The sequence below is a fragment of the Bos taurus genome, chromosome 10, assembly GCF_002263795.3.
Source record: "Bos taurus isolate L1 Dominette 01449 registration number 42190680 breed Hereford chromosome 10, ARS-UCD2.0, whole genome shotgun sequence".
Classification (NCBI taxonomy): Eukaryota; Metazoa; Chordata; class Mammalia; order Artiodactyla; family Bovidae; genus Bos; species Bos taurus.
This window is the reverse complement of record NC_037337.1, coordinates 46,640,748-46,929,105: the sequence shown is the minus strand read 5'-3', so window position 1 is coordinate 46,929,105 and position 288,358 is coordinate 46,640,748. Positions and strand designations below refer to the sequence as shown.

At 42.4% G+C, this 288,358-nt stretch overlaps 5 protein-coding genes across 16 annotated transcripts; 3 read left to right on the top strand and 2 right to left on the bottom strand.

The window, feature by feature from the left end:
* The first annotated feature begins 5,911 nt into the window (after positions 1 to 5,911).
* On the top strand, positions 5,912 to 23,800 carry LACTB (lactamase beta). 2 transcript variants are annotated; one of them, NM_001099133.2, is given in 6 exon segments: positions 5,912 to 6,346; positions 6,791 to 6,857; positions 10,079 to 10,269; positions 10,548 to 10,899; positions 11,789 to 11,954; positions 22,999 to 23,800. In NM_001099133.2, coding segments are annotated over 6 exon segments (1,671 nt in total). In that variant the 5' UTR covers positions 5,912 to 5,983; the 3' UTR covers positions 23,531 to 23,800.
* A 12,682-nt stretch (positions 23,801 to 36,482) lies between these two features.
* On the bottom strand, positions 36,483 to 39,873 carry RPS27L (ribosomal protein S27 like). 2 transcript variants are annotated; one of them, XM_010809283.3, is made up of 4 exons: positions 39,831 to 39,873; positions 38,822 to 38,926; positions 37,780 to 37,890; positions 36,483 to 36,683 (listed from the first exon to the last, which is right to left on the bottom strand). In XM_010809283.3, the coding sequence occupies exons 2-4, from the start codon at positions 38,838 to 38,840 to the stop codon at positions 36,655 to 36,657; spliced, it is 159 nt and encodes a 52-aa protein (XP_010807585.2). In that variant the 5' UTR covers positions 38,841 to 38,926; positions 39,831 to 39,873; the 3' UTR covers positions 36,483 to 36,654.
* A 38,700-nt stretch (positions 39,874 to 78,573) lies between these two features.
* On the top strand, positions 78,574 to 148,610 carry RAB8B (RAB8B, member RAS oncogene family). The gene is given in 8 exon segments (NM_001076317.1): positions 78,574 to 78,716; positions 124,278 to 124,338; positions 127,831 to 127,891; positions 137,757 to 137,834; positions 138,829 to 138,918; positions 140,191 to 140,256; positions 142,970 to 143,020; positions 144,331 to 148,610. Coding segments are annotated over 8 exon segments (624 nt in total). The 5' UTR covers positions 78,574 to 78,592; the 3' UTR covers positions 144,424 to 148,610.
* An 8,260-nt stretch (positions 148,611 to 156,870) lies between these two features.
* Positions 156,871 to 273,947, top strand: APH1B (aph-1 homolog B, gamma-secretase subunit). 7 transcript variants are annotated; one of them, XR_009496046.1, is made up of 9 exons: positions 156,871 to 157,077; positions 159,241 to 159,411; positions 166,138 to 166,208; positions 167,302 to 167,424; positions 187,832 to 187,959; positions 197,414 to 197,608; positions 213,398 to 228,853; positions 229,487 to 241,059; positions 273,663 to 273,947. XR_009496046.1 is itself a non-coding variant. In XM_010809264.4 (7 exons), the coding sequence occupies exons 1-6, from the start codon at positions 156,965 to 156,967 to the stop codon at positions 197,579 to 197,581; spliced, it is 774 nt and encodes a 257-aa protein (XP_010807566.1). In that variant the 5' UTR covers positions 156,871 to 156,964; the 3' UTR covers positions 197,582 to 197,608; positions 273,663 to 273,947. The 7 variants fall into 7 exon arrangements, 4 of the variants coding, with proteins under 4 accessions (XP_010807566.1, XP_059746438.1, NP_001178332.1 ...); XR_009496045.1 differs by lacking the exon at positions 273,663 to 273,947 and adding an exon at positions 260,474 to 272,808 and having other exon boundaries at positions 229,487 to 250,378; XR_009496047.1 differs by lacking the exons at positions 213,398 to 228,853; positions 273,663 to 273,947 and adding an exon at positions 260,474 to 272,808 and having other exon boundaries at positions 229,487 to 250,378.
* On the bottom strand, positions 214,509 to 279,852 carry CA12 (carbonic anhydrase 12). Of its 4 annotated transcripts, XM_005211744.5 has the most exons (11): positions 279,618 to 279,852; positions 271,381 to 271,401; positions 236,166 to 236,345; positions 235,129 to 235,271; positions 230,463 to 230,558; positions 229,559 to 229,622; positions 229,168 to 229,325; positions 227,540 to 227,666; positions 219,090 to 219,122; positions 218,141 to 218,228; positions 214,509 to 217,428 (listed from the first exon to the last, which is right to left on the bottom strand). In XM_005211744.5, exons 1-11 carry the CDS (start codon positions 279,700 to 279,702, stop codon positions 217,356 to 217,358), a joined length of 1,068 nt encoding a protein of 355 aa, XP_005211801.1. In that variant the 5' UTR covers positions 279,703 to 279,852; the 3' UTR covers positions 214,509 to 217,355. The 4 variants fall into 4 exon arrangements, with proteins under 4 accessions (XP_005211801.1, XP_002690923.1, XP_059746699.1 ...); XM_002690877.7 differs by lacking the exon at positions 219,090 to 219,122; XM_059890716.1 differs by lacking the exons at positions 214,509 to 217,428; positions 218,141 to 218,228; positions 219,090 to 219,122 and adding an exon at positions 221,793 to 222,186.
* Between the last annotated feature and the right edge of the window lie 8,506 nt (positions 279,853 to 288,358).

Here is a 288,358-nt window from a genome sequence, read left to right as displayed (position 1 = left end):
GAGTGGGACTTGAGCGTTTGCATTTCTAACAAGTTCTCAGGCAATGCTAATAATTATAGGGCCATACTTGGGAAGTCACTGCTCTAGAATATACAACCTAAAAATGGTGTTGCTGGGTCATGAATTATAAGCATGATTAATAGCTAATAGATACTCCCAAGATGGAGCATATATCCATCCAAAGTGGATATATGCTCAGGGCGTCCCTGGTAGCTTACTGGTAAACAATCTGCCTGCCAGTGCAGGGGACTCAGGTTCGATCCCTGGTCTGGGAAGATTCCCACATACCGAGGGACAACTAAGTCTGTGCACCACAACTACTGAGCCCATTTGACACAACTACTGAGCCCACGCACTTAGAGCCCATGCTCCGCAACCAGAGAAACCACTGCAATGAGAAGCCTGCACACTGCAACTGGAGAGTAGCCCCGCTCGCCGCAACTGAAGGGGGCCCACATACAGCAACGAAGACCCAGCACAGCCATAGATAAATAAATAAAATTTTTTTAAAACACTTAAAAAAAAAACAAAGTGTATCCTTATAGAAAATTTAAGGGGTAAAAGAAAAAGCCACTGAAACAAAAATTTTAAACCAGATAGTATCAGGAACAAATGTGAAAAACAAAGTATCAGTGTGAAGGAGGAAGTAACTCAGTAATTCTTGGGATTGGAAGATGAAACAGGAAGTTGATTAATAACAAAACTTATGACCAAAGCACAGAATATGAATGATGAAATGTTAAACCAAGAAAATAAATAGTATCTCATAATACTACTTATTAGAGTATGTGCTAGAGCAGGACTAGAAGCTGCTCTAGAAGAGTATTCCTTTTTCGAAGGAAGTGACAGGGGGAGAGAGAGAAGATCCTGAGTGGTCATTCTGCAGCCTCATCCCTCACCTCACTTTCCTTGGTTCTCCATGCCAGTTTCCATGGTTGTCTTTTACTTCCTTTCATGAAACGTCCTCTCTCCCACCACAGGGCCTTCGCACTTACTGATTCCTGTGCATGGAACACTTCCTCTTTCTTTCTGCCCGTATTCAACCAAGTTAATTTCTATTTAACTTTAACGTTTTAGATCTAATTTCACTTAATCAGGAAAGCCACATCTCCCAGACTAGATGAAATTTCATCCTTATAAACTTTCAACACACTGCATTTCTCCTACACAGCACTTAATGTAGCTGGGATTTTACCTTTATTTTTGTGTTTATATGACTGATGACTGCCTTACCCTCCAGCCTGTGAGTTTCAGGAGGGCTGAGACTGTGTCTCTTCTCATCACCATTGTAATCTCAGTATCAACTTTGGCAAAGAGCAGATACCCATAAATATGTGTTGCATGAGTAAAATAGGGCTTGCAAAAAAGCTTTTAGTGAACCTGAGGTCAAGAGTACAATGAGAAACATTCAGAAGAGGGGAAAAAAGAGGAGGAAACAGAAGCATTATCTTCAGGATACCACACAATAGTGGGTCACAGAATAGCAATGATGAGCTCCCATTTGTTTGAACAGCCACATCAAAAGAGTACTGGCTAGTGGACCTCTGATCCCCTGGAGAGAAGTTTCCATTGGTGTACTAGTGGATTCTAAGGTCGAGCCTTTTTCAGTATTTTTGAATTAGAAAGTTTGCCTATACCATGTTTGCAGATAACATGAGAGCCAAAAGGTTTATTTTGCCATAATTTAGATGAAAAATAATACCCAGAACTACAAAGTCAAAACCAATAAAATAAAGGTCAATAAAGATACATATTAAGTCAATCTTGCAAGTACCTGATTATGGAAGAGAAGCTGGGTTTGACTACCTGGATTATATAAAGACTTGATTGCTGACAACAAATTCATAATGAACAAATGCTGTGAGACAACTGGTAAGAATGTCCAGAGAATGGGAACTGATGGTCTCACTTTACTGGTAGATTCTTGAGTACTATATCCAGTTCTTAGAGCCAGTTTGAGGCCTGGAAACCTTGAGATAGGAAGAATAGCATCTGGAGACAATTAGCCTGCAAAAATAAACACTAGAGGAAAAACAAAAATTGACCTCGGATAGAGACAGCTCACCAAATGTGTACCTCCAGCTCAGGAAGAGATACTCTTTCTGAAGCTCTCATGATTTTTTATTTTTATGATTTCTGATAAGTTCTTTTTCATCTTATGTTCTTGTTTCACTTCTTATTTCATAATTCCTTGTTTGTTTGTGAATATTATAATTCATTTCTCTGAGAATTCTTTGAAAAGAACTTTTGTTTTCTACTAATCCATGTTTAACCAGTGAATGGCTTCTTTTCTTTCTTTCAATTTAAGTATCTTTACTTGGCTGTGTCAGGTCTTAGTTGCAGCATGCAGGAGCTTCCCTTGTAGCATCGGGCTTCCCTCTAGTTTCAGCATGTGGGCTCAGTAGTTGCGGTCAGTGGGTTAGTTGCCCCACAGCACGTGGGATCTTAGTTCCCTGCTGCTGCTGCTGCTAAGTCACGTCAGTCGTGTCCAACTCTGTGCGACCCCATAGACGGTAGCCCACCAGGCTCCTGTCCCTGGGATTCTCCAGGCAAGAACACTGGAGTGGGTTGCCATTTCCTTCTCCAGTGCATGAAAGTGAAAATGAAGTCGCTCAGTCGTGTCCGACTCTTCACAACCCCCTGCACTGCAGCCTACCAGGCTCCTTCATCCATGGGATTTCCCAGGCAAGAGTACTAGAGTGGGTTGCCATTGCCTTCTCCTTAGTTCCCTGACTAGGGATCAAACCTGTGTCTCCTGCATTGGAAGGCAAATTCTTATCCACTGGACCACCAAAGAGGTCTCCCCTTTTTTCTCTTCCTGTAGATTATTTTAATGCTTTCATTTGCCTGAGCTGATTTCACTCCTTAATCACTGATTTTGGTGCCAGTCTTTCTTAAAAATATTTTCCTTATGTGTTTCAGAAATTTGGTTTGCAGGTTTACTTTTAGTGGAAAAATTTCCTTCTTCTTTTGCCGTCCTCTCCTTTTCCTGTCATCCCACTCCTTTTCCGTCTCCTGGTTTACTTTCCTTCTATTTGGTTTTTTCTGCTCCCAATCCAGAGACAGCTGAACTATTGGAGCTCTAGGCTCCTGGCTCACAGTGATAGTAAAAATCCTGCCACCATGTCTGCCAGCTGCTTGATTAAGTTGCCTTCTGCTGCTGCTGCTGCTAAGTCGTGTCAGTCGTGTCCAACTCTGTGCAACCCCATAGACGGCAGCCCAACAGGCTCCTCTGTCCCTGGGATTCTCCAGGGAAGAATACTGGAGTGGGTTGCCATTTCCTTCTCCAATGCATAAAAGTAAAAAGTGAAAGTGAAGTCACTCAGTCGTGTCCGACTCTTAAGGACCCCATGCCCTTGATTTCCATGGAGAACATCTATTCTTCATTACCTTCACAGAAGCCATACTTTGGGTGGCCTCTCCCTACTTCTAAAACGGTAGAAGTCCATGAGGATCTTGGCTTTTGCTCTCTATATGGCTCTGTGCTTCTGATTCAAGGAGAGGTGAAGAGTGCATAACATATATAGTATAGTTTTTAAAAGAATGATAAAATGAGAATTTATTGTAACCACTATTGTCTGTCTTTTACATTCTTTATACTTTTCTCTCTCACTGAGATGTGCTTGGAGTAGTGGAGTCCCCTATAACAGGAACCTCCAATACCATGGTGCCAGAGTACACCCTGTCCACTCTAACAGCAGGTGGTGCTCCAGGGTCCTCAGTGAATTTCACTGCAAAAACCTTTGGGTCCTAGGATAACCTGGTCTCTTCAGGGTTGTAGGCTTTATAAACAGCCCATCACTGTATAATTATTTAGCTCCAGGATCTTCTGACTAGATGTGGTTACCATTATTGCCTTTTCCTTAAAATTAAATAATAGCTCTAGATGTTTGGGCTTCCCTGGTGGCTCAAATGGTGAAGAATCTGCCTGCAATGCAGGAGACCCAGGTTTGATCCCTGGGTCAGGAAGCTCCATGGAGAAGGAAATGGCAACCCACTCCAGTATTCTTAACTGGAGAATTCCATGGACAAAGGAGCCTACCAGGCTGTAGTTCATGGGGTCACAGAGTCAGACATGACTGAGCGACTAACACTTTCACTTTTTCAAGATGTTCACAACTTTTTCTCTTAACAATAGCTTGTCAAGTCTGTGAATTCTCTCTACAAATTCCACGTGTAAGGAAAGACGGGCTCATTTTATACATTGTGTAGGCTGCCCCAGTGCTAAGGTTTACAAGCGTTCAGAAATCCTTGGGAAATATATAAATATATTTATTATTTAAATAATTTGATTTAATACATAATATTAAATATTTTTATCTTAAAAATACAATATTTTAAATATACTATATATAATATGTAATATATGAAAGATAATTATATATCCCGAAGTAATGAATGCTTAATTATCTTCAAAATTAACATCTCATTAACTGTTCAGTTAGGATTATACACCTTTTACATATTATGGTAACCTGAGGTTAGGTTTCTTATTTCACAAGAACCTCTGATCATCTATAGCTGTCAGAGATCATAGCTAACTACAAATTACATGATACTTTTGGATTAAAAGTTTTAAGTGCAAATTTTATTCACAGAATTTTTAACAGCATATATATTTTTTAATATTAGGCCCGCTGCTGCTGCTAAGTCACTTCAGTCGTGTCCGACTCTGTGTGACCCTGTAGACAGCAGCCCACCAGGCTCCCCCGTACCTGGGATTCTCCAGGCAAGAACACTGGAGTGGGTTGCCATTTCCTTCTCCAATGAGTGAAAGTGAAGTCGCTCAGTCATGTCCAACTCGTAGCGACCCCACGGACTGCAGCCCACCAGGCTCCTCCATCCATGGGATTTTCCAGGCAAGAGTACTGGAGTGGAGGCCTAGATACAACAATATTGTTATATGCTTGATGTGGTGTGAAGCTAGACTTTCAGAAGTAAGAGATTTTAAAGAGCCTCAGAGAAATGGAAGAAGCTGAAATGAGACATAAAGAATAGATATGACAAAAGAGGAAAAGAGTCCTGGGGAAAGGAGCTGCCTACTGAGCTGCTGCTGTGTGCCCAGTGCTGTTGCAGGAGCTGAAGATCTAAAGTAAGTTGGCCTGGTAAGAAATCAGATTAGTTGAGTAAAACAAAGTGTTAAGTGTTACTGAAAGTTATGACCAACCTAGATAGCATATTCAAAAGCAGAGACATTACTTTGCCAACAAAGGTCCATCTAGTCAAGGCTATGGTTTTTCCAGTAGTCCTGTATGGATGTGAGAGTTGGACTGTGAAGAAAGCTGAGCGCCGAAGAATTGATGCTTTTGAACTGTGGTGTTGGAGAAGACTCTTGAGAGTCCCTTGGACTGCAAGGAGATCCAACCAGTCCATTCTAAAGGAGATCAGCCCTGGGTGTTCTTTGGAAGGAATGATGCTAAAGCTGAAACTCCAGTACTTTGCTACCTCATGCAAAGAGTTGACTCATTGGAAAAGACTCTGATGCTGGGAGGGATTGGGGGCAGGAGGAGAAGGGGATGACAGAGGATGAGATGGCTGGATGGGATCACCGACTAGATGGACATGAATTTGGGTGAACTCAGGGAGTTGGTGATGGACAGGGAGGCCTGGCGGTGACTGAGGGACTGAACAGAACTGAAGAGATGTGCGCATTGGGGCTCCAGGTGTGGAGAGAGCTCCTAGGGACGGGGCCTACGAAAGCTTCTCTAAGGAGGCGACACCGGATCTAAGAGGAGGCAGACGTGGGGAAACTGGAGGGGACGGAGAAAGATGAAGAAACATCGAGAAAGACACAGGACAAAGTTAAAAAAGGAAAAGAGGAAGGACTCGATGCTCTCGGCGCTCTGCCCATCGTGCCTTGACTGCTAAGGTCTGAGCGCAGTCACCGCCCCCCTCCCTTCCCCTCCCTCCCATCCCTTCCTTGAGCCTCAGCCGCCAGCCCGGCCTGTGGGATCTCTGAAGCCGCCGGCTCACCAGAGACACCATGTACCGGCTTCTGTCAGCCGTGATGGCCAGAGCAGCGACCACCGGGGGCTGCGCCTGGGGCTGTGGGCGGCGTGCGGCTCATCAGCGCGCCGGGCTGCCGCCACTCGGCCCCGGGTGGGTCGGGGGCCTCGGACTGGGGCTGGGGCTGGCACTTGGGGTTAAGCTGGCCGGCGGGCTGAGGGGCGCATCCCCCGCGCCACCTGCCGCGGCCCCCGACCCTGAGGCGCTGCCTCAGGCCGAGCCGCTGCAGGCACAGGAACAGCCCCTCGCCCCGTGGTCTCCGCAGACCCCTGCGCCGCCGCACGCCAGGCACTTCGCCAGAGCCATCGACAGTAGCCGCGACCTCCTGCACAGGATCAAGGTGGAGCGATCGGGGGCGTAGACAGCCGGGAACGCGGCGCCCCACCCCCGGCGTAACCCTGGAATAATGAGGCCCCTTGGTGGTTATCCTTCGGGGCGAGCGGACCCCATCCCGGGCGGCGGGATGCCGGCTGGTGGCGAGAAAGACTTCCCGTTTCCCATTCTCCCGGCCGTGGTCAGAAGCTGTTGGGAGGTTGCCCCAGTCGGGGCGGAGGTCAAGGTCCGCCTCGGGGACCGCCCCTTCCCCCTCAGGGTGCCCGGCAGGCACACCCCCTCACCGTTAGCGCCCGGCCGGCCGGAGCCGAGGTGGGCGGGGCCCGGGCTGAGGGGGCGTGGTGGGGCGGGGCCGAGAGAAGCCCTCGAGTAAGGCGCTGGCGGACCTGCGGCGGATTTCGGCCTGTCTTTGAGCTGTGCTCTTGAACTGTGTTTTCCCCTTGGCTTTTAGGATGAGGTGGGCGCACCGGGCATCGTAGTTGGAGTCTCTGTAGATGGAAAAGAAGTCTGGTCAGAAGGTAGGCTCAGAAGAGCTTTATTTATTGGCTTGTTTTCTGCCAGTCGGTCAATAAAATCTTGCCCATGAAGTGGAATACATACTTTAGAGAAAAGTGTCTAACAGAATAAAGAATTGGACTTTATTCTGTGTTGGAATAGAATAGCAAGGCTTAAAATATGACTCTGATGAATAAATTGGAGTCTTAAAGATGGCTTGTTTCTACCCCCACTTTCTTAAAAGACTGAATTTATTGCTTTCTTTTTGTGTGTGTGTGTGTTTGTTAGCCATCTGTATGTCTTCTTTGGAGAAATGTCTATTTAGTTCTTTGGCCCATTTTTTGATTGGGTCATTTATTTTTCTGGAGTTGAGCTGTAGGAGTTGCTTGTATATTTTTGAGATTAGTTGTTTGTCAGTTGCTTCATTTGCTATTATTTTCTCCCATTCTGAAGGCTGCCTTTTCACCTTGCTAATAGTTTCCTTAGTTGTGCAGAAGCTTTTAAGTTTAATTAGGTCCCATTTGTTTATTTTTGCTTTTATTTCCAATATTCTGGGAGGTGGGTCATAGAGGATTCTGCTGTGATGTACGTCGGAGAGCGTTTTGCCTATGTTCTCCTCTAGGAGTTTTATAGTTTCTGGTCTTACGTTGAGATCTTTAATCCATTTTGAGTTTATTTTTGTGTATGGTGTTAGAAAGTGTTCTAGTTTCATTCTTTTACAAGTGGTTGACCAGTTTTCCCAGCACCACTTGTTAAAGAGATTGTCTTTAATCCATTGTATATTCTTGCCTCCTTTGTCAAAGATAAGGTGTCCATATGTGTGTGGATTTATCTCTGGGCTTTCTATTTTGTTCCATTGATCAATATTTCTGTCTTTGTGCCAGTACCATACTGTCTTGATAACTGTGGCTTTGTAATAAAGCCTGAAGTCAGGCAGGTTGATTCCTCCAGTTCCATTCTTCTTTCTCAAGATAGCTTTGGCTGTTCGAGGTTTTTTTGTATTTCCATACAAATTGTGAAATTATTTGTTCTAACTCTGTGAAGAATACTGTTGGTAGCTTGATAGGGATTGCATTGAATCTATAAATTGCTTTGGGTAGTATACTCATTTTCACTATATTGATTCTTCCAATCCATGAACATGGTATATTTCTCCATCTATTAGTGTCCTCTTTGATTTCTTTCACCAGTGTTTTATAGTTTTCTATATATAGGTCTTTAGTTTCTTTAGGTAGATATATTCCTAAGTATTTTATTCTTTCCGTTGCAATGGTGAATGGAATTGTTTCCTTAATTTCTCTTTCAGTTTTCTCATTATTAGTGTATAGGAATGCAAGGGATTTCTGTGTGTTGATTTTATATCCTGCAACTTTACTATAATCATTGATTAGTCCTAGTAATTTTCTGGTGGAGTCTTTAGGGTTTTCTATGTAAAGGATCATGTCATCTGTAAACAGTGAGAGTTTTACTTCTTTTCCAATTTGGATTCCTTTTATTTCTTTTTCTGCTCTGATTGCTGTGGCCAAAACTTCCAAAACTATGTTGAATAGTAATGGTGAAAGTGGGCACCCTTGTCTTGTTCCTGACTTTAGAGGAAATGCTTTCAATTTTTCAACATTGAGGATAATGTTTGCTGTGGGTTTGTCATATATAGCTTTTATTATGTTGAGGTATGTTCCTTCTATTCCTGCTTTCTGGAGAGTTTTTATCATAAATGGATGTTGAATTTTGTCAAAGGCTTTCTCTGCATCTATTGAGATAATCATATGGTTTTTGTTTTTCAATTTGTTAATGTGGTGTATAACATTGATAGATTTGCGGATATTGAAGAATCCTTGCATCCCTGGGATAAAGCCCACTTGGTCATGGTGTATGATCTTTTTAATGTGTTGTTGGATTCTGATTGCTAGAATTTTTTTAAGGATTTTTGCATCTATGTTCATTAGTGATATTGCTTTCAAAGTTGTGTATAAAACAGTCTGTTAACTGCACGTTTGTAGATAACCCTTATGATTAAATAAAACATCAGACTGTAGTGGTTTTCTTTTTTTATTCAGTCGATTTATTGAGTCCTCTGTTGTGTAAAATGCACAGTACTAAGAACTGGGGATATACATGATTCTTTTTCTTCAATGAGTTTACAATCTACTTTATTTGTTTTTGTTTTTGACTATACAGGGGTGTCAGCTATATTTTCAGAAAAAAGCTAGCGACTTGGGAAGATAGATTCCTAGTCATTCTGTGATACTTTTATCAAAGAATTTTGTAATTTGATTTACTTTTCCATTGTGCACAAATTGGTCCAACTCATCACAGCAGGTTTTTAGAAACCCAGCTTTTAGGAAGTGTTGTTTCAGACATCATTTAAAGGAAGGAGTACTTTTAGAAGTTGATAGGAGCAGTAAGGTTTTGAATTTAAAGAAAAAGTGATTCTTTATCCAAGTTTAAGCATAGCCCAATCAACATTTATGAAAGATATTATAATAAAAATTATATAAATGTCAGCTCTGTAGGTGAGGGCTTTGTTTTTATGCAGGTATTTTTCTGCATAATCTACATTTACAGGTGAAAATAATTATACCTTTTCATTCTTTTCAGATCTAAGTTCTTTATATATCTTAGATTGCCACACTTTTATCCTACAGAAGATGAAACGAAACGTAAAATCTTTTCTGGGCTTCCCTGGTGGCTCAGAGGTTAGAAGGAGCTTTATTTAAACTAGTTGTTGTTCAGTCGTGTCTGACTCTTTGTGACCCCATGAGTACATTAGTTTTCTTCTGACCTGCAGCTGAATTTAATTGATGATTAGCTTGATTGGTTTTCTGGGGCATCTTTTCACATTTGTTTTATTAATCATTTTTAGGGATTTTGTGTAAACTCACTAAAAAATCAAGAATAAATATAATCTGAAGAACAATGATGTTTTCCTTAAAGAATGTAATTTATTTAAAATATGGAATAAACAAATTGTTTAGATAAGCTAAGCATTAGTAACTGAATCATAACATTACTGTTTTGCACAAGGTACAATTTCAGTCTTGTTATAAGGTTAAATTGTTAGGCCTACAGTTGTCAGTATTGCTAAGACTCATCCCTTATATGTTCAGTTTTGATTAGTTATGCAAGCAGAATAGCTTTTTCTTTTGATAAGCACATGGAATGTTTTAAGATAGTATTATTTCAGTTTTTGAAGACTCCTTTGACCATGAGACCTATTATGACTTTTTGCTTTTTTCTCCCAAAGGTTTAGGTTATGCTGACGTTGAGAACCGTGTACCATGCAAGCCAGAGACAGTTATGAGAATTGCCAGTATCAGCAAAAGCCTCACTATGGTTGCTATTGCCAAACTGTGGGAAGCAGGGAAACTGGATCTTGATATTCCAGTACAACATTATGTTCCTGAATTCCCAGAAAAAGAATATGAAGGTGAAAAGGTACTGAAGCTCATAGTTCCTTTTTCTAATGACGTCTAAGTGTTTTAAAAGCTTTCATAAGATTCTTTGATTTGTTTTTAAATTTTGTTAATGGATTAAAGTTTTATTTTCTCCTGGTAATAACTGATTGGATATTTTTCTAAAATTTGAGGCTAAAGATGCGTACATGATAGCAGCAGTTTAAAATGGAAAATATTGCTGGAACATTATTACAAGGCTACTGACTTTTTATTATGCAGTTTAATACCGTAGTTGAATTTTCATGTTTTTACTGTTAGGTGTCTGTCACAACAAGATTATTGATTTCCCATTTAAGTGGAATTCGTCATTATGAAAAGGACATGAAAAAGGTGAAAGAAGAGAAAGCTTATAAAGCCTTAAAGATGATGAAAGAGATGATGGAATCTGACCAAGAAAAAGAGTTAAAAGAAAAAGGAGGCAAAAGTAACGAAAAGAATGACTTTGCGAAAGCTAAGGTAGAGCAAGATAATGAAACCAAAGGCCGAAATTCAAAACCTTGCAAGAAAAAGAATGATTTTGAACAAGGTGAATTATATTTGAAAGAAAAATTTGAAAATTCAATTGAATCTCTAAGATTATTTAAAAATGACCCTTTGTTCTTCAAACCTGGTGAGTGTTAATTTCTTCTTTTTACAAAATCATCATTATTGAATGATTAATTTTCAGAAACTCCAAAATGATACCATCCTGAGTGCATTCAATGTGGTTGATGATGGTATGGTTTTGTTACATGCTTGCCTTTGTTGTCTATAGTTCTTAACAAAGCCTAGCATTCAAGCAGTTAGTTGTTTGCTTTAACTTCACTGGAGGCTACCTAGACATTTAATGGATTCTCAGTATCAGGATATTCATGGAAAAAATAAGGTGTTGGAATAGCCCTCCAAATAAAATTTGGACCAAAGTTTGCATGATGAAGCATTGCTGATTTTTTGTATTTTGTTAGTATTTAATTAAATTGTTCAATTTGTTTTATACATTCATTTCTTAAAGAAATTAGCATACCCCAGCTTAATTTTATTTCCCAAAAAGCTGCTCTATAAAAATAATTTTTTGTGTATTTTTTGGTATGATGCCTGCCAAAACCACTTTATCTTTAAATTTATTGTAGGTTTATGTCCTTGTATTCCATTTTCATTTTAAAAGTGGTTTGTGGAAATTCCCTAGACATCCAGTGGTTAGGACTCCAACCTTCCATGGCAAGGGGCAAGGGGTTCAAATCCCAACTGGGGCATGGCGAAGAAAACAAAAAACAAACAAAAAAACTAATAAATATATCGATCATTTTATTAACATGCTTGTGTTTGAGACATGAAATAAGCAGGGCCATTGCAAAGTTGACTAAATTTGTTAATATATCATTCATGATCTTCACCTAAATGGTTAGTAAAATATTCTAGTTTTAAAAATATGCCAGTTTTCAGTAGAAAAATATTTTGCATGTTTTTGAATAATAATGAAGCACTTTTTTTTTTTTCCCCCTTTGCAATGATGTCTCAAGGTAGTCAGTTTTTGTATTCAACTTTTGGCTATACCCTACTGGCAGCCATAGTAGAAAGAGCTTCAGGATATAAATATTTGGACTATATGCAGAAAATATTCCATGACTTGGATATGCTGACAACTGTGCAGGAGGAAAATGAGCCAGTGATTTACAATAGAGCAAGGTAAATGATTACCTTCTGGTATGTCTAGCTATATTGCATCTTCATACTATGTTATCAATTTAAAGTCACGCTTTGCTTGTCTCCATTCCATAATCAACCTGCCACATTTTGGGAGCTTTTCTTCATGTCTCTTTTTCCACCTAAAATGTAAGTAAAATAAAATGTATTTTATTTTTCATATATATTTGTGTATATATATATATATATATATATGAAGTAGTCCAAGTTCCTTAGATAAAAGTTAGCAATAATAATTTAAGCACATGAATAATTAAACTAAAATTTTACCCATCATGGCTATCTATAATTTGATCTTCCATCATCCCTTATATTTTAGTTAATCTTTTATTTACCTTTTATTATTTTTAATTATTTTTTAAATTTAGAAATTATCTTACACTTATAGAAAAGTTACACAAACTGGTACAAAGAATTTTCATATACTCTTCAACCAGATTCCCCACGTTAGTTATTTTACTACATTTGCTTTATCTGTCTGTCTCTGTTATTTTTTTCTCAGCCATTTGGAAATCAGTTGGTAATATGCTACCCCTTATACTTAAGTGGTACCCATAAATACTTAAATATGTATTTTCTAAAACTAAGGGCATTCAGGAAATTAACATCAACATAATGCTTGTATCAAATCTACACACAGTATTCAGATTTTATCAGTTGCCCCAATAATGTCCTTTATAACACAAGGAAAAACATTTTTCTTTCTGGTGCAGGATCTAATCTAGGATCGCACGTTACATTTAATCGTCAGGTCTCTCAGAAGTCACATGAATTCATTGTATTCCTTTACTGGTGATGATAATTTGAAGTGGTATATACCAGTTTTCTCCCCTGTAAAACTTTGAAAATCATTTTATTGAAATAATCAAGCTAAAATTTTGTCATAATTTTTAGTAGTAATGTATAAAAAAGGCAGTGAAAGAAAATCTTGTGACTAAAGACTAATTCGAGTTTTACAGTTATAGTGTTTTCCATTTTACTCTTATTATTTGGTTGGTTAGAAAGGTAACAACACATTTAACAAATCAACTGTTACTTTTACCTTTTAAGTTTCCATTAGAGGACACACTTTACAAATGACTTAATGATACTTGACTGGATGAAATGGTAGAGGTTTGTAGGTTTATCTCCCCATACTAGCTTTGTTCAGTTTTCTGTTGTATTTAGTTAAATTACCATTTTAAAATTATCAGCTTATTTAAAAGGATCAAATATGCATTGCAAATCAGCCTGAAATAGATTTTTTGAACCTAAAAGAAATTAGGTTAGCAGCAAGCGGTGAATTATAAGTTTAAGTGACCTGTAGGGTTTTTTTTGTTGTTGTTTTGTTCTTTTTTTTTTTTTTAATTGAAGTGTAGTTGATTTACAATGTTGTGCTAATTTCTGCTGTATAGCAAAGAGGCTCAGTTATACACATATACACATTCTTTATTTAATATTATTTTCTATTATGGTGTATCCCAGGAGGTTGGATATATTTCTCTGTGCTATATTAGTAGGACCTTGTTGTTTATCCGTTCTAAATGTAACAGTTTGCATCAGCTAACCCCAGGCTCCCAGTTCATCCCTCTGCCTCCTCACCTCCCCTTTGGCAACCACGGCCCATTCTCTATGTCTGTGAGTCTGTTTCTGATTTGTAGGTAGGTTCATGTGTGCAGTATTTTAGATTCCATATATGAGTGATATCATATGGTATTTGTCTTTCTCTTCCTGACTTACTTAGTATGATAATCTCTAGTTACATCCATGTTGCTACAAATGACATTATTTCTTTTTTTGTGGCTGAGTATACATCATGTGTGTGTGTATGTGTGTGTGTGTGTATACACACCACATATTTATTTATTCGTCACTGGACATATAGATTGTTTCCATGTCTTGGCTATTGCAAACAGTGCTTCTGTGAACATAGAGGTGCATGTATCTTTTTGAATTACGGTTTAGTCCAAGTATATGCCAAAGAGTGGTATTACTGGATCATATGGCAATTCTATTTTTAATCTTTTGAGGAACCTCCTTACTCTTCTCCATAGCGGCTACACTAACTTACATTCCCACCAACAGTGTAGGAGGGTTCCCTTTTCTCCATACCCTCTCCAGCATTTGTTATTTGTAGACAGTTTAATGATGGAAATGACCTTAGTTTTCAGACAATGCTTATTATGTCTAGGTCCACATTATATTCTACTGGAAACATAGGAAAAAATAACACCTGAAGTTGTCAGTTGAATCTAGAAAAGATTCTCTAGTAGTGTTGGAATAGATGCATAACCTTATTTTGAGTTAAATCTAGGCATTTGATAACAAATACCTGCTCTTCTATAAAAGGGGGAATCACTGAGCCTCTTTTCTCAACTGAAAATTAAGTCTCCATGAATGTGCAGACTGCAAGTCAGCTGTTGTTTGTTGTTTTCTTAGTAAGTAATGCACAAATACCAAAACATGGCATGTGACAGTGAGTTAGTTTCATCTTATCGCCCATTCTTTGAGAAAAGGCAGTGGGTTTCTGTTTCTACCATTAAAGGTTTCCATCAGCTCTGGGTTTTTCTTTAGATTTTGCTTGTGCCCAGTGGTGCTAAAGGAGTAAGTGATTCTGTTTAGGTAGATTAAATGGGCTACAGAAATAAAGTAGGACACTAAAAGAAGAAGGAAATGTTGTTACAGAGGAAAATGTTCTGTCCATTTTCTTTGTTTTTATTTTACTTGATAGAATTTCTACTGGGGCCTCTAAAAGCTCAACTCTGATTCTTATTTTTGTAACAGTTATTTCAAAGGGGCTTAGAGGCATCAGGTTCGAGTGGAAGTGCAGGGAGTAAAAGAAATCTTCTCAAAGATGTATGTTTAAAAAAAAACAACAAAAAACCTTAAAGTAAAACTTAGTAATTGCATATGTTTCTATTTGTTTTATGGTACAATTTTACAAGAAATGAAATTTTGAGCAAAAATTTGCAGCTTTGTTATCTAGTCTACTGACCCCTTGGTATAATCATACATATGTTTGTATTATCTTGACCTAGGCTTTTTAGAGTTACTGTGTCCCAGAAGTAAATATTTATCATCTCTATCACTTCTCTGTGTGAATGTGTGTGTGTCTTTAAAATAGTGTCTCACAGTATCTGTCACCTGTTTGAGATATTTTCCCAGAATCCCACCCCGAAATACTACCTACTTTTCTTTGGCCAGAATTTTAGTGTCAGGCCACATTCAGCTGTAAGGAATGCAGAGAAATCCGTTTTTAGCTGGGTGCATTGTTGTCCTGAATAAAACTGGGGTTTCTTGAAGAATAGGAACATTGATTCTGTATATGCAAATAGATACATTTATTCTGTATTTCAAGTGTACTCTGTATAAGCAAGTAAACTAAATAACCCTTTAAGCAAAAACCCACAGGGGAATGGAGTGAATGTTCTTGCCACTGAAGGACACTGTTGATGGGGGAATCCTTAGTCAATGCATTAGCTTATTATTAGATACCATTCATATTTTCTCTGTGTTTGGCGTAATACTTGCAACAAAGATCTCTTTCATAATTGGATAAGACCAAAATCAAATAAAATGTTTTCTGAAGTGTTTGCTGTAGTTTGACAGTATAAGTATGGTCTTTTCCTTCTCTTATTGTCTTTATTATTAATTATTTTTATTTTTTCAAGTATCTTCTAAGATTAAGCATTGTTCCTTGTGAAGCTTTCTTTTATGCCTTTAGCCTATCTGGTAGTAGGTTCAGCCCATGTTAATGCTAAATGTTAGAGTGAGATTGGTTTGTATAATATGCATGTTAAATTCTATAGGTTTTTTAACTTCTTAAAGCAATAAAATACAAAGTGATGCATAATTATTTGTAAAGGCATTTAAAAAGGATTTAAAATTATTTTGCATTTATAAGCTTCTAGATGTAGATTTCTATAGTACTATAATGTTGTGCAGAAACTATAGAGATTCTTCAGGATGACTGTTTTGTCATCTGGCATCATTCCATCAATTATTCAGTTACAAAGATATTCCAGTAATTGAAGAACTTGTGTCCATAATTCCATTCTTTTAGTGCAGAAATCCTTTAAGAATTTGAAATAGTGAAGTTATTCAGCTGATCAAGAATATTTTCATGAGAAGTCATTAATTTGTCCTCTGTAAAAAGGAATCAAAAGATTAAAGCTTAGAATTTATTTTAAAAGAGGAGTCATCCTAATTTCCAGCCTTGATGTAAGTGCTTTGAAACACTTCATTAAAAGTTGTATAATGCAAAGCTGATTATTAACCAAAATAGGTTTGTAGGTCTCTCCTAGTTTACAAGCTTGGCGATCACTCTAACAAATATATTTTTCATTGAGAAACCTATTTTTAATTATTCTATCATGTGAGATTTTTTTGAAATTTGATTGACTGGAAATACAAGTGTAATCAGCATTCAGGCAAAAAGTAACGAGGACCTTAAATACAAGAGTGGCTATAGAAATGAAAGGAAGGGAGAAAGATTAGACAGAAAGCTAAGGTTGGATGATGAGATTTGTCATTACTGAATGTGAGAGAGTTGAGGGCAAGAGAGGCAGGAAAGATCTTAATGGAGAGGAGAAATATGAGAAAGTTCAGACGAGATCACTTCTGGACACGTTCATTTTGCAAAATGAGAAGACGATGTATCAAATCATTGGCTCATAGGGGAGCATATTTAGATCCTCTGTAGACTTTTTTAATCTTCAGAGCATATACCTGTGGTCACTCTTGCTTCACTCAATATTATGACTTGGACTTTTGGGAGACATATAAGAATCATGACAGAAGAAAGAGGAGTCATTTTGCAAATTATGTGCCCACTATCCTTCAGTGTTATGAATTTTGAAGGAAAGGGTGAGGCCCACTACTCAATCTGGTAAACAACATTGAGAAACAAATTTGAGACTCATTAATGCTAATAGAAAAACCGGTGGTAAATTTGGAACAGGGATTGTGGTACAGCTGCAGTTTTGTAGTTAATTCCTATAGAAAAGAAGACCTGGGACCCTGGAACCCCTGGTGATGGGAGGGATCTGGGGAATCACGGGACTGAGAGCTAGAAGAGAGAGAACAGAGCAAAGTGGCCTGTGGGGAGTGTCAGTGATGTGTTGGGTCACAGAGCTACAGGGGAAGCTAGAATGAGGGGAATTAGAAGATCCTTGATAACACGCAAGAGAGCTGTTTAGTAGAGATGAAGGAACAGAAGCCTTCTAAGGAACTGAATGAATGGAGAGGGTGAGTGCATGAAAACAGCAGGTGTGGACTGTTTTGTGTAGTTTGGCAATATATGAGAGTGCCAGACATCCTGGAATGTGAAGTCAAGTGGGCCTTAGGAAAGCATCACTACCAACAAAGCTAGTGGAGGCGATGGAATTCCAGTTGAGCTATTGCAAATACTGAAAGATGATGCTGTGAAAGTGCTGCACTCAATATGCCAGCAAATTTGGAAAACTCAGCAGTGGCCACAGGACTGGAAAAGGTCAGTTTTCATTCCAATCCCAAAGAAAGGCAATGCCAAAGAATGCTCAAACTACCGCACAATTGCACTCCTCTCACACGTTAGGAAAGTAATGCTCAAAATTCTCCAAGCCAGGCTTCAGCAATACATGAACCATGAACTTCCAGATATTCAAGCTGGTTTTGAAAAGGCAGAGGAGCCAGAGATCAAATTGCCAAGATCTGCTGGATCATCGAAAAAGCAATAGAGTTCCAGAAAAACATCAATTTCTGCTTTATCGACTATGCCAAAGCCTTTGACTGTGTGGATCACAATAAACTGTGGAAAATTCTGAAAGAGATGGGAATACCAGAACACCTGACCTGCCTCTTGAGAAACCTATATGCAGGTCAGGAAGCAACAGTTAGAACTGGACAGGAAACAACAGACTGGTTCCAAATAGGAAAAGGAGTACGTCAAGGCTGTATATTGTCACCCTGTTTATTTAACATCTATGCATGAGAAATGCTGGGCTGGAAGAAGCACAAGCTGGAATCAAGATTACCAGGAGAAATATCAATAACCTCAGATATGCAGATGACACCACCCTTATGGCAGAAAGTGAAGAGGAACTAAAAAGCCTCTTGATGAAAGTGAAAGCGGAGAGTGAAAAAGTTGGCTTTAAAGCTCAACATTCAGAAAACTAAGATCATGGCCTCCGGTCCCATCACTTCATGGGAAATAGATGGGGAAACAGTGTCAGACTTTATTTTTCTGGGCTCCAAAATTACTGCAGATGTTGATTGCAGCCATGAAATTAAAAGACGCTTACTCCTTGGAAGGAAAGTCATAAACAACCTAGACAGCATATTCAAAAGCAGAGACATTACTTTGCCAACAAAGGTCCATCTAGTCAAGGCTATGATTTTTCCAGTAGTCATGTATGGATGTGAGAGTTGGACTATAAAGAAAGCTGAGCGCTGAAGAACTGATGCTTTTGAACTGTGGTGTTGGAGAAGACTCTTGAGAGTCCCTTGGACTGCAAGGAGATCCAACCAGTCCATCCTAAAGATCAGTCCTGAATATTCATTGGAAGGACTGATGTTGAAGCTGAAACTCCAATACTTAGGCCACCTCATGTGAAGAGTTGACTCATTGGAAAAGACCCTGATGCTGGGAGGGATTGGGGCAGGAGGAGAAGGGGACGACAGAGGATGAGATGGCTGGATGGCATCACCAACTCGATGGACATGGTGAACTCCAGGAGTTGGTGATGGACAGGGAGGCCTGGCATGCTGCGATTCATGGGGTCGCAAAGAATCGGGCACGACTGAGTGACTGAACTGAACCGAGAGTGAAAAGACTGGAAACTGGAAGCTGTAACGAGGATAAGAAAAAAAAAAAAAGTGTGTGTGTGTGTGTTTTCCCTTAGCATATAGAAAACTAGAGCATTTTGTGAACTAAAGGTGAAGGCGTCAAAATTCCTATCACGGCAAGGAAAGCCTTATGACGTGTACCCTGTCCCATGTCTACTCCTCTGTCATCACCTTGTGAAGCACTCTCTGCTTCAGTCAGACTGAACTCTTTTGCTCCCCAGCAGAGTGAGGAACCATTTCAACAAGTCTTGCTCTCACTAGTGCTCAGGATTCCTCACATCCATCTTTCTAGTCATCCCATAACCTGTTACTCAAAGCAATGTTGGCATCACTTGGGAGCTTGTTAGAAGTGCAAGATTTGAGGCCCCCCCAGACCTGCTGAAGCAGAATCTGCATTTTAACAAAATCTCCAGGCAATTCATATGGTGCTCTAAAATTTAAGAACTGTCCAACAAGACTGTTTGCCCTTGAGAGCAGCCACAGTGTATGGTTTTTCTTTTCTGTCCATGCCTTGCAAGGAGTCTCCATTACATGCTTGGCCAACAAATGATGCTTTCACATGTTCAACATATTTCACAGTACTCAGTGGGTGTCCAGTACTGTTCTAGATGGGGGAAATACCAATGAACCAGGTAGATAAGATTTCTGCCCTTATGAAACTTATATTCTATGGGAGTGTAAACGAAGAATCTCCTATATTGACGTGAAGAAAATAGAACAGAGCAGTGGGATATACAGGAAGAGGTTGTTAAGGGAAGGTCTATTTAAAATATATTGGTTTTAGGCCATGTCAGTTGAATTGAAATATGAATAATAAGGAAAGCTATGAAGGAAGACAGAGGTTGTAATTGATGAGGTCCCAGAGGTGAGCAAGGGCTAAATTATATTGGACAGTGAGGATCAGTGCCATTAGACGCACTGCTCCTTACTTTAACAATATGTTTTAACACTTCCCTTGTTATGTGAAATGAAAATAGGAAATCATATAACCTATATTCAATACTCTTAACTAAAATGTAAAAAAAAAGAAATAAAAGGAATATTATATAATAGAAAAATATGGTATATAATAGATGTCTCAATATGATAAAATTTACTTACCACAACATGTGAAGATGTGACAAAGTTAACTGCAACTTAATATGTAAAATTATTTTAAATGTGACAAGTAAATGCAGACCAGTACAGGTTTATTGCATTTGGTGCTTCAACCCATGTCCTTAAAACTCTGGCTAAAGTTTTAAGCAAAATACAGTGTGGTCTTCAATTTTCACTAAGGCTGCACTCAAGAATTCATCTTAGAGTAAAAATGTGCCAAAAAGTAGTTTGTATTTACATATAAAATGGAGGAGGTTCTAGGCTCAACTAGTTACAAACAGATTTTATTTTTGCTTACATGAACATCTGGTAGGATGGTTGACCTCACAGGATATAGATATAGGAGAATGCACCATGGTGTGGGGCTTTCCTATACACTACAGGACATTTAGGACCCTTAGGCCCCTACCCCTTAAGTCTCAGTAATAGCCCTCCAATAATTGTGACAGCTAAAAAAAAAATGCCTCTCACAATTTCCCTTGGGGAGTTAGTCCTGCCTGTACTGAAGGCCATTGACTGTATCATAGACCATTGTGAGAAATTTGGGTTTTATTCTCATTACATTTATAACCATTGGAGGGTTTTTTATGGCTGGAAAAGGAGGAGGCACAATCTGTGGCTTCTGCTTGCAGGGCAAACTGCAAGGAGGTACTACAGTCTAGGAAGTATAACTGGTGAAACAAGGTTGTAGAGGTGATAGGAGGTGGTCGAAGATGCAGGTAGTAGAATTACTCTTGAAAACAATAGGAAATTTTTTGTATAGATTGCATGATGATGTAAATGCATTTTAAGATGAAGATGGGAGTTTCTAGCTCACTTTGGATGGTCTCAATCTTCTCAGTAAAACAAAGAATATAGTTATCTGCTGACTAAGCCTAAAGTAGGATAGGGGGCTGAGGGTGAGATCAGGAATCACAACTGTGAAGAGTACACCAGGGAGTGGGGCGTCCCTGCTGGCTCAGTGGTAAAGAATCTGCCTGCCAATGCAAGAGACATAAGTTCGATCCCTGGGTTGGGAAGATGCCCTGGAGAAGGAAATGGCAACCCACTCCAATATTCTTGCCTGGGAAATTTCATGGACAGAGGAGCCTGGTAGCCTATAGCCCATGGGGTTGCAAAGAGTCGGACACAACTTAGTGACTACAACAGCAACAACATATCAGGGAGTACCCAGGAGAAGAATAAAAGGATTTGAGAACAACAGCAAAGACCCTTAGCAAGAGTATGAATTTATAGCAGTCAGCTTTGTTATATGAATTCCTGCAGCCTTTCTTGGTATATACGGGATACCTAGGTTTATTCAGAATTAATGGATTGGTATAGTATAAGTTCAGAACAGTAAGGAACCAAAAGATGTGGTCTCACTAAAGACCACAACCAAAATAGGTGAAACGACTGATGATATAGTTCAGCCTAGAATAGCAGCAGCAACAGCAGAAGAGAAAATCAGAGGAAACCACTAGAAACTAAAAGACCTGGGAAAATTGAGAAGACTCAATGGGCATGGATGAAGGTTCCATTGAGGACAGAGAGCAGGTTCATTTGGAGAGCTGGAAGGATTGGAAGTCATAGTCATAGGAAGAAATTTCTGAGTTTGAGACCCTAGTGTTAAAACAGATAAAAAAGTGATGGTAAGATTCAGGTCTAACTGTGCTTATGAATAGCCAAGGATAGATGAAGATGAGAGTCATTACAGGTGAGACTGTCAGCAAACTGAAAACCCAAGAGTACCATTTTATTATGAATCTTGAAAGGCAGAAGCCTCAAGAGTTGTGTCCTTTATTATTTATTTTGTGATTTCATTTTATGTACCTAATGTATGGTACAGTCTCCTCATATTAGAATGGAAACTTCATGAGGTCAGTCTCTTTTGTTTTACACTTTATCCCAGCATCCAAACAGTGCCTGGCATGTAGTACATGTTCCATCAATAATTGTTGAATACTTAAGCGAGTAAACCTTTATTAAGTACCTATTAGAAATATGCAGAGTGCTTTATACATTTATTTCTAACTCTGCAAAGTAGATGTTTTTGTCCCCATTTTACAAATTAAGATGGAAGCAGAGAGGCAACAGATTGCCTAGATTTTAATCCAATTCTGCCACTTATAAACTGTGTGGCTTTGGACAAGTTATATATGTTCTCTGTGCCTTAGGAATTGTAGTAGTATCTATCTCCTAACATTGTTACAGGAATAAATTAGTTCATATGTATATAGTTCTTAGAACAATACCTGGAACATAGTAAGAAGTATATACATGTTTATTAATCAAATAAAATAAACATAGTTATTAAGGGTAAGAGTTGGGATTCAGGCTGAGATTTGCTAACTCCTGCTGAGGCAATGGCACCCGACTCCAGTACTCTTGCCTGGAAAATCCCATGGATGGAGGAACCTGGAAGGCTGCAGTCCATGGGGTCGCTGAGAGTCGAACACGACTGAGCGACTTCACTTTCACTTTTCACTTTCATGCCCTGGAGAAGGAAATGGCAACCCACTCCAGTGTTCTTGCCTGGAGAATCCCAGGGACGGGGGAGCCTGGTGGGCTGCCGGACGTCTATGGGGTCGCACAGAGTCGGATACTACTGAAGTGACTTAGCAGCAGCTGTTCCACTACACCAAGAAAGTACCCCATCCCATCATTATACATAGTATTTCTATGTTATTTTTAATCAGGAGATGTAGTCTTCTGATAAATATTAACCTTATTCCTGAACATCCCAATGATATGTTTTTAGTTATAAAATTTACATGTAGCACATGGTTCACTGAACCCAGGAACTGAAAATATCTACCAAACATTAGGTGTTTCTGCATATGCACAGGGCAAATATATATCATGTGTACTAATCAGTACATCTTTTAACAGTATTAGAAGTTTCATACACTCAGCATGGGCAAGGCTTGCAATAGAAAAAACAATCAGCTTTCTATACTTTACTCAGTAGCTTGTGTTTCATTTTATTTGAATCATACTGAAAAGTAGTGGTTACTTTCTGAGAAAATATATTCACTACAATGAAATACAGTCTGTCTCATGTATACATTTTTCTATTCATCTTCATGTATGGAGTCAATACTAGACTATCACATTTTTAATGACTATTCTTATTTCATTTTAGATTTTATGTTTACAATAAAAAGAAACGCCTTGTCAACACACCTTACGTGGATAACTCCTATAAATGGGCTGGTGGTGGATTTCTGTCTACAGTGGGTGACCTTCTGAAATTTGGGAATGCGATGCTATATGGTTACCAAGTCGGGCTGTTTAAGAACGCAAATGAAAATCTTTTACCTGGATATCTTAAACCGGAAACAATGCTGATGATTTGGACACCAGTCCCTAACACAGAGATGTCTTGGGATAAAGAGGGTAAATATGCAATGGCCTGGGGCGTGGTGGAAAAGAAGCAGACATACGGTTCTTGCAGGAAGCAGCGGCATTATGCCTCACACACTGGAGGCGCAGTGGGTGCCAGTAGTGTCCTGCTGGTCCTTCCTGAAGAACTGGATGCAGAAGCGCTAAATAACAAGGTCCCCCCAAGAGGAATAGTTGTTTCTATCATATGTAACATGCAGTCTGTTGGCCTCAACAGCACTGCTTTAAAGATTGCTCTGGAATTTGATAAAGACAGATCAGACATACCTTAACATCACAGGTGCAAAACAAGCTGTTATGGTTTTGTTTTTGTTTGTTGGTTTTTGTTTTGTTTTGAAACATTGAAGTCCCAAAATACATGCAATTTTAAAGAATAAATTTGTAATAGAGTATAACTGAATGCAGAGAATTATGTACCTCTAATTGCTTACTTTTGTAATTGTCTTTTATTGGAGGATGAGTTCTTTATACTCAGGGAAGTAACTATATTTTTACTTTTTGAAAAAAGTGTTAACTCTTGAAATAAAATATTCTGATAAAAGTGTACTTTCTGAATGTGTAATATAGAGGAAATTTCATTCAACAGCAGACTCAAAATATTGTTCTTTTAATATGACAGCAGATGGTACTTCCCTTGTGGTCCAGTGGCTAAGATTCCATGCTCCCAATGCAGGAGATCCAGGTTCACTCCCTGGTCAGGGAAATAGATCCCACATGCTGCAACTTAAGATCCTGCATGCCACAACCAAGACCTGCCACAACCAATAAATAAATATGTTTTAAAAAGAAAAAAAAAATGACGGCAGAAACAAGACTGTGAGAAATGGTATATTAGTTCTCTATTGCAGCTTAAAACAACATACATTTATTATCCCATGGTTTCTGAAGCTCAAGAATTCAGGAGTAGCTTGACTGGATGGATCTGACACCAGAGTCTCTAATGAGGGTGCAGACAATATGTTGTAGTTATCTAAAGGCTTTTCTGGTCCTAGAGGAAATGTTTCGCAAATGCTCATTCACTCACAGATTTTAAGATTTGTGAACTAAAGATATTATTTGCTCCCCAGCCAGACACAGGTTGGTAGCTGCTTGATTAGTGCTCAAGGCCTAAGAATAGTTCTTGGCTCTTGGCTGTGTTCTCTAAACTCTTGGCTCTGCCCTCTGAATTACTCTTTTCATGAAAGGCAACATGTGTTTGCATCCAAGTGGCTTTCTCAGCCTGCTTTCATTTTTGGCCACACCAAGTCACATGTGGAATCTTAGCTCCTGACCAGGGATCCAACCCATGCTCCCTCAGAGGAAGCAGAGATTCTTAACTACTGGACCACCAGGGAAGTCCTACAACCTGCTTTCCTACTTGTACAAGTTTGAGGGTCCAAAGGCCTCTTTTATATTCTCCTTTCAGTCTAAACTTAACAGTTTTCCTGTTAATGTAATTTTTTAAAACTCTGTGAGTCCCTTAAAAATCTCACTGGGGATCATGCTAATAAACAGAAGCTGTGCCCCCAAATCTCTTCAAACTAGACCCCTCTCAAACTTGGGATTCTGCTAAGACAATTGGGGAAAACACTGTTCAGCTTTTATTAAGACCTGTTGTTAAAACAGCTCTCAAGATACCATCTTGTTTCTTTCCACGGTCATAAAGGATTTTATATATCATACCCTCAATTTCATCTTTAGACTGTTTTTTGTTTTGTTTTCTGGAAGTGCCCTAAATTTTATCTTTGCCTTGAAGCCCTTTCTTAATTTTAGCATCTTTTGTCATTTGGAGAGTCTGGGAAATTTCTAAACCGTCAGTTATTGATGCATTTTTTTGTTTAGTAGCCCTTCCTTTAGCTTGTCTCTCTCCAGCTTTGTAGTGTGAGCAACAAGAAGAAGCCAAGAGTCAGTACTGGGTCTGGAAATCTCAGCTAGATTACCTAGTTCATTAGGCACATTTTCTACTTTCTGTGGTCTTGCAGGCAATAATATTGCTAAACTTCCTGCCACTTCACAGCAGTAGTCCTCTTTCTTCCAATTAACAGTAACATTTTCTTACTCTCCTTTAAGTCCACACCTGCAGCCTCCTCAAAGGCCATCATACTTCTAAACAGTTTCTTCAAGGCTCCTCAGGCATTCACTGACACTCTTTTCAAAATCCTTTCAGCTTCTATTCACTGTTCTAAATTTACTCCCCCATTTTGGGCTTTTGTTACAGCTGCACTCTGCTTCCAGGTAAAAAATCTACAATGTAAAAAATGAGTATTTCAGATATAATTCACAATTCATATACCTTAAAAGTCAACCTTTAAAGTGTACAATTTAGTGTTTTTAGTATATTCACAAGATTGTGTGCCCATTCAATTCCAGAATATCTTCACCCCAAAAAGGAATCTTAAACCCATTAACATTTGCGGTGCATTCCTCTCTACTCCCAGGCCCTGACAACCACCGATCTAGTCTCTGTCTCTTTGGATTTGCCTATTATGGGTATTTCATATAAGTGGAATTATAATATGTGGCCTTCTGTGTCTGGCTTCTTTAACTATAATTTGCATTAATTATCTATTGCTGCATAACAAACTAGTATATCTCAAAAATTCTCTGTTTTATAAGTTTGGGAGCATTTTAGCTGAGCAGTTCTGGCTCGGGGTCTCTCCTGTGGCTGCAGACAAGATGTCAGCAGGACTTTCAGTCACCTGAAGGCTAAAATGAGGCTGCTGCTAAGTCGCTTCAGTTGTGTCTGACTCTGTGCGACCCCATAGACGGCCTCCTACCAGGCTCCTCTGTCCCTGGGATTCTCCAGGCAAGAACACTGGAGTGAGTTGCCATTTCCTTCTCCAATGCATGAAAGTGAAAAGAGAAAAGGAAGTCGCTCAGTCGTGTCCGACTCTTACCGACCCCATGGACTGCAGCCTACCAAGCTCCTCTGTCCATGGGATTTTACAGGCAAGAGTACTGGAGTGGGGTGCCATTGCCTTCTCTGAGAATGAGGCTAGAGGATCTAATTCCAAGATAGTTTAGCCATGTGGCTATCAGCAAGAAGCTTCTGTCACTTGCTGGCTTTTGGGAAGAGGTCTCAGCGTCTCACTACGTGGACTTCTCCATAGGTCTGCTTGACTGTCCTATGGCTTCCCTCAGATTGAGTGATTAAAGAGAGAAGGTAAAAGCCACAGTGTTTTTTATAATCTAGCCTTGAAGGCCATACAGTAACAGTACTACTTATGCCAATTTCTCCCGATCACACAGACCAACCCTGATTCAGTGTAGGAGAGAGCTACACAAAAGCTGAATAAATACCAGAAGGTAAGGCTCATTGGGAGCCATCTTGGGAGACTGGCTCCATGGATGGCTTATTATAGTGTTGACATACTGGGAAATTTTGTTGTAATAGTCATAGATGATCAGTATTGGAGACTACACTGAATTTGGGGAAATTCAAAAAGCAATGGAAGTTTTTTTATTCTCAAATAAAAGAGGCCTGTTCTATAGTTCTGAGCTCTCAGCCTGTTTCTTCACTCCGCTTTGATCCATAGAGGTAAGTAGATGGATATTTCTGAGAGGTCAGAATACAGAGAGCAACTCCCTACAACAGATCCATTTTATCTCCTTGTTTCTTTCTGGCTTCTGACTTCTAGGTCTTCTATTCATATTTGTCAAATTTTTCAACCCATACTTCTTTGATAAATAGAAAATGCCTTCCTTTAATGTTATTCTTTAAATTTTAAACATTAATTATTGTGACAAAAGGGAAATAAAATTAACAGCAATTAAAAAAATATTTCTGATAAAAATATCATGTTTTTGGACTTCCTTGGTGGTCCAGTAGTTAAGAATCCACTTTTCAATGCAGGGTGTGTGGTTTCAATCCCTTGTCTGGGAACTAAGATCACACATGCTGTGCACTATAGACAAAAACAAAAATTTTTTTAATCATGTTTTCAGTTTGATCATGTGATACCAATGTGAGCTTTGAACCTTAACACATACCGTAGAGCAAAACGCTTGGACCTACCAGGAGGTGACATTTACACTAGCAGAGGAGAAAAGCGCATTGTCTGAGTGTTGGGGAGAAGTGCGATGTGACTGAACTGTCCAAGGGGTTACAGCCACAAGGTGTGAAGAGATCTGTGAAGTTGGTTAATGTGTACTATGAACAGGGTACTTGCTTTAGACTAGTTTTTTTCACTTTTTAGGATTCTTATTGAAGCCATGAGAAAGCTGGGGATTTTCTCAAAGTGAATCAATATACAAACGTCAGGGGTTCACTGACCCCACATTAAGAATTCGTATTGACCATAACAACTTATTTTCTTACTTAATGCTTTGATAAGTGCTAAATAGAAGTGTTAGAAATGCTTTGATAAATTTCCGCATTTCCCAAAATGGTAATTGCGGTGTGGCTGATCCTTTAGGGAAAAGAACTCAGGAGAATTTGACACAAGTTGCTTGCATTTTTGTTTTTGTTTTTCTGAAATTTACAACTTGTCAAGGTGGTTATTGGCTACAAATGATTTGCTTTACCTTCCTGTGGTAGAATAAAAAATTTCAAAATTCTGCTGCAGATTTGATAGTTGAGGTTCTGGAAATATGTCTTTGTAGTTTTTATAGAAAAAATGTAAATCTTCATTTAGATGGGTTAGAGTTTATTATTGTATTTTATTAAGAAAGAAGTTACTTGTAACCTTTAGGGTTTTACAGATACATTATCACAACCATAGGCATAAAGAATTATATTGTTATTTGCTATTGATTCAGGTTCAAATAGTCTCAGTTCTATTCTTAGGAGATACTGGAATAGCTACTTGATATTTTGTTTTGCTTTGGCTGTGCCATGAGGCTTTTGGATCTCAGTTCCCCAACCAGAGATTGAACCTGGGCCGTTGGCAGTGAGAGCAGAGTCCTAACCACTGGACCACCAGGGAGTTCCCTTGATCTTTTATTTTTAAAAAAATACTAGAAAGCATAAAAGCTTCACATTGCAAATACCCATGTAATCCCAGTACCCAGAATTTAAAATGCTAATATTTAGTCAAATTTTCTTCATTTTAAAATAATAATGAGTAAAACTTAATAGATAAAACTGAAGACCCCTAGAACCATCACCCAAAGCCCCACTACTTTTGCCCTACAGGGACCAGCTGTCAGGAGTTGGTGTATATTCATCCACTCCCTTGTTTAATGCTTTCACAGCCAAGTATATACATATACACTGTGTGTATACTATGTATACTATGGTGCTATTTGTATAAATGTAAATAAAACATGTTCTACATTCCCTTTTTAACATTGATTTTTGTGATCTGCTCAAGTTGATAAATATAAATCCAGTTTACTGCTATAAAATATGATATTGTATGACTATATCACATTATATGGGCTTCTCTGGTGGCTCAGCAGTAAAGAATCTGCCTGTCAATGCCGGAGATGTAAGAGACACAGGTTTAATCCATGGTTCAGGAAGATCCCTTGGAGAAGGAAATGGCAACCCACTCTAGTATTCTTGCCTGGGAAATCCCATGGACAGAGGAGCCTGGTGGGCTACAATCCATTAGGGTCGCAGAGTTGGACACAATTTAGCGACTAAGTAACAGCAACATAATCACATTATACTCTCCATTTTTTAACTGATTTTTTTTTTTTTTACTAGTATATACAGAGCTGTAAGGAACATCCTTTTCTTTGAGTTGAACCATATGAAATTGTTATTTTTCCAAATCAAAAGATGCTTGAACATAGACAATTTTATGTAGCTGAACCTAATTCTGTTGTTTGTATACCACCACTGACTTTTAATTTTTGACTGAACAATGGATAGAAAATGATATCTGATTATTTTTACTTGCATTTACCTATTGTTAGTGAAGTTAAACCTATTTTCACACATTCATTGGCCACCTGGATTTCCTCTAAATTTCCTACCTATATTTGTGCCCATCCAGAATAGGGGAAATGAATAAAGCATTTCTTTAAAAATTGATTGTGGACGTACATGTTCATGGAGTTGGAGAATGAATAGTCTTGATAAATATTGGAGGTCTCCCAAAATGTAGTAAAATTTTTAATAGCCACAAATTCCTCCCATTCCATTTTGCATGCTCCTTTGCAATGTGATTTTGCCTCTCTTCTCAGCCAAAAGTGGTGTCTGTTTCTCCACTCCCTTGAACCTGGGCTGGCCTTGTGACTCTCTTTGACCTGTGGAATATTGTGGAAATGATGTTGCGTAAGTTCCAGAGTTCAGGCTTCAAGAGGTCTTCAAACCTTCCATCTTTACCCTCTGAGAACACCGCCTCCAAGACTGCCATGTAAGAAAACCAGACTAGCTTACCACATACTCAGCTGACAGCCAGCACCAGACATGTGACTGAAGTCATCTTGGACCTTCCAGTCCGGTTGAGCCTCCAGATGAAGGCAGCCACATGATGAGCCCAGGTAAGATCAACCCACAGAATCATGGAAAAGAATGTCATCATCATTTTAAGCCACTAAATTTTGGGGTGGCTTGGTTTGCAGCAGTAGTTAGCACAACTGTGCTCAAGTGTGGTAATGAGGTGGGTAAATAATTTGAAAGAAAAAAATAGAACTTGAAAGTTCTTGATTTTGAATCGACAGGATCCTTTTTTATTTAAAAGAATACTATTAGCAGAGCGCTCACTATGTGTCAGGCATTGTGCTAAGAACTTTATTAACTCATTTTATCTTCAAAACAACCCCATTAAGTAGAAAGTATTATAGTCATTTTGCCCAAAGTCACATAACCATTAACCATTAGAACTCATATCAAATCCAGGCTTATCTAACTCAAAAGGCTGTTCTAAAATTATCTTGTCTTCCCGTTAAAAAAGAAAACTCTAAAAATTTACAGGCCCAATAAAAGGACATTCGGTAGCATCCAACTTTATAGGTGAAATATTTAGTAAAAAAAAAAATTGTCATATAAATTGAATAAAAATATATTGGGATTTTAAATAGTAAATCTGGCTTCAAATAAAGAATATTCACAACTTCTGTTATTATGCAAATTAAAGACAAAAATGGCACAGTAGAGTCATACTTTTAAACACCACCTCTCTTATATACATAGCATTATATATAAAATGTGAAATGAGAAAATGAGAAAGATACTCATGGACTGAAGAACACAACCACAAAACAGTGAGCAGGGCTGAAACTGGTGTCTCCTGAGCTCTGGGTGCAGATGGCAGTGGCAGCTCCAATATTATGTTCCTGTAGAATAATCAAAACCAACCTGCTTCCCTAAGAAAAATTCAAGTCGAGAATTTTTCCTATGTTGTTCTCTTATCAAGAGAGAGACTCTAAAGAGAGTCTTAACCACTGGGCCACAGGGGAATTCCTAGTCTTTAGGCTATTTTGAGTTTATTTTTGTGTGTTCCAGCTTCATTGATTCACATGCAGTTGTCCAGCTTTCACAACACCACTTGCTGAAGAAACTGTCGTTTCTCCATCATATATTTTTGCCCCTTTTGTCAAAGATTAATTGGCCATTGGTGTGGGTTTATTTCTGAGTGCCTTATTCTGTTACATTGATGCATGTCTATTTTGGTCCCAATACCATGCTGCTTTGATTATTGTAGTTTTGTAGTATTATCTAAAGGATGGGAGCAGTATACCTTCAACTTTGTTCTTTCCCTCAGGGATTGCTTTGGCAATTCTCTTTTATGGTTCCATATAAATTTTAGGATTTTTTCTTCTAGTTCTGTGTAAAATGTCATTGGTTATTTTATAGGGATTGCATTAAATCTGCCATTTTAACAATACTAGTTCTTCCAATTCAAAAGTATAGGGTTTCTTTCCATTTCTTTAAATCATTTTCAGTTTTATTTATCAATTTGTTATATAGTTCTCAGCATATACGTCTTTCATCTCCTTGGTCACGATTATTCCTACATTTTTAAAGGTGATTTTTTTTAAGCTTTCCCTAATATTTCACTGTTCATGTAAAGAAATGCAATAGACTTCTGTATATTAATCTTGTATCTTGGTATACCTTGATGGCCTCATTTATCAGTTCTAATAGTTTTTGTGTGGCATCTCTAGGGTTTTCTATATATAGTATTATGTCATCTGCATATTATATCTCTTCCAACTTGATACATTTTATTTCTTTTTTTGTCTGATTGCTATGGCTTGGACTTCCAATATTATGTTAATAGAAGTGGTAAGAGTGGGCATCCTTATCTTATTCCAGACTTTAGTGGGAGGACTTTCAGTGTTTCACCATTGAGTATTATGTTGGCTGTGGGTTCATCATAAATAGCTTTTATTATGTTGCGATATGTTCCCTCTTTACCTACTTTAGTAAGTTTTTAATCATAAGTGGATTTTGAATCTTATCAGATGCTTTTTCTGCATCTATTGAGATATAGTTTTTGTCTTTTCTTTGTTGATGTGGTTTATCATATTGGTTGTGTATGTTGAACCATCTTTGTGACCCTAGGATGAATCCAACTTGGTCATGGTTTATGATCTTTTTTATGTGTTGTTAGATTCGATTTACTAATATTTTGTTGAGAATTTTTGTATCTATATTAATCAACATTATTGACCTATGTTCTTCTTTTTTGGTATTGTCTTTATTCTGATTTTGGTATCAGCGTGGTAGTGGCTTCACAGAATGATTTTAGGAATGTTCCCTCCTCTTAAATCCTTTGGAAGAGTTTGAGAAGGATTGGTTTAAGTTCTTTTTATGTTTGGTAGAATTCCTCAGTGAAGTCATCTGGTGCTGGACTTTTTTTTTGCAGGGAGTTTTTATTATTATTACTATAGACAGAATCTCAATTTTCAAATCTGGATAGAATTCTTCAACTTTGTATTCTATGACAGGTAGAATAATGGCCCCCTAAAATGTCCACATCCTTATCTCCAGAATATGTGAATGTTACCTTACATAGCAAAAGAAATTTTGCAGGTGTAATTACATCAAGGATCTTGAAATAGGTAGATTATCCTGGATTATCCAAGTGAATGCAGTGTAATCACAAAGGTTTTTATAAGAGGAAGGTGGGAGGTTAGAGTCAGAGATGTGATGATAGAAGTAAAGGATGGAGTAATCTGGGGCCAGGAACCAAGAAATACAGGTAGCCTCTAGAAACTGGAAAAGACCAGGAAACATTCTCCCTTTAGAGCCTCCAGAAGAAACATACACCTTGATCTTAGGTTCAAGAGATCCACTGTGGACTTCTCATCTCCAAAACTGTAGGATAATAAATTCATGTGTTTTTTTTTTTTTAAGCCACCAAGTTTGTTGTAGTTTGTTATAGCATCAGTAGGAAACTATATTCCTACTATTTTAAACCAAAATTCTAATATGAAGAATTTGTTATTGTTGTTAAAAAAAAAAGAGAGAGAGAGAAAATGAACCCTAGGAAGATAGTAGCTTATTCTGGCTTCTTTCCACTTCTAAACTCATCTAGATATCCAAATTATAGAGTATGTTAGTCACTCAGTCGTGTCTGACTTTTTGCAACCCATAGACTGTAGACTTCCAGGCTCCTTTGTCCATGGAATTCTCCAAGCAAGAATACTGGAGTGGGTTGCCATTCCCTTCTCCAGGCAATCTTCTCAACCCAGGGATTGAACCCAGCTCTCCTGCATTGCAAGCATATTCTCTACCATCTCTGAGCTACCAGGGAAGCCCACAAATTAGAGTAACAATGATAAATAACCTTACAATCACCAAAGTGGCAAAAAAAAAAAAAAGGGGGGGGTTCCATTTATTTATGGAAGATGGAGAAGGGGGAAAATACTGTCATATATCACTGATAGAAAGAAGTCTGGCATCACTTGATTAAAAATATATTTATCTTTCTAACCAGCAGTCTTACTCCTGTAAATCTAACCCACAGAAATAAAAGCTCTATTATTAAAGAATACTTAAATATATTTATGGCATTGATTATAGTGGGAAAAAACTAGAAACAAATTGCCCACCAATAGGATAATGATGAATAAATTATGGTACTTCCACACCATGGACTGTTGTGCAGTCATTAAAAAGAATTAGAGAATGAAGTTGGATCCCTGCTTCCCTTTCCCATATGCAGAATTCATTCAAAGCAGATCAAACCTAAATGTAAGAATGAAGACTATAAATCTCTTAGAAGAAAACAGGCATGAATCTCTGTGACCTAGGAATAGGGAATAATTTCTTAGATATAGCACCAAAAGCACAAGAACAAAAAAATTTAGATAAATTAGACTTCATATAAATTAAAAATGTTTGTGTTTCTAAGGACAAAAGATGAAGAGACAAGCTACAGAATGGGAGAAAGTATTTGCAAACCACATATATAAGGGATTTGTATCTAAAATATGTAAGAACTCTTACAACTCAAAAATAAAAAGGCAGCCCAGTTAACAATGGACAAAGGATCTGAATAGACATTTTTCCAAAGAAGATATACAAATAGCCAATAAGGACATTTAAATATAGTCAACATCATTAGTCATAAAGGAAATGCACATTAAAACCCTAATGAGGTAACTCTTCACAAACACTGAGATGGCTATAATTAAAAAACAAACAAAAACAGACAAGGATGTAGAGAAACTGGAACCTTTGTGCTTTGTTGCTAGTAGGAATAAAATGGTGCAGGCACTTTGGAAAACAGGCAATTCCTCAAAAAGCTAAACAATTACCATCTGATCTAGCAATTCTACTTATAGGTATATACGTCTGAGAGAATTTAAAATATCGCTACACAAAAATTTGTACACATAAATTCATAGCAGCATTATTCATAGCCAAAAAGTGAAAAAAACATAAATGTCCATTACTGATTAATGGGTAAACAAAATGTATATTCTACATATTATTATTCAGTTAAAAAGGGAATGAAGTACATGCATGAATGGCCATGATATGTATTTACGTTAATGAAAGCCTGACATAATAGGCCATGTTTTATATAATTCCATTTATATAAAATGTCCAGACAGGCAAATCCAAGGAGATAGAAAATGTATTAGTGGTTGCCAGGATCTGGGAGGAGGAAGCAATGGGGAGTGAATGCTAGTGAGTATGGAGTTTCTTTTTCTCATAATGAAAATTGCCTGAAATTATTAGATATTGGCAGTGGTTGAACAACATTGTGAATATAATAAAAACCACTGAAATTTATATTGTAAAGTGTTGAGTTTTATGGTATACATTATATCTGAAAAATTAAACTGTATCAGATGATTTACAGAGGCAACCAGATAAGAAACCATTTGTTATCTGATCAGATCAGAAGCCAAGAATTTAATTTTTAGTTATTTTTATTTAATTTTTTTTCTAATTTATGGATAGGTTAGACTTTCCTTACATTAAAAAATGAAGACAGTGGTTAAGACTCTGCACTTCCACTGCAGGTGGCATGGCATTCCATCCCTGGTCAGGGAAACTAAGGTTCCACATGCCCTGTGGCAAGGCCCAAAAAAAATGAGGACAATATAAATGATAATATTAAAGAAAAACACTCAGTAAATAATAATGTTTGGAAAACATATTATTTAAGTTTGGAAAAGTCTGAATGTTCTCTTCTGAGCATTTTTCAAATCAAGTCATACTGTTTAATAATGGAATAAAACTTAATATACCATTCAAATCCCAGAGCCAAATATCTCTTTAAATTAACTCTTAGGTTCTTTAAAGTACCATACTTTCTTTTGATGCTATTTCCAAGAAAATTTGCAAGAATTTCCTCCCTGTTTATCACAGGTTTTGCCAAAGTTCCTAAACTGTGCACGCTGAGGTGCCTTGGAGCAAACACTGACACCTGACATCTTTTGGAGACCACACAAACTTCGAGTTCCAGGTAATTATGTTACATTTAGATAGCACATTTCCTTTGGTGATACATCTTTGTGAAGCTGGGTTTTGGGTCATTGCTGTGATAAGAATCTAATACTATGCAAAAATCAATGTGGAAAAAATGAAAATGGCAGTGTCCAATGTGATCCAAATTTTGAAAGATATTCAGTACCCAGAAAGGCACACTCATTTCATTAGCAGGTCATTTAAGAATGAAGCAAAAAGTATCACTTTGGTTCTAATTTACATGTAGTTTTTTTTACTTTAGTACTAAAGCTGCTATAATTTAACTACTTAATAAATTTAACCATTAGCTATTTCTTTTGGCCAGGGAACTCCATGAAAAAAATTACTGAAACTAAAAAGGCTATATACCAAGAAAGTTTGAGAAGCCCTGAGTTATCTGTTTCTCATACAATACACCCCAAACTTTCCACAGTTCTTCAGTTCTCATGCAACATTCCTCTGATATAACAATCAGTATTGTTAATGGATCAGTCTCTCGGATTAGGGGTGTATATACAGGAACACCTCTTGGTAGAAAATGCCTGTCTTAAGTGCCTGGCTTAAAGATAACGGGTAAACAGAAACAGTTATCTTCCCAGTCTAACGGGCAGTCATATAAGGGCTACAAAGGGAGAGATATACTCTACTTCCTAAGTCCCAAGGGTCACTTTATAAACCATAAGAATGACAATGAGATTACAGAGCCACTTAACATGTTTTGCAGTCACCAGTGCTCACTTGTCTGGACCAGAGAACGTAGTACCATCTACTGCTCCCTGCCAGGACATCCTGGAAAAATCACAATACTCTTGATTCCTCCTCTCAAATTTTCTGCCCCTGAAGAGCTTTCTATTAAGTATAACTCAGATGCCAGGTACAGTTACTGTACTAAATTATGCAGTATGTTATGGGCACATAAATCCAAGGCATTACACTGTGATTGTTACTGCATTAAATATGTACTTCTATACGTTTCCATAGTTACAAAACCAAACTACATTTAGAATTAATAAATAATGAACTTTCCATTTGTAAGCTTCCCTGGTGGCTCAGATGGTAAAGAATCTGCCTGCAATGCCAGAGACCTGGGTTTCATCCCTGGATTGGGAAAATCCCCTGGAGGAGGGCATGGCAAACCACTCTAGTATTCTTGCCTGGAGAATTGCCATGGACAGAGGAGCCTGGTGGGCTACAGTCCATGGGGTGAAAAAGAGTTGGACAAGACTGAGCAACTAAGCACAGCACAGCACAACCCCTTCAGAGTAATCTGAAAAATGACATAAAATAAATATTGAGTTTCTATTCCTGAAGTGAGACACAAACTAATCAGAATATGCTTTTAAAAATGTTTAAACCAAACTCACATACACAGTATATATAAATGTAGAGCATATTCACACATACTTTTAAAAAAAGCAAAGAAGTAATTTGCCCATAATCAAAACTTTATTGAAAAACTGACACCAAAATAGGAGAGTGTTGCTGTATACCTTACAAAATTAAATGTAATTACATTATCTTGGTAGATTAACTGGAATTACTGAACTGATAAGGCTTTCTGCGATAGAACACAAATTCAAGAAGTTGTGTGGATCATTAGTGTTGCTTCCTTCTAAATGAACAGCCTGCAAAAGAATCACAAGAGCATATTAAACACAAGTCTGTTCTATCTCTGGTATAGAGTTGTAAGGATAAAAAGTACTTTTTACATAAAAACTTAGCTTTTAGAAATTTTAGATTAAATAATCATTAAGTCCTCTCAAATGTTATAATGAAATTCATTTAAGACCATGAGTTAAAACTTTAATGCAAGCTGTCAGAAGATGCAAACTTAATTTTTAAGAACTATTCTAAATTCTTTTCTCCATAAAATAAATTTCGTTAGAGTTCATCTCAGATCTTTTAGGAAAACTCTAGTACATATGCACCCTTTTAATCATCTGTCAGCATGTGGACACAAATTCTAAGATCATGGCATGATATGCAGGTTTTGGCAATCTTGCAAGTACATTTTTAAGCAGAATACTGCACTTAAATATTGTGCTGACTTCAAAGTTAGATCTCACCAGGTCATACTAACTAGATCTTGGATTTGTTACCAATTCACTTATAACTCTTCCAGTGAGAATAACATGGAATTTACCATGTTACCAAAAATATCACAAGCCAATTTTAAATATCATTATTGAATTGTAAATCCCTAAGTACTACTATGGAAAATTATATACATATGTATTATTTCTTCTCACTGCACAAAAGTGAAAGAATTAAAAATGAGACTGTCTTAATCATGAGTTGCTCATAGAAATCAAACCTCTAACATGTTAAATATAGTTATCTGTTGCTTAGCTAGCATTGATAAAAACTATCTTAAATTATATGTACCAAATACATAGGAAACAAAATATTTACATGTATTTATTCGTTTACTGCATTCTGATTATGTCTAATATTCCAAGTTAAGCAAATTGACTAAATATAATACAACAAAATTAGATGTTCTAAACTAAGACCAATAACAGATTATGGAATTCTTTGCAAGGTCAAGAGTACAAACTTATCTAATTTAAAAGGGTACTCTTTACTAAAAAGAGCACACAATGAAAGATAAAAATTATTTTGGTAATTACGAATCTATGATTTCTTTTAAACTGATTTTTGTAAAAAGACTCTAAAATCATAAAATCTCATCCCTGGGTTAGAAAATGCCAAATGATTTACCTTCTGTGAGTCTGGCCTTTCCTCCTGTTGGCTGGCACAGCACTGTTGAACAGCCTACGCAAAGCACTACTGTCTGAGCATGGCTGAAGACCGTGGTAATCTTGTAGCAACCTAAAAAGGGGCAGTGTTAGAAGTGAAAAGCAGAAGAAAACACAGCACCTGTTCAGTGTACTTTTAGTAGAGACTTTGTAAAAGATTAGGAACTTCAGTGCTGTTCAACCACATCCGTAACAAACTTTTCTAGTAGCCACATTAAAAATAAGTGTTTCTTTTTTTTTAAGATGAAATTAATAATATAATCTATGGAAGTCTGTATTTCCAAAATTATATCATTGCAACGTGTAATCAAAGCCTTTTTTTCCCTATATCTTCAAAATCTGGTGTGTATTTCACACTTTAAAGATACAGCAAATTACTGTAGTGACTACAGTTAATAATACCATACTGAATATTTGAAAGTTACTACTAAGAGAATATATCTGAAAAGTTATCACAAGAAAAAAAACTGTAACTATGTATGGTGATGGGTATTAATTAGACTTATTGTGATCATTTCCCAGTATATACAAATATGGAATCATGACATCATAAACTACTTTTATGTCAGTTATACCTCAAGAAAAAAAAGAATGAAAAAGAATTTTTCCATTCTGACTAGCCACATGTCAAGTGCTCACTAGCTACATGTGCCTAATGGCCACCATACTGGATCCCACAGCTTTACAATGAAGAATCAATATACTTTTCATTGAACCATGAAAAAGAAAACTTACCATCTGAGCATCTTAAAGACTTAATAAGTTCAATGCCATGTCCCTTGTGGAAATCCCATCTTCACAACCCCCTACCCAAATGTTTCTGAAGTGGTTTATTATGCAAATAACCCTAGGACATTCCAATTCTTTAATCCCACTTCTACTCCAACAGAGGGTCCTAATATCTAAATGTACACAACAGATTATTAGCAGTCCTTACAGAAATTCTGTAAGTAGTCCTTTAGAGAAATTTTCCTTAGGAAAGGAATTAAAGTTTGAAATTTCACCTGGACATTTTACATCCATGAAGTAAGAATTTGGACTTTGAACCAGCCGTTTCTTTTTATGTTTTTTCTTTTCCTCGTCCAAGGAAGGATGCAGTAAATCTCTAGCTAACTGAATTAAAACAAACAAACAAACAAAAAAACCAAACAACAGTATGAGTACTAGAATGATACCACAACTCTGACAGATTTAACATATGTAAAATATACATGCAAAAATAGGAATAACAGTCATACTCAGCACAGACAACACTTTAGTTTTTGTTTTCTAAGCCTGTTAACTTTCATCAACACTGTTTATAATGCTTGAGTTCTCTAAGTCCCAGTTAAGGGGCTTTACAACGATCCGGAAACAGATGGTAAGGTTAACTAATAACAGTCGCCAGAGAAAATAAAACTGTGGTGCTAATGATCCTGACCCTGGTGGACCCGCTGAGACAAGAAATTGCTGAGGTAGACCCGGAGAATGTCAACAGCGAGGTGATTTCTGCCCCCTGGGTTCAACATCTGATCTGACAAGAACTCTTAAGTGGCTGACGCTTGACTGTCCCTGATAGAGTTAATTTGTATGGCAACTTCGAAGACAGTTTTTAAAAAGGAAACAAGCAGAAAATCGCTTCCGAGAGGAAGCAGAGGGGGGCAAGAACCACAAAAAGAAAGGAAAGCAAGAAGACGTAAACGATCATAGCCTCGCGGATGCCCACCGAAACCCAGGAGGGCTGAGTAAGGTACGCAGGGAGCAGTTCCCTGCCAACCAGCAACTCCAGACCGCAGCCCAGGGCGGCGCCGGGCTTCCAGTTCCACGCCCTGGCAGGGCCCGGCTCGCCGCGCCGCTCGGGCAAGTCCCAACAAGTCCGCCACGCGCGAAAGAGCCGCGCCATCCGAGGCGCCGAGCGGCGTTCTGCAGGGAGCCCCGGGGCCCAGCGGAGCCATGAATCTAGCCTGTCCTCGGGGCCCCTCGGGCGACAGAGAAGGCCGACACAAACGCGAAGCCCGAAAGTAAACAACTCACAGGCATGTTGATCCTTTCGCAAGCCCAGCCCGTGCAGATCTCTAAGGCGACAACCCCAGCGAGCAGCACGCGACGAAGCGCGCGGCGTCAACTTCCGGGATACTGGAGGCTGGGAGGAGCGAAGCGGCGGGCTCGTCCCTCTAGGCGCACCTCTCGGTGGTAGGGGCTGGCTCCGGCCGGGATCCGCGAGTGCCGGGAGAGGGGAGGTGCTGAGGCGCGCGCCCATCCGACACCGCAAAGTCCAGGATTCTAACGCGCTCCCGGGCTAGGGCCCCCGGCCTCAGGTCTCTGCTCTGGGCCCAGTGGTGCTTAGGGTCGAGCTCAGACGGCTCACTCTCGTCTGGGAAGCCGCCTCAGGCTTCGGGAGCGGACCAGGGTGGGCACGCTGGGTCCTGTCAGCGGTCCCGCCGGCAAGACACTCTCCGCTCTCCGCCACTCAGCTGGCAGGCACACGGGCGATGCCTATGTTCTTTTATGTATTAAAAACAGTATTACTAATTAACACTATTAACACGTGCCAGCGAGGTTATGAAAGAGGCTCCTTTACTTGTGCATCCGGTTCCAAATTACTGGTTATTAAATTCTTCGCGGGGTGTGGCTGTGCTTTGGGTTTGCTTGGCCTTGAAAAGGTTTTTAAGAAGCACCTATTTGCTGCTTAGTTCATTGTGTGGCTCCTTCCTATCCTCCGTGGGTCACATTTTCCAGAGTGGACAGCTCGGACTTGAAAAAACAGTGAGTGTCACCGATGGCCAGACTTGAAATATTTTTGATGAAGAGCACCATCCTGTAGATTGAGCGAGTGTTGTCAAAAGCTAAAAAATACTTGATCAGAAAATTGTCCTAGGTAGACGTTCTCGATCAGCTTTTATTTCTCTTCGAAAACATGATGCATATGTAATGTCTATTTTGGAAAATGGAGAAAAGCAAAAGAAATTTAAAATCACCATCCAGAGATAAATATTGTTAATATTTTGACCTATATCCTCCCATTTATTTTTCACTTGCATATAGGTTTGTTTTGGGATTTGGTTTTACATAATTGGTATCATCTTGTGCATGTTCTTTTATAGACGAATCCCCATACACACAACTTACTGTGTAGTGAACGTCACTCCATGTTACTATATATTCTCCTACATTATGACTTTCAATAGGCGCAGAGCATTCATCCTGTGAATATATATCTTATGTCATCCATAGACTAAGGTAGACATTAGGGCTGGTTTTTAAATGCTTAATATTTAAAATATTAATGTTAAATAGTTTCAGACAGATTCGTGTATGGAATAATACAATTGTGTATGCAAGAATCATGGCCCCAAAGACTTCTTAATCCCCAGGACCTGTGTTTATATGGCAAGTGGAATTAAGTTTGCTAATTATCTGGCTTTAAGCTAGGAAAATTATCCTGGGTTATCTGGGTAGACCTAGTGTCATAACAAGGGCCCTTAAACGTGGAGGAGAAAGACAGAGAGAGGTGTGGTGCTGAAAGAAGAGTCTGGGAGATGCCATGTTGTTGGCTTTGAAGATGGAGTAAGAGGGTGGTGAGTGGAGGATTTCCAGCTCCTCTAGGAGCTGGAAAAGGACTCTCCCCTAAGCCTTCCTTAGAATCAGCTAAATATTTGCCTAAGTTTTAATTCTTTTGTTGTAGCATTTATCTATAAGTTTTTAATTAACCTGGGAATTTGCAAGGGGGGGGTGGTGTGTGTGGCTGCATCACACAGCTTGCAGAATCGCAGTTAACCCCTGGTCAGGAGTTGAACACGGAGCACAGCAGTGAAAGCCTGGAATCCTCACCACTAGACCACTGGGGAACTCCCTAACCTGGAATTCCTTTTGGCACTTGGTGTGTAGTGGGTCTCAGAACAATGTCTAATGAGCAGGCCTAGTTATTGTTTCAGCTTCTTAACCGATGCCCAGTACAGTGTCAAAACCCTTTCACTTCTGAGACACTGTAACAGTGTGAGAAATAAAACTCAAGGTCAAGGAGATCTGGACTCTGCCTGCTTGTCCAAAGCTCAGTTTCTCCTAACATGTCCCCAGGCCCTTGCACTGATGACAGATAAAGAGACATGTAGGCAGGTGCAAGGTGCAGGATCCCTTGGCCTTGGCAGCCTACTCAAGGATCCTGCTCAAGGAACTCCTGCCTGGCTTCCCAAAGGACTCTGAAGTGCCAGCTGAAATTCTGCATGCTGCCTGAGAACTTTCCAGCTGTTCTCTCTAGTGAGGTCTGAGAAGGTGCTGCTGAACCCTCCATTCAGCATCCAGCCCCCTTCACCTTAGAAGTGTGAGGCTACTTCCAGCCCCTTCCTTCTTTCCAAACTTCAAAGGCTGGGAGAACCCACAGGTGTTCACCTTAAACCAAATCAACCCACTGAGGCTAAATTTCAAGCCGGCCAAAATCGGTTCTAAACAGATTGGTTCCCCACTTTCACCTGGGCTGGAGTTCCTCAGGCTTATACTCTTCTTTTCCCACAAAGACAATAAGAGGTTTAGTTTAGTCTCAGCTTTAAGAAATTCAGGGTGTGAGGTGGGGCCCTAATGTAAACTTTTGTTACCACTGCCTCTAAGTATTTTTCGGAGAAGCTTAGGGAAATCCATATTGTCATCAAACTTTAACCAAGACAGCGTTATTTTTCTCTTCTTTCTTTTGTCCACCTGTGGGCAGGTTGCAAAGCACGTGTGGCTCATTCTCAACACATTCTTGAAAGCAGCAGTGACTTCTGAAACCCACCTCTTTTCTGCACATCAGTTCTCCAACAGAGACATAAGCACTGTCCTTAAAGCTCTGCTGTTGGGGTTGCAGTCCATCTGCCACTCATGAGGATGTTTGACACTTCAGGTAAGCTCCCAGCTCTAAGGGGTAAGAGTCTCAGATGTAAGCTCTGACATCATTTTCTTTAATTTTCCTACCAATTTAATTTCTGACTGAGGCGGCACCCCCATAGGGCTAGCACTATAGTGTGAAAGTGAGTATTAGTTGCTCAGTTGTGTCCGACTCTGCTACCCCAGGGACAATAAATAGCCTGCCAGGTTCCTCTGTCCATGGAATTCTCCAGGCAAGAATACTGAAGTAGGGGGCCATTTCCCTCTCCAGGGGATCTTCCCAACCCAGGGATCAAACCTGGCTCTCCTGCATTGCAGGCGGATTCTTTATCGTCGGAGCCATCATGTTTATGTCCCCATAAAATTCATATGTTGAATCCTAATCCCTAATGTGATGGTATTGGAGGGTGGGGCCTTTGGGAAGTGATTAAGTCATTAGGATGGAGCCCTCATGTTGGAATTGTCAAACCTAAGATCGTGTGCCCAACACAGCGAGGCCAAACAAACTGAAAAGCTGGAGTTGGGAACAGAGAAAGGTTTACTGTGCAGCCTAGGAAGGAGAACAGGCGGCTCCTGCTCAAAAGACCTGAACTCCCCGATGGGTTTCAGGGAAGTATTTTTAAAGGTGAGGGCGGGGAGTGACAGGGTATGTGAATCAAAGGATTGTGGTTGCTGGTGAGGTAACAGGCTGTTGTCAACAGAGGTCAACATTATCAGTCCTCAGGCTTTGGGGGCTAAGTCCTCATGGTCAGCAGGTAGTTAACTTCTTCCCTTTTGTGGGGGGTTTTAGTTTCTGTAAAACAATGCAGGAAATGTGTATCAGACAGTTATCCAGGTACTTCAGGGAGGGACTAAAAATTCTGTGACTGCTGTATGGCTGATTTACTATTTAAATTCTTAGCAATTCTCCTGGCCCAACTGCTATTTTTGTCACTACATATTCACATCCTTTCAATAGTTAATTCTTGAGCCAGGCTTTTGTGACTCAGGGGAGGCCTGGAGACTACAGGTTTTCTACAAACAAGAGGCAAGCAGGCCGAGGATACGGAGGGAGATGTCTGTTCCAGGAAGGCCCCAAAGGGCCCTGGTCCATTATAGAATTAGTACCACTAAAAAAGACGCCCCAGAGAGCTCCCTCACCACTTCTACCGAGCAAGGACGCAGTGAGAAGAATGCCATCTGTAAACTGAGAAGCAGGCTCTTGCTAGACACTAAATCTGTTGATGCCTTGATCTTGGACTTTCCAGCCTCCAGAACTAGAAGAAATAAATGTGTTTAAGCTAGCCAGTCTAGAGGATTAATAGTTTGTTATAGCCACCCAAACAGACTAAGATAGCAGGCCTAGCAGAACATTTCACCTCATTCTTTTCTTTGTTTCTTTCTTTTTTTTGGCACCCTGTGTCATGTAGGATCTTAGTTTCCTGACTAGGGATCAAACCTGTGCCCCCTGCAGTGGAAGCATGGAGTCTTAACCACTGGGCCACCAGGGAAGTCCCAGTATTTTGTTACAGCAGTCACACAGACTGAGATAGCTGGCCTGGCAGAACATTTCACCTCATTCTTGGGGATTGTGCCAGGTTATCTGTAACATACAGATATGTTGTTATCTGGGTCTGCTCTCCATCCCTCACCCTGCTCTGTGCCCAGGAGGCTGACTTTGGGCTGTATCAGTTGACTTCTCTTGCCCTCTGATTTCTAGACCCCTTTTGAGTGAGTCATCTGTGATCTGCCAGGATCCCCTGCCGGGATATGCTCCCCTTTTAGTGTAGAAAGCTTTGCAGATGGGGACCATCTGGTTCTCAGTCATAAGTCTAAACAGGTCACTGCACAGCTGTCCACTGTCCCTGTCTGTGGAACCCTTTAGGTCTGACAGATTGTGACTCCTCCTGTTCCATGTTTGAGATGGATGTGGGAATCTTAAGGGAGATGGCCTAGAGTCATGGCCATGCAGATCTCTGCCACTTTGTGGACCAGCAGCATTGGGGTCACCTAGGAACTTTTTGGAAATGCAGACTCTCAGGTCCCATTCAGACCTACTGAGTCAGAATCTACCTTTTAACAAGATCCCATGGTGATTTGTGTGTGTATCCCAGGGTGAGGGGAGTCTTTCTACCTTTCCTGTAGGGCTGTGGGGAAGCCAGATTCCTACTACTCCAGAATAGCGAATCAAGCTTATTTCTCTAGATTGGAGCAGGGAAGCTCCCCACCTCCTCTGTTTCTCCAAGATAGTTCTGTTCATTCTAGCAAGTCTCACTCTCTCTTATCATGTCTACTGCTACTGCTAAGTCACTTCAGTCGTGTCCGACTCTGTGCGACCCCATAGATGGCAACCCACCAGGCTTCCCCGTCCCTGGGATTCTCCAGGCAAGAACACTGGAGTGGGTTGCCATTTCCTTCTCCAATGCATGAAAGTGAAAAGTGAAAGTGAAGTCGCTCAGTCATGTCCGACTCTTAGTGACCCCATGGACTGCAGCCTACCAGGCTCCTCTGCCCATAGGATTTTCCAGGCAAGAGTACTGGAGTGGGGTGCCATTGCCTTCTCTGCTTATCATGTCTAGGAACCCTTTAAATACTCAAACTTGATTGTACATTAGAATCACCAAAGGAGCACCCTAGGTCAATTCAATTAGAGTATTGGGTGTGGGACCCAGGTGGCAGTCTTAAAAATTCCCCAGGTGATTCCAAGAGGAGCCAGGGTTGAGAACCACTGCCGTCTATGGGGTCGCACAGAGTCGGACACAACTGAAGTGACTTAGCAGCAGCAGCAGCTTTAAGTTCTCTGAAGGGCTTCAAAATGTCAAAAGCAAAGCCCCAAAAGGACTCCAGGCTACTCTTGCTTAAAGGCAGAAAGAGGGAAAAATACAGAGAGAGAAACATCATTAGCTAATAATTCATAATACCCAGGCTCAGTAGCAAGAGGAGTTGTCTCAGCACTATCTTATGGGTCTTGTCTTATCTTGGGTCTTATCTTATGAGTCTCAGCACTATCTTAAGGGTCTTATCTTATCTTGATGATTAGGTCTTTGATCTTCTCAGGGAAGAAAGGGAGCTCCTTGGAAGCCAGATGCTCTCTCAAACTTCATTGTCTTCCTACAACTCATAGTAAAGAGGTTTTGTGAAGGTACTGAGGTCAGCATAAATGTATACAAATATAATCTTTCCCTTTTCTGAACTTATTGCCTACATTAGCCATTTCTCAATAACCACTGCTATCCCGCGTGCTTTTTCTTTTTACACTCTCATACTGTGAATTCATTTTCCTTATGTCTATGTGTCTTTGTCTTCTGTTCCCTAAAAGCTCATACGTGTCTCAAAATGAGTATTTGGTGTCATCTCCCTGACGCCTAGTATAGTGCTTAGTAAGCACAGAACTCTATCCACTGAGTGACATACTCAACAGAACTGACCTGTGGTCGTTCTTTGAGGACAGTTTCCCTCCTAGTTTATCTTCAGCCCTTTTTTTCTAGTCATAACTTTACTAGGTTCTTATTAAAATTTCTTTTAAGTTCAAGCTCATCTTAAAAAAGTTTATTTTATTGAAGTACACTTGATTTATGTTGTTAATTTTTACTCTATGGCATAATGATTCAATTATACATATATATCCATTATTTTTTATATTTTTTCTATTATGGTTTATCACAGAATATTAAACATAGCTCCCTGTGGCTATACAGTAGGAGCTAGATTCTTCTTCTTTTTTGAAAAAGTATTTTATTTATTTGGCTGCACCTGGTCTTAGTTGCAACATGCAGAATCTTTAGTTGCAGCATGTGAACTCTTGGTTGCTGCATGTAGGATCTAGTTCCCTGACCAGGGATTGAACCTATGCCCCCTGCATTGGGAGCTCAGAGTGCTAGCCACTGGACCATGTGGGAAATCCCAGAACTAGGTTCTTCTTAAAGCATGCCTTTGGTCTTTCCTCTGCCTTGACTTTATGTGATAAAAATGTCAAATATGAATTCCAGCTAAGCCTTCATTAACTTGTTTCTAAAATTGAGAAAATATTTGTGTCAGTGTAGGGTTAATGAGATATTAGAGTGAGATCTGCCCCTGGAATATGTGTAGAAGCAAAATAAATGGAAATCATTCTGATTTTCCATTAGATAAAAGCTGCTTGAAATACTAATAGGTCAAAGGGCTCAAAGTATTAGGAAGAATGGTGCTCTATTTATTCACATTAAAAAACTGATTGAATTATTTATGGAATGTCTGCTATATACAAAGCAGTAGGCAATGTAAACCCTGTTTCCTAGGAGCACAGAAACATTTTAACTCTAATAGCTGCCTAAACACTTAAAGTTGTTTCCTCATCTGTAAAATGAAAATATTTATACCTATTCAGTTCAGTTGCTCAGTCATGTTTGACTCTTTGCAACCCCATGAATCGCAGCACGCCAGGCCTCCCTGTCCATCACCAACTCCCGGAGTTCACTCAGACTCACATCCATCGAGTCGGTGATGCCATCCAGCCATCTCATCCTCTGTCGTTCCCTTCTCCTCCTGCCCCCAATCCCTCCCAGCATCAGAGTCTTTTCCAGTGAGTCAACTCTTCACATCAGGTGGCCAAAGTACTGGAGTTTCAGCTTTAGCATCATTCCTTCCAAAGAACACCCAGGACCAATCTCCTTTAGAATGGACTGGTTGGATCTCCTTGCAGTCCAAGGGACTCTCAAGAGTCTTCTCCAACACCACAGTTCAAAAGCATCAATTCTTTGGCACTCAGCCTTCTTCACAGTCCAACTCTCACATCCATACATGACCACTGGAAAAACCATAGACTTGACTAGATGGATCTTTGTTGGCAAAGTAATATCTCTGCTTTTGAATATGCTATCTACGTTGGTCATAACTTTTCTTCCAAGGAGTAAGCATCCTTTAATTTCATGGCTGCAATCACCATCTGCAGTAATTTTGGAGCCCCCAAAAATAAAGTCTGACACTGTTTCCACTGTTTCCCCATCTATCTCCCATGAAGTGATGGGACCAGATGCCATGATCTTCGTTTTCTGAATGTTGAGCTTTAAGCCAACTTTTTCACTCTCCACTTTCACTTTCATCAAGAGGCTTTTTAGTTCCTCTTCACTTTCTGCCATAAGGGTGGTGTCATCTGCATATCTGAGGTTATTGATATTTCTCCCGGCAATCTTGATTCCAGCCTGTGCTTCTTCCAGCCCAGCGTTTCTCATGATGTCTTCTGCATATAAGTTAAATAAGCAGGGTGACAATATACAGCCTTGACGTACTCCTTTTCCTATTTGGAACCAGTCTGTTGTTCCATGTCCAGTTCTAACTGTTGCTTCCTGACCTGCATACAGGTTTCTTAAGAGGCAGGTCAGGTGGTCTGGTATTCCCATTTCTTTCAGAATTTTCCACAGTTGATTGTGATCCACACAGTCAAAGGCTTTGGCATATTCAATAAAACAGAAATAGATGTTTTTCTGGAATTCTCTTTTTCAATGATCCAGCGCATGTTGGCAATTTGATCTCTGGTTCCTCTGCCTTTTCTAAAACCAGCTTGAACATCTGGAAGTTCACGGTTCACGTATTGTTGAAGCCTTGCTTCAAGAATTTTGAGCATTACTTTACTAGTGTGTGAGATGAGTGTAATTGTGTGGTAGTTTGAGCATTCTTTGGCATTGCCTTTCTTTAAGATAGCAATGAAAACTGACCTTTTCCAGTCCTGTGGCCACTGCTGAGTTTTCCAAATTTGCTGGCATAGTGAGTGCTGCACTTCCACAGCATCATCTTTCAGGATTTGAAATAATTCAACTGGAATTCCATCGCTTCCACTAGCTTTGTTGGTAGTGATGCTTTCTTTTTTTTTTTTTTGGTAGTGATGCTTTCTAAGGCCCACTTGACTTCACATTCCATGGTGTCTGGCTCTAGGTGAGTGATCACACCATCGTGATTATCTTGGTCGTGAGGATCTTTTTTGTACAGTTCTTCTGTGTATTCTTGCCATCTCTTCTTAATATCGTCTGCTTCTGTTAAGTCCATACCATTTCTGTCCTTTATCGAGCTCATCTTTGCATGAAATGTTCCCTTGGTATCTCTAATTTTCTTGAAGAGATCTCTAGTCTTTCCCATTCTGTTGTTTTCCTCTATTTCTTTGCATTGATCGCTGAGGAAGGCTTTATCTCTTCTTGCTATTCTTTGGAACTCTGCATTCAGATGCTTATATCTTTCCTTTTCTCCTTTGCTTTTTGCTTCTCTTCTTTCACAGCTATTTGTAAGGCCTCCCCAGACAGCCATTTTGCTTTTTTGCATTTCTTTTCCATGGGGATGGTCTTGATCCCTGTCTCCTGTACAATGTCACAAACCTCCATCCATAGTTCATCAGACAGAATGTGGTCCACTGGAGAAGGGAATGGCAAACCGCTTCAGTATTCTTGCTTTGAGAACCCCATGAACAGTCTGAAAAGGCAAAATGATAGGATACTGAAAGAGTAACTCCCCAGGTCAGTAGGTGGCCAATATGCTACTGGAGATCAGTGGAGAAATAACTCCGAAAGAAATGAAAGGATGAAGCCAAAGCAAAAACAGTACCCAGTTTTGGATGTGACTGGTGATGGAAGCAAGGTCCGATGCTGTAAAGAGCAATTTTGCATAGAAACCTGGAATGTTAGGTCCATGAATCAAGGCAAATTGGAAGTGGTCAAACAGGAGACGGCAAGAGTGAACGTCGACATTCTAGGAATCAGCAAACTAAAATGGACTGGAATGGGTGAATTTAACTCAGATGACCATTATATCTACTACTGTGGGCAGGAATCCCTTAGAAGAAATGGAGTAGCCATCATGGTCAACAAAAGAGTCTGAAATGCAGTACTTGGATGCAATCTCAAAAATAACAGAATGATCTCTGTTCATTTCCAAGGCAAACCATTCAGTATCACAGTAATCCAAGTCTATGCCCCAACCAGTAACACTGAAGAAGCTGAAGTTGAATGGTTCTATAAAGACCTACAAGACCTTTTAGAACTAACAGCCAAAAAAGATGTCCTTTTCATTATAGGGGACTGGAATGCAAAAGTAGGAAGTCAAGAAACACCTGGAGTAACAGGCAAATTTGGCCTTGGAATATGGAATGAAGCAGGGCAAAGGCTAATCGAGTTTTGCCAAGAGAACGCACTGGTCATAGTAAACACCCTCTTCCAATAACAGAGAAGACTCTATACATGGACATCACCAGATGGTCAACACCGAAATCAGATTGTATTCTTTGCAGCTAAAGATGGAGAAAACAAGCAAAACAAGTCAGCAAAAACAAGACCGGGAGCTGACTGTGGCTCAGATCATGAACTCCTTCTTGCCAAATTCAGACTTAAGTTGAAGAAAGTAGGGAAATACACTAGACCATTCAGGTATGACCTAAATCAAATCCCTTATGATTATACAGTGGAAGTGAGAAATAATTTTCAGGGACTAGATCTGATAGACTGCCTGATGATTTATACCTATTAGATAAGGTTAATTGAAGATAAAATGAGACAGTGCTTCTAAAGTACATAGTATACGACACATGCTCAATAAATGCCAGCTGTAATTCCTAGAGCTTGTTGATGATAAAGAAATCAGCTGGAGGACTTCCCTGGTAGTCTAGTGGTTAAGACTTGGCTTCCACTGAAGGGGAACAGGTTTGGTCCCTGTTCAGGGAGCTAAGATTCCACAACCCTCATGGCATGGCCAAAAAATAAAAATCAGTTGACTATGGGAATCTTCAACTGATGGCGATTTCCCTCATGACAATGTGTACAGGGCAAAGTTTTTACAATAGTTCTGCTTTGAAGGAGATTACAAATATGTTCCACCTGCAGAAAATACTTGCTGGAGTCTCACCTTTGAATCGAGGCTGAGAGATTGTTCTTTCAAAATCCGATAGGGGGCACAAGGAGCCACTTGTGCAGGACAGGCACTGGCCAACAGAGTGCTGTATCGTTCCACTTTCAGGGGGCCTTCATCTTGCATGTGTCTTCCTAGTCTGTTACATGGCCACTCCATAAGTAGCTGTGCAGAATAGGCTGTTCAAATATACAGACCATGGTGATTATGGGTTTTCCTTAAAAAGAGATGTGGCCTAGAAGGCCGTTAAGAATGAGCCCAGTCTTCCCCAGATATTTCCCCCTAAATATTCTACTCATCTGAAACTAATTACAATAAATTACTTAAATTCCAGATTGCCCTTATATGGAAGTTAACTACCATTATCTAAATATATTTCTTATAGAGACACATGGTCAAGAAATCTAGTAGAGGGTCTATTGTCGTTATTAACAGTGCCAGCTCTGTCATCATTGGGTAGTGTGGCTGCTAAAGCAGTGGGCACTGGTCGATGAGCTGGAGGAGTAGGGGAAGATGATTTGCTATGTTTGCTAATTTCTGTAGCTGTTTCCACCATGGCCAGTTTCAAGTACTAAGATGAAGTCCCTTAACACAGAGTGGGGGAGAGATGAGCACAATATCCTAATTAGGTAATGCCAGAGTCTTATTTTATAAATATTTCCATTATCATCAGAAGTGCTAAAAAAAATCCATATTGATGATTTGGGGCTTCCTTTTCTCTTTCCTCTAGTTAAAAAACAGAGAGTCGGAATGAGAAGTAGGAGGAAGAATGGACATGTGTATCAGCATAGCTCAATGTCACGTAAGATTTTTTGGCAACACAATGGCATCACACTCTTGATTTACAAAAAATCATAGCTGATTAAAATCTAAGCCTTTTTAGCTGTTATTAATCTTCATAGCCTTTATGCTCTAATTCCATTTTAAGAAATATAAGTTCAGTGAATATACTAAAAACCATTGAATTGTACCCTTTAAATCAGTAGGTTGAATGATTTGTAGATTTAATCTCAATAAACTGTTAAAAATACAAGTTCAAGAAAGACAGACGTGTGTTTTATTAAGTACTGAATTTGATAGGGACTTCCCTGGCGGTACAGTGGTTCAGACTCCATGCTTCCACAGCAGGGGAAATGGATTCAGTCCCTGCTCGGGAAACTAAGATCCCACACGTTGTGCTGTGCATCCAAAAAGAAAAAAATGTGGTATTTTATTAAATAACTAATAAATTTTAACAGATATATTACCTCATATAATTCTTTCAACACCTTTGAGTCCTACAGGCATTAAGGAACTGGGGCAAGTGGAGGAGCTAGGATATAAACTCAGGTCTGCCCAGGATGCCCATATTCATGTTGTGGTCTTTGCATGCCACACCATCTCCCTATCCCCTGCTATGTGTGAGGCTTTGTGACTGGTGCCCAGTTGAAATCAGTGGAGGAGTCTGCCAGGCAGGCAGGCCTGCAGGACCACATGGCTCCTGAGAGTAGTAACAAGTGACATAATACTTGAGAGAGACTCAATTAGAATCAACTGAAATTAGAAAGATCCAGAAGGTAGCAAAATGTAGGTGTCCTATACACGGAACAAATGTGATTATTGGCAGTGGTGAAAGTAGGGACTGTGGCATGGGGGAGGAACAGTGTGAGAGACCCAGACTGGCAGCCTCAGTCAGGCAGGACAAGCGGCAGTTTAGTGAGCTGCCAGCTTGGTCCACATTTCAGGTGTGATACCTGGAGAAAATAGACGTAAACAAGTTAAGAGTCCTGATTTTGAAAAGGCCAGGGTCCTGGTCAGTTTATGGAAGAGGAGCTAAAACCTGGGGAGCCAAGGACTCAGACTCTACAGCAGGGAATTAGAACAAGGACTCAATACCAGGTTGAAGGCAAAAGCTGAGAGGCCAGAACCAGGGCATCTGATCAGGACAAGTTACAGGATATCCTAATTATATCCTGAACTACCAAAACAGGGCTGTTTAAGGCCTTCAGCTAGAGACAGGGTTTGACCCTGAATCTGGGGAAGGGCCAAAGCTACAGATGAGTGTCCAGTGGCCCAGCCATGGGGACTTACAGCTCCTTAGAAGAGACCAGTGCCTATGCAGCTGTGCCTTGTTTTGTCTCCTGCAACATGCATGACCAATGACAGCTGTAGGTACATGTACCCCTTTAAAAATATTCAGGGTTAGACACAATTCTGGGTGTGCCATCTACGATGCCAGCTGCTTCCTACTACACAAGAAAGCATTTCAGGAAGTGACTAAGACAGAACATTGTTTTGGAATAACTATGAATCTGTTCTATTCAGTTTTATCATCAGCAAAAATCACTTGTATGCATGTCTGATTTTGGCAGACCAGTGTGATGGCACCACCCCACCCCCACAGGGGCATCCCCATGTGGACCATGCCTGTGCAACCAGAATGCCTGGCTTGGCCTCTCTTTCCGTGCCAGCCCACTTGCTTAGCCAAGGCTCCTTGGGTTTCACGTAACAGATACAGCTCAAGCTTGCCTGAGCTAAAATGGAGAGTGGGCTGGACATGGGCCAGGGCCGGAAAGGCAGCTGGGCCTCATGGGGGTCAGAACAAAGCCCTGAGAGGCCCCTGGGAATGTACACAGCTATTCTCTCACCCCCTCCCCTTTTCGTCCAGTGGCAACCTGGTTTCTCATCTCTACTTTTTTCTCCCTGACGCTGTTTTAGTCATCTTTCTCTACATTCCAGTTTTTCCTGCCTCCCAGAGCACATAGTAAAAATGACCATGCCAGCCCCTAATTGTATGCTGTCCTAGATCTGGGGCCAATAGTGACTGACCAGAAGGCCTGTGTCCCCATTCCAGATGTCCCGCAGAGAGAATCTGGCTGTCTCAATTTGGGTTGGGAGTGTCTCCTCCAATCAGCTGTGGGCCCTTGGGGTGGTAGTGACTCCTGGGGCCCACCCCTGAGGGAGCAGATGGCACAGAAGCTCTTAAAACAGGAGACCCAGACTGAACGAAGACCCCCTAAGGTGCCTACTCCCTCCAAACTGTCGTTAAGACAGCCAGTGGCTCTAAGACCCCCCTCCACCCTGTTCCAGCTGCCTCGCTGTAACTCTGCCTTCTCCCTGAAATGCTGAACAATACCTAAACATAGTTTAACTGAAAAGACCTTCATCACGAACGTCACCAAACTGATGATGAAGGTTTGCAAGTAAAACATTGTTTTTCACGTAGAATAATCTAGGAACTATACATTAAGGGGAAAAACCAATTTAAACTAAAGACCTACCAAGTACAGTGGAACTGAGCCTGTTTTACAAGGATCTACATTGCCTAACAGTATATTTTTTATAGGCAACAGAATTACTTAGGTATATGTACAGGCAATTAATTTGCAAAGTGCCTTTTAAAACAGCCCTCATATTATATCTGAATGAAAAGTGTCATATTTATACTTCTCTAGGTATCCAAAGAATAAAACCTGAAATCAGAGATTAGAAGCAGAAAACATGGAGGTTCTAACATAAATGAATTTGTGCCTCAGATTAATAAGGTAGCATTAAGGGAACTCTGGAGCAGGTTATTAAATCTGAAGGCTTTAAAAGAAACTTTATTTGGCTGCATAGGGAGGATTTTAGTTGCGGCACGCAGAATCTTTGGTATTTTTTGTTGAGGCATGTCAACTTTTAGTTGTGGCATGTGGGATATAGTTTCCCAACCAGGAATTGAACATGGAGTCTTGGGAGCATGGAGTCTTAGCCACTGAACATCCAGGGAGGTCCCCGAAGGCTATACTTTTAGTCTCAGAAAGCAACCAAGACTCCTTCCTAGCAATCTACAATGATTATGATGATGATGATGATGATGGTATTATCTGAGCACTAATTTTTTGCCAGGCACTGTGCTAAGCATTTTACATAGATTATCTCATTTAATGTTTATAACATCTTTATGAGATGGATAGTATTATTTCCCACATTTTACAGATGAAGAAACTAAGGCATCATGCTAGTCAAGTTCCCACGAATGGTAATTTGCAAGAACCAAGATAGAAGCCCAAGTCTGGCTGAAGCTGAAGAACTTAACCAATATAAAATGTTTAGATCTTCCAGCAAGAAATATTTTTTATTGAAAATGAAGTTCCCTAATGAACAGAAGGCATTCCTATCATTTTTTTATCTCATGAGGAGTTTTCATTTTCAATGCATCTAAGCAAGTTTGTTTCTTTTGCTTTTGATCAGAGTACATCATGAGAAACACTGGGTTGGATGAAGCACAAGCTGGAATCAAGATTGCAGGGAGAAATATCAATAACCTCAGATATGCAGATGACACCACCCTTATGGCAGAAAGTGAAGAGGAACTAAAGAGCCTCTTGATGAAAGAGAAAGAGGAGAGTGAAAAAGTTGGCTTAAAGCTCAACATTCAGAAAACGAAGATCATGGCATCTGGTCCCATCACTTCATGGGAGATAGATGGGGAAACAGTGGAAACAGTGTCAGACTTTATTTTTGGGGCTCCAAAATCACTGCAGATGGTGACTGCAGCCATGAACTTAAAAGACGCTTACTCCTTGGAAGAAAAGTTATAACCAACCTAGACAGCATATTAAAAAACAGAGACATTACTTTGCCAACAAAGGTCTGTCTAGTCAAACCTATGGTTTTTTCAGTAGTCATGTATGGACATGAGAGTTGGACTATAAAGAAAGCTGAGTGCCGAAGAATTGATGGTTTTGAACTGTAGTGTTGGAGAAGACTCTTGAGAGTCCCTTGGACTGTAAGGAGATCCAAGAAGTCCATCCTAAAGGAAATCAGCCCTGACTCTTCATTGGAAGGACTGATGTTGAAGCTGAAACTCCAATACTTTGGCCACCTGATGGGAAGAACTGACTCATTTGCAAAGACCCTAATGCTAGAAAAGACTGTAGGCGGGAGGAGAAGGGGATGACAGGATGAGATGGTTGGATGGCATCACTGACTCAATGGACATGAGTTTGAGTAAACTCTGGGAGTTGGTGATGGAAGGGAGGCCTAGTATGCTGCAGTCCATGGGGTCGCAAAGAGTCGGACACGACTGAGCGACTGAACTGAACTGAAGACAGGCACTGACGTCGAGGGGAATGTAAAAATGTTTAAGACCCTCTTAGGGTTTTCAAGGAGCTCAAGGTCATCTAATATTGAGCAAGAGGATATACAAATAGTTATAATAGAACACTGAATATGAGGTGCCATCCCAGTAACATCTTAGCTCCAGGAGATGAAGGGAAGGAACAATCATGTCTACTAAGTATATAAAAGTTACGATTTGCTGCATATGAATGTTGTTAGCTGAATCATGTGAGGGATAGAAATCCCTTGTTAGCCAAAGTAATCAACTATTCTCAGGTGTGATTCTCAGCAGGCCCACCATGACTTCTGGTTAATCATGTACCTGTGTCTTTAAGTGAACTGTGAGTTGTGACCCTTTGTAATAAGCTATAAGACTAAAAGCAGGAATGGATCTTAGGTTTGATCCTTGTTGCCTGTTCTCAGTAAACAAACACTGTCCCTAAAGAAAGCACCTCTACCGTGAGCTGTCAGCCAGCAAACCTGGGACAACAGGGAGAAGTGCAAAAAAAAAAAACCCCAAAAAACAAAAACTCTCCCCTCAACATGAAACTTTCAGTCTTAAGATCTTTCCAAAACAGCCCCAGGAATAAATGAGTACACCTGTTCTTTGTCCTTTGATTGCAGAAACCAGTCCACCATCTGCAGCCAGCTGGATCCAGTGGATCTCGGTGCCGCCTGCCATCAGAAATCTGAACTGTGCAATGATCGCTTGCTCTGTGCTCCACTGCCAAGACTAAACCCGCTTTTTGTTCAGGTAAGGCGAGCCCAGCTGGACTTTTCTTCACCCCTGAAGTCGGCAGTGGTCTGTGAACAGGACTTAGAGGCTTAACTGTGGCAGTAGAAAGCAGGATGAACTCCAGACTCTGGATAAAGTAGCTCTAATGCTCCTTTTCATTTGTATACAACTTTACATGACAAAGGCCATCACAATCACCATTAATTAAACCTACCACTCCGCGCCTTCTGAGCCAGGTCTGAAGTAGTCTGCTCATTTTACAGCTGACAAAACAGATAGTAAGGCTTAGGGATTTGCTGAGGTGAATTAGTGCTCAGCCAAGGAACCTTGCCCCATTTGCCTTTCGAGTTCATTCTTTTTTTTTTCTTTTTTTGGCCTGGAAGAGGCCTTCAAAGTACCCAGTTCTTAACTCCAAGCACCTTAAGGACATCAGCTGACAAGAGCTGCTTGGCAGCGGAATGATAGCCGTTATGATTGGAGCACAGTATGTGGCTTGAATTATTTGAAAACAGCCAACTCTCATTTTTCTGGCTCTCAGTGGATGTGAAACACACATGCACATAAAGTTTCTCCCGTCAGGCCAGAGAGCAGGCCAGGACATGTGGGCAGTTGTAGCAATGCTGCCTTTGACATTTGACTTGGTGGAAAGCAGCCTGCTCGTTACCCACTCTTCACCCCTCTCTTACCAGATTCTTTACATTAAAATTTCAAATGAATTCAGAAGCAAACCTATTCCAAGAGCAGGCCTAGTCCCATATTGGTGGGATGTGGGGAAGAGGAAAACCGGAGGCCCACATACCATATGTCCATGTAAAAATTGTAGCTGGAGCTAACAAGCTAGTTAGCCTTGATAGGCTGGTTAACTTTCCCTATCTTGACAGACTTGTCTTTATAATGACCTGTAATATTAGTTTGACTGATGCAGAACTTCTCAGAGGTCCACATCAGAATGGTCTGGTTCCAGGAGAACAGTTCTGACCTGATGTCCTTCCCCACGGACAGGCCTGGCCCATATCAGAAAGGGCCTCGTATACATTCAGTGATGATCCCACCCCACATCCGTGCAAGTTCCTGCCACATCAGCACCCCCTCATGACCACCACCTTGGGCCTGTGGTACCACAATCAATAGCACAATCTACCCTTGAAAGGATAGATCAGGAAAAGAGGTTCATGCCAGTTGAAGAAGCAGGGACTTGGGTAGGGAATTCTGGGCCTAAAAGCAGGGCAGGGCTCTGAGTGAATAAATCACTTGGCCTGTGGATTCCTTGACTAGTGAAGAGGAGTGACCAGAAGAGAACAAGAGGGGGCTCTCTAAAGAGTGGGCCCCAGGGAGGGGCCTCTTGCCAAGATCTAAGAACAAATGATATCTGGCCAAAGAATAAGTCATCCAGAAGTGTGAGTTAATATTGGAGTCTATACAAATCTGGTTACCATAAAATAATTTCATTTCAGTTATAAGACCCAGAGGCATGAGCTGTTTCAAATGTTATGTCTGCCGCCTTCCACAAATAACTTACTTACTCTGGGCAATAGGCATGGTCTTCAGTAGGTATAAGGGCCAGAAACCAAATGAATCAGCTCTGTAATTAAATATTTTACTAGAGAGGCTGAGCTCCCATAAAAATAACCAGATGTCTGAACTCTAGATGGTGACACTAAGTAGGGTACCCCTGCTATTGCCACCCCAAAATGGACGAACTAGGAAGAAAAAGAGAAGCATGACTCCCTGGTCCCCTGGAAATGTGCTGCCGTGCTCATTGTGGAGGGGTCCTTAGGTCAGTCAAGGTTGCTAGGACCCTGGGGACAAAACAGATCCCTCTCTCCACATCATTTTCCATAGCATCAGAGTCATAATCCCAGTCCTGGGGCTTGAGATGAAAAGAGGTTTACATCACAAGCTTTCTTATTAACTCATATCTCTATTTTGTTTCAATTAATGATGTACAACATTTAATTTTAAGGGAACTATATCCACATATAAACAGTATTTTTATCACCAAATTCTGAAGGCAGGACTTCCCAGGTGGCACAGTGGATGAGTCAACCTACCAGTGCAAGGGACACAGGTTTGATCCCTGGTCCAGGAAGATTCCACAACTAAGTCCGTGCACCACAGTACTGAGCCTGTGAGTCGAAACTACTGAGCTCACATGCTGCAGCTGCTGAGCCTGTGTGCTCTCGGGCCTGCTGGCTGCAGCTGCTGAGCCTGTGTGTTGCAGCTCTGAAGCTCATGTGCCTAGAGCCCATGCTCTACAGCAAGAGAAGCCACTGCACTGAGAAGCATTGCGCAGCACCACAATGAAGAGCCCCTGCTCACGGCAACTAGAGAAAACCTGTGCAAAGCAATAAAGACCCAGTCAGCCAAAACGAAATGATTAAATAAAATTATTAAAAAATTCTTAAGGCTAAAGATATAAATAAGGAAATGTATAAGATGTATATTTTGATGCTAACTTGTGGCTGCTGTGTATGTCAGTGCCAACAGCATTGAATTCTGGATTCTTTTGTTTTTTAAATAATGAGATTTAAAATATATATATATATATATATATATATATATATATATATTTGGTTGCATTGGGTCTTAGTTGCAGCATGTGGGATCTTTAATCTGATATTTGAAATCTTAGTTGTGGCATCTGGGATCTGGTTCCCTGACCAGGGATCGAACCCAGGCTCCCTAAATTGGGAGCATGGAGTGTTAGCCACTGGACCACCAGGGAAGTCCCTGAATTCTAATGTCTTGATTCAAAGGCTTTAGTGAAGCCTTCTCCTACAGTTTTGTTCCTAATGTATGAAGGATGTATTTCCTTAATGATCTTTAGATAGTGTTTATATAAATTAATTCATTATTATTATTATTTTGCTTTCAAAATGGAGATAAAAATACAGTCCAAATCAGAATAAAACAGAATAAATCAGAATAAATCAATTCACACCATCAGATAGTGGTCACATCTGCAGTGTGGACAGATAGGTTCTCTTCCTGCCCCCATAGACTTCTCCGCCAAAGATCCTCTATCTGTTCACACAGACTCTTTCTGCAGAGCCAGGGACAGTCTGTGTGCCTGTACTGACCCCATTTCTGGTTGCCACTTGACAACATGACCCATCTACTTTTGTGTTGCTACCCACACAACTGCCCTGCTTCCTGAAAGCATGCCCTCTGCCTCCCCACCACAGTTTAAATTCCCATGCTATCTGATTCATCCTCCTTGCCCTTCCAGTTCAGGTGAATTATAGGTCCAAAGAAGGTGACTTGGTGTTGTCAATAAGACTTTGCTGGAATGCTACAGTTCTGTCATCGAATGACAAGCATGCCTCTCAGATGATGTTGATAGCTGCTGATAATATCTGATGTCACTGATACAAGGAAAGTAACTTTTCATTTATCCAGAATAGTTAGGGAATAGGTAGTTCTAATAAACTGCAATCTGCTTAACTATAGACTACCAGTTTTGAAAGAAAAGTAAACTAATTTGGAAGGAACTATAAATAACACAGCAGCACATTACTGGCAGATCATAATTTTACCTGGCATTGTAATTATTTGTGTGTGTGCTCCACCTCCCCTGCAAGGCCATTGAGTTCTTAAAGGATGATTTGTATCAGTTTCATCTTTATTCCCCTTACTGTACTTAGAGAGTTGCTTTATATATTGTAGGTGCTAAAAAATGTTTTTATTAGATGAATGAAAATATAGTTGATCTTTGAACAATGTGGGGAAAGGGTGCCTACCCCACACAGTCAAAAATCTGCATAAAACTTTTCATTTCTCAAAACTTAACTGCTAATAGCCTACTAGTGAATGGAAGCCTTACCAATGACATAACAGTCTATTAACATATATTTTGTATGTTATATGTAGTGTATATAGTATATTCTTATAATGAAATAAGCTACAGAAATTTTTATTAGGAAAATCATAAGGAAGAAAAAACATTTACAGTACTATACTATATTTATTGATACTGTTTAAGTTATTTGTTTACAAGATGAATCTTCTGTCAGTACTTGCGTCCATGTTATCTTACATGATACAAAACACTGTAGATGTCACACTTTTACCCAAAAACTTGGTTTACCTCATGGTGGGTGTTGAGCCAAAAGACACAACCAAGCCAAAAATCAGAAAGAGGAAGTATGTATTACTTGCAGCAAGTAATGACAACGCTGGAGATCTTTCCCAAAGAAGTGTCTCTCCAAACAGCAAAACTAGAGGTGTTTTAAGCCAAAGGTACATGGATGTTTATGAAGGAGCTTGAGCAGAGAAGAATTTAGTGCAGAACTGAGGCAGATGTCAACAGAGTTCAAACTTTAGTTGATTGAAGTCACATGGGTCAGAAAAGGTCAACATCATCATTCCTTAGATTCAGGTTGATCTGGTAATTTAAGTGCTTCAGGCTCTTCTTTACCATTGAAATACAACTGGGAGTCTTTACAGATGATTTTTTATCTTTGCTATTGTTACTTCCCTTCCCTGATGACACTCATTTGTTCCTGCATTCTTTTGTTCGCTTCAGTTCAGTCGCTCAGTCGTGTCCAACTCTTTGTGACCCCATGAATCGCAGCACGCCAGGCCTCCCTATCCATCACCAACTCCCGGAGTTCACTCAGACTCAACGGCCATCGAGTCACTGATGCCATCCAGCCATCTCATCCTCTGTCGTTCCCTTCTCCTCCTGCCCCCAATCCCTCCCAGCATCAGAGTCTTTTCCAATGAGTCAACTCTTCACATGAGGTGGCCAAAGTACTGGAGTTTCAGCTTTAGCATTATTCCTTCCAAAGAACACCCAGGACCAATCTCCTTTAGAATAGACTGGTTGGATCTCCTTGCAGTCCAAGGGACTCTCAAGAGTCTTCTCCAACACCACAGTTCAAAAGCATCAATTCTTCAGCACTCAGCTTTCTTCACAGTCCAACTCTCAAATCCATACTTGATGACTGGAAAAACCATAGACTTGACTAGACGGACCTTTGTTGGCAAAGTAATGTCTCTGCTTTTCAATATGCTATCTAGGTTGGTCATAACTTTTCTTCCAAGGAGTAAACGTCTTTTAATTTCATGGCTGCAGTCACCATCTTCAGTGATTTTGGAGCCCCCAAAAATAAAGTCTGACACTGTTTCCACTGTTTCCCCATCTATTTCCCATGAAGTGATGGGACCAGGTGCCATGATCTTAGTTTTCTGAATGTTGAGCTTTAAGCCAGTTTTTCCACTCTCCACTTTCTCTTTCATCAAGAGGCTTTTTAGTTCCTCTTCACTTTCTGCCATAAGGGTTGTGTCATCTGCATATCTGAGGTTATTGATATTTCTCCCGGCAATCTTGATTCCAGCTTAAGATTATTAATTACTGAGATCTGTCCAAGGACAAGCACTGTGGTCAGGCTTAGATTACAAAATGACTTAGGCCAAAAGCGGCTTCTCTTTGTCAAAAGTCATGCCTAGTTTTCTTTCTGTGGGGACCTTCTACCCAAGCTGCTTACAAAATCCCCCTTTAAGAAATTTCAGTCTTCAGTCTTGAGGGGTATGGGACTAAAGTTAAGACCTCTGTAATTGCTTCCTGCTGAGAATGGATGTTTCAGTTTCCTGAATTAGAGGAGTGAAATTCTCTTGTTGCTAGAGCTAGGTCTGTTTTGGGGTCCACCAAAGTAGTGTCTGAACCTTGCTTCAGTAGCATTATTCTAGCAAGTGTAGAAGAGGCACAGTGGGAGAGACAATTAACAGCAACATAGCAACATCATTAGTAGAGACTTCAGCCAAGAGCCCCCAAACCAAACCATTTTTCTAATATTTTCACTAAACTGGGAAGGGAACCTTCAGAGAGGAGGTTTGATTTTTTCATGTGGATCATTTAGAAAAATGATCACATGTGGATCACATTAGAAAACTCATCAGGAATTAAAAACAGCGTTTGGTATATATTATAGCATAAGTTCCTCCTTGGGAGGCTTTTAAAATATCAAGGGCCATTTTTTCATCATAGAAACTTCTGAGTTGATTAGACTGGCAGCCTGATTACTGTTGTTAAGGCTTGCTGGGTAAATTTTGCTAAAGCCTCTATGAGAGTGATGATGTCCTCTATGTTTGACTTCTTTCTTTCTTTCTCTCTTTCTTTCTTTTGGCCGTGCCATGCATTTTGTGAGACCTTAGTTCCCTGACCAGACCCAGTGCAGTGAAAGTTGAAAGTGCTGAGTCCTAAACACGACTACCAGGGAGTTTCCTTTAATGTTTGATTTTCTAAAAATAGTCCTCTCCTTAATGGCCAAAGTAGATGTACAATGGATGTTCTATAGGCCACAAAACAGGCCACTCTGGTCAGTAAAGTTTAAGTTAAACCATGTATAAGCCAGCATGACTTACCCCATACCTCAGTGAGAAGATTTTTGTCAGTTCCCCTCTTGATCGCAAGTCTTCTAACGCACAAAAATACTTGTCCCTTGATGCCAGGGTGGTTGCAGCCTGTCCTGGGTCCATCGTGTCCCTTGGTGCTAGGCCTCCTTTTTGTTAATATAGAAATATTTGCCTAGGTATCCACACTGGGGGAGAATTTATCAGATATCTGTGAAGAGGCTCAGAGGTATGGTAGTGGGGAAACATTTTGTAGGTTACACATTTATCAATTGTATCAAATTATAACACAAACATTGTATAAGTGCTTTTAGCCCTAGACTTAAAGCAAGCAGAGATACCTGTCATGAGTAGTTATACTCTGTGACAACTTCACTAGATAATTTTCTTTTCCTCCTGAACATCAGGGCAAATGTATGGCTAACACAATAACTTTCGATTTTGATAGGGCCTGAACATGGGGTATTGGATCTTCATCTAAAAATATATTGTCATGGTAAGCTTCAGAAACAAACTTAAGAGTGTCCCTTTAACAGTTCATTTAAACTTTGTAATTATGTAACTTAACAATAAGTAGCTATCTGGCAGTTGAGTCTCAGACAGTAAATACAGACTTCAATTAACAAAACTAGATTTTAATATCCACTGAAACATTCTTTTCCTCTAAAGTTAACCTCACTTTTACCAAATGTAGCCAAATTAAGACCAATTTGTTTTCAGAATAAGTCTGATTGATCACTTAGCCTCTTTTAAATTGGTTGGGTTGGAGCTTTTCATAAGGGATCTCAGATTGAAATGTTGAAATATTTCTCAAAGCCAGAAAAGCCATTCTGTGGGCCTGTCACAGATATCACCTGCAACATCTACAGATTTGAGTGAATTCCACCATTTTCAAGGTCTCCAAACATTGAGTTTCCTGCATCCGTTAGGAGGTGACCTTCCTTATTTACCTGATAAAGCTGTTGAAAACTTAAGGATTTCTAATTTTTGGAGGAGGAATCAGGTGGAGAGAAAAGATAAACATTTCCATTTTACTTCCAAAGGTTTAATTTACCAAATTGCTGTTAGTCATAATTAGCTTGAGAGGGAGCGTATCATTATGTCTGGAAAACACAGATTAAAGCCAGTAATATTTTAGACAAAAACCCTAAAAATTATAACTATATTCATCAGTTCACTCAGTAACTGATCCTTTTTGTTAATAGTTTTATGAAGCCATCAGGTTTTCATTCAGTTTAGTTCAGTTCAGTCACTCAGTCGTGTCTGACTCTGCAATCCCATGGACTGCAGAATGCCAGGCCTCCATGTCCGTCACCAACTCCTGGAGTTTACTCCAACTCATGTCCATTGAGTCCGTGATGCCATCCAACCACCTTGTCCTTCTTCTCCCACCTACAATCTTTCCTCTTTTCAAATGAGTCAGTTCTTCCCATCAGGTGGCCAAAGTATTGGAGTTTCAGCTTCAACATCAGTCCTTCCAATGAACACCCAGAACTGATCTCCTTTAGGATGGACTGCTTGGATCTCCTTGCAGTCCAAGGGATTCTCAAGAGTCTTCTCCAACACCACAGTTCAAAAGCATTAATTCTTCGGTGCTCAGCTTTCTTTATAGTCCAACTCTCACATCCATACATAACTACTGGAAAAACCATAGCCTTGACCAGATGGACCTTTGTTGGCAAAGTAATGTCTCTGCTTTTTAATATGCTGTCTAAAACTAGGTAAGAAATTAAAGAATCCTAATGAAAACCTGTCAACCTAAACCTAGACAGGTTTTCATTAGGATTCTTTAATTTCTTACCTAGTTCAATGGTATGATCTGAAATTTATCAGAGACCTATACTTTTCAAAAATTTCTTCCTAAGAATCTTCTCGAAGATGAAGCACTTTTGCAAAATATCAAAGTATAACAATAACTGTCTACAAATGGCAAAGGACTTAAAAAGACATGATTCACACCTGATTACAATGTAATTGACAAAGGATCTTGGTTACTGTTTTGACATACAGCATTTTAAGATAGCAACTAAAATTATAACATAATCATACCAGGACATATCCAAAGTTCAGAAATGTATAATTTCTAGAATGTCTGTGTTAATAATATATTTATGATATTTATTCCTATGATATGGTAAAGAATCCACCTGCCAATGCAGGAGACACAGGAGACTCAAGCTCGATCCCTGGGTTGAGAAGATCCCCTGGAGGAGGAAATGGCAATTGTCTCCAGTATTCTTCCCTGGAGAATCCCATGGACAGAGAAGCCTAGCGGGCCACAGTCCATAGGATCACAAAGAGTCAGAAATGACTGAGCAACTGAGCACATTCCTATAGTATAACCTCAGATGGCTTATCACTTATTTGACAGCGCTTCCCATGTAATTTAACATATCAGATTATCCTATTTAATTTAATATCTCTCTCTAAGATGCTTCAGGATTCCTCTGAAACATCACAGTTAGCCGTAGGTCAAAAGAACTTCAGTTAGAATTTAATATTTGGAGGACTTTCCCTGGAAGTCCAGTGGTTAAGGCTCTGCATTTCCACCTCAGGGGACACAGGTTTGACCCCTGGTTGGGGAACTAAGATCCTGAAAGCCCTGCAGCATGGACAAAAAAAATTTGATATTTGGTGATTTTATAAAAATATCAAAAAGGTTTCAAGATACTTGGTCAAATAGGATCACAGGTCACTGTGAAGCAGTATTCACTTAACTAAAATGACTAAAGACTTCAAAAGCAAATACAGACCACTTAAAGGCCATAGGAAGCATCACTACAAACAAAGCTAGTGGAGGTGATGGAATTCCAGTTGAGCTATTTCAAATCCTGAAAGATGATGCTGTGAAAGTGCTGCACTCAATATGCCAGCAAATTTGGAAAACTCAGCAGTGGCCACAGGACTGGAAAAGGTCAGTTTTAATTCCAATCCCAAAGAAGGGCAATGCCAAAGAATGCTCAAACTACTGCACAACTGCACTCATCTCACACACTAGTAAAATAATGCTCAAAATTCTCCAAGCCAGGCTTCAGCAATACGTGAACCATGAACTTCCAGATGTTCAAGCTGGATTTAGAAAAAGCAGAGGAACCAGAGATCAAATTGCCAATATCCACTAGATCATCGAAATAGCAAGAGAGTTCCAGAAAAACATCAATTTCTGCCTTATTGACTATGCCAAAGCCTCTGACTGTGTGGATCACAATAAACTGTGGAAAATGCTGAAAGAGATGGGAATACCAGACCACCTGACCTGCCTCTTGAGAAACCTGTATGCAGAACAGGAAGCAACAGTTAGAACTGGACATGGAACAATGGACTGGTTCCAAATAGGAAAAAGAGTACATGAAGGCTGTATATTGTCACCCTGCTTATTTAACTTATATGCAGAGTACATCATGAGAAATGCTGGGCTGGAGGAAGCACAAGCTGGAATCAAGATTGCCGGGAGAAATATCAATAACCTCAGATATGCAGATGACACCACCCTTAGGGCAGAAAGTAAAAAGGAAATAAAAAGCCTCTTGATGAAAGTGAAAGAGGAGAGTGAAAAAGTTGGCTTAAAGCTCAACATTCAGAAAACGAAGATCATGGCACCTGGTCCCATCACTTCATGGGAAATAGATGGGGAAACAGTGGACACAGTGTGCTGGTCCATGGGGTCACAAAGAGTCAGACACGACTAAGCAACTGAACTGAAAGGCAAAGAACCTCACATAATCTGTTATCAAAAGCGGAACTTCAGGAAAACTTTGTTCTTTCAATAGAGGGCACAATATTCCAGTCCTATACCAGTCTATAGAATCTGTTTACCTAATTAAATTTAATCCAGTCTAAGCCAGTCTTGACCATGTACAAAGTTCTTTTCTCAGTGTTCCTTTTCCATAAACCTACAATTTTCTGTATACATATTTTGTCCTTTATTTTAGTTTCCATTAAAAAAGAAAAAGCTTTAGGGCAAAACTACCTTTTAAAAAAATATATTTACTTATTTATTTGGCTGCACCATGTCTGAGTTGTGGCACACAGGCCCTTTGTTGCTGCATCTGGTTTATTTGTGGCATTTGGGCTCTTAGTTGTGTCACGAAGGATGTAGTTCCCTCACCAGGAATCAAACCTGAGCCCTCTGCATTGGGACCACAGAATCTTAGCCACTGGACCACCAGGGAAACCCCCTCCCTTTTTTTTTCTTTTAACAAAATGCATTTCCATTCCTCACACTTCTTTGACTGAAAACACACATCCTACTGTCCTGGCATACTGAACTGTTTTACTATCTTAGTAGCTTTAATTACATATATTATAATATTAACCCTTAAAAACCTTAATCTCCAGTGAAAACCAAGAAGCAAGCAATTATAAATTGTCTATCATACTAGTATTTCCCACTTGGAAAACTTCTGAACACAATCCATAATCTCTAGAGACACATTTTCTCATAACAAAATTTCTTTCACCAATGTGGTACAGAGTATGTGTTTAATAAACCCAAGCATCTTCGGTTTCTCTCTGATAAGAAGGCAGAAATAGGTAAGCTTAGACCTGCCAGCAATTACTGTTCCAGTATTTATCCTATTTGAAATGACCTAGGTAGTCAATGAATTCTCATCATTTAACTTATTTTAGTTTCAAATGAAACTAAGGTTCATTTAACTTAATTTAGTTTTTAAGTTAAGCCAAACTTAAATTGGCTTTAATACCAGATATTGATATTATAGAAACTATTTCCTAGATCATGTGAACCTGAAATTCATTCTGGCCAGTTCCCTTAACATCTGTGAGAGTTTTTCTAAGTGCTTAATTTCCTTAAGCCAATCACATAGAGCTCATCCACAAATTACTTTGATAATATTGTCTAGAGGTAGACATATCACATCTATAATGAACATATATATACATTCATATAGACACAAAGATGTCATAGTTTTCTTCTTAAGTTTAAAAAGCTTCCTTTTTTTTTCTCTCTTTCAGTCCCAGGAATTAAAAATGGTCTAGATAAAAGTTCCTGAGAGCCTGGATAGAACATTTACATCTCAAAGAAACAAGTTCCTTATAGGAAAGTTGGTTTTTTACTAACTGCGTATGTATAGCCCAGTTTTAGGATGTCAAAAGAGCCATATGTTGGACATTTTTAGGACAATATTTCTTGGTATCCTTCTTTGATGTTGCATCCCCTATTGAGGTTGTCAACTTTGAGAATCTGGCTCCAGTATCTAACAAAAATTCAATTTGCTCTCCTGCTACTTCTAAAGTAACCCTGGATTTCTCAGAGGAGATCAGGATGGTGTTCTGTGGAACCAGGTGAGGAGCCCTCAGGCCCCATCAATTTCTTTTTTGGTTACCAAGAGCTGAGAAGAAGAGGGTTAAGCTTGGGCCTTCCTTTTCCTGAGATGGGGCATTCCTTCTGATGTCCTTCCCCTTTGCATGTGGGATCTTTTTCAGTTGTGGCATGCAGACTCTTAACTACAGCATGTGGGATCTAATTTTGTGACCAGGGATCAAACCCAGGCCCCCTGCACTGGCAATGTGTAGTCCTAGCCACCTATCTACCAGGGAAGTCCCAATATTAAAACAAAACAAATAAACAAAACAAAAAACACTTACCTGTGGTGATAGGCTGATGTGCAATTTCTCCAGTAACAAGAGGGAGACAGAGAAAGAGGGAGGGAAAGAGAGGCATACTCTACGGTCCTGTAATTCTTGGAAAGCAAAATTATAAAATAGTAAGAGGGGACTTCCCTGGTGGTCCAGTGGCTAGGACTCCATGCTACCAATGCAGGGAATCTGGGTTTGACCCCCTGGTCAGGGACCTAGATCCCACCTGCTGCTACTAAAGATCCTGCAGGCCTCAATTAAATATCATTCACCTCAGGTTTATGTAAGTATAGGTTGTTCTCTTCAAGTCTTGCACAGGATGTTCTACACATATATTTTTGGATACTTATTGAAAAAAAATCCACATGTAAGTGAACCCATACAGTTCAAGCCCATGTTGTTCAAGGGTCAACTGTATAGAACACAGACTATAATTTACCAACATGACTTAATCCTTCTTTGATGACTCAAAAGGCCCTCTGGGATCACACATTTCTTCAGGCTTGTTATTATGTGTATTTTCTCTGGAGATGTTTAATATGGGCCAAGTAACCGAAAGCAGAATTCAGTAATAACTGGAAGACAGAACTTGATGTCTACTGACTCATTCCAGAACTAAGTCTGTGTGTATGTGTCTCAAAGTCAAATACAGAAGAGATCACATTTATTACTGCCTAAAAGAAGCATCACATCACAATGCAACTGTTTATGAAAATAGGTTACAAATAAGGAGTGTTAACTAGCTTCTGTTCATCAACCTTAACCAGGACAAGGAAATGTTTGAAAAGTAGGGCATCGTTAGTACCATTAATATATTATTACCATTATTAAAGCCTAATCATCAGATTATAATTTACTAATTAACACAGACATATTTATCATATTATGTGCCTAATATATGCCAAGCCCTGTGTTAGTCATTAGGGATAAAATGTGAATATAATTCATGCCCTAGAGAAGTGTAAATAATTCATTTAAAACCATTTTATTGTGCAGATCATTTTACAGAACTTTAGATGTCACTGTAATAAATTAGCCTGGGAGTGATGTGACAGTCTAACACATCCTATAACTCATTCAAAATATAGAATAACAGAAAAGAAATAATGTGAGAATGTTAGCTTAATTACTTGATATTTGCCTTTTTCCCCCCACTAAAAAACAGCATCCAGAATGTTCCTTTAAGGATCTAGCTTTTTGCACTTTCAGAATCCTGGGTGAATTTGCTCCTGCACCTAAGATGATTTTTATTTCAGTTACTACAGTATCTGCCAGTCCCCCCAGGACTTGAGGGTAAAGCAACAGCCCAAAGCAGGGAGGGAACAGCCATTGCAGTACCCCCACCCTTGGCTGACCTCTCTGTGGGTGTGATGGTGACAGAGGAGGCATGAGAGAGCCCTGCCCTGGAGTCAGGAGAAACCCAGGAGGCAGGGCAGTGTTCTCAGTCCAGTGTGTAATGGACACTCTGGTAATGGACACTGCCTCCTTTCTCTACAGCTTCCTGTAAACATGCTGATTTTCATCACTAAAACTAAGGGTTTTGATTACATCAGAGTTTCCCAAATTATATTCTGCAAAACATACAGATCTCGTAAGTTGTTGTTTAGTTGCTCAGTTGTGTCCAACTCTTTGCAACCCTATGGACTGTAGCCTCCCAGGCTCCTCTGTCCGTGGGATTGCCCAGGCAAGAATACTGGAAAGGGTAGCCATTTCCTTCTCCAGAGGACCTTTCTGACCCAGGAATCAAACCCATATCTCCTGCATTACAGGCAGATTCTTTACTGCTGAGCCACCAGGGAAGCCCATGGGTCCCATAAGACACTTCTTCAAAAAGTGGCCTGGAGCAGCACAGCAGGGCAAGCTGCCCGCCACACCCAGTGGTGCAGTCAGAGGCCGCATCAGCCTAGAAAGGTTCCGACAGGCTGTACCTTCCAAACACTTGATAGCATTTCTCAAACGAGTTTGACCATGAAACTCTCTCTTCCAGTTTCACCTACTAACATCTGCTGATTCACTTAGTATTCTGAGGTATGAACTTTGGAAACATTAGAATAAATGATCTCTTAAACACACTGATTTTATAGCAATTTAAAGCAGAAAATAGCCTTAGAAATCAGAGGTCCTATGAGTTTAGGATCTCATAGCAAGTCAGTGGCCAAATAAGGTCCCTTTCATTTGCCAGTTTTTCACATTCTATATGCTAAAAACCACAGTGAATGAAATTTTACTGTGAGAAGGATTAGAAAAAGGATCAGTCATTGAAATCTACAAGTAACCTGGAAGCTCCAGGGTTTCCAGTTTGGTTAAACTCTGTTGTTTGAAGTTACTCTTGATTAAACAAAACTAATGGTGTACATCCATAGGCCAGTGGAGATACTACTGAGCAGACAATTATCACAATTCAAGAAGCTAATGAGAACGGGAGAGGGAGAAGCAAGTGGCACTGAGTCCAAAGTCAAGGTCATTAGCTCCTGGGTGACTAAGAGTAAATTACCTTTTTTGATATTGAGTTCAAGATCCTTGAATTTTTTTTTTTTTAAGTATTGAGTCATATATTCCTTTGGTGTCAGGACTAAGAGAACTGATGTTTCTATACTGACCTCAGTGTCCAGTGCTCTGGATAGTGTCTCCTTAATGCCAACTTTAAAAAGCCTCACACATCACTTCACAATGGTCTTTGACTCTACTTAAAAGGACAAAGATAATTTTAGGCTTCAATTTCTTTTCATGCCATTTGCTTGAAAAAGAGTCCTTTGAGTTGGTGGCTAAGTAAACAACAGTATTCTTGAAGCAATGACTTGGCTGTCCCACAGTCCCAGCTATAGTATAGCCTAACTCCAAAGTAATTAAAGAACCAAGTGATTTGCATTCTTTTTTCTACAGAACTACTCTTGAGTAGCAGATGGCAAACACAAATGTTTTGCTCTAGAGACATATGGAAACCTCTCTGTTCTGTAAAACCCTCAATGAATATTAAACGCCAAGTGATGCCATTCATTGCAGAAATAAAATGTGATAATCCCCCAAACAGGCCTAATTAGGCCATATAGCTACTTGAGTTCCAGAAAGTAATAGGGGGGGGAAATTACTATGTGATTGGGATTTCATTAGCAGTTCTTCTTAATCTGAATATTCATCCTGGTCCAAAAGAATCACCTACCTAGCCTTATTTCTCAGCATTCTATTAGCTTGTCACCATAATTTATAATTGTAAATCTTAAAAATGAGCCATCAAAGAGATCTGCTTGATTCCATATTAATTCTTCAGTTCTTCCTTAACACAAAGAACAATGAATTTCAAGAGAGACAGGGTGTTTTATCATAGGTTTGGGAGTATTCATAGCTCCCTAACTAATTCCACTTATAAGCCCTTGCTGCTGTTAAATTAGGGTGGCAGGGAAAAGTCTGTGTAAGGTTATTCAGGAAATGATTATCAATATTAAGTAGGAATTTGAGGCAGTAATCTTATTGAATATGGCTCAAAATACAAAACAGAATTTCATTCTCTTCATCCTGCAGGTTGACAACTAAATAAATTGTTGGCAACCCAGTAACTTGTTGCCATCACAGAAAGGACTGATACTCTGCGCTCCTTGGAAAGAGAGAAGTACCGATGACTGAGTCATAGGGTGGACTGAGAGCTCTTTAGAATAAGGAACTAGGTGTCTTGGGCTCCTTTCCCAACACCACACTCTGCCTGGCCTCCAAGAGACTGCTAGGCCTGTCGATAAATCTCAAATTCACTACGGTGTTTGGTTGGCCTTGGAGACCAAAGTCTGTAAACCAGAACCCCTAGGGCAGATCTTAGGACATGTGTTAGGAGCTTGGGTTCATGAGTCAAAGGATTTTATGGACAGAGAGGGATTCTCTAGTCCAGCCTTCTTCATTTTACAAAGAGTAAACTGAGGCACAGAAGAGTTGTTGTCCTTAAGGTCATAGAACTTGTTAGTGGCGGAACTAGGAAGAGAACCCCAGTCACCTGATGCTTTGTCCAATTCTCCCTCCATTACAAACTCAGGACAGGCTTGTCAGGGTCTGACAGAGAATTTAGAAAGTTCAAGGCTCCCAAAGTGCTTAGCCTTAGCTGGTTGCTTAAGTGGGATAGAATAGGTAGCAGGTGTCTAAATGCCTATGTTAATTCTGACTTTAGGCACCCATCCCCTCCTCACGGAAACACTGTTTCTTTCTTGCCTCTTTTTTCCAGTTCAACATCAATCCATCTGTTTAAGAGAATGACAAGTCAGAATTTTCCTGGATTCAGCCCCCTGACCTCCAGAAATTCCAATATAACCAAACATGATATAAATACCTATATGCATTGGACACTGAAACAAGTATTAGTTTTCATTGGTTTTTTCTACAGCCTTGTTGCCTCCTGTCTTCTCTATTTCTAACAGAACCTTGTGATCTAGGGTAAGTCTGACCCCATACTCAGCTTGAATCACTTAAGCCAGTTGGCATACGCCATTCTCTTGGACCCTAGGATCAGTTCACAAAAGAGTAGTCAGGGCCTATGGAGCTGAATTCCAGGTTATTTGAATTCCTGAGAAAGAAGATTCTTTACCTTCTGCTGTCTTTGAATCAAAGAGTCCCAGGAGTTTCAGGAAAACATTTTACAAAAACATGGGGTTGGCCTGTTGAATTAAGTGTTACTTTGCGGAGAAGGCAACAGCACCCCACTCCAGTACTCTTTGCCTGGAAAATCCCATGGACAGAGGAGCCTGGTAGGCTGCAGTCCATGGGGTCGCTGAGAGTCGGACACGACTGAGGGATTTCCCTTTCACTTTCCACTTTCATGCATTGGAGAAGGAAATGGCAGCCCACTCCAGTGTTCTTGCCTGGAGAATCCCAGGGATGGAGGAGCCTGATGGGCTGCCATCTATGGGGTCGCACAGAGTCGGACATGACTGACGTGACTTAGCAGTTGAGGAAGCATTGCTAAGAAACCAAGAGAGAGAAACCAGGTCCCAGGCATGTCATCTGATCTACTGGATTACTCACCTGTCACTCCTTGTAGATCTGATTATTTTAGTATGTGTTAAGTAAATTTTTTGGTTTTGTTTTGCTTTTTAGGGGTTGTTTTTGGCTGCACCACATAGCACACCAAACTTCCTCTACCAGGGATTAAACCTGGGCCTCCAGCAGTGGAAGTATGGAGTCTTAACCACTGGACTGCTGGGGGAAGTCCAAGTAAATATCTTTATTATTTAAGTCATTCAGTGTTCTATTATTTACTGCCATATGTATCTCAGTATCTGTTATGATGCTGATTATGAGTTTCAGCACATCTTGACTTCACCATTAGATCAAAGTCCAGTTTAGAGTTGGTTCCAAAAGGCATTATTGAATCATTCATTTAAACAAGAAACTCTACCCAAAACGCAGAGTACTTACTGTGTATGTACCTTACTTGACAAAAAATACTACATAGCAATGCCTAGGCTAATGAAAACTTTTCTATTAGAAAAGAAACAATATAAGCTGTATCAGAATAGATTTCTTCCAATCCACCTTATAGTGGAGTAAATTTCATGTAGTCATTTTTCAGCATTATCATGTCATTTTTATTTAACTTTTACATTCAGTGGTGATATGTAAAATACTTAACAATGTTTGGCATGAGCACTTGACCAATCAGATTGAATGTCTAAACAATCAGAATTAAAGCCAACCTGATCCATCAGAATAAATGAAGTGTGTGTCAACCAGATATCTGCCTCCCATTCATCACTGAACTTGTGGGATCTCCCTTCAATTACCTGGGAAGCAAACTAAGGGCAGGGGCCACATGATAGATACCTCTGACTCCTCCAGGTAGGCCTTGCTGAGCTGGTTTCATAGTGTGAGCTTAATGACTATTTCTTTAAGTGGACATGATTCAACCAGTGATTGCTCAGGAAACATCAGTGGGTGGAAAGAGTACAGTGTGTCCCTCTCTGATGAAGATAATTATAGAATTATCCCACTGGATTATCACTAAATAAACAGAATGTTTTGAGATGACACACAGTGGATAAGAGAAATTGATATTTTTGAGGAGTTATCATTCAATATGATCTTGACAACCTAGAGAAATAATACATAATCACAACTATTTTTAAATACAACAATAAATATTATTCTTACAGAATGAATAACATACAAATACAAGGTAGAGGACAACCAGAAAGGTATTGGTGAAGCTAAAAATACCTAGGGCTTAGTATAAACTGAAGGTGTCCCAAATGTTTTTAAAAAATACCTAGACTGGGGACTTTCTTTCCTGGTGGTCCAGTAATTAAGACTCCACGCTTCCACTTCAGGGGGTGCAGTTTCTATCTCTGGTCAGGCAACTAAGATCCCATATGCCACGTAGCATGGCCCCCGCCAACAAAAATGTAGACGGCTGGCATGATAGTCAGATGTTCATTCATTCATTCAACAACTGAGTACCTACTAGGCATGCTGGGGACACAGTGAAAAATAAGCAATGTCCCTTTCCTCAAAAGGCTCAACTTTTAAGGGAGAAGACAAAGAAGTTCACAAACTGTTAGATAACAGAGAGAGAACTTATTCGATGGCTGAGTCATCAGTCAGTGAAAATAATCACCATGAAGGACATCTTTGTAGCCCACCGGGACAGCTGTGCTCAATTGGCAGAGGACCAGAATCCATGGGGGGCTGGATAGAAGCATCAGCAGGCTAAGTGCAGGCAGAGGAGCAGAGGTTTCTTTGTCCCAAATTTTTTAGGACCATATAAGCACTTGGATTTTTGTAGGATAAAATTAAGAGGAGGAAGAATCCCAGTAATATTTGGTACCAGTTTTGTCAGTCCTTGAGAAGTAGGGATCTCAGCCAAGTTTAATTTCACTTAAGCAGTTACGAAAGGTGACATTTCTTGCATTTAGGTGTCATGGAACAATTTTAAACTAGTTAAAGGATGCTTGAATTAATTTGAAAATTTGCCTAGAGAACACACAGATCCTCAAGAATGTGTTTGTAGATTCTTTTTAAAAATATTTGTTTATTAATTATTATTATTATTGGCTGTGCTGGGTCTTCGTTGCTGCGTGGGCTTTCTCTAGTTGCGGAGAGCGGGGGCTACTCTCTAGCTGCTGTGTGGGGGCTTCTGACTGTGGTGGCTTCTCTTGTGGAGCGTGGGCTTCAGTAGTTGCTACACTTGGGCTCCACAGTTGTGGCACTAGGCTTAGTTGCCCTGTGGCATGTGGAATGTTCCCGACCAGGGACTGAACCCATGTCCCCTGCATTGGCAGGCATATTCCTAACCACTGGACATCAGGGAAGCCCCTGTTCATGGATTCTTGAGGGTTAAAGACCCCCAAGATGAATAAACTAGTGTAAGAAGTGAAGAATGGCTCTTGGAATTGTGCAACGTGGCAGTCCTGCTTGCTACCATAAGGAAAGCCAGACTGAGGACAAAGTAAACAGAGGAGAGCAGCAACAAGAGAACAGAGGAAGATAGACTATTGCTCTGATCAACTAGCCTGAAACTCACACAGACCTCCTACCAGAGAGACCTCCTTCCAGCATCATCACCCCACCTCATTAGAAAATTCACGAGGAAGAACTCAGTTTAACCCAGCCTGGCCATATGCCCATCTCTGTGGCTGAAGGAGTAAAGTACCATGATTCACAGCCACCAGTGGGGGAGGAGCAGCTTCCCAAAAGCAAGAAGAAAAAGAGTGCTGGCCTGACAAAAACCACAGAGGGTAAACTCCTTGGACAGCTAGATTTCTGTAAGTCAAGCTGCCATGTAATATCAACCTTATCAAAAGCTTCAGTAAACATGTACAGAATCAATTTGAAAGTGCTGGTCTGCCTGGTGTTCTGCAGTGACGTAGCATTTTACATTACCGGGCAACTGGCAAAAAAAAAAATGTATTGATGTGGTTTTCTTAGAACATAGCAACGTGCCACTTAGAGAAAGAAAAAGTGGCAGCCAGCAACCTGTCACCTGTGGAACCTTCAGCTCTACGAATACACTTCTTGTCCAGTCTTTTAAGCAAAGTGCCTTGATTCAGTAGTAGTTGCTACCATCCAAATCTGATCTCTAAGTAACATGGTATTATACAAAATATGAAAATGCATAATTCAAAAAAATGAAAAAAATTGGATACTTGTTGAAGTAGTGTCATATATCAGAATGCTTGCATGGTTCAACGGTGCATAAACTTACCAGCTAGAAAGTCCCAACGTTATACACACTTGCTGATAGAGAAAAACCAAGGAAGTGAAAACAAGACAAAAAAATTAACAAAATTCCCCTAAGGAAACTTAGGGACTTTAGAATTCCTAACTCTAGCTTCTCTTATGAATTTAAGTTCTTTGCCACATCATTGTGTTCTTATTCATACACAGAGAGAATGCCAACAGTTGCATGCAGGTAGTGGAACTAAAAGTTATTTTAATCAGTACACATTTTATAAAAGAAAGAGGATTCCAGTGGTCTTAAAGATTTCCCTGTTCTTTTCCAGAATGAATAGGAAGGTATAGAACTAAACTGTCCATATTTGTTCAGCACGGTGCTGTGCTACGCTGTCCTGTGGCTTCAGTCATGTCCAACCCTTTGTGAACCCATGGACTATAGCCCGCCAGGCTCCTCTGTCCATGGGATTCTCCAGGTAAGAATACTGGAGTGGGTTGCCATGCCCTCCTCCAGGGCATCTTCGCAACCCATTGGTCAAACCTGTGTCTCTTATGTCGCCTGTGTTAGCAGGTGGGTTTTTTACCACTAGTGCCACCTGGGAAGTCCTGTTCAGCCCTGGCTGAGGCCCAGTTCACAGGACTTGCCCAAGCGCTCTGACTGGGGCAGGGAGGCTCAGCCTGTGCCAGAGGGCATTATCTGTCCTCATTAGGGGATATAAACTGTGACTTTGACCTTCTTAGATCTGTTCCCATCAAGTGGACTCTAGAAATTAGACATTAGATTAGCAACAAGCCTCTGGCTATTGTATGATTAATAAGTGTGTCAATGACACATTTCATTGTTTTTTCCACATAGCAGGTGAAAGTAGTTACTAGGGCCAATTGAATTTGCTACTCTTTCTTAACTCACAAGATTAAGAATGTAATATCGTTGGCATTGAATATGAAGTCACAAGGCACTCAAGACGTGTTTTAGAAAAACCTGCTGTCGTCTTCAACCAACTGTCCAAGTTTTCCCCTTAGTCTACTAAAGGCTGAGTGCATTAGTTCCCTTAATAACCTTCAACCTCCCAGAAAGGTGTTTCTTTAGAGCGAAGAACCATAGACAGTCGTTCTCAAATATTTTGGCCTCAGGATCCTTTTATCCTCTTAAAAATTATTGAGGCCTCTAAAGAGCTTTTGTTCATATTTGACATATTAGAAATTAGAAGATAAAAGAGATGAGAGACAGAGACACCCCTAGTGGATACAGCTTTTGGTCCCAGACCTCCTTAGCTATTCACTTGCCCTTGTGATTTACCTGAGTCGTTAAATCCCCTTCACTGGCTGGGGCTCTGCCCCTAGCTACCAAAAGAGGCCTTAACAATACATCCATGAAACAATTAAATAATAGTCTAAGACAATAAATGACGGATTGTTTTTGTCCATCCTCCTGCAGGAAGAGGGGAGCAGTCTGCACAGTAGATCCTTTAAAATACCCACTGTATTTAGCTCTGCTCTGGAGGTTTGAAGAAGAGAATAGGAGTGGATTCAAGTGAGAAAGGCAGTCATTCTTTTTGAGCTCGGTAATTGAGGGGTTGAGGGAGGGGAGGGGGCTTAGACGTAGTGCTGGACAGGAACTGCAGGAGAAGCAAGATAAGGCACTCTGCAAATAATCCACAGGCAGCGCCACGGCAGCATGAAGGAAAGAAAGCATCTCAGCTCCGGGGCGCGGTGGAAGAGATGCGGGAACTGCGGACTCAGCCTTCAAGGTCCTGCATTTGAAAGGCGTCCGCACACAAAGAAACGATGAAATTAAGTTCCGGTGGCGCAACACGCAGAGTTGGAAGCCCGGCCTCCCAGCTAGCTCTAGAGGAAACGCCTAATGCCGGGTCACCCAGCTTAGAGAGGATCCTCTTTTATCCTCTGGGGCCGCGGGGACAGCCCGCCCAAGGCACGCCCGAAGCGCCTCACAAGAACTACAAGTCCCATAAAACACTGGGACGCCGGCTGTGATTACGAAACCCCCGTGGATTGGCCACGCGGGGCGGGGCGCGCAGGCCTTCTCCGGGGAAGGGGGCGAGGGAAGGGGCGGGGCGAGCGGCGGCTCGGCGGGCACGCCCCCTCGCCCGCGGCCCCCTCCCCGCCTCTCTCAGCCGCTCTTCTGGCTCCCCGGTCAGAGGGCCGGAGCGAGAAGATGGCGAAGACGTATGATTATCTGTTTAAGCTGCTGCTGATCGGCGACTCTGGGGTGGGCAAGACCTGCCTGCTATTTCGCTTTTCCGAAGACGCCTTCAACACCACCTTCATCTCCACCATCGGTGAGGGAGGGGCTGCGGCCGCGGACTGGGAGTGAGAAATGGGGGGCGGGTGCGAGGGGGCCGGGAGAGAGCGGTGGGAGGACTTGGGAGCCTCAGTGAGGGGACCCCGAGGACAGCTGGGCGGCGAGGGCAGTGGGAGAGGGTGAAGGCGTGAGAGAGAGAGGCGATGAGGACGTGGGGCTGAGAGGGTTGAAAGGAGGAACTTGGGGGCAAAGGAAGAGGAGGAGGAACCAGAAGAACAAGGACTAGGGGTATTGGGGGAAATGAGAGGGTTGGGGGTGTGACAGGGAGGGGATCTTAGAGAGACAGAGTGGGGGGACACAGGAAAGCTCATAGAGAAAGAGAAGGGGATAGTGAGTGTGAAATGGATTAAAAGAGGAAGGAAATGGAAGGGGGAAACGAAGGGTTGGGGGAGTGGGAATGGAAGGTCTGGGGAGTAAAGGGACCGAGGACCCAAGGGACAAGGTAGAGTAGAACCCAGGAATCCGAAAGGAATTCGGAGGAAAGAGTGATTGAGAGTTGAGGGATGAGAGGGACACTGGCTGCAAGGAGTCTGGTCAGAGATACTATGAGGAAATCGTAGGAAAAGGTAGATGAGTTAAGGGGACTCAAGAACGAAATGAGGATACTCGGAAAAAGTAAAGGAGAGCTGGGTGTGAAATAGAAAGGAAAAGCAAAATATACAGTAAAGAGGTGGGGCATAGAAGAGAGAAGATGGTAAAGGGAGAGAAATAGAAAGTAGAACTTTCTCTAGTTACTGGGAGTACTGGTTACCATTTCTCTTTCTTTACTCCCTCTGGATCAAGTGCAGGAGAAAGAGCAAAAAGTGACTAATAATGAGATACTGTCTATGGACCATTAAATTGTTCTGGGAGTGTTAATGGGTGTTGGGAGGGTTGGTGACTTTTGGAATGATATGATCAGGAAAATATGGTTTACTATCTCCTGCAAAGCAGCACATCTCAGTTTTTAAAATTCTTACCCTTGAAGGTTTAGTAATTCTCAGCTGGGAAATTGATCTTACATTCTACCTGCCTTTCTGTGTATTTTCCTTTTGGTTTTATTACTTGCTAAACGAATCAGAACATGCAGTGTACCCCCCAGTTACTTTCAATTGATTCTGATTTTTCTGGTCTTGGCTGGGAGCTGTCCTTCCTAGTTTTGGAGGACTCTGTTCAGGTAACAAGATCTCAGACTTAACCTAAACTGAAGAAGAGCAAATCAGAGCTGGTTTTAAGCTGCCTGTACAAGTGACCTTAACATCATAGCTGGAGTTAATTAAGCACCTTAACAATCTTAGCTGTTGGTTGTCTGGGTGATGTTGTGACTTCTCACCTAAGCATCTTTCAAATGGTTCTTATAGCATATTTCACCATGAATTGCTGGGATTATTAGGGGGGCTAGTGCTATGGTAATGAGTTATGTTTTAAGGATAATTTATCATTTATAAAAGAAGAGTATTGGGGTATAGAGCACTGTTCGGTGAAGCACTGGGAAAAGCTATGGTTTGTTTGTTCTGGCGTCTTTCATATGGATTGAATGGTCTGAAACCTCCTGGGTGTTAATGATGTCTGGGCTTAGGGAAGTTTGAGTTGCAAGTTCTTGGCAGTCATTCGTGAGTGGGACTTTTTCTTTTCTGAGGAAGCAGATTTTAAATGTCATGTCTCAAGTGTGTTCTTAAGAGATTTGATGGGAGCTGTTGTAGCCACCAAAAGGTGTTAATTTTTGATGCTGGTACTCATGTCAAAACCCCAAATCACCGTTTTTCATTGTTGAGTGCGCACTGAAGTCCAGAAGGTAAAGGACAGTCTCTAACAAGTCAAGCGGGTCGCCTTTTGTCCATTCTATGAGTGAACCTCCCAGAAGCATTCTCCTGCATCGAAAGTGACTAAATCTCACTGAGGCTGTTTCTGTTAAACTCCTTAAATGACTTTTGCTTGTTTGTAACAGTTTTGTTAGTTTCCTCTTTTTTTAGTCTTATTTTTTGTCCTACTTTTTCTGTGAGAGTGTCTGCTTCCTTTTACAATAGTAGCTTTGAAAAATTACTTTTTATTCTGAGGGAGTACAATCTTTCTTGTGTGAATTTTTTTTTTTTTTAAATGATTGAAATTCTGTTTTGTGGAGGGTTGCAGGAAAGTGAGCATCCTGAAAAAGTTTAGACCTGGAGGGAAGCAGTAAAGGGGGGGTGAATCTCATGTATGATGTTGGGCTTTGCATTTTCTATGGAGTAGATGTGGTAAAAAGAGGCTCTGAGCTGTGTCTTCAGTTGACATGGAGGAGGGGAAATCCCATGCCTCTTTTTTAGCCCCAAGAGCTCTGACAGGAAGTGGTAGCCAAGAGGCTTCAAACAGCACAAAAAATACGTTACCTGCAACCTAATGCTTTGGAGTTGAAGTTAAGTTAGGAAAATAAGGTGAATGTTAACATCATTCTAGTGAAATGTTCCACACACATTGACCACAAACATAGGCTTGAAGTGTCTGCATCTCTAGCAGAAATATCCATGCCCCCAACCTTCACCCCCGTTTCCAGGTGGTCTGAAGTTGCTGAAGGAAGCGTTGGTGGTCCACCTCCTCCCAGTCACAATTATTTCTTGAGGCATCTCAGCATGGAAGTTTCCAGGGCTTCTCTGACTGGGTTTGGAAAGATTTGCCACATGATTGCTGACAAAATTTGATAAGGTCTACGTCACAGTAAAAATCTATTTCTTAATACCTGGGGTTTGTGTGTGTGTGTTGTGTGTTTCAGGAGTTATATATATATAAATATCTCTTTCTTCCCACGGAATTACATTTACTGTCTTAATTTTGCTTTAATAAAATTTAGGTAGTTTTAGAAAAGGACATCTGCCACCTCTCGACCCTGTTTTGGTAGGGATTCTGCCTTCATGAAAGGAAGGAGACAGTCATTTTCATTACAGATATAGTTGTCTCACAGATAGTTTCTTCTTTCATGTATGTAAAGTTCTGGTATCTTCTCTGATATCCTGGCTCCCCTCATTTCCTTTCTGCTCTTGAGGGTGGTGGAGGGTATACTTCTTTCAACTGACTTGCTGGGAGTCTTCACGTATCAGTCAGATAACTATTAACTATTGAGTAGAGATGTTTTATCCATTTGAAGTTGTAGGTTCAGTGCCTAGAACCAACAACCAACTCTCATTCAATTCAGATATTTAAGAACTGAAAAAGCAATTTTGATTGGCTTCTCAAGCCCCTTACATAATCATTGTTGTTGTTCAGTCTCTAAGTCATGTCGGACCCTTTGTGACCCCATGGATTGCATAATCATTATCAGTGGTTAATTAAATGTATGTAAAATGTATCATGAAGACAACTAAGAAACAGTAATGCAATCTCTCTGAATTATATTTCCTATGGGATGTGGGTACATGTTAATATTGATACGAAGGCAGAGGGACATCTTGGAATGGCCTGTACTGAACCTGGTGCCGGGAGAACAGAGAAGACCCAACTCTGTCTTCTAACAGGACAGTCTCAGCTTCTTCCCTTTACAGTCTCTCCCCTGCCCAGCCCCCCTCTTCCTGTTAGGGTATTTCCTGAGTGGTTATATTATTTAGTATAGTCATAGTTGAACAGCATAAAGAGCCTTAGAAATTATCTACATGATGTCTGTGCCCCAGTTTTATAAATAAGAAAACCAAGCTTAGGTTGATGCTGTCAAGATCATGCAGCTGATCAGATGCTTGTAGAAGCATCTCTAGTGAAACCTCAAACCCAAGTCTGGATTGCTTCTCATAGTTGAGCTGCTGCTGTTTCTGATCAGCATGATCACCGCTGTAAATTCAAATTACCATGTTTTCCAGGGAGGAATTCAATTTTGCACATTTGCTTATATGTGAGGAAAGTTAAAGTGTTACCATTTGGATCAGTTGTATCTCTTCAGGGAAACAGTAAATGCTAATACAACAACTCAGAGTCCTGTAGAAGTTTATATGGGCTAACTCAGCATGTTTTAACTGTCCTTTGCCCTTTTTTTCTATGTCTGTTGTTTCAGGTTAGGGAATCCAAGTGCATCCTGCCATTAAAATTCCTTCCATCTGCAAAGTAACTAATGACATTGACATTGTATTAATAGTGTGCTGGTAATTGGAGCCTAGTCCTATCAGAGCACTTTTAGACAATTTATTCCCTGGCATTTTTTTCTTGGATACACTTTCTCTATGTTTAGGAGTTGGTGGCCTATGGCCCACAGGCCAAATGTAGCCCCCTGCCTGTTTTTGTGCAGTCCACAAGCAAAGAATGGTTTTCACATTTTTAAAGGGTTATTAAAAACTAACACAAAACAAGAAATATGAAGCAGACACCATATGTGTCCCACAAAGCTTAAAAATATTTACTAACTGTTCTTTCACAGAGAGTTTGCTGACCCCACGTTACAATTAAATACTGTTTTCAGTTGGTAGCAATTCAAAACTTTTATCAAGACTTATTGACCGAAAAACAAACTTTGTCATATTTACATTTTTATCCAAGATGATATCAGCATTTGGCTGAGCATAATCCAGATATGTAGTACAAGTTGATTTGATTTTCATCATTGTTTTGCTTGATTTCAGCCTCTCAAACAGAAATAATGCAAGGGCCAGGCAACTTCAGGGCTTCCCTGCTGGCTCAGACAGTAAAGAATCTGCCTACAGTGTAGGAGATGTGGGTTTGACCCCTGGGTTGGGAAGATCCTCTGGAAAAGGGAATGGCCTCAGTCCAGTAATCTTGCCTGAAGAATTCCATGGACAGAGGAAGAAGCCTGGCAGGCTTGCAGTCCATGGGGTTGCAAAGAGTCAGACACAACTGAGCGAGGAACACTTTCAGGCAACTTCAAGTTGAACATTTTGTCCGTAAAACCTTAGTTTAATGCCATTGTGTTCTTTCAGAGTGTCAGTAGACTTCCCACCTAAGTGACAGCTTTGAAAATAACACTGTTTCAAGAGTGTAATACCTGAGATTGAAGGGTTAAACTCGTCTCCTCCGTTAGTGTTCTACTGATTGCAAAAAGCCATTCAACAAATTAAGGTAGGAAACTGAGTCTTGGAGACAGACCTGGACATGTCTTAAGAATATGTGTGCTTTAACAAAGAGCTTCGCCAGCTGTTCTGCATGGCAGCAAACCAGGGAGGAGGTTCTCTTGGCAACAGCACCAAAACTGTTTGGATCCTCTGAGAAATGCTGGAGGGAAATAGGTTTGGATATTGCCTAAGTGGAAAATGTCTGGTCTTTGAAGACAGGGAAAAATTTAGCAGTTGATATTTTAATGGAAGCTCATCACTGAATCTGAGAAAAAAATATGGAACCAGAATTGGGAGACCTGGGAGCTGCTGACACGGCCTGAGGCTGACTGGCTCTAGGTCAGGTCTGCCTGCCTGTACACAGGACTGTTCTGGCGATGAGCTCTTGTGTGTGTTAGAATCGCTACATGGGAAAGATGTGCAGAAAAGGGTTTTCACAGTGGCATGAGAAGAGGGTGGGAGTAGGGAATGGGGAACTAGCTGTTAGATGGTAGTGTAGCTATATAATATAGTATGCTATGCTATGCTCCATAGCTTAATATGGAGCTACTGAGATGTAAGTAGCCAGTGAAGTGGCGTGGTCGGTGTTTGGTGTTAGGAAGATTGCACAGTGAATTAAGAGCAATAGGTCTGGAGTCAAATTGGGGTTCATGTCGTGACATCTGCTATTCCTACTTGTCTTATCTTTAGTGAGTTGGTGGTCCTTCTTGGGCCTTAGTTCCTTTATCTGTACTAGAGTATATTACTACTATGCCAACTTTTCACGGATGTTCTGTGTTCCCTAGGGCAAGAATCAAATCTTACTCACTTTTTAAGTCTCTAAGGCCTCTATTAAATGACTGATCAATTGGATGAATGAATGGCTGGATGGATGAATTATAAAGCACTGTGAGCCATACAGCATTGCTTGAATTTTAGTCATTATCTTTCATAGTATTCTAGATAATTAGATGATGTCAGAGATGAGATTAAAAGTGCTTAATTTGAATTCCTAACACTATTTCTCCCTCTATCAAATGCTGTCTTTCTATAATCAGTTTTAAAGGGATATTTTAGACTCTGAAAGATATATCACTTGTCTTTCAGTCTCCATAATAAGCTGTTTTAACACCCTGCTTCCAACCCCCCACTAACATAAATACCAAATAGAAAATGAGTGAAATCACTGGGTTTGCTTTAGAAGAGCCATTTCAGCTTTGTCTTTGCCCATTAGCTGCAAACAATGCAACAGATGCCTGTTAACAGTTTCATGCCCAGTTTTAATTAGCAGATGGAGCTGTGTTTGTGTTTGTGTTCTGCCCAGCACTGGTTTGAGTGACAGCATAGTGAGTGGATTGGAACTGGGTTGGGCCTTTGGGTTGAATAAAGCCAAATGCTATTTTGAAAAAGATGAATATAAACATTTATTACATAGAACTGCTTGTGTATCTCAGTGGAACAGCTTCATGTCTAGAGGAAAACTAATGTTTGCAGTTATGTTTTCTGCTCTTACTATCCTTTAGTAATTACATAATATGGAAAAATACCTTTTTTTGGCTTAAATGAAGGGTTTTGGGGAGTCTTGAAACTGTCACCAAGTGGCTTTCTCTGAAGATTGGTTTCAGTATTTCGGTATAGTAGGTTGAGGACTATGCAGAGCTGGGGTGAAATGGGCTTCAGCCTGAATGCCAGTGCTGAGTTGGTAGCTGCCTCCTGGCATGCTGTGTTGTATAGAGTTTTCAGGTCCTGTCTGAGCTCAGCAAGACCGAAGACTGTGACAAATTCCTGATGTGAGTCGTGGGCAGGGGATGGAGAGTGTGGGTGGCAACTTCCTACACATTTGCTGTCTGTTTCTGCCCCCTCCCCACCTCCGCCACCGTGTTATAAAAGAAGCAGTCCATTGATAGTTTTGCTCTGCCATGTATATTGATAGAGGATGTCCCTGGGCACAGCCTGGCAAACTGTATCCTTGGAACTGATGAGTGTTTTCGGTTTTGTTTTGTTTTTTTCTGGAGTGAATAGGTAGTATTTGCTTTCCAATGTGTCATGGCTAAATTTCAGTATTAAAATATTATCTGTCAGTGATTGCGGGATATATTGTGTCTGGAGATGTGTCCTTTTCCTTTGTTCACTTTTAAATTTTGGATTATTTTTATTTTGCATTGAATTATAAAGAACCTTAAAGGAAATAGGTGCCTGATTGTCTTCAGAGGAAGAAATGTCTGCGCTATTTTTTTTAAGTTACTTAGTTACTCAGGACTTCCTTAGCGAAGCACATAAAGTGATGGCAACAACTCAGAAACAGTTCTTACAGCAGCCCTGTGCCCTGACTGTGACAAAGTATTTTCTTGCTGTCTTAAGCTGTAGCATTCAGCATCAGTTTAATTACGCACTCTGGTGTTTCCCTGTTGCTCAACCTTTGGACATTTTCCACAGAGCTCTCATCTTCCTGGGCCCAGAATTTTAATTCTTGGCTCCCGGGAGGAAGTGTGAAATCTCTGCACGTCCCCATGCTCGTCAGATTAGGCTTACTGTCACCACGACAGGCTGGGTGACAGGGCTGCTTGCAGTCCCCTAACGGCATTGCAGGACTTCAGAGCACTTGCAGAAGCTCAGTAGGGTATGGAATTCCACCTCATCATGATAAAAACCAACTACAAAGTCTTAACCAATATGTAGCGTTTCACAGCTTTCTGCTGGCAAAGTTGGGAGTGGCATGATTTCCCCACCTCACATTGCAGTTTTGCATATTTGGGGGGAGAACTTGGCTAGTTATTTTAATAACTCATAGATACTTTCCTGATGTATACAATAGGACAGTCTCTAGCATACATGATCAAGTTTTGACATGAAATATAGGGTGATCTACTTAAAAGTTGAATTATAAGAGTTCATTTCTGGGGGACTTCCATGGTGTCCAGTGGCTACGACTTTGCTGTCCCAGTGCAGGGGGCCAGGGTTGAATCCCTGGTCAGGGAACTAGGTCTCACAGGCTGCAGCTACAGGTTCACATGCCCCAGCTGCAGATCCGGCATCTGCAACTAACAAAACACGCAGTACAGCGAAACAAATAAATAAACATTTAAAAAAAAACGTTCATTTCTGGGAATTCCCTGGTTGTCCAGTGGTTAGGACTCCATACTTCCACTGCAGGGGGCACAGGTTTGATCCCTGATTGGGGAACTATTAATAAGATCCCGGCACCCCAAAAAAGTTCATTTCTTGTAACCCTATGCAATATTTTCTTAGCTGGAATAGGTATTGCAAAATATTCTAATCTCATACAAAAAATCCATTACAAAAGAAAAGTGTATACATTGTGAGATGTCAGTGACTGACCCTACTGTAATTTGTTTGTTGCTTATGAATTTGGATGGGTTAGCTGTTTATGGTTTTCAGCAAGGAATTTTTTATCGTAAGGTCTCTGAATAACATCTTGAGATGGCGTGGAAAACAGTTCTTTATTGAGAGGTAACTATTCCATTTTTGAAATGATTCAGACCACTTTCTCATTTCACTGTCCATTGACACGTCAGCCCTATCAGGATTTGGGGCGAGGGGTCTGAATAGGGGAGAGAAGGATGAAAACAGCATTCTACCCTCCTCCTGTATCAGTTTCTTTGGCTACTTGTTCAGCCTCTTTTGCTTTTGTAAATTGGAGTAAATTGTTGGCTGAGAAGTGAGAAACTTCTGCCTAAAATATGGTGACTTTTGACTGCATTACTTTCTTATAGTGTTTAAAACTAAATAATACAAAAATCATGATTTCCCCACTTCACATTGCAATTTTGTATATTTGGGGAGAGAACTTGGCAGTAGTTATTTTAATAATTCATAGATACTTTCCTGATATATACAGTAGAAGGACAGTTTCTAACATACATGAAATATAAGGTGTTCTACTTAAAAGTTGCATTATAAGAGTTCATTTCTGGGGGACTTCCCTGGTGGTCCAGTGGCTACGACTGCTCTCCCAGTGCAGGGGGCCAGGGTTCAATCCCTGGTCAGGGAACTAGGTGCTTGTCTCAGTCATAACCCGTGATGAACAGATGAAGACTTTGTCCACAAGCAAAATCATTTGAGTAAGTACATTTCCTTTGTCTACTTACTATTGTTTTGAAAACTTCCAGTCTTATAGAAGCATGAAAAAGTAATGAAACAAGTGAAATAATTTCTTTTACATCCACAAAATTCCATAACAATGAAATGTAAAAACATATATATATAAATTCAGAGGTGTGTCTCTGTCTTAGCCCTTCAGCCTTCAATGTGGATAAACACCATTGTATTTTATTTTATGTTGGGATCTCATTAATATGATTTACCACATATACAGTGCTCTGAAAAACAATGGTGCATGTTTCCAGTCAGTGGTGGTACAGGTCCTTCCTAAGGACATTAGCCTGGGTCTGTTTTCTCATTGTGAAAGGAAAGTTCAGGCTTCAGGGGTCTTGAGAATCTCTCTGGCTGCAGTGTTCTCTGAGTCTATGAAATCAGGTAGTGTCTGTAAAGAAAAAAGAATTTGTCCTTAGTTAATGATTGTGGGGAAGTTGGGTCAGGAAGATCCCCTGGAGAAGGAAATGGCAACCCACTCCAGTATTCTTGCCTAGAAAATTCCATGGATGGAGGAGCCTGGTGGGCTACAGTCCATGGGGCCGCAAAGAGTTGGACACGACTGAGCGACTTCACTTTCTTTCTTTTCTTTTTGCAGGTGGACACTAGTGAGGTTTTGTTGTGTTTTTTTTTGCCTTTGTGTTTATTTGTGAAAAGGAGAAGCTGGGGTTGGGAACTGTAGTGATTTATTAGTAGGCTACTAATGTCAGATACCAAGTCATTTTCACAAATTTTACTCGTTCAGTGAGCAGCTTTTTTCAGTCCACAAAATATTGAGAAGAGAAAGAATAGCAAGTGTCCAGGCAGTTTGAACTCAGTGATGAAAAGGGCTTCAAAGGGGTTAATGTAAGATGTCAGGAAAGAGTAGAGGAGAGGGAGAGGAGGGCATCTAGGAGAGAATAATGTGGAGGTTAAGATCAGAACTTCAGGAGGCCTTAGTTGGGTCGAATTTGGAGTGTCAGGAGGAGGGGCTCTCACCTGTAGATGTTGGGGAGACAACCCCTGAAGGAGCTCCTCCTCAATAGATGGGCATGTGGCACGGGTCAACTTGAAGGGTAATCAGAGGGCAGGTTGTGAAGGGACTTTAAACCTGTTCAGGAGTCTGGACTTTATCCTGAGAGCAGTGGGGAGTCATTGGGGATTTTCTACAGGGAGACCAGTGAGGAGATAAGCAGACATCCTTGGTTGCCCCGTCCCTCCTTTGGCCCTTTACCATTTACAGAGCACTTTAACTAACATCCCTGTTTAAACTCCTCAGTAATCATGTCCATGGACAGAGATTGTCTTCATGTTCTAGACGAGGAAGGTAAGGTTCTGACAGAGTGACAGACTCTTGATCCATCAGCTAAGTAGGTAGAGGAGCCAAGACTTGAGCCTTGAACTCAGTTCTGAACCACAGTCTGTCCACAACAACCTGCTCCTCTCAGGATGGGTCCTGAAATTTTCCATGGGACTCAGTGCTCTGTCCGGAGAAGGCAATGGCACCCTACTCCAGTACTCTTGACTGGAAAATCCCATGGATGCAGGAGCCCGGCGGGCTGCAGTCCATGGGGTCGCTAAGAGTTGGACACGACTGAGCGACTTCACTTTCACTTTTCACTTTCATGCATTGGAGAAGGAAATGGCAACCCACTCCAGTGTTCTTGCCTGGAGAATCCCAGGGACGGGGGAGCCTGGTGGGCTGCCGTCCATGGGGTCTCACAGAGTCGGACACAACTGAATCGACTTAGCAGCAGCAATGCTCTGTCACTTAGCCTGTAGTAGCGGTCACTTCCACTGGTCTGTAAGAACTGTGTAAACTGACCAGCAAACCCTTGAGAAGTGTGTTGAGTAGAGGGATGAAATCAGCCTCTCCCTGGACAAGGCCCAGTAACAGCTAATGCAAACACGCATCGTGTTGCTTGCTGGCTGTGGAAGGTCAGCAGACTCTGGTTTCAGATTGTCTCCTGGCTTCCCCACCCAGTCCCATAGGAAGCAATCAAATACATACACAGCAGAACCAGGGCAGGAGGAGACAGAGTTTAATTATGAATCCAAGTCTTTTGTGGAAAGGAAGCTAATTATATCGAAATCTCAGCATTGCTTCTCCACATGGGGCCAATGGTTTGTTATACTTGTACATTTGTTGTTGGTCTCAGCTAGACTGTAGAGTGCTAGGAACTGCTGCTTTAATTGTGAGCTTCCTTCCTTTGACAAATTAAATTTAAACTTTACGTTAGCCTCTCCTTTCCTTTTTTTCCAGAGTGAAATTGGCTCTGCTCTGGGTTTTGTTTGTAAAGCTGTGTTTGGCAGTTTTCCTCAGATTCACAGTGACATTGTAGACCAGTCTAACACCTGATTTGTTTGCTGACTCTGGGTCTCTAGAACGCTGTTGTTGAGCCAAAAAGCGGAAAGGTCCAAGCAGCAAAGCTAGTTATACAAAGTCCATTTGCTAAAATGCTGAACTTGCCTCATTGGGGAGGGAGCCCCTGGATCCAAACTTAGCATTTGCATTCTTGCTTTAAAGCAGGGCTGGGGGCCTCCTAGAGGTGGGCCATCAGCATCTGAGAGGAAGAAGTGGCAGCGTGGCAGTTGCATTCTTTATGTGACTTGGGGCAAGTCAGCAGCCAGCCTCCCAGGCTTCCTTTTTTCTCCATAAGCAAACAGGGAATGTTGTGCTAGATTCACTCTATAGTCCCTTCCAAAACTCTGATCCTAAGTGGTGACGACGAGCTCACTCACCACTTTTATTCACAAAATGGTAAAAACAGATGTGAAAACTGAAGATGACATTGTATAGGTAAAAAAGAACTTGGACTTTTGAGACAGAGACTCAAATTCAAATCCAGACTCTGCTAATTCCTGTTGAGAGCTTTGAGTGAATTATTTAACCATTTTCCTTATTGATAAAGGAAGAGTACTGCAAGAATTTTGTTTTATTTCGAGAACGAAATGCATTGTTGTGTGCATAATACCTTTGGCACGTGGGAGACATAGAAAGGCATGTGTGTGTGACTGTGTGGGTGAACTCAGTCTGAGTTCATTGAAGGTAGGTCCACACAGCTCTGAGAACCTTGGCGATCCATGGGGGTTTCAATGTTACAACACTTGCTTTTAATTAATAAGAGCTAATATTTACTTGGCCACCTCATGCGAAGAGTTGACTCATTGGAAAAGACCCTGATGCTGGGAGGGATTGGGGGCAGGAGGAGAGGGGGACGACAGAGGATGATGAGATGGCTGGATGGCATCACTGATTCAATGGACATGAGTTTGAGTGAACTCTGAGAGTTGGTGATGGACAGGGAGGTCTGGCATGCTGTGATTCATGGGGTCACAAAGAGTCGGACACGACTGAGCGACTGAACTGAACTGAATATTTACTGAGTATTTACTATATATCAGGTACAGTTTTAAGCATTTTACATGAATTAACATTTTTCATGGGTTGACCCATTTAATTCTCATAACAGCCTCTCAGGTACATTGTTATTATTTCCGTTTTTCCAAATGAGATCATCGAGGCACAGATGTTAAAGAACATCTCAGGGTCACAGAACTCATAAGTGGTAGAACCAACTTGGATTTGAATCCAGGCCGTTTGGCTCCAGAGTCTGTGGTTTTAAGCCCTAAGCCTTTCTGCCCCATCGGTGACTCAGAAATATTAAAAAAGAAAAAGATTAGCTACCCCTGTTGGCTCAGATAGTAAAGAATCTGCCTGCAATGTGGGAGACCCAGGTTCGATCCCTCAGTTGGGAAGATCTCCTGGAGAAGGAAATGGCAACCCACTCCAATATTCTTGCCTGGAGAATCCCCATGGACAGAGGAGCCTGGCGGGCTACAGTCGTGGGGTTGCAAGAGTTGGACACAGCTGAGCGAGTAACACACATAAGGAGTTGATGTGATGCACGATGCGTTGTGGGGCAGCTCCTTACCAGCTGGGTAACATCATTATATCCTTTAAACCTCCTTGGTCCCTGTCTCCTCTTCTGCAGAGAACTATCCTGGAATGGTTTAATGGAGTGTACTGGAGGGAAGCATTTAACACAGGGCTACACATGCAGCCAGGCTTAGTAAATGGTGAGGGTTTGGTTTTTCCCTGGTAACTTAAGAAGCACCTGTTAGAATAAGTTACATAAAAAATATGAATGGGAACATTTTGGTTACTTAATGGGATGTACTTTAAAGTTTAGGACTGTATGCGTTTAACTAAGCTGAAACGGGAACCGTTTCTTTAAACTCATTCCCAAAGTGAAGGTCCTTATGCCTCAGCTGGCATAAGGAGGTGTCCAAGACAGCCCTTGGCCTTGGCTGTAGGATGTTAATGTGATGATATAAAGGGCGAGTTCTTCAGAGCCTTCTAGCTGCTGCAAACTCTCAGGCATATTGAATTCTTCCTTCTGGTGAAAATATAAATAAAATCAGTGTTGAATGCCCTGTCTAGGAAGGACAAATGTTTCAATTTAAATATTTGAGCTCAGTGTCCTCTGTTAGGGCCCTGAATTTTAAATGCAGTGAGTTTCTGAGTGAGGTTCTGAGTTTTAACGAATTTGTTTGCATACATGAATTTGAACAATATATTAATCTTGAAACACCATAGCAGATTTTAATGAAGTAAATTACCCAACTCGAAAGTTAGTTGCTAGGTTTTTCTTTACCTAATAATCAAAAGTCATTAATCATATTTTCACAGTATCGATACATGCTAGTAGTTTCTTTTTAATCATTAAACTATCTCTCCAAGAGGATTAGGGAAATAAATGTGTCAGGGTGAGCGTATAGCATGATCTTCCTCCCTTTTAACCCGTTTCCTCCCACATACTAAATGATTACTTGTACATGGTAGGAATAAAGCCAAAATTGGGTTTGGCTTTGTACGGTGCTTACTTAAACCAAGAAGGTGAGGTGAGATGCTCTCCTCTAGTTTAAAAGTATTTTTAAGCATTTATATATATGTGTGTGTATGCACACATGCACACATATACAAAGATGGTACAGGAGGTGACAGAGACCAGGTCACAAGGAGCCTCGAGGGCTGAGGTTAGGAGGAGAGCATTTTTTCTGACTGCAGTTGAAAGTACGTATGCAGGACCATGTGCAGGGAAATGATACACATAATTGATGAGTTTTAAAGCTGCAGTGGTTTTAAGATGAGTTCTGTCTTGGGGTTTGATGGCACTGAAAAACCACGCCATGGAGCTTTCTGGTCCAGTCCATTCCCTAAAATCATGTTGTGTCCAGAAAAGTGTAATGTTAAAAACGTTCAGTTAGCCAGTCTTGCCTCCTAATGAAGCATAAAAATTGTGAGGGTTGGCTCAGCTAATGTTCTGAGCACTCAAATATGCCAAAATTGTGAGCATGCAGAAGCTTTCAGGACATCCCACCTGATGGTGACCTTCTGGAAGACAGGAACCATGGCTTGCCTCTTCAGAGCTCATTTGTTTGATGTTCAGGCATGCGGTATCTGTGGGATAAATGAACTAACACCATATATTTCCTTCTGAGGAATGGATTTGAGCCTCTTGTAATAGTGAGATCTCATCCATTAGCACATACATAATCTTCAAAGGATATGTAATTATCACCTGTTACTGCTTATGGTCTTTCTCTAGATATGAGAGTGATAAAATCAGTCTGTTTCTCTTTTGCCTAGAGTATTTGCCTATCGTAATAAATGCCTGCTGATTTCACTTATGCCCACTTGTAAGTGCACAGTTTCTGGTGTGTGGAAGGCCCTGCTTAAGTGTTTGTAGCCTGAATGTACAGTTGGTGGCCATTGGCACTCTCCAGCTGTTCATGTCTCACTCAGATCGCAGCCAGTGTCTCCTCTTTCCCCGTATTTTTCCAGCAAAGACCCTATGACTAACAAGAACTTTGCCAACATCCTTTCTTGCCAGAAATTTCCAGATAGTTTCATCTTCCCTTGTTTCCTTTTCCCTTCTCTTCAAGGAGCGGTGTTGACCTCTTGGTTGACCCTCTTTCTTTTCTTTTCTTTTTTTTCTTTTGGCCACACTGCACAGCATGCAGGATCTTAGTTTCCCATCCAGTGATTTAACTGTGCCCTGTGCACTGGAAGCGCAGTCTTAACCCTTAACCACCAGGGAGGTCCCTGGTTGATGTTTTTGATGGAATACCTTTCCACTCTGCTGGAGCCAGGCTCTGGCAGTCATCTTCCTCTCATGTCTTCTCGCTCCTCTTTCTCTGGCTCAGCTGGCTCTTTCTGCTCTGCCATTAATCCTGTTGAAATCACCTCCATTTTGATAAAGAGATCCCTTAAATTCACTTCCTCACGTCACCTTTCTCGCTGTTTAACTTCTTGAAAGAGAAGTCTTATCGCTTGTGCTTTCCTACCATCTCCTCACTCATTAACCCTTGGAAATCCTGCCCTGCCTGCTTCAACACTGCACTCAGGGGGTCCTGTTCTCAACTGGTCAGTGGCCTTTGCCCAATCCTCATCCCCCTTGGCACTGTTTATTACTTGCTTCTTGAAGCTCTTCCTGCACCAACTTCCAGGAATTGTCTGCTCCGGTTCGTTTCCTACTGTTCTAACTGCCTTCTGGTTCCATGGGTAGTCTCATTTTGCCTTTTGATTGAAGTAATTTTCCAAGTATCTGCTCTCTATTTTTTCCTCTTTCGGAAATTAGACACTCTAATGCAATTTGCAATCACCCACCTGTGTGATTACGTGAGTGCAGGTCCCAGGTCTGCTGGTCTCCGGTGTATCTCTAGCACCTAGTATAGTGCCTGGCATATAGTGAGGTCTGCCGTCTATGGGGTCACACAGAGTTGGACACGACTGAAGTGACTTACCAGCAGCAGCAGCAGACATCCGTAAGTGATGAAGCAGGTAAGCTTGCCCCTTGTAAGCCTTCCATGTCTGACTCTCCAGTGTCCTGTCTTGTATCCCCAGCCTTTCCCAAACTCCTGCCCTTCACCCCAACATGAACTAATTTCCTCTTCATATCTAGTACCCTTCATGAATTTTCACATATCTGTTAACACTACTGTCATATTTTTTTCATTTACCTAGGTTCAGAAATCTGGAAATCTCTTTGTTCTTTTCCTCACATCCTGTACATAATTTGTTGCTAAATCCTTTCCATTCTTCTAGTACCCTGCTTTAGGCCCTCAATGCCTCGCACCTGAACTTTGCATTCTCCTCCTGGGTAGCCTGAGCACTCAGTCTCACTTGGACAGCAACCCCCTCCACCCACTCCATTCCATCTCATACACTCTGATCAATTAACTGTGGAACATAGCTTTGATTGTACATCATGTTAATCCCTTATCCCTCCCCTGAAAAGTCTTATCTTTCACTTTGTCTAATTGACTGTATCTTGCTCAGTCTGCCATTCCAAACCCCTACCTTGTGGCGTCACCTTTATTTCCTTCATCTCCTTTTTGGTTAACCCACAGACTCCTATTACACAGTGGGCAATGCCTGAGTTTCCACCTGACCAGTGAGGTTACCAGCTACCCTTCCATGAGAGGGCTTCCCTGGTGGCTCAGACACTAAAGAAACTGCCTGCAGTGTGGGAGACCTAGATTCAGTCCCTGGATTGGGAAAATTCCCCTGGAGAAAGAATGGCTACCCAATCCAGTATTCTTGTCTGGAGAATTCCATGATGGAGGAGCCGAGTGGGCTACAGTACATGGGATTGCTGAGTTGAACATGACTGAGCGACTAGCACCTCACTTTCATGGGAAGGACTGGCATTTTTAAGTTTCTGAGATGAAGTGATTCCTGCATTTTTGGAATGAAAATGCTCCTTGTAAAATGATGGTACTAATAGATAGTCATTATTTATCTCATTATCCTTTGCAAAATTAAAAAAGAAATACAATCAGTTGAATTCTGGCTATTTTGTTTTTCCAGGGGGAAGAAAAACCTTTCTAGCCAGTGTTCTACCCAAGCAAATTTTATGGAATACAGAGTTCCTAGCTTAGTATATTCCGTATTTTAACTTCTTTCATTCTTGCCACCACTACTCTTTCATCCTTTCTCCCTGTGTCCCCTCCTGCCCCTGCCCCTGCCCGCCCCCCTCCCCTCCCCCACCCCACCGCCGGAGATTTCACTAATTCACAAAATTCAAGAGTCTCAGAATCACTGCTCTATGAGAACAGATGGTTCCATGACACCCCTCATTCTGCCTGTTGACATTCTGCCTTTCTTTCTTGAGTCCCCTCAAATGTTACTTTCATTCTGTTGTCAGAGCCTTCTTTCTGTGCTTTCTCTTTCCTCAGTAGTACTTTATACCCTGTAGTAGTTTGGACTTCGGCATGGCATTTCCCATGTTCTTCCTGTGTTCAAAGTAGAGCCGGCTTCCTTCTCTATTTTCCCAGCTCCCCACCCCCACGAAAGCTTTCTTTGAGGCAGAAGCTTGTTTTATCTTTGTGTTCTTTGCATTTGCCAGACGTTGTATTTGGCACTTATTTGGAGCTTGGAAAAATTGCCCTTGAGCTGAAATTTCAGGGTGATACTGATGAAATGATTAAGTAAAGCTCATCTTTGGAGGTAGGGAACCTCTAAAGGCACTAGTTTAGAATTTTTCTTCTGACAGTTCTGAAATTAGAATTACAGTTGCTTACTAAAATATGTTAGGAATGATGATCTGTTTATCTTTTAAAGATAAAAGAATCTTAGACTGCAACCCCAGATAGCTCCGGGCCGGGGGAGGGGGTGGGTGGGTAAGGTCTGCTGTGGTTGAGGTGGTCAAAAAATTAAACATTTCATTTGGCCTTTTTTTGTGGAACTTCTTGGAACATTGATTTTGATTTCATTTGGACAAGAGGAGGCCCTGGAAAGTCTTCTTTCCCCCAGGTGATAAGGCTGCACTTTGTCTGGCTTGCCCTAGAGCTGGCAGCACCCTGTGAACATTGGCCTGATCTGGATAAGGAGGCTTTCTCTGTATCTACGAAAAAGCTATCTTTGAACTAGATACAGGCCTGTCACTTTTATTCTTCTTTAAACAAAACAAAAAAAATTTTTTTTTTAATGAACTCGGTTTTTCTTCCCACTTTGCCTGCGCCTGCCCTGTCCCATCAGATCTTCTGTTACTGAATTTGGATTATGGGAAAGCAAGCCTGGCTGGGAGATAAGACAGGTAGTTTCACTACTGGGCCTCCTAGTATACACACCCGAGGCAACCTTCTGTGCAAAGTTCCTCCCCCCACCACCCGCCACCTTTTTAGTCATGACACGTGGCATATGGGATATTAGTTCCCTGACCAAGGATTGAACCCATGCCCTCTGCAGTAGAAGCTCAATGTCTTAATCACTGGACCACCAGGAAAGTCCCCTCACCTTTGGGTTCTTGACCTCTTGTGATGGAGCAATTTTTCAACTTTTTCCACGGAAGCACTGACATCATTTTGGACTTGGGGACAATGGTGGGTTTCTCACATGGAAGACCCTGAGAGGAGAAGGAAGAGGAAGCCGCTGCCTCTTCTGTGTCTTTTCTACTGAAAAAGAGATGGAGAGGGCAGTGACTAGTGATGGCAGTGGTGGTGCCTGCAGCTGTGGCTAGTTCTTGGCCTTCTTTTTCTAAACTGGAGGCTGCTTTTGTGTTATGAGTGACTGGCGGGTAAATAGAAGACAAGAAATTGAATTGTCTCTTGAAGAGAAGGAAGGCTTAACATCATAAGCAGTGTGCTAAACAGTGCTGCTTGATGTGGTTCTGATTAGCTTTGAAGAGCCAGTACTTAACTCGTCCCAAGGAACTTCTTCATTTTTTGCTGAAAGATAACCACTGCACAGTGACCCTTTGGAGTTCTTGCAACATCAGAAGATTAAAGCAGGAATAGTTTGGGGAGGGTTCTGTACTTTGTTTGAGACGTGTGTCTTATCCGAAAAGGCCAGGATAAAAGTGAATGATCAGCTCCACCCTCATTGGCTTAAGTGTTTTACATTAAAATCTCTTTTGGCTTTTCTGGCCTAACTTTTCTGACAGGGGAACAAATGATAGAATATTGTTGCTAGATCACAAGTAGAGAAATCACTAGGATTAGGGGGAAATGCTTCACAGATGTTCCTGAAACTTCAGCCAAGTTGAGTGGATTCTTGCCCCTTTACGTGCTGGGAGCTTGGGAGATTACTGTGTATTATGACTGCTCCACTCCAGGTTGCATTCACTCCCAGTATCTCCTGGGGACAGGATTATTTAACCCTGTCATACTTTAATGATGAGGGCCATTTGACAGGACAGAATGTGTAAGGCTTTGGAGAGATTCTTAGTTTGAAATTTTATTTATATGAAGGATCTTGATACTGTGTTTAGCAAATACTTCCTTTAAATATAGCTTGTTAAAAGTAAAAGTGAGTATGGCAGAGTTCAAAATTAACTTCCGGTTAAATCCACTTATAGCTTTGGTGGATTTTTTGCCAGGCACCCACGTTTTCCTTAGTCTCACCACATAGCAACTGAGATAGCATCTCTTATATATCAGATCTGAAGATGAAATACCCTAGTTGATTGTTCCACATCATGTGGAGTCCTGTCTTCCTTGGATGGTGCATTGTGGTCCTGCCTTCTGAGTTGGCTTGGAGTCATCCTTGGTGCAGGGCATGCTGAGCTAGTTCCCAGCAAAAAACAGCAACAGCTCGATACCCAGGTTGTTGCATTGGCCACCGTGTTTATTTATCATTTTTACAGATAGTTTTTAAGGGAGGGATTTCACCAGCACGTTTGCTGTTTCAGTTCATGTTCAGCTGTGACTCATTCTACTCTTAACTCCATTTTGCTTGGAAATTTTTTTGTGCTAGAAAATGTCACTTTCACCCAGGGGAGGGGAAATTCTGATTGGGGATCAGAATAGCCAAGATACTGTAGTGATAATCTGGCATCACCTTTGACTCGAGGAAAAAAATAGAGAACCCCTTACAAAGGAAAGTTGAAAAGGACACAATGATTCTTATAAACAGGTGGGGGAAAGGAAAGTCACCTCTGAGCTTTACTGTGGGAAGGAGGTGGGGTGTGGATCAGGGAAATTACTATAGAATTTCTATACATGGCAGGGTAAGGGCCTCTGGACTTCCCCATGTGTTGCCTTATCCACCGAGACAGCTCTAGTGAATTGCCTCACGATTGATGTATGAGTAGAGAGAAAGACGCTGAAACTCTCACACTTGATCCTGAAAGGCCCATCTTCATGTATAATCAGCCACAGATGTCTGTATGTGATTATATATTCCCGTAGTGAGCAAATGATACATGTAAATGAGAACCGTGATAAAATTTTGCCTCGCTTGCTTGCACATTTTCAGAATAGAATTAAAAGCACATGTCACTGTCAGTAGTTAACTGTGAGGTTCATGTTAGGTTTTTATAAGACTTTGGCAGAAACATAAAACATGTTTTAGTGTCAAAGTCCTTCCTCTTCCCTCTTTCCCTCCCTTCCTTCCTTCTTCCCTTCCTCCCTTCCCTTTGGAAATGAAAGGAAACTCTCTAGGTTCTGACTCATCTCTTTTCAAAACTAGGGATAATTCCAACCTCAACACAGATTAAATTAATTTTCATTTCTCTAGTACCTGAAATTGTACCTGAGTTATACTAGATAATTGCTTTCTAACATCTTTCTTCAAATGAAATTCGAAGGATAAATGTCTACGAGGCACTATTTCACTACCCCAAACAGGTGGATGTATGTGGAGGTGGGGTATGGGAAGGGAGACAGAGGTCAAGTTAGGGGAGCAATCATAATATGACTTCGGTCAGTGGATCGGTACATGGTTAATCTTTGTCCTCCACATAGTGCCAAATGCCCAGAAAAGCCTAAAGAATTTCTTGTTCGTTTAGCCACTTGTACTTATGCTAAAACTAATGTGTTCCTCTTTTAATTCATTAGGCTGTGCATTATGCCCACAGATAAAGCAGCTTTCATTTTAAAAATGATGACAAAAGCTTAAGTTATTATAAGGACGTTAAAAAAAATGAGGAAACCAAACAGTCTTCCTCTGATTAAGGGGAATTCTTAACGCGAGTTCTCTTTCCAACCACATTTGTTTATGAGTATTGAAACTTAAAATGAGTAAATTGTCTTCCAAATAACATTCTGCATTTTCCATCTATTCCTCTCATATCTGCTCTCAGGAACAAAACAAACGTAGCTTCATTCTGTCCATAAGTTTTGTATAATGTAGACATTTTCAGTGCTTAAAAATTCAAATTGGTTATTCTTTTCAAAGCCTTAACAGTGTGGGAGGTAAAGGGTCTGTTTAATGTAGTTATCCAAGAGCTTAATTCCAGTTTGGAAAAAAATTCCGTGATGGTGTTGAATTCCTTGGAAAGGGGTGTGCTTGGTTTCTAACGCGTTCCAAAGCTTGTGCATTTGACAATGGACGTGACCAGGGTGGGTCTCCTGCCTCCAATTTCAACAGCAGTTCATTTCTCTTTTCTTACGTAACCATCAAGATTTGAGTTTCTGCTTCTGAGAGTTCACGTTTACAATTTTTCCCCCCTCCTAACTTAAACACTGTATACTTTTTTCTAAAGAAAAACATATTTTCTATGAGATACATATATAGTATTTATTTTTCTTGTTTACTAAGGTCTTTAGAATTGAAGGAGGGTCTCTAGAGTGCCATGTCCTCATACCTTCTACCTCATCATCGTAGAATCAGGTGTCTGCAGTCTCTACAGGGTTCTGAGTTACTTCCCCATTCCACATGGGCCCCATACCTACTGTTCCTGTTTGGGACCAAATGCCATGGTGGTCCCAGACCACCAACAGGGGCCCAGGGAGTTTGGAGACTAATGTCTGCATAATTGAGTCCCAAGATCCTTCCTCTCTCAGACTCATTCCTCCTCCACTCTCTGATTTTGACCTCTGTCTTCTCCATCTGGACCTAGGTTTTTCCTCTTGTGTAAAATAGGGATAGTAGCCCTCATGAAGGCTTATGTTGAGACTAGTGGTAAGGTATATTAAGTACATAGCACAGAGCCTGGCACTAAGTGGGCTCTTGAGGAATGTCAGCTATTTTTATTAATGATAGCCTATCCCATTATAACTGTCAGCATCATTATATGTTGAAGGGGGAGGAGTCTCAGGAGAATATCTTGAGGGGTATTATTTAATAATGACTCCATTATACAGGGTGATCTAATCTGATGCTCATTTGTTTGGCTACACTTTGTTCTCTGGTACAATTTGTACTGTAGCCATTCTGGACTGATTTAAAGTGAAGTTTAAATCCTTGATTTTGCAGGCAATTATTCCCTCGTTTAAAAGATACAGTTCTATTTTATTGATTTGTAATAAGGTAAATTATCAAACCCTGTTGAATTCTTGTACCCTTTTTTGAAGGTACTTTTTCTCATCTGCTTCTTGGGCTTGGGCCAGTAAATCAAAGCATCTCAGGTAATGAGGAAGCAGAAGCTCTGGCTTTGTCTTGCTCAAAAAATTGGGCACGTTACCCAGGCAGCATTTCTGTCATTGGAATTCTCCTTTTGTCTCCTTTAAGTCTTCTTCGCCTTACTCCTCTCTGTTAACTTTACCCACAACACAAAAACATCCATGTACACTTTTTAATGGCTTCTTAAATTTAACAGATATTTTAGTGCTTACAGTATACTGGGCCCTGAAGTTGTCATTTTTTTCCCTTTCTCTCTCTCTTGTTAAGAAGTGAAGCTGGAGTGGCTTTTTCTTATCAGCAAAGGAATTTTAGAAAAGAAAGAAATAGCATGTGACCTTTGGTTGACTTCCAGAATTTTCTTTAAGCCAGTGTTTTTCATTGTGGATTGCAGCCCATTATTGGGTCATGGAGTCAGTTTAGTGTGTCCAGACCAATCTCTCTTTGGACGGAGGGGAAGAGACTAGACCAGAACATAAGAATAGAAAAGAAAATACATTGTTTACAAAATATGCAAACAGCTCATACAACTCAACAACAAAAAAACAAAACCACCCAACTGAAAAATGGGTAGAAGACCTAAATAAACACTCCTCCAGAGAAGATATACAGGTGGCCATTAGACACCCAAAAAGATAGACTTTTAACAGCTCTTATTATTAAAGAAATGCAAATCAAAACTGTAATGAGCTATTACCTCACACCAGTCAGAATGGCCATCATTAAAAGTCTACAAGTAACAAGTGCTGGAGAGGATGTGGAGAAAAGGAAAGCCTCCTGCACTGTTGGTGGAAATGTAAACTGGTGAAGCCACTATGGAGGATTGTCTGGAGGTTCCTTAAAAAACGAAAAGCTACCATATGATCCAGCAATCCCACTCCTGGGTGTGTGTCCAGAGAAAAACATGGTTCCAAAGGATACCTGCAACCCCAGTGTTCACTTACGTAGAATCTAAAATATGATGCAAATCAACATACCTGCTAAACAAAACAGACTCACAGATAATAGAGAACAGAGTTGTGGTGCGGGGTAGGGGAGGAAAGGAATGGGAGTTTGGGATTAGCAGGGGCAAACTATTATATATAGGATGGGAAAATGACAAGTTCCAACTGTATAGCGCAGCAAAGTATATTCAATAACGTGACAAACCTTAATGGAAAAGAGTATATATATGTATATGTATAACTAAGATTATGGCATCTGGTCCCATCACTCCATGGCAAATAGATAGGGAAAAAGTGGAAACAGTGGCAGATTTTATTTTCTTGGGCTCCAAAATAACTGTGGACGATGACTGAACCCATGAAATTAAAAGATGCTTGCTCCTTGGAAGAAAAGCTATGACAAACTTAGCATATTAAAAAACAGAGACATCACTTTGCCGACAAAGGTCTGTATAATCAAAGCTATGGTTTTTCTAGTAGTCCTGTATGGATGTGAGAGCTGGACCATAAAGAAGACTCTCAGCACATAAGAATTGATGCTTTCAAATTGTGGTGTTGGAGAAGACCCTTGAGAGTCCCTTGGACAGCAAGGAGGTCAAACCAGTCAATCCTAAAGGAAATCAACTGTGATTATTCATTGGAAGGACTGATGCTGAAGCTCTAATCCTTTGGCCTCCTGATGTGAAGAGCCCACTCATTGGAAAAGACCCTGATGCTGGGAAAGATCAAGGGCAAGAGGAGAAGGGGGCGACAGAGGATGAGATGGTTGGATGGCATCATCATATCAATGGACATGAGTTTGAGCAAATGCAGAAGATAGTGAAGGACAGGGAAGCCTGGTGTGCCACCACTGATGGGGTCCCAAAGAGTTGGACACGACTGAGCCACTGAACAACAACAGCAGCAACGTGGAGACTGTATTTAATTGAATAAATTATTTGTGTGTGTGTGAAAAAAACTAGACTTTTTAACTCTCAGGCTTTTGTTGATGGAAGGCTTCCACTGCTAGTTTGACTTGCTGTGTTTCTGTAAGGTAATAAACCTATTTTGGGTAATAAACCTATATTCTGTCTCCTTTTTTTGTTTTTCTGCTTTCTCTGTCTCTAAGTCCACTTAGAGAAGGGAGAACAACCATTCTAGTTGTTGGAGCAATGGCAAAAGGTCCCACACAGCAGAGATGTCTACAACATATGGTTTTGTGGTTGTTGCCAAAGTTTTAAGAAAATTATGGTTTCTGAAGGAAGTAAAACTTCCCTATATGAAATATTCAGTTTCCACTCCTCCTCCCAACCTGGGGTGTTATATTGGTTCTCCTAATATACCTAACAGAATTTTTATCTCATTTCATGTATGTTTTTAAAAATCATCTAGATTCCTAAGCCTATCAGGTAACAGAACCTTAAATTATAGGTAACAGAACTTTTAATTCAATTCTGTTTCTCTAGAAGAGACTGTATTACTATCTTTTCTTCATTCTAAAAAGAAAAGACATCTGTTTTATGTGTGCTGAGTACTGTGTTTTTGATTTGTTCTTTTCTCAATAATTTAATTTAGTGTTTGTGTGCCTTCCCTCCCTCCCTCTCTTTTTTCCCCTCCCTTCCTTCCTTCCTTTCTTCCCTCCCTAAAGTTATCCAAATATGTAGCTTAATTTGTTAGGCATTAAGATGCATTCCAGTAGGATCGGTTTGGAAATATGTCAACCTGATTGTTTTCAGAAGTAGAAGTGATTAATCAGTGTCAATAAGTATTTATTGAGTGCCTATGATGTTCTTGGCAAACAGGAGGGAAGGTTACAAAGAGAATAGCTTGTAAAAGATGAAGCTTCACTTCCCTTCATCCCTTTAAACATGTATTGAGCACCTAGTTAATCAGCTGCATACTGTGCCAGATGCTCTGCCTAAATTGAATCGGGAAGGCAAAACTTATCATATGAAGCAACAAGAATAATTAAATGCCACCACTAATGGTATTCTAAATTTGGTAGAAATTTAGGGTCGAGAGTGAGCAGAGTTGACCCAGATGTCTGGAGGACAGAGGAAGTGGAGTTACTGGGCTACTTAAGTCACTGTCAGGATTCCAAGGGGAAGGATGGAGAATGTTCCAGATGGCAGGGGAATCCTGGAAAGACAGGGAATATCAGAGGGCAACATGAGGGAAGCATTTCTGAGTGTATGTACTGAGGCACTGTGAAAAGTAGGGTTAGATATATTGGGTGAGGCCATGTATTTTAAGGTGGATAATTGTAGAGAACTCAGAAGCTAAAAAGGCACTCCACATCCTGAGGTGCTTATCATCTAGTCTGGGAGAAGGGATTATAAATAATTAACCAGAATGTCCTGTGAACATGATGGAGGCTGGTACCATGGTGGAAGTAGTATAAGCAAAAACCTTGGAGTCACCGTGTCAGTGGCTACCCTTGAGCTATATTGGTACTGCTCCGGCTTAGAGCTTGGCAGCATTGCTGACTCAGTGACAGACTTCTTTTTGGAAGCCTGGCTCCTGACTTGCTAGCATATTTCACACTTAAGTTCACCAGGTCTTCCTTTCCCAAACTGCCCCCAGTTGATTCTGAAGCTGCAAGACAGTAATACAAGGTATGTACTGAGGTATGTACATTACTGAGATCTTCCTGCAAGATAGTAATAGCCAGGTATATACAGCTCCAGCTTGAGATCCTGCATGTGCTTCTCCTTCAGGGCCAGGGTGTGGTTGGGGATCTGTCCAGGGACTTGCCCTCTGCCCCAGGCTCCCACATTAATGGTGAAGATGTTTTCTTTAAAACAACTGTTGAAAATAATTATTCACATTATTGAACGTTTGAGTCTCCATTTATCTGACTTTTCTGTCTGCTTATTTATTTGCCTACTTGATGTTGTTTATAGAGGTATCAGTCAGCTTTTGCTGATACACAGCCCCCAAATCTTAGTGGTTTACAACAGTAACACACATTTAATTCTTACAGCTAAAGGTTGATCATATCCTTGGTCAGTTCTGTCAAATCCATTTCTTCCAACTCTTTTCCTACCCAGGCTCCTGGGTCAGCTGGCTTTAGACTGAGTTCAACCAGTTAGAGACATTGGAGGGAGATTGGAGGAGAAGAGAAGGGGAGAAACAAGGTATTTCTCCTCCCTTTTGGCCCCAGGTGGCTTCTTCAGCAGACTCTTTCTCCGGGGCTCCAGCTCCCACTGGAAAGGGGCACAGTGGTTCCACCCTTTTATCAGGTCTAGGCCTTCAGCTCCAGTAACTGTCTCCTTTTGTCTCTCTGGCTTGGGAGTGGTAATGGTTCCCTGCTGTTGCAGCAGAAAGGTTTACTTTATCATCCCCTCTTTGCTGTACTTAGTTGCTTAGTCGTGTCGGACTCTTTGCGATCCCATGGACTGAGGCCACCAGGGTCCTCTGTCTATGGGGGTTCTCCAGCCAAAAATACTGGTGTGGGTTGCCATGCCCTCCTCCAGGGGATCTTCCCAACCCAGGGGTCAAACCCAGGTCTCCTGCATTGCAGGTGGATTCTTTACCATCTGAGCCACCAGGGAAGCCCAGGGAATCCCCTCTTTGGTGCTCAGCAATTTCATGGCTTGTATAACCAATTCCCTGTATTAAATTCCTCCTGTGTAAATACTTGAAGTGGTTTCTCTTTCCTGATTAGACCCTAACTGATGCGTTGTTTCAAAAAAGGAGTATTTCTTTTGTCTTTGTGTTGTTGTTTTTTTCTATAGTGCAGCCACAGAACTAGATATCAACCCATTTTATTATCCCACAAAATATCTCCTAATAAAGCAATGTGATGTGAAAAGAACACTAGGTTTAGAACCTAACTGAAGTCCCAGAACAGTCTATCAGCTGGTCATATTTTAATCTTTTGTGATCATTTGTAGTTATTTCCAACATAGTTTCTTTCTCATTACAAACTCAGAATTGGAAGATGCACCTACAATTATTAAGTTGTATAAAGCAGTCATCTCATGTTGGAAGAAATCTAAGTGCATTTAAAGAGTATTCTCTCAATGACCAGGAAATACACTTGACCACTGATGATACCATTGGTATCCTAGATTTTTTGGTTCTTCCTAGCTTTCCTTTGGAACCAAAAGCATGTTCCCTGGGGCAGCGTGAGTTATCATAATTCCTGTCTTGCAGGCTGACACGAAATGGATTTCCGTTGTAAGAGCAAAAGTTGCCTCTTGCCCCTTCTCCTTGAACACCCCTTATTTTGGGCCTTGCCTGAGGAGAGAGGTTTGCTTTGATTCAAAACAGACTTGGTGTGATGGAGTCTTTCCAGTTGGAAAGATTCTAAGATGATCAGATCTGTTTCATATTAGTCTAGAATAAGAATTCTTTATGGAATGGCTATACCAAACATACTGAGAGGGCTCACAGAACTAATACCTAGTATTCAGGTCCACCCAGAGTAGACCCATCCTCCTTTTGTGATCTAGAGATGACCTAGAGCTAGGTTCAACTTTCATTGCTCTTTCGGAAAGTGCTTCTTCCCAGATCCTTTGTGATCTGAATTCTTAGTGGATAGCCAACTGAAGCGAGCTAGGCAGGCACAGATAAACGTCCCTGCTTTGCTCTTCCTAGCCTGTCATCTTGGACAAGTTACTCCTTTGAGCCTCAGGTTCTCTGATAGTGAAATGGAGGATAATAATGGCTATTTCTTGTGGTTATACCTGGAACATAGTAGGTACACAGTAAATGGTAGCTCCTTAATATCATTTCATCAGTAGCAGACAAAAGATGAGGAAGGGGCTCAAGATTCTACAGATGAGCTCCAGAGGTATCTGAGCCTTTTAGTCTTTGCTCATATAACTTAGAAATGATAGTTTTCATTTGAATTTTTTAATTTTAAATTAGTTTTTTAATTGGAGTATAACTGATTTACAATGTTTGTGTTAGTTTCTAGCAAAAATTGTTTTTGATATTACCATTCTTTGTAAATGTGATGTTTGCTCATTTTGATTTTTACCTGGTCATCACAGCTCTTAGAGTTCAGAGAAACTATCACACTTGACCAAGACTATCGCTTATATATTGGAGTGCTGGGTGGATAGAATGAGTCCTTTTTTTTTTTAAGACTGTTTTAAATCCTAAGCCAAATCGGTTTCTAAACAACAGTGAAAAATTGCTATTACCATTTTTGCCATTTGTGATAGACAAATGCCACTTGTTTTCTCTGAGCCTTTGGGGAGATAATTATACACTTGCTTATGGAAAAGATAGAGTTAAAGCAGGCAGTTTCATATCTTAGGAAACCATGTTTTCTGTTGGCTCATCATCTGCTGTTAGTTCATGCTTCTGAAGAACAAACCTTAGAGTATTATCTTTAACAAAAGATGTAAGTATGACATTGGATTTTCACATTATGAGATTTTGGGGCCTGTTGGCCTGAGACTCAGCTCCCTGAGGCCCGTAACTTTTCATCTTTGTATTCCTTAGCACATAGCATCTTGTCAGGCTCAGGACTTCGTGTCAGATGAATACTGAAATTTGTCTTTTCATTAGTAAACTTGATTTTCATTCATGTGACTTATCTGCCTAAGCTCAGCTTCCTTGTATCTGTCGTATGTGGTTGAACACTGTTATAGCAGTCTTTTATGTAGACAAAATGAAGCTGTCTCAGTCAGTTTTCTGTTTTATAATTTGAGTCGTGGATTATACTCACAGACAGGCTGAGGAACCAGTTGCAAAGTCGAAAAGAGGGCCATGTCTGCCACTTCTCTGTGCTCAATATATCATAATTTTCAAACATGGACTGCAACGCTGAGGCCTGCAGAGGCTTATTTGAAGTCGATTCGGTATCCATTTTTCTGAGTGCACAACTTTTTTCTGTCACTTTCAGAAATCCATTCAAAGAATACCAGTCCAATGGGTGTGATCTCTTCTGTTCCCAGAATGGCCAGTGACATTTTTCTTCACCTTCCTTGTTCTGCTGATAGACCATCTGGGGTTAAAAATACACAGTCATTGTGTATCAGGTTTCTTAACCTCTTTGCATCACTGTTGTATGCATTTCCTGACCTAATGACTGCGCTGTCCAAACCGGGGGCACTGACATCGTGACCACCAGATGTGGAAATCCTGCTCCGGGCTTGCCCGAGAACATCACTGAAATGACAGTGTGTGTATAAAATGATCACATGCTTGGAGAGTCCTGTTTTTGTTTTTCACTTTAGTAACTGAGGGTTACAGTTAGGGTGTTGCCAGTGTACTTTTTGGATCAGTCAGAAACTGGGTAGATGAGTTTTAGTATTTTAAAATACCACCTTTTCAATTGCAGAGGTCAAATTTTCAACTTGATGATCAGGTTTGTTTTCTGTAGTTTTTTCTCAGCTGTTTATATGTGGCAACACTTGGGCTGGATCCACCCCTCCACGCCCAAGAACCTGAAATTATCTATTCTCTGTACCCCCGAGTTTACTTTTAAAATAATCTGTATATACCTGCTGTTTGTTTTTTTCTAAACCACATTGTAATCTGGAACCTTAAGTAGAAAGATGAGTTAAAAACACACAAAGCAAATTACTCACCAGGGCCACTCGTGCCCTTTGTGGTGTGCGGGGGTTTTGTGAGCCTCGGCTAAGCAGCTTTTCAAGTTCAGCGAGCTCCCTTTATTAAAGCTTGCACTGTTGCCCTCTTCTGTTTTACAGCTGATTGGATTAATTGAATAAGATTAATAAATTATAGTATGGCAAACTCAGAATTATCTTGTTAATTAAGGGCAGGGATAGCATGGAAAGCTGCCTTTCCTCCTGGGTGTGTCCTGCCGATGCCCCCAGGACACATCATGTGAAAGTAAGCTCACGTTTCTTTATCCCTTGTTTTGGTCTTCCCACACATTTTCTTGCAGGTGACAGCAAATAAACTGAATCTGAGGAATTAGAAAAGGGACACATTTGTCTAGGCTGTTTTGTAGATAACGGTTGCAGTCTTCACTTCAAGACTCTTTTCAGGAGTGTATGAAATTGGTTATTTGATGTGCCTTTTTACGCTTTCCCCTGCATAGAAACAGTACTATATTCAAGGGTAAGATTTTGTAGGAGCAGTCCCCCAAAGCTTGTTGGGGTTTTTTTTTTTTTTTAATTATTTATTATTTGGCTGCACTGGGTCTTCATTGAGGCACGCCGGCTCCTTAGTAGTGGCATGTAGGATCTATTTCCCTGACCAGGGATTGAACCCAGGCCCCCTGCATTGGGAGCTCAGGGTCCTAGCCACTGGACCATCAGGGAAGTCCCCCCCAAAAAACTTCTTTAATCCAGAATTTGAAGTTTAGTTTCAGTGACTACCATTTCATCTCTAGCATTTGTAACATTTTCTTCAAAATTGCATAATGTAAAGAAATGTGGGAATATGTGAACATTTTAGGTTCATAAATTTGAAAATCACCTCACAGTAATGTACTTACCCTAACATAACTGCTTTACTGTTTTACATGTTGCTTCCCATATGTACATATACATATATGTACAAATATTTTCATATTTACAGACATAATGCCTTTTATATTTTGCTGCTGCTGCTGCTGCTAAGTCGCTTCAGTTGTGTCCGACTCTGTGCGACCCCATTGACGGCAGCCCACCAGGCTCCCTCGTCCCTGGGATTCTCCAGGCAAGAACACTGGAGTGGGTTGCCATTTCCTTCTCCAATGCATGAAAGTGAAAAGTGAAAGGGAAGTCGCTCAGTCGGGTCCGACTCTTCGAAACCCCTGGGTCTTTGCTACTTTATCAAATTAGAACATAAATACTTTCCAAGTTTCTGTGTATTCTTGATAATGATCAAGGATTGCTTTTAATAGACTGAAAATACTCTTTCATGGTGAGAAAGAAGCAAAGCTTTCAGTGACTTCTCTAGCATTGGAAATAGGGGAGGAGCTGTCGGTGGGGAGGCAGGGCTGGGGGCGGCAAGCGGATGCCCTTTTCAAGGAAGTGTCTGTAGCTGCCTAAGAGAGAGTGTAACTCTTGGTCACTCACTCCTGGTGTTCTTCTGTGGGAAATAATGTTCTGCTCCAGACTCAAGGAGACTTCCAAATGAGTTGTTTGCATTTTATATACCTGTTGGTTGGGGCAACTGCCTGATGTGTGCTCAGTTACGTCAGACTCTTTGTAACCCTATGGACTTTAGACCACCAGGCTCCTCTGTCCATAGAATTGTCCAGCAAGAGTACTAGAGTGGGTTGCCATTTCCTTCTCCAGGGGATCTTTCCGACCCAGGGATGGAACCCACGTCTCCTCTGTCTCCTGCATTGGCAGGCGGATTCTCTTCCCCCTGAGTCACCTGGGAAGCCCACACTGCCTGATTATGGCTTGTTTGAAGAACATATTTGTAACTTTGCAACACTTGCCTGAGAAGGACAGGTGTTAACACACATTCTGTGATCCTTAACATACGTCTTCTCTAGATTTGGAAAGAGCTGTCTATTTTGAACAAAATGGGTAGAAAGAAATTTCAGGTAAATAATTCTCCTATCCAAGATGGAGGACCAATTGGAGGCAACCATGGAGGTAGTTTTTTGCTGTAATGCCTGAGGCCTTAGTTATTGGCCATGGGGGTAGGGGACCTTGAGTGGGGTTTTCCACTTTGAAGTTGGTTTTATAAAACACGCTGATTCCCAGAAAGCTGGAAATCTACTCCCAATGCACCTTACGTAACTTCTGCACACATAGCCTAAAATCTCACCACTGGGGAGTCAGACTTTAAGGCAAAGAAAGTGGGTTTCTTTTAAAATACAGATAAACCTGAAAAGATCTGTCTGTTAAATAGATTTTTTTCGATCAATTTTAGAAAACTGTTTTATGTGGCGCTGGATGAATCTCCCAACCATTAAAGTATAGGATGGCTTTAAATATATACATATATTTGGCTGCACTGGATCTTAGTTGCGGCACATGGGATCTCTACTTGCAGCATGTGGGATCTAGTTCCCCCACCAGGGATCTAACCTGGCCCCCCTGCATTGAGAGCATGGAGTGTTAGCCACCAGACCATCAGGGAAGCCTCTAGGATGGCTTTTTAAAAATGGTCTCTTAAAAAAAAAAAAAAAAAAAGATCTCTTGTCAGTAGTGTGTAGGTCTCCTCCCCACAGAACCCCTCCAAAACACAGGGCTTTGGAAGTAGAAAGAATGATTAAAAGTGAATTCACTATAACATATTTTTGTAACCCACTCATTTTATGCTTTGAATCTAGTTATTACTCATTCTTTGTGTATTTGAAGTTTAAAGTGGCAGTTAGCCAGGGGACAGGGGAGAAAATAAAATATGACATGCTGCATCATTGGTCCAGACCACATCCATAAGTTAGAGAAGGTCTTGGATTTACCAACCAGTTGTAACATTGTTTTCTGTTTTAAAAATCAAACCAAGAAAGTAGTAGGTGGCATAATCCTTTATCACCTTATAAAGTTACAAAAATGTCTCAAGTATTTAGAGGTGGCTGGCTATATATATACATGAGATGTTCATTATAGGCTGGTGGAAGTATTTCCTATATACATGAAAGTTATAGGGTGTTGTCAACTTTGAACTTTTGTATCATAGGGAAGTATGTTTACAGATCAGGCCGATATAGTCATCTGAAAAAGGTTTTCACTTTTGATTAGGAGAACTATATTCTATTTGTGCCATTTTTGTGGATTTTTGTCTCATCCTTTTGCTTGCATATACCCCATCTGTTTTTTAACCCTACTCATTAGCAATAGCTTATTATAATTATCCATCTGCCACCCTGACTGCAGAGAGCTGTCAGTGCTGCTTTATTTTACTCTTGTTTTGTGGCATCGATGTTGGTTTTGATCAAGAAAAGGCGTTTTTGCTAACTAGATTCAGAGCAGTGTGAGTTTGCAGCTATGTTTGTTTATTTTGTAATCTCTGATCACTTTCCTTTTATCTAGAGAAAAGTCAGTGGGAAAAGAGGATGGGAGGGGTGAGGTGGGTACTGCAGGAGACAGTGTAAGACTTTAGATGATTCTTCTCTTCAGCCTCCAGTAATTTGGTATAGACCCTACCTATTCCGCATTAAAAGCTGATTTGTGTTAACTGAATGAAGAAATTTTTACATTTTGTACCAATATAAGCTGAAATCTTAAACAAGAGATTTGGAAATTTTCCTGGAAAATACTCAATAATAAAATTGTAGCTGGACTTCCCTAATAGCGCAGTGGGTAAGAATCCTCCTGCCAATCCAGGGGACACAGGTTCAATCCCTGGTCTGAGAAGATTCCACATGCCACAGAATAACTAAACCCATGTGCCAAAACTACTGAGCCTCCACTCTGGAGCCCACAAACCACAACTGTTGAGCCTGTGTGCTGCAACTACTGGAGCCTGTGAGCCCAGAGCCTTAGAGCCTGTGCTCCACAATAAGAGAAGCCTCTATAATTAGAAACCCGCACCCCCTCTTGCTGCAACTATAGAAAAGCCCAGGCAGCAACAAAACCCAATGCAGTCAAAAAAAAAGATTGTAGCTAAGGTTTATTTCAGCCCTAGTTACTGACTAGTATATTACATTGATAACAATCTTTTTTTTTTTTTTTTGGTTTTCCTCTTTTAAGAACTCATTCTTTTCTCAAAAGGAAAATATACACTTTGTTTTTAGTTAGTTACACCATGTAATGTTGTTACTTAGTTTTTTTGTTTTTTTTTTTTCTTTATAGCTTTCATTTACCTCCAAATGAATGGAAAATGTGATACATGTCAAAACTTGGAAAAATTTAAAGGATCAGTTTTGCTACATTTTTGGTGCAACATCATTGGAATGTAGTTGTAATTTTTTCCAGTGGTAATTCCAGTGATTTGGCAGTATGGTTTTCCCATAGCATTAATATGTAGAATCTGAGATTTTTTATCTTCATCTTTCGAATAACCACAGTATTCCCTTCACCGTTAAATGAAGCACACCTGACCCTGAGTTGTCAAAGTACAAAGAAATTCCTGGGTTGGGACTCTAGTGGATGCTGTTATAAAAGTACACCATCAGAAACAGTGGATAGAGCAGAGGAAATGCAACTGGTTTCATTGAGGAGCAGTTTGGTTTGGTTTTGGGGGTGATCATTAGTTAATAATGGGAAAAAAGAACTCTTAGAGGCATTCTAAACTTTTCTAACTACAAGGAATTCTGGTTCGTAGGTTTTATGAAAAGAGATTTTATTGAAGGGAAAACATCTGTTCATTGAAAGCCTTTAAAATCCACATTTTGACAACTTCAAGCACATTGCTATTTCCAGATTGAGTAACACTCAAAACACATTTCCTTTTGAAAGTGCACAATTTGCAAAAGAGACTTGTGCATTCTTTGGCCATTCTCAAATGGTGAGTTGAATGCTGGATGATCACTGCTGGCTCCTTAATCAGATTTAAACATGCTCAGTCCTTCCTAGGTGTTTCTGCATACTTTATATGAGTTGTTTTAGCTGTGTAATTACATCTTGTTTGCCAGTTGTTTTTCTTTCTTGATGTTTTGGCTGTTCTAGCATTAAAGAACTTTAATTTGTAATTCAGTTATATTAGAATACCAGAGATGGCGGAGCGTGGCGGGCTGCCGTCTATGGGGCTGCACAGAGTCGGACATGACTGAAGCAACTTAGCAGCAGCAGCAGCAGTTATCATTTGGTATTGTGGTGATTTATTATTTTGACTTTTCATTGCCCAAAGATATTTTAAAGGTTAATTGTATCTTTATATTTTAATCTATAAAGCCCTTTGAGATTCTCAAATACAGAGATTCCTTAAAACTATTCTTAAATGTTCTGTTTTTGTATCTGTCATGCATATATTTATGGCTTGAAGAAAAATAAGTAAATTCTTCCTAATAGCTAGAATTAGTTTACGAATTTGTCATCTTTTGTTGGTGTGATTAGATTTTATGGGTTCAGCTGTCTTATGAAGAATGCCAAGAATTGGATTTAATTCAGTAACAAGTAGGAAATTCCAAAACAGTATAAAGACGTGCAGTTTTTTCAGCAGGAAATGGTGGTAAGTGTCAGTGTTGATTTACACCATAAATGAGGTTTCATTTGCCACTTCCTATTCACCAAGTAGAAGAACCAAAGAAATCTGAAAACGTCTAGTCTGCCTTCTTTTTTAGTATATCATATGTTCTTTCCTCTAAGGGTAAATTATGTTCACAGACCTCTTGTTAGTCCACCTTAAAAAAAAAAAAAAAAAATCCCCCTTTTCCAGTGTTGGATTTAACAAAACTTACATCTTTTGCTGCCAGTGATCATTTCAAACTGTTGTCACAGTGTCTTCTAAATTTACTTTTAATGTGTTTTTCCTCTTGAACTTTAGATTTTCTAATTTTCAAATAAGAAAACAGATATTAAATTTGAATACAAATGAATAAGACAAAAATTAGTTCTAAATATATGCAGCAAAGTTGGCACTTGGTGGAAATATGGCTTTTATGAACTTACAGAATGTGCTTCTTAAAAAGAACAATACCTTGATCTTCTCTCTTTCAATCTAAGTAACATCCTTAACTTTATTTCTACCTTTAAACATTGTTTTTCTAAGTCCTTCCTTTATTTTGGAAAAAAAATATTTTAAAGCTTCAATCTATGACTCATATTTTTTCCTATTTCATTAATCTGTTTTTCTAATTAGAGCTTTAGCCAATTATCCTGAAATTAGCTGCTCTAAAATTTAATTATTCTCCATTTTATTATTCTCCATGTTTATTATTCTCCACAGAAAAAGCACAAGCAAATATGGTTGTCAAGGTTTCAAAACTGGCAGGATCTATCTATGCTGTATCTTTATCGTTAATAATAAAGCTCTTGAGTGAGGAAATGAATGTAACATTTCTTTAAAGTGAATTTGAATATTTGAGAAATTTTTTTTTTTTCTGTTTCTGGGATATCTCTCTGAAATGTAAATAGACAAACCACATAACTCATATTCAGATCGCCTGGAATCACAGATGTTTGTTGTTCCCAAATGTACTTTTGAAACAAAGTACATTTTTTCTAATTATAAAAGTTCAGTGTTAAACTTCTGCTTCCTAAAGTCGGTCAAAGGGGATAGATGATCCATGTTTTTTCTCTCTCAGTGTGCACAGCACTGGGATAAACCCAGCATTGAAAGCTTGCATTGCTATCATTCACTGAAAGGCTAAATATCCCAGAAATCTGTTTGTTTTTTTTTCATGGCTCTCTTGACTTCAGCCAGATTGGACTTTTAGAAGAACATCAGTGGGAACCACATATCTAAAACCTCAGTTGAAGGAAGGTCCCTACTGTTTCTCAACTCCTGATTTTTCTTGGCGAGGCAACAGACTTGCCTAAGTGACCTGAGATAGAAGAGCTATGTGTGTTGCAAACTCCAGCAGCCACAGAGCAAAAATGCATCCAGTCACAGCTTAGGCCGAAGGTCAAGACAGCGCCCTGGGCCCAGAGAGTGAGTTCTGAAGGCCAGGAAAAGTCCTTTGTACCGTTTCCCACACTCCAGCAAGGGTATCCTTTCACCCATTCACAAGCCCAGCAACTGCCCTGTTCTCTTGCAACAGAGAAGGTAACATTATTATATCTGTTGGCTGACTAATTTGACTTCAGTGTAAGAGAATTTTGTCAATCTGTCTTCTCTCCACCTTAAATCGTATCTAACTCGCAGAATGAAAGGAGGCCCAAGACTGCTCATTCCAAGCTTCCTTTCCCTCTGAGGCTGTTAACTGTGTACTTGAGCCAAGTTCAAAGCTTCCATCCCTTTCTTTTGCTGATCACACCCTCCCTCAGCTGCCTCCAAGTCCACCACTGGTTTCTGAGAACTGTCTGATTGATAAGCAGTGCCTTAGGCAAGTGCTGGGTCCATATCCCTAAGTAAAGCCTCACTGTGGCTTCTGCCAGCTTTTGCCCCTGTGGGTCACCCTGAACAATGAAAACATCTTAGGTACACTCCACCTTCTCCTTAGAGGTGCTGGGCAGACCCTCCCGCCCCCGCCCCCAACTCACCTCCCCTCTCCCAGGCAAAGCCTCTTCCCTGTCCCATTAGAGATGGAAAATCAGGGCTCCTTTGTTCTCTCCCACAGTGCACTCCCAACAGTGACCACTTGTATATTCCTCCCTTGTCCTTGGCCCAAATGGAAGCTCCTCCTCCAGGCAGGGGAGGAAATGTTCTTGAACCCCCTATTTGAAGTCTGAGTGGGCAGCACACCTTATTTTTGGGGCTGCACTGGGTCTTTGCTGTGACACATGGGCTCTTTGTTGCACTGGGAGGGCTTCTCTAGTTGTGGCTCTGGGGCTTAGTTGCTCCGAGGCTTGTGGTATCTTAGTTCCCTGACCAGGAATTTAACCTGGGTCACCTGCATTGGAAGGTTCTTAACCAGGGACCACTAGGGAAGTCCCTCCCTCCTCACTTTCTGAACTTGATCCAGTCTTGCTGTCACTCCATAACTGGTCACCAAGGGCTTAGTCATCTGATGCGAAGAACTGACTCCTTAGAAAAGATCCTGACGCTGGGAAAGATTGACGACAGGAGGAGAAGGGGACAACAGAGGATGAGATGGTTGGATGGCATGGCCGACTCAATGCACATGAGTTTGTGCAAGCTCTGGGAGTTGGTGATGGACAGGGAAGCCTGGTGTGCTGCAGTCCATGGGGTTGCAGAGAGTCGGACACGACTGAGTGACTGAACTGAAAGGCTTAGTCTGTTGAACTGAGCACCAAGTCCCTCTTTGTATAGAACACGTTGGGGAAGGGGTGGTGTCGGCCTTTCCCGGGATTAAATCTTCTCAGGTGCCTTTCATCTATAAAATTTGGTTTGATTTTTCTCCTTCCATGAATGAATATATGCCTCCCTATGTCATTACCCCAGTAACTAATCGTTTCTTATAAAAAATATGAACAATTTTAGGCATACAAAAGTATACCTAATATAAAACAGCTCCCCATCCATGTACCACTTACGTTTAGAAATTTTGAACTGAAGTAGAGCTGAAGTCCCCGGGAACCCCTCCCTAGTCTTCTGCTTCTCTCCAGAGAGAGCAAACAGCTATCCGGATTCTGTCGATAATCCTTCTTATGCATTTTTAAAATACTTTAATTACACATGGATAGATGTATTGATATAACTGGTACCTTGTGTTGTTTTGGATATTACTGAAATTTTACAGAAGTGGTTGGATTGTGTGTGCGTGTTTGTGGTTGCTCTGTTCACTTGACTTTGTTTTGAGCTTCACTCATGTGGCTCTTGTTCACTGTTCCCTAGTATTTCCTTGTGTTCCAGGGTGTTCTTGGCCTTGTATACTAGGGCATTTCCATTGTTGCTAGTACTTTGCTATGATCCTTAGAGAGGAGGCCTCTTCAGGGAGACATGAAATTCTTGTACACACCTGTTTACGAAGTCCTGATCTTTATTTATTTATTTGTTTAAGTCCTGATCTTTAAATGTCAGAATTTGATTTTAACCCCGTTCTGAATTGGCTCTTGTGAACTGCCAATGAGTTGCTGCATCTCCTGGGCTGCAGGTTTCCTCGGCACAGAGTGAGGACTGGACTAAACCACCACAAGCTACTTCCCAGGCTTAGGATTCTCTGATTCCTTTCCTTCTTCCCTCCAGGCCTGCTTGTGTTGCATCATATGTATCAGCGATGAGCAACTATTTATCATGAGAATCAGTTCAGAAGAAATGAAAACCTGTTAGTGTGAGTGTGTATGCATGTATTTAAATTCAGAATAAAAAATGCTTTTGAGTCCCTTCTAAAGTTTTCTTACAGTGTTTCTTACAATTTAGATTTCCTGTTTTATTGACTAGATGAATATTAATGAGAAAACTGGCAATTCTTTAAAGTCATCAAAAAATTAATGTCAGGGCATGTTCAAGCAAGGATGGAGTCTTCTCTTGAGCATTGATGTTGGCTGTGCTGCCGGCCGGGTAGGCTGCGTGCAGGCTGGTGGCTCATGGATTGCTCATGAGGTGGGATGACTCAGGACTGTCATTTTGAACATGATTTATTATATGCTGCCAAAAAATGATGCTTTCTAAAAGGCTATTGAAATACAGAGGGCTTTTTGACCCTAAATGTAATCTCTCCAGAAGCCATGTTTTTTGAGATTGTGTAGTTCCTTTAAAGGGAAAAAAAAAAAGTTGCTCTCTTACTGCCAAGATGAGTTTTGGTTCTTGCTGCTGGCAGTAATGACCACTTCCTCCTCTGCAGTCTGTACTCCTCTGGGGCCAGAGCATAAGCCAGGTCTTTGGAGCTGTGGACTCGGGGACTCTCCTAGCAGTGAAGATCATGGTTTAGCCCAGAGAGGTTGTGGCAGCTACTTGGGCTGCTCGTTGTCCTTATTTTCCTTCATGTTTTCTTTCTTATTCGTGGCTGAACAGTAGGAGAAATTATCTTCAGAGGAGTACTATAGTTATCATGAAATTTAATAGCATTCGCACCAGGGTAGTAGTGATAGCTGTTAAGATTTATCTGTTTCATGTAGCTATGAATATTAAATTTTATTAAATAAACTTGCATTATTCTAACAGATACTAGGACTGATTCAACAGCTTTCCCTTCTCTCCTATTTTTAGCAGCCCTGGAGATCAGGGGCAGTGACCCAGCTCCAGGGATGGGCCTGGATTCATCTAAATTTAGGGCTGGGCTTAGATTAATCCAATCTTGGTAACTGCCCATGGCAGTAATTAGTTCAGGAGCTTAGCCTTGAAGCTCAGGCCCCCAGAACAGGCCATCCCCATGGTTATAAATCCAGAAATGAGCCATGAAAGAAAGGTCGCTGGAGGCTGTGGGGAAACATTTCTCACTTTTAAGAGAGAGGCACAGGAAGATCACCTCTTTTCTTTCCAGTTTTGCTGTTGTAGTCAGGAACTGCTGTCGGTCAAAGGATGAAATTGCTTCTCCCAAGAGGACAGAGCCAGAGGAGGTGCAGAGAAATGAACCGGAACTACTGGACTGAGCCGTCTCTGAACCCCCACTCGCCACTGGGCTTATCATATGAGTCAACAAATTACCTGAAGCTAGTTTGACTTGGGGTTTCTGTTATTTGCAACAGAAAGCATCCTCATTGATATAATTATATTATTATTCTTATGACTGGCTATTCTTTTAATCCTGGAGTAGCCTCAGGAAGTTGCCTTTCCTTTAAAGCAACTGTTAATACACTATATATTCTACTGATACTGTCAGAGCTAATGGTAATGTAGAGATCTTCATTTTCTTAGTGTCATAATTTCTCAGCATCCATATTATTGTCACTAGAGTGTGCTAACAAAACTTTAAACTTCTGAGATTTTCTTAGCTCTCTCCACACTTAGAACCTTTACTTAATTATGTGTGTATGTGCGCTACGTCGCTTCAGTCACGTCTGACTCTTTGTGACCCTATGGACTGTAGCCCACCAGGCTCCTCTGTCCATGGGATTCTCCAGGCAGGAGTACCAGAGTGGGTTTCCATGCCCTCCTCCAGGGGATCTTCCTGACCCAGGGATCGAACCTGTGTCTCTTAATGTCTCCTGCATTGACAGGCAGATTCTTTACCACTAATGCCCCTTGGGAAGTCCTACCTAATTATGTAGAGGTGTTTAACTTTTCACTTAGCATCTGTGGTCTACATGTTTCTGTGTGCATCCTGGTTGGCAAAGAGAGGGTGGAGCCCTTACTTGATGTGAGAACAATTCCAAGTAGTTTATTAAACCCAGTAACACAGTACTGAGCTGCTGTGTAAAGGCCAGGCCTGGAGGTAGGGATGAACATGGGCTGAGTGGAGACCGGAGGAGGGAAGGAGGGACAGGACCACCGGGTAGAGTGGCATCTTCAGAGAAGGCTGCCGAGTGCGGTGGCCATGCACCTGCCGAGGGGAGGAGGTGCGGGGCCCAGTGAGAGGAACAGAGGTTGAAGTTGGAGAGAGGCTGCGAGGGTGGCGGTGCTTCCGGTGGGAAAGGCTGGATTGCCAGGCCCAGGAAGTTGGGTCCATGGCTTCTTGAATGGGGAGGTGACATTTCCACAGGGCTTGTTGAAAGCTTTTCTCTCAGTGGCATGCAGGGGAATTAGACCAGGGAGAGATGTTGTCATGGTGCCCTGGGAAGCTATTACCATAATCCATGAAGGAGGTGACAAGAGCTGCCAGATAATAGCATCTGAGTGTGGAATATCTTACATCTGTGTGAAATTTCAGAGTTCCTACAGCATTATCAAATACATTATCTAGTTTCTCTAATGAGATCCTCTCTGCCGTTTTTTATGGATGGGAACCTAGAGGTTCAGAGCAGGTAAGCAACCTCCTAAAAGTTGTTGATGACAGAACCCAACCTACAATCTAGGCCTTTTGACTTCAGGGCCAGTACTTTTCAATTGTAATACACACCGATATTTCCCATTTCTATGAAGTTCAAATTATGATAATTTGATTGTGCTCTAAAACAGAGGTCCCCAACCTCCAAGATGTAATGCCTGATCTGAGGAATAAAGAGCATGATAAATGTAATGCACTTGAATCATCTCGAAACCATCCCCCACCCACCTACCCCCATTCTGTGGAAAAACTGTCTTCCATGAAACTGATCCCTGGTGCCAAAAAGACTGGGGACCACTACTCTGCACTGTTTGTCTGTCAACTGGCTCCTGACAGCAGCATCAGCCAAAGCTAAATACCAGTTCACAACTCTTATAAAACATGAAAACTTGTGAAAAGTAAACAGTTGGTTAAGTATCACAGACAATAGTAGAACCTCCTCAAATAACAGAAAGGTAATCCTTCTAACAAATACAGGAAACAAAAGCCTAGGTCAGTAGAACGCTTTCTCAATGTTTCACATAAATGGAGAGTAACTGAGATTTAAGGTAGCCTCAGAATGGTTTTGTTAAATGAAGGCAAAAAAGTTGCCCATGACTTCCAACTACAGGTAACAACAGCCTTGAAAGCAAAGGAGTTACATCTTAATAAAATAGAATAAAGGAAAGTATTCACTTGGTAGGCATTTTGATAGACATCGTCCTTTTAAAATGTGAACAAACTATTTAAGATGGAATGTTGGATGACTTTAGTCTTCCAGTTAAGTAGGTTGTTTTCCGGAGTTAGAGTAGGTATTTTGAAAGTCAAGAATTTTTCTTCTTTTTTTTTTTTTTACTGTGATTAGAAAAAACAACACATAAATTATAAGTTAACCATCTTAACCCTTTTTTCAGTGAGCAGTTCAGCAGTATTGTCTATTTACATTGTTGTGAAACAATCTTTTTCATCTTGCAAATCTGAAACTTAATGCCAATGAAACAACTCTCCTTTTTCCCCCCTGCTCCCTTCAGCCTTTTATAACCACCATTCTATTTTTTGTTTCTATAAATTTGAAAAATTATGAATTTAAAAAAAAATGTTAGTATCAAGAAACATTTATTGATTGCCTACCAGGTGCTGGGCATTGTTCTTGATGCTAGGGCCAAAAAGAGATGCAGGCTAGAGAGAATCCCTAGAGGGTCTTTGTTACACTGGATTTGGAGAGATATAAAAAGATAAATCACAAAAATCAGTGTGTGTTAAGTCTTAAATGAATGATAATCACAGTGAATTCTGTGTGATGCTAACAAGAACGTGCTGTGTTGCTCAGTTTTACTTGAGTGACTGCAGACTGTGCAGTACCGAGGTAACTTAGAGGAGGGAATGTGGGTCAGATAACCTGGGGATGTTGGGGATGAGAGTGTATTTGTTAATATAACCTGGTTATTAGTGAGGGGACAGAATGAGAAGCTGTTCTGCTAGATTAACTTGGGTGTGATTGCCACCTATTTCAAGATTCACAAGCATACCTAGAAAGGTTCCCTGGGGGAAAGTGGCCACATAGAGAAGAATGGGCAAATCCACTTGGTTTATGCCTTTGCCTTATGTGAAGCTAGAGCTGGCAAGCAGCCTTTTTGGGTGTTCTCAGTGCTAATATGCAGAAATAATGTAGTAATGTAGCCCTTGAAGACTTTTCTACCTCTAAATAGCTGCATTTGATGTTTAAGTCACTTTAGAGCAGCAGTCCCCAACCTTTTCGGTATAAGGACCAATTCTGTGGGAGAATTTTTCCACAGACCAGGGGTGGGGGAGATAGTTTCTGGATGATTCACATGCATTTACATTTATTGTGCACTGTAATCTAATGCTGCCACTGATCTGACAGTAGGTACTGGTCTATGGCCTGGAGGTTGGGGACCCTTGCTTTCAGAGAATGCATAGTTGACATATTTTCTTGAAATGTCTTGGAAACCTCTTTAAGGGGTTCTATAGAGAATGTAAGGGCTTCCCTGGTAGCTCACCTGGGAAAGAATCTGCCTGTAATGCAGGAGACTTCGGTTCGATTCCTGGGTTGGGAAGATCCCCTGGAGAAGGGATGGGCTACCCACTCCAGTACTCATGGGCTTCCCTGGTGGCTCAGTCGGTAAAGAAACCTCCTGCAATGTGGGAGACCTGGGTTTGATCCCTGGGTTGGGAAGATCCCCTGGAGGAAGACATGGCAACCCACTCCAGTATTCTTGCCTGGAGAATACCCATGGACCGAGGAGCCTGGCAGGCTGCAGTCCATGGGGTTGAGGGTCAGAGGGGACTGAGCAACTAAGCACAGCACAGCACAGCATAGAGAATGTGAAGGAGTAGAAATATCTGAAACAAAAGCTGAGTGGCCAGATGATGAGGATTTAGTAAATTGCAACTGAGTTGTGTTCACTCATTGGTCCCTTCAGAAAGAGCAGCAGCCTGTTCTTGATAAATCATAGGGGATGCTGATATTTGTCAGGGACTTTGTGGTTCTTTGTATTTGAAATTGCTGAGTAGATTTTGAGCTACTGTAGTGAGGGGATAGGGATTCCCTGATAGTTCGGTTGGTAAAGAATCTGCCTGCAGTACAGGAGACCCCAGTTCAATCCCTAGGGAAATCTGCTGGAGAAGGAAGGGATAGGCTACCCACTCCAGTATTCTTGGGCTTCCCTTGTGACTCAGCTGGTAAAGAATCCACCTGCAATGTGGGAGACCTGGGTTTGATCACTGGGTTGGGAAGATCCCCTGGAGAAGGGAAAGGCTACCCACTCTGGTATTCTGGCCTGGGGGATTCCATGGACTGTATAGTCCATGGGGTCACAAAGAGTCGGACACAACTGAGCAACTTTCACTTTCAGTGGGGGGATAGATAGGTGAGGAAAGAGTTAAGTGTTTGAATGTTGGAATGGCAAATGACTGTCGCAATGCTACCTGTCAGGCCTGTTGATACCTTATTAACCTTGGCTTCCAGGTCAGAATCACCTGGGGAACATTTAAAATTACCAGTGTGGGGACTTCCCTAGTGGTCCAGTGGATAAGACTGCTCTCCCAATGCAGGGGGTCCAGGTTCGATTCCTGGTCAGGGAACTAGATCCCATGTTGCATACCACAACTAAGATCCAGCACAGCCAAAATAAATAAATATTAAAATAAAAATAAACATGGGTGTACCTGTGGCTGATTCTTGTTGATGTATGACAGAAAACCACAAAATTCTGTAAAGCAATTGTCCTTCAGTTAAAAAATTAAAAATAAAATAAAAAATAAAACTACTAGTGTGCAGATCCCACCCTTGAACAGTTAAGTCAGAATCTCAAAATTTGGGGAAAAGAGCAGGTCTAACCATTATTTTTATTAAGTTCTTCAGGTAATTCTAAAGTGCGGCCAGGTCTAAAAGCCCCTTTCGCTATTTACATTTATTAACGTGTATGTAAAGTACTTGCTAACTGTATAAAATAAATCTACAGACTTTCCTTTTTCTGCCTTCAGATAGATGGTTTTTGTTTTGTTCATTCTTCTTTAGCCAGTTGCAGATTCTAAAGAAATAAATGGAAGGAGGTGGAAGAAAACAGAAAGAGGTCTCATGGCCTTCTTTGAGAAGGGGCATGAGGGGTGGGTAGGAAGCTTTGTTTATTGCATTTCAGGAAGTAGAAAATATGGCATGGTCTCAATCTATCTTAAATTACGTAACTTTGAGGGATGTGATCCATTTGTGTCAAAATAAAGAGGCATATAATACTTTGCATTTAACATGTGTGGGAATTCTTTGCAGAGTAATTAGCATTCCTTTCTTTAGCCTGTATTCAGGGGACACATACCGTTCACACCCTCTCTGTGTTCACATTTTCCAGTGCGTTGGAGAGCTTTTTTTCAATAGAAATCTTTGTCCTTTTCCCAATAAGACTTGAATTATATTTGAAGACATTGAGCATGTCTTTCTTTCTTTTTCTGGCAGGCATTGATTTTAAAATCAGAACGATAGAACTAGATGGAAAGAAAATTAAGCTTCAGATATGGTAAGTAAAAAAAAAAAATATATATATATATATATATATATATATAGCATTTCTACTTTAGTCAGGTACTAAAGCAGGAATGAGAAGGTGAATTGTGGTAAATTAGAGGTATCCTTGGGTAGCTAAAACATCTTTTCTTTATCAGAACCAAGGGGGAATGGGTAAGTATTCGAAAATGTCTAACGCTCACTGCCAGGAGAGATCTGAGAACTCATTCTTCCAAAATGCTAATTTTAGAGGGGAGGAAACTAAATTCTAGAGTATGTCAGTTACTTTTTCCCTGCGGTTGTTGTAGCTGTGAAATTAGATGGGGCAAAGGAGTCAAGTGTTAAGAACCCCAAACAAAGTGCCAATCTGGAGTCAGCCTATATACTAAGAACTTGGAGCTCTTTGCTTCTCTTCTCAGGGCCTTCTTGTCCTCATTTGTAAATTGGTTTGTCAGACTGATGACATCTGAGTTCCCTTCCAGCTCTGATATTTCCTCATTTATTTGCCTATTTCTTCTCCTTCAGTTTAAAATGGGGAACCCTGCACTGGAGAATAAGGGAGGAAAAACGCAGGCCTCTGATCTCTCATGTAATATGCGAGGCAAAGGTCTCCTTATGATCAATCAACTCCAACTGGTTTAATTCCTAAAAAATCTGTCAAACTACAGTGAATAAATATGGTTCCTCCAGATTGCCTGGTTGAATATTTCTGGGTTGAACTCACACTCTTTGATTTTTTTTTGAACCTCCTATAAGCCGATCTAAGTTCTTTCAGTGTGAGGCCTTCCATGGAGCCACATAGGTTTGCAGCCTTAAGGAAGGGTTTTGATGGTGTTTACTGACCTGATGTGTGACAACGACAGCAGGAAACAAAGCTTAGACGTTGAGAACATCATAGACTCAGAAGGAAGCAGGCCAAAATAGTCAAGTAATACGTACACGCCAGCTTTTTCCTTGGGCTGTTTTTCTTCTTTGAATTTCAGAACCAGGATAGAACTAGAACATTATATTGAAATCCACCACTTTTCTTTTACAGGAAACTGGGACATAGAGTGGTTAAGTCCATCTGAGGGCGTGTGTCTGGGTTAGTGATAGAACTGGGACAACTACCCCAGTACCCCAGAACCTTGCGTCAGCTTCATGTATTAACCCCAGATAGAGGTTCCCAGTATATTTCATTGCAAGACATTTTGAAGGTTACCACATGCTGCTCTTTTCATCTGTTGCTATTTAATAAGAAGTCAAATATTTTAAAGGTTAAAAAAATTATTTTAAGGGAAAAGCAAAGAGAATGTCTGACTCTGTGCAGTACAGCAGGGTTCCCCAACCCCCAGGCCAGGGACCACTACCATGCCTAGTTAGGAACCAGGCCATACAGCAGGTGGCGAGGGTCGGGCAAGAGAGTGAAGCTTCATCTGTATTCACAGCCACTCCCCATCGCTCACATTACTGCCTGAGCTCTGCCTTCTGTCAGATCAGTGGCAGCATTAGATTCTCATAGGAATGCAAACTTATGTGAGGCACAAACCGTGTGAACTGCACATGCAAGGATCTAGGTTGTGGCACTCCTAATGAGACTCTAATGCCTGATGGTCTGATTCAACATTATGGCAGGTCGTCTAATTATTTTGTTATGTATCACAATGCAATAATAATAGAAATAAAGTGCACAAGAAATACAGTGTGCTCGAGTCATCCTGAAACTGTTCTCCCTGAACCAGTCCGTGGAAAAACTGTCTTCCATGAAACTGGTCCCTGGTGCCAAAAAGGCTGGGAACCACTGCTGTATAGTCTTGATCAGAACAATAAGGAACATTTCTAGGAGCCTGTGGGTGATCAGCTAATTAGAGCTCCATGGCACTATTTATCAGCACTCTTGGCAGCAAAATAGTCTACATTCAGTCTTCATGACCTGCATTCAGGATGGTAGGGTTTCTTCTCCATCCTCACTGCAAAGCTGGTTCTAAATCAGGTAGCATATTAGAATCAAAATATACTTAGTCTGCTCAAAGGTGCTTTGCTTCTGTTTTCTCCATTTGTTTGCTGGGTACCAAATAAGTGCCTGTGGTACCTAATCCTGATCAAGGAGAAGATAGCAAGATAAGATAATGGTGGTGTGAGACCTGGCCCTGCACCAAACAGCCAAGGCCTTGGATACTTGATTCTCACTCAAGTGTATGAGCTGTTTGGGCTTCCCGGGTGGCACTAGTGGTAAAGAACCCACCTGCCAGTGCAGGAGACCTAAGAGACACAGGTTTGATCCCTGAGTTGGGAAGATCCCCTGGAGGGGGGCATGGCAATCCACTCCACTATTCTTGCCTAGAGAATCCCATGGCCAGAGGAGCCTGGCGGGCTATAGTCCATGGGGTCACAAAGTGCTGGACACGACTGAATCGACTCAGCACTCAGATGAGCTGTTTAGTGGCAGAGCTGGGCCCACAGCCCACCTGAGCCTGTCTCCTCTTCTGGAGAACATGGATGATGGCAAAACTACCGCATTGGGCTGTGGTGGGCATCATTTGCACACCATCTGAAAGTATTTTGTAAGGTATACATAAATGGTAAGGTATTTATTAACATTTTAAATTACCATATTTTCCTTGGGCCTTCATCTCACTTAAATTTGGTATGCACATATTAGAGTTTCAGTGTATTTCCACAAATGCATCCTTTTTAGAAGCAATCAAATTAAACAATTTAGTTTTGTCTTAGTAACACAGGGAGTGAAATTAGTTCTGGCAGGAAGTGGAAAATTTAGGAATATTGATTTTTCCCAGATACCAAGGAAATTTGACTTCCTTTATAAGAATTGCTTTGGTAAATGTAATTTGAAATGCCAACATTTTTCAGAATGTATTTTAATGGTATGTCATTAGCCAAAAAAGTAAGAATAAATGCAAGTTTATATAACTTGGAGGTGTTGTTCATATTTTGAATTCTTGGTCAACAATTGCATGTTGAACTCCAGGGTCTCATTTAATCACGGGCTCTAGAGCTGAAAAAGTTCTTGAGGAGATCCATTTTAGCATGCTCTCCTGAGCAGAATTTGCACAGTAGTAAGTCCAGCCTGACTGCTTGCTTTGTATAGAAATCAGACTTTCCATCAAAAGAGCAAAATGCCCTAATGATTAGGCATTTATAGAAAGGAATTGAACTGCCTCTAGGAGTCCAAGAATTTACAACTATTCTCTATTCTCTTTCTCTTCTGGTTGACGAACACAGTGTGCCTGTTGGGGCTGTGCGTTTTCTTGTCGCTGCTTCCCTTTGTTATCAGAGTCCAAGTTTTTCACCCAAGTCATTGTGAGCTCCTGACAGGCGCCCGTGGCCACGGCCGCCCCCAGTTCACAGACGCACAACAGGCTCTCTTTGTGTCTTGCCCCCTTTTCCCTGAAACCACTGCACTTGTGAGCAGACCGCAATTACATCTTCCTGCAGCTCAGAGTCTCTCATCAGCGATGTTGTTGATGATTTTTCTAACTACCCTTTCCTTTGTTTCAAATCTTAGGGACACAGCGGGTCAGGAAAGATTTCGAACCATCACGACAGCCTACTATAGAGGAGCCATGGTGAGTGTGTTTTAGGGTTTTGTGGAAGTAAAACATGTATATTCATTCATCAGGTTTGTAGGATTCAAGCTGGAGTCTCATACATTGAAGAAAATAGATTTTCTGATGTGAAAACAAGGCATTTAAAGGGTGTTTTTATACTGCGTTTAGTAGCTGTGTCCTCAACCATTGGTCTTCATAATATTACTCATGTATTTGGAGATGGGTTAGAACTCCACACATTCTGAGTGATCATATATTTTTGTGCTTTGTCCTTTTATTAATGCCTTTGCCAAATCTGAACAAACCACAAGCTCTGTGACCAAGTATTCATTTCTTGCACCTTCTCCCCCATTCAGCCCTGCCACCACCATGCTTTGTCTCTCACCAGGTCTACAACATCCGCTCCTATTGGCTCCTCTTTCTGGAGTCTCCTGCACCAGTCTTCTGCCAGCGGGCCAGGAACTAGCCGAAAGATGTGTGACTATCTGAGGCTTAGCATCTGGTGAATCTTTGACTACCAAGTCCTTCCTTGCTACATACTTGCCTTATCCTTGTTATCATAACTTCGTCACTTGGCTGTTTTCCATCCTAAGATGCTTCATCTACACAACCCATTCTATTGTTGGCTCATGGTGGATTCTTTGTGGTGCTGCGAGTACAATGGTGAATAAGGCAGTGTAGAAACTGAGCTCTACTGAACCAAACCTAGAACGCCAGACCCAGAGCAGGGCTTTATCTCTGGCTTTTAGGCCTAAGTCACGTATAACTTTGGAGAAGGAAATGGCAACCCACTCCAGTGTTCTTGCCTGGAGAATCCCAGGGACGGGGGAGCCTGGTGGGCTGCCGTCTCTGGGGTCGCACAGAGTTGGACACGACTGAAGCGACTTAGCAGCAGCAGCAGCAGCAGCACGTATAACTTAGAGCTTTAAATTATGATGAAATCCCGTATGCTCGGAGAGAAGACTGCACAGTCGAGATCAGGTAGACCAACCTGGTAGACTCTGGGGTGCCAGCTGCCGTCATACCTAGCTTGTTGTGTAAAAGACTTGGTGCTGAGAGTGTCTGGAGGTGCTGGAGCTGTAGGGGTGATGGCTGTCCCTTTGCTGCAGGCAGTTGTGATCTGAACCCACAGGTCCCTCTGTTGTCATGCTGCTCCCCCCGCCTCCTTCACTGCCACTTACCCTCCATTATTTGAGTGCCAGTAATAACCCCCACAGAGGTTGGGAATTCCTTTTGGGAATTCCTTTTTAAAGCTCTCCTGCCTGGGAACTATATACAACTAAGCATTACACATATATATATGTTCTCCATCCTATAATACTTTAAGGTTTTAAAAGTCATTATTTTAAGAAGGGCGGTTGTCAACTACTCTCTATTTTGCTTAGATTAGAATCCAAGGGAAGGGACTTACCTTGTGTGAAGAAGTTTGTTTGTTGTTTATTTTCCCCCAGAAAGGATTTTTAAGGGTAAATAAGAACATCTTAACAGGGATGATTTAGAATAGTTCATAGGTAATTTTGATTAGAGGCATCTTTTAAACACAGTTTTTTATTTGGGGGGAGTAATGTATCGATACCACTTACAAGCTTGTTTTCACGAGACAGTGGGCAAGAACACTTAGAGTGTGAAGCAAATGTTTGCCTTGGATGTGTAGCTCTAGCTTATGGTACAAAGCAAGAGGTCATTGAAATATGTTCTTTGAGATTTGAAGATGGTCTGTCTTTTTCATTTATCTACTGCCTAGCCATTTTCACATTATAGCAAGTAATTACATATCATTGCTATTCTAAAATATATCATCCTTTCCATTTTGACGGTAGGGATTTTTTGTCTCTCTTGCTTTGCTATGATGCCAGGGCCTTATACATAGTAGATGTTCAATAAATACTTGCCAAAGGAGTGAATCAGTGAAAAATTTCAGACCTAGAAACAGTCTTAGACACATCCTCAGGAAACCCTGCTCTACTTGAGTCTTGGATCCTGCATGTCATCCATTTCAGTGGGATGTGGGGTCATCATGTTCTCATTTCCACAGTTGGTGGTTCTGGCAGGTTTAGTTGGGTTGGCTCAGGTGCACAGCATAGTGGCAAGCACACTGCTGTCTGCCACCGTGACGGAGTCCTTGGACCTGTTTCATACTGTTCAGCAACACGTGTAGGCATAGCAGTAACCCTGATGGACAGTCAGGCTCTGAGGAGAAGAGGGACCATATTCAACATTTCTCAGTACTGTCTGGCTGTTGTTGTTAAAGGTCTGTATACTAAATATATAAAATTTTTAACTGGTGTACCTGAATTTGTATTTCCAACTGATTCATAGTATCAATTAGCCTAAAAACATAGGAAGTAGTCAAAGGGTTTTTGCTACTGAAACCAGATATAAATTAGTAATAGCTGCCAATCATTGAGTCCAAGCTGTGTTTTAGGTTCTAGGTAAGTTAGTTCAGTTCAGTTGAGTCGCTCAGTCGTGTCTGACTATTTGTGACTCCATGGACTGCAGCACACCAGACTTCCCTGTCTATCACCAGCTCCTGGAGCTTACTCAAACTGATGTCCATCGAGTCAGTGATGCCATCCAACTGTCTCATCCTCTGTCGTCCCCTTCTCCTCCCACCTTCAACCTTTCCCAGATCAGGGTCTTCTCCAATGAGTCAGTTCTTTGCATCAGGTGGCCAAACTATTGGAGTTTCAGCTTTAGCATTGGTCCTATTCAAGTGAATATTCAAGACTGATTTTCTTTAGGATGGACTGCTTGGATCTCCTTGCAGTCCAAGGGACTCTCAGGAGTCTTCTCCAACACCACAGTTCAGAAGCATCAGTTCTTCAGGGCTCAGCTTTCTTTATAGTCCAACTTTCGAATCCATACACAGCTACTGAAAAAACCATAGCTTTGACTAGATGGACCTTTGTTGACAAAATAATGTCTCTGCTTCTTAATATGCTGTCTAGCTTGGTCATAGCTTTTCTTACAAGGAGCAAGCGTCTTTTAATTTCATGGCTGCAGTCACCATCTGTAGTGATTTTGGAGGCCCCAAAAATAGTCTGTCACTGTTTCCACTGTTTCACCATCTATTTGCCATGATGAGGCCAGATGCCATGATCTTAGTTTTCTGAACATTAAGCTTTAAGCCAACTTGTCTGTTATTCCATGTCCAGTTCTAACTGTTGCTTCTTGACCTGCATACAGATTTGTCAGGAGGCAGGTCAGGTGGTCCGTTATTCCCATCTCTTTAAGAATTGTCCACAGTTTGTTGTGATCCACACAGTTAGAGGCTTTGGTGTAGTCAATAGAGTAGAAGTAGATGTTTTTCTGGGACTCCCTTGCTTTTTCTATGATGCAACGGACGTTGGCAATTTGATCTCTGGTTCCTCTGCCTTTTCTAAATCCAGCTCGAACATATGGAAGTTCATGGATATTCAAACCCCTTATGATTATACGGTGGAAGTGACAAATAGATTCAAGAGATTAGATCTGATAGACTGCCTGAAGAACTATGGACAGAGGTTCTTGACATTGTATAGAAGGCAGTGATCAAGACCATCTCCCAGGAAAAGAAATGCAAAAAGGCAAAATGGTTGTCTAAGGAGGCCTTACAAATAGCTTAGAGAAGAAGAGAAGCTAAAAGCAAAGGAAAAAAGGAAAGATATATCCATTTGAATGCAGAGTTCCAAAGAATAGTAAGGAGAGATAAGAAAGCCTTCTTCAGCTATCAGTGCAAAGAAATAGAGGAGAACAATAGAATGGGAAAGACCAGAGATCTCTTTAAGAAAATTAGAAATACCAAGGGAACACTTCATGCAAAGATGGGCTCAATAAAGGATAGAAATGGTACGGACCTAACAAAAGCAGAAGATATTAAAAAGAGGTAGCAAGAATACTCAGAAAAACTAAACAAAAAAGATCTTCATGACCCAGATAACCACAATGGTGTGGTCACTCACCTAGAGCCAGACATCCTGGAATATGAAGTCAAGTCAAGAATAGGAAGCATCACTACGAGCAAAGCTAGTGGAAGTGATGGAATTCCAGTTGAGCTATTTCAAATCCTAAAAGATGATGCTGTGAAAGTGCTGCACTCAATATGCCAGCAAATTTGAAAAACTCATCAGTGGCCACAGGACTGGAAAAGGTCAGTTTTCATTCCAATCCCAAAAAAAGGCAATGCCAAAGAATGTTCAAACTACCGCACAGTTATACTCATCTCACATGCTAGCAAAGCAGCGCTCAAAATTCTCCAAGCCAGGCTTCAACAGTACGTGAACCATGAACTTCCAGGTTCTAAGTAAAGTACTTTACAAATAATATGTCAGTTGATCCTCAAAAATCCAATCTGGGGACTTCTGGTGGTCCAGTGGTTAAGAATCTGCCTTACAATGCAAGGAACATGGGTTCAACCCCTGGTTGGGGAACTAAGCTCTCACATACCACAGAGCAACTGAACCTACGTGCGGTAACTATTGTGTCTGTGCGTATGCCCCAGAGCCCAGATGCCACAACTGGAGAAGTGTGCATGTCACGACGAAAGGTCCTGCATGCCATAATTAAGACCTGATGCAGCCAAATAAATAAAAATAAATAACACATATCTTTAATGTAAATAAATATTGTGTGTGTTTTTTTTTTTAAAGGGCAGTGTGGAAAATATTCTGTCCTCACTTCCCAAATGAGTAAATGCAGACTGAGAGGGACAAAGTAATCTCTCCAGCATCTCCCAGGTAGCATGTGGTGAAGCCCAGCCTGAGCGTCTCTGACTCCAGACTCTGTGCCCTTAACCACTACACTGGGTTTACTTCCTGTGCTAACTGCTCCAGGTACTACTTCACAGACAGAAAGCAGTGAAGATCCAGGTTGACTGTATAGCCCAAGAGGTAGTAGAGCTCTGGAAGTATTTTGATTAATTTTAATTGTAGGCAGCCAAGCTGTTTGAATCAGGAATTATTCAGGTTGCATTTTTTTGAGGCATTTAAAAATTGTTGTAAAATATATGTAATATAAAATTTAGCATTTAAGTGTATGAAGTGAAGTGAAGTCTCTCAGTCATGTCGGACTCTCTGCGACCCCACGGACTGTAGCCTACCAAGCTCCTCTGTCCACGGGATTTTCCAGGCAATAGTACTGGAGTAGATTGCCATTTCCTTCTCCAGGGGATCTTCCCGACCCAGGGATCGAACCTGGGTCTCCCACATTGTAGACAGACGCTTTACCATCTGAGCCAAAGTGTATAGTTCTCCACTTTGATTTTTTTAAATTAAATTTGCTTATTGTAAAATCTTCTTTACAGTGTAGTCAAAGTTAAACATTTCCTTTTGAGGCTAGGAGGAGGGAGGGTAAAGAAAAATGTTGTTTGCCATTTAAATTTAAAGAATATTTATTTTTCTGCTTGTGAAAAGCTTACATGTAATGTTGTTGTTGTTCATTTGCTAAGTCGTGTCCCACTCTGCATGGACTCCAGCACGCCAAGTTTCTCTGTCTTTCAGAATCTCCTGGAAAGTGAAAGTGAGGTCGTGTCCGACTCTTTGTGACCCTATGGACTGTAGCCCACCAGGCTCCTCAATCCATGGAATTTTCTAGGCAAGAATATTAGAGTGGGTTGCCATTTCCTTCTCCAGGGGATCTTCCCAGCCCAGGGATCGAACCCAGGTCTCCCACATTGCAGGCAGATGCTTTACCATCTGAGCCACCAGGGAATCCCTAGTATCTCCTGGAGTTTGCTCAAATCCGTGTCAGTTGAGTTGGTGATGCTATCTAACCATCTCATCCTCTGCCTCTGTCTTCTCTGTTTGCCTTCAGTCTTTCCCAGCATCAGGGAGTTTTCCACTGAGTCGTCTCTTAGCATCAGGTGGCCAATGTACTGGAGTTTCAGCTTCAGCATCAGTCCTTCCAATGTATACTCAGGGTTGATTTCCTTTAGGATTGACTAATTTGATCTCCTTGCAGTCCAAGGGACTCTGAAGAGTCTTTTCCAACACCACAGTTTGAAAGCATCAATTCTTCGGTTCTTGGCTTTCTTTATGGTCCATCTCTCACATCCGTACATGACTGCTAGAAAAACCATAGCTCTGACTATACAGACGTTTGTTGGCAAAGTGATGTTTCTACTTTTTAATACGCTGTCTAGGTTTGTCATAGCCTTCCTTCCAAGGAGCAAGAGTGCTTTAATTTCATGGCTGCAGTCACTGTCCACAGTGATTTTGGAGCCCAAGAAAATAACATCTGTCACTGCTTCCACTTTTTCCCCTTCTATTTGCCATGAATTGGTGGGACCAGATGCCATGATCTTAGTTTTTTGAATGTTGAGTTTTAAACCAGCTCTTTTACTTTCCTGTTTCATCCTCATCAAGAGGCTCTTTAGTTCCTCTTCACTTTCTGCCACTAGAGTGGTATCATCTGTGTATTTGAAGTTGTTGATCCTTTTCTTGATTCCGTCTTGTGATTCATCCAGCCCGGCATTTCGCATAATGTATTCTATATATAAGTTAAGTAAACAGGGTGACAATATGCAGCCTTGTTTTAGTGCTTTCCGATTTTGAACCAGTATGTTGTTCCATGTAAGCTTCTAACTGTTGCTTCTTGACCCACTTACAGATTTCTCAGGAGACAGGTAAGGTGATCTCCCATCTCATTAAGAATTTTTTAATGGTTCATTGTAATCCACACAGTCAAAGGCTTTAACATAATCAGTGAAGCAGAAGTAGATGTTTTTCTGGAACTCCCTTGGTTTCTCTATGATCCAACGAATGTTGGCAGTTTGATCTCTGGTTCCTCTGCCTTTTCTAAACCCAGCTTGTGCATCTGAAAGTTCTTGGCTCATGTACTTCTGAAGCCTAGCTTGAAAGATTTTGAGCATAATCTTACTAGTGTGTGAAATGAGCGCAATTGTGTGGTCGTTTGAACATTCTTTGGCACTGCCCTTCTTTGGGATTGGAATGAAAACTGATATTTTCCAGTCTTGTGGCCACTGCTGAATTCGAAAGCTTTAAAAATCCCAAGAAACCATCTTAAAACCCCACGTGAGACATAGCTTCTGTTAACATTTTGCTATGTTTCCTGAATTCTTTCATCTACGTGTACATGTGTGTTGTATATGATTTATGTTTATTTATATTTATATTTTATTTTTATTTATAAAGTTGGAAACCAGACCCTGAAAGATTTTGCCTACTATTTAAGGAATTTTAATATAATTAAGAGTACAATGGAGAGATGCTAAAGGATTTTAAGCAATGAGGTGATAACCCTGGTGAAAGCAGGGAGACCTAAGTCACCCAGGTAAAGGCTAATTGATGAAAATGTGAATAAGGCCATGCATGTAGGGTATCGGATTGTGGAAATATTGAGAGTGTTGAGTCCATAGGACTTAGTGACTGACTGGTGGTAGAGGAAATTACTCCAGGGGTCTGCTTGTGCAGGCTGGCAGGGTTGAGTGAGTGAGTAAAAGTCGCTCAGTCATGTCTGACTCTTTGCGACACCATGGACTATACAGTTGGAGAAGGCAATGGCACCCCACTCCAGTACTCTTGCCTGGAAAATCCCATGGATGGAGGAACCTGGTAGGCTGCAGTCCATGGGGTCGCTAAGAGTTGGACACGACTGAGCGACTACTTTCACTTTTCACTTTCATGCATTAGAGAGGGAAATGGCAACCCACTCCAGTGTTCTTGCCTGGAGAATCCCAGGGACAGGGGAGCCTGGTAGGCTGCCGTCTGTGGGGTCTCACAGAGTCGGACACAACTGAAGCGACTTGGCAGCAGCAGCAGGACTATACAGTCCATGGAGTTCTCCAGACCAGAATACTGGAGTGGGTAGCCTTTCCCTTCTCCAGGGGATATCTCAATCCAGGGATTGAATCCAGATCTCCCGCATTGCAGACGGATTCTTCACCAGCTGAGCCACAAGGGGAGCCCTACAGGGTTGTACTGCACTTGAGAGCGGAGGGAGAAAGAGAAGATTTGGAGGGGACAAAGACAACTTTCTGTTTCGCTTAGCTGAGTTTTCGGTAACCAAATGGGCCATCTGGGAGCTGATGTCCAATCAGTGTTCTCCAGGGCACCCTGACCCCTGTCTTTGTCTTCAGCTTTATCTTGTGCCCTTCTCCCATTGGATCCAGGCACTCTTTTTTTGTTTTGTTTTATAATGTTTATTCATTTATTTGAGTGTGCTGGGTCTTAGTTGCAGCACACGGGATCTTCAGTCTTCCTGGCAGTCTCTAGGATCTTTAGTTGGTACATGTGGGATCTGGTTCCCTGACCAGGATCGAACCCCAGCCTCTTGCATTGGGAGCTCATCGTCTTAGCCATTGGACCACCAGTAAAGTCCCTCAAACCAGGGCACTCTTGCCACGCTGACCGTCTTTACTCAATCTAATAGGTTCTGGGCCTTTCTGGAGAGCAAGATAATTTATCCCATTTCTGTGATATTCCAGACACTGAGGGTTTCCCCTCTTCACCCCAGCCTCTATCCCTGTGCCCAGTTCAAATCTTCTCAGTCCTCAGGCCTTGGCTTTAATGTCATTTTCTCAGGGAAACCCTCCGTGAACCACCCTAGCCCCTCAACCAGATTAGATTAGCATTTTCACTCAGAACTCCTCAGCCTTCTTTATAGATTGTCTAAATTATAATTAATTATATAACTAGTGGTTCGTTGTTTTCTTTGCCAACCGTCCATAAGAAGAAGGGACCTTGTCTGTCTTATTTACTACTGGTAGCATTTGTTACACTATCAGGCACATAGTAGGTAGGTTGAAATGGATAGATAGAGGTGGATCTAGCACTTAATATGCAAGTGCAGTCTTGTGATATAGATTTTGAAATGGGTAGCATACAAGTGTCAGCTGAAACATTTAGAAGATTAACTGTTTAAAATACCAGACATGGGATCTTCCAAAATATGATGATTGTGCCTTCGTTAAACTGTGTAACAAATGCATTATATTTTGAGTGTCTGTGATTTACTTTTTTTAGATTAGTAACATTTGATCAGTTCATATAAAAAGAAATAACTCTAAAGTTGTGTGGTTATAATCTTAGAATAAGTGTAAGAAGCAAAAGGACTTCCCTGGTGGTCTAGTGATTAAGACTCCATGCTTCCAATGCAGGAGACTCAGGTTTAATCCCTGTTTGAGGAATTAAGATCCCACATACTGTGTGATGTGGCCAAAAAAATTTTAAAAAAATTTTTAAAGAGTAAGAAGCAAGATACTTTCTGCTTAGAATAAATAAGTGCACAGCAGAAGTGATCCCCTCTTACCTTCAGTGTTATCTCTGCTCCTGCTGCTAAGTTGCTTCAGTCGTGTCCGACTCTGTGCGACCCCATAGACAGCAGCCCACCAGGCTCCCCCGTCCCTGGGATTCTCCAGGCAAGAACACTGGAGTGGGTTGTCATTTCCTTCTCCAATGCATGAAAGTGAAAAGTGAAAGTAAAGTTGCTCAGTCGTGTCTGACTCTTTAGTGACCCCATGGACTGCAGCCTACCAGGCTCTTCGGTCCATGGAATTTTCCAGGCAAGAGTACTGGAGTGGGGTGCCATTGCCTTCTCCGAGTGTTATCTCTATTTTAACGTAAATATCCTGCTAGCTTTAATTGGTACCAGTTCTCATCCTATGAGGTCAGGTAGAAAGGGTGTATCACCTTTACCATAATCACTAATTCATTAAAGGTTAACAGTGAAAAAATGTAAACAGTATTTATTTACATGGTGAGACAATGGAAGATTTTATTTATTTATTTTGTTTCTCTGTATTTTAAACTTTTATTATAAATTCCTTTTATAAAGACAGAAAAAGGACGAACACAGAGTTCCTGGAAGAGAAGATACATTGATGTGATATTCTTTGCTTTAAAATGTATAAAGCACTAAATAAAGATCTTTTTTTTTCCTCTTATAGGGAATTATGCTTGTTTATGACATCACAAATGAGAAGTCCTTTGACAATATTAAAAATTGGATAAGAAACATTGAAGAGGTAGGTATGGGAAAGACAGTGGATACTGGAGAAGAATCCTGCTGGGTGCTTATAGAGGGCTCGCTCCTTCTGTCTCCCTGTCACGTAGCTGAGCTGCTGGAAGCAGGGTGCAGGCAGGTTAGACCCTTCACTCTGAGGAGTACCAGGGACAGTAACATCTCTGGTACTGCCAGTCTGACTGCTCCGTTGGCCTAGGGAGTGCAGACAGAGGTGCAGTTTCACAGAATTTTAAACTTGTTCCCAATCTTGAAAATAATTTAATCTAAAAAACCCCTCTTTTACACATGAGAAGACTCAGGTCAGAAAGAGGTAACTTGGCATGTGCTCTTAGAGCCTTTAAAAAGGAGTTGTTGTCATTCAGTCTCTGTGTCATGTCTGACTCTTTGCGACCCCGTGGATTGTCTGGTTCTCGGGTTCTGTCTGTTCCCTCATACTGTTTGACTGGAAGAAATATGTCCTTATTCTGGTAACTCATTTTGCCCTTCTAATATTTTGTTCATCTTAGATATTTAAAATTTGATTTAATTCCACTTTGATTGGTACTGAGACCTTTTTTTTAATGTCTCTGACATTTCAGACTCTGAAATAATTTCATACACATTTATATTAAACCATGTGAATTTATTGTTTAAGTAGTTCAAAATCCAGAATACCTTCTGCATTGGCTCTCTTGGTACTGAGATTCTCTCCTTTCTTTGACCCAGACTAACATTTGGGAGTTTTATTGTTGGATAACTATAGGTTTTATTTTTGTTTGTTCATGTACCAAAGAAGACCTAAGAATGACTACAAGGCCTTTGGGGGAAAAGTTATGCTATAACTTTCCCCTCCTCTCATTTAAAAATTTTTCCTCTGAATCAGGTTCTGTGTTGAGTAAGAGACTATTTGTTTTGCAATTAAATTTATGGATCTGCTTCTGACAGGTTAAGATTTGCCTACTGGACAGCTGTGTTTTTCTCATGTTGTCTCCTAATATACTGCTTTATCCCTGCAGCATGCCTCTTCAGATGTTGAAAGAATGATCCTGGGTAACAAATGTGATATGAATGACAAAAGACAAGTATCAAAAGAAAGAGGAGAGAAGGTAAATTTGAACTGAATAAATGAAGATTGGAGTCTGTTCATGTTAAGCATTCATTTTCATACTATTATTTATTGATTTAAGTTTTTGAAATATCTATATTTTAATCCATTAAAAAGCCAGCAGACAGTTGTAATCCATACTTGAATGGTATGAATTAGTATTCAAGCTCCAACTCCATACACTGTGTAGTCATGACTCATTCTTCAAGAATTTGCTCTTTTCTGGGAGATACAATTTGGTCCTTTTTCAGATTCGTGCAGCTGAGAGTTCAGGCTGTTTCTTCCATATCTGTGTGCAAATGCCCAGTTCTGAAGTTAAACCAATTCCTTCTCTTAGAAAAAAAGTCAGAGGATAGGTAAAGTTTCAACAGTAATCATTTTTCAGTTCATTATTTTTTTTTCCAAGAATATTTTACTACACATTAGATTTAGGTCATTATGAATAAACTCTTTTTAAACTCATTGAGCTGTAGATATTTATATTTATAACCCTTTCTCTCTTTTGTGTCCTGCAAAACAAGTCTATTATACATATATATTCATTTCTATGACATTTTCCAAACTGACTTAAAGGCTTCAATTTTTTAAGTCTTGGAATTTTGCTTTAGCTTTTTTTTTTTTTCTTTTTTAGGGGTACAGGCAAAATGCATTTTGTTTTTTTAATCTGACTATACACTTTTCTCGCCTGAAAACACTTAGCCTTGTTGCAAATGAACTGGGATTTCTTTGGAAATAGATGGGAATGTAGAAGAATTCACAATTTGCCACGATAATAGAAACCCAAGCAATGAGATTTTAAGTTTTAGTATTTTCAGCTTTAGTTCTTTTATGCAGTTTAATAAAATTTATTTATTTTATTTATTAAAATAATATGTATTATCTTAAATATCCAATGTATTAAGAAAATAATGAAAACTTACAATAGTAATTGCTGGAGATTTGTAATTTGAAGGCAAATGTATCCCAAATTTATGGTAGAGGTGAGTGTCTAATATGTTTTCTAGTGATTAGAGAACTAAAGATATAGTAGAAAAAAAGAGAAGTACTCAAGTTATGTTTTGAGAGGAAGTGGTGCCATTTTAGTTACTTATGATGATGGAATCGGATCTCTAAATTTCAAACACAATAGAAGAAAGCAAAGAAATTTGAGGACCACAGGAGTTCTGAACTAAGTACTCTCCCTTTGGGACTTTGGAAAACCTAAAAAAATATAAATGCTCTATATGTTCAAGAAGCTTGCCCTGAATTTCATTGTTCCTCTTTTGTCTTTCAGTTAGCAATTGACTATGGGATTAAATTCTTGGAGACGAGTGCAAAATCCAGTATGAATGTAGAAGAGGTGAGAAGGAAATGTTTGGTGACTCGTTACGTAGTAGCGTTCGTGTTCGTGTCTTGGTGCCTGCGTTCAACTCTCCGAGCCTTGATATTTCCTGACTTAGTGAATGCTTCCACTTCCGTTTCATAAACTTTTGTGCTTCTGTTACGAGGACCGTGGTTGCTAGATTTCTAGCACCTGTCTTTCACTTGGCATATATTAGGTCACTTCATTAGAGTCACTGGACAGAAGATGGCAGTTCAGGTTCAGTGCAGTTTTGCCCTTTGTTTGGGAAGCTGGAAATCCTGCTGCTGTGGTCTCTGCTCATTCATCATTGTTCATGTCATCCTACACCAACTTGTAAAACAGAGTCTTAATTCCTTTCATGTCTGCACTCTCAAGAGACAATTCAACTGTTAGCTTACTGAACAGATTCCCTTAGAATACATGCTTGAAGTCAATTAAGCATGATCCCTTTTATTACAATGGCATTAAATAGATATAAGAAACTGTGTTTATCAGAGAGTAGTTTTAATAAGTTTTCAGTGAGTTAACTGTTAAAACCAAATTATCTAAAGTCTTCTAAGAAATAGATTTTCTTTAGAAGGGCAGAATGTTGATAATATTTTCTTTTTTAAAAACATTTTTTAAATTGATCATAAAAATAATACATATATGTTAATACATGTCATTTACTTAACAGTAATACTGAGGGTTTCGTAAACATTTACTTTCTCAAGCTAAGTCACTGTTCACCGTGACATCATGACTGCAAATTGAGACTTTAATGACTTGACTCATGGTCACTGATCAGAACTTTTTCTTTCTTTTAAATAACTAATGGTCATTTTTTCAGGTAGGGGGTGTTAGGAAACAGGAAACCTCTTCTGATTTATTTATTGGAGAACAGAAAAGTAGAAAAATGCTTCCTTTTGCTTGCAACAAAAGGATTTCCTTTCATGCAAAAGAGAGGAGCCTCTTCAGTCAGCTTTAATGGTGGAGACAGGAGAGAAACTTGCTCTGAGATGTGGTAGGACTGTGCCACAGAACATATTCTGTACCCTGACTACAGTCTCCACTAGTCCTGTGCCCTGATCTCACCTGTGACTTAAAGAGAATATTGAATTGTGAATTCCCTGGCAGTCCAATTGTTAGGATTTGCACTTTTACTGCTGAGGGCCCAAGTTCAATCCCTGGTCAGGGAACTAAGATATCCTACAAGGCACGTGGCATGGCCAAAGAAAAAAGAGAAAGAGAGCACACTGAGCTCTCTCTATGGAAATACTGACCTGGAGATTGCTCAGGCTGCTTATTCTAGTCAGGTTTCCTGCAGAGATTAGCAGTTTTCCCAGAGCTTTAACTTAAGCTCAAAAACTGGGATAGGATTACTTAGAAACTTTGACTCACAGGTGACCAGTGTGACAGTGAGACACTGACAAAGTGATAATAGTAGTTATCGTATTGCTTCTTTTTGACTGGTTTGGGAATAATAACCCTGCTGGACATGTTTGGGGACGTGAGGAATTGTTGGGAACAGATTGACATAGCAGTGGGTTTAGCATGGAGACAACTGAAGAAGCCTTAAGAATCCTGGCTCTGTAGAAGCAAAGTCAGGATGATAAGTTTTAAAAACATTTGACTTAGAGTTGGGTCAAGACACACTAGGCGTAAAATGCCACTGAGATTTTGTCCTGCCACCACTGGAACTTATTACCATAGTGGGGAATTTAGTTGAGCGTAGAAACTCTTGAGATTTGGGGGGGTTGAGACATGAGAGGTTCTATGTTTTCAGGGATAAGAGTGAAAGTCATTTGAAAGAGAGGAAGTTGGGAATAAAGGGTAGAAATTTTTATGAAAATAGATTTCAGAGCTGTGAAAGTGAAATGAAAGTGTTAGTCACTCAGTTCTGTCTGACTCTGTGACTCCATACACTGTAGCCTGTCCATGGAATTCACCAGGCAAGAATACTTGAGTGGGTTGCCATTTCCTTCTCCAGGGGATTTTTCTGACTCAGGGATCAAACCTGGGTCTCCTGCATTGCAGGCAGATTCTTTACTGTCTGAGCCACCAGGGAAAATTATTGCTTCAGTTATTAAGCAGATATTCATCATCTCCTATACCAGAAACTATGCCCTGACTTTGGGGACACACAAGTGCTGTAGAGCCTCTGCCTCGCAACTCAACAGGTGTCATATTCGGAACTTGTGCCGATGTTTGTGGGTTTTTTTTTTTTTTTTTTTTAATATTTTACTTATTTGGCGGCGTTGAGTCTAAGCTGCATCATGTGGGGTCTTCATTGCATCATGCAGGTCTTTTGTTGCAGTGCACAGACTCTTCTAGTTGTGGCACATGGGCTCTAAAGCATGCAGGCTTCAGCAGTTGCAGCGCTCAGGTTTAGTTGCTCCGTGGCATGTGGGATCTTAGTTCCCCATCCAGGGAGCGAACCTGTGTCCCCTGCATTGCAGGGTAGATCTTAACCACTGGACCACCACGGAAGTCCCAGTGCCAGATGTTATGTGCAGAAAATATTTGATGAATGACAGTTTGATTATATTGGAAAACCTTTATGATAAAATTGAAAAGTCACAGTAGTCATGTGTCTACTGATTGCAGTTATGTTCTTTTTCTCAATTAAAAACATTAAAGTAATATATTTTTATTCTATAATGAAATAAATCTACATTTCTAATTTAAAAGATAAACATATAATAATGAAATCTTTTGGTTTATCTTTTAGGCATTTTTTACACTTGCACGAGATATAATGACAAAACTCAACAGAAAAATGGTTTGTATAATATATAATTTTATTTTCCTTATGCTGTGTTTAAATAAATTTTCTTATTTATGTTATTTATTTAATTAAAGAAAAGGCATATATTCACATTAAGTCATTTTTTCCCTGTCTTACCTTTTATCCCAGTTAAATTTTGATTCTTATTTCTGTTTCCTCCGATTTTTTTTTTTTTTTCTGAACTGCAACTCTTTCAGTTCTTTCCTCTGGCTCCATAAGTGGTCTTTGATTGAATTTTGTTCAGAATAATTAAAGTAATAATGGCACAAATTAAATATTTTAATCTCTCTCTGTGTCTGTATATAACTATGATTTTGAAGTTGCTCAAGTCTGCTTCAATTTGAAACAATCTCAGTGATGACTCATTAGGACAACCTGAAAAGTTTGGTTTACCCTGAATCTTGCATGTAATTGTATACCTTATGTTACCAGCTCTTCTTGCCTCTAACAGGATTGCCTGTTCAGTTCAGTTCAGTCCCTCAGTCGTGTCTGACTCTTTGCGACCCCATGAATCGCAGCACACCAGGCCTCCCTGTCTATCACCAACTCCTGGAGTTCACTCAGACTCACGTCCACTGAGTCAGTGATGCTTTCCAGCCATCTCATCCTCTCTCGTCCCCTTCTCCTCCTGCCCCCAATCCCTCCCAGCATCAGAGTCTTTTCCAATGAGTCAACTCTTCACATGAGGAGCCCAAAGTACTGGAGTTTCAGCTTTAGCATCATTCCTTCCAAAGAAATCCCAGGGCTGATCTCCTTCAGAATGGACTGGTTGGATCTCCTTGCAGTCCAAGGGACTCTCAAGAGTCTTCTCCAACACCACAGTTCAAAAGCATCAATTCTTCGGTGCTCAGCCTTCTTCACAGTCCAACTCTCACATCCATACATGACCACAGGAAAAACCATAGCCTTGACTAGACGGACCTTTGTCGGCAAAGTAATGTCTCTGCTTTTGAATATGCTATCTAGGTTGGTCATAACTTTCCTTCCAAGGAGTAAGCGTAGTATCTTAACATCATCTCCATCATTATCCTTGATACTTTACACTCTTGTGGTTATAATTTCTTTGGACTGGAAATAGGAACTTCCTAACCAAAATGTTGTTAATGTATTAGGTGCTCACCTTAAAATATTTTTCCCATTTTAACCCACCGTTTCCAAAGAAATAAAAAACATAAGAGCTTAGCTAGTTCCCTTCCTACTGAGTACAAATTTATGAGCATGGTTAGATATTTTTATTTTTTAGATAATTGGGCTCAAACCATGAGACTTTTATCTCCTTGGTAACTTCATTTTCTGTTTTTCAGAACGACAGCAATTCATCAGGGGCAGGTGGACCAGTGAAAATAACAGAAAACCGATCGAAGAAGACCAGTTTCTTCCGTTGTTTGCTACTTTGATGAACTCTTTGTGAGAGACTGCAGCACACCTTGAGGACCCTCTCCTGCTTCTCTGAAAGCACAGGTCACCCAGCCTCAGAACCATCCTGCCTGGCTGCTACTGAGAGCACCGCTGAACCTATACCTAGATACTGCACACTGAGTGTGCAGTGGATTCCAGCCTTATGGCCCATCAGGATAACAGGCTTCTCTCTTCAAACGTGGAAGCCATGAAGTGGAGACACGTGCCGGACTTAACTTGTTTTTCCTCTGTTTTATTGCGTGTTGCAGAAGCTGCTATCTTTTTCTTTTTCACTTTGCACATCAGTGTTAGCCTTTCATTGTTACAGCACAATCTGAGATTCATATCTGCACACTTCTGACATGAAGTTCTAGACAAATTTGCTTTGGGGAATGTTTTTTAAAAAAGAGTAGAACATTTAAAGCAGAAGTTAATATACTAAAATTTTAGGACATTTGGTCTGGTTCATATGGCCAAATGTTATTGCATTGATAGCATTTGTTTAAAGGCTCTGGTTTTCTTAAATAAGAGTCATTAAATTTTGATAAAAGTTTATCTTAGAAATTCCTAAAAATGCCCATCAAAGGCCACAGTTTATTTCTTTAGATTATTCAGAGTTTTTCTTCATTCCTGACCTTTTTGCCGAAGAGTCTGAGTAGCTGAATAAATCATTTTTTTAATTGATTACTTCTGCCTAATCTATTGAAGCTGCATTTGGAAACCATCTTAATGTCACTTTTCTTGAGATTTGTATTCCCTCCTCTTTCCTACATTTGACCTATTATAATCACTCACCTAAGACATATTTGAACACTGCTGTCTGTTTCTACATGTAAACTTCTTGAGCTGGAATTTTACATAGGCAGAGAGTTAGTTTAGGGTTTTATTTCAGCATCTAATTGATGTTTTGTCACATCAGCATATGTCATATAGCTCTTCCTAGATTCGCTCTTAGCTTGCTGGTTTAGTAGTAATGTCCAGTTCTTACCATAATCCCTGTCTGAAGAGTTAGATTCAGACTCAGTTCACAGAAAGCTTACCCATAGGGAGAGAGGTTAACTTGTGGATGTAATTTTATAGAGATAGTTGTTGGTAATGGTAGAAATGATTTTTTTTTTAATTGGACTTTTATTATTATTAAGAGTAATTAGTTCTAGTGCATCCTCTAGGAAAAGTCTCACCTTTTCATTAGAGAAAATAAGAGCATGGTTTCAGTTTTACAACAGCTGTTATTGAATGTGTAGAACCCAGATCCATCTGTTCAGGTTCACTGTTATAGAACTTGGTCCAGCTATTTGGGCCAAAGCCAACCAAAAGCTTAGCTGCCTTTCTCATCATAACACTGGTACTGGTAATGCCTTTTGTAGATGAATCTGTCACATAAGGAAAAAAGAAAGTATTTAGTATTAACTTAGGTGACAAATTCATTCTATTATCCCAGCCTTCAGTGTCATAAGACAGAGAGAGTAATAACGAGGTGATTAGGCACTAATAATTATAGTTCCTGTTAAGCCAGTTTTGTTTCACAATGGTTGCCATCATGCTTGATGGTTAAGGTTGGAAGATGAAAGTGGAAATGGATTGCTTGTTACTGCAGAGAATTCTGCTTCAAATTAGGATGTATCACTGGAATACTTGGCCTAGTCAGTCTTTACTACTTGTTTGAAAACTTAGGCACAATTTAGTGGCAGGAAATATATACCAGAGCTAGTTTTGATGGGTTCTCTAAACTTAATATTCACAAATTTCGATCTCCTTGACTTTTTTTTTTTTTGGTACTCATAGGCTTAAAAGCACTTATTGGTGTACCAGTAAAATCAGTAGTTCCTTGATCACAAGTGGACTGTAAGTCTACCATCTTAAAATTAGATATTGATATATTTCTGAAATGAAGAAAATAGTTTCTTAGAAACATCTTGTATTCACTAATTTTCAGAAAAAGATCCCAGCAGTTAAGCTTTCTGGATGGTAACAAGGTAATTTCTAAAAGGCAAGTGCTATGACACCACATATGAATGTAACCCTCTTAGTAATTTACCTCGGACTCTTTGGTGTCTTAACACTTTGGTTTATATCTCAGGGGTTGTCTGCAAACCAAAACTGACATAATCTGTGGTTAGCCTTTTTTTATTTTTAACAGAATGCTTTGCTTTTGTTTGTTTTGTTTTTTCCTTTTCTCTTCTGTTGTTGCTTATGGGTTAATAACTAGTCTCCATGAACTTCCCTTTGAAAGAGCCTATAAAAGTTAGATGAGTCTAAAAGTGTTCTTTGAAGTAGCAGCAAACTGGGGGTATATACTCTGTTATATAGAAATAAATTGTCCTTGCTATTTTCTTACATTTAGCTTTGCTAAATTGTATATAATTTGAGCTAAGACCATAGGAAATTCACTTTCTGCATGGTAACACTGCCCCAATAAATATTCCACTTTGCTTAATAATGTACATATAGTGCATTATTTTTTCTATTTGTAGATGAATTTAGTGAGAGATAATTGTCTTTTCCCTGCTGAAACCGAAGAAATCTAGTTTTGTGTGAACATTTTTGTGGTTTTATGGGTCAGGATACATGAAGATTTTTTGCAGCAGTGTTAGTGGTTCAGTGGCTGCATTTTATTATCAATGTGCTGATTTTTGACAATGATTGGGCTCGACCTTTTCAAACAAGAGTCTGAGGGTTATCAGACAATGCAAATGTGCTGTAACTAAGTAGCATGTAGATCAGTTAATTATAAAATGTTTCCCTGGGAACTTACTTTAGCTACATTTTTCTTCAGACAGATGATGGGAAAATAATCCACCTGTGCATCAGTTAGGCGGTGCTGCAAGGTTTCTTTCTCTTCACATGAACATTTTGTGCAGTCTTTGTTACAAATTTTCAGAAGACTATACTCTTTACTTTGAAGGACTATTTTTTAATTATACCTCATTTAGCTAACTAGTATTCTAATACCTAGTAGAAAAACAGTGAGCCAGTCTTTAAGTATCCAGCACAATTTAGACTCTATGTTTTGTTTTGAACTAAAGCATCATTGGAAAAGGTAGGAGGTAGTTTAGGATAGATCATACATGTCTTATCCAATAGCGCAGAAAAAAAAGTATTATCTTCCTGTCTCCATTAATAAATTTAGCTGTGCAATATAGATAAATGTTTGCAGAAATTTCTAAATAAGAGATTATAACTCCATTTTACAGGTTCTGAATGCTGAGAATCTGTATTAAGGCTTACTGAGTTTTTCTTGTGAGCAGTAAGTGATAACATGTAAGCAGACTTTCTTTCCTTGTTCATAACTTTGATTTCTTTATAAATTTAGTTCTTAATCTTGAAAGATGAGTTTCTAAGCTTAACATTTTAGAACAGTATTTTGTTATGTTGGTTTACTTATCTCAGATTTTAAGCACTTGTTTCTCATATCAGATTTTTTAGATTTTTTCTTTTAACAGAAAGGACATTGCTTTTGCCTTCTTGTTACATCCAAAAGGGGGCGGGGGAATGTCTAAAAAATGCCTTGTCCGGTAGAGATGTAGATGGAGAGGATATGCTAATAAAATTTCAAGTACTAGCACAATTTTACAGTAGAAACGGTCTTTTTTCAGACTAATAAAATTAATGTCATGATCACGATGAAAAAAATGTAAGTGAAATTTGCAGAAATGGAAATTAGCAAGCAATTGTTTTAGGTATATTTTAAAATTTTACTTCATTTTTTAAAATGCTTGTGCCATACGCAATTGCATTTCTTATTGCCAAGAACTAATAGAACTTCTTGTTTCATTTCTTACCTTTTTTTAAAATGTGAATTTAATTATAATTCATTCCTATGGCCTTACAGATGGGTCTTATTTTGTTTATTTGCAGCTGACACTGTTCCTTTAAAGCAAAGTACCTTAAAGTTTTTGACTAAAATCATGTCCCAAGTGGGAAATACCTGTTTTTTCCATAGAGTTGTCTTCCTGTCTATGTTTCAGCATACTTTACCTTTGCTCCAACGGCTTAATGTGAAAAACCTGCAGATAAAATGGATCTGTCATGTTGTTAATCTTGTTTAAGCCAAGTCATTAACTGTGTACTGATAATGATGCTATGTTTTGGGTTTTTTTTTTTTTTTAAGAAAAAAAAATGGATTTTATTCCAGATGAACTTTTTTTTACAATGTTCGTCTAAAATAAAAACTACATAATGAAAATACTCATGTCTCTCTGAAATGCACATTTAAAAAATGTTTCTTCTAATTTGCTAGGTATGTGTCACAAACCATGGTAGACCTGAGATATTTTAGCAAACTTTACATCTGACTTAGAGTTCTTTTTTGTTGTTGTTTTTTGGGAGAGGGAAATTTTATTTATATTTTGCAGCAGTTTTGATGATTTATAGTTGATTTACAATGTCATGTTAGTTTCTCTTTGTTCAGGCCTCCTTATCTTTTGCCTAGATTTCTGTAATCTCGCCTAACCAGTCTTCTAGTCTCTAATTTTATTTTCCTCCTCTCCAATTTTCACTGTGCTGAATGGTTTTTAAATCTGTCACTGCCACATTTAAACCCTTTAGCCTTGCAAAGTCTTTTGCGATCTCCACCTCTTTCTCTCCAGCCTTTGATTTTGTCACACTTGAACTCACACATATCTTTTGAGCCTCATCAGTACTTGCATCTCCAAACATAACATGCTTTGTCATTCCTTTCCTTAGGCTGCTCCTTCTGCTGACTTCCCACCCCTTGCCTGACTGACTTCTCCTTATCTTTCAATATTTAGTAAGGGTTTGGTGGGAAGACTTCAGCAACAACCCCATCCATGGTTAGGAACCCTGTCCTATGTCTGCCCAAAGTGTCACTCACGGCCCTGGATTGGAATCATCTGTTTACTTTCCTTCCCCACTAGACTCAGCTCTTGTAGGCTGGGGACTGAGTGTTTGGTTTTTGTATTCACAGTATCAGACAAAGGACCTGGCATATAGTAGGTGTTAAAGAAATGTTGGGGAAAAAAATGAGTGAATTTCAGCAGTCATCAAAATCAACTGTCACTAAAGAAAGTTAAGTATAAATTAGGAGTTGTTTGGTTCTCCATTTACTTTTTAATTTGAAGAAAGATTAAAAGTAAAGGGGGACTTCCCTGGTGGTCCAGTGGTTAAGAATCTTCCTTCCAATGCAGGGGACTCAGGTTTGATGCCTGGTCAGGAAACTAAGATCCCACATGCTCCCACAAGGGCCTCAACCATTGAGCCCGCACATGCCCAATGGGTGGCCCACATGCTCTGGAGCCCGGGTGCTACAACAGAAACCAAATATAAATAATAATTTTTTTTTTTTAAGTTGGAAGTAAATTCATCAGAGCCTCAGTAAGTTTGGCAATAAAAAGAGAAGCTTCATTATCTGGCCCCCATCTTTATTTTAGTCTTTGTTAAATATTTTACACTATTTTAACCTTTACTAAATACAGAAGGATCTTCTTTTAATAAGACAAATCACCCAGAATGCTGTTTATATATCAGTAAATTGAGTAAATCCTCTCCCCCTCTCTTCAATGTTTCCTATTCACAAAATTTAAGTTTTTTAATACTAGTTACAGGGATACATGAGTATACTCCCACAGCAAGTATGTATGAAACACATCAATGGCCATATCAGCAAACAAAGGATACTGTGGCCATCAAGCCATGAGCCACTGCATCCACCACCCCCCCCCCCCCCCACACACACACCCTGCAAAACAGCACCTAGATGGGATTCAGGATGAAGAAAAGCAGGACGCTGACTCTAGATCTAGATAGGTAAGGTACATACCTAAGAAATGATTTCAGTGAGCCCAGACTCTTGCATCTTCCCATCTGTAGAAAAGTGCTAAATTCATTAACATGAACAGTAATCTTTTTGATGTTCTGACTACCAGGTTTTTTGCTTTTTCAAAAATTCCTATATATCTGGCTCCTTCCTTGCCTCTTTGAATCAGTAACTCAGAAATATCTGAGAGGCTGTCTTATGGGCTTAATGAATGAAGTCGGCTGAATGAAACAAAATTCTCAACTTTTAGGTTGTGCCTTTTTTTTTTTCAGTCAACACAAGTAAAATTAATTAATTTGTGTGTATATATATATATCTTTGCAGAAACCATCATCCTTGATTTTTCCCTCTTCCTCACTCCATGGAGCCCATCAGTAACTAACTTTTGTTTTGCACAATTCCTAAATCTCTTTTGAGTTTGTCTGCTTTTCTCCAGACTCCTGCTATTTCCCTGATTCATACCTGCAGATGCCAAGAACTTCTTATCTGGAATCCCATTTCCCATTATCTGCAAAGGAGATCAGAGCCTGCCACTCTGTTGGATAAGCCTGGAACTTGAGGTGAACTCTAACCTGCTGGCCTTTTTTGTCTCATCTCTCCTCACACTCCGAGGACATCCTGACCTACTTCCTATGCTCAGAAATGCTCTGCTTTCTTTCACTTTGAAGCCTTTTCTCTTGTCTTTCTATGTCTCTCCTACTTCCTAGCTTTACTAACTCCAAAGCCGAGTCCTGAATGAGTGGGTGTCATCTTCTTTAGCAATACCTCACAAATTTGGATTGGCTCTCCTTCTGAAACAGGAGAGAAGAGGGCAGGGTACAACCTTTGAAAAAATGACATAGCCCGAGGACATGACATAAACTGATCAGAACTAAATAGGTCCAAGATGGTGGATGAAGAAACAAATAGGTCCAAGATGGCAGATGGGTTGACTTCCACGAGACCTTGAGCCTCATTATATGCTCATTGTAACACATCATCAAGCTAAATGACACATCCAGCAGCACCATGATAGTTCTGAGACCAACCATCAGAGGCCAAAAGGTGGGCAGCGGCCCAGTTCCTGGAAATCCCCACCACTTCCCCCAAAATAGTTGGAACACTCCTCCCACTCAGCCTATGAAATTACCCAGCCCATAAAAAATAACCATGCCATATTTCAAGGCCACTTTCACCTTCTGAGATGGCCAACATACTGTGGAGTGTGTTTCTCTCTAAATAAATCCACTTTTTTACTTATCACTTTTGTCTTTCACTGAATTCTTTCTGCAGTGGAACATCCAAAACCTGAGTTTCATTAAGTTCTGAAAACAAGTGTGTGATCTCAGTTAAAAGACCATGGGTTTTGACTGGGTTTGAGTCCAATCTGAGTTACATGGATTCACTTTCCCCTTTCTTATATCCTCATAATCCTTCTCCTTGCCTGTCTTGTTAAAGAATCCACCTGCAATGCAGAAGACCCTGGTTCAATTCCTGGGTCGGGAAGATCTGCTGGAGAAGGGATGGGCTACCCACTCCAGTATTTTGGGGCTTCCCTTGTGGCTCAGCTAGTAAAGAATCCGCCTGTAATGCAGGAGACCTGGGTTTGATCCCTGGGTTGGGAAGATCCCCTGGAGAAGGGAAAGGCTGCCCATTCCAGTATTCTGGCCTGGAGACTGTATAGTCCCTGGGGTTGCAAAGAGTTGGACACAGCTGAGCGACTTTCACTTTCCTGTCTGGTGTCTTCACTAGACTGTAAGCTCGGTGAAGACAGGATGCACAGCTGTTTCATTGGTGTAACTCCCAGTGCCTAGCGTTGTGCCTGATACGTCATAGTCATGCAACATGCATTTTGAATGAATAAGTAAATGGTTGAGTATAATCTATCAGCACTATCAGAAAATAAAGCTCAAGTGAATTCATTAGCATATTATGAATTACTAGTAGCTATGTCCAAGCATTACTGGATAAATTGCTAAAATGTGGTATTACTTTTTATACTCCCACTCCTCCAGCAGTTTGTATTCTTGTCCATAGCACGTGTCAGCCTCCTTCCCCCAGGTATCTTTTCGAGACTTAACTCCCAACATCACTTAGTATGTTTTCGAGTTTCTGGAGAAAGCTCATAGTAAGTTCATAAAAACTTGAGAAGTCAATAGCACTGCTATTTAGCTTCTCAGTCCTCACTTGTAAACGGAATTGCTAAAATCAGTGTAAAGTGCTTTTTAAACAGCAATGCATTACATAAATGTAATTCAGACAAAGCTTGAAATAAGTGTTTTTAGTAAATAACCATGAGTGCTGAAGATTATCTTGTTGATGATTTTGATGGTTTGTTCTAGCTAATTTCTATTCCAACAGACATATCAGTTAAAGATGTCCTAATATTGGGGGTGGGGGTAGGAGGGAGGTTTAAGAGGGGAGATACACACACACACACACACATATACACACATATGGTTGATTCACGTTGTTGTATGGCAGAAGCCAATACAACATTGTAAAGCAATTATCCACTGATTAAAAATAAATTTTAAAAAGATATCTTCATAGATAGGGGGCAGATTCATTACATTTTACATTGGTGGTGGTTGTTTAGTCACTAAGTTGTGTCCGACTCTTGCAACCCTATGGACTGTAGCCTGCCAGGCTCCTTTGTCCATGGGATTCTCCAGGCAAGAACATTGGAGTGGGTTGCCATTTATTTCATAATTAGAGCTGCTAAATACAATTGTCTCGTATTTCTTTGTAAGGCCTAGGTATGATTTTTTGGAGAGTGGATAACTGATTGTTAAAACATCATTTCCCCAATGATGAAAACCTAACTTAATTATAGGTTTTACACTGCCTCCCCATTTTTTAACTAGACTTGAAGACTAAAATTGAACTGAGATATAGTCAAGATATCATAAGTACAAATTCCCCCAACTTATAGCTCTCTATGTTGAGTTGCCTACTTCCAAAGTATTTGAGGCAGCTTTAATGGAGACACAGATCTTGGTTAAAATCAAGGTAATCAAATCAAAATAGGGATAAAAGAATAAGCCATATTCTGAAGTCATGGCAGTAATTGTAATTAAAACGAAGAAGAATAGTTGCTATAATCGACTATTAGATTTAGCTCCAAGCTTCCTGGGAATTAAGATAAACCCTGAATATGATAAGTTAGCTCTCAGGCTGAGCATATGCGTTTGTCAGGCAAAATAAAACTTTTTTCCTAGCCCTGAACTTAAAAAGTAAATTAGAGATATTGAATAATGATAATGAAATAGTTTTGTGAAATTTGCAAGAAAAATGTAGATAGCCATTTTGCTACATGAAAAACTGGGTTCACCTCTTGGTGGACGTCAATGCAAAAAAACACAAGGAAGCCAAAGATCAGGAGAAGGAAGGATTTATTACTCGCAGCAAGTATGGAGAACACTGGGGATCTTTCTCAAAACAGTGTACAGACAGCAAAACTGGGGAAATGTCAAGGTAACTGTGCATGCATATTCATGAAGGGGCTTGAGCAGAGGGGAATTCAGCATAGAATGGAGACTAAGTTTGACAGTAGTCCAAGCTTAAGTTGATTGAAGTCATGAAGGTCAGGAAAGGTCAAATGCATCATCCCTCAGGTTCCAGTTGATCTGGTGGTTGAGGTTTCAGGCAAATCTTTACCATTGAAACAGTCTTTATTGCTGATGTATTATCTTTACCATTGTTGCTTCTCTTGCCTGATAATAGTCGTGCATTCTTTTGTTTCCTTAAGATTATTAATTACTGGGACATCCCTGGTGGTCCAGTGGCTAAGAGTGTGCTCCCAATGCAGGGGGCCCAGGTTCAGTCGCTGGCAAGGGAGCTAGAGTCCACATGCCACAACTAAGACCCAACACAGCCAAATAAATAGAAATAAATATTTTTTAAAAGAAGATTATTAATTACTAAGACCAGTTCAAGGACAAGCATTGTGTCCAGGCTTAGATGACAAAATAGCTTAAGCCAAAAATGGCTTTTCTTATGTCAATAAAGCCATGCCTGTTTCTCTTTCTCAGGGGATCCTCTATTGTATCTGCTTACAATTTCTCATATTAAAAAAAGCTTAATTTCACACCAAGGACATGAGTATGATATGCTTCCATGAAGGCATTTCTGCCTGGACCTGAAATAATGTAATTACATTTGGCAAATCTGATTCAGGATAGAACCAAAGGAATCTATCTAATGGTGAATCACTTTATCAGTTTCAACTATTGTCTCAACCTGAGTTTTAATAGATACTGGAAAAGACATTTCAAAATGAAGAAAAATTCTGTGGAGTAAAAGGAAACTATATATGTCTCTTTTAAATGGACAAAGATGACATTTTACCATAAAGAAATGAGCCGCAAAACATTTTCAGTCAGGTCCCAATTTTTGTCTTTTCAGTGTTGATTCCCAAGAGCTTTATTCATGATAGATAAAGAATAAGTAGAAATGGCTAACACTTATATAGCACTTACCAAGCAGGCACAATTCTCAAAATAACCCATAATATGTTAAATATTATCCCCATTAAATGTGGCTCAGACAGTAAAGAATCTGCCTGCAATGCAGGAGGCCTGGGTTCAATCATGGGGTTGGGAAAATCCCCTGGAGAAGGGAATGATAACCCCACTCCAATATTCTTGCCTGAAGAATTCCAGGGACAGAAGAGTCTGGCGGGCTCCATTCAGTCCATGGAGTCACAAAGAGTTGGACAAGATTGAGCGACTTAAGACCAGACTGTTAGACATGGAGATAAATCTTATTAGATGTGAATGATCAGGGAAATAAACCTTCTGGTTTTAATTTGTAAAACTCTCAGAAACTGTTCAATTAATATAAAATAGCAAATGTTTGTGAATTCCACTTTTTAAATTATTTCATTCATTGAACACGTATTTAGTGAGCACCCTCTTCTGGTCTGAAGGCAAGAATACTGTAGTGGGTAGCCATTCGCTTCTCCAGGGGATCTTCCAAACCCCAGGATACAACACAGGTCTCCTGAATTGCAGGCAGATTCTTTACCATCTGAGCCACTGCTGTTGTGCAAACAGCAAAGAACAAAACAAAAACCCTGCCCTCCAAAGTTTTATGTATTAATGGGAGAGACAAACGAGTAAAAACTGAGCAGGGAGATGTTCCTGTTACTATGGGGTAATCAAAGAATGCCTTCAAAACAATTTTTTAAAGACTTGGCAGGAGTGGAGTACAAATAAAACTAGCTCACCTAAACAACCCTGAGATGGGCCTTTTACAGGCTGAGGGTTATCACCTGGGTCATCAGAGCCACCCCAGCTACAGTTTTGTACAGTCAACAAATGGCATAATGTCCTTTAAAAAAAAGACTCCTTTGTTTAGAAATGGAATCCTGCCTATGTCCTGCGTGTTCTTCAGTTGATCGGGAATCTTCCCCTGTCCTGGATCCAAAGGGGGTTGGGGACCTCCACTCCTCTTAGGCACCTCACGGCTGGCGTCCTTGGCCAGCCTGATGTATACGATTAGTGGCAGCAGGGGACTGAGTGCTTTGCTCCAATTTTAAAATCTCCAGCGATCTCTGCCTCTGGATCAGAAGCTACTACGCCTTGAGACATGTTAGAACTGGACACGGAACAACGGACTGGTTCCAAATTGGGAGAGGAGTATGTCAAGGCTGTATGTTGTCACCCTGCTTATTTAACTCATATGCAGTGTATATCATGCGAAATGCCGGGCTGGATGAAGCATAAGCTGGCATCAAAATTGCCAGGATAAATATCAATAACCTCAGATATGCAGATGACACCATCCTTATGGCAGAAAGCGAAGAGGAACTAAAGAGCCTCTTGATGGAAGTGAAAAAGGAGAGTGAAAAAGCTGGCTTAAAAGTCAACATTCAGAAAACTAAGATCATGGCAGCCGGTACCATCACTTCATGGCAAATAGATGGGGAAACAACAGACTATTTTCTTGGGCTCCAGAATCACTGCAAATGACTGCAGCCATGAAATTAAAAGATGCTTGCTCCTTGGAAGAAAAGCTGTGAGGAACCTAGACAGCGCATTAAAAAGCAGAGACATTACTTTGCTGACAAAGGCCCACATAGTCAAAGCTATGGTTTTTCCAGTAGTCATGTATGGATGTGAGAGTTGGACCATAAAGAAGGCTGAGCACCAAAGAATTGATGCTTTCAAACTGTGTTATTGGAGAAGACTCTGGAGAGTCCCTTGGACTGTAAGCAGATCAAACCAGTCAACCCTAAAGGAAATCAATCCTGAATATTCATTGGAAGGACTGATGCTGAAGCTGAAACTCCAATACTTTGGCCATCTGATCCGAAGAGCCAGCTCATCCTGCTGCTGGGAAAGATTGAAGGCAAGAGGAGAAGGGGCGACAGAGGATGAGATAGTTGGATGGCATCATCGACTCAATGGACAAGAATTTGAGCAAACTCCGGGAGATGGTGAAGGACAGGGAAGCCTGATGCTGCAGTCCAAGGGCTCGCAGAGTCCACGAGGGCTGAGTAAGCAAACAACAACAGCGCCTCCAGAGCGGAAGCCCGGTGAGGCCCACCCCGCCCCCGAGCCCCTCCAGACCTGCCCCGCCCCGCCCCGCCCCTCCGCAGCGGCCCGCCCCACCGCCGCGCCCCGCCCCGCCCCCACCACGCCCTCGCCCTCCGCCGCGCCCTGCTCTCGCCCCGCCTCCAGTCCCTGGTCCTGCTCCGCCCTCGTCCCGGTGCACAGCTGGTTCGGCGCTCTGCGCCCCAGGGTCCAGGCCAGGCCCCCCGGCCGGCTTCTGCGGTCGCCATGACGGCGGCCGTGTTCTTCGGCTGCGCCTTCATTGCCTTCGGGCCTGCGCTTGCCCTCTACATCTTCACCATCGTCACCGAGCCGTTACGCATCATCTTTCTCATCATTGGGTAAGGCGGTTGCGCCGGGAAACCCGGACTCGCGGCTCCCCTCCCCCGCTGGGGGTACCCGCGATCCCTGGCGCCCCACCAAACTTCTTGATCACGTTGGGCTTTAGAGCGGAGAATGGTTGGAAGAGGGAGAGCTGAGACCCCTTTCCCTGGGACTTCTTGCCCTCCTCCGAGGGTCGGCGACCTCAGAGAGCGAGCTCACATCGTAAAGGAGCTAACACCGTGGGTCTCAGAAAACTCTGACGCTTGGTTCGGTAGTCTGCCTAGGGTCCGTGGGCGGGCGTTCGTCATACATTAAAACTGTGTAAAGAATTGTGGATAACTTCAAATATGCATCTTTGATTTATTTTGGAGAGAGCGCGCCTCAGATTCAAACAGGCGTCTATAATCCCAAGCTAGTTAAGAGCCCTTAAGCACCTGGGGATCAGGTGCTTTAAAACACACTCCTGCCCAGCCCCTACCCGTGATCAACTGAATAGGAATGTATAGGGGGTGGGATTCAGAACACGCAATTTATTTTAAAAGACCCAGGTGATCCAGGTATGCGGCCAAGGGGTAGAAGCCTGTGAAAACTCCGCGGCACCTGTAGTACATCTCTTTGCAAGAGCTTGGTCAATACCGAACTCCTGTGGCGAATGTGATCATAATGCCAGTTTTCACCTATCTGGCAGCTCTTACTGGAGCTTCCCCATGACCCTCTGTGCTGTTGAGTCTCAACTGGCATCAGGAGAAACGGCCAGGCCAGGCCAGTGAGTCCCACCTTTTCTGAACTTCTTCACCTCTCTCACTGTATTGAAAGTGCTGCATCACAAGAGTCATTTAAAAACCAATATAGAGGGACTTCACTGGTGGTCCAGTGGTTAAGAATCTGCCCTTCAGTTCAGGGGACTCTGGTTCGATCCTGGTTGGAGAACCAAGATGGGACATGCCTGCCTTGGGGTAACCACGCCTGCTGGCCACAACTAAGATCCTATGCGGCCAGGTAAAACAAAACAAAAAATACAATAGAGATTTGGGCAGAAGGTCTGTAAAGCTTGTTATAATCATTAAACTCCACAGGAATGTTGTAAAAACCAGACGTGGGAAACTGATCTAGATCAGAGCACAGGCTTTCAACATCTGGATTTTAAACAACTGTTCTGTTAATAGAGACATAGACATTTTCCTGGAAAAAATATTTACACATCAGTGGACAAAGCTTTAGTTAGGAAGCTTAATTAGCAAATAACGAAGTTTCCAGCCAGACAGTCCTTGGCAAATAGTCTTAAGATGTACTTACAAAAAGAGGGGTCAGTGAAAAACGTGATTTTTTTACGAAAAATTTCAAATTCCTCTTGGACTGCATGTTTGTTTCACCAGGGAAACCGCACATTAATTAAGAACAGTTGAACGTTTTCTGTCAGGAAATCTCTTTATTCTCAAGCAGGGTTTTATTTTTATTTATTTTATTTATAATTCTTTCAGCTGTAAGCAGTATATCTTGGCTCTATACGTTTTATTTATCTTTAACTTTTTACTTTGTTTTGAGCTGTAGCCAGTTAACAATGTTGTGATAGATTAAGGTGAAGAGCAAAGGACTCAGCCATATGGATACACGTATCCATTCTCCCCCAAACCACACTGCTATATTTAAAATGAATAACCAGAACCTACTGTGTTTGGAGAAGGCGATGGCACCCCACTCCAGTACTCTTGCCTGGAAAATCCCATGGATGGAGGAGCCTGGTGGGTTGCAGTCCATGGGGTCGTGAAAAGCCGGACACGACTGAGCGACTTCACTTTCATGCATTGGAGGAGGAAATGACAACCCACTCCAATGTTCTTGCCTGGAGAATCCCAGGGACGGGGGAGCCTGGTAGGCTGCCGTCTATGGGGTCACACAGAGTTGGACACGACTGAAGCGACTTAGCAGCAGCAGCAGCAACTGTGTATAGCACATGGAATCGTGCTCAGTGTTATGTGGCAGCCTGTACATTTTATTATTATTATTGCCATGTGATATGTGGGATTTTATTCCCCAACCAAGAATCTAACCTGCTCTCCCTGCATTGGAAGCTCAGAGTCCTAACCACTGGATGACCAAGGAAGTCCCTTTTTTCTTTCCTGCTTTTAAATCATTTTTGATCCTGTTCACTTATAACTTTTTTCCCCTCCAATTTTCAGAGCTTTCTTCTGGTTGGTGTCTCTGCTGTTTTCTTCCCTCATTTGGTTCACGACAGCAACCCTTATTGGTAACAAAGATGAACCAAGAGAGAAATATCTGCTGATATTTGGAGTGTTAATCTCAGTCCTTATCCAAGAAATGTTCCGGTTTGCATATTATAAACTTTTAAAGTAAGTGTTTGGTTTACCTTTTTCCCCAGTGTTTTTTGAATTATTATTTAGTAATTTGAAACATTAGTATGTTGTTGTATTTGAAGGTCCGTGTCTTCCTACATAGTTCCAAGCCAGGGGATGGTACACTTCCAGCCTGAAAATATTGAGTATTTTGAGTTGTGGGCCCTCATTCCTTCCTTCACTCATTCAAAAAATATGTCTTGAGAGTTTGCTTAATGCCATGCACTACTCTGGGTACTGGGGATACCTCATGATTAAAAGACAGTCTTATGGTGGTGGTACCTTATAGTGGAAAGAGACAACAAATGAATAAATAAGAAAATATATCATATATTACAAGATAAGTGCCATAGAGAAAAATAAGGTAGAGCAAGTCATTGAAACAATAAGTACAAAAACTGTTCCAAATCAGAATTTATATGTGCTTCTCTTTGACATCACCTAAAATAGATAATTCTTATGGCAGTTATGCTTGCCATAATTTTGACTGTATTGGGGAAACAGGTGTTCATTTTGTGATAATGTCATATGATTTCATGTCTGTAATAGAAAAATACATTTAAAAAAAAAAAGTGGGCGTGAGTTCCCTTTCTAGGCCAGGAAGCAGGTCATCTGTAGGATCCATGAGGAGCTCACGTGAAACCACTATTTGAAAGCAGAGCTTGAACTTGGAGCAGTAGTTTCCTTCCGGCAGTCATGAGTTTGGCTTTGATTACGTAGTAATGCTTAGTTAGTAGGCTGATAAATGTGCTGTTTTTTCATTTCTGCAAATGAGTTCATTAAAGCACTTTATGACTTTCAAGGGTGCAACCAAGACAGAAAGGACCTCAATAGCATCTCTTGTAATAGGCTTCTGATCCTTTGTTCCTGCCAAAATGCCAAGGCTTCTGTATTTTTTACTTGATGCTTTTAATAACAGATACTGAAATTTTAATAATGAAGCAATTTAAACCACGAGTAGAAAACCAGGAAGCCATTGCTTAGAAGCAAAAGTAGTATCTTAGAAAAGGTTTAAAAATGAAAGTTCCATTAGTTCCTGGAAATATTAAAGAGCAACAGATAAAAATCAAAGATAACATTTCAGGTTCCATGGGAATTACAGTATCCTTAAGAGATGGACATTCAGCTATGGTTGAATATTTCTGGCATGCAGCAGTTAACTGCCATTCCAAAATTTAATTTTTACTGTAGAATATGTTAAGGTAATAAAAATCTCCCCTCTGTCTCACCTCTACCATGCACAGGCAAAAGCAGTCTCTCGCATGGTTGTCATCTTATCTCTTTCAAGACTGTGCATTCCTCATTTTCTCACCTGGCCCTTAGAAGACACGGATGTGACTTCCAAATCTTTTCCTGTCTCTGTTCTTTTATGTCAGTGGACACACCCCTTTCTGGCAGTGCCCGGGGTTTACCTGTGCCCAGGACCCAGCACAGTGCCCCGCTGTGGTCAGAGTGATTCAGAAAGCAGGGCCCTTCCCACCGTTGACAGGGCACTTTTCTCTTAAGCCAGCTTCTGATTGTACTGGACTTTCTTACTCTAACGTCATCGTCATTGGCTCACATTGGTTTTGCGTTTTCTGATTTCAGTAGATTTTCATAGATAGGTCCTGGCTTTAGTAATAACCCTTTAGGTCTTGAGATTCTACAACCTCAGTTACCTGAATTGGCTGAGTATCTGCTGTTCTTTACTGTTGTGTTTCTTCATGATTTCCTCCTGAAATGCAAAGCTTTATTGGCTCTAACCCAAGGTTCCAGTGGCAACCCGCTCTAGTACTCTTGCCTGGAAAATCCCATGGACAGAGGAGCCTGGTAGGCTGCAGTCCATGGGGTCACTAAGAGTCGGACACGACTGAGCGACTTCACGTTCACTTTTCACTTTCATGCATTGAAGAAGGAAATGGCAACCCATTCCAGTGTTCTTGCTTGGAGAATCCCAGGGATGGGGGAGCATGGTGGGCTGCCGTCTGTGCCGCACAGAGTCAGACACGACTGAAGTGACTTAGCAGCAGCAGCAGCAACCCAAGGTTCCAAAAGACAACAAGCCCAACATGAGTTGCCTTTTTGTGGGGAGTGGGGGCGGGGAATGGTGGCTATTGCTGTGCTGCTTGTGGGATCTTAGTTCCCTGACCAAGGATTGAACCTGCATCCTGGCAATGACAGTGCGGAGTCCTAACCACTGGATTGCGAGGGAATTCCCCATGGGTTGCCCTTTTTAATGAGGGCAGTGAGGGCATAGGACCACATGCGGAAGGAAGTATTGCTGTCAGTCTGCAGGCTCTCAGGCCAGGGAATTCAGAGAAACCTCCTTGGCCTTCTGGGGAAACCATATTTGGTCCTCCAAAAGGACCTTTGGAGATTTGCAGATAAATAATAGGACAAATATGTATTAACAGGTGCCTTTGTTTGCCTTTACAAAATGGATCTGCAACAAACCTTTGGAATATGATAAGTATTTTCCTAGCACATTTTTAAAATGTTGGATGTTATATAGTTACATGTTAAAACAAGTTTGAAAATTATGTACTTTACTCATGACTAACATTTATATAGATATATTTAAGTTGCTCTCTTAGGCTTCACCAAATTAAATATAGGAACTTCAGTTTAATCAATATTTTAACTATCTCCACTGCCAAGGTAGGTTTTGAAATTTTAAGTTTAAAGTACTGCCTCAATAATATTTTTGCTACCTGAATTTGGTGCCAAGATTTAAGTGTGGAGAGCTTGCACCAGTTTTATATATATATAGAGAGAGAGTCGAATCAAAGTATTTATTGTTGTTTAGTCACTTCAGTAGTGTCCAGCTCTTTTGTAGCCCCATGGACTGTAGACTTCAAGGCTTCTCTGTCCATGGAATTCTCAAGGCAAGAATACTGGAGTGCGTTGCCATTTCCTTCTCCAGGGTATCAACCCGGGTATCAAACTTGCGTCTCCTGCATTGGCAGGCAGACTCTTTACCACCGTGAGCCACTAGGGAAGGCCACTTATCATTGTAGTTCAATATGAATTTATTTCATGACTCAGGCCTTAGGAACAGTGCTTCATCTTGAATGAATGAATCGTAACTTTCAGCCTAGCAAAGCATTGCACTGTGAGAAATTGACACGTGGCCACAAATGATAGTTTTTTCTAGCTTAATTAGAAGGAAAAAAAAAAATCCAAGTTATGGTCCTGCGTATTGCCTAAAATATACACTAGAATTTTTTTGGCTTGGAGTGAAGCTTTTGTAGTTTCAGTTGTCTAATAATGCTGATCCCATAAAGATTTGGTAATTTAAAAATCATTTATAGAAGAAGTGATAAGATAATCATTGCTACAACCTTTTAAAAGGCATAAGTCTATTTTAAAAAATTTCTAAAATAGTGCATTTACATGCATATTCCGTGGTACTTTCCCTCTCTTACTTACGCATGTAGCACTGAATCAGAGCAAACAAGAAAGCTGGTATGATTTATCATATGTTTTTCAGTTTATATTTCAAAAAATTGAGCTTTTTCTTTTTTTGTTCTTAGAAACAATAATAAATGCAAACAGAATTTTTCCATTTCAGTAAAATGGTGAGATGAAAATCACTGTCCCTCACGTCATCAGTTGTGTGTTGTTCCATCAGGAACTTGGAAGCAGATGACGGTGCCTTTTACTTTTTCACTTCCTGGTATTGGCGCTGAGAACTGTTGGTGCACTAGACCTTTCCTTCCTCATAGGAGGAGGACATTTACAAAAGTTTTCAGTTTACAGCCTTAATATATTTGTGATAGCAGTACTTTGTTATACTAAATATCAAAAATCTTTTATTCATTACTGAGCAATTTATATAAAACAGAAATCTTCCAAAATTTACTGATTCTATTATACCATTATATCTGTTTGTTGATGGAGATTATTGCTCTTATGTAGGTCTGTAAGCATTCATTAGCCTTTCAAAACACTCCTGTGATAGGTGAGTTTATATAGGCTACTTGGGCATTTCAGGTGGTTACTGTTCCAGAGAAAGAAGATCACAGTCATGTAAATTCTGGCTCATGTCCCTGCTACTAAATGATGCTTCCAAATGGAGAGCACTGAAATGGCAAATTTTTCTTTTCCTTGGTTTTTTTTTTGGTCTTGTTGTGTGGCATGTGGGATCTTGGTTCCCTGACCAGAGATCAAACCTGTGCCCCCTGTAATACAAGTGTTGGGTCTTACTTAACCACTGGACCACCAGGGAAATCCCAAAGACATTTTTCTTTATGCTTATTACTATTTGATTGAATTCTGTGTTGCCTTATTTAATACATTAAATAATATATATATATAGCAAATATATATAAATATATACTTATATTTATGTGATGAGATAGGCTCACTGCAGTGAATATGCATACCTTGAAATTTAATTAACACAATAACCCAGAATATAAGTTCTGTGTTCTGGCTAATTTTCTACTCTTAAACTCACTCACTCTTGTTTCAGCACTTGTTGAAAAGTCATTCTAAAATGTTTGGTTCCTTAGTTGCTTTACAAAATGTATTTTATGGTAAATATAATTTAAATATCCTTTGAGTCAGGAATATTGTTGCAGACTTTCTAACCAACAAGGGATAGTAATAGTGACGAGAGTGAAACTGACCTGGCCACAGTCCTGACACATTTGTGGCGGAGTGGGGGGCAGGACTCATGCTAAGTTTGCAGGTTGTCCACAACAGAAGCCTGGATACAATCACTCTGAAGATCATTTCTTACTGAGCAGTGGTTCTTTCAGGTATTCACTTATCTTCTTTTCTGAAGGTAGCATTTTATTCTCCCCTGAAGCCTGATTGGGGATATGAAAGAACTGTTTTAGAATCAGAAGACCATGTGATTAGGTATCCATATGAGAGTTCAGACCATCAGTCTGAACAGGATTTAAAAGTTAAGGAGAGGGACTTCCTTAACTCTTCCTTAAGGAGAGGTGGTCTAGTGGTTAAGACCTGGCTTCCAGTGTGGGCGGCAGGTTCGATCCCTGGTCAGGGATTTAAGATCCCACATGAAAGATCCCCATAAGAACAACAACAAACAAACCTAAGACTAGAGAGAGATGGGGTGAATAACTATCAATCATTGGTAAAGATGGCTTTTTTGAGCAATTTTTGCCTGAACTAGGCTTTGAGGAATGAGTACCATTTAGGTTCTACGGAGTGGAAGGTAGAAGGGAGGGTGGCACAATAAGTCTAACCCAGGCAGAAATGCAGCGAAGTACTAAGAAAGTGGAATTAAAGATACAGTACTTTGGGAAGAGGAACAGTTCAGAGTGGTAGATGCCATGGCATGTTGAATTAAGTACTTCCTAAGACAGACTGGTTCCAAATAGGAAAAGGAGTACTTCAAGGCTGTATACTGTCGACCCTGCTTATTTAACTTCTATGCAGAGTACATCATGAGAAACGCTGGGCTGGATGAAGCACAAGCTGGAATCAAGATTGCTGGGAGAAATATCAATAATCTCAGCTATGCAGATGACACCACCCTTATGGCAGAAAGCAAAGAAGAACTAAAGAGCCTCTTGATGAAAGAGAAAGAGGAGAGAGAAAAAGTTGGCTTAAAGTTCAACATTCAGAAAACGAAGATCATGGCATCCGGTCCCATCACTTCATGGCAAATAGGTGGGGAAACAGTGGCTGACTTTATTTTTTGGGCTCCAAAATCACTGCAGATGGTGATTTCAGCCATGAAATTAAAAGACGCTTGCTCCTTGGAAGAAAAGTTATGACCAACCTAGACAGCATATTCAAAAGCAGAGATATTACTTTGCCAACAAAGGTCTGTCTAGTCAAGGCTTTGGTTTTTCCAGTGGTCATGTATGGATGTGAGAGTTGGACTATAAAGAAAGCTGAGTGCCGAAGAATTGATGCTTTTGAACTGTGGTGTTGGAGAAGACTCTTGAGAGTCCCTTGGACTGCAAGGAGATCCAACCAGTCCATCCTAAAGGAAATCAGTCCTGAATATTCATTGGAAGAACTTATGTTGAGGCTGAAACTCCAATATTTTGGCCACCTGATGCAAAGAAATGACTCATTTGAAAAGAGCCTGCTGCTGGGAAAGATTGAAGGCGGGAGGAGAAGGGGATGACAGAGGATGAGATGGTTGGATGGCATCACTGACTCAATGGACATGAGTTTGAGTAAACTCCTCAAGTTGGTGATGGACAGGAAGGCCTGGCATGGTGCAGTCCATGGGCTTGCAAAGAGTTGGACACAACTGAGTGAGTGAACTGATACTGAAGCTTAGTCATGGTGGTGCTAGTGGTAAAGAATCACCTGCCAGTACAGGAGAATAAGAAATGAAAGTTCAGTCCTTGGGTGGTGCAGCCCACTCCAGTATTATTGCTTGGAGCATCCTGGACAGAGGAGCCTGGCGGGCTACAGTACATAGGGTCGCACAGAGTCAGATATGACTGAAGTCACTTAACACACAAGCTTAGTCATAAGTATTGCTTTTTTTCCCCCTTATTAAACCCAATACTGATGGCTTGTTTACTTATATTATTTTTCCTATTCTTTGTGAATGTCAGATAAAAGGCAAAAGTTGATTGGAAATTTTGGTTGATTTTAGTTATTTGAAGCTTTGTTGTACTCATTTAAATGGATTTTAGATTTAGAGTATAATCTGATCAAAAACCTCATTAAGTATCTGAATTTTAAGATACCTTATGTGTTTTTCTGATATACTACTATAAAAAAATTATATGTGTGTTTTTATTTTAGAAAAGCCAGTGAGGGTTTGAAGACTATAAACCCATATGAGAAAGCACCCTCTATGAGATTGCTGGCTTATGGTAAGTTAGAGCTGCATAGTGTTGTAAAGATAAAAAAAAAAAAAAAAACAAAACCTGACCTAAAAGCCATTTTTATCTTTTATAGCTTTGTGGGTTTCTAGTAGTATTACTGCATTGACCTATTGGTGTATTTTTTGTTGTTGTTGTTTTCTAGAGCCCTTTTATATGGAGAAGGCAATGGCACCCCACTCCAGTACTCTTGCCTGGAAAATCCCATGGACGGAGGAGCCTGGTGGGCTGTAGTCCATGGGGTCACAAAGAGTCAGACATGACTGAGCAACTTCACTTTCATTTTTCACTTTCATGCATTGGAGAAGGAAATGGCAACCCACTCCAGTGTTCTTGCCTGGAGAATCCCAGGGATGGAGGAGCCTGGTAGGCTGCTGTCTATGGGGTCACAGAGAGTCGGACACAACTGAAGCAACTTAGCAGTAGTAGCAGAGCCCTTTTATAAAGGAAAGTGATTTCAATTGACTCTTATCTGTGTGTCCATTAACTATTAACCAAATTTGACAGTTAGGTTTTTATTAACATGTATACACTCCGTTAACAGTTTCCAAGTGATGTTACTATTACCCTCTCTGGGTTGATTCCATGAATTTGTACTGGGAAAACTCTTCATATTAATACAGTTAATACCTTTTCATATTTTTCTTTCAGAATTATGGTTTAAAGGTTGGATCTAGGTTCCTAAATTGAGTCACCCAGCTTGACTGAGGGATCCCTCTTTACAATGCAGTCACCCCTCAAGCTCAATTGCATCAAAATTAATTCTGTAGACTCTGTTATCATGAATTAAAGTCAGAGCTTTAATATCATATCCGTCTCGCCTGTCACTTCAGAGCCTTCTTGGATCTCTTTCTGTCGTTTTTCATTTCTCTGCTACATTTCACTGTCCATTCCCCCACGCCTCCACCCCAGTTCATCATTTTGCCAAACACTTGCCTTTTCTGAGACAACTTCCCACTGCTTCTCCAACAGTCTGTGCACCCTTTTTCCTTCAGCAAAATAGTGTCCCCCAGTCCTTGGGGATGTGATTTGAAGAGAAATCATAGTGTGAATAAGGTTTAACAGTGTTTTCCTTCCTCTTTAGTTTCTGGCCTGGGCTTTGGAATCATGAGTGGCGTATTTTCCTTTGTAAATACCCTGTCTGACTCCTTGGGACCAGGCACAGTGGGCATTCATGGAGACCCTCCCCAGTTCTTCCTATATTCAGGTATGTGTCTGGTTTGAATGTTCAGACTTCTGGTCTATGGTCATCCCTAGTGGAATTCCCTGGTTTAGGAATTCCAGTGAATAGAAATTTATGTTGTACCTTCTAAAGGCAAGGTACTGTTAGACACTGTGATGAAAGAGACCTAGGAAAGTAAGAATTACAGTTAGGGTATTTTTGAATTTTAGAGTGGATTTAGCTTGTATAAAATTCATTTTTCTGTTACTATACTAATAATTTTGCTGTATAGTTGATATAAGTGAATTTTTATAGGGTTAGGGTTCGGGCACTAGCTACATGCTTTTTTGATTTTTTCTAACAGCATTATTTTTATTTATTATTTTTAACATTTAATTTTTAATTGGAGGACAATTACTTTGCAATATTGTGATGGTTTCTGCCATACTTAAGCATGAAACAGCCACAGGCATACACATGTCCCCTCGCTCTTAAACCTCCTTCCCACCTCCCTCCCCACCCCACCCCTCTGTGTTGTCACAGAGTGGGTTTCCTGCATCATGTAGCATGTCCCCACTGGCTGTTTCACATGTGGTAATGTACATTTCAGTACTGCTCTCTCAAGTCCTCCTACCTGCTCCCTCCCTGACTGGGACCAAAAGTCTATTCTTTCTGTGTGCACCTCTTTTGCTGCCCTGCAAATAGAATCATCAGTACCATCTTTCTAGATTCCACATATATGTGTTAATATACAGTATTTGTCTTTCTCTTTCTGACTCACTTCACTCTATTTAAGAGGCTCTAGGTTCATCAGCCTTATTAGAACTGACTCACATGTGTTCCTTTTTATAGCTGAGTACTACTCCATTGTGTATATGGACCACAACTTCTTTATCCTTTCACCTGTTGGACATCTAGGTGCTTCCATGTCCTAGCTATTGTAAATAGTGCTGCAGTGAACATTGGGGTACATGTGTCTTTTTCAATTATGATTTCCCAGTAGTGGGATTTCTGGGTCATATGGTAGTTTTATTCCTAGTTTTTTAAGGAATCTCCACACTGTTCTCCATAGTGGCCATATCACTTTGCATTCCCACCAACAGTGCAAGAAAGTTCCCTTTTCTCCACACCCTCTCCAGCATTAATTGTTTGTAGACTTTTTGATGATGACTGTTCTGACTGGTGTGAGATGATACCTTATTGTAGTTTTGATTTGCATTTCTCTAATAACGAGCGATGTTGAGCATCTTTTCATGTGCTTATTAGCCATCTGTATGTCTTCTTTGGAGAAATGTTTGTTTAGGTCTTCTGCCCAACTTTTTGATTGGGTTGTTTTTCTGATATGAGTTGCACGAGCTGCTTGTATATTTTGGAGATTAATCTTTTGTCCGTGTTTCATTTGCTATTATTTTCTCCTATTCTGAGGGTTTTCTTTTCACTTTGCTTGTAGTTTCTGTCATTGTGCAAAAACTTTTAATTAGGTCCCATTTGTTTATTTTTGTTTTTATTTCCATTACTCTAGGAGGTCAGTCATAGAGGATCTTGCTGTGATTTCAGTCAAAGTGTTCTGCCTGTGTTGTTTTTGTTTTTATTTTTATTTATTGGCAGTGTAAGGACTAATCTTTATAGTCATCTTGGCCGCTTTGGGGGATGGAAAGTATAATTTAATCTTGAAATTGAGAGGAAGGAAAACAGTTCTTATTTAATGTGAGGTAATGTCACTTATCTAAAAAATGTGTGTACCATATCTAAAATTGCAACTGTAACAACCCATCTTCCTTGTTTCTTAAGAACTGGAACATGAGCAGGAACTTAGAGTCCCTTGCTCCTCCCCACTCCTCCCCCACAGGAAACTGTGGCCCTGATTTTGTGGTGTTCAGTCCCTGGGTTAGCCAGGTCTGAAAGTTAGGTTTTTAACATGTACAGATGTTTTACTTTGATGCTAAAACCTGGAAGTTTTACCTTCATGTGTGTATCTGAAAAAATATATTTAGTCTTCTTGCTTTTGAACATTTAAAAATAAACTGTACTGTATTCTTTAAAAAAAAAATAGTTGAGTTCACCTTTATCCAAAGATGCCTATAAAAAAAAGCCAATATATTTCAAACTGCTTTTTCATCCATCAGATGAATATTGTCCCCGTGATACAATGATCACACGTTTAAGAGTTGGTAGTGTACATAATTAGTATAAAATCTCTCCTAAATTACACAAGAATCTATCAAAAAATAGTTTTCTAAAACACCACTGTATTTTTTTTTGTCTTCATAAGCTATATCATTGAAATAAATGACCCCATGCACAGATTCTTTTAATTAAATCATCTTTAACATCTTTATAAAAGTAATTTGTCTTCAAGGAGCTTATCATTTTGTAGGGGGAATAAGACCCCCCCCAAAAAGTGATTAATCTCGTCAAGGCAGTTTGAAGTAATAACAGAAAAGATATAAGATGAAAGTGTTAGTCGCTCAGTGACGCTGGACTCTCTGCGACCCCATAGACTGTAGCCCGCCAGGCTCCTTTGTCCACAGAATCTCCCAGGCAAGAATACTGGAGTGGGTTGCCATTTCCTTCTCCAGGATAAGATGAGGTATAACCGAATTTTAAAAATTGCTGCAGTAAAAAGTTGACAGATATCCTGCATGTTACAGTGATCCTCTAACCCAGTGGACTCTCGTTCATCATTTCGGTTTAGGCCTTGTTACCTCCTGTCTAGATTACTACCATTAACCCCCACCTGGTTAGTCTTTCCTCAACACACTTTCTATAGGTATCCATCCTTTATACTGTCCCCAAATAAATCTTTCCTGTGTAAAACTAGGTAAGGGCTTTTCAAGGCCTGCAGGATAAAGTCAAGGCCCTTCACATCTGGCTGCAAGTTAAGGGAAAGGAAAGTATGTTAGTACAGTGGGTCATACTGATTTAGTCGTGCCTCCAACAGAGCAAATTATCTTCCTTTTAAACATCCCATAACTAGAATATTTCTGACAACGTAAAAAAATCGTAATAAGGAGTCTTAGCGTTTTTTTAGAACTGGAGTACAAGTAGCTAAAATCTGTTAGAATCCAATATAAATTAATAAAACATAGCCAGGAGGGGGTGCTAGAGTTTTCTGTATTTTTCTAAATCAGTGTATTATACTGCTACATAAGCAGTTTTCTTCTTTGCTTCTCAAATAACAGTCTCCTAATGAAATTTATTTTTCTACCAGCTTCTGTCACTAGATGGCGCTAATTCTCTTTAGAGAGCTAGGCTGTTTTTGCAAGATTGACTTAAAAGATTCTTTTAGAAGAAAGTAAAAAATGTGCAGCAGTTTGGTGATAGTATGTGTGACTTCTGTAAATTCAAGAAAAAAACTGTTATAATATCTTTAGATAATATCTTTAGAGGTGGCAAGAATACACAGAAGAACTGTACAAAAAAGATCTTCATGACCCAGATAATCACGATGGTGTGATCACTGACCTAGAGCCAGACATCCTGGAATGTGAAGTCAAGTGGGCCTTAGGAAGCATCACTACGAACAAAGCTAGTGGAGGTGATGGAATTCCAGTTGAGCTATTTCAAATCCTGAAAGATGATGTGGTGAAAGTGCTGCACTCAATATGCCAGCAAATTTGGAAAAGTCAGCAGTGGCCTTAGGACTGGAAAAGGTCAGTTTTCATTCCAATCCCAAAGAAAGGCAATGCCAAAGAATGCTCAAACTACCGCACAATTGCACTCATCTCACACGCTAGTAAAGTGATGCTTAAAATTCTCCAAGCCAGGCTTCAGCAATACATGAACCATGAACTTCCAGATATTCAAGCTGAAATGGCAGAGAAACCAGAGATCAAATTGCCAACATTCGCTGGATCATCGAAAAAGCAAGAGAGTTCCAGAAAAACATCTATTTCTGCTTTATTGACTATGCCAAAGCCTTTGACTGTGTGGATCACAATAAACTGTGGAAAATTCTGAAAGACATGGGCCCACCAGACCACCTGACCTCCTTCTTGAGAAATCTGTATGCAGGTGAGGAAGCAACAGTTAGAACCGGACATGGAACAATAGTCTGGTTCCAAATAGGAAAAGGAGTACATCAAGCCTGTATATTGTCACCCTGCTTATTTAACTTATATGCAGAGTACATCATGAGAAACGCTGGGCTGGATGAAGCACAAGTTGGAATCAAGATTGCTGGGAGAAATATCAATGACCTCAGATATGCAGATGACACCACCCTTATGGCAGAAAGTGAAGAGGAACTAAAAAGTCCCTTGATGAAAGAGAAAGAGGAGAGTGAAAAAGTTGGCGTAAAGCTCAACATTCAGAAAACTAAGATCATGGCATCCAGTCCCATCACTTCATGGCAAATAGATGGGGAAACAGTAGCTGACTTTATTTTTCTTGGCTCCAAAATCACTGCAGATGGTGATTTCAGCCATGAAATTAAAAGACGCTTACTCAAAAGCAGAGACGTTACTTTGCCAACAAAGGTTCGTCTAGTCAAGGCTATGGCTTTTCCTGTGGTCATGTATGGATGTGAGAGTTGGACTGTGAAGAAGGCTGAGCACCAAAGAATTGATGCTTTTGAACTGTGGTGTTGGAGAAGGCTCTTGAGAGTCCCTTGGACTGCAAGGAGATCCAACCAGTCCATTCTGAAGGAGATCAGCCCTGGGATTTCTTTGGAAGGACTGATGTTGAAGCTGAAACTCCAGTACTTTGGCCACCTCATGCGAAGAGTTGACTCATTGGAAAAGACTCTGATGCTGGGAGGGATTGGGGGCAGGAGGAGAAGGGGATGACAGAGGATGAGATGGCTGGATGGCATCACTGACTCGATGGACGTGAGTCTGAGTGAACTCCGGGAGTTGGTGATGCACAGGGAGGCCTGGCGTGCTGCGATTCATGGGGTTGAAAAGAGTTAGACACGACTGAGCGACTGAACTGAACTGAACTTCTTGGAAGGAAAGTTATGACCAACCTAGATAGCATATTAAAAAGCAGAGATATTACTTTGCCAACACAGGTCTGTCTAGTCAAGGCTATGGTTTTTTCAGTGGTCATGTATGGATGTGAGAGTTGGACTATAAAGAAAGCTAAGCGCTGAAGAATTGATGCTTTTGAACTGTGGTGTTGGAGAAGACTCTTCAGAGTCCTTTGGACTGCAAGGAGATCCAAGCAGTCCATCCTAAAGGAGATCAGTCCTGGGTGTTCATTGGAAGGACTGATGTTGAAGCTGAAACTCCAATACTTTGGCCACCTGATGCTAAGAGCTGACTCATTGGAAAAGACCCGGATACTGGGAGGAATTGGGAGCAGGAGGAAAAGGGGACGACAGGATGAAATGGTTTGATGGCATCACCGACTCAACGTACATGGGTTTGGGTGCACTCCGGGAGTTGGTGATGGACAGGGAAGCCTGGTGTGCTGCGGTTCATGGGGTCGCAAAGAGTCGTACATGACTGAGTAACTGAACTGAACTGAATATCTTTAGCTAAGTTAGGATAGCAGGCTGACCATACTATGGATGTGTACCTATAGAGTCAGGAATACCTGTTACTTTATCATGTGCTAGAGTTTATTTGTTATAACATCATTCTTTGGAGCATAAATTTTGAATTATACATTTAAGAAATTGCTTATTGCATTTAAGAATATAATCTCAAATTTGCTTGTATTTGTGTTTATTGTATGTATTATTTGCTGCTATTACCATGTATTTAAGCATGAGATCATTTAAAATTTTTCATTTAGTTTCAGTTCAGTTCAGTCATTCAGTCGTGTCCAACTCTTTGCGACCCCATGGACTGCAGCACACCAGGTCTCCCTGTCCTTCACCAACTCCTGGAGTTTACTCAAACTCATATCCATTGAGTTGGTGATGCCATCCAACCATCTCATCCTCTGTTGTCCCCTTCTCCTCCTGCCTTCAGTCTTGCCCAGCATCAGGGTCTTCTCAAATGAGTCAGTTCTTTGCATCAGGTGGCCAAAGTAATGGAGTTTCAACTTCAGCATCAGTCCTTGCAATGATTATTCAGTATTGATTTCCTTTAGGATGGACTGGTTGGATCTCCTTGTAGTCCAAGGGACTCTCAAGAGTCTTCTCCAACACCACAGTTCAAAAGCATCAATTCTTTGGAGCTCAACTTTGTTTATGGTCCAACTCTCACATCCATACATGACTATTGGAAAAACCATAGCCTTGATTAGACAGACCTTCATTAGCAAAGTAATGTTTCTGCTTTTTAATATGCTGTCTAAGTTGATCATAATTTTCCTTCCAAGGAGTAAGCGTCTTTTAATTTCATGGCTGCAGTCACCATCTGCAGTGATTTTGGAGCCCAAAAAAATAGTCTGTCACTGTTTCCACTGTTTCCCCATCTATTTGCCATGAAGTGATGGGACCAGATGCCATGATCTTAGTTTTCTGAATGTTGAGCTTTAAGCCAACTTTTTCACTCTCTTCTTTCACTTTCCTCAAGAGGCTCTTTACTGTACTCCATTACAAATGGCTAAGTAATAACCAGAATAAAAAAGACTATGAAATCTAATTAGTATATCTGTTAGTACAAGTTATATACTATGTGATACCTGTATGTACATAGGTTGTCATGTAGCAACTAAGCATAGTTTATAAATTAAATGTATTATAAGTTAATTCTTTTTGTTTGTAGTTGTGTAGCAGGCTAACATTAACTTTTATTAGAATCATTACCATTTCTTAGAAATTCTGTATAGAGGCAAGGTATGGGAATTGAGTCTTAAGTTCAAGTCATATCCTGGCTCATTAATTTAGTATTTTAGGCAAGTCCTTTGATCATTTAATCTCTCATTCCATAAATAAATATTTTTATTCAATAGCCCAGTCTGTATATACTTTCCACTCACAGTGGGGAATAAAGACAAACAACTGATGGTAACAAAGTGCGCTAAGTACTGTGATGAGGAAGAGCCATGAATGCACACAACAGCTCTCACCCACTCATTGTATCAGTGCTTCTCCTTTGTAATACTTACCATATTTGTAGGTAATTAGTCAACTGTGTAGTTATTTGTGTCTTTCACCCCAACTGGATGCTCAGCCATAAAAGGGCAAAGACTCTGCCTTGTTTCCTGCAGTATCCCCAGCACTTTGTGGAGTTCTTTGTTTCTAGATGAACTCATAAATATTTTTTGAAAAAAAAGGAAAGGTAGGCATTGCTTATGGAGGAAGTGCTGTCAGTAGAAAGTTAAAGGATGAATAGTAGGTAGGCTGGCAGAGCAAGCTGGGTGTTGGGAAGGAATGTTCCAGGCAGAGGGAAGCAGTCTTCCTAGTAGTCCCGGAGGTAAGAAAGACATTGTTCATGGGTACAGAAGTACTGGACTTCCGTCCAGCCTTCAATTTCCTCCTCTTTCATCAGAGGCAAAAATAATAACCTAGCTCCAGGTTATAAAGAATTAAATGAAATTAGAGAGCATATATTTAAGTGCTTTATAAACTATAAAATGGCCTAAGGGTAGAGAATTTGGTTCTTGAAGCATAGCATTTAGAGAAAGGATAATTCCTCTGATTTATGTGGTATCTGGGTTCATCAGTCTGAATCGGCTCCCTTATGATTTAGAAGAAGAATGTATTAATTACTCAGTAAGAATATCTGATGTTTTATTTTTAAAACTTCCCTAAGTCATTTCATTTACATTATATTTTCTTGGCAGTGCTCTTGTCTAGGTGAGATTTTCAACTTTTTAGCTACTAAACCTTTTATTTGGAGAAGTCAGTATGGGTCAGATCGCATGTGAAGTATCATGTTCAGTTCTTTTTTATTTCTTCAAGGTAATTATATTTGCTTATTTCTGGCTGTGCTGGGTCTTTGATACTGAACACGGACTTCTCTAGTAGTGGCCAGTGGAGGCTACTCTAGCTGTGGTGTGTGAGCTTCTCACAGCAGTGGCTTCTCTTGTTGCAGAGCACCAGCTTCAGCAGTTAGGGCTCAGTAGTTGTGGCACATGGGCTTAGTTGGCCCACTCAGTGTGTGTAACATTTCCAGACCAGGGATTGAACCTGTGTTTCCCACATTGGCAGGCAGATTCTCAACCACTGGACCACTAGGGAAGTCCTTGTGTTCAGTTCTGAGCATTGTGATTTAATAGGAATACTGAAGCACTAAAGTTGGTATAGAAGAACATCATTCGTATGGTGAAAAACCTAGAAGCTGTATGACTGAAGGGCAGAGGAATATTGCGCTTAAAGAAAAATGAAAGGGAATGTGGGAGATTCCATTTTTGTCCAAATTTGTCATTCTGCTGTAGTAAAATTATGCATCCACATCCTTCCATTGCCTTATGATGACTAGATTGTGCTTGCCTATCGCTGACTTTGACCTCAGTCCTGTGACACGAATTGGCCAAATGGCTAATGTAATGTAAGTCACTAACTGGATATAAGTCAGTGACTTAAAAAGCACTTGCATGGTTGGTTCTGCCCTCTTCGGATCTGGGTCATGGACCAGAGAACATGCCCCGTAGTTAATGCCCCTTTAGCCTGGACCACAGAATGAGCGTGTATAAAGCAGACCTGGGCCCAGCCTGCGGTGACAAGCCAACCCAGCTGTACTAGTAACAGAGCTGTCCAGTGAGCCTGGGCTCACTTGATCAGCCAAAGCATAGTCATCCTCTAGACAAATGAGCATGAGAGTAAATCTTTCTTGTTGAAACCCAGTGAGTTTTGTTTTTTTTTTAATTCATTTTACTTTTATCCCCACAGTATTTTGAGTATAATCTCTATAATGTGGCAGTTTGTTAAATGTTTAGACTTTTAAGTGAAAGCACTTGGTGTGCAAAACTATCTCTGCTGCTAAGTCGCTTCAGTCGTGTCTGACTCTGTGCGACCCCAGAGACGGCAGCCCACCAGGCTCCCTGGGATTCTCCAGGCAAGAACACTGGAGTAGGTTGCCATTTCCTTCTCCAGTGCATGAAAGTGAAAAGTGAAAGTGAAGTCTCTCAGTCGTGTCCGACTCTTCTCGACCCCATGGACAGCATCCCACCAGGCTCCTCCGTCCATGGATTTTCCAGGCAAGAGTACTGGAGTGGGGTGCCATTGCCTTGTCCAAAAACTATCTAATAACTACCAATTCCAAAGTGGTAGAGGAACTATTACATTATTAATGATACAGAGAAAGTAATTGCCTATAAAGCTTAATCTGCAATTCTTATCTTTTTCTGAATTTGTTAGAGTCTTAATTATAATAAATGATCCCAACTGTCTCTGCTGGTGATACAAGGATACTTCATATACTGTCATTGGCTTTGTCACCAAAGATGTATTTTCATTCTGTGCTTTCTTTACATCAGTAGTGCAATAGTCTTTCCTTCAAGTTGCTCAAATAACTGAAAATGTTAAGGTTATACTTTGTAAATTTCCTCTCCCCAAGCCTTGGCCTGTTACAGGCTCTAGTAGCCTGTGATACATTATCAAGTGTGCGGAGCCCAGGTGGCTATCTTCAGGGAGAGCTGCTGCTGCTGCTAAGTCGCTTCAGTCGTGTCCGACTCTGTGCAACCCCATAGACGGCAGAGCATAGACAGGCAGTTCAGTGAATTGCGTCAGAGAGTGGCTGAAAGAATGCCACAGCCTGCGGCTCTTCCACGGGTGTCCCCGGTAACCTTCTGAGACACTGACGTCTCCTTGCTCCCGTGGCTGGGTGAAGAGGCCCTGCTGACCCCTTTGCAGCTCAAGCAGCCTGAAGCCTTATGCTTCTGTCTCTCCAGGCCTTATATCCTCTTTTATTTATTTATTTGGCTGTGTCTGGTCTTAGTTGTGGCGTGTAGGATCTTCAGTCTTCATTGCAGCATGCCAGGATCTTTAGTGGGCAGCATGTGGGATCTAGTTTCCTGACCAGGGATCGAACCTTGGCCCTTTGCATTGGAAATCTTAGCCACTGGGCCACCAGAGAAGTCTGAGGCCTGTGTCATCCTCACATGTGAATTGGTCCTTATTTTCTTTATCTACTGCTGCCTTTAACATTTGGTGCTATGAATAAATAAACATTTATTTATTTGGTGTGTGTTTAGTGTCTTTTTCTTCAATGAATCTTACAGAGTTTTTTTTCATAGCCACGATGAGCAGCCATGATAGTACCCTGTAAAGATGATTTGCATTGGGAAAAAGTAGTCTTTTTTTAAAAATATCATTCAGCATAGTATCTTCCTTCATTTAGTTCTATAGGAATATTAATTTACCCATGACACCCAATATTAATAATTTGCAAGGAGAAAAAAAAATCCTGTCTTCAGCTTTATTGATGAGCCTGGCCTTCCTGATCCTCTGCAGCGCCATGGCTGGGCCCCTGGCATTTACTGACCTGCTCTGTGCTCACATCTCACCAAGGATTCTCATCAGCACTGGAACCGCTTCTACCAGTTCATCTTCTCCTTCTCCCCTGCTCTGCTAGAGAGAACCACCCTGTTCCCCTCGGGGTGGCTGCATGGCTCGGTTTCTGAGGGAATTGTTCACGTTGCAACACGTCTCATTGGTGTTATCTGAAGTTTTCCAACACTATTCCTGGAACAGGTTTTAGCTCAGTTTCCCCAAACCGCTTTTCTTACATGCATAGATGTTTGGAAATCTTCATGGTTCTTTTAAGGGATTAATCAAGCTTGAGGTTTATTTTAAGAGACGGAGCTATCAGATTTTACCATCTTTTTCATTCTCAAGTTCTTGGCCAAACATTTACTTGAATATTTTCATTTACAAAGATCTTCTTGAATGTTTCTATCTTGAGATTGAAGTGCCTTGTTTCAAATGGTAGGCTGTTTTTCCATTTCTCAGGGGACTTTCTCCTTACATTCACCGAAAACAATGATTTACAGTATCCTGGACCTACAAGCATTTCTGGAGGACAGAAGACAGAGGGACAGCGTCTTTAGAGCGGGGTACCTCTGTTGTCTCCCTCATCTCAGCTGAAGCACTTCCATCCTTCCTGTTGCTCAGGCCCAAAAGCTTGGAGTAATCCTGATTCTCCTGTTTTTTCATTAAGTCACATCTAATCCAACTGCAAATGTTACCTCTAACTTCCATTTAAATCTCCATCCAGGTTCTTATGGGCTCGGTTTTGCTTTAGATATGGCTTTAGGAGTGGAAGTTTGAGAGCTGGTTTGGAGCAAGCATTTTAAGAAAAGATAAACCTGATGGTGGGTAAGGTAAACCTGCAGCCATTCCAGGGCAATATCAGATGTGGGAAGGTCCTAGTTAATTTCATGAAGTCAGTGAAGCAGTCATACAAAGTATTTTTTAAATTAATTTATTTTTAATCAAAGGATAATTGCTTTACAGCATGCAAAGTATTAATAGAACCCTGAGAGCCCACACACACTGAATTAGGAACTTGTACCCCAGGTTCCTATAAGCACTGCCTTACACCCTACGTGCCAATGGCAGCTCTGGCCAGTGAGTTTGGCGTGGTTTCTTATGCAGCATTTTTGTGACAATAGTTGAGCTATAACAGGGAGTTTCAGGTATTTTTAATGTGCCACATATGGGAAAAAAGAGTTGACTTTTGGTTCTTCAAAGAACCTTCCTAGGCTTCTTAAGAAGCAGGAGCTGGTAAAAGACTTCTCAGCCTTGTTACTGTTGGCCTTTGGAGGTCTTTGTTGGGGTGGTGGCGGGGGCTGTCTTGTGTATTGTAGGATGTTCAACAGCATCCCTGGCTTCTGTCTACTAGAAGCCAGAAGTACCCCACCCACAGTGTGGCAACCAAAAATGTCTACAGACATTGACAGGTGACCTCTGGGGGCAAAATCACCCCACTTGAGATTCACCAAATTAAAAGGCCAGATTTGGGTTCAGTTTGAGAAGAGACTTTCCCATAGTGACTGTTGTGATGAAATAAGCTTCTAAACTGGGAGTAATTGGAAGTGGACCCTGTGTGGGATCTGCTTTTTCATTGCACAGGGGACTGGATCAGACAGCATTTAAGGGGCTTCCCAACGCTGACTCTCCACACTGATTGGAGGAGAGAATTTCATCATTCGTCACCATCTGCTCTGGGGCTTGTCAGCATAACATTGTTTCCTTGGCAGTCTGTTCAGCTCGTGAATGTCCTTCAGGAGCATTTTCATAAATCTGAAATGATATTTCATAGTGTTATATTGTTTATATTCAGATTGCTTTCAGGACATTTTCTTTTTGATCTGGTTGGTATTAAGGGCTAGTACTATGCCTTTCTTATGGCTATATGAGATGGCGTTCAAAATGTCTTATTTTAATGTGGGAGAATGTTACTTGGTTAGTAATAAATGTACATTTATATTACAATAAACTAGATAACAGAATTCTGTTACAGTTTTTAAAGCAAAAATGTAAAGTTAAATCCTTATTACTGGAAAAGCATTTTCAAAAGCACTAGTTGTGTTCTGGGGTCTGACTTGGGCTAGGTCACTAGAGATCTCTCCAGGATCTGGCGAGTTTCTGCAACCAGGAAGGAAAGAGGAGAGGCTGTCACTTTGCAGAACCTTGATGCGCCAGACCCTTCTCTTACTGGGGAAGAGAAATCAGGAGCCCTTTAGTAATCACACCGTGGCTCTGGGCAGCTGAGTTTGAGCCTTGGCTTTGGGAAGTCCTCCTCTGCCTGTTGTTGCCACCACCCAGCAGCAGCAGCCCGTGGTGCTCTCTAGCCTGGTTATAGACATTCTCTGAAGTTGGCAGGGGAAGCCAGATAGCTGTTTCCATGCTAGTATTAGAATCAGTAGCTATATTAGGCTGTTGTCTGTAAGGACAGAAGAGTAGATACTGGGAATGAGGGAGAGAGGGACAAGCATGACAATGAAGATAGTTATGAGTTTGTGTGCTGGAAAGCTTGGGCTGTGTTCAGCAAGGATTGATGAACCAAATAGTAAATGTAGCCTCTTAGAGATAACACTGAAACATTTTCTTTAGAAATAGGTTGGATTGAAACATTCTCTACCAAGAGAATGTGTAAAAGGTTATTAGAAGAGGAAGTCCATTATCAAACTAGCAAGCTAAAAACAAAACAAAACTAGAAAGCTATAGTTTCACAAACAGATGTACAATACTTCTTAGCACTCTTCAGCTTTCTGATTGATGTTCCCAAATATTAGAAATTACGGAAGCTCTTTTTATTAATCTGGATTATAAAAGCACATAATTTTGATATTCTTATAGTTAACTTAGAAAAGTATTTTTTCGTTAAAAAAAATATTTAATTTGGCTGTGCCAGGTCTTATTTGCAGCACTCAGGATCTTCAGTCGTCACTGTGGCATCAGGACCTTTAGTGGTGTCATGTGGGATCTAGTCCCTGATCAGGGATTGAACCCGGGGCCCCCTGCATTGGGAGCGCATAGTCTTAGCCACTGGACCGCCAGGAAAGTCTTGAAATTTTTTTTAACTTTTAAGAGTATTAGAACAAAGCAATGGGGATTCCCTGGTGGTCCAGTGGTTAGGACTCTGAGCTTCCACTGCAGGTTTCCTGGGTTCAGTCCCTAGTTGGGGAACTAAGATCCTGCATGTTGTGTGGTAAGGCAAAAAAAAAAAAAAAAGCTAAATTTTAGAATTAGATTCATTGATTCATTGAAGGACTTTTAGAATTTTGTATCTTTAGGAACATGACATGAGAAAGGTTTAGTAAATAAAAGACAGTACCCTGCTGCTGCTGCTGCTGCTAAGTTGCTTCAGTCGTGTCCGACTCTGTTCGACCCCATAGATGGCAGCCCACCAGGCTCCCCCGTCCCTGGGATTCTCCAGGCAAGAACACTGGAGTGGGTTGCCATTTCCTTCTCCAATGCATGAAAGTGAAAATTAAAAGTGAAGTCGCTCAGTCGTGTCCGACTCTTCGAGACCCGATGGACTGCAGCCTACCAGGCTCCTCCGCCCATGGGATTGTCCAGGCAAGAGCACTGGAGTGGGGTGCCATCACCTTCTCCAGACAGTACCCTAGTGATACTATTAACAAATCTTCATTTCTAATTGTAGTTAATTCCATTTACTATAGAGAAGTATCGAAATAGTGTGTATGTAGCTCTAGCTACATGTATATGACAGAATCATTTTAGATATTCAGGTCTCAGTTTCTGTTGGACCTCTAACCAATTAGGAAAAACAAATCCCAGTAATCTAAGCAGCACATTGTAATAGTAAAGGCTTATGACCATAGAAGCCATCTAATAATAGAAACTCAGTTCAATTCAGTCACTCAGTCATGTCTGATTCTTTGCGACCCCATGAACCGCAGCATATACCAGGCCTCCCTGTCCATCACCAACTCCCGGAATTTGCTCCAACTCATGTCCATTGAGGAAGGCAATGGCACCCCACTCCAGTACTCTTGCCTGGAAAATCCCATGGATGGAGGAGCCTGGTAGGCTGCAGTCCATGAGGTCGCTAAGAGTCGGACACGACTGAGTGACTTCATTTTGACTTTTCACTTTGATGCATTGGAGAAGGAAATGGCAACTCACTCCAGTATTCTTGCCTGGAGAATCCCGAGGACAGGGGAGCCTGGTAGGCTGCCGTCTATGGGGTCGCACAGAGTCGGACACGACTGAACCGACTTAGCAGTTCACGACGCAGCAGCGTGTCCATTGAGTAGGTGATGCCATTCAACCATCTCATCCTCTGTTGTCCCCTTCTCTTCCTGCCTTCAATATTTCCCAGAATCAGGGTCTTTTCCAGTGAGTCAGTTCTTTGCATCAGGTGGCCAAAGTATTGGAGTTTCAGCTTCAGCATCAGTCCTTCCAATGAATATTCAGGACTGATTTCCTTTAGGATTGACTGCTTGGATCTCCTTGCAGTCCAAGGGACTCTCAAGAGTCTTCTCTAACACCACAGTTCAAAACCGTCAATTCTTTGGCACTCATCTTTCTTTATAGTCCAGTTCTCAATTCCATACCTGACCACTGGAAAAACCATAGCCTTGACTAGACGGACCTTTGTTGGCAAAGTAATGTCTCTGCTTCTTAATATGCTGTCTAGGTTGGTCATAACTTTTCTTCCAGGGAGCAAGCGTCTTTTACTTTCATGGCTGCAGTCACCATCTGCAGTGATTTTGGAGCCCCCCAAAATAAGATCAGCCACTATTTCCCTGTCTGGCTCCAAATATAAAGTCTGTCACTGTTTCCCCATGTATTTGCCATGAAGTGATGGGACCAGATGCCATGATCTTAGTTTTCTGAATATTTGGGCTTTAAGCCAACTTTTTCACTTTCCTCTTTCACATTCATCAAGAGGGTCTTCAGTTCTTCTTCGCTTTCTGCCATAAGGGTGGTGTCATCTGCGTATCTGAGCTTATTGATATTTCTCAGGGGAATCTTGATTCCAGCTTGTGTTTCATCCAGTCCAGCATTTCTCATGAGGTACCCTGCATATAAATTAAATAAGCAGGGTGACAATATAAAGCCTTGATGTACTCCTTTCCTGATTTGGAACTGCTGCTGCTAAATCGCTTCAGTCGTGTCCGACTCTATGCGACCCCAGAGACGGCAGCCCACCAGGCTCCCCCGTCCCTGGGATTCTCCAGGCAAGAACACTGGAGTGGGTTGCCGTTTCCTTCTCCAATGCATGAAAGTGAAAAGTGAAAGTGAAGTCGCTGAGTCTTGGCCGACTCTTAGCGACCCCATGGACTGCGGCCCACCAGGCTCCCCCGTCCCTGGGATTCTCCAGGCAAGACCACTGGAGTGGGGTGCCATTGCCTTCTCCAGATTTGGAACTAGTGCTAGCTAAATAAATAAGCCATCAAATAGGAATACCAGTGTTTTAATAAATGTCTGAGAGATCCTGTTTAGGTATTGTGTTAATAAAACATAGTAAACTGAAAAAAATGGGCTTGTTTTCTGAAAAGGAAGTTCCTTGGGACTGTGTTTTATCCTCTGGGATAGCCCTGTTGCCTGGCCATGTGCTTAGTCGCTCAGTCATGTCTGACTCTTTGCGACCCCATGGACTGTAGCCCTCCAAGCTCTTCTGTTGATGGAATTCTCCAAGCAGGAATACTGGAGTGGGTTGCCATTCCTTCCTCCAGGGGGTCTTCCCAACCCAGGGATCGAACCCAGGTGTCCTGCATTGCAGGCAGATTCTTTACCATCTGAGTCACCAGGGAAGCCTGGCCCGTAGTAGGTGCTAATAAATCTTTGTATGGATTAATAAAAGAGAAGGGAAGAAAGTAAATGTAAGAGTAATACTCCAGTGTTAGATGAAGAAGAAATCCACAGGAGTGAAGGAGTGCATATTTAAAGTGTTTTATTTACTTATTTATTTTTGGCTGTGCTGGGTCTTTGTTGCTGTGCTCGGGCTTTCTCTAGTTGCAGCAAACGGGGGCGAACGGGGGCTGCTCTTCCTGTGGTGCTCAGGCTTCTCATTCTGGTGGCCACTCTCGTTTTGGAGCACAGGCTTTCGAGTGCACAGACTTCAGTAGCGGCAGCCCATGGACGTAGTTGCTCCACAGCATGTGGAATCTTCCTGGACCAGGGATCAAACCCATGTCCCCTGCGTTGGTTCTTTACCATTGGACCACCAAGACACTCTGAGAATACATTTTAAAACATAGTCAGGTACCCAGGAAGCTTGGGTACATGTGATAATTGCTTGCTGCTTTGCTTCACTTTCCAACGTGTTAGTGCAACTCACTAAATTGAAGGTCCTGGCTTATATTCATCTTTGAATCTAGACAACATAGCACATAGTAATCGTCATTTATTGAAAAACTACGGTTTGCAAAGCACTGTTCTTCCCTACACAACAGCCAGGGGCATAATTTGCATTTTGGAAATAAAGGACACAAGCTCGGAGGAGTTGGATCGCTCGCCCGAAGGCACACTGCGGGGCCAGGATCCCAGCTGAGGGCTGTGCGGCCCTAGAGCCATAGGCATCGTCCCCAGGCAGACTCTCTAGGCGCTCAGTAACTGTGTGTGGAGTGCAAAAACAGAGGAGGCATCAGGATGACGTCATTAAGGGGATGGCATTGAGCTAGGTGTTAAATAGAAGTAAGATTTAAGTGGGATGAAAAGGGCAGGGTGGTGGCGAGGGGTAGAGGATTCAGGCGAAAGGGACAGCCAATTAAAAAAATGAGAACATAGAGGCACAGAGAGAGTATATGTAGGACTTCTGGTTTCCTACCAAGTAGGATGTGTTTGAAGATGAGTAGAGGATAGTAGTTTGGGTCTAGGTTGCAGAGGGCCTTGGATGCTAACCTGAGATGCTTGGACTTTACTTTAGAGACAGAGTCAGTCCGTCAGAGAGAATTTTTATCAGGAAAGAGCCTTGCATGCAGAAATACTCACCTAGAATTTGGAAGAAAGTTCAAGGCTAGTGATTCCTTGAGAATGCTTGTCTGAAACAGAGTAATGCTCTTTTGGATGAGAATGAACTAAAAAGTCCATAAGTAAGAGCATTTTCGAGGTATCTGAACTCTCAGACTTGACCATAGGAAGATGATTGGCTGGTTTCAATATTCGTGGTAATGTGTAGAGGAGAGGGCAAATAGAGCTGTCAAACAAAAGATAAAGCAGGAGGCTGCAAATAAGAGTGTTCTGGAGTCTTAAGAATTACTAGTTGGAAGACCCAGATTTGTAGTCTTACAAGAATGGGTAGTCTTGAAAGAAAGTTCCACGGAAGAAATAGAGTCGGGCCTAATAAGACAAAAGGCTATGAGGTTGTTAAAAGTTGAGTGGTAAGAACTGTGATGGACATAAGTTAGAAAATATTTGTCCTTAAGGAATCACATGTTGTTTTAGGGTAGTGGTCCATTAAGTGGGTAGACTCTCGTGAGTTATTCTAGGGTAAGGGTTTAAGAAGTGTCTTGAGTTTCTGGCAGGTTTATGACTTCATCAGGTAAAAATATCAGATTCCATCTCAGCTAAGCTATGCCTAAGTCACACTTCCTTAATGGCCTCCTGGCTCTATTTAGAGAGTTCTATTAGCAACACTGACTCCATTTTGATCTTCCTTTCACATAGCTGATGAACAGATGACACATTAGTGGTGTCATTACTTTCTCTTGACACTTGATTGACATGTAGGCTTTAGAAAAGCCTTAGAGTATGAACGTCTGTGTCTGTGAATCACAGTTTCTACTCTGGTCTTTTCTGACATAAAATGAACTACTGGGTGCTTTCAGTTGTCTCAACTCTATACACTGTCACACAGCCAGGCATCTATATCTTCAGGGAAACTGCCCTTTCAAGGATCATCAGTGGGATTAAAATAAATCACTTTAGTTTAGTCTGCTATTGTTCCAAAGTTGTTTTTTTTTTTTCTATCCCCCTTCTCCTGTAAAGTATTTCTCATTATTTGCTGAAACACTCTCACTAGATGTAACAAATTGCTTTCCTCCAACCTCAACAGTTATGTCTCTGTGATAATTTGCCTTTTGACTTCGTATAACTGAAATATGGGCATTTTCTCACAATGTGCTTTTCCCCCACTCAACATTATTTTCTTGAGACCATTATAGAACATGTAAGTATTCCACTGTGTGAATACACCACAGTTTATTCATTCTGGTTTATTCATCCTGATTATTCATTCTGGTTTATTCATTCATCCCCACGTTGAAGCTTTCAGAGTATCCGGAACTTGCTTTCTCTCTTTTTGGCCATACCTCATGGCTTGTGAAATTTAGTTCTCCAACAAGGGATCGAACCCCATCCCTTGGCAGTGAGAACACAGAGTCCTAACCACTAGATGGCCAAGGAGTTCCTGAAACTTGCTCATTTTAAGTAAAAAATCTCCAGGATGCAGGACACACACATACATGCGTGCACACACACAGTATTCCATAGAAAAACCTGTGTGTACTGATCGGATTCAGTTTCCATTGCTTAAGAAGAATCTTAGATGATTATTGCAATTTCTAATATTTTTATTCTCCCACTGGCCTTAAAAAAAGATCCAAGAAGAAATTCCACTTTAATGAGAAGACTTGTTTAAATCAAAGACACTTGTTTTTTTTTGTTTGTTTGTTTGTTTTCCTCTTAACATTTTTATCCTTAAACTTTTTCCCTCTATGGACTCGCACTTTTTTTTTTAACTAGAATTTCTTTTTTATTTTATTTTATTTTTAAACTTTACAATATTGTATTCGTTTTGCCAAATATCAAAATGAATCCACCACAGGTATACCTGTGTTCCCCATCCTGAACCCTCCTCCCTCCTCTCTCCCCATACCCTCCCTCTGGGTCGTCCCAGTGCACCAGCCCCAAGCATCCAGTATCGTGCATCGAACCTGGACTGGCGACTCGTTTCATACATGATATTATATATGTTTCAATGCTATTCTCCCAAATCTCCCCACCCTCTCCCTCTCCCACAGAGTCCATAAGACTGATCTATACATCGGTGTCTCTTTTGCTGTCTCGTACACAGGGTTATTGTTACCATCTTTCTAAATTCCATATATATGCGTTAGTATACTGTATTGGTGTTTTTCTTTCTGGCTTACTTCACTCTGTATAATAGGTTCCAGTTTCATCCATCTCATTAGAACTGATTCAAATGTATTCTTTTTAATGGCTGAGTAATACTCCACAGTGTATATGTACCACAGCTTTCTTACCCATTCATCTGCTGATGGGCATCTAGGTTGCTTCCATGTCCTGGCTATTATAAACAGTGCTGCAATGAACATTGGGGTACACGTGTCTGTTTCCCTTCTGCTTTCCTCGGTGTGTATGCCCAGCAGTGGGATTGCTGGATCATAAGGGAGTTCTATTTCCAGTTTTTTAAGGAATCTCCACACTTCTCCATAGTGGCTGTACTAGTTTGCATTCCCACCAACAGTGTAAGAGGGTTCCCTTTTCTCCACACCCTCTCCAGCATTTATTGCTTGTAGACTTATGGATTGCAGCCATTCTGACTGGTGTGAAATGGTACCTCATAGTGGTTTTGATTTGCATTTCTCTGATAATGAGTGATGTTGAGCATCTTTTCATGTGTTTGTTAGCCGTCTGTATCAAAGACACTTGTTTTAATTTAGAAAAGTTTCTTGGGGGCCTCACTGGTGGTCCAGTGGTAGACAGCCTCTGAGCATCCAGTGCAGAGGCCTGGATTCAATCCCTGATCAGGGAGCTAAGATCCCACACATCTTGTTGTGTGGCCAAAAGAAAAAAAATTTCTTGATTAGTGGGAAAAAAAAAAAAAAAGCTTCTTGATTAGTACAGAAGGCCAACTTGGAAAAGCTGAGTATATATCAGAGTAATTTTATTTTGTTCCTAAGAGAAACTCCTTGAAAGCCAGATCCAGGTTGACTGTTTGTTTGACCGGTTCACATTCTAGGTGAGAAGCTGCTGCAGAGCTGGCCCCTGGTTCAGAAATGTTGCTTTCAGAATTACTGTTCACGTGAATGTTGTGTCAGGGTCCTCTGTCACTTGTGGGTGAACCCTCACACTAGTGCGGGGCACCCCAAGAGCCTGCGTCCAAGGGCGTGTTCAGTGGACTTTGGGGTCTGCTGACCTGAGACTGGGCACTAATGCTTGCCTGTCTTCCAGCTTTCATGACACTGGTGATCACGCTGCTGCACGTGTTCTGGGGCATCGTGTTTTTCGATGGCTGTGAGAAGAAGAAGTGGTATACCCTTCTTGTAGTTCTTCTCTCCCATCTGCTGGTGTCAGCCCTGGTGAGTATTGCAAATCTGCTCAAACTGGGTTTTGGAGCTTTAAGTCCACACATCTGAAGTGATAGATTCCACTCTAAGTGAAATACACTCTCGTGGGATAATGAGGAAATTCAGAAAAAGTCATTTAAAACAATGAGTGAATGATAGATTAAATCATCCAAGTCTTACTATAGAAAGATAACTATTAATTTGTTGGTTGATCTCATAAACTATTTCTTTTTGGTAGTTGTCTTCTTTTAATTAAGTTAGTCAAACCTGAAATAGTCTTACATTATGCTTATGTTATGGAACACATTTTAAGCAATTTCTACATTATTATGGATCCTTTTAATATTTACATTTTAATAGCTTTTAATATCATTACATAAAATTATAGTTTGCTTAACTGATCATTTGTTTTTCTACTTTTGGTTATTAGAAAGCTGTTTTGAATTGAACATCATTGTATATGAAACTTTTTCAATATGTTGTTCAGATTCTAATGAATGGAGTTAGGAAGTCAAATGGAACACTGTATAGCACAGGGAACTATATCCAATCTCCTGGGACAAACCATAATGAAAGAGAATATTTTAAAAATGTATATATGTGTATAAACTGAGTCACTTTGCTGTACAGCAGAAATTAGCACAAATCAACTATTCAGTTTTTTTTAATGTCAAAAATAAATAAATAAAATAAAAACCTGTCTGCAGCTTGAGGGAAAAAAAAGACTTCAGACAAACTCAAAAGACAATTTAAGGATTTCCTTGGTGGTACAGTGGATATGACGGAGAGGGCGGTGGCACCCCACTCCAGTACTCTTGCCTGGAAAATCCCACAGAGCCTGCTGGGCTGCAGCCCATGGGGTGGCTAAGAGTCGGACACGACTGAGTGACTTCACTTTCACTTTTCACTTTCATGCATTGGAGAAGGAAATGGCAACCCACTCCAGTGTTCTTGCCTGGAGAATCCCAGGGATGGCGGAGCCTGGTGGGCTATATATATGTATAAGACAGTGGGCCATCTATGCGGTCACACAGAGTCGGACATGACTGAAGCAACTTAGCAGCAGCAACAGTGGATACGAACCTGTCTGCCAATGCAGGGGACACAGGTTCGATCTCTGGTCTGGAAAGATTCTGCATGCCAAGAGCAACTAAAGCCTGTGCACAATTACTGAGCCCTGCTGTAGGGCCTGCAAGCCACAACTACTGAAGCCCTCGTACCTAGAACCCTTGCTCTGCAACAAGAGAAGCCACCACAGTGAGAAACCTGTGCACCGCCACGAATAGTAGTCCCTGATCTTCACAACTAGAGAAAGCTCGAGTGCAGTAATGAAGACCTAGTACCATCACAAATAAATAAATTAATTAATTTTTAAAGAGATAATTTAATCTGTGTTAGAAAGCATTATATACAAGAACTCACTTTCTAGATTTTTAATAAAATTTTATCCAAAAAAAATTTAATATGTCACTTTCGTGCAAATTAGAAAAAGGATTTTCTTCCTCAAAATACTTTACTTTTGGGAAGAACTATAACTATGCTAATTTTGTTAGGACAAGACAGTTCATCGCTGTCGCCCAGAAAAATGGCATAATAAATATTAAAATCGGAAACTTTCTTGATGGTCCAGTAATTAAGACTTTGACTTCCAATGCACGGGATGCCAGTTCAATCTCTGATCCTCTGATCGGGAGTTAAGATCCCACATGGCTGGAGGCCAAAAAACCAAAATATATAAAAGGAACAATATTGTAACAAATTCAATAAAAACCTCAAAAATGGTCCACATCAAAAAAAGCTTTTAATATTAAAATCTAAAAAAAAAAAATATATATATATATATATATATATTAAAGCCCTTGAGGCAGATTGCTAAAATTCTCTCCAAAAGGGTTGTACTATTGTTAATCATTCTGGTTAATATCAAGAGTGCCTGGGACTTCCCTGGCTGTCCAGTGGTTAAGACTCCAAGTTTCCAATGCAGGGGGCTCAGGTTTGACCCCTGGTTAGGGAACTAAGATCCCACCCACATGCCACATGGCCAAAAAAATGTGAAACCCCCTCCCAAAGAGTACCCATCTTAATCCCTCCTCACTGGTATTAAAATGCCAGTTTTCAAAAGAAAGTTGAAAAGGATACTTGACTAGGTGTATTTTTAAAACACTGTTTAATGCTTTGGTCTGATTTTAATCATAACTTGTCATATACTTAGAATGATCCCAGCCATTGCCTCGTCTAGACCGTCATCATTTCTCACCTAAAGTATTCAAAAGTTCCTTCTGATGGTGTCCTGCTTCATGTTTCTTTCCTCTCCATCCATTTAGAGTTCATATCAAGTTTTCTTATACTGGACTCTGCTCTCTCACCCATCTAAAGAACAGTCTTCTTGCCTTCCCTACCTAAAACATTTCAGTCATACTAAAGTTACCCTTAATATGATGGCAGCTGCTGCTGCTGCTAAGTCGCCTCAGTTGTGTCTGACTCTGTGCGACCCCACAGACGGCAGCCCACCAGGCCCCTCCATCTCTGGGATTCTCCAGGCAAGAATACTGGTGTGGGTTGCCATTTCCTTCTCCAATGCATGCATGCATGCTAAGTCGCCTCAGTTGTGTCTGACTCTGTGCGACCCCATAGATGGCAGCCCACCAGGCTCCTCTGTCCATGGGATTCTCTAGGCAAGAATACTGGAGTGGGTTGCCATGTCCTTCTCCAATGATGACAACTATGTAAAGTCAAATCTTCATGGAAAAATAATTGGAGAGAGAATGCATTAAAGTATTAACAGTTTTCATCTCTGGATGGGTTCTTTTATTCTTTATGATTTTCAACATGTTCCAAAGTTTCTACTGTATATACTTTAATAGTCAGAAAGGAAATAGCAAGAAAAAGCCAATGTCCTTCTTATGGATCCAGTCCACCATTCATTCATTCAGCAAATAGTGCCTTCTGTATTACAGACACTGTTCTAGATGAGCAAAACAATTTACAGAAAAAAAAAAAAAAAAACTGTGCCTTTACCATCTAGTGGATAGAGAGACAATAAGCAATAGACATAATAAAACGAAATATGTTAGAAATTGATTGGTGCTGTGAGAAAAAAGGGAAAGTAGAGTGGGTTCAAAGGGCTCAAGGGACCTCCCTGGTGGTCCAGTGGGGAAGACTCTTTGCTCCCATTGTAGGGGACTTGGATTCGATTCCTGGTCAGAGAACTAGATCTCACATCATACAACTAAGACCCAGTACAGCCAAAATAAGTAATTTAAAAAAAAAGATTCTAGATTGTAGGGGCTGGGGATGTTGAATTTTCAAACTAGGTAGTTCAAAGTCAGCTTCATTGTGAATGTGACATTTAAGCAAAGAAGTGAAGTTGGTGATGTGGCTGTCTGGAGAAGGAACATGACAGACTGAACAGCTAGTGGCAAAGTCCTAAGACTAACATGCTTGGCACGTTTATGGAAGCGAGAGTGGCCAGAACCATGAGCCAGGGGAAGTTAGTAGGAGATACTGTCACAGATTTGAAATTGGGGATGGAAGTCATGGTTGGAAATGGGAACCATATCTAGATAATGCAAGGCTTGGGCTTTTAGCCTTAGTGAAATGGATTCATTGTAGCGTGTTGGATACAGGGACTTGATTTGAATCATGTTTTAAAAGGCTCACTTTGACTGCTGTTTTCAGAGTAGACTGTAACAGGGGAAGAAATTAAATCATCAAGAGAAGGATGGGGACACCTTGGGTGAGATAGCAATGGAGACAATGAGAAATGTTCAGATTCAGGACATGTTTCTGATAGTAGAGCTAACAGCTGTTTCCTGACAGACTGGATAACGCTAGGGAGAGAAAGAGGAGCCAAGGACATCTTCAAAATTTTGAGCCTGGGCAACTCAAAGGATGGAGTTGCCATCAGCTGGGATGGAGAAGCTTGTGAGGGAGAGCAGGAGTCCTCTTTGGTCCTGGTACCTTGGAGGTGCCTGTTAGACATCCAAGGTGGGTATCTGGATGAAAAAGTCTGGAGTTTGGGAGAGAAATCCAAGCTTAAAAAGGTCATTACCGGGAGTGAGTCTAAGCAGACGAGAGAAGAGGCCAGAGGACTAAGCCCTGGGGCATTTCAACCTTGAGGCTGGGGCAAGAGCAGAACCCAGCTGCGGAGACTGAGAAGGAGCAACTTAGTGATGTAGGAAGAGAACCAGGAGTCAGGTGTCCTGAAGCTAAGTGTATTAAGGAAGAGAGAGTGATGGGTTGTAGCAGAGGCCAGTGGAATAAAACCCAGACCTCTTCGTTTGACATAAGCCTGTTACTGAATCTTACTGGTGCTAAACTTAGCTCTTGCTGCTCCCCATAGTTCATATCATACACTCTATCTGAACTGACCCATTGTGGCTCACAGGTTGTTTATGGCTGTAATATCTGCAGTGATGGGTCTCCCCCCTAACCTAGGTCAGCTTAGAAAACTGTTCATTTCATGTGAGGCCTTCCTGGAAAAGGTGCACATTTCTGAAAGCACTATCCTAGCCCCTTTTTATAGCTGTGTTATAACCCTTCTCCCTGGCCAGCATTATTTTATTTGATACAGCTTTTACATCTACGTCTCCAATTAGGGTTTGATCATCAAGGATGGGATCTTGTCAATCTTTGTATCCTGAATCCCTGGCACATAGGAGATGGCCAGTAACTATTGTTGAATATTGAAAAGTTTATATTATTCTCTCTGATGATTGAAAAGAACCCAGAAAATTTGAAAGATTACATACCAAAATGTTAACAATAGTTGTCTCTGAATGACAGATTTCAGAAAAAGTTTTAAGTTTTATGAATACAGCACATGTACAGTAAAGTATATGAATCAAAAGTGTACATCTTTTTTTTTTTTTTTCTAATCTTTGGGCTTCACTGAGCAGCATGTGGGATCTTATTTCCCCAACCATGGATCAAACCCACGCCCCCTGCATTGGAAGCGCAGAGTCTTAACCACTAGACTACCCAAGTCCAGTGTGTGCATCTTGATGAATTTTCCCAGTGTGAACACACCAATGTCACTCAAACCCAAATGAAAGCTAAAACATCTGCTGCCATGAGCTTCCTGGTGCTACTTCACTGCTCCCCACCCCCCACACCCCTCCAGGGATAACCACGGTCCTGACTTCTGACTCGATAGCTTGCCCTGCCTTTTGGTATTTATTAAACAGAACAGTACAGTGTTTGCTCTTGTGTCTGACTCCTTTCACTCAATCTTTGCTTGGGAAATTAATTAGTTTATAGCTCTTGATTGCTGTTTCTTTGCAGAATAGTGTTCTACGGTATGATTGTACCATCATTTATCCATTCCACAACAGAGAGGCATTTATGCTGTCTCCAGGTTTTAACCATTGTGAACAGTACTGCTTTGAGCATTCTAGTGTGTATCTCTTGGTAAAAATGTATGCACATTTCTTCTGGATGTATACCTGGGGTAGAATTCCTTGTCATGTGGTGTACATATGTCGATTGTTCATACCACTCACTTTTTCAGAGAGGTTGTATCAACTTACACTCCACCATTGATTTATGAGTTGTATTTTCTCCACCTCTTCATCAGCACTTAGGATTGCATTCTTTATTGTCACCCTTATCTAGCACTGGATGTGTAGTGGTGTCCCATTTTGGTTTTCATTTTTATTTTCGTGATGGTGAATGAAGTTGAGCGTGTCTTCCTATGTTTATCAGCCATTTGGATAATTCTCTTGGGATGTGCCTGTTCACATCTTTTACCCATCATTCTACTGGTCGTCTGTCTTTTTTTTTTTTTTTAGGTTCTTTTTTGGTATTCTCTAAAAGAGGCTTTTATTAGATATGCCTGTCTACTCACTTCAGTCATGTCCAACTCTTTGTGACCCCATGGACTGTAGGCTGCCAGGCTCCTCTGTCCATGGGATTCTCCAGGCAAGAACAGTGGAATGGGTTGCCATTTCCTTCTCTGTTATTAGATATATGCATTATAAATAACTTCTCCTACAGTGTGGTTTGTCTTTACATTCTCTTAATGTTGAATGTTGTGTAAAATTAGCCTATCTGAATTTCAAGTTTTAAAATTTGTTTTACTCATTTGTACATTTTAATTTTCTACAATAATCACGTATTGTTTCTGTAATTGTTTAAAAGAGATAATTTTATTAAAGAAACAAGCTAAAAGATGGAAAGTAGCTTCAGTTCAGTTCAGTCGCTCAGTCGTGTCTGACTCTCTGTGACCCCATGAATCGCAGCACGCCAGGCCTCCCTGTCCATCACCAACTCCCAGAGTTCACTCAAACTCACGTCCATTGAGTCGGTGATGCCATCCAGCCATCTCATCCTCTGTCGTCTCCTTTTCCTCCTGCCCCCAATCCCTCCCAGCATCAGAGTCTTTTCCAATAAGTCAACTCTTTGCATGAGGTGGCCAAAGTAGCTTAGCACCCTACAAAGTGTGTTAAAACCCAGCAGATTTGAGGAATAGAATTATCCTTAAGAATCTGAAGGAGAACCTGAAGGGCTCAGTGCCTGCCATGCCCACACATGCTTCCTGAGAAAAGCGCTCTTTGTGCACAAGGTGCTGTCTGCAGAATCAGCCCTGTGACCCTGGCCAGAGCAGGTAGGAAGGTTTCGGGGGTTTCGCGCAAGAGAATGTGCAGGCAGAGCGAGGGTGAGGATGCTGAGGTGCTGGGGAGCACTCCCCCGAAACCTCGCTGGGCAGAGGTGTGTGGTGACAAACTGACCCAATCAGAGCCTCTTCTTTCTTAAAAAGAACCCATTTCTCCACCTTATCCTGGTCGAGCAGAGAAAGTATTCCTTCTCCTGTCAAAGGCCAGCCCCTTGTTTGAGCTCCAGACCTAATTCTTTGCGACCTCACTCCTTCTGTCCTCCATCACCAGCCTTACCGTCTCTTCACCGGCACATAGACGTGTCTGGGTTTGGGGCTTGCTTTTGTTTTATTTGGCCGCACCAGGTCTTTGCTGTAGCATGTGGAATCTAGTTCCCTGACCAGTGGTCGAAGCCAGGCCCCCTGCTTTGGGAGTGCAGAGTCTTAGCCACTGGGAGCCACCAGTAAAGTCCCTAGATGTATCTTAAATAAAACTCTTCATTATTGCCAGTTCTTTCTAGCCGTGACTTGTTTTCCCTAGTCTGCATCACAGCGAAATTTCTGTCATGTTCCTAGTAGGCATTCTGGCTTCTGTCCAACCACTCTTCTAAGACTGCATGTTTCAAGATCAAAAAGGACCTCCATCACTCCATATCTAAAGGATGCTGGGTTTTTTGTTTTTTTTTTTTCTCCATCTCATCAGCCTTTAGGAGGAGTTGGCCGCCCCCTCTTTGTAACATTTCCTCTTTTGGCTTCTGCATCGCGCTGTCCTGGTTCCCTCTCACCCCACTCCTTGCTCTTCTCAGATGCCTGGCTAACTCTTTTTCAGTATGAGTCAAGCCAGTGGGGTGGTGTTGGTGCTTTTATTTGCTCCTGCAATACTGAACAGCACAAATACTTTATAATTGTTCTCAGGACTGGAGTTTGACTTCGCTTTTCCCTTCTCTCTACAGGAACTCTGTGGGTAATCGCATTCATAGCCGTGGCTTTAAGCCCGTTTATGAACTGTGCTTCTGTATTTCTCTTTTTAGCCCAGGCCTCTCCTCAGAGCCTCATACTCATAAACCTAACTGCTTACCTGACATCTGTTTGTTTGTTTGTTTGTTTTTGACCATTCATTACAGCATTTGGGATCTTAGTTCCCCAACCAGGGATTGAACCTGTGCCTCTGTATTGAAAGTATGGACTCTTAACCACTGGACCACCAGGGAAGTCCCCTGACACCCGCTTTTTGAAATCTCAGAGCCAGCCCACTCTTATTATGTCCTCTTTGGACTTGGTTCCCACCTATCACTCCTAGCTTAGTCTTTGCCCAAGTTTTTTAAACTCGGTCTTCCTCAAGTCTTGCCTAGCTCATTACTATCGCTATTTCCTTAAAGCCAGAACCATGGAAGTCACCCCTGGGCTCTCTGTTTCTCACATTGCATCCATCAGCGAGTCAAGTCCTGTCACCCACTCCCTCCATCTCTACCACCACCACCCTGGACTAAGCCACTATCCTGTACTCCACTCATTCGGTGAGGAGTCGTCTTAACTGTTCTCCCTGCTTTCACCATTGCCTCCTCGAATGCATTCTCTGCAGTTTAAAAATCTAAAATTGTTCAGCTCCTTGACCTAACATCCTTCTGCACCCCTTCATTGTTCTGAGGGTAAAATTCACACTTAGCACCGACATGCCTATCTGGCCCCTGCCTTCCTCTCCTATCTCTGTGCTTTCTCTCCATACTTACACATCATTTATAGTGATTCTCAGATCCTCAGCTGCACCAAACTCTTTGCCCTGCTTGGGTTCCCTCCCTTAGTCTAAACCAGGCTGGCTTACACCTCCTCTTCTAAGTCTCAGAGTAAATGCCGTTTTCTCAACGCCTTCCTTGTCCACCTTGAGTGGATCACTTTGTTCTTAACCTTTACTAGCACCGTCTCAGTTGTAGTTATTCTGTCCTGGCATTTATCACAATGTGTAAGTATTTATTTTTTTTATTATTTATTACTTTGGCTGCACTGGGTCTTCATTGCAGTGTGCAGGCTCTCTAGTTGTGGCGTGTAGGCTTAGTTGTCTCCCGGCGTGTGAGATCTTAGTTCCCTGATCAGTGATCGAACCCATGTCCTCTGCATTAGAAGGCAGATTTTAACCACTGGGCCACCAAGGATGTCCTGTGATTAGTTACTTGTTTCTTCACTCATTGCCTGTCTCCCTTACTGCCATAAGCTCTGTTAGGATAGGCTCTGTGGTCTTCACTGGTACCTTGTGGGACCTCATCAGTGGTTTTTAAATGAACTTTTGGAACCCTCAGCAGTTGTGCAGCTGAAAAAGAGATGCTGTTCCCTCTTGTTCCCTTGATTAGAGAGGGTGGCTCAGATGGTAAAGAATCCACCTGCAATGCAGGAGACCCAGGGTCGGAAAGGTCCCTGGAGAAGGGATGACAGTCCACTCCAGTATTGTTGTCTGGAAAATTCCATGGACAGAGGAGCCTGGCAGGCTGTAGTCCATGGGGTCACAAAGAGTTGGACACAGCTGAGCCACTAACACTTTCACTTTCAACACAGACTTGTCTTAAGTTTCTCAATTCTCAGAGCTAGTTAACAGAAAAATGATTATAAACTGGACCCTGGTTATATAACATCTGTTTTCTATTGGGTATTTCATTAGGTCTGGCTTCTGATTACCTTCTAGGGTTGCCCTTTGAATACAGCAAAGCACAGGTTTATGGGCTAGTGTCTGCTGACCAGGTTAATTCCTGTGTGTCTGTGGGCCCATGACATACATCAGATGTTTGGTGAAACACACCTCCACTATTGAAAGTATTTCATATTTTCCATTATCTTAGGTTATTCCACATATTTAATAAGGTTGCTTTTATTTTCCCTCTGCAGACCTTAATCAGTCCTCATTACGGATTAAATCTGGTGTTGGCATATATCATCATGGTGCTCATGGGCGTCTGGGCCTTCTTTGTTTCTGGAGGCAGCTGCCGAAGCCTGAAACTCTGCCTGCTCTGCCAAGACAAGGACTTCCTCCTCTTCAACCAGCGTGCCAGATAACCTCCGAGAACCAGCACTTCTCAAACAGTAAGCTGCCTCATTAGAGGAAGCACAACTGTGCCTTTTTCTAAACATCCCTTTTCCTGGTGGAATTTAGAAGAAACCAAACTATTTAGACACGATTCGGCTTTCATGCAACATCTTTCTGAAAGGGATACATCTCTGGTGCAGCCGGCGCATGTTAGAACTTCCTGGGGAAACAAAGAATACTGATCTCTGGGCTGAGCACTTGGTAATTCTTTAAAGCTTTCTAGATGACACTGATGCACAGCCAGGCTGAGAACCATTGCTGCCCAAATAGGAACTTCCTGAGAACACTGTAGGTGAATAAAAATCAGGTGTTTTGCTGTCTCTTAACTCAGCCTGCACTGAGCGAGTATCTGAATATAAATCCTGGTTAGCCTGTGTCTTTCGAGTTCTGAAGTCACAGAAGGCTAAAGGGCTATCATCTCTATGAACTGTTTTCATGTACTTCACTGGTACCCTGTTTTATGAGAACGTGGAGGCTGTGCTTCAAATACAATAATACATTGCACTGACACTATGATCATTTAGCCAAAGTAAGCTATGACGAATAGACTGTATTTTTCTCTACTGTTTCCAATCTCGATTTTGCTTTTTTGAAGCATCACATTGTTTTAGAGCATAGGTTCCATTTCTTTAACTAAAACCCAATTTCCAACTTCCTGGGAAGATGATATAAAACCAAGAATTTTGTGCAACTTCTGTAGGTCCTGGGCTTAAGGCTCTTCATGGGCTCTGCCCCGGGGCAGTGTTTACCAGCTGAGTGCTCACTGCTGGACTAGTTGACCTGAAGTCGTTTGTTCTATCTCTGAGCAGCTCTGCAGGTTGCTGAGTGATGTACCCTGGGACAGGCTTCACTGGAGCTGGCAGAAGTTTACTAAAAGCAGGAGGAGAGCAAGCCAGTAGAGCAGTGTTGACCCTTCTAATTTGCTCCTGTGATACTAACTGGCACATTCCCCCCAAATAGTGTAGTGGAAAATTAGGAATATGTCTTAAATTTGCCAAATTCATGCTTTTAACATAGTCCATGTACTCTTTAGATCTTGTAAATGTCTCTGGATTATTGTTGGCAGATAGGGCATTCCCTTTATAGGTGTATCTAAGATGTTTGTTCAGCTTCCAAACGACTCTTTTTTGGTTTCCTCTATAAAGAGGAATTGTGCCTTTACTAAGCTAGAAGTTGTTCCCTTTTGATGACTTTTAGGGAGCTGTTGGTATGAAATGGAAATTCCGTACACATTAAAGAGAGAACCTCAGTGAATCCCATATGTGCAATAGAACAGCCAAAAGAAATAGAAGCAGGAAATGAAAGGGTTCACCAGTGAGGTGACAGATGGGAGAATTTGACAAGAATTTAACAGATATGTTTAAAATGGAAATGCAGCCAGTATTTTGGGGTAGTCACACATCATTCTAAGAACCAGAACCTTACACGTGAACTAGATCTTTATCAGTGAAATCCCCTCTTATGTTTAAATTATTTGAATTTTTCAATCTGGGGATTCAGGAGCAGTAGGATTTCTGGCAAAACTATAAACAGTTTCGTAAGCAATTATAGTTATTCCCCTAAAGTGTATTTCAGCACTGACACCATTGTTTTTGCTGGGGTTTGCAATTTTCCACATTTATACAAGATTTTCTTTAGACTAGGTGAGTTATGGAAGAGTCAAGGACATAGAGACTGAATAGTGAAATCTGCTGTGCAGAATTGAAGGGAATTATATACCCATTGAACTGGGCTTCATTCCTATTGGAACATGGTGTTCTTTGATGAACAGAATAAGAAAAAGATACAGTTGGTTATGACGGTTGATTTACAAATCTCTTGAATGGATAACCTGGTAAAATATTTGCTGATCTTTAAAGTGTATAAATATCTGAGAATATTGATATTACTCATACTTGAGCTCTGAGGATGTCTTCTGTGCATTAATAGTTCAATATTAAGAATCTGGGATATTGTGAAATCTCATTTATAAATGCATCTCAGGCAGGAAGAAAATTTTCTTTGATGGTCAGACTGTCTTTTTAATTCAGGAAATTATTTAGTAATTATTTAGTAATCCATGCTTACCTATGAATAAAGGAACTTGGTAGCTCCTTATTTCTCTTGTGAGTGTTGCCATAGTCAGCTTAGGCACAGTTATTGCAAATAGCCTTGCTCTGCCTGATGCCAAGGAAGCCCAGAGGGAGAGCAGCCTTCCTCTGTTGTATGTATATATTGAGATGTGCTTTCTTTTTATCTTTTCTCTTTTTTTGCATTTGTTACCTCTAAGGAACTTTCTGAGCCCTAATAGTGTTTGGAGAGGAGGCGATGGTGGTAATCTTGTATGTTCTCCTCCACACGGAGCTTTCTCAGTTTGGAGGGAAGTGAGGCTGTAGTTAAAGTTGACCATGGAATGTGAATGTTGTTGCAGCACTTGACTCTGTTGCCGTGTGAATCATTGAGATCGCTTATGGTTCTCTAATAATTTTTTTTTCTTAACTCATTTGAGTTAGTGGTTGTAACTGGAGACGTTTTGTTACCCTTGATCGTGGCCTGTGTGACTGGCAATAGAATAGTAGCAGCCTCTTTGCAAACCTTAGTGAAAACATGGCTGAAAGGAATGAATGGTATCTGCAGATTGTATAGAAGATGGCTTTTGTTCCCAACGTTAGTATTTTTCTTCTCAAGCACATTTCATTTTTTCCTGGGAGTGGCAGTTACGGGTCAAAAATGCTAGGTATTCTTATTGCATAGAGTTGGTGCAGGACAAGCAGTCATGATGGAAGTGTCTTCTTACCTGATCCTCTTCGCTGGCCTCACACTAGCCCTAAGACATGGATTAATGGTCAGAGTGGGCCTGAGGGCTCCAGAGAAGCCAGAATGGCAGCTTGTCTCAGGTGTCAGCAGCCGGCTTCTTGGGAAGAACTCCTTGAGAGTGTCAGCTTTTTGCTGACTTCGTTTTCCTAAGGCCCAACCATTCCCAACTCCAGGTAGACGGCTGTCACAACAAAAAAGTTTCAGAGTTCTTCTCTTAGAGCACTTTGTATATGATTGCAGTGTTTACATTTCTGATTTAATATAAGACTTTGCTTCATCCCATTAACTTTTAGTGTTTAGAGGGCTGGGCACTGTCTCTGTGTTCTATATGTATCATTTTATATAAGTTATACTGTTATGTTGTATGTACTTGCAGTATCAGACCTTACTTCAGTACACAATGCAATAGACTCTTTCCAGACTTGTATTTTTCAGTAAACAATAAAAAGATTGTCACGACTTGTTTCTCATGTTTCCTCTTCTTTGGAATAGTGTATCCTTCAGTGTCTGTTACTACAATTTTTGCCTCTTATAAAATTTGATTGTATGTTGTTTGTAACTGGTCAACTCTGAGATTCTTTTCAAAGACAAATCTTTGTTTTCTGATTTAAAATTCAAAAGGCTGATTTCATTTCTGTTTGTTCAAAAGCAGTTTGGTGCAGGCAAATTCCTTGAGGTGTCATAAACCTAGTGGAGGAGAATTCTCGAAGGTCCTGAATGCCCTTGAAAAAATCTCCCAAGTAATTGTGAGATAGTAAATTTATAAACCATCATGGAATCCTGGCTAAAGATGGCAGTTGGTTGACCAGGATAGTATAATTTAGTTTCTCCTAGTGACCCTGAGCAGCCTGTAGAGTCATTTTTGTTTTTCCTTCCCTTGGTGTGGAGTCAGTGTGGCTAAAGGGCTGGGCTTGGCCTCCACCATCAAACAGGTTACACAGAGAGTTGTTAGGGCCTGAAATTCGATACCCTGTGATGCGGGTTTAAAATGAGGCTGCTCCACATTTACGTTAACTGTGTTATTCGGTGAAGTATCCTCAGGAACCAAGGATTCTGGTCTAACTTCCCTGGTGGTCCAGTGGTTAAGAATCTGCCTTCCAGTGGAGGAGATGCAGGTTTGATCCCTGGTCAGGGAACTAAGATCCCACATGCTGTGGGGCTACTAAGCCTGCCTGCTGCAATTACTGAGCCTGAGCACTGCAACTAGAGAAGCCCGCGCACCACCTGGAAGTGCCTGTGCCTCGCATCAAAAGAGCCTGTGCCCCAGAAGGAAAGCTCGCACATGCCGCAGTGAAGATCTCAAGTGCCGTAACTGACACCCGACGCAGCCAGATAAATACATAAATAATTTAAAAAATAGTAACAAAACCATAACTTGTAAGACAAAAGGTAGGCTTTCCTCAGATGACAGCCCAGATTCATGTACAATTTCTCTGTTCCTTCTGCACTGGAATTCTGGCTCTAGTTTAATTATTATTTGTTTGATATTTAGTTGGAACAGGGATTTCCCTGTGACCAGCCTCAACACATAAGAAACCTCCCATGGAAAGACCTACGTATTTTACCTTTGCCTCATTGAAAATGCTGAGTGAAGGACCCACTCCAGGCTTATGGTCTCAGCCTCCATAGAAGAATTGGGGATTTGACACATTCTAAAGGGATGACAGTAGATTATGAGCCCTGGCTTTAATATTCAGTAATTAGTAGGTGGTGCTTGTTGCTTAAGTGTGGGTCACTGTAAATCCTGTTTCTGCTGCTGCTGCTAAGTCGCTCAGTCATGTCCGACTCTGTGCGACCCCATAGACAGCAGCCCACCAGGCTCCCCTGTCCCTGGGATTCTCCAGGCAAGAATACTGGAGTGGGTTGCCATTGCCTTTCTACCTAATAGTAAATCTATACATATTTTCTGTGCTTGAGCAAAATTAGAGATGGAATCTGCAGTGTTTAATCAAGGCTCACCATGCACAGAACATTGTATCAGATACTTTATTGTGTGGGTGTGTGTAAGAGAGAGACTTTAAAAGGGTAGAAAAGAACAAGATGGTGAGGATCATTGTTTTTAGAGAATATATAAGGCAGCTACAAAACGCACTACAAACTAGGAAATGATATCGAATAGCTTGAATACATAAGATGATACTTAAAGTTTTAGACATGAAGAAGGGTACCTGGGTCATGGATGTATATCAGAGGAAAAGGTGGGACTGTGGGCTGAGCTCTGGGTGCACTCCAGTTGACAGGTAGAGGTGGGGTGATCACTGAGGAAAGAAGAAAAACCAGGAGGGCATGGTGGCCTGGGAGCTAGGGGGATGTATGTCAAATGCTGCTGAGGAATGACTAACATGAGAATTCTAACTAACAATAAGAATTGATCTTTGCATATGGACAGATGAAATTTTCTGGTGACTTTGATAAAAGTAGTTTCGGTGTAGGGGTGAATACCTAAATGGAGTGAATTATAGAGATTGGGAGATAAGGAAGTAGCCACAGCATGTAGAGTACAGATAACCATATAATTATAATAGGGGAATTGGATGATAGCCCGAGAAGGATGTGGGAGCAGGAGAGGGCATTCTTCTGTTTTTTTTTTTTTTTTTTTCTTTTTTCTCTATAATATTGTACTGTAACAGCATGTTTGTAAGAAGATGGGGATGATTCAGTGGAAAGGGAAAAATTGATGTAGTAGAGGAGATAATTGCCAAAGTAGAGTCTCTGAAGAGAGAATGCAATGTGATCTTTTCAGCATTAAATGTTATATTAGATCAGTTAAAATATTTAAAAATAAAAACTTAAACTTTTACTTTAGAAAACTTTTACTTTTACAGAGGAAGGACTTCCCTGGCAGTCCAGTGGTTAAGTCTCTGCACTTCCAATGCAGGGAGTGTGGGTTTGATCATTGGTCAGGGAACTAAGATCCCACATGTGAGAGGCCAAAAAAAGTTTTTAGAGACAGGGGAGCAAACTAAAGCTAAAATAAGCAGAAGAAAGGAAATTAGAAGAGAAGAGCATACAAGAATAGCGTAAGTCAGATAGCAGAAAAACAGTGGAGAAATCAATAAAATGAAAATCTTTGAGAAAATCAATACAGTTGGTAAAACTATGTCCAGATTGATAAGGAGAAAAGAGAAGGTACAAAATATGAATATCAGTAATAAGTGAAGATATCACCACAGCATCTACATTATTAAATAAAAAGGGAATATTATGAAGAACTTAAAGGTGATAAATTAAAATTTTAAGTGAAGTAGACAAATTCCATTTTAATAAAGCTCACTCAAGGGACTTCCCTGGTGGTCCAGTGGTTGGGAATCCACCTTCCAGTACAGGGGGCTTGGGTTTGATCCCTGGTTGGGGAACTAAGATCCCATGTGCCTCAGGGTGTCTAAGCCTGCCTCCCTCAACTACTGAGCCTGCGTACTCTCGAGGCCATGCTCTGAAACTAGAGAAAGTCCTCGTGCCTCAAGGAAGAGCTTGTGCATCCAAAATTTAAAGAAAAAAATTTTTTAATTAATTAAAAACTTACTCAAGAAGGACTAGAAAATCTGGATATCCCTATATCTCTATAGACTGTGTTTTTTCTTACCTCTTAATGTGCCTTGTAATTATTGATTGCAAGCTAGACATATGGATTGGGTAATGGTAACTGAAGTAAATAGGCCTTTGATATAAGTTTCGCGTCGGTCTGAGCAAGAGTTGGGCAGTGTTTAGTGTGTGCTGCAGTGCTGAGACCAGAGGCTTTCGGCCCTTCCAGTGCCCCTGCTTTTGTCTCCCCTCTTGACCTGGGCTCTCCCACGTGCTCCTTCTCAAAGTCCATGTCTTGCAGATCTTTGAACTGTAACCCACTGTTTTTGTATTGGAGCCCTGTTGGTTGATAGTAAGGTTGATGTGGAAGAGGAGATGTCCTACAATCTTAAGACTAAATCTTAAGATTTAGTTTTTTGGTGAGCCTACATCCCTTAACCTTCTCTAATGAAGGTGAGAAAAATACTGATTTTCACTTTTAGAGTTTTATTACTCTAAGTGTGGGAGTGACAGCTTTCAAGCTCTTTATGTATTGGAGCTGACCAGAAATGCCCTATGTGTATTAAAGACTCTGAATTTCCAGTTTACATAAAGAAATTCCTAAAAGGCTTCACTGAAGAATTCTACCAAAAAAGTTATGTTATAAAGCTGTTGTTGTCAAAACATTATAGTATTGGCATAAAAAACAGACACATAAAACCATAGAACTTCTAGAAGAAAACAAAGGCAGTACTCTGGTATCAGTTTTAGTAATATTTTCTTTGAATATGTCTCAGGGAAAACAAGCAAAAATAAATGGGACTATATCAAACTGAAAAGCTTTTTGCACAGCAGAAGAAACTGTCATCAAAATGAAAAGGCCACTTACTGAATGGGAGAAGATATTTGCAAATAATATGTCTGATAAAGGGTTAATAATACAAAATATATAAGGAACTCATAAAACTCAACATTAAAAAAAAAAAAGAAAACCCGCAAACAGTCCAATTAAACAACCAGAGGATCTGAAAAGACATTTTTCCAGAGAAGAAATTTAGTTGGCCAACAGGCTCGTGAAAAGGTGCTCCACATCACTAATCATCAGGGGGTGCAAATCAAAACTACACTGAGATATCACCTCACACCTGTCAGCTGGTATTATCAGAAAGGCTGCAAATAACAAGTGACGGCAAGGATGCAGTGAAAAGGCAAGCCTCTGGACTGCTGATGAGAATGTAAGTTGATTTAGTCACTATGGAAAACAGTATGGAGGTTCTTCAGAAAATTAAAAATAGGACTACTGTATGATCCAGCAGTTCCACCTGTTGGTATTTATCCAAAGAAAACAAAAACACTAATTAAAAAAAATACATGCACCCTGTGTTCATTGCAGCATTTATAATAGCCAAGATACGGGAGCAGTCCAAGTGTGCCTATTGATAGGTGAATGGGTAAAGAAGACGTGCTATATGTATTTATATGAAGTGGAAGTCGCCCAGTCGTGTCCGACTCTTTGCACCCCATGGACTTATATAGTCCATGGAATTCTCCAGGCCAGAATACTGGAGTGGGTAGCCTTTCCCTTTTCCAGGGGACCCTCCCAACTGGGAATCGAACCCAGGTCTCCAGCATTGCAGGCGGATTCTTCATGAGCTGAGCCACAAGGGAAGCCCCATATATTTATGTGTGTGTGTGTGTGTGTGTGTGTGTGTGTGTATAAAATATGGAATATTACTCAGCCATAAAAAGAATGAAATCTTGCCATTTTCAACAACATGAGGGTATTAAACTTTGTGAAATGTCAGCAAGGAAAGACAAATACTGTATGATTTCACTTTTATGTGAAATTTTAAAAACAAAACAAACAGTTATCGATACAGAGAACAAAACAAGTGGTTACTAGAGGAAGGGGTGGGGAGAGAAAAGAAATAGGTGAGGGAGATTTAAGAGGGACAAGCTTCCAGTTGCAAAATAAATGAGTCATGGGTGTGAAACGTACAGTGTGAGAAATACAGTCAATAACTGTAGTACCTTTGTATGCTGACACTTTGTAACTAGATTTATTGTGGTGGTAATTTTGAATTATACCGAAATACCAAATCACTACATTATGTAACATAAGAACTAGCATAGTGTTATAGGTCAGTTATACTTGATAATAAACAAACAATAATAAACAAACATACAAACAAATGGAAAAAGATCAAATATATGGTTATGAGGAGTGGAGAGTATGGGAAGGGGGAAATTGAATAAAGCAGTCATAAACTACTATGACTTTCAGTTATAAGTTAAATAACTACTAGGGATATGATGCACAACATGATAAATAACATTGGTGATGGTGGTCCTTTAGTTGCTAAGTCATGTGTGACTCTTGTGATGTCATGGACTGTAGCCCTCCAGGTTCCTCTGTCTATGGAGTTTTCCAGGCAAGAGTTCTGGAGTGGGTTGCCATTTCCTTCTCCAATAATTAACGTTCCTATACATTATATGTGAAGGTTAAGAGAGCAAATCCTAAGAGTTCTCATCACACACAATTTTTTTTTCAGTTTCTTTAATTTTGTATCTGTATGAGATAATAGATGTTCATTAAACATATTGTGATAATCATTTTCATGATGTATGTAAGTCATGTCGTTATGCCATATACCTTATGTTTATACAGTGCTATATGTCAATCTCAATAAAATAAAGAACTGTTGAGGATAAGGTTGGAACAGCTTGTTGTCAGCAAACAAACCAGTACAATCCTTTTGGGTGGTAATTTAGCAATATTTATAAAATATTGATAAGATTTTGAGATGTGTTTTTAAATTGTTTAGTTGAGTTTATTGTCTTTAAAAAATTGTATTGGAAAATAATTGCTTTACAATACTGTGCTGGTTTCTGCCACACACCAATAAGAATTAGCCACAGGTATACATTTGTCCCCTCCTCCTTGCACCTCTCTCCCATCCCCATCCCACCCCTATAGGTTGTCACAGAGCACCGGGCCGAGCTCCCTGTGTCACACAGCAAAGTCCCACTGGTTGGCTGCTTTCCATACGCTGGTGTGTGTTTCCATGCTACTGTCTTCATTTGTCCTCCCCTCTCCTTCCCCGACCATGTTCACAGATCTGTTCTCTATGTCTGCATCTCCATTGCTGCCCTTCAAATAGTTTTATCAGTACCATCTTTCTAGAGTCCATGAGATGTGCATTTTTTGAGCCAGCAATTCCTTTTCTAGGAATTGATCCTCCAGAAATATATCCAGGAACATAAGCATCTTGTAATAGTCTTGTAACTGTAAAGAATTTGTAATGTCTGTCTGTCAATAGAGCTTTGCCTCCAATTGCAGAACACTTTTCAGCCATTTAAAAAGAATGAGGATATTTGGAATATGCTAGAAAACAAAAAGCAAGGTATAAACCATTTTTCCATTTAGTATTTTAATATGCCAGACATTATGCTAGATACCAAGAATACAATAGTTAAAGCAGGTGAGATCTGTTTATTAAATATTTGAAAATGAATGTTTAACACACAAACAAATTAATTGTGGAAAGATAAAATTAAATTTTTGGTGGAAATTTCCTGGTGGTTCAGTGCTTAGAACTCCGTGCTCTCACTCCTGAGGACGTGAGTTCCATCCCTGGCTGGGGAACTAAGATCCCACAAACCACATGGAATGGAAAAAAAAAAAAAAGTTAGCTATGACTATTTCGAGAGTTAAGATTATGGGGGACTTTTTGGCTTTATACATAATTAGGGGATTTCCCTGGAGGTTCAGTGGTTAAGACTTTGCCTTCCAATGCAGAGGGAACAGGTGTGATCCCTGATCAAATTAAGATCCCCTGTGTTTTGGCGTGCAGCCAGTTTTTTTTTTTTTTTACTACATAATTAAATAGTTATATTTTAAAAGAATGAGTAGATATTATTTACAGAATCAGCCAAAACGTAATCTAAGCACTTCTGTGATTTTTTTTGCTGTCCTTATTAGAAAGTATACATGGGGACTTTCCTGTCAGTCCAGTGGATTAAGACTCCACGCTTCCAATGCAGGGATGTGGGTTTGATCTCTGGTCAGGGAATTAAGATCCCCATGCCTTATGGCATGGCCAAAAAGATTTTTTAAAAATCAAATAAATAAAATTGAAAAAAATGTATTATCAAAAAAAGAAAGTATATGATATTTTATGTATCACAAAATATATGATATAAGGCCTTTCACACTCTGATCCCAACTACTGTCCTGCCTCCCACCATTCCCTATCCTCTCTTCCCAGGCATTCTCAAACACGTCCCTGACACCTCTGCTTACTATGTACCAGGGACTCTCAAACCTCCACATCTTTTTTCTTGTTTTTGGCTCCAACCAGAAAACATGGTGTTCTTCCTTCAAGGTCCTGCTCAAGTGTCCCTCTTTGTGAAGTGTTTCCTGATTAGACTCAGGAAAACAAGTGACTTTTTCCACTGTGATTTCTTAACATTCATGTATATATATATTTTAAATCCAGGAATAATGTACATACAGAAAAATGCACAGATCTCAGAAGTGTACAATCGGATGAGTCTTGAAACTGTGTCCGCCTGTCTAAGCACCACCCCAGTGAAACTGTGGAGTGTTTACTGTTCCCCAAGTGGTTCCCTCCCCCCCTTCCTAGAGGCAATGGCTTCCACAGAAGCAATGGCTGTTTCCAGCCTCTGTCACCATACATTAGTTTTACTTTTGAACTTCATATAAATGGAATAACACAGAGTGTACTCTTTTGTATCTGACTTCTTTCCTCAAGGTAATTTCCTGAGTTTCATGCTTTGAGGTATATCAGTAAGTTGTGACTTTTTGCTGAATGGTATTCCATCTTAGGGATATACAGTTTGTTTAGTCCTTTTGTTGATAAGACATGTAGCATCTTTTCATACAACTCTTTATTATGGTTAATGGTTTCCGTCTGTCTCCTCAAATAAGATTGTGATGTCAATTATCATTGAATACAGGTACTGCTGTATCTTAACTATGGTTGAATCACCATCACTTACTCTGTGTTAAAGCAGACAGTGGTTCCTCATTAAATCTTTGCTATTGAATAAGGAAATATGAGAAAGAGTCAGCTGGAAGTTACTTTGAATGAGAGAAGAGAGATAAAGGAAAATACTGTTTTCTTTTAACACTTTTGACAAACCTGTAGGTTTCTCCACACCAAGCAATTCTCTCGTTCTTGGTGGACACCAACTGTGTTCTACAATTTATTAACAACTCAGTTCTGACATTAACTGTCTGAAGATATTGCAGATGCCAAAGGCTGCGGGCTCAATCCCACAAGCCTGCCCCTACTTTAGACATCAGTTGCAAGTCCCAGGCTGTCTCCTGTATCTCTGTCTATAAATTGCAAGTTCCCATGACTTCTCAGCTCTGATATTTTACTAGAACAGCTCACAAAACTCAAGTAAACATTTACTTACATTTGCCAGTTTGTCATAAAGAATATTACGAGGGATACAGATGAACAGCCAGATAAAGAAGTCCGTAGGTCAAGGTATGGAGAAAAGAGGCAGAGCTTCCATGTCCTCTGTGGGTGCACCCCTATCCTAGCACCGCCCTTGGCAGCACTCTGAACTTCATTGTTTAGAGTTTTTATGGAGGTTCCATTATGCAGGTAAGATTGATTAAATCATCCCCATTGGTGACTGAGCTCAGTTCCCAGCCACTCTCCCCTTCCTTGGGGTTAGGGTTGGGGTTGAAAGTTGCAGCCCTCCAGTCACATGGTTATTTCCTCTGGCAACCAGCCCCCATCCTCCAAGCTTCATCACCTAATTAAAAAAAAAAAATTATTATTTAATTTTGACTGCACTGGGTCTTCATTGCTGCACTTGGGCTTGCTCTAGTTGCAGCAAGCAGAGGCTACTCTCTAATTGTAGGGCTCAAGTTTCTCATTGCGGTGGCTTCTTTTGTCGCAAGCAGTCTTTCGGTCCATGGACTTCAGTGTTCATGGTGCACAGACTCAGACTCAGTTGTAGCACATGGGTTTAGTTACCCCACAGCATGTAGACTGTTTCCAGGTCAGGGATTGGACATGACCCCTGCCCTAACAGGCAGATTCTTAACCTCTGGACCACGAGGCAAGTCCTTCATCACCTCTGCAGCATCAGCTGAGGTATGGCTTAAAGGGGCTTCTTATAAATGACATTTAGGATCTCTGTGCCAGGAACTGAAGACAAAGACCATGTACTTATTTCTTATTGTATCACATAAGATTAAGCCAGATTTTACCCAGTGGCTCAGAGGTAGTGATGAGCTCCTGACCACATTTGTTCTACATGAAAAGGATGTAGCATATTCAGGAAAATTTTTCAAATGGGTATGTGTCGCATGGTTGGGAAGCAGTGAAATTAAGATGCATGAGACCTGTCGTTGGATCTCTAGGTAGCTTGGGACACTAGTTTCAGCAGATGAACTAGCTGGTTATGTTACCTGCCTCACCAGAAGAGTCTTTGCTTGTTTCAGAGAAGCTGGTCAACTCTGTCACCGTTGGCAGAGTTGCTATAGAGGTCTCAGTGTGCCCTTGAACTCATAGGCCCTGTGTCTGTTGTCTTCATTGCAGGTAATTATAAGTTAATATTTGAAATGAGTGAACTCAAGCAGAAGGAATGACTTTGACTTACAATGTGGAGAGGTCAAAGTGGCCATGTGAGTAGAGATCACGCTCTCTCCTGGGCTCCCGCCAGCAGGACAAGTCCCAGAGATGTGCTCCAGGCCTGGCCAGGCATCTCCTTCTTGATGCACCAGGGGTATAAGCTCTGAACGGAAATGCCAGTTTGGGGCAGGATGTTATTTGCTCTATGGGGGTTTTGTTCTTCTTCTTTTTTATGGCTTTATTGAGGTATAATCTATGTAAGATAAATTGCACTAGTCCAAGTATAAAATTTGAGCAGTCTTGACATATGTAGAGAAACCATCACCACCATCAAGATAGCAGACATTTTCATCATCTCACCAAGTTTTCATATCCCTTGTAATCCCTTCATCTCCCACCTCATCTCCAATCAACCACTGATCTGAGGTTTCTGTCACTATAGTTTGCATTTTTTAGAATTTTATACAAATGAAATTTATATATGTGTATGTTTCTGTGTTTATATGTGTGTGTGTATTTATTCCTTATCTCCAGTTCAGCTTTAGGAAAGGAGAAAGTTCAGTGAACGTGTCCTTGGGAAATTTGGTTCGCTGAATTAGAGGTGAGGGGAACATCCCCGGAGTTAAGCTGACTCCTTTGTCTGCTAGCAGTAGTGGTCAAACTTCATCAAACTTTTTCTGAGCAGATGCTGGAGTTTAACATTCCAAAGCAGATTGGAGGCAGGGGGTTGTGGTTGACTTTCCAGAAATTGTTGTCACAAAGGCCTTTAGTGTCTTTATCGTGTGGGGTTTTATGAGGTTGTGGCATGATTGTGATAAGCATGTAAATTCTGTTACATGAAGGCGTTTCCGTGTCACTAGAGCTGTGGAGGGTGAACCTTGCACTGTCATTGAAGATCCTCCACCTCGGGAGTTTTGTGGGCATGACTCAGCCCAGAGCACCAGCCCTTATTTCATTTTCCTTATAAGATCGGGGCAGGGCTTTCTCTTTCCCTGGGTTGTTGGATAAGGACGTGAAGATGCACTGACCCACTCAAAAGTGTACCGCCAGGAACCATTACTGAGTTCCTGGTTGACTGCAGTCTCGATGCTATGCTGCCCTGCAATAATTTTTTTATAGTGAATAATTCTGTACCACAAAGCACTCTGACCCTTGTTTCTGTCCAGTCATTCTGTACTGAAAGGGCACGGGTAGGGTGTGGAGACTCTCCTCCATGGCGTTGTCCCGGCCTCACGCCTTCCCCTGTACCTGCGACTGTTGGATCTGAGCCAGAGGACTGTGTCCAGTGTGGACGTGCATGGTGATGCCATGGTGACCCCACTGCCCAGGTGGCACTTATGCTGCCTGGCAGGCAGCCCTGGAGGTATTGTTGTTTCTTATAAGTGGGTCTCGAGCTTCTCCCCACACCTTGAAGGAAGGTGACTCCTTCTCACGTGAGGGATGGGGCACAGCTAACAAGTCAAGAGACATGGGTTTCAGGCATCCGCCCTCTTGGAAGAGAGGAGACACCTTGTCCCATGAGGGAATGTTAGGACTCCGAGGAAATGGGGAGAGAGGTCCTGCACCTGGCCAGGGTCCTTCAGCGAGGTCCCTGAAGTTAACCAGATGCCTTGTGCCCATGGCCCAACCTTCCTCAAAGGCAAGGACACCCTAGGCCATGTCACTGTTGAGCACCTGGACCCCAGGGTGTGGCTGAGGGGTGTGGCCAGGACAGGGAGGACTGGGGACCCCCAGAAGCGGAAGAGGTGCAAAAAGGAGGAGAGCCATGCCTAATGTCTGCTGGCCTGCTTGCCCCAGCCTGATTTCCTGCCTGCCCTCTTTTCTCCTGTCCTCCCAGTCCACTTCCCTGGATTTCCCCATCCTCTGTCTCCTGTCCCCCATCTTCACCTTCCAGGGCTTTCTTCCAGGTTTATTTTATGTGACAGTCATCTAGGTCTTAACCCTTCCAAAGCGTCTGTCAGAGGCACCAGGGTTCCATATCTGCACAGTGGCTGAACCGGCCACTGGCCGGGTGTAGCTGCTGAGTGCTTGGAACACGGCCATTGAAACTGAGAAACTCCATTTATTTTAATAAATTTAAATTTAAGAGCTGATAATTGATTCAGTTATTTGGAAAATTTTATGTTGGAGCAACTTGAGTATGTGTATATGCTTTTTTTTTTTTGAGTTTTTTTAATGTGGACCATTTTTAAGATCTTTGTTGAATTTTGTTTCCATATTGTTTCTGTTTCATGTTTTTGGTATTTTGGCCACGAGGCATGTGGGATCTTAGTTCCTAGACCAGGGATTGAACCCACACTCCCTGCGTTGAAAGGCAAAGTCTCAACCAGTGAACCACCAGGGAAGTCCCTAAACACACTTTTTCAACTGTAAACTTTTATGAAATCTAAATATAGATCAGAAATTTTCAGTGACAATTTAGCATTTGAATGGAGATGAGCTGTAAGTATAAAATACCAAATTTCAAATACTTTAGGGAAAAATGAATGAAAATCACTCACATCAAAATACATGTTGAAATGATAGTATTTTGAATCCACTGGTTTACATAAAATATATTATGAAAGTGTCACTGGTTTTTGTGGGAGGTTTGTTTTTTTTTGGCATGGCTACTAGAACTTTAAAATCTCACATATCACACTATATTTTATTGTATTTCTGTTGGACCCTGGGCCCTGGATTGTCCATTTAGCTGAATTTAGATGAGGAGGTAATGGGCAAGCCAAAGGAGGACTGAATCTCCTCGCCATCCATGGCTCTCATCAACACACCTCTTTGAGCATCAGCCCAGATGCACCTTGCATTCAGGGAACGGAGAGAAAGGCAGTGGAGAGACGGGAGATAATTTCTGTTGCTCGTTTCTTGCTCCAGGAAGTGCTTCCTCCAACCTCCCCCATCCCTACCCCCATCCCAGTGGGATGGGAGCAAGTCTAAGGAATGGGTGTGCCTGGCTCCCCTCTGACCTCATCCCTGCAAATGGCTGTGACACCAGGAAGGATACCAAAGGGGAGGAACCAAAGAATCCCTGTATTCCAACTGAAGAGACCATCAGGGCCTGAAGAGGTTAGTAATGTTTCTGTTCCAAAGCTGGACTCACTGCTTTATCTCCTGCTGGAGCAGAGTTATCTTTGAACAGTTTACCTGTCTCGGTCCTAGGGCAACTGAAGTGAAAATCCAAAGTTTTTTTAATAACTCAAACAGGGATGGTGCCCACTTGTAACCTTTATAGAACTGCTTCCTTTAGCAAACCAGAATGTGAAATCTGGATTTAGATAAAAGATTATATGGAGGGGGACAGCAAAAAGAGTCCAAAATAAGGTAACAGTCAGGCAACCAAGAGATGCTACCAACCTGCTCCCTGTATTCAGGTCACTTTGGTTAGAAATGACTCCTTCTCTCTTTTTTATTTTTAATTTTTTCAGTACTTTTAAAAATGCATCTGTTTGGCCGTGCCGGGTCTTAGTTGTGGCACGCAGGATCTTCCATCTTCATTGCGGCACGTGGGATCTTTAGTGGTGGCATGTGAACTCTTAATTGCAGCATGTGGGATCTAGATCCCTGACCAGGCATCGAACCCAGGCCCCCTGCATCAGGAGTGTGGAATCTTAGCCACTGGACCAGCAGGGAAGTCCCATGGCTCCTCCTTTTATATTCATCTGTTCAAATATGACTTATTTTTCAAGGCTCGGCTCAGATACCGCCTTCTCCCTGAGCCAGTCAGTCCCTGATTACTCTAGACATACAAGATCCTCTAAGTGTGACCGTGTGACCAGGGCTGCACACATCGGAGGCCTGCATCCTTGGTAAAATGCTTTAGGGCATCCGTGTGTTTTCCTTTGGAGCTGGGTTCTATGACCTGGCTGCAAATGACATCATTATTCATTCTGACTTGTTCCCTATCACCATAGACAGGGAACCCCAAAGTACTATTGTTTTGCCAATAGTAATACTTTTAGCTTCACTTCCAAAAACTAGTCTGGTCTGAAAAAAACATTTTATTTACAATTTCTCATATTTGTATGTCTTCATTACAGTCATTCTTACAATAAATACAGAAGTCCTAAACAGACCATCATCACAGCCAGTGGTCCACAGGGACAGAAGGTGGTGCCCATCCCTGGGGTTTTCCAAGGGCCAGTAGGAGGCCTTCAGGGAGCTGAGTGAAGGGGAGGAGACTTTAAGGTGGAACCGATAATGGGATCAATAGTCAATGCAGCAGAACCCTAGGATGTCTGTTAAGGAAACAGGTACAGGTTTTTACTGTTATCATCATCATTTGACACTAATGAAACAGAGCAAAGGAGCTGAAGATCTCCCACTGCAGAGAGGCAGAGAAGCCAGAGCCTTGCCTGCGTCTCTGCCCCAGCCGGGGCCTGGCTTTTTCACCTCCACCCGTGCTGGGCACAGCGCCAGGCCCTCCCAGGGTGAGTGGGAGGCAGAGTATCATCAGCACCGCCACACCACTCTCCTGTAGAGGCAGGTGGCATCAGGGAGGGAGTGAGAACCTGAGGAAAGGTTTCCCCGTTGCAGGGCTGGGTCCTCCGGAGTCCCATGCGGATTAGCAAGGAGGGCGGTGGTGTTGATTCTTGGCGCCCTCTCCCTGGCTTTGTTTTATCTGAGCCAAGAGGTCCCAGAACCTGGGCTGTGCCGAGCAGGGAGAAGCAGGAGACATGTGGCTGTTTTCACCACCCCCGTAACTTTCCATTTTTATCAACAGCCACTGTGCTAGGTACAATGACTTCTCTGTTCTCTCACAGAATGTGTCAAAAAAAAAGCTGTAGAAAGCTCTTTGAAATACAGCCCCACAGCTCTGGAGTGGTTTATGTCGGCTTCTGATTGGCGGTTATGGGCTGAGGCCAAGAAAGCATCATCTAATTCCCATTGCTCAGTCCTGAGGGTTGTCCCTGCTGTCATTTGATCAGCATCAGGCCGGCATGCTAATGGCAAGGCAGGATGCCGTGCCAGCCTCCAGGGTAGTCAGGCGTCTCATGTAGACAAGAACTGTCTGAGTCTCCGAGTCCCCTGTAACTCTGCCTAGCATCACTACAAGTTACGACAGCAGACAAGAGAGATTTCTCAGAGTCAGAGGGAGGAGAGGGAAAAAGACATGCTAAAGAAACCTGTCACCTAGACAGGGAACTGCAAACTACCATTGCTTTGCTAATAGTAATGCTTTTAACCTCACTTCCAAAACCTCACTTTAGATGTGCTAAAGAGAACACCCCATGCTGTCACAATGAGAGTGAGAACCATAAGGTTGTCTGTGAACTGCAAGGTTCCAGCCAGGAGAGTTTGGTGGGGGTCTCCTTCTCAGTCATGGAACAGACTGATATCCACAGGGCTCTTAGGTCAATGGGAGGAGAATGAAGGAGTTGTCTCAGAAACTGTCTTCGTCACTTGGCAGGGAAGACCACGAAGGATCTTTGTTAACATTCCATTATTTCTGGTCCATGAATACCACGATGCCAGCCCCTGCACAAGTAACTTCCCGTTTTCATAGTTTGAAAATATATTGTAATTCAGCCATGACTTGACATCCTTCAAGTCAGAGAAGTAGGTAGGTCCCAATTCAAGGTTGACAGTAGGCTCACCACAAAGGCAGCAGAAATGAAATTTGGGCAAAAGAGACAAAGGTCTTCAACCGTTTTGCTTCTGTCTGTTTCCTCTACGTACAAAAGCAGCTGAGGTCATCTCAGAAGTCATGTCTCCTCTAGGAGAGAGAAGGCAGTAACACATTTTCAAGGAACAGCCTAATTATTTATAAAATCTGTAGAGTACAAAACAGAATGATGCCCCTGACAGGAGGTTGCGTTGGGCTTAAAATTCTGTCCTCCTCACACTTCACAGCTTGACGTGCAACTTCTGATTCCAATATGATTTCTTTTCTTCTTTTTAAAATATTTATTTTTTAATTTATTTGGCTGTGTCAGGTCCTAGTTGTAGCACGTGGGATCTTCATCGCATCATGCAGGATCTTTCCTTGTGTGGCAAGAAGACTCAGTAGTTGCAGCATGAAGGCTTCGCTGGCCTGAGGCATGTGGGATCCTAGTTCCCTGAGCAGGGCTCAAACCCGTGTCTCCTGCATTTCATGGAGGACCCTAACCACTGAACCACCAAGGAAAGCCCTCCAATCTGATTTCAAAGTGAGACTTTTCCAGATCTTATGTGTCTTCTCTCTCGCTAAGGTCTGTTTAGTTAGTGCATCTCATCTGAAGGACAGACAGGACTTGGAAAGTGGCTTACTGTACTGCAAAGAATATTTCTTGTTTTCTTTTTGTCTCTGACACCTTGACCCTTCCTGTTCCCCGGCCACCACCGCCCCCCTCCCCCCAGCCCTCAATTGTAAGGTCAGACTAAAGGTTTTGTCATAGCAGAAGGAAATTGAACAAGCCCTTCTCCGAGGAAAGAAATGGAGCCTCAAAAACAAAGCTTCAGCAGAGACCGCACGTTCTCACCTGTAAGCATGGACAAGAAGCAGATTCCCAGACACTTGAAACCACACTCACGTGAACCCCTGGATGAAAGTGTTTTCCAGCCAGTAACAGCCCCAGCAGGCAATACAGTTTGTGCCCCGAGAATCCAAACCACTGAAAGGCCACACACGTGAAGCAGACAGCTTAGAGTTCCCGCCTCCTTGGCGAGTTCTTCCCATCCACACTCCCACTGCGGGTGGTGGCATGACAGCAGAATGGTAGGGTCCCCCCAAGCGTCTAAGGTGTTTGTGGGCTGAACTCAGAAAACCCTCAGATGTGTCACGTGTCCAGGGAGCCACAGCAGTTTGCGTCCAAAGCCAAGTCCTCCCTTGGACGTGCCTGGGCCTTCCAGGGCCTCAGGCATGGGCCTCAGTCTCCTGCTTGATGGCTGGTTTGTAGATGACTCCTTTGTTGGCACCTTTTTTGCTACTGGAGCAACAAGAACATACGAATTTTGTTAGTCAGAGAGGAAAGAGAGGCAAGAACAGCCTGACTCAGCTATGGAATGAGGCAAGTCAAACCCTTCTCTTGGAAACCTCTCTCAAGTTCCATTGGTCTTGGGAGCAAATGCCCCCCAATAACCGCTAACCAAAATGGAAACTGTGCATTTTTCAACTGTTCTCTTTCAACACCTGATGATACTAGACCTGCATTTTGATGAAGGTCTCATTACCATGCTGCTCAGATCTCTGATTCCCATAGGGTTTCTGGCAACCTTTTATGTTTTTTCATACCAGGAAAAATAAGTTAGGTTATTTTAGGCAATAAGAACATGAGCAAAGGGCATTAGTGTGAATGAGAAATCAAAATTTTCCTCAATTTTCTTTTTGGGTTTAGAGAAGAAAAACCAGATGAAAAGATCTTAGAAAGAAGCAGCCTTGGTGCTTGTGTTCAGGCTCCAAAATCAAGAAGCTTGTCCAAGGTCCACGCTGGCAGACACACCTCCAGCCCTGAGCACCGCGGTCCGCCAGCATCAGCCTCTCACGCCAAGGCCTCGATCAGTGGTGTTTTGGAGATGGCACTCCAAGGATAAGCTGGTTCGGGTGGCACAGCTCCTCATTATGCACCCTGCCTTCCCAGACAGATCAATTCTCATGGACACAGAGCCACCCACTCCCATTTCAAACCCAAACCAGCTCACCTCTTTCTCCTTCTTAAAAGCCAAATGGATACCGCCAGGACAATACAGATGCCGAGACCACAGGCCAGGGCCACGGAAAGGACGATGCCTGGGGAGGGGTAATGCACACACGTTACAAGCCTCCCTTCCCTTCATCTCATCCCCATGTGTGCCGTCAGGTGACAGCTGCAGGGTCATCCACAGAAAGGTGTAACTTCCCCGCCTCTGTTTTCAAGTTCTGGTCTCTGGCTGAGCAGGACTGGCTGGAGTACTCACAGGGCCCATTTGCAAATTGTAGCGATTATCCAGCAGGGGTTCTCAAACTTGCACCAGCATCATCTGAAGAGGTTGTTTCAAATGTATACTCTTTTTGAGCCCAAGCTTCAGAGTCTGATTCAGTCTGGAATTTGGCCCAGGAATCTGCATTTTTACCAAACACCTCTAGCTTATGCTGATGTATTGATATGTGGTCCATGAACCACACTTTGAGAAACCCTGGGTTACATAATAAAAAGTTACTCTATTTTGCCTTGCTGGATTCAAGGCCCATGAGATGCCTCTTCATCAGCTTTGACCTCAAGTTCTATTGCACAGTCCTAAGCAGTCCCAAACAGCCAGGGCCCATTGCCAAGGTCAACTGGCTGGTCACCCAACCTCCATATCTTGGCTTTGGCCTAGTCTTTAGGCACTGCTTTCCCACCCTGGCCAACAGAAGGTCTTGGATAGGCTCTTTGAATGTACACATGCTATAAAGTGATTAGGTCTTTCATTAGAGGAGCATTTGATTGGGAGCTCATCTTTGAATCAGAGAGCGACTTGAGGGTAAGACACACAGTGAGGAGGGGGCCAGGAGTCAGAGTGACAGCACAGAGAAGCAGAGAGGATGAGCTGGAGGTCTCAGAGGCCCAGATCACACCGAGAATCACAGCGATCACCCAGCTGCAGCATGCACGGCCGGCCGGCCACATACCCGGACTCAGTCCTGTGCAGGGAGGGTCTGGCACTTCGGAGGGGAGAGGAAAAGATTGGAAGTTAACCGAGGCAAACCATGGCAGATTTGACCCGTGTGTTGACTGACGCACTCCCTTTGGTTGGTTGGAGGTACGGGGCTAATGCAGCCCGTCTGGGGATGCTCCCTCTTGGCTCAGGTGAAGGGAATTGCCCACCCAGGGAACTCACACCATGAACCCTCCCCCCATGCTCCTTTATCATCGCAGTCTCTGTACTTTGGTAAGACTTCAGCTTTTCGTCCAATGTGGCCAGCTTGAAAGGTGAGGAAAGGTAAGAATCAGAGTCTATCTGGGTAGGCTCTTATCTGCTTCCCTGGCACCCGCCTCTCGTCCTCAGCAAAGAACTTTCTAGGTGCTGGCTGGCTCGGGCTGGCAGAGCTTGGTTAGAACCTGTTACCAGACTTCCACATCTATCCCCATCCAGTGTTATTGTGGTTTTGTTCTGTTTTCACTTTGGTTCCACTGGACAAACTGGAGAAATCCATCCACCATACCAGTCTCCCTTCCCTGGTATGTGGAACCAGAGGACTGTGTCCACTTCCATGAGTTATTGTTGGGGATGAATGGGGTGAGTTAGAGGTCTTCAGTGGGGCTGAAATAGTGCCTAGCAATCTAAGGAGAAAGCTTATAGTCAGCCTGCTAAGGACCTCTCAGGGAGGGCCATGGGTGAATCCATTCTCGCGGGTAATACAGAGGAGCCTGGTCACGAAGCCTCCGGGTTACCCCAGCTGCTTGCAGGCTCTCAGAACTGCTCCTCCTCCCAGTCATACCCTCCATCTACAGAAAGTCTGCTTACACAGACCTGCTTATCCACTGGTTTTCTGATCTCAGTAGAAACTTCTAGCTTATATGTGTGTTTGGTGTGGGGGGTGGGTATTCCAAGCTGGAGTTGTGCAGATGGTAGCCACCCAGCCAGACACTCCAGAGAGCCTGTGCCCACGGAGCCTACTGAGGTGACAGAGACTCAACCAAGTATGAGATGCCAGCAGAGGGCCAGGGTCCACCTCCCCCTGGGGCACTTGATACCCCGAGGAACCAGACCTAAGACTAGAGAGCGAGGTTTTACTCACCCCTTCTCCTGCCATCTGGCCCCTTCAAGTCTGGCTGATTCTCCTGGAGCTATCAGCCCCATCTTCTTTCCCTACTCTCTTCTTTGCCTACTATCTTCCACAATCTCATACTGAGTCTGTAACCTCATTGGTCCAAGCCTGGGCTCTAGGAGCCCTTGGTCTGGCTTCCTGGGTGGCCCCAGGCTGTTGTAAGGATGACTGGAGCAGGTATGGTTAGGAGCCATCCACAAAGAACAGGGTGGCCTGTTCTCTTGGCTCTTGCCAGCCACCACTGGCAGCCCACAGCCTCTTGGGTGGCAAAGAACGTGGCTCCCCTGGCCTGATTCCCTGCCCTGAACACAAGGACCAGTCTGTGGCTTGGGGAGACCCTCAGGACATGAGTCTCCCCCTGGGGAGGGCGTCAAGTGTTTGTACAGAATATGCTCTGTTCTCTGCATGGCCTGTGGCCTCTGCACACTGTAATTTGGTGTTTTGTTTTGTTTAAGGTACCTAAAGGTAACCAAGGCCTCCAGGATCTTAAAAACAACCACCACCGAAAAGAACCCCAACTGGTCGTGGGTTTTTTTTTTTTTTTTCCCCTCCAGATGCTTGTGGTACCAAACTAGTTCTTGCCATGTAAGATGGTCACTAGTAAGCCTGACCACTTGGTTAAGCTGTCCAAACTGGATGTTTCTAAAATTGTCGCTTTCACAGCCACCTTGAAGATCCTGAGAGCCAGGCAGGTCCCCAGACAGCTGACAGCCCATCTCCGGGGCTGGAGGAGTTGCCCCCCAGGCCATGGTCTTAGGGAGCAGAGCAAAGGCTCCAGAAGCAAGGCTCCAGGCTTGAGGCTTTTCTCAAGAGCACATGACCCAGCTGGGTGGCTGTTCTGGAAGGAGAGTCTGATTTTCCTGCGTCACTGAGCAGTGTCCTTGGCTGTTTTAGGCCTATAAACAATAGCTTAGTTTAATTCAGGGCTCTAACGTGGGTTCCTTGCTTCTGGATGACGACTGGTTAGGGCCTAATTTGCCGCTCCTCGGAAACAGTGAAACAAGACCAAGCAGGTGGAAGATGAGGAAATCCCCAGATTATGGGATAGAGACTTCACAGCTAAGTGTTTGATGCAGCAAAAACAGAGCAGTTTGACTGAGCAGGTGAAGCATTTGAGGCACTTGGGAAGAGAAACGGTGGCGAGGGCAGCACCCGGTGAGAATTCTGCCTGCCAGGAAGCCCAGGACAGGACGGTGATGTTGGATGCTCTCCCCTGCAGGTGAGACGGCACCAAGCCTCAGGGAGCCGGGCTCCTCTGTGGAACTGGGTGCAGCATAAGGCTTAGGTCCCAGTGGAGGCAGAAGTCAGAGCATCTGATAACTGCAGGGCAAGCATGCATGCATGCCAAGTCGCTTCAGTCGTGTCTGATTCTTTGCCACCCTATAGACTGTAGCCCGCCACAAGGGGAAGTCACAAAAGGCACCAGGAGAACTGATCGGGGGACTGAAGAACTAGCACCCAGTGACAGAAGCCAAAACCTGCATCCCTGCAGAGCCCCTGGAATGGTGCCAAGAATGGGCATCAAAGATGCTGCAGGGAGGGGCAGAGATTCATTTGCAGATTGATTAAACAAAGAAATGGTTTCTGAAGTCGAATGAGACAGGGAGTTCCCACAGAAGGTCGGACAGGAAGAACAAGACAGGCTGGTTGATGGCAGTGGGCCACGAGAGCCACAGGATGAGAATGCAGTAAGGGCTCCTGAGCTGGTAGGAGGGTTGCACGCGGTACAGACATGGCAGAGCCGCCTGCTCTCCAGGCAGGGCTCTGGTGTGAGTCAGGGCAAGCAGAGGTGGGGCAGTACTGCACACAGAAGGGATCACACAGATATGGAAGAACCCCAGTGCCACATGCCTCACTGGGGAAGGTTCAGAACCCCCGAGATCGACATGCTGCTCGCCACAGGGTACAACTACCTGTTCTGGCTGGCTCAGGAGCTGCGTCTTCCACTGGTATCTTGCTGGACCGAGAGAGGCTGGTTAACTGCATGTGAGGTCTTCTGGAGCCTCAAGTGCACACACAGAAAAGTCCAGCAGGAGGAACAAACACCTCCTGTATACAGCTCAAAGTTCCTAGAACAAGTCTAGCAATTTCTAGGTGTATTTACAATTCTGCTTATTCAAACAGAGTTTTGAATAAAAAGGATACAATCCTTTTCAAAGTATTAAAGTATGGGCTGTTGTGGTAGGTGACATGTTCTATAGTAATTACATATGTACACATTACATATGTCTTTAGCAGGCTCCAGTCTTATAAAAGAGGCAGGGAGCATTTGGGTTTAGCAGGGATTTGAGAGTTTAAATATATAAAATCCAGTTTCAGCTGGTAAAATCCTTATTATCATGCTTAATATAAGTCATAGACTCAAGCAACTGAAATGCTGGTCCTCTCTTTGGAGGATGTTTTGTTAAGAAAAGTAAAAGAAGATGCCCTCTATAACCACAGAGCATAACATCTTAAAAGGCTATATTTTACTGGAGTTTTTTCTTAACACAATGGAACCTATTAAATAACTTCTACAAATAAATCTGCCCAAAAGAGACCACCAGATTACACGAGGGAACTGGCTTTCTATGACCCACGTTAGGGTCTGAAGGCTTTGCCTTCCAGATTGCAGGAATGCTGGCCCAGAAGAGAGAGCCATGTTGCTCTGAGGGGCCTAAACCCTGGCACAATGGGTATGGGTTGTGACGCAGCACCAGGCGCTTCGTGCTCTCTGCCTCCTGTGGTGGGTCAGGCTGTCTGGGCCGCAGGTTTGACTAGTGCTGGGACCTCTCATGCCCGTCAGGTCAGAGGAGGACAGAAGGCCAGACAGCATCTGTCAGCAACTCCCCCCAGGCCTCTGACACTTGACAGCTACATTCTGATCTTTATGTGTTCCTCAACAAGCAGATTGATTTCAATGCTGTTGACAAATTGACAGCAAAGCAAAATAAGACTTCCTAAAACTAAAACTTGACAGCCAATCAGGCTTCTGTTCAGATGGTTCTTCGGAGAAGATACTGGTGGGGGAGGGGAAGGGAGCTGAGTCAGCTCTATCCTTTCAAACTTGCCATGAGCACCAGGCACAGAAAGCGTGCAAGACACCCATTGTCCCTGCTCTAGGGGCTTGTAGTCTATGGATAATACAGATTTTTTTTTTTTGTACATGATAATAGATCATTACTCTGTGTTATGCTAAGAACTGTAACAGAGGTATAGAGAGCTATAACTGTGTTCTGGCCACGCAGGAGCAGGAGACTGTAGGTCACCCTCAGGGGAGTGGGGAAGGATGGCAGGATATGATAGGAGTTGGGTCCTGACAGAATTTTCCAGGTGGGAGAGGTGCAGGGCATCCCAGACTGAGGGCCCCGTGTGTGACAGTCTGTAGCATGCACACGCGAAGCACCAGCCGTGTTGCAGAAAACCCCCCAGGGCAGTATCGGGGAGGCAGGGGAGACACCCTGAAAGGCTCAGCTGGTGCTGGACCATGAATGGTGGTCCCAGGCTTCTGCCTGACCCCTTTTCCTCCTGTCTGGTCCAGAGGCTTGTTGGAAGTGAAGAGAACATCGCTGGCAAGGTGTTCTCTTCTCCACCGTGGAAGAGAAACATGGGGCTAATGTGGGGCGTACTCAGTAACACGTGGCGTGATGAACTGCATTAGGTGTGACTAGGACTCCATTTCTCAGCACATTTGATGATTATTCCTGACTATTCAGATGCTGTATGTGTGGAGGGGGATTCGTAGGTAGGAACTCTTCTGGTCTTTCATTTGGTTACTGGGAAGAATTGATAGTTTTTCATCTAATAGAGTTTATTTATAAATAAGAACTTTTAGAGACACAAGGTCAATAACCACAAAGCATACATTCTGGTCTCAAAAAATTAGATAATTAGCCATCTTAGCTTTGTAAGATTTTTTTTTTCACTCTCTCTCTATAAAACATTTTGTGAAACTACCCAGGTCCCTGAGGATAAAGCAGATTCTAACCATGCTACTCCACAGCTTGGCTGAGCCCTACCCCTCGACCGCCCGGCTGTATTGTCTAAGGGTCACCTCAGTTGGCTCCGGGCTGCGAGGTATGGGACATGCACTAGCTCAGCTCAAACCCACTAAAGACATGATTATAGAAACTTTTTGGCTGCCTCTTGTCCTTCGAGTTTCCCTTGCCCTGACATGTTGAGAACAGAGCCTGATGACATCAGTATTTGGGTTTAATCGGTCTGGCTTTACTACCCTATGGGCCCAGTGTTGATGTCTTCAGCTGGGAAGTTTCGCAGAACTGAGACTTGGGCCCCTGGGCTGTATAACTCTGCCTCTGCCATCTTTCTCCTCCCTCACATCGGGCATCTGACTCCTGCGAGATCTGGATGCTCTCAGGATGGGTTTTCTCCAAGACCCCACGTTGAGGACTTGAGTCTTGTCGCCCCGCCTCAGCTCAAGACTTCACTTGTGCCACTTGGAAGAGGCAATTTTTTTTAAGAGCTGAAAAAAAATGCCCTGGCACAACTTTCACTTCTCTCCAAAAAAGTGGGCATTTTAACCAAAGACAGGAAGAAACAACATACGTGAGAGAAAAAAATACAAAAAGAAGGGATGGAGCAGAATGATGAGGGGATTCAGGCTGCTGCCTCAGAGGCATCTGGACCCCTGCTTGAGAGATTTGTTTGCTTCCTTGAAGGTGAATAGTTCTATCTTATCTACATCTCTTAGCCTTGGACCTACCCAATTACACTCAAATTTTAAAGGAAGATGGGAAACAGGGTTAGAATAGAATAAAGACCAGGGCATGTCATATAAAACCCTAGAATTCTGTGATCCGAGTGGGGGAAAGTCTTGGGCCTGGGAAAGTCATTGTACAAATGCCTGGGGCAGTGGTTCTCAATCAGGGGCAACTTGGCCCCTCCTCCCCAGAGACACTTGACAATGTCTAGAGACATTTTGGCTGTCACAGGTGGATATGCTGCTGGTATCTAATGGGTAGAGGTCAAGGATGCTGCGCAACATCATACAGTGCATAGGACAGCCGCCACAACAAGATTATCCAGTTCCGAAAGTCAGTATTGACATACCAAGACCAAGAAACCCTACCTGAGGGCTGTCAGAGACTCTGTACCTCTTAAGGACAGAAACCAAGTTCTGTGTTCCTTTTCCAGCATGGTTAAGGAAAAAGCAGGGCCCAGTTACGTGATTCAGTCCCAGTCGTTCCAGTTTGGTTAAACCCTAGATCCCCCCTCTCAAAGTTCATGTACTTTGTTTATTAAAGGATTTTCTTCACATTACTTTTCTCCTGGCAGAAAACTCCAGAGTTTTCATTGTCCAACTGCATAGTTTCTGTTAACTTTCAGAGAAGACCCTGAATTAAACCAGCCCCTAATTATAGACATGTCCCAGTGAAAGAGCGTGCAGACAATTTGAGTCCAAATTACTCAAGGTTCCTGCTGACAGACAAGCTTACCCCATCAACCCAAAGGGCACGTTACAGTCTTTGACCTGCTCCACATTGGTGTGAGGAGGCTCTTGTGAATGGCAGGTGCCCCTGGGAGGATGAGGTTTGGTTCTTCATTCTTTGGGGCTGACTCAGCCTTGCTTCTTGGGAAAACAGCCCCATTAGCTGCCCGAGTCTTTGGGACTTGAGAGGGAGGGGAGAATTCTAGCCAAGTTTCTATAATCAGCCTCCAAATGAACAGGTTTGCCTTGGACAGCCATGGATTCTCACTCCAAGGAATGAGCCCAGCCCCACTTCTGGGAGCAATAGCTCCAGGTGAGCTCTGCAGGACAGGTGGTGGCAAAGCTGCATTTGGGCTGTGATCTCCAATGTCCTAAGCTGGAGCCCGTCTGCTTCAAGGCCCCTCAAGCTCCCCCAGCCTGCCTGGGAAGGTCTACTGAAGCGCTCTGCCACCAGCCTGATTGCACTTCCTGCTCTACAGGCGCCAGCTTAGACCTGAGCCGGTCTAAGAAGATGGCTAATTATCCCCATGTTCATTGTACACGTGGGGGTTACTTCTGGATGTCAAGTTCCTGCACGGTTTCTTCTGATCCTCTGTAACTGCCCTCACACACTGTCCCTGAAACGTAAAGTCAGGATGGCCAGTTGTTAGTATCCACTGAGAACATGTTAGCACGGAAAGGATGTTAGCTCACCTAGTCCAGCCTGTCACTTTATAGCTGAGGGAACCAAGGCCAAAGAAGGGACATTATTTTCCACATCATACAGCCAGGAGGAAACAAGGTATGACCTTGAACCTGAGTCTCCTAACTGGGAGGTGGGGGTGGGGAGAATGTTCCTGTCACCCTGTCCTCTGTGACTTGTAGAGACTTAGTGCAAAAGAACAGAACTGACTGTTATCCTTGAATCACAAGCAAAATTCTACCTGATCTATGTTGGCAGAGTCCCTTATCTCTAGGAAGAGTTTTATTTTATTTAAGAATTGAAGCATTTCCGTGTAACCCTTGACTACTACCCACTTTATTTAGAATAGGAAAAGAGAATGTTATAAAGTGGAACTTCTATGGAGCGACCCCTCTCCTGACCACTCAAGAGTCTCAGGTTGGGGGTAGCTCAAGAGTCTTCAGTGAGAAAGTGAAGTTGGAGATTTGAAGAGTGTGGGCCTCTTGCCCCCTTCCCGGGGCCCCCAGCCATCTTCATGTAGATACAGAACAAGTCAAGATGTTAAATGTCCATATGGGGAGTTATGGTTACAGATTTAGAGGGAATAACTGAGCTTCTGCAGCTCAGGAAGAAACCAAACTATTATGTCTCGTTCAGTATAGATTCTCGGTGCCTGTGCAAGCTTCAGGGAGATGAGACAAAAGGCAGTTCTGAAGATGCTTTCTTGTCTAACGGGCCCTGCGACGTTAGACCATGAGCTGCTTGTGCTCAGACATGGGTTATGTCCATTTTCTAAAAGGAGAAACTCTGGACCTTGGTGGTGCTAGTGCCACGAATCACCTGGCAAGGCTAAAGATGGGCCTTGATGCCAAGAATGCCTGTAAGAAGTTCAGTGTTTGATCTCAGAAAAGGGTCCTACTCGTGTATCTCTCTCTCCTCCATCTGTGGGAGACACCTAGTCTTAATGAGGATTCTGCTCCATGTGCCTGGAGTCCCTGGCTTGTGCTTCTCTTCAAAGGCTCAAGGGAGTCAAGGTCAGTGAAGGGAGACCTCAGTAAACCCACACTCAGTAGCTCCTCACATACCTGGCTCCTTTGGCAGCCAGAGTGCTCTTAACCCACCTCCTAAGGGCATGAGTGACAGTGCCCAAGGCCAGGGCACCTGACTTCATACGGAACAGACATCGTGGCACCACACTGCCCACATGCCACACCTCCTTACCTTGTTGGAAGGAGACATACACCAGCCTCTCGTCAAACTTCTGGACCCGCCGAAAGTTGTTGACCATCTCTCTGGGGGACGGGTCATCCATGTGCGTGCAGTACAGGTCTGTCTCCAACTTCATCAGCTGTAGGCAAAGAGCAGAAACACCCCCTGAAGGCAGAGTGATGCCCCCTTGCCTGACCTCAAGGCAAGGACTGCCAGATCTCACCTCTGAGGCCTGGCGGGAGACCCCTGAGAAGGTGGTGGGAGAAAGCTGCCCCTCCCCTGCAGGTGTCTGAGTGCTGGCCCATGTGTCTTCCCACTTCCCCGGGCCAGCGGGAGGGTGTGTACTGTTAGCTCCTGATTGCACGTGCAATCTGCCCTGCAGGGAGCGAAACCTGGGATGTCAAGGGGCTCCCCCACCTCCCAAAGAGACTGCATTCCTCTCCTGAGCCTCATTCAGAGCCCAGTCTAGTTAGAGGGGCCTGGGGCTTAGTCTGATGGTCCCATCAAAAGGAACAGAAACAGGCAGGCAAGAACCTCACAGGTCATCCACTAGTTTCATGGTATTTTCATGCACACACATAGATTACATAACTGTTTCCAAGGCAGTTTCTGGGTTAGAACATTAATGCCTCCCCAATCATTTCATCTCTTGATTCATCATGTCTTTATTCCTGTTTGCCTATTTGCTGTCATTTATCGAGGTTACTCAGGTACTCCATAGTAAAAAGGGAGGAGCAGCAATGAGAGCTGTGCTGGGCTCATGGGTGGGTGAGCCAGCAGGCAGATCCGCCTCCTGGGCAACGATGCTTCTTCCTGATGAATTTGAGCTGTGGAGCAGAGACACGAGCAGTGACTTGGAACTCAGCTCCACCTTGGGCCTTTGCTGGTGACCCCAATGTCTCCTTGACTCTCTAACCCTCACTTTCATCACCTAAGAAATGAGAGAGTTAGAGATGATTGCTATGGATTCCATTCCCCAGTTTTGCACTACCTAAGCTTCTTGAGGGTTTCCCAGGTGGTGCCAGTGGTAAAGAACCCGCCTGCCAGTGAAGGAGACATAAGCGACGTGGGTTTGAGCCCTGTGTCAGGGAGATCCCCTGGAGGAGGAAATGGCAGCCCACTCCAGTATTCTTGTCTGGCGAATTCCGTGGACAGAGGAGCCTGGTTGGGCTACAGTCCACGAGGTCACAAAGAGTCAGAGTGACTCACCAGGCACACACTCCCATGAGCTTCTTGAAGGCAGAGACCCTCACTTCCTTATCGCTGCACTCCCCACCCCCTGGGTTTGTTAAATCATCTAACCTGATCCTGTCTATTCCACCCCAGGTAAGGAGCCATGCGCTTTCCTGCCTGGGAGGTGAAACTCTCCACTGGGGGACAGGTTAGGAAACACAGCCTAACAACTCATATTTAAAGAACTGCGGAGATAGACTCATTCTCCCCTCTTGACTTGACAGCTCCACTTTTGAAGCCCAGCCTGTGATTTCCAAAGTACTTCCAGGCCCCTGTGGTATCTGGAGAGGTTTTGAATAGCTGCCAATGAAACTCTGAGTGAGGTAGTCAGGTCGTCAATTATGATACAGGCGGTGCAGGGTCCGAGGTACCACGTGGTCTACGACAAGGAAGAGCACGACAGTTACCTGCTCCTGGGAAATTTGCACAGGGTTCCGGAACACCGTCCAGAGCACAGTGGGGTAGCAGGGAGGTGTAGTCAGGGACCCCCTGTAGCGGTAGTACTCTTCAGGCCTCTCTGGCAGCAGCTCTTCTATGCTGAAACCTGGAATGAACACTTCTTGGCCTGGAGAGACATGTTGGGGTATAAGGTCACCTTCCTCCCCAAGGCAGAGGTACAGCTGAGCCTATAACAGCCTAGGAACATGAACTAGCCCCATTCTGAGCTACCTGGTTCCAGGACCTGGTCACAGACAGTACCTGTCCCCTGCCTGCATTCTTTTTCAGGTCACCCAAGAGCAAATACGCTGTTCTCCAGCAGAGGGTGAGTAAGCAATAAGGTGAGTAAACAATCCTCACCTTTGTACTTTACATCTTTAAGGTGATCGAAGATCTTGTCATATGCTGGATTGGAGGAGCCCACCTGCAACAGAGACGGGGCAAGTTGAACAGAGACAGAATTCAGTAGGCTGAGCCTGGCTTGACAGTTGTGAATGGAAGAGCTCTGCTAGGGGTGTATGATCACCACTGCTGAGATCCTCCCTGAAGGATACACTTTACCAGGACAGCCATGATGCTTCACTAGGCCATTAGGGGGTTGGTGTGATGGTTCTGCCCTCTTACATCTCAGGACATCCTGTTTCCAGCTCAAGATACTAAGGGTTGATTATCCCAGGGCAAGAGTTATAGCTTGTGCTCCTGATTCTCTGTCTGTGACCTTGAAGGCCACAAATCACATTTTCTCTAATCAGGACTTAAGGGAGCTTGAGTGAATGCCAGCCAAGTCAGGCAAGTAAGCACGTGGAGAAACAACATATGTGCTGTCACACTGGGGGAAACAATGCAAGCGAATCAGGAGGTAGTCCCATTTTCTGGGATTCAGAAAAGAACTTATTCCAGGGCCCAGATAAAAGATGGAGCTTGGATACTGGGAACTGTGTCAGGGGTTCAGGCATCTGGATGCGGCAGCAGTAAATGAGTCCCCTACCCCGACAGGTCTGTGTAGCCAGGCAATTCCATGTTGTACAGGAGGGCTGGGGATTAGGACTGAGTTTTCCAGCATCACCTACGACATGCCCCTTTCCGCTGTCCAGCCACAGAAAGTGCTGCCTCTAGGCCAAGAGAGAAAACCCTATGGGAGAATACCCCCTGCTCTAGAGTCAAGACACAGCCGAAATGGGGCAGGTGTGCGTGGAACCAAATGCTGAGTCTGACATCCTCCTGACTTCACATCTCACATAAAGTCCTTCTCAACATCTCTTACCTCTATGAGAACAGCTACAACCGCGAGGCCTTCTGGCTTGTCCTTGGCGAAGCTGTCATTGGGGTACCGGTCTGAGTTGTAATAGACAATATGCAGCTGCAGTGGGAGAGATGAGATGAGCTGCTGTCCATCAGGGAGAGCGACTTGTGGGAACCTTTCACTTTTACAGGAGACTGGGATCCAATAGGAGGTACCTCCACCTCCAGCTAGATCAGGCCTCTCAGACCCTCACCTCATGGCCACTCCAGCTTTCTCTTTTCTCTCAGTTCTCTAGACTACACACTCCACCAGGGCACTCTGTCCATCCTGTTCACTCACTGTATGCCAGTGTCTAATTTAGTGCCTGAAACATACTAGGTGCACAACAGCTACTAAATGAATGAACAAATGGGCTTTTATACCAGCCACCTGGTATACTTGAAAACACCTGGATACTTTGGAGCACTTCTCCCTTGTCATTTTTCCTACTTTTTCTGGAACCTGGGGCAAAATGGTCCCACGTGATTTGCCCGACCTCAGCCTGGCCACTCTGTACTTGGAACTGAAGGCTGAGACAGTAAACCTCCAACTGTAAGTTCATCGTATCTGTAGCTAGAGCAGGACATGCGTTGACCTCTCAGGTGGAGACAGTCACAACATGGCTTTTATAAAGGTTTTATCAGTCATATTTGAAGAGACCAAGCAACAGAAATGTTACTCCATGAATGTAGACTCCGAAATACCACTTTAAACTCATTTTTTTCCCCCAAAGTAGAGATTACTTGTCATGATGAAAGTGAAGAAAAGAGATGTTTTTGAGAAATTTGGGGGTTAAAAAATCTAGGTAAACTGTGATGAGTGATGCTGATAATGGGGGAGGTTATGCATGTTGCTGGGAGCAAAGAGTATATGGGAAATCTCTGTACTTCCTCTCCATTTTTCTAAATGCTCTAGAACCTAAAATGCTCTAAAAAAAATTAAAAAAAAAAAACAGTCTAGGAATCATCAAGACATTATTATGACAAGCTCTGAAAAGGTTTGGTTTTTGTTTTTCTTTGATATGGACCGTTTTTTAAGTCTTGAATTTCTTCCAGTTTTGCTTCTGTTGTTTTATGTTCTCATTTTCTGGTCACGAGGCATGTGGGATTTTAGCTTCCCATCCAGGATGGAACCAACACTCCCAGCCCTGGAAAGTGAAATCTTAACCCCTGGACTGCCAGGGAAGTCTCTCTGACAATGCTTTAACCTGATTTTAATCCTCAAGGTGGCCTCACCTGTCCTCCAAAAAAACTATGTTAGTCCATGATCTCTCTATATATGATCACATGTATTTTTGTTGATTCTTTGCCTCTTGAGACTATAACACACGGAGGTTTTATCTCTTTTCTTTTTCTTCATTAATCTCTTTTTCCATCTTCAGTTCAGTTCAGTCGCTCAGTCGTGTCCGACTCGGTGACCCCATGAACTGCAGCACACCAGGCCTCTCTGTCCATCACCAACTCCTGGAGTCTACCCAAACCCATGTCCATCGAGTTGATGATGCCATCCAACCATCTCATTCTCTGTTGTTCCCTTCTCCTCGCGCCCTCAATCTTTCCCAGCATCAGGGTCCTTTCCAATGAGTCAGCTCTTCGCATCAGGTGGCCAAAGTATTGGAGCTTCAGCTTCAACATCAGTCCTTCCAATGAACACCCAGGACTGATCTCCTTTAGGATGGACTGGTTGGATCTCCTTGCAGTCCAAGGGACTCTCTCAAGAGTCTTCTCCAACACCACAGTTCAAAAGCATTAATTCTTCTGTGCTCAGCTTTCTTTATAGTCCAACTCTCACATCCATACGTGACTACTGGAAAAACCATAGCCTTGACTAGACTGACCTTTGTTGGCAAAGTAATGTCTCTGCTTTTTAGTATGCTGTCTAGGTTGGTCATAACTTTCCTTCCAAGGAGTAAGCGTCTTTTCATTTCATGGCTGCAGTCACTATCTGCAGTGATTTTGGAGCCCAGAAAAATAAAGTCTGACACTGTTTCCCCTGTTTCCCCATCTATTTCCCATGAAGTGATGGGACCAGATGCCATGATCTTCGTTTTCTGAATGTTGAGCTTTAAGCCAGCTTTTTCACTCTCCACTTTCACTTTCATCAAGAGCCTCTTTAGTTCTTCTTCACTTTATGCCATAAGGGTGGTGTCATCTGCATATCTGAAGTTATTGATATTTCTCCCTGCAACCTTGATTCCAGCTTGTGCTTCCTCCAGCCCAGCGTTTCTCATGATGTTATGTTAATAATAACATATAACAAGTTAAATAATCAGGGTGACAATATACAGCCTTGACGTACTCCTTTTCCTATTTGGAACCAGTCTGTAGTTCATGTCCAGTTCTAACTGCTGCTTCCTGACCTGCATACAGATTTCTCAAGAGGCAGGTCAGGTGGTCTGGTGGGCCCATCTCTTTCAGAATTTTCCACAGTTTATTGTGATCCACAAAAAGGCTTTGGCATAGTCAATAAAGCAGAAATAGATGTTTTTCTGGAACTTTCTTGCTTTTTCAGTGATATGTGATTATAAATAGAATTCAAGCATATTTTAATAAATACAGCTCAATGTTCCCCACTTTTCAAGTGGCCTTTTAATCCCATTAGTTCTTCTTTTCATTGGTCCCCTATGAAGGATTTCTTAGGGGCTCCTGGTTCCTCATGTTTATCCCCAAAAGATGTAGCCTCTGCACTGCCCCACACCATCCTGTCCTGGCTCTGCTTTACGAAATGGTGCAGAACTCTATGTGGCTAAAACCCCAAAGGTCCTATATCCCTATTTCTTTTTACTGCTGACTGCTGAGCTTGTGTTCAGTTTTAGCACTTTTCTCACTTGTTCAGATGAAATCAAGAGGAGGTGAAGACTAATACAAACAGAAAGCAGTTCCCTGAGGAGAGGATAAGAGAGGCTTATCTTTTTTAGTGGTATTTTTATTTTATGTATTTATTTAGCCACACTGCACAGCATGAGGGATCATATTTCCCCGACCAGGGATTGAACCCACACCCCCTGCATTAGAAGCTCAGAGTCTTAAATCACCAGGGAAGTTCCCACGAGAGTCTTCATATAAAAACTCAATCCAGAAAAACTGTTACACTTTCAAGGGCTCTCCATAAAGAATCTGCTATTTTAGGGTCACCTTCCCTGGTGGCTTGGGTGGTAAAGAATCTGCCTGCAGTGTAGCAGACCTGGCTTCAATCCCTGGGTCAGAAAGATCCCCTAGAGAAGGGAATGGCAATCCACTCCAGTATTCTTGCTTGGAGAATCTCATGGATAGAGGAAGGAGCCTGGTGAGTCGCAAAGAGTGGGACACGACTGAGTGACTAACACTTTCACTTATTTTTTTTTTCTGTATTATTGACATTAATGGTCCATCTTCACCAAGTTCTTGGTCTCATGATGTGGCTTAATAGCAGAAAATACAGTGACTATTTTTAAATGGGTAAATCTTCTCACCCTACACCCTAACTCCTTTACTCCCCTTGGGAAAATAGAGGCTTCCTCATTGCAGTTAGGCTGAAAGAAACGAAGTCCTGGAGGTTCAGAGAGGGACCTGGTCTGAAATACATGTAGCTCCAGCAGGGCCATCCTATCTAATTAGACTAAAATCTTAAGCAGTTGAGCATTTAAGAACAGAGGAGAATGCTGGTGTCATTATTTATCATGGGCTCCATTGGCTGATCAGTAGCATTTGTCTCCTTGTACTTCTTGCCCTGTAAACATTCAGAACCACACCCCCACGTGCAATCCCAGTTGAACTCTGAAATGGAGCCACTCAACCACCCCCACCCCCACCCCCCACTGCACACTTGCAGTGCAGGAGCAAAGCTCTGGCTCCTCTTCCTGTTTTCTTTGGTATTTGGGGTTATCACCTCCAGGCAACATAGCACAGCACTGTGGTTTACTTTCCCAAGGGGAGTAAAGGAGTTAGGGTGTAGGGTGAGAAGATTTACCCATTTTAAAATAGTCACTGTATTTTCTGCTATTAAGCCACATCATGAGACCAAGAGCTTGGTGAAGATGGACCATCTTCACCAAGCTATCCTCAGTGAGTCTCTGCTTGCCACGATGCCCTGTGTGTTATAATGCCAGTCATCGCTTGATTTGTGGCTAGGTAGAAAAGAGTGACCCTGAACCCAGGTCCCCAAGCTCCAAGCACAACCCACACCAAGGGAAAGGAAAGATGGGGTGGGAAAGACTCATGTAAACAGCATGATGTGTGAAGAAAGCTGAGAAGTTGGGGGAGCGTTTAGCCCAGTATGACTCGGCAGTGGGATGGGTCAGCCAGACAAGCTGGTGGGATCTTAATCTGTGTGCACAGAAGGGTGATGTCTAGAAAAGGGGCATGTGTGTCCTCCTGTGGCACCCTGGGAGCCCTGCCCCTGGAGTAGCATCACCCAGTAAAAGACTTGGAGACAAAGTCAGCAAGTTCAGGAAAGGAAGGGAAGCGGGCCACCACAGATGAGCTGCAGCGTGGCTGGAGTGGCTCTGCCTCCCTGTGCTGTCGGCAGAGCTGCGGTGGGTGTGCAGAGCATGAAGGCCACCCCCCACCCCACCCGCCATGCTCTGGTCTTGTCTGCACACCAGCCAAGTGGAAGAGTGCCAGACCACCCACCACCAGGAGTCCTCTGCCAGGTGGGCCGCCCCACTCACCTCGGCGGCGAAGTGCTCCCCGCCGACAGTGTGCTCCGAGCCGTGGGGGTCGTTCTTGTCCCCCCAGTGCAGGTGCAGCTGCGAGGCATTGTAGCGGGCCCCGAGGCCCCGGACCTGCATGTCCTTGGGCAGTTTCACCTTCACTGCAGGGAGAGGAGGGGCAGTCTTCAGAGCCCTGGCCAGCTGGGTGCTGCCTGAGAGCAGGTTGGCAGCAACTGCTAAGGGCCCAGACAGGGGCAGGGGGATGCAGCGATGGGGGAACCAGAGAGGTGCGGCTCGGAAACCTGGGCTCTTTCTCTGAGAATGTCCCCTCTTCCACTAAAGCAATTCCAGTGGCGGCAGCACCTTCGTGGTTCCCCTTGGAAAATGATGGCAGGAACTAATCTAGCCAACAGATGGATGTTTGTTTACATATCCATGTATTACACACTTGGCCATGAAGATGGAACCTACAGTAAAATATCTGCCAAGCTGAGAATTATATAACAACAACAGCAATAATAATTGCTATTTATGAAGCTTCTTTCTATTCTGGATCTTAACATACAGAATCTCTAGTCTTTACAGTAGCTATCAGTATGCCCATTTTCCAGATGAAACCTCAAGAGTTTAAAATTCTTATCCAGAGTCTTGTGACTCATACGTAGTCAAGCCAGGATTCAAACTCAGATTGGTCTGACTCCTGAGTGAGCCCCCCAGTGAACTGTGTGGCCCTTTGAGTCATTCATGATGACCCATAATTCACTCTCATACCATATCAACAGGTCAAGGGGCTCAAGCCCTTCCCTACCCCCCCATCCCACCCCAAGAGATGTGCTGCTTCTAAGAGGTATTTTCCCAGCAGAACCACCTGAGCCCAGGGCCTGCAGCATCTCTTTTAGAAAGTGGCCCAAGGATCCCTCAAGGGCTCCCCTCTGCTCTCCTTCCTGGGTGCCTCATCAGAACGCCCCCTCCAACCCCCACCCAGCAGACTCAAGAGGCCAGGGAGCCAAGGTAAGCTCAGCCACCACTGCAGGTCTCCGGCGTCGCTCCCTCACCTGAGTGGCCGTTGTTGGTGAGGACAAATTGCGGACTGGCAGACTGGTTGTAGCCTTGGAAGGCCAGGGGCCTGAGGCTGGCATTGTACCGCAGGATGTCATCATGCAGGTCTATCGGGGACTGCAGCAGGCCGCCACAGGAAGGGTAGGTCTTGGACCAGCTCTTCTCCCCATCGGGACCTGGAAGGGGAGGTTCAAGCCCATGACTTAATCAGTTTTCCACTAGAGCTTTTTCCTCACCTTCTAATTCTATGTGCAGTACAGTTATTCCTTTTCTATTCTTAATCCCCAGAGATATGCTCTTCAGGGTCCAGGGACCCCAGCCTACAGAATCATGGCATGCAAACGTCTCCAGACGGTTTGCCTTTTTTTTTTTTTAAACTTTACAATATTGTATTAGTTTTGCCAAATATCGAAATGAATCCGCCACTGGTATACATGTATTCCCCATCCTGAACCCTCCTCCCTCCTCCCTCCCCATACGATCCCTCTGGGTCATCCCAGTGCACCAGCCCCAGGCATCCAGTATCGTGCATTGAACCTGGACTGGCAACTCGTTTCATACATGATATTATACATGTTTCAATGCCAATCTCTTTAACAAGTGGTGCTGGGAAAACTGGTCAACCACTTGTAAAAAAATGAAACTAGAACACTTTCTAACACCATACACAAAAATAAACTCAAAATGAATTAAAGATGGTTTGCTTTTGAAGTAATGTGGGGAGAGGGGGGCCAGAGCAGTCCCATGGCAGGGACTCCACTTTATTCAGTACATTGTTCGTATCTCAACCCGGTGCACATCCATTCTGCAAGAAGACCTCGTGACTCTCCACAATTTAGCATCTGTATATTGAACACCTACTGTGAGCAGGAGATACTCTGGGTCTTGGGGCCACCCATGCTTGCATTCTAGTAGGGAATTTTTTTTTTTTTAATTTTTTTGTGTTTTAGAAGCAAAGGAAATTAGTTTTTTTTTTCTTATTTTTTTTAAAGTTCAGTTTAAAATCTCGGGCTCTCTTCCCTTTGGTACTTTTAAAAATTGATGTGTTTGTTATTGTTTAGTCACAGTCGTGTCCAACTCTTTGTGACCCCGTGGACTGTAGCCCTGCTTCCCTGTCCTTCACTATCTCCCAGAGTTTGCTAAAACTCATGTCCACTGAGTTGATGATGCCATCCAACTATCTTATCCTCTGTCACCCCCTTCTCCTCCTGCCTTCAGTCTTTCCCAGAATCAGGGTCTTTTCCATTGAGTTGTCTCTTTGTCAACTCAGGTGGCCAAAGTATTGGAGCTTCAGCCTCAGTCCTTCCAGTGAATATTCAGGGTTGATTTCCTTTAGGATTGACTGGTTTGATGTATAGTTATTGTACAATATTATATGGTACAGGTATACAATATAGTGATTCACAATTTTTAAAGGTTATACTCCATTTAAAATTATTATAAAATATAGGCTATAGTCCCCTTGTTGTACAATATCTTTGTAACTTGTCTTATACCTAATAATTTGTACCCCTTACTCCCCTACCCCTCTTGCCCTGGTCCCCTCCCCTCTTCTAGCAGGGAAGAATTTATTTAATCCACTGGAATGTCCCACGTTGGAAAAATTGGTGTCTGACTATACCTCCAGGTAGGTCTTTGAGGCTGGTAATCTAGACTATGATCTTCCTGATAGGAAACCCTTGAGGACATTGACTCTGAATACCCACGTCTAGAGTAAGTAAAAACCCTGCAACCTGATAGGGAAACTTGAAAGATAGCAAGTAATTATCGCCCGAATTACAGAACTAAATGCAGTGTTTACACTGGGGAAAAGAATGACACTATTAAAAACTAATTATTACAATCTAATTGACAAACTAGCAGTGAGGAGGAACAGACTTAACAAAGAAACCCTCCAGGGCTCAGGCTTCTTGCTAACTACCAGGTAATAGTCCTTCCCCTGGAAATGAAAATAAACAATCCAGTCCCACTGCAGATAAAATTTCTGACTCCCACAGGGAAAAGTCTTTCAAGAATGTCAGGCTGTGTTTAAAAGATTATCTCCCATGGTAATTAAATGGATTTTCAAGCTGAGATTTCTCCAGAAAAGCGAATAACCGGCAGGTCATGGCTCGTTGGCGTGGAACAGTTGTGCCCTGTGGGCTCTCTAGAAGTTGGGAATCAAGGTTTGCCACCTGGAGTTCATTCATCAGTATTTCAGCACAAGGAAAGATGTACTGAGGTGGAGTGGGCGGAAGGCACACCACATCTTCTGGGCACTCTTCCATAGACCACAGCGTTGTTTCAAGAAAGAGAGAGAGAGAGTGAGAGAGAGAGAGAGAGAGTGTGTGTGTGTGTGTGTGTGTGTGTGTGTGCACGTGCGCGCGCGCATGCGTGCCCACTTCACAGAATCCCCATCCCCGACTACCTTGTTCTCTGAGAGTAGGGAGGGTCAGAAGCAAAACTTGATGCCCTCATTCATTTAAAATGCTATGAGGAGGGACTTCCCTTGTGGTCCAATGGCTAAGACTCCACACTTCCAAGGCGGGAGCCCCAGGTTCAGTCCCTGGTCAGGGCACTAGATCCCACATGCTGCAACTAAGAGTTGTCCACATGCCCCAACTAAAACAATCCTCCATGGTGCAGCTGAGAATTCCAGTGCTGCAAGTGAAGACCCTGCATTCCACAAGCAAGACCAGGTGCAGCCAAATAAATAAACAAACAAATATTTAAAATGTTGAAAGAAAACTGTCAACCCCAGAACTCTATAACCAGTGAAAATAAGTATTATCAGATAAAACTAGAGAATTTGTGACCAGCAGAAATACTCTGTAAGAAATGTGAATGAAAGTTCTTTAGGCTTTAAGGGAAGTTATCCCAGAAGAAACTTGGAGCTTCAGGAGGCACAAGAGAGCACTGGAAATAGTAAATAAATAGAGAAAAAAAATTTTTTTAGATGCTATGAGGAGTTGGCCTTATGTCTGGACACACACGGGAGAATCCTCTAATTTTTCAGGCTGTCAGCCTTCAGGTATACTGTTTCAGAAATGTTGGAACTTGAAGAGATTTCAGAAATGGTGGAACTTGAAAGGATTCCAGACTCTCTAGTTCAGCCTCTCAATGGACACCAGTTTTCTCAGTTCTCACGTATCATAGTTTCTCCTGGACTGTGTTGTTTTTATTTCCACAGCCTCAAAGCCCTGGACTCAAGGCAACTAAACTACACCAAGATGGCGACTAGGGGAGAGGGAGGCTGGAGGCAGTCACTCCAGGGAGCAGACCGGAGCAGGGCAGTTACTCAGCTGAGGGCAAAACCAAATTCCTTAGAGACCGCAGGGAACAGAGGGGAAGCTGTCAAGAGGTATCATGCAAACCCTGAGGGTCAGGAGGAGGTGCAGCTACCAGGTGGCAAGCCTTCCAGAACACGGCCGCCAGCCTTTGCTCTGCTCACAGCAGCATCTGGGCCCGCGGCCAGGGTGGCAGAAGCTGCCAGCCAGGCCCGAAGGGAAGAAACTCAGGAAGTGAAGATGTGGCAAAGCTGTGCATCCTGTAGCTAAAGGGAACTGAGTAAGAACTCTCTTCCCAGAGCAGGGATTCACCTGAAGCCTTCCTGAAAGACAGGCCCAGACCCTCCCATTTCATGTCTGTGAACCCACATCGTGACTGGGGGCACGTGTGTGACAGACACTGAGGAAACATAATCCCCAAAGAATGAAAGCCCCCAGGGACCACAGAGCTCAGGAAGTGTTATCAGGAGGAATTTTTCTTTTGTCCTAAGTAATTTTCCTTGCAAGTTGGCTAAATTAGGTGTTTGGGAGCAGAAAAGACTAAGGATATAAAAGGAAACAGAAGAGACTTCCCTGGTTGGTCCCTCGTGGTCCAGTGGTTAAGACTCTGCCCTCCCAATGCAGGGGGTCCGGGTTCGATCCTTGGTCAGAGAATTAGATCCCACATGTCACAACTAAGACCCAGCACAGCCAAAGGAATACATATTAAAAAAGAAAAAGCAACAGAGTTCATGGTTGAGAAAGAGAAATTCCTAGGAAAGAGAAGCAACTGTACTGGACCCGGAGAGTTCAAAGAACCAGATCCAGCTGCTCCCCCGACTCGCCCCCCGACCGCCGCCCCTCCATGAGTGATCCCAAGCAGGCCACATTCCCTGCCTGAGTCTCCTTCGCCCTTTGTACCAATGGGAGGGGTGGACACTACGTTCTGGAAGTTCCCTTCTGGCTCCCAAGCTCTCAGATTTACTAAGATTACTGGGGCTAAGCACCTTCACCTCTGTATCAGGCCAGTTGGAACGGGTTGGAAAAAACTGCTCACGCCAAGGCAGCTCCTGGGCATGTGACGGGGTGCCTAGTGGGAACCAGCTGTGGAAATGAGGGCACAGGGCACTGCCATTCCCCAGGCTGGTCCAGTGCTGCTGGTCTCAGCTGCCAACCATGGGGTGGGGTTGGGGTCGCTCATCCTGAGCGCCCATCACAGGCCCTTAGGGCAGCAGAGTCTAGAAAGCCTTTCCTTCTCCTCCTCCTCATTATGGTTGATGGTGATAGTGATGATGATATTAGTAGTTTGGGTCCTTACACCTCTACAACTCTGTGGGGTCCACAAGGCAAGAACTGCCCCATTTTGTAGATGAAAAATTGAGAGTAAGTGATTTGCCCAAAGTCAGACTTTGGCTTAGTAACAGAGTTACCTTGCCTGGATCACAGAACTGTGAACTTCTGTTTCAGGGTTTATCTGGGAGATTTTGTCCAGGCCCGTTTCCTCCCCGTCCCGTGATCTCCTTGAAGGCAAGGACCGTGTCTCATTCATCCCTGCCTTGGCTGCAGTGCCTGGCACAAAGCAGGCCCTCACATGTTTACTGAGCTGGATTCTCCTGCTAATTTTATGCTTGTTCGTCTAAGGGAAGTAAGTGCCTATATTAATCCCCCTAGCTTCTCTCTATTCCCCCACATATTTTTTTTTTTTTTCCTATCAAAAAAAATGCAAAATGATGTCACTTGCTCAGGTTCAGAATTTACGTTCCTAGCTTTCTCGTGTACGTGCATGAGGTTTTGCTCTGTTTGGAGCCACTCACTGAAAAATAAATCCGATTGCTGGCCCCTGGCTTGGGAGGTGATCTGCCAAGTATGGGATTTTATTGGAGTTCATAGGACCCTCTGCCAGCATATGATGGCTCTGTCCCCTTCTTACATGGCTAGGGACATTGTCAGAGCGGCCTCCCATCTCTTTGGCTTGTAGGTGAGAGAGGTGCCAGGGTGGGGTGCACCAAGGCATGTCAGCAGCGGCTCCTTTCTGCCCCCAGCTGCTGTGTGGGCAACGTGTGACTTGTTGCTGCTCTAACACTGCCTTTTCATCGGCAGCTACAGCCCTGGCTGTCATCTTTCAGCCTGTTCTCAGCTGTCACACTCATGCCAATGGCTGTAACCTCTCCCAGGACTGGCTCTTCCAAAAGAAGCATTTCTAGCTACCATCAAAATGTGACTTTTCTCTTGAGATGTGACTTTCCCTCTTGCATGGATTAGATTCCTCCCAAGATCATGATAAAAAGGAGATCATACGGATCTCCCTGTTTGTTTTCGCAACTGAAATCAAGGCATTATTTCTTTCCAGTTCATGAATTTTTCTGTTTGAGGCAAAACAGAAGCGGCCCAAATTTCTGTTTTGAATTGTAACAGGAGATTAACATGGCACAGCTCAAAGCGCCTCTCATGCTTCTCAGCAAGGTGTTATTGAGGCCCAGAGTAAAGACGTGCATTACCCCAAGGACCAGCATGGTTTCAGGGAAAACACCAAATACGTGGAACCATAGAGAGAGGAGCAAAGTGAGCCCCCCATCCCCTGGCTTTGACAGTCCTTGGCGAATCTGCCTCCATCTCTACCGTACCCATGCTCCCCAACCCCGGATGATTTTTGAAACAAATCCGAATATACTTCATCTGTGCATATTTCAGTATGTCTTTAAAATACAAGGGCTCTTAGAACAAAAGCATAATACCATTACCACACTCAAAAAGTTAACCGTTCCTTAATCTTACTAAAACCAGTCAGAATTTTAAAAATTTCCAAGTATCTTGTATCTTTTTATTTGAAATCAATGATCTTTATTTTTAATAACTGTAATTAAAACTCCTCATTCCTCTTCTCCTAAATTAAAAAAATTTTATTTTATGGAAGTGTAGTTGATTGACACGGTTGTGTTAACAGTAAAGTGATTCATTATACATACACCCATTCTTGTTTATGTCCTTTTCCATGATGCTTTATCCCAGAATATTGACTGTAGTTCCCTGTATGCAGCAGGACCTTGTTGTTTTCATATCTTTTTTAACGGTTGTTTGTAAAATTCAGGATTCAGATAACGTCCAGAGAGTACAGTTGGTTGATGTGTTACGGCCTAGATCTCAATTTGATGGTGCTAATAAGCTTTGTCAGAGGACAAATGACCCCACTCTTCCAAAGCTCAAATGCTCAAAATCTCAGAGCCAGACCAGTCTGGTCCATCCTTTGCCCTCAGGGTGGGTCATGGAGTCCCAAGTTTCTATCACCACCACCATCCCCACCATCCCAGGTTAGGCCCTCTCCCTCAACATATCACGCTGCAAAGGACCCCTGCAGGGTCCCCGCTCAAGCCTTTCCTGTTGGCTGCCAGGCTCCTTTCTTGTTGCAACTGGGTTTAACCAGGTGTAGCCCTGCACCCATCCGTCCACTCCGTTTCTCCACAGCATGCCCTGCCTTGCTCCTGTCCCCCAAAAAACAAAGCAGAACCATAGCCATCTTTCACAGTTTTAGCCTGTCAAGGCCTTCATTAATTTTTTTCTTTTTCTGCTTTTTTTTTTTTTGGCTGTGCCACAGGGCATGTGGGATCTTAGTTCTAGGACCAGGGATTGAACCCACATCCCCTACATTAGAAGGCAAAATCTTAACCATTGGATCACCAGGGAAGTCCTTGTCAAGGCCTTCAAAAGCCCTCATACCTTCCCAAGGTCGACTGCCATAGTCAGGCCAGCTGCCCCATCCTCAGAACAACCTTCACAAATGTTCTTATGCTAAAAATCTGCTTAAAATGCCTCCTTTCCTCTCCACCTTTGCAAATCTTGTCCATCTTCAAAAACAAACTCAAGTCCTGGACAAGCTACTCCAGCACTTTCTTGAATTGTCATTTAACCATCTCCTCTGTGACTGTTATCATAAACCTGTTCCAGACTATAATTCTGCCTTCAAGTTCCAAAGACATTTGGAAGCCTAGAAGCCAATGTCATATCCCTCCCCTGTGTCTGAGCACACAGTGGCATTTAGTAGACACTTAATGAATAGTTTCTTAAGCTCATTTCAGAAATCTAGCCGTAAAGGAATAGGAGAGGGGCATGTGTGTGTGTGTGGTTATAGGAAGATGAGAGTGACGAGAAGCATTTTTGTTTTTTAATGGAGAGACTTCAGCACTTTCCTTCTATGCAGAAGGAAAAGTAAGCAGATAAGGAAGGATGGTTCCAGAAGAAAGTCATGGAGTGTGACCCTGAAAAGAGAGCAAGGGAGGGGAGGGCCTGGAGGCAGAGGTAGAAATTACCTCTGGGCTGGAGGAGGCATGCAGTAAGCGTTTGCTAAATAGATTAGACCAGTGCACTGAAGCCTTCCTGGAAAGGGAGCCCATAGACGGACAAACAGAGCCAGAAATCCTAGAACTCACAACTCTGCAGAGCTGATCAGAGAGAAGACTGACTGTGGGATGACAGGCAGTCTCAGGGTCTCACACTCTGAGATGCACGCAGCCCAAGTACATCCATGAGCCTAGAAGAGTCAGTGTGGTTTTTTAAAGTGAACTTGTTTTAAAATTTAAACAACAACATTTTAAAGCAGGTACAAAAGTAAAGAGCACAGTAGAATGGCCCCATGTGCCCATCCGTTCGTGACAGATTTAGTGTTACCCATACCCCCCACCCCATCCATTTCCCTCAACCGGATTACTTTGAAGAAAATCTGTGGATGCTTATATACAACTAAAGGTAGGAACTCTTTAAAACTAACCTCATATCATCTTCACATCTAAGAACTGTTAACAGGGATTTCTTAATGTCATCAAATACCCAGTGCGTGTTCAGTTGCCCCAGTTGTGTCATAATTTGTTTTCCTATTTTTAAGTATAGTTGATATACAGTGCTTCAGGTGTACAGCAAAGTGATTCAGTTATACATATATTTATATAAGAATAGATATATATTTATATAAGATTATATATATATTCTTTTTCAGATTATTTTCCATGATAGGTTATTATAAGATACTGAATGTGCTCAAGTCGTATGTATTTATGAAAGAGTTTGTTTGAATCACAGTCCAGATAAGGTCTGTGTATTATGACTGGTTAATATGTCCCATAGGTTTCTTTTTATCTACAGGTCCTCCTTTTATTTCTCTCCAACATGGGTGTATTTACTCATACTTATGTGCATACGGACTCACTACTGCCTTGGGCAAATAACAATCTACACAAGTAAATGAAGGATAATTTTAGTATTTTATAATGTTTGCAGACATGGTATAGGGGTAAGTAAAACACTTAATGGGGTTGAGTAATTTCTACATTTACTAAATATACTACATATGTGACAGCATATATTATAATAAAAAAGCATATATAGCTCCGTAGAAGACCAGAACCATGTAATTACGGGTACAGTTTGATTGCTGTTTCTTACTGATTATTCTTTCTCACTGACTGCATCCTGTGTGCTTAAGAATAACATAAAATTTAATGAAGATAAATATTGCCTGTAATTTGGACTATATCTGACAAGTCTGGACCAAGAATAAAATGCATTCACTATTATTTCATTTTGATGTTTGTCCTTTGGGGCCTTTCTAAGTCTGTCCCTCAGACCTACGTGGCGCCCCTGGCGTTGGTATGGTAACAAGGGTGTGGTGGTAGCCACACCCTTGGGATAGACCCTTCAGTGTCTGTGTGAATGCCTGGGCAGCTGGTCCTGACCACTGTCTCCGGGGCCTGTCTCTTTGGACTGACCACCAAAACATAGCCAGATCAAAACTTGCCCCCACAGATTAAACTATAGTGACAAGGTCTTACACATTCTAGATGTTGACACACCTTTTTTGTTTTTTAAACCAACAGTCAAAATTTTAGTACAATAAAAGCTTTTGATCAGTCCACAAGGTTTGTTTTTTAAGATCTGACTGGTAAAAATGCCCCTAGTCTGGCATGTATATTTATTGAAAATGGTCATAGATTATGTATCAAATTTGAATATATACTTAACTAGATACTTTAAGTTTAAGAATGAGTATTCCAATGTTGAATAAAGGAGAAAATCACTAAATACCCTCCTTGGAGTGCTCTTTAATTCTGAAGTTAATTCATTCATTTCTTCAACAAACATTCCTACTATGGGCCAGGCATTGTATTTAGTATGGTAGATACAATGGAGAACACGGCAAATCTGGTCTCTCCTCATGGAACTTACATAATAGGGACTTCCCTGGTGGTCCAGTGGTTAAGCATCTGCCTTCCAATACAGGGTGTGCAGGTTCAATCCCTGGTCGGGCAACCAAGATCACATATGCCATTCAGCAACCATTCCCATGTGCCTCAACTACTGAGCCCATGCTCTGGAGACTGTGATCCACAACCGAGACCCAACCCATCCCAAAATAAATAAATGTTAAAGAAGAAAAGACTGATAATAAATTACAAATAAGCAAACCAATGTACATGAGTAAGATAATTCCAGTCTGCAATCAGTGCTATGAAGGAAATAAGCAAGGGCTGATGGAGAAAAATGGAGGGACTACAATGGACCAAGTGGTTCAGGCAGGCTTCTCAGAAGAGGTGCCATTAAAGCCGAGACTTAAAGGATGGGACTGAATCCACGGTGAGTGAGACCTGGGAAATGGCATTCCAGAGGGCAGGCAGAGAGCATTCAGAGGCCCTGCTCCAGCAGAGAGCCTGTATATTTTTTGTGTATGTGATATAAAGACTCAGAAAGAACCTAGGGTTCATCTGGCTTCCTCTTGGCTAGGCTGGGTGTTACCCTGTGACAAGGCTGAGTGGGTGTCATTTGGCACCTGCTCAGGTACACTCCTTTCAGGGAGCTGGGACCCACCTTTCTCCAGGGGTCACGCATCCTCTGTGGTCCTGTGGCTACAGCCACAGAGAACACAGCTAAGCCACAGGACCCCATTCAGAAGAGAAGGCAGCCTCTGTATCCTATCTATACCCATCTTAATGTCACAAATTTTGGGATTTCCCTGGTAGTCCAGTGGCTAAGACTCCATGCTCCCAGTGCAGAGGACCCGGGTTCGATCCCTGGTCAGGGAACTAGATCCCGCATGCCACAACTAAAGAGTGTGCATGCCGCAAGTAAAGACCTGGTGCAAACAAATAAATAAATATTTTTAAAAATACTACACATTCTCAGGATGTTGTTAGGATGTAGAAGTCACATTAAAATTTTTTTTAATTTTTTATTATTTATTTTGGCTGCATTGGGTCTTTGTTGCTGTGTGCAGACTTTCTCTAGTTACAGCGAGTGGGGCCTACTGTCTAGTTAGGGTGCTCAGGCTTCTCACTGCAGTGCCTTCTCTCGTGGAGCACAGGCTTCAGTAGCTGTGGCACATGGACTTAGTTGCTCCAAGGCATGTGGGATCTTCCTGGACCAGGGATCAAATCCATGTCCCCTGCATTGACACATGGATTCTTAACCACTGGACCATCAGGGAAATCCTAAAAATATGTTTAATATATATTTTATAGCTCCTGCAGTTCCCTTCTGGAGTTGATTAAAAGATATATGGCTTCTCATAAAAGTCCAGGGAGCTGAACTGTTCAGTATTACGGGGTTCCCACAGTATCTGCCCTGGCTGGATTCTTATCCCCGCTGAGCAGAAAGCCACACTGTGCTGACTCTCTCTGTTTTCCTGCCAGTCAGGTGGAGAGGCATGGCCATAAAGCCCCATAACCTGCCCCAAAGGAAAGAAGTCTACTAGAGGGGTGGGTTAATGATTAACCGGTGATGTCTTATGATTTTATTATAAACAGAGGTCAAGGAGCCAAACTGGTGTTGAAGCTTTTTCTTTGTTAATGTTAGAAATGAAGCAGAGCAAGGGCTGGAGGATCAGGGTTACTTATTATTTACAAAGCTTAAAGCTGGACAGCCATAGCAGGCCCATTCTGCTTCCTTGGTTTTTATTGTTGTAGATCAATATGAAAGATTATTCTTATTTTAATAGAAATAAAGTTTTCTAAGGATGCTCGAATCTGTACTTTATATCAAACTTTTCCTTTTATTATTTCAATTTTTTGGGGGGGCTCACTTTGAGAGGGAAGGGACTGGGACGGGGTAAAGTCCTCCCAAGCCACTCTTTGGCAGCCTCTCTGGTTTAGCCGTGGCAGTGGGGCCATTGCAGGCTGGAGGGTGAACAAAGGTGAGCTGCAAGACTGGGCCGTCAACTCAGCTCTCTGCTAGCCGTGGGGAAGTCCTTCCCCCACACCTTGCCATATTAGAAGGCCCCTACCTCTCCAGTAATCCCTTTCCAGTATTGCTGGGGGAGAGGGGAGGTACGGGTATAGCTAGGAGACTTTGCAGTCATTTACCCTTTGGCTTCCAGGCATTTGTCAGGTTCTCTCTGGAGGGAAGGCTTTTATAGGGAGGAGGGTGGGGTTTCCTAGGTGTCAAAGATAGATGGTGCCAGCTACTTGCTTTTGCTCCTGTCTCCGGCACCCTTTTAGGTTCTGTTGCCTTAGAGAGTGTTCAATGTGGTGGAGCTCTGCCCACTTCTCGGGACTCCTCTGAACCTACTCTCCACCCCCTCTTTATTGCAGCAATGCTGAGACACGCCCAGCTGCATCTCATCTCCCTGAAACACCCTCTCCCTGCCCCTCTCACTCCCCAAAGGCAGGACCAAGTGTCTCCCTGTCCTGGTGCTCCCATGGAGCCTTTACATTTATCTTTCCTAGAGGCACCTACCGGAGAAGGTGATGGCACCCCACTCCAGTACTCTTGCCTGGAAAATCCCATGGATGGAGGAGCCTGGTAGGCTGCAGTCCATGGGGTCTCGAAGAGTCGGACACGACTGAGCGACTTCACTTTCACTTTTCACTTTCATGCACTGGAGAAGGAAATGGCAACCCACTCCAGTGTTCTTGCCTGGAGAATCCCAGGGACGGGGGAGCCTGGTGGGCTGCCGTCTATGGGGTCGCACAGAGTCGGACACGACTGACGTGACTTAGAAGCAGCAGCAGCAGCAGTAGAGGCACCTACACTTACCAACCCCAGTAGACCAGTGGTTCTCAAAGTGCAGTCCCTGGACAAGCATCACCACCATCATCACCTAGGAATCTGTTAGAAACCTTGGGCCCCACCCCAGACGCCCTGACCCAGACACTCTGGGGGTGGCGCCCGGCATCTGTCACTGAATGAGCCCAGTGGGTGATTCTGGTTCTCACTGACAGTTGGGAACCACCGTACTGGGTTCTCAGCTCATCCTATTCATTACTGTATCTCTGACTCTTCCCTCTGAGCCCGCACATCAAAGTGGTTCTTGAATAAAAACCGCTAAGAAGTTAGCCAAGTTGCTGAGGTGGTAACAGCTTAACCCCAGCAGGGAAACCTCTCCATGCTCAGTACTTGTTATTCTCTTTGATCTTCTTTGACCGGTTCACAAAGGAATTTTGGTCACTGTAAACGTGCTAAGTCCCCAGTAGAGCCAGACATCCTGCCCTACCCTCCTGAAAAAGCATCTTAAAAATATTCTTTCTCCATGCTCAGGCAGGGACCATCTCTGACTAGTAAGAACTGCACACACCATCTTTTTAATACACTGTTATATGTGTCATTATAGAAACTTAATTATGGTGTTTAAAGTCATTTTTATTCAATGTTGAGCCATTTGGAACATAACTTCCTTTTCTTTGTTTTCATGGCTCATTTCATGTCTTTAATCTTGCATGTGTGTGTGTGGTAAAATATACATAAAATTTACCGTTTTTAACCATTTTAAAGTGAATCCAGTGGTATTAATTGCATTTACACTGTTGTAAAGTCATCATCACTAGCCCTTTCCAGAACTTTTTCCATCATCCCAAATGTATATTCCTGGTGGTACATGGCTGTGGAAAATAGTTTGGTGATTCCTTAAAAAGTTAAATACAATTACTATAATACCTAGCAATTCTGTTGTTATTTAGTCACTAAGTTATGTCCAATTCATTTGTGACTCCATGGATGGTAGCCTGCCAGGCTCCTCTGTCCATAGAATTTTATAAGCAATACTGGAGTAGATTGCTATTTCCTTCTCCAGGGGATCTTCCCAACCCAGGGATCGAACCCCTGTCTCCTGCATTGCAAGTGGATTCTTTACTGTTGAACCACTTGGGAAGCCAAGGTATGTAATGAAAGGAATTGAAAGCAGGAACTCAAATAGATACTTATACACTACTGTTCATAGCAGAATTATTTGTAATAGCCAAAAGGTGGAAATAATCCAAGTGCCCATCAAAAAATGAAGGGGTAAATAAAATGTGGTATATACATACAATGGAATACTGTTCAATCATAAAAAGGCTCATCTTGTCTTAATGCACAACTTCTTTTCCAAGAATCTAACTCACGAGATGGGTTAGATGTTTGAGGAGAGCTGAGGTAGGTCTCTATACTTCCAAAGCATCTGTCACAAAGCAAGCTTATGATAGATGCTTAGTAAACAGTCAGTGGTGGAGGAAAACTCTTTATCTTACTTGGTCTAGATGCAGAAGAATTGGTGTCAGATGTTGGTGTGTATCAGACTCCCTGGAGGGTTTTGTTAAAATACAGATTTCTTACTAAAACACAGATGGCTAAAACACTCTCATAGTTTCTGATTCAGAAGGGTTTGGGTGCAGTCCCCAAATCTGTGTTTCTTCCCAATTCCCAGATGATGCTGATGCTGCTGGTCTGGGGACCACACTTTGAGAAGCACTGGTCTAGTCTAACTCAGTATTCCTGACCTCTAACTGTGCACTGGAATCTCCAAGACCTTCTCGGTTTACTCCCAGCCCCAGCCTCTAAGACCTGGCTTAATTGGTCTTGAGTGGAGTCTAGGTACAGGAGGCTTTAAAAAGCTTCTCAGGTGATTCTGCTCAGGTGTGCAGCCAGAGTTAAGACGCACCGGTGGAAAGCCCTCATTACTTCGATGGTGTTGGGGTTGGAGCCAGAGCTTTTTATTCTCCAGTGTCAAGGTAAGATTTTTTTTTTTAATTAATTTTTTATTGTGGTAAAATGTATATAACATAGCCAGGCTTCCCAGGGGGCGCTAGTGGTAAAGAACTCGCCTGCCAACGCAGGAGACCCAGGACACGCGGGTTCAATCCCTGGGTTGGGAAGATCCCCTAGAGTAGGAAATGGCAACCCACTCTAGTATTCTTGCCTGGAAAAATTCTATGGACAGAGGAGCCTGGTGGGCTACAGTCCATGGGGTTGAAAAGAGTTGGACACGACTGAGCACACAGGCACTCGCACATGTGTATATTCAGTGCTGCACAGACATCACTGCTGTTCAGTTCCAGGACATTTTCATCTCCCCGAAGGAAACCCCATATTCTCTAAGCAGTCATTTCTCATTTTCTCTCCGCCCCGCCCCCAGCCCTCGGCAACAACTCATCTACTTCTGTCTCTACGGATTTGCCTCTTCTGGTTGTCTGGCTTCTTCCACATACTATAATGTTTTCAAGGTTCATTCATAATGTACTTCGTTCCTTTTTATGGCTGAAGAATAGCCCATTGTATGAATACATCAAGCTTGTTTCTCCTTTCATAGTGCTGCTCTTCATTGTAGTTTAAATATCTGACTCTGGTTAACTTGCTCTTGTCTACTATAAAATAATCATTGGCTGAAATAAAGCATTAGTGTTTCTCCTGTGTGGGTTTTAGAACATAAACTGTGAACAGAGCCTGCATGAAACAAAGGTGGAGGTATTACAGCCTGGTTTCCTGGAAGCAAGGGTCTGGGGGCCAGGGAGGCTATTACTTGTAACTAGCTTCTGAATGAAGAGGGAACACTTTGAACATTCATGATAATAAAGGTGCGTTCTATATAAGGTGAAGAAGCAGTGTTTCCTGACACCAAAAGGAAGCTGATGGGAGAACAAATAATGTGAGCTGGGGCTGCCTTAATGACAGGCTCCTTCTCTGGCAGAGATGGTGGAAAATGTCACAGGTGCCTCTTCTGGCTGCCAAAAAACTGCTCTCCTCTCCCTCCCTCTCCCCATCCCATCACTTTTAACCTTTGTTAAAAGTGTGACGCTGTGGGTGAGGAGCCGAGACTGGATTGGTGGTCAGACAGCAGGTCAAGGACCACCCTGGATATCTAAGTTGAAGGCGGCCCTGAACAAGCTATTTAGTTGTGGGCTTCTGGTATCTGTTTCCCAGGACGAGGACCTCCCCTTGCCTCCTGCTCTGCTCCCTCGCTGCATCTCTTGTTCATTTACGGCTGCACTGGATCTTGGTTGCTGCGCATGGCCATTTCTCTAGTCTTGGGCTTTTCTCTAGTTGCGGCGAGTGGGGGCTGCTCTCTAGTTGCAGTGTGTGGCTTCTCATTGCGGTGGGTTTTCTTGTGGAGCACAGGCTCTAGGCGTGTGGGTTTCAGTAGCGGTGCATGGCTTAGTTGCTTCGTAGCATCTTTGGATTAGGGATTGAACACACGTCCCCTGCCGTGGCAGCTGGCTTCTCTACCACTGAGCCACCGGGAAGTGCCCCCCCGCCACCTCCTTTTTTAAATATTTATTTATTTATTTGGCTGCACCGGGAGTTAGTTGCAGCACTCAGGATCTTTGATCTTTCTGGTAGCATGTAGCATTTTTAGTTGCAGTATGTGGGTTCTGGTTCCCTGACCAGGGATTGAACCCAGGCCCCCTGCATTGGGAGCAGAGTCTTAGCCACTGGCCCGTCAGGGAAGTCCCCCTCACCACCTCTTTGCAGCCAAGCACCATATTAGAATTGTCTACACTGCTCACTTCTGTGCCTCCACTCCCCACTGAGATCTCAGGGCCCCAGGACTCTGACTTCCACCTCCCACTGGATTCAAGTAGACTCTTCAGCCCTCATTTTTCTTGTAGCCCTTGGCCCTGGTGATCCCACTCATTTCTGAACCTCTCCTCTCTGGGTTTAGGGGATACTGTTTGTCTGAGCTGTCTTCCCATTCCTCCTGCCCCTTTGCAGCTCTCAGTAGCCACCTGCCCTTCAAGGCAGCTGTCCCATGGTTATTGTCTTTGGCTCTTTCTCTCTCATTCACACTCCCCTGGGGTAATCCTGTCCCCTCCCACGGATTCAGCACAACCTTTGCCCTGTCGGGGTTTCCTCCTGAGCTCCAGAGCCTTAACGGACACCTCCTTAAGATGTTCCATGGCCTCCTGAAATCAGACATGCCTGGAAGGGGAGGCAGACAGGCAGACAAACAATTTGAGAAATAACCAAACCTGCCATCTTTCCCTCTCTCACCTTCCTCGCCCCAAAACCACCTCTACCTCCTTCAAGGTTCTCTCTCTCAGCTAATATTGCCACCCACCCACCAAAACCCAGGAGTCACAGTCTCCTTCCTCTGGCCACCATTGTCAGGCACAGGGAGGTGACAGTTTTCCTCTCTTAGCAGTCTTTTCTTTTTAGGACAATATTTTGTCTTTATTTTTAAACTTTTTTAAAAATTGAAATACAGTTGATTTACAATGTTGTGTTAGATTCAGGTGCACAGCAAAGTGATTCAGTTATATTTATATGTGTGTATACACTATACACACACACACACACACACATATGTATATATATTCTTTTTCAGATTCTTTTCCATTATAGGTTATTACAAGATATTGAATAGAGTTCCCCATGCTATATAGTAGGTCCTTGTTATTTTATATATAGTAGTGTGTATCTGGAAAAGGCAATGGCAACCCACTCCACTATTCTTGTCTGGGAAATCCCACGGACGGAGGAGCCTGGTAGGCTGCAGTCCATGGGGTTGCAAAGAGTCCGACACGACTGAGCGACGTCACTTTCACTTCTCACTTTCATGCATTGGAGAAGGAAATGGCAACCCATTCCAGTGTTCTTGCCTGGAGAATCCCAGGGACAGAGGAGCCTAGTGGGCTGCCATCTATGGGGTCGCACAGAGTCGGACACAACTGACGCGATTTAGCAGCAGCAGCAGCAGTATGTATCTGTTAATCCCAAACTCCTCTAATTTATACCTTCCCCCTTTCCCCTTTGGTAACCATAGGTTTGTTTTCTATGTCTCTGAGTCTATTTCTGTTTTGTAATTTCATTTGTACCATCTTTGTAGATTCCATATACATATATAAGTGATATAATATGTCTTTCTCTGACTTACTTCACTTAGTATGATAATCTCTAGGTCCATTCATGTTGCTGCAAATGACCTTATTTCATTCTTTTTATGGCTAATATTCCATTGTCTATATATGTATACATATGTGTGTGTGTGGGCATATATATGTATATTATATATACGTGTATATATATATGTATATATATACACACACACCAAGCACATCACTTCTGTACTCTTTGTGCCAAAATGGACAACCTGAATCTCATAAGAAACCTTCAGACAAACCCAAATGGAAGGACATTCTCCATAATAATATGCTTCAGAAATGTCAAGGGCATGAAAGTTCTAAAGAGACCACAAATAAATGCAGTGGATTATCCCAATTGATTCCCAATTCAGAAAAAATGCTGTCAAGGCCCCGTATTGAGTTTCTTTTAAACTTGGCCTTCATCTGCCCCCACTGGATATCCTATTCAGATGCATAGCTCCATATCTATAGGCCTCACTGGCCTTGTTTCTCCAGTCCTCCACTCCCCAAGCTAGATCCAGATCCAGACATCTCTTTGCTGAAAGTTCTTCAGTGGCTCCTCAAGCCTTCAGGCTTAATCCCAAGGTCTGGAGTGCAGCCCCAAATCCCCTGGTGATCTCCACCCCGCCACTGCAGCCTTTGCTTCTCCCACGCTACCATGTGTCAAAAAAGTGGGGGTGGGGGGTCTAAGACTTCACCCAGACTAACAAGTTAGCTTGCCACAGTTCACAGATGCTGCTGAAGACACAAGACTCCTGAGTCGAAGCACAGTTTAATACTCACAGGGACGGCAGAGTGACATTTGCACCTGTTTCCTAAGCTCAGATCCACAGAGTGATATAATGACGGCCTTGTGACATTTGTGCTTGCAAACTGCTCAGCATGATGAGTGTCCCTCCCAGCTTAAGAAACCCCTGTGTTTAGAGGCAGTTATCAAGCTTGCTCAACATTCGCCTCCAAGAGAGACAATATTTCCTGGGCAGCAAACCAATCTGCTTTCTGCCCTGGGAGGAGACACTGTCTCGAACTTACAAGATGATTTTCTACATAAACATCTTTGAAAAGATAGTCTGGAGCAAAAGGTGTCAGAGCCTCTGCTCCCAGGGAGAATATTCTCCCCACACCACCACTCCAGCATGCTGCTATCCTGCGTCTCTGACTGCACCCCACACTCTTGTCTGGTTTGGGAGCTCTGTTGCCTGAAGTGGAATGCCATCCTCATCCCATGTGTGTAAACTCACAGGCATGCTCTCGTCCTGCTCCTCCCTTTGTCTTTCAAGAATCAGCTCCTCAGGCGAGCCTGACAGCCACGTCACCACCCCCCAAATCCGGGAATTCTGCCCCACCGCTGTGTCCCCAGGGCCGGTGTACACTATCATAGGACTTAATCTGCTCTGTTGTTGTGACCTGTTTATGTGTCTGCTCTCCCAACTCTCAGTGCATGAAAGGCATGGCTGTGTCCTGCCTGTCTCTGATCCCCAGTGACCAGCCCGCAAAGGGAATCATTCAGTTCAGTTCAGTTCAGTCGCTCAGTCGTGTCCTACTCTTTGCGACCCCGTGAATCGCAGCACGCCAGGCCTCCCTGTCTATCACCAACTCCTGGAGATCACTCAGACTCACGTCCATCATTAAGGATCAGTAAAAGAATAAGCGAATCAGTGAAGAGCCTGTTATTTTATAGCCTCTGGCAGCTTCTTATTACTTGGAGGAGCAGGATATAAAATGGATGAAGCTGGAAAATCTGCATGTGGTAAAGGGCAGTTCCAGCAGGGAGTACATACGCATTTTCTATGATCTGGGAGAGGGACCAGAAATCTGTCTTTGGGGAGACCCTCCCCGTGTAATGGGACAGGGCGCTTGGCCAAGCCCCCTCTTAGGGACCCAGGCTTGAGGCAGGTAACTACCCAGTGTTGCTGTGAAAGTGCAGCCCCAGCTGTAACAGGCCCATTGCTGGTGCTTCAGGCCAAAATGCTAAGCCTTCTGTCTAGCCATCCAGTGATATAAATTGGATGCGTCTTTAACAGTTCTGTGCCCCTGCAAAGAGCACTGTTTTTCTAGGGATTTAGCTATCCTGGACTGGAATGTCTGGTGCCTGAACTGTGATGTTATTACAGACTAAGCCAGTGGTTCTCAGCAGAAGCGATTTTGTCCCCTCGGGATGTTTGGTGACATCTGGAGACATTTTTGGTGTCATCACAGGGGGAAATGCTGCTGGCATCCAGTGGGTACATGGGCAGGCCGGAGATGCTGCTAAACACTGTACAGTGAAGGGACAGCCCCCTGCAAAGAAACCTGCTGCCCCCAGTGCCGGCAGTGCAGAGGCTGAGAAGCCCTGGACTATTGTGATGGCCCTGCCTGGACCACGCAGATCACACATTACAGAGGAGGTTTTTCTAAACAGAATGAAGCACTCTCGCTGTCAGTCATCCTGGGGCCTGGCCTCTGGAAAGAGGAAACACAGGCCAGGCCAGAAGGGCAGGACTGGCGCCTATGACTGGTGGTAGGTGATCCCAGGGTCAGGGATCGTGGTTGCCCTCGGGGAGCACTGATGACAGACACACCTGTTTTAGGTTTTTCTTTGAGGCTCTTTGTGTTGCCCCAGGACCTCAGTCAAATTCTGTTAAACCCCAAGGCCTAGTGAGGTCTTTTCCTTTTTAAGTGACCATTTAATGAGTACTTTCTACATGCCAGACACCATTCTGCATCAGAGGTGGGCTAACATTTCCTACAAAAGGCCAGATAGCAGATATTTTAGGCTTTGTGAGCTATATGGTCTCTGCTGCTACTACACAACTCTGTTGTTTAAAAAAAAAAAAGCAGCCATGGAGAATATGCAAACAGGTGAATGGTGAGTATAGCTGTGTTCCAAGAAAATTTTATTTACAAAATAAGTGGTGGACTGGATTTAGCCCATGGGCCACAGTCCACCAACCACTGTTCTACAACCTTAGCAAGTGTTAATTAAAGTGCATAACAAGCCTAGGACAGAGACAGTATGATATTTAGCAGATGTGGTGACTGAGACCCAAATCAGTGCCAGTAACCAGCCAGGCTGCCACTGACCCTGACCCTCACATTCTCTCCCACAATAGCCTTTGGAGGGTCCAGAGCCTGGGCAGTGGTTATCAGGTGGTGAGAGATGACCAGCAGATAAGCCCTGGCGATAGTCCAGAGCTAAAGGGGGGAAACAGCAGTGCGCAGGGATTTGTGACCTGGTCAACATTCCTGGGGGCATCTAGAAATAACAAAAAGAGGGAATCTGATAAAAGATGTGAGCTTTCTGCAGCTCCCCAGGGTGGAACCTGACCTAACTGAAGGCTCACTGGCCCCTCAGTGTTGACCTTTTATGAGCCCATTCTTCACCTACCAGCTTTCACATTCTGATATCTAACCTACAGCACTCTTGCTGTTATTTAAAGCTGCTCCCTCAGTTTTCAAACTTGCCATTTGATGGTGCTTCTCAAACCTGAAGATCTTCATCCAGGCTACTTCTGTCTCCCTTCCAGTTCAGTTCAGTCATTTGGTCGTGTCTGACTCTTTGTGACCCCATGGACTGCAGCACACCAGGCCTCCCTGTCCATCACCAACTCCTAGAGTTTATTCAGACTTATGTCCATTGAGTAGGTGATGCCATCCAACCATCTCATCCTCTGTCGTCCCCTTCTCCTCCTGCCTTCAATCTTTCCCAGCATCAGGGTCTTTTCCAATGAGTCAGTTCTTTGTATCAGGTGGCCAAAGTATTGGAGTTTCAGCTTTAGCATCTGTCCTTCCAATGAATATTCAGGACTGATTTCCTTTAGGATTGACTGCTTGGATCTCCTTGCTGTCCAAGGGACTCTCAAGAGCCTTCTCCAACACTACAGTTCAAAAGCATCAATTCTTTGCTGCTCAGCTTTCTTTATAGTCCAACTCTCACATCCATACATGACTACTGGAAAAACCATAGCTTTGACTAGACGGATCTTTGTTGGCAAAGTAATGTCTCTGCATTTTAATATGCTGTCTAGGTTGGTCATAACTTTTCTTCCAAGGAGCAAGTGTCTTTTAATTTCATGGCTGCAGTCACCATCTGCAGTGATTTTGGAGCCCCAAAAAAGTGTCAAAATCCCCCTTCCAGAGGGGTGTGAAATTCAGTAGGAAGGTCAAGGGCTTTGGAGCCATTGACCAAGCTGCCAGTCACAGCTCCACCACCTACTGATTGTGTGACCTTGAATACAACTCTTAGATTCCCTGAGCTTGCTTACAAAAGGAATGCAGTAACACCCACCAGGCAGGACCCCAGAGCTGTTGGGAGGAATAAATGTGGTAGCTTAAGATCAATGTCTGTTTGTGATGGACTCCCAAGACATGCTGTTTCCCAGGCCCTTCTGAATGGAATAGTCTCAAGTCTTTTTTTTTTTTTTTTTTTAACCTTAAGGGCTAAAAATGGCTACCTTTTCAACCTTTTAAAGCAAGTTCACCCTTTCACCTCACCAGAAAACAAATCTAGGGCTCCCTGCATGTCTCCTTTTACTTCTAATGAGATATGTATGGAGATGTGGCATTTCATTTCAGACCAGTTTCACCTCTGAAATCCTACCATCCCAGATCAAGTGCCACCTTCTCCCTGGTGCCTTCCCTGACACCCAGAGCCAAAAGCAAAGAGAGAAACAAACCATTCTTTCCTCATTCACTCAACAAGTATATCTCCAGCTCCTCTCCTGGACTGGGCTTTGTGCCTCTGCCCAAGCAGCCTGCTGGGGGGTGTCACTCCCCACACTGCTGATGTCCTTCTAGATAACTCTCCTTGAGACAAGAAAGGGCTCCTTCTCACCCCATACCCCTCGAACACTGCCTTGCTTGCAGCAGGTTCGTGCTCAAACACTACCTTGGAGGAAAACATTTTCCAGTGATAACCTGGCACATTAGCCTTAGCTGGAGAGTGGGCACTTGGTTGTTAACCCAAGAGGTACCTATGCTTACAACACAATTAAGTGAAGGGACAACATTAAATTCCTGCAGTTCTCAATTTTTTCCCCATAATGAGTTTTCTGACCAGGCATCTTTGCACACACAGTCTTCCCTACAGACCTTCTGTGTTAGGTTTTACTCAGTAATGGGGCCTTTCCTACTCCAGCCTTGCCGATGGCAATACACCAAGAGACTCATCAAGAGCTGGTTTGGGAGAGAATGGATATATGCAGGACTGGGTGGTCCCTGAGTCCCTCCGCTGTTCACCGAAACTGTCACACATTGTTAATTGGTTATACCCCAATATGAAATAAAAGGTTAAAAAAAAGCCTAGAGGCTTGGGATGGGGCAATAGGAGAGGCTCAACAGGGAGGGGATATATGTGTACATATAGCTGATTCACTTTGCTGTGCAGCAGAAACTAACACAACATTGTAAAGCAGCTATACTCCAATTTAAAAAGAGAGAGAGCTGGGAGGCTCTTGGGAAATTGCCAGAAAGAAGCACCCAGGGGTGAGGGGCAGGCTGTAAGATCTCACTTCACCACCGCTGTGAGCAATGAGATGTCAACACACGTTCCGGTAGCTCAGAAACCAGTGGAGAGCCTCACTCCAGGTTCAGGGTGCAGGAGACGGAGGTTGAGTGTGGGCTAAGGACACATCTAAGAATGTATGATAGATGCACATGAATGTGGGTGTGTGCGTGCATGCGGAAATGCATGCTTACACCTCTTTCCTGAGTCACCAGGACTAAGCTCGGGGCGGGGTGGGGAGCGAGCAGCTCTCCTCATTCGGTCCCTGCCATCTTGCAGTGCGGCTGCGCTCACTCGATGTTCCTCACTGGGTGCACTTTCTGCCCCACTCCACCCGCCCTCTTTGACCTGCTTTTCTCCTTCTGGCATCTATTCCCTGTTCTTCTTTCCAATACTCATCTTTCTGACTCCTTCAGCTGTCCATTCTACTCTGAAGAATCTGAAAACGGTCATTAGGGCCCCCTGGAGGACCCCTGACATCTCTCCCAGCTGTGTGCTGCCGACAGTAACAATGACTTGAGGATATTGATTTTTTTTTTTTCCCTAGCAACCACGTTGGTCTTTGATCTACATTTCCCATGAGTGTGTTACAAGGAACTGTATCAAATGTTTATTTATGTCAACGGGTCTTAAGTCTATTGTGTTTTCTTTAACCGCTAAGCCTTTTACTGATAACAGAGAAGAAAAGCAAGTTATTTTGGCACAATTTGTTTCTGGCAAGTCTGTATTATTTACTTGGTTGAAAAATCACCGCATTTCCTCAGTGCCTTTTGCTCAGTGTTGTGATGTGTCATGTAGAGTACACAATGCCTGGCATAAAATGAGCATCCACTAAATGTCTGTGGAAATACGCGAGACCGAAATCAGGACACAGACTCCGGTCTCTGCTCAGTTGCTCATGCTTGGGCCAGTTGTCAGCTCTGAGTTTTTGTCGCCTCATCTGCAAATGATTGTGGGGCTTGGCTGCATCAGTGGTCCCCACTGGGGTCCCACCTGGGCAGCAATGACAGTGGACGCTGATTTGAATACTTCACGCAGCCCGACAGAGGCCAGCCCTCATCCACAATCAGGCTGCTCCAGCCAAGGACAACATTAGGTGTCTACGTTTCGGGCTGAGTTATATCAATAGGTCAGGACCCCCATTGTCCCTCCCTTGGTTCAGACTCCGGTGTCCCTCTGGCCCCACTTCCTCCAGTGTCTCACACTCAATTTACTCTCCATGCTCTAGCCAGGACGGCCCTTCTAAAATGCTTTTCTCAGTTTTCTACTCAAAATACTCAATCTGTCTCCTGCTATCTCCAGAGTGAGGTCCCAATTCTGGCCGGCTCATAAGCCCCTCACTCTGTGGTCCATCTCCCCAGCCCCTTTCCTGCTCTCTGAGATCCTTGTTGGTTCCCTGGACCTACCAGCCTAGTTGATCCCTTACACCCCAAAGCTTTTTTAACCTCTTCCCTTTGCCTGGCTAGCTCTTACATATCTTCCAGGCCTCAGCTTGGACATCACCTCCTCCAGGAAGCCTTCTCTGATTCTTTCCCAAGACACTAGGCAAAGTCACTCTCTTCTGTGCTTCATCTCTCTGCATTGTAAGGCCCGATCATGGAAAAAGCAAGAGAGTTCCAGAAAAACATCTATTTCTGCTTTATTGACTATGCCAAAGCCTTTGACTGTGTGGATCACAATAAACTGTGGAATATTCTGAAAGAGATGGGAATACCAGACCACCTGATCTGCCTCTTGAGAAATTTGTATGCAGGTCAGGAAGCAACAGTTAGAACTGGACATGGAACAACAGACTGGTTCCAAATAGGAAAAGGAGTACGTCAAGGCTGTATATTGTCACCCTGCTTATTTAACTTATATGCAGAGTACATCATGAGAAACGCTGGACTGGAAGAAACACAAGCTGGAATCAAGATTGCTGAAAGAAATATCAATAACCTCAGATATGCACATGACACCACCCTTATGGCAGAAAGTGAAGAAGAACTAAAAAGCCTCTTGATGAAAGTGAAAGAGGAGAGTGAAAAAGTTGGCTTAAAGCTCAACATTCAGAAAACAAAGATCATGGCATCCGGTCCCATCACTTCATGGGAAATAGATGGGGAAACAGTGTCAGACTTTATTTTGGGGGGCTCCAAAATCACTGCAGATAGTGACTGCAGGTATGAAATTAAAAGACGCTTACTCCTTGGGAGGAAAGTTATGACCAACCTAGATAGCATATTCAAAAGCAGAGACATTACTTTGCCGACAAAGGTCCGTCTAGTCAAGGCTTTGGTTTTTCCTGTGGTCATGTATGGATGTGAGAATTGTACTGTGAAGAAGGCTGAGCGCCGAAGAATTGATGCTTTTGAAGTGTGGTGTTGGAGAAGACTGTTGCGAGTCCCTTGGACTGCAAGGAGATCCAGCCAGTCCATTCTGAAGGAGATCAGCCCTGGGATTTCTTTGGAGGGAATGATGCTGAAGCTGAAACTCCAGTACTTTGGCCACTTCATGCGAAGAGTTGACTCTTTGGAAAAGACTCTGATGCTGGGAGGGATTGGGGGCAGGAGGAGAAGGGGACGACAGAGGATGAGATGGCTGGATGGCATCACTGACTCCATGGACGTGAGTCTGAGTGAACTCCAGGAGTTGGTGATGGACAGGGAGGCCTGGCGTGCTGTGATTCATGGGGTCACAAAGAGTCGGACACGATTGAGCAACTGAACTGAACTGAACTGATCTAATTTACTGTCTCCTTCCAGACTTTCAGTCTTATTCATACCTTATTCATCATTTCCTCAGCATCTAGTCTAATACTTGGCATTTAATATTTATAAATGTTTGTGCAATAAATATAAATCAGTTTTCTTGGGCTAACTTAAAACTTTGCTTGTTTTCAGATCTGTCTTTGATTAATAAAACAGTGGGAGGGGCTTCCCTGGTGGTTCAGTGGCTATGACTCCACACTCCCGTTGTAGGGGGTGTAGGTTCAATCCCTGGTCAGGGAACTATTAATATATCCCACATGCTTCACCTAATTAAGAGGTCACATTCCACAGCTAAAGACCTGTTGCAGCCAAATAAATATATGAACAAAAATTTTAGAAAACAATTGGGGAAAATTAATTATTTCATTTGTTAAGCCTTCTAAATAATGGTGTCCATGGAGGAGCGCAGAATAAGAGTGATGAATGTGTAGGGTACCATTACTCTCTGGTCCTTTCTAGATAATGATTCCAGAAATTTATTTGCATAACACTTTGGTTCAGGATCAGAAAAAATATCCGAACTAGAAGGGCATCATCCATGAAGAATCTTTAGATTTGTGGATCATAGGAGAATGGGCAGTTACCCAAGTTGGAATCACCAATTTGCCTCTGGGCTTCCTGGTGGCAAAAGCCAAAAGAGGAAACAGCCATTTGCACAAGTGCCTCAGACATGCTACAAAACTTCTTTGTTCCACAACCTTCAGAGTCACCTTTCCTCCTTTCTCAACTTCTCATGCAGTTCCCAGAAGATGGGGTGCCAAGCAGGGGCCTCACTACAAAAGCCCAGGCCCCACTCACCAGTGTCACCACTCCCTGCTGTAAGCAAGTCTCACTCTGGTCGTAACCAGGGAGCCCTTTCTGAGCCATCTGTCCCAGAGGTGGGGGCATCATGACTGCCCTGAAACTAACCACAGGCGTCCTTATGAGGTCTGAATGGGTCTCCTCCCATTCACTCAGAAGTCATGCAGCTGATGTATGTCTCAAGTTAATGATTGCAAAATCATTTAAAAAGCTAAAATGAGCTAAATGAACTATTTTATTTAGAATTATACCAGTTGGGAGGCAACCTTTATGGACAAAAGGAGGTGGCAGTCCGTACTTGTTCCTTCCTGGTTGGCAAAAATCAAATACTTGCCAGGTCATTGGAAAACTTGTACCTTAAAGGGATACTTTTGTTAACTAAAAAAAAGAAAACCCACATAGCTATAAGAATTCCCTGGACTCTGTACACTCACCACCTTGTGAGTGGTTCAATCCCTGGTCAAGGAATTAAGATCCCACACGCCATGTGGTATGACCAAAAAAAAAAAAAAAGATAAGCACCTAACTTATTTTCCTTAAAAATATTTGTCATACTGATCTAATACCACTTAGGCATATAAGTAAACTGTGGCTTGACTGAAAATGGGAAGAAGTTCGAGTTCAAAATCTAACATGATTTTGCATTATTCCTCTGTGCTATGCATACTACCGTTAGTTTTACATTTTCTTGCCTCCACTGTTTCACTATTGAATTGTGGAAATTAAATCATTTCAGCTCCTTTCTCTGTGCTCTTAGCATCTAACAGGGAACTTCTCTGGTGAGTATTTGGAACAGCTACCATATTTCATTGCTTCTAGATGCCATGGATTATAAAATATATCCCACTTACAGAGATGCTATAATGTAAAAAAAAGTTGCATCTGAGAATCACTACAATACAGTCTTTGTCCAGAGCAGGTGCTGGCTCTCATTCCTGGCCATGTGGCGTGGCTGGCTGTGTTCTTGGGCGCCTCAGTAGTGCCTGTGCCCTTCACCCGCTCTGCCCCTGCAGAGGAAGACAGTAACAGAGCAGGAGAGAGGGCCCTTGCTCCCTCTGAGGAGACTGTGGGAGCCTGCTGAAACAATCTTGGATCCATTCTCCATGAAAAACCAGACCTTCTCTGCCCAGGGCACCTTCACGCATCTGCTCTGAATTCAGCCCTTTTGCTTTCAATCTTTTCTTCTGATCTGGTTTACCCCAGGCGCTTGCTCCCCTCTCTCTTCATGCTGGGGATGGACTGCCAAGGGCTTTAACTGGCTGCTGGAGGGATGTGCCCTGCCCTCACCTGACTGCCTGGGGCTTGAGACCAGCATGCAGCAGAAAGGGCAAGTTTGAGCACAGCAAGAGGCCCCACAGAGCCCGTGGCAGGACCCCCTCCCAGGCAGCCCTCACCCCACAGTTCCAAGGCCTGTCTCTGCCCCAGGTGTGGAGGGGCACCTGCATGGGCTGGGCTTATGGAGCTCAGAATTCCCTGTAGCCCAGCCCCAGATTTCTTCCCAGCTCCACTCCACTCCATTCCTAAACCGAAATCAGGGCTCAGCCCAGAGGCTCACAGGGGAGGAGTGCATTCTCTGGGCGGGGCAGCAAGGGATGCTCCAGTGATTTAAGCTGCATGACTGAGGTGGCCACGGCTGTGGAACTGCATATCTGTCCCACAGGTGCCAGGAAAGTGCCAGGGTAACTCGTCTGAAGGACAAGCTTGGGAAGAACTTTCTGGCATGCGAAGCCCATGGGACAAGAGCTTGGAACCTTTGGGGGTTTTTTGCTCAATGCCTTTTTTTCTCACAAGGGAAACTCCTTTTATTTTTCAGAATATGGATGAACCTAGAATATTCTTCAGAGGAGGCAATGGCACCCCACTCCAGTGTTCTTGCCTGGAGAATCCCATGGACGGGGAGCCTGGTAGGCTGCAGTCCATGGGGTCGCTAAGAGTCGGGCATGACTAAGCAACTTCACTTTCACTTTTCGCTTTCATGCATTGGAGAAGGAAATGGTAACCCACTCCAGTATTCTTGCCTGGAGAATCCCAGGGACGGGGGAGCCTGGTGGGCTGACGTCTATGGGGTCGCACAGAGTCGGACACAACTGAAGCGACTTAGCAGCAGCAGCGGCAGAGTATTCTTGCCTGGAGAATTCCATAGACAGAGGAACTTGGCGAGCTATAGTCCATGGGTCACAAACAGTCAGACATGACTAAGTGGCACTTCTTTTTTTTAAGAAGGTAGTATGCTGAGACAGATAACAAGTCAGACAGGGAAGGACAAATGTGGTATGTTTTTACTCATATGTAGAGTCTAAAAAATAACTAGTCATAGATACAGAGGACAAACAGGTGGTTGCCACGGGGGAGGAAGGTAGGGAATGAAAAAAAAAAAAAGTAATTATGTGAGGTAGGGCTTCCCCAGTGGTGCAGTGGTAAAGAATCTGCCTGCAATGCAATGACCATGGAGACGCATGTTCGACCCCCAAGTCGGGAAGATGCTCTGGAGAAAGAAATGGCAACCCACTCCAGTATTCTTGCCTGAGAAATCCCATGGACAGAGGAGCTTGGCGACCTACAGTCTTTGGAGTCACAGAGAGGTGGACACGACTGAGCTGAAACAATGCTTATGCTTATGGAAGCTGATGAGTGCTAATTAGGTTTATTGTGGTGACCATTTCACAACATATATGAAACTGTCACACTGGACACCTTTAATATATACACAGTTTTTGCCAATTACACCTCAGTAAAGCTGAAGAATGAGCTAAGAAAATAATAATAAAAATTTAAAAGGGATCCTCCTCACCCATAGAAACTTAGGCAATTCAGAAAAGCATGAAGAGGTAGATCCTTTCTAAGATCTACCTCTCACGTTTGTTTGGTCTTGTAGACTTGACAAGGCAGTTACCCACCGATCAGCTAGTAGAATTCCACCATAACCCCATGACACGAAGGGGAAGAAGGTGACTGGCCCCACTGCGTGCACACTGAGCACCACACACTGCAAGCCCATTTCCGTGCATTATCTTACTGCATCCTCACCACAGCTTGGGAGGAACAGATTCTCAAACTTGAGGGTGCATCAGCATCACCTGGTGGACTTATTAAAGCAGAGGGCTGGGCCCAGCCCCAGAGTTTCTGATTTGGAAGTAAATCTGGTATGGGCCGGAGAACTTGTGTTTCTAACAGTCATACATGGTACTTTCCTTGCTGCTAAAGGACCGGAGGTGAAGTGTTTGCGTTTTTTCTCCCAGACTCCTCCTGTGAGTTTCACTTGCAGTTCGGAGTGTCTGGGAAGAGCATCCAGAGCCCCAGGGGATGCTGATGCTGCCCCATGCCGGTGCCACTGAGGTAGATGGTGTTATGACTCCCATCTTGTAGTTGAGAAAACCACGGTCCAGGGAGGTCAAGTTACTTTCCTAAGGCCACTCACCCAGAAAGTGGCCAAGCTGCGATCTCCAGAAGGTCTGCCTGGTTCTGCGCGTTGTACACTTGCCTCTTCTTCCTCCTGGTTTTCTGCCTCCCCTGCCCCTCACCACCACCCCCCTACCCCCACGACACCACCCCCACCTTTAGGAACAAATGCTAGCTTCCTTGTCTTTTCACCCAGTTGGTGAGGCCAGCTGTGGACACGAAAATGCAGGCACCCAGAACACACAGACCTCAATTCTGCAACTCAGGAAAGATGAGAAATGACGAACGGGTGGACCACAGCACATCCAGGCAAACCCTGGATGTCACAACTTCGAGAAGTAACTGGAACTATAGCACAGATTTAATGAATAAATCATAGTGGGTTGGATTGCTAAGCCTCAAGGGAAACCCCCAAGATGCAGGCATAGCGATTCAGTTTCCTGGTATGAAAAACATGTTGTGGCCCTTCTGGTTCTCTCTCCCTTAAGAGTGCTTTGTGCCTCTTGTCATTCATCCTCAGGTTGGCAGTGGGAATGGGGGAGAAGGCATTGGGATTCTGTGAGTTGGCCAGGCTCTACCTTTGGTATAGATAAGAATTCTCCTTAATGAAATCAGCCTTTTAATTGCATGTGTTCCGTAACTTCTGTTTTAAGTTCTCCCTTTAGCTCTAAGTGATAGTCTTTTTTTTTTTTTTCATTTATTTTTAATTGGATTACAATCGCTTTACAATGTTGTGTTGGTTTCTGCTGTACAACAACAAGAATCACCTCCATGTATATGTTTATCCCCTCCCTCTTGAGACTCCCAAACCCCCACCCCTCTAGGTCATCACAGAGCATGGGCTGAGCTCCCTGTGTAGCAGCTTCCTGCTAGCTAGCTCTTAGTCTGTTTTTCATATTGCCTTTGATCATGAAGTCACATGGTATCTTTGCTGCTGCTGCTGCTGCTGCTAAGTCGCTTCAGTCGTGTCCGACTCTGTGCGACCCCAGAGACAGAAGCACACCAGGCTTCCCCGTCCCTGGGATTCTCCAGGCAAGAACACTGGAGTGGGTTGCCATTTCCTTCTCCAATGCAGGAAAGTGAAAAGTGAAAGTGAAGTCGCTCAGTCGTGTCCGACTCAGCGACCCCATGGACTGCAGCCTACCAGGTTCCTCTGTCCATGGGATTTTCCAGGCAAGAGTACTGGAGTGGGGTGCCATTGCCTTCTCCAATGGTATCTTTAACCACTACTAAAGAAGAGAAAGGAAAGAGTTCTTCCTCTAGCTTCCTTGCATGTGTCCCATGTCTAGTTCTAGCTCAGGAAAAATGTCCTAAATCCCAGGGATAGTTTGACTGTAGCAACCAAATATTCCAGCGGATTTAGGACAGAAGAGGCATGGAGGTGGGAGCCTGAAGAACCAATGAGGTTCACCCTGATGGAGGAGCCATTCCAAATTCCCAAAGGAAATCCTTTAAGATAAAGCATCTGTTATCTGCGAGAGAGGAGAGCAGCTTGAGGAATGTGGTGGCAGTGCCTGGTCATGGGAGTCCTGCCTTGGGCCAAGAAGCTGGGCAGGAGTGCCTAAGAGCCCGGTGCCTGGCACCCCCAGGCTAAGCTGCCATCTTTCCAGAGTCCCCACTCCGGAATGGAGGGGCTGGCCTGGTGAATGCCCCTCAGGGCCCTAACTTGGGGTGAAATGGGGCTTGCTCACTTGCCAGGATGGGGGCTTGACCTCCTCTTCCCCTTACATCCCATCTCCCATGATGTGCATACATGCTAAGTCACTCAGTTGTGTCTGACTCTTTGCAACCCCATGGACTGTAGCCCGCCAGGCTCCTCTGTCCATGGGATTCTCCAGGCAAGAATACTGGAGTGGGTTGCCATTTCCTTTACCAGAGGATCTTCCCGACCCAGGGACTGAACCCACGTCTCTTACATCTCCTGCATTGGCAGGTGGGTTCTTTACCATGAGCGCCACCTGGGAAGCTGTGAAGGTTTGTCTTATTTCTCCCAAGTAGGAACAGTGGCGTTCGTCTGTTTCTGAACTACTCATATTGGAGGACCATCAGAGCAGTGTCTGGCATCCTCAGGGATGGAGCCCAGGTCTGTTCTCTGTTCACATGATGTGTTCTTGGCTCGTTAGTTTCTTACAGTCATTCCTTTCAGTTGCTCTGTTGTTTTGAACACACTGAGGGTTTTTTGGTTGTTTCTTGTGGGAGGGCTGAAAACTCTATCCGGGTAAGGATGACTCTCCCACCCAGCTGGAATTTAACTCTTTTATTGAATATAATGTACGTACAGAAAAGTGCATGTATCATAAGTAAGCTTGATGGCTTTTCACACACTGAAAACAGCACCCACACCAAGGAACTGAAGGTGACCAGTATCCCCTTCTTTCAATCACCTCCACAGCCAAGGGCACCCCTATTCTGCTTTCTAACAGCCCTTGAACAGGCTGGAGTCCAGCCTCCCCTCGTGAGTCAGCCTGACTTGCAGTTGCCCTCCATTTCAGAGTTGGTGGCTCAGCAGGATCAAGTTGGGACTGACTGCAGGGGGCAGGGCACTGACTCAGCACATGCCAACACATACCCGGTGCCGCTCCAATCCCCCCAGGAGGGACACCTGGGGCAGGGTTGGCCCCACCATGGCTGTCAGATGGTCCTCCTGTCTCCAGGAGGCCATCGAGGAGGTCAGTCCGGTGACTCAGTGTGGAGGGGGAAGGGGCTCAAATTCCCTTTCCATGTGCTTCTAGAAGTCCTACCATGTGTTCCTGGCAGCCGGAGGCCCGCAGAGCAGGATGACTCAGCGGCATCTACGTGCAAAGTAGCTGAGGTCTGCACCCTGGGAAAACCAGCACGCGGCCTCGGGTTGGACTTGCCCCATTCGGTGCAGCCCGTGTTGTTTGGAAACGATTTCCCCCGGGCATCTATGCCAGGCTCTCTGTTTACCTGTGTGACTGTGAACACTGATGCCAGCTGCCAGCCTGGACCTGTTTGCCTCCTTACCTATCCTCCATCCGGCCTCTTTCATGGGCCCCCACTGACCTGACTCCACATCACGTGTGTGCTCACTTCACTAATAAAAAGCCAGGTTTGCCTCTGTGCTCACCCCCATGCATGTCTTGCATCCTTAGACTCTGCCCTCTGCTCCCTCAGCAAAGAGCCACCCTAACTGTCTGGGGTAGGAGGGACAGAGGGCTGGCCAGCACAAGGGGCCAGGAAGAAATGCTTCTGGATTAGTCGATGTGGGTGTACAGAGGCCCTCCCCAGGGAGCCCCATGTCATGCCTAAACGGCAGTTAAGATTTTCCTCCTCTGCCTCTTGACATGGTGTCTCTCTGCTCTCCATGACTTCCTCGCTCCACTCTGTAGGCTGTCCTACAGAGGCAGGGAGCCCCGGAGAGATGTGAGTGGTGTCTCCACTCTACCTGGGAAGCCAGGAGAAGAGGTGGGGCAGGTTTCCTCTGACTCAGGCTAGAGAGGTCTTGGGAATCATCCGGTCAGAGGTTCTCTAACAGATTGCCTAAGGATCACCTGAAATAGACACGTTTTTCAGGTTCCCTCCCTCCCCCAGGTCCAGGCTGAGGCCCAGAAATCTGCATATCTGGAAGGCATTCCAGGTGATTCTGATGCAGGTGACCCCAAGCCATAGCTTGAGGAACACTGGTCAAACAATCCCTTCCCCAAGTCACAGGTGGGAAGAAAGCGAGACCCTGAGGGTTCACACCAGACCATATGGAATGAGGTGCAGACCTCAAGTCCCTGCTTCTTTCCGTGCCTGCCCTGCTCCTGTCTCCTCCCACACGCCGCCCAGAGGGGTGAGGTGGGCGGGCTGATACCCAGACTCTGTGGATTCCTCCTTCGACAGGGCTCTTGCCCCGCCCTGCCCTGCCCTGTTACTGCCATCACTTTAAACTGGACATTAAGACACAGAATGGTGTTTCTTCAAGGGCCAAATGTCTTCCTGCCTCTCTCCTATTTTTTCTCTTGCACCCCTTATCACCCCCGACTCTCCTTAAAACACAGATTACCCCCAACCCCACCCCTCCATCCATGAGACAAAGTGGGAAAGCCTGGCCTCCTCCTCCATGCTCCCCTGTTGGACCCACCTTATCTTTCTGACAGTCTATCCCTCCCCCCGTAACAACATCTCTGTATGTCTTCCCTCAAATGCCATCTTGCTCTTTCTTGCCTCCACTCATGTGACACCATCATCAACTTGGCCAGTAGCACTTCCTTCTAGCCATACTGAATCCTCCCCATCCCCCAAGGTCCACGTGAAAGCCCTCTTCCTTCAGGAAGTTTTTCTTAACCATCCAGTCCTAGCATTCTTCTTCTCTGAACCATCAGAGCACTCAACCGTTTACTTGTTATCTGCTTTTATTACCTATTATATTCTGCTTTGAATTGTGAGCTTTAAGTAATTCCAGCTACAGACCACAGCCTACCAGCCTACGCTTCTAATTATCCACCCACTTAGCAATGTGCTTTGCACATAATAAGTAAGTAAGGGATGTTAGCAGTGATGGAGCCTTGCAGTGCTAGAGGCCAGGAGACCTTGGCCTGGAGGCAACTAACCGATTAGCTCAGGGAATTTTCTAAGCCTGTTGGGCTAGCAAACATCTAAAGGCTAACTAGAAAATCCAAGTCAGATCTTTCTCTGGATTCTGCTTCCTCTGTTGTAATGGACTTCCCTGCCTGTCACCACCCCTCCTGTGCCAATGTGGCCAGTTCCACCCTCCTGCTCCGCACAGCAGTCTCTCTTGCATATCCCTTGTCACTCAGTCCCAAACAAGACATTATTAATATCCCTGTACTTGCCCGTGGACCCTGGGGCTTGGCCCTCATCCCCTATTCCAGCTGATGACCAGTTCCCATTCACTGCACACACATGAGCTGAGCCTATTTCAAGCTGCTTATCTCAAAACCCTTTTGCACACCCTTGACATCCCTGTCTCTCCATTTAAGATAACCATTCCTCTTTTACTGAGATCGACCATCACTGCTTGGTCCCTTGCTTGCCTACAAACATGACAATAAAAAGTTAATGCTAAACACACTGGCAGCTTCAGTTCTGGGACCTGGGCCTAACTTTCAGAAAGGAGCCCTTTATTCTTTGTTTATTGTAGGATGAACGTCCTACAGAGGAGAAGGGCAGTCTCCTGCTTAGGGCCCCTGCAGGCTGAAGGGAACCTGAGCATCCTCACCTGGGTGGTTTGCAGGAATCTGAAAACCTTAACACTGTGACTCGCAATTCACAATTCAAATGCACGAAGCAGGCTCAGCTCCTCGGAGAAAGAGCTGTCGGTGACACATGTGGGGCAAGTCTTTAGGGAGGACTTTGTGTCCTCCTTTAACAAGACCAGAACTGCTCTCCCTAACCCCCTAGATAATCTCCACAAAACAAGAAGTTTCTCTTTAAATATAGCCATCTCTTCAAAAAAAATAAAGATTGCTACTTACCTATATAGGTCCACTTGGATCCTGCAAAGAAGAAAACAAAGGAAGTAAGTACAATTGAGCTTGAACAAGTTAGAGAAAATACGACAGATTTTACTATTATTATCTGGGGGATGGGGGCATGCCACACAGCTTGTGGGATTTTAGTTCCCCAACCAGAGATTTAACCCAGGCTCTCAGCAGTAAAAGCTCTGAATCCTAACCACTGGACCACCAGGGAATTCCCCAGATTTTTGTTTTAAATGGGCGAAATTGAAAAGGAGGTAGATGCTGAGAACTTCAAAATTTTCATTGTGGAGAAAAGGGAATAAACCCTTTTGCACTGTTGGTGGGTATGTAAATTGGTACAGCCACTATGGAAATTCAGGTTTCTCACAAAAATTAAAAACAGAACTACCATATGATCCAGAAATTCCACTCCTGGGTATTTATCCAGAGAAAACAAAAACTAATTAGGAAAGCTATATGCACCCCCTTGTTCATTGCAGCATTATTTACAACAGTCAAGATATGGAAAGAACCCAAGTGCTGCCCATCAATAGAGGAATGGATGAAAAAGATGTATGATATATATATACACACACACATATATACACATACACATGTACACACACACACACACACTATGGAATATTACTCAGCCATTAAAAGAATAAAATATTGCCATTTATGACAACATGGATGAACCTAGGGGGTATTATATTAAGTGAAATAAGAGAAAGATAAATACTGTATGATTTCACTTATATGTGGAATCTAAAAAGAATGAACAAACAAGACAAACAGTTATAGATACAGAAAAAAATGGTTGTCACAGGAGAGGTGCATAAAGGAGAGGAAATAAATAGGTAAGAGAGATTAAGAGGTATAAACTTCCAGTTACAAAATAAATGAGTCACCAATATGAAACGTACAGTGTGAGGAATACAGTCAGTAACTGTAGTATCTGTGGATGGTGACATATTTTAAATGTATAGGAAAAAACCACTAATCTATATATCAGGAAATAACATACTGTTGTAGGTCAATATACTTCAAACTCACTCATAGAAAAGGAGATCAGATTAGTGGTTCCCAGAGGGAAGGGGTTGGGGCAGGGGGAACTGGATAAAGGTGACCAAAAGGTTCTAACTTCCAGTAATAAGTCCTAGGAATGTGATGTATTAATACAACATGATAAATATAATCAACATTTGCTGTATGTTACATATGAAAATTGTTAACAGAATAAATCCCAAAGAGTTCTCATCACACGGAAAAATTCTTTCTATAAATTTTGTACATGTATGAGATAATTAGATGTTTGCTAAACTTATTGTGATAATCACTTAATGAAATATATGTCACATCATTATACCACACACCTTAAATTTATACAGTGCTTTATGTCAAGTGTATCTCAATAAAACTGGGAGAAAAAAATTAAACACACCATCTTTCTCAGAGTCTGTGTTGGAACAACTGCCTCTCAGAGCACCTGGCTTCCAGGGAAGGGGCACAAGGCAATGATTCTCTGCAGGGGTCCAGGGGTCAGGGAGGGGGCTTCTTCATCAGAAGCCTCCTGTATATCTTAGAAAAGCCACATTTCACTATCCAAATAGTTAATAAATTCACAAGGCTCAAAACTCAAGAGCCGCCAAGAGGAACACAGTGAGAGCACTTCCTACCACCCAACCTCCCTGCTTCATCAGACTCAACCAGTTTCACAGCTGATGGGAACCCCTGCACAGTGTGACTGCATACAGGTATCTGTATTCTCTTCCCTTCTGTTTTTCACACAAATGCTGGCCTCTGGGAAATGCTGTTTTGCATCTTGCTTTTCCCCCACTTAACAACGCAGCCTAGAGAAGAGTTCAAGCTCATTCCAAAAGGAAGGTTTTTATTTAAGGAAGCTGCCACCATCATCACCGGAGTTAGAATTCCATGGGTGGCGGCAATGTGGATGAGAGGCCCTGCCAGGACTGTCATGAAAGTCACCTGTCGCCTCCCACTCACACCCTTCACTCATAAAAGTCCTTCATGCAACAACTAAATATAGTTTTAAAAAGTCATTGCACAGATAACCAGCAGGGACCAATGGTATAGCATAGGGAGCTATAGTCAGTATTTTGTAATAACATATAAGGATAAAGAATCTGAAAAAGAATATATGTATATATGTATCTGAATCACTTTGTTGTACACCTGAAACTAACACAACGTTGGAAATTAACTACACTTCAATTTTTTAAAAAGAAAGTCGTTGTGGAGCTATGCTCTTGACACACTTCCCTCTTCATCTCCAGGAAGAGCCTGAGACCCTGAATGGAGACTCGGGGTGTCTGTCTTAGGACACATTACAGGGAGGAGACTGTTCAACGCCTATGTTCCTGTCTCCCAGCTTCACCAGGTGCTTCCAGGATTCTGGGCCCATCAGGGTTGAGCTGCAGGAGGAAGACTCACATCTCCTTTCTCTCGGGAATTGATTTGCAGTAAAACTTACCTGACCAGTCACCTGGTGCTCACTTCTCACAACTGGGCATTCGTAAACTTGTTAATCACCTATTTTTTTAAATTGCTTTTCTGTTTCATTTCTTTGTCTCAGTGTTTTTAATTTTCAAATTCAATTCTTTTGGTAATTTATGTGGTTTAAAGAGTCAGATGGTTCTATCCATATCAGGCTTTCAACGAAATATCAGTCCCCTAACACTCCTGAGTCACTTTCCTGTTCCCTATGGCAACCACTTTGAATTCTTTTAACATAATTCTTTTGGCATTATCTCCACAACTCTATAAAAATATACCTATATTGAGTCTTCATGATTTGCTTAGGTTTAGGCATTATTTGTTGACAGCCCACTTTGGAAGAGAAGGACTAAGGGCTCTTTCACACACCCATCTCCTTGATTTCTAGATAAAGCAGTGGAAGACCATTAAGGCAAAGTGGATCAGTGCCTGTTAAGAAGCATTTCTCCACATTTCCCATCCCTTCCCATGAACTTAGAGAATCTTTGAGCTAGAGGCGGTAGTACAGACCCCTTAGAGTATTTGCTGCCTTTCCTCATTAAAAATGCCCATAAGCTTGAACACAAGAAATTTCACGTACAGTTAATTTCATAGGAGGTCCATAGAACCGTGCTGGTTTTTTGTTCTGTGTGTTTTTTCCTTTTTCTTTATTTTACTGTAAACTTCTTTGCCACAAGCATTTTTGCCACAAATTTTTGTTGCATAATTAACTGGCAGTAAGACATTTCTGCCATGAAAGATCAAATAACTGGTTGACAATTTTTGGTTTGGCAGTTGGATTTCTACTACATTAGCATTCCAATGCATTAGCATTTCTTCCAGTTAGTGATGTTATTGATGGCTTTATCCAGCTGACCAATGATGATCATTAGTACCAAGAATTGGTTTCTTACTTTGAAACAAACTACACTGGCGGAAAAAGAGGCCGAGGGCCTCAAAGGTTGAGCCAATGTTTCCCACAACTTTGAAACATCTACCAACAGATAGGTGACAAGATGCCAAGAATCCACCACAGGGTAGAGGCTTTCACACTGCAACACAAAGCCCAGGTATAAACATGCACCCCCATACTTGGAAACTGGTACCTCTCTTAAGGAAGGAAAAGTGTGATGCTGATTGAGGAGATGAATCAACAACAAACAAACAAACAAAAAGTATAAAATACTATGAACGAAAGACTTGGAAGGCGAATGCTTAGGTATAGCCCACAAGATAAAATCAGTTATTTGCACAGTATTACTATGAATCTACATACATTTTAAAATATATCCAAATATTTTATATTTGTAAGAAAGTCTTCTAAATTTTTATTTATTTCTTATGTTTCATTATGTTCTTTAAAAATTTTATTGGAGTAGATTTACAGTGATGTGCTAGTTCCAGGTGTATGCAAGCTGAGTCAGTTATATATACACACATATATATATCTCCACTGCTTTTAAGATTCTTTTCCCATGCAGGTCCATTACAGAGTACTGAGTAGAGTTCCCTGTGCTTTACAAGAGTCCTTATTAGTCATTAGTTTATGTATAGTAGTGTGTATATGTCAATCCCAATCTCCCAATTTATCCCTCCTCACCTTTTCCTCTCCAGTAACCATAAGTTTTTGTACACTTGACTCTATTTCTGTTCATTATGTCTTTTTTGATGTCCTGCTTTTACTTTTTATTATTTTCTACAGCAAAATTGCCTAATGGGCCAATTAGTTACGCCTTGAAAATGCTTGTGGCAAAGATGTGTACCATGAAAGTATCCAGGACCCCACTGCCTGCTGCCTGCCAAGTCACTTCAGTCGTGTCCAACTCTGTGCGACCCCATGGACTGCAGCCTACCAGGCTTCTTTGTCCATGGGATTCTCCAGGCAAGAACACTGGAATGGGTTGCCATTTCCTTCTCCAATGCATGAAAGTGGAAAGTGAAAGTGAAGTCACTCAGTCGTGTCTGACTCTTAGCGACCCCATGGACTGCAGCCCACCAGGCTCCTCCATCCATGGGATTTTCCAGGCAACAGTACTGGAGTGGGGTGCCATTGCCTTCTCCCCCAGGACCCCACAGACCCCCTGAAACCTACTATGGACTGGACAGGGCTTAATAGTCCCTAAATTCACGTCCTCTGAATCAGCAGTTAGATGAAGACATTCAGAACCATGGTGAGCCCAAACTTCTATGTGACCCCCAAGTTTACTGCTAGCCTCTCATTGAAACAATAGTGAAAAGGGGGAAAAAAAAAAAACATGGCTTGGGAACCAAGCTACAGAAAACTTCAAACCACTTTTCTGAACATTTTCCTTTGGTGTTCTGTTTGAGGAGTTTTATTAAAATACAGCCATGGATTTCAGAGGCAGAGGAAGCCAGAGGATTGTCACTTAGCTGGCCAGAGCACTTGGAGGCCCAGGATGTAAAATCTCACAAGGAACAGGGAATTTCATCTCAGTGCTTCCCTGGAGAGACACAGGCCACTCAGTGATCCTGGAGGCCACCAGGAAAAAACATCTGCGACTGCTGAGTGGTCCTGCATTGGCCAGAAATTTTAATTGCACCTGCACCAAAATCAAACCATGGCCTTAACAGCCTATATCTTCTGCTCCCTTCCCTGAAGCTTGCTGAGCTGAGGTTTCCATACTATTGCAGCGCTCATCCTCAGATGCGGCATCAGCACAACGCTCTGGTAAGCTCAGTGAGATCGCGTGCCTCTGGGACTGTAAGGCCTCAAGGACGCAGGCCTGGGGACATGTACTTAAAAAGCAGCAGAGCAATCTTTCCTGCCCTCGTTTCGCTGAGCGACCCTACTTGGACCTCAAGACTCAGTGCTTTGGGTATAAATGGCCATGTCTGGAGGGGCTTGAAAGCTGGAGTCTGGAAAAGAGAGGCACCGTAAAATGAAGGGGAGGGTGATCTGGGTCGGGGGTCTCACTGGATGAAGTCAGTGCCCAGTTTGGTTCATTGTCTGCTAGAACTGAGGTCAAGAAAACTTGATAAAGGAAGGGTGCACCTTTGCTGTATTTATGGCCCCTCCTGGTTTCCCACCTCTCACTTTAGGGGCAAGGGTCTTCACAGAATTAAATTGCGCTCCCCTCCTCAGGCAGGCCAGGCAAAGGCCCCTCCCTGTGGCTGCACCTCAGTGGCTTCCTGGGGGCATCTGTTCTGAGAAGGTTATCACTTCTTTCCAGGTGGATGCCTGTTAGAACCTGCAGCCCCAGCTTATCCTGGGCAGGGAAAATGTCCTGGCTGCTTTCGGAGGAAATGATATTTACAAAGATTCAGGTCAGGGGTTCTGGGCCCTGCTTGCTCCCTGTCCTGGATGCTAGAACCTTCCCTGACTAACTGACGTCCAGGGACCCCAAAGTCGCCCAGCTCTCCACACCAGGCTCAGGCAGAGCAGGTTCTAAAGAATTCATAGAAATGTTACCCCCACCCCCTCCCCCAGCAACTGAGAGTCCCCAGGTTATCTCTGGAAGATGCTTGACTTTTATTATGCCCTCTCCCTCCCTGACCCCGAAGTTTGCCAGTGCCAGTCTGGCAAATTCAGGTGTTCCAGGAAGATCCCCTGGAGGAGGGCATAGCAACCCACTCCAGTATTCTTGCCTGGAGAATTCTATGGACAGAGGAGTCTGGCGGGCTACAGCCCATCAAGTTGCAAAGAGCTGGACACAACTGAGTGACTTAGCATGCACGCAGGCAGAGGACAGACCACTTTCTCACCCACTGCCCCCGTTAACCCCCTTAACACCACACTTGGGTTAATACTGACACTTTACATCTCAGTGAGTTTTGCTTTGACTAAAAAGCCAAGAAACCTGCCTGAGGAAGAACAGAATAAAAGCTGTGTTCTTAGAATCAAGGGGGTAAGCAGGCTGGCTGCTCAGTGTAGAGTGAAAGTAAAAATTTTTTTTTTTAACTGAAAACTTTCCCCAGCCCAAGTGGGAGAAGGGAAAAGAGAGAAGGGCAAGGAGGAAGGGGAGAGGAGGGTCCAGAGGGTCAGAGAAGCACAGCGGGGAGGAGGAGCTGCCCCCAGAGTGAGGGGAGAAACAGGCTTTCAGAAGAGGGTCGGTAAAGGGCTTCTCTCTCATCTTGGAGCTAAAAGGGAGATTTCAAGTCAGACTCTGGGTTTCAGTGCAGCTTTCTTCAGAGGGGAATATATATTAAAGTCTGCAGTTTTATAAACTAATTTCCACTTTTATAATTCCTTTCTCCCATCTACTTTCTCTGGAAGATAACTACCAAGCATATCAAGCCAGCTAGTGGACTCGAACTGAATTAAGAGGAGTTACAAAGCTGCTGACAGCCAGGCTCCCTCTGCCTCTCCTACCATGCCCCATGGGCACCATGCCCTCTGATGGGAGGGGCTCCAGCTTTCATGCCTCTGAGCAGAACCAACTTCTCACCATCACCACCCAGCCAGGGACTATGGACTGGCAGCCATTCTAGTCACTCTGGGCTCTTCTAGGAATGTTTCAACCTAGCTTGGGTCTAGGAATGGTCGCTGGAGAAGGCAATGGCAACCCACTCCAGTACTCTTGCCTGGAGAATCCCAGGGACGGGGGAGCCTGGTAGGCTGCCGTCTATGGGGTCGCACAGAGTTGGACACGACTGAAGCGACTTAGCAGCAGCAGCAGGAACGGTGGCACCTACAAATAAATGTCCATACAAACATTTGGGGCAAACTCTGTCAAGGGCACTAGCCACCATCTGTTACTCAGGAAGTTTCTGTAAGTCACCATCTACTCCTCCAGAAAAGGGCTCACCCAGCTGTGGAGACCCAGGCAGAAGCCCTCACTTAGCTGCTGGCTGTCTACCGGCTTCCCTGATGGCTCAGAGGGTAAGGATCCGCCTACAATGCCGGACACACAGGAGAGCCAGGTTCGATCCCTGGATCGGGAAGATCCCCTCAAGGAGGGCATGACAACCCACGCCAGTATTCTTGCCTGGGGAATTCCATGGACAGAGATGCCTCGGGGGTTACAGTCCGTGGGGTCCAAAAAAGTGGGACACAACTGAGCAACTAACACCATAGCTGCTGGCTGCAACTCACCTCCCAGACACAAGCCCTTCTACCATCTCCTGCTACTGGCTGGGCAGCACCAGCCTCCATCTGTTCAGGGTTCAAAGCCCTAACTACACTCAGAAATAAGTTTATGCACGCTCGTCTGAGGGCACGTCGCGCACACACGTACAACTTCAGAGTAGTAGAGCCCTTCTGGAGAAAAACGGTGATTAGGATGAGGTGCATCATCTCTTTGACTTGGAGGTAAAACTTAATGGTAAAGAGTCTCTCCTCCAAAGGAAAGCACCCACCGCTGTGCGAACCCTCCCTGGTAAAAAGGCTGCTCAGGAACACCCCAGACACTCCTCTGCCGCCTGCATGTGGATCGGGGCACCATATTTTACCTCCTAGTTCTGTTTCTCCTACCCGGGTTAGCAAATTCCCAAGCCACTTCTCCAGCGCTGCGGGTGGGTGTTGGGGGATGTACTCCCAGAAACGTATTTTAATGCGAGGACAATGTTCGGCAAACCGCTCCCCCACTACCCCGCCCACCCTGCGAAACCAGAAAGGATCCTGCATTCCAAAGGAAAATGAAGCATCCTTTGTAAAAACGTGCTGTTGGAGACCCTGCAGGTCCTTCTCGGCTCCCGGCAAATGATTTTACTTTAACGAGCCGCGTGAGGACTCCTCCTGCCCAGGTGTGGCTGAGCGCTCGGGATTGTTCGGAAAGAAGAGGCAAAAGAAACTTTACCGTTGAGCGGGGCTGGGCTGGAAGGCTGTTCCTTTAAGACCACGAGCAGGAGCACGGCCGCCGCGTGTAGGCTGCGGAGAGGCATCTTCGGGCGGCTCCCGGCGCAGGCGGAGAGCGCGGGTTGCGGGCGGCTGAGCTCCTTCTCGCCCTCTGGCTCGGGCGCTGGGACCCGCACGGCTCTCACCGGGATCTTGTGAGCGCAGCCAGGGCGTCGCGGCCAGCACCTCTGTTCTTTGGGCTCCTGGCCTCCCGCGGGCTGCCTTTATGGAGCGACTCAGCCCCAAACAGATGATGTCACCGGGGGTGGGGGGTGGGGTGGGGGGAGAACGCCCTGCCTACAGGAGGTCTGGCGCCCCAGTTCCAAGGTGAGTTGTAACCCTGACTTCAGCCGCTCTCCGCGGGGCAGTGGTCCGGGCGCTCCTCGAGCCGGGGCTGGCGCGGAACCCAGTTCTCCGTGGAAGCCGCGGGCGGGCGGGGGAGAGATACGCCTGCCTGGACCCAGTGGGGAGGGGTGCGTCCAGAGACGCGCTTCAGTGGCCACGACCTTGGACTGTCATTGCCTCTACTTGAGAAGCCTCCCAAGTACAATACCAGTCTGGGCCAGAGACTCTTTCTGTGCCTCCATCGTGTGCTTGCCTGGACTGGGCACACCTTACGGCCTGGACGAGACACCTATGGATTAGGAGGGTGGGCTGCATTCAAATTCAGAATTTCTGTGGACTGTACAGTCAATTCACAGAAAAGTCCTGAAAAGGTCTTACCTTTGAAATATAGACGCAAAGAAATTAACAGGTAAATAGCTCGGGGTTGAGGGTGCACTGTGAAATAGAAATAGATACGTAGGTAAAAAGAAGAAATGAACAGCTTTGCTAAGCAATCAGACTTTCACCTCAGAGCAGATATAACTAGTTCATAATATCAGTCTTTCTCTAGGAAGCTGGGGAGGAAGGAGGGGGTCCCTTTTCTGGGCACTTGGATGAAAGAAAGGGACTTGCATGATTTCTTGAGCTCCTACTTGATTTCCCAGGTGGCACTAGTGGTAAAGAGCCTGCCTACCAATCTGGGAGACATTAGAGATGCTGGTTCGATCCCTGGGTTGGAAAGATCCCCTGGAGGAGGGAATGGCAACCCACTCCAGTATTCTTGCCTGGAGAATCCCATGGACAGAGGAACCTGGTGGGCTCTCAAAGGGTCTCAAAGAGTTGGACCTGACTGAAGCGACTTAGCATGCAGGTCACTCAGTGTAAGACTGTGTACCAGGCATTTTGCCTCTTGGCTCAGATTCATGTTGGTGTTGTTATCAGCACCTGTTGCTCATTTTTGCTCACTTGCCTCGCATGTCTATATTCTTTTAAATATATATACAGTGTGTTAAAGTTAGTTGCTCACTTGTGTCTGACTCTTTGGGACCCCATGGACTGTAGCCTGCCAGACTCCTCTGTTCATGGGATTCTCAGGCAGGAATACTAGCATGGGTTGCCATTTCCTTCTCCAGAAAATCTTCCCTACCCAGGGATCAAATCCAGGTCTCCATCTAGTCACATGCTGATACTTGTTGTCTGATCCCCCTTGTATTTAGTCCACGTTCAGTCGTGAAGTCAAAGGTCTTACTAATGTGCTGCCTCTGGCGTTCATTGAATTTTCCTGCTGCTGCTACTGACACTTGCTGTTCCCACCACCAGTCTTGTTATTGGTGCTTCTGACTTCTGTGGGTCCTCTGACTGTGTCTGGTCCCGGTGGTTTGGCTCTGTTTCCTTCCTGCTCAGTGACTCTGCCTATTCTCTTGGCTCCCTGCCGCCCACAGGCATTGTTCAGATCACATGGTCTGCTGAAGCGTGCCCACCCCCAGCCCTGGTACAGGACCCCTGGTTTTGTGACCTGAATCATCCTACCCTCTTCTCTTGGCCACAGTTGGTGACCAGCCCTCACCTCTCTGGTCTGTGCTGACCTCGGTCCAAGTGGGCTCTCAGGCTGGCCTCAATGACTGATGAAGCTGCTTGTCTGTGGTAGTTTTGGAAGGACAGACCAGCTTTTCTGCTGAAGACACAGGAAGCACATGCCACCCACAATTCAAGGGGTGCTACTGTTCTGTTCATATCTGCTCAGCCATTGTTTGGGTTAATAAAGGGCTATGAAATCTTGTTGAGGAAGTTGTTACAAAGGCAATCTTGTTACAAGCACTTTCAAACCACGGTAGGCTTAGGGATGACCTTTTCTGCTTATAACTCTTGATCAAGAGCCACACCTCTAGGGTGGTGAGTGAGCGTTTCACTATCATTCTTAAGACATTCATGTCTCTGATTCGTCATCAAGGTCTTTACAAGATGAAGTGCACTAGAGGAACACAAGAGGTTGGGGAGGAGCTGCTGCAGGTTCAGAAACGCACACCATGGAAGTGAAATCATTCACCCCACATTTCCCCACTAGTCCAAAGGAAGCTGGGTCGGGCACACACATTTTATTACTCCCATTCCATTCTGTCTGGCTAAACAGTAAGTCCACTTTCTTCTTGAGCATGCATCTCTAAGTGTTCCCCAAGGATCCCCAGAGATGGAGAAGTTTAAAAAGGGGATGGATTTAACAGGATGTTGTGAACTGAGTTTCACTGAGTTAGACAAGGCTGTGGTCCTATGTGATTAGATTGACTAGTTTTCTGTGAGTATGGTTTCAGTGTGTCTGCCCTCTGATGCCCTCTCGCAACACCTACCGTCTTACTTGGGTTTCTCTTACCTTGGGCGTGGGGTATCTCTTCACGGCTGCTCCAGCAAAGCGCAGCCGCTGCTCCTTCTCTTGGACGGGTGTATCTCCTCACCGCTGCCCTTCCTGACCTTCAACGTGGGATAGCTCCTCTAGGCCCTCCTGCACCTGCACAGCCACGGCTCCCTGGACGTGGGGTTGGACCTCCCAGCCGCCGCCCCTGGCCTCAGGCCTGGGGTTGCTCCTCCAGGCCGCCGCCCCTGACCTCACACGCGGGTTAACTCCTCTCGTCACCGCCTCTGACCTTGGACCCTGGGTAGCGCCTCTTGGCTGCCGCCCCTGATCTCGGACGCAGGGTAGCTCCTTTTGGCCGTTCCTGCACCGTCGCAGTCTGGCACTCGGCCACTGCCCCTGACCACGGACGTGGGGTAACTCCTCTTGGCCGCCGCCCTTCGGGCATGGGGTCCTCCCGGCTTCTGCCCCTGACCTCGGACGTGGGGTGGCTCCTCTCGGCCGCGCTTAGTGCGCTGGTCGCTGCCGCCTGCCCTTAGTGCGGCTCAAAATTCTCCAAGACAGGCTTCAGCAATATGTGAACCGTGAACTTCCTGATGTTCAAGCTCCTTTTAGAAAAGGCAGAGGAACCAGAGATCAAATTGCCAACATCCGCTGGATCATGGAAAAAGCAAGAGAGTTCCAGAAAAACATCTATTTCTGCTTTATTGACTATGCCAAAGCCTTTGACTGTGTGGATCACAATAAACTGTGGAAAATTGTGAAAGAGATGGGAATACCAGACCACCTGACCTACCTCTTGAGAAATTTGTATGCAGGTCAGGAAGCAACAGTTAGAACTGGACATGGAACAACAGACTGGTTCCAAATAGGAAAAGGAGTATGTCAAGGCTGTATATTATCACCCTGCTTATTTAACTTCTATGCAGAGTACATCATGAGAAACGCTGGACTGGAAGAAACACAAGCTGGAATCAAGATTGGTGGGAGAAATATCAGTAACCTCAAATATCCAGATGACACCACCCTTATGGCAGAAAGTAAAGAGGAACTAAAAAGCCTCTTGATGAAAGTGAAAGTGGAGAGTGAAAAAGTTGGCTTAAAGCTCAACATTCAGAAAACAAAGATTATGGCATCCGGTCCCATCACTTCATGGGAAATAGATGGGGAAACAGTGGAAGCAGTGTCAGACTTTATTTTTGGGGGCTCCAAAATCACTGCAGATAGTGACTGCAGCTATGAAATTAAAAGACGCTTACTCCTTGGGAGGAAAGTTATGACCAACCTAGATAGCATATTCAAAAGCAGAGACATTACTTTGCCAACAAAGGTCCGTCTAGTCAAGGCTATGGTTTTTCCTGTGGTCATGTATGGATGTGAGAATTGGACTGTGAAGAAGGCTGAGCACCGAAGAATTGATGCTTTTGAAGTGTGGTGTTGGAGAAGACTCTTGAGAGTCCCTTGGACTGCAAGGAGATCCAACCAGTCCATTCTGAAGGAGATCAGCCCTGGGATTTCTTTGGAGGGAATGATGCTGAAGCTGAAACTCCAGTACTTTGCCCACCTCATGCGAAGAGCTGACTCATTGGAAAAGACTCTGATGCTGGGAGGGATTGGGGGCAGGAGGAGAAGGGGACGACAGAGGATGAGATGGCTGGATGGCATCACTGACTCGATGGACGTGAGTCTGAATGAACTCCGGGAGTTGGTGATGGACAGGGAGGCCTGGCGTGCTGCGATTCATGGGGTTGCAAAGAGTCGGACACGACTGAGCAACTGAACTGAACTGTGAACTGAGTTTGATGGAGAGAAAGGAGAGGGTTGGGATGTTTATTGCATAGCTAGATCAAAGATCTGGTTAATTGGTAAAGAATGGATAGCAATTAAAAGAGGATTGAGAATATAAACAGAGACCCAATTGTTCTAAGTGCTTTGTTTTTTTCTTTCTAGTTTTATTGAGATATAATTGATACATAGCTCTGTATAATTTTAAGGTATACAGCCTAATGATTTCATTTACATACATCATGAAATGATTTCCACAATAAGTTTAGTGAACATCCATTGTCTGGTATATGTACAAAACAAAAGAAAAAAGGAAATATTTTTTTTCCTTCTGATGAGACCTCTTAAGATTTACCCTAAAAACTTTCATATATAACATACAGCAGTGTTAGATTTGTCATTTTGTACCTTACATCCCTAGTATTAATCTTTCTTTTATTATAAAAGTATAACAGTAGACTTGGAAAATACAGAACAAGGTTACATATAGTTCCACTATATATTACAATTATTTTTTAAGTAGATAAGATTTTTAGTTGGAGTTTCAACGTCAAACTCTCAAAAATTAATTGAACATACAGAGAAGTAGAAGGATATAGTAGATGTAAAAAGCACTATGAATCAATTCAGCATAATTTAGATTTGCATGCGTGCATGCTAAGTCGCTTCAGTTGTGTCCAACTCTTTGCGACCCTCTGGTCTGTAGCCCACCAGCCTCCTCTGTCCATGGGATTCTCCAGGCAAGAATCCTGAAGTGGGTTGCCATGCCCTCCTCCAGGGGATCTTCCCAACCCAAGAATCAAACTGCCATCTCTCATATCTCCTGCATCAGCAGGCAGGTTCATTACCACAAGTGCCACCTGGGAAGCCCTAATTAACCTTTTAACTGGAAATTTATGCCTTTTGACTGCCTTCATCCAATTCCCCTGCCCCTCTACCTCTAATAACCAGAAATCTGATCTCTTTTTCTATGGGTTTGTTTGTTTGAAGTGTAATTGACCTACAATAGTGGGTTTGTTTCTTTTTTTAAATTTTAATCTGATATCAGCGGGAGGGAAAGTAAACAGAAATGAATGATATGATCAAACTTATGAAACATTGAAGCTGAATATCAAGCCTCTCCCTTCCGTACCTCAGCAAACAGCACAAACCTAACCAGCTTTAGACCCCAACTCTGGAAACCCTCCCTGCCGGAGGCTTACTGGGCCCTGTGCAACTGAATATGTATGGATTGCCTTGCCAGCAGCAGATGAGGTTGTTGTCAGTCGATAAACAGCCCATTACTCAATGGATTAAGGCAGAAAGTGGACTGTCAGTTCTCAAGAGATAGTACCAGGCCAACGAACGGCACACCCAGATGGAAGGTTCCAGGGAGCAGAGCTTCTCTCAAATGTTACTATGTGTATATCAATAGGAGGGTGAGGCTGATGAGTCAAAGGGCAGAGGAGTGGAAGAAAAGTATACCGGATTTTGTGTCAAGAGGTCTGGACTGAAGTGTCTGCCCCACCACTTACTGGATGGCCTTGACAGTGGTGCAACTTCTCTGAACTTCAGTATCCTCATCTCTAAAGTACAGATTGTCATCTTGGCTCCAGGGTCATCAACAGTACTGATATATGGCTGAAATGAGATAAAGTGGGTGGAAACTTCATTCATTCATTCACCCTTTATGTGCCAGGCACTGTGCCAGGCATAGTCCTTGCTCAGAGAATGTGTAAACATAAAACAAACCATGTCATAAATATTAGTGTAATTATTGGGTTGGCTGAGACGTTCTTTTGCCAACCCCAAACAAACGTTTCGGCCAACCCAAAAGGATTGTAATAAGCTTGATGTATAATCAGAAGAGTCCCACTCTGTCCTGGGGCTGTGAGGGACCACATCATCTGTGTAAGGGTGAGACTCTGTGACTTCCTAAAGCCTCTGAAATGCACAGCTAATGCCAGGCTCTTCTTTTTCAAAGCTGGTGCCGTCTGGCAGGATTTGCCCCTTACACAAGCTAACCATTGGCTTTTCAGGCATAAAGATTAGAGTACAGAGATTTTTATTTCTTAAGGTGAGAATTCATTCTTCAAATAGTGTCAGTCAATGAGGAAAGCCCCTTTGGATGGGGCAAAAGAAAAGGCTCGTGGGAGGAGATCTAACATTTCTTGAGTGCCTACTGTTTGCCAGACAGTTTATTCTTACAACAACCCATGGGGATTAGTGTTATGCTTGCTGTATCATGGAAGAGACACATGAGGCTTGGAAAACTAAAATCCTTTCCTTGCACAGGTTCACAAGGCTTGAGTAACAGAGACTGAATTTTCAACCAGATAATTTTCTAGAAAGATTTAAGGCAAGAGGGCAGCAGAAGATAAGATGGGTGGGTAGCATCACCAACTCAATGGACTTGAGTTTGAGCAAACTCTAGGAGATAGTGAAGGACAGGGAAGCCTGGCATGCTGTAGTCCATGGGGTCGCAGAGTCGGGTATGACTTAGCAACTGAATAGCAACAACAATTGTCTGTCTCCAAGGCCCAGGCAAGCATTTTCCATGGCTGCGGTAACAAATGCCTCAAATGAGGTGCTGTATTTCTGGGTCCCTCTGAGATGTGGATTCTAGATGCTGTGATTGTGTTTTGTTGATCTGGGGTACAGCGAGCCACTTCTAGCAATCACATGATGCTCTGCCCAGGACCCGACTGTATGCTTCTCCCCAAGTGCCATGGGGAGGGATGCTGAGGGACCCTGAACTCTGATCACTGCATAGAGCATCTGCCCAAATGGGATATGAGGAACCTGAGACCACAGAGCTTTGATTCAATAAGTTCTCTAGCAAAGGAGACTATGAGCCCAACCATGTAATTCTTTGTTATATTAATGAGCTCTGCTTTGACCAGGTAAAGGGAGTGTGGAGGGAAGGTGAGGTAGAGGAAAGGAAGAAAGTAAGGAAAAGGCTAAGAGAATGCTTGGCCTGGGCGTTGGCTGAGGGAACAAAAAGCCAAGGTGTGCATGGACCTGTTGATCCCAGTACAAGTGTCAAGGTCTTTGAAAATGCAATCACTTTTGCTACTTTCTTCACATCTTTTTTTTTCACTTTTGCAGTTGTGGCTTAGAGTCATAACCTCTGTATGAACCCTAGCTACCGTGCTCAGTTTCAGGCAGGATCAGGTGGAGGGCAATGTGACCCACAGAAAGGAAAGCCAGACTCTTGACTCTGCCAGGAACCAGCTCTGGGCCCTTAGCAAGTCTCTAGCCCAGTATGTGCCTTAGTTTTCTGACCTGTAAGTTGAAATAAGAGTGTCTAAGCCCAGCCAAGGTGATGGATGTAGAATGAGACCACATATGGGAAAGTACGCTGGAAAACAAAAGCATCTGACATATATAAGATACTCCTGAGTGTGGGCTTGAAACAAAAGGAAGTTGTCTTGATCTCAGCCTTGGTTTACTAACTTAAACTGAAATCTGGATTCCAACAAGGGGCCATAAGTTCTTACCCAGCCCCTGCCACCAGTTACCATGGTAACTAGTGACTCTGGTCCAATTATTTGTCCATGGACTCCCAATTGCTGCTTCTGTCGAATAGGGAATAATGGCTTCTCACCAGAACTTTTTTTTTAAATTTTTTTCTGCTGGGACTTTTATAAAGCACTCTGTGTGACTGATAAAAATGATGATAAATCAAAAGCCTATATAACAGGGAAGTTTGCATTTGAAGTGAAAATAAACCTTGGTGCAATATGTGTTATCTCTTTCCAGGTGAATTATTCTGAAATCCATGGTTAGCTGACGCCAAGACTGCTTAGGAGATATCTTAAGGTTTCTCATGCCCATCTCTCCTTTCACATTGTCTGGTTAGACCCACTCTCCTCTAAGCTCAGAGGTTTGGTCCAGATCCTGTTCTCGCTCTCAGTCTGCAGCACTGTCCTTTCTCACCACTGTGTTTTAAACCAAAATGCAGTCACAGACCACATTCCAGCAAGCTCACAGATACCTCCATAAAGCAAAGAGTCCTCATATCAACTCTGACAACTTCACTGATGGTTAGGGAGACCAAATGGTGGAGGAGAAAGAACTTTGGCATCTCATGAACCTGGGCTTTGAGACTCAGCTCCACCACTCACTTCCTTTGTGATTTTGAGCAAGTCACTTAACCTCTCTGAGTCTCAGTTTTCTACTTTTTTAAAGATGAAGGCCATATAATACATCCCAAAGAGCAGGAGGAAGTAATAAATATTATGAGCGAGGCATGAGGAGAACTTAGC

Bases quoted from the DNA above. Each gene is read 5' to 3' on its own strand.
- APH1B (XM_059890454.1), top strand. From the start codon at position 260,586: ATGGAAAAAGCAAGAGAGTTCCAGAAAAACATCTATTTCTGCTTTATT.
- LACTB (XM_059890627.1), top strand. From the start codon at position 5,984: ATGTACCGGCTTCTGTCAGCCGTGATGGCCAGAGCAGCGACCACCGGG. The intron at 6,858-10,078 runs GTAGGCTCAGAA...TTTCTCCCAAAG, and splicing joins AAAAGAAGTCTGGTCAGAAG to GTTTAGGTTATGCTGACGTT. The intron at 10,270-10,547 runs GTACTGAAGCTC...TTTTACTGTTAG, and splicing joins AAGAATATGAAGGTGAAAAG to GTGTCTGTCACAACAAGATT.
- RPS27L (XM_010809283.3), bottom strand. The intron at 36,684-37,779 runs GTAAATCATTTG...ATTCTTTTGCAG, and splicing joins AAAGGCCAGACTCACAGAAG to GCTGTTCATTTAGAAGGAAG.
- CA12 (XM_059890716.1), bottom strand. From the start codon at position 279,702: ATGCCTCTCCGCAGCCTACACGCGGCGGCCGTGCTCCTGCTCGTGGTC. The intron at 271,402-279,617 runs GTAAAGTTTCTT...TCTTCTTTGCAG, and splicing joins CAGCCCAGCCCCGCTCAACG to GATCCAAGTGGACCTATATA. The intron at 227,667-229,167 runs GTAACTGTCGTG...CTTTGCCTACAG, and splicing joins TGCAAATTTCCCAGGAGCAG to CTGATGAAGTTGGAGACAGA.